The following is a 288,358-nucleotide window of genomic DNA, read 5'->3' on the forward strand; positions in this document are numbered from 1 at the left end:
CTTCACGAAACCCTACCAGGAATAGCTAGTGGATGGAGCACTTGGATTAGAACCAAGAAAACTCATTTTTCTGAGTCCAAATCCAGCCTCAGACATTTACTAGCTGTGTGACTCTGAGCAAGTCACTTAACCCTGTTTGCCTCAGTTTCCTCATCTGTAAAACAGGCTGGAGAAGGAAATGGCAACCCATAATATCTTTGCCAAGAAAAGCCCAAAATGGGGTCACAGAGAGTTGAACACCACTAAACAACAAAGACCCTTCTATCATCTCAAATTATCATAAAGCTTAATACAAGCTTATTGATTGATTAATTAGTGACCCTCCCTGGACATGTTTCAGTTTGTGAATGTTTCTTTTAAAATGCAGTGCTTCAAATTGAACAGATGCTGTGGAGGACTTATTAGACTATTGCCTCTCTTGGTTTTTCTGTTAAGGCAAAGTAAGACCTCATTAAAGTTTTGAGCTGCCACATCACATTATTGACTCATATTGGATTTTCAGTCAAAGACATTTGTCTTTTTTTTTTTATGGTAACTGCAATTAAATCACCTCTTGCTTATCATGGATTCTTGTAATTAAGTTTTGATTCTCTCAGATTTTTGAGGACTTTATTCTCACTTCATTTTAAGTCCTCTCAGATTTTCACCCTGCTGAAATTTTCATCTGAACTACTAGGTATACTTCCCAGCTTTGCATCAGGCAGATTTGATAAGCATGTCATCTCTGTCTTCTTCTGCCTTATAAAAGAGTGTTGAATAGATCAGGAGCAAAGACAGAGCCTAAGAGCTAGAGATTTTCCTCCAGGTTGACACTGATGTATTAATCAAGTTTTTGAATAGGGTCATTCAGTCATCTGTCTACACACCCACTTTACAATTGTCATGGACTCTACAGTTCTTCACTCTGTTCACAAGGATGTATACCATAGCAAAGATGAAGCATGAGTAGAAGACAGTCGCATTCCTTTGCTGTGGTGATGGTAGGAGGTTCAGGTATATTAATCATATGCATGTGTTTCATTGGTTGATTTGTTGTTTTCTCAGTACTACCTAACAGAGCTAGCTCCTCTTCTTCTGTCCTTTGCCTTAGGTGCTCCTTGAGTCACTGCCAAGTTGGGGCTCTACTGTAAAAGTATTACAACCAAATAAAAATGGTCAATCAGCTATTCTTCTACAAGAGCAAGAGGAAGAAAGAGAAGCATAGAAAAGCAGTGATAGCCTTGCACAAGAAACTTATGTTTTGATCTAAACACATTTTGGATATTTTGTGTGCTAAGTGGGGAGGGTAGGATTTATTTGACTTTAGTTCTGGGCTCAAATTGAGGGCCTTCGTTTAAATTCTGAAGTAGAATGCACACAGACTATTTGGTTGATAATTAATAATAATTGTTATTAATTAATAAGAGAAACCACAGCAAAAACAAGAAGGGGTTCTGTGTTTTGCACATAAATCAAATGAAACTTTATTTTTTAAAAAAACAGCCCATTTAGACTGTTGCATAAAAATGCATTATCTTTAACATTTGTCTTCAGGGATAATTTTTTTGTTTTTTTTAATTAAAAAAAGATCATTGATGTTCTCTTTTTAGAGTCAATACAACTAGTGGACTGGATAACTCTTGTCTCTGACAGGTATTTGAGACTTCATCTAAACAGTCATAGGGTTCATTGTAATGGGCAGCTAGGTGGTGCAGTGGAGTGAGGAAGACTTGTGTTCAAATATGGTCTCAGGCACTTACTAGCTGTGTTTCTCTGGGCAAGTGTAATGTTAATATAAGGTTAATTGTGGGTAGGGGGAAGAGTTAAAGATCTTCCCCACTCATTACTAGGCTTCAGATGCCTTTTGTTTATTTCTAATGAGGCACTGGGTCATGAGGGTCGTGCCCTCCAACTCTGAAAAGAGTATATATACTCTGAGGTGATGTTTTCCTTTGGGGCTTATTTTTTGGAAGAAGGTTGATGTGCCAGAAGAGACTCTGGGTAGCTGCTAAAAGACCCCCCCAGTTCGGCTTTGTAAACTTAGATATTGGTGCTTCTCTCTCTGGTAACAATGTATGCATTGTCTGTGGTCAGACAATTGAAAGCCCCGTCTGTTGGTCTTCCCGTTTGTAATTTCTGATTGTAATTTCTGTTTGTATTTTCTCTGAAGTTCAGGTTGCTGACTTTTTACCCTGAATTGAGTGAGTAATATATGTGCTTAATTAAAGTATATTGTTGACCCCTCAAAAGTTGCATTCCTGTACAGCAGGCCCTCCAGTGTATGCTGGGGTCCTTGCAAGTCAATTAACACTGTTTAGTTCAGTTTCTTCATCTGTTAAATGAGCTGGAGAAGGAAATGGTAAAGCATTCCAATATCTTTGCCAAATGGGGTCACAAAGAGTCAGACATGACCAAAACAACTGAACAACAACACTAGCATTGTGATGTGTAACTATTTCATCTAACCTATATTGTTTCACAGCTTTCAGCAAATACAGCACCTAAGTTCCCTCTTCTCATGTGCTTTCTTAAAAACATTTTAATATATTTTTTTATTTTGAACTTAACAAATATGAACATTTCAATATACAAAGAAAAACAGGAAAGAGGATTATGCTAAATTGTGTTATATAAGCTTTGTTCTTGAAAAGTGATCATTAATTTTAATATGGTAGTAACAAAACTGCCCTCTTATTGGATTTCTTCTGGGCTGCTAAAAGTTGCTGAAGAAAGTTAAGGTAACTGCATGTACTACAAATTCATATGGTACATGTAACCATTGTTAGACCCTTCTTGCTGCCTTAGACAATCATTCTACTCTACTTTTATCACTTCCCTATCTTGAATCCTCATAGTTCAAAAGTTCAAAGGATTTCCAGTTGAAGAGATGCCTCCAGTGTTTAAGTCAAAAGCCATCTGTGTCTATCTATTAGGCTTAACTCTTAACTACATTCTCAAGAAAACATACCATGAGTATCTACTATACCTGCCAGAGGCCTTCTTTGCTTTCTTCAGATATGATGAGGGCATCAGTGAAGCATTCTGGTTGTCCATCTGTCAGGCATCATTTTTGCCACATGACCACTTAATCTTCGTTTTCTATTGCACAGTTCCTTGATAACCATTACTCTTCATTCTATGGTTCTCAGTTCAGCTGCTGATCAACCTGCTACTGAAGACTTAACCTTGTCAACTAGCTGGTACAGTGGATAGAGTGCCAGGCCTGGGGTCAGGAAAAGTCATCTTCACGAATTTAAATCTGTCCTAGGACACTTACTAGCTATGTGAACCTGGGTAAGTCACTTAACCCCCTTTACCTTAGTTTTCCTATCTATAAAATAAATGAGCTGGAGAAGGAGATGAGAAACCATTCCAATATCTTTGCCAAGAAAACCACAAATGAGGTCACAAACAATTGGACGTGACTGAAAAATAACTAAACAAGTATAGATTTACTCTTCTGATTGGTGGTTGTTTCAGAAACTCAATTGGGGTATATGGGAGGTTCAAGAAGGAATAGCATCTCTGGTGTGAGGGCTTGCTGAGCCCTTTTCAGGGCTGCTTGGGCGTCTAGCTTTCACCCAACTGTCAGCTGTGGCTTCAAGGTGCTGTAGCATGTACAGAGGTCACACCTTAGTAAAATCATCTCAGCAGATGGGTTAAACCATGTTGAGGTTAACTGATAAGCTTTAAACTCATCTGTGAGCAAGCATGTGAAGACTTCCCCCCATGCAGAATGGGTGGAAGAGAATAATTTTTGTTCCAACATCCTTGAAAGTATCTGAAGCAGGTACTGTGGAGTGCTTCAAGCTTGGTCATACATCCAAGATGCCAAGGTCATCAACTGCATCCTGGAGTATCACCAGTCATTTTAACTTCCGTCTTGCCACTAGACTTTGTTGACTCTGGAAGAGACAGTGAGACTGATGACTTTGTGTAACTCTGCCTCGCTTAAATCCAGTTCATGAACAAGTTAAGATATTACCCCATGGTATCAGTGGTCTTCTTTGAAATGGAAGAAAAACAACAATATTTAGTCCCACATCCACCATGCTTCACTTCACACCCCAATCATTTTTTTTTTTGCCAATCCTACTGCTTATCATTCATCTTTCCTTAGCCGCTCTTTTGATCTCTGGAACCTTAATCAAATCAACTCTGTCTCTGCTTCTGGGAACAGTGTGCGACTCCTTTAACTATCCCTGTAATATTCTTGAACAAAATACACTGCGACCACAAATCATTAAATTTTGTCTCTCCTAGTTAGAACATGAACTCCTTGAGAACAGGGATTTCTTTTTTATTTTTCTTGCTTTTGTATTTGTAGCTCTAGTGTTTTAAATAGTTTGTGGTACATAGTAAGTGTTTAATAAATACTTTTCATTTATTAATCCATTGAGTCCTGTTTTGTTTCAGAGTTAAAAATTGTCCTTTCTTTTTTAACGCCCCAACTAAGGCTTTACATTAAAAAAAAAAAAGCTTTCTTAGCTTTTTTATTTCATTGAGAGAATTGAGATCATCTGATCTATAAACTCCTTCAATACCCCTCTTCCATTCCTTAGACTTTTTCTATATCATCCCTTTTCTTCCATCTGGTCTTAGAAAAGGCGTAGATACTACTCACTAAACCTATGCTTGTTTCCTTTCCCCTTGATTCTCATTTTCTAAGGTCTCCTGCAATATTTTACTTCAATATTCCTCTCTTCTTTAACATGTTTGCCCTTCCTCTGTCAGAGTTCTAAGGCAGAAATAAGGTAGCGGTACCCTGGATTTATCTCAATTATCAGCCCATCTAGTTATGACTAGCGGAAATGGGGAATAAAATTGTAGCTCAAAACATAGATAAAATGCAATATTTTATATTCACCATCACATCCTTCTTTCCTTCCATGGTAATTTCTTGTGCATCAACTCCTCAGTTCACTGTTGGGTTAATGTGATCTGGTCCCTACTAGGCTGGTATTCCTGCAGCCTTCTGGGAGATGTCTCATCTCCCATTGATATCTAACGAATATGTTTTCAGTCTTTGATGAGGATTCTTTTTGTCAGCACCTGGGTTCAAATTCTGTTTTAGGCTGCTTATTAGCTGTTAGACCTAAGGCAAGTCATAGAAACACTCTCTCAGCTTCAATTTCTTTATGTGTAAATTGTGGATAATAATATGTTTGCATTTTTTATAGGCTTATTGTGAGGATGAAATCTGATAATCTATGTAAAGTGCCTTGCAGATCTTTTGCTTTGCAAAAAAAATACTGTATAAATGTTAGTTGCTATTATTAACATACAATGATCACAAAAAATTAGTAATCCTGGGAGTTTTAAAAGATAAGATTAAAAATCAGTGAGGTTAATGTTAAAAGTATTACAGAGATTTGCCCTTGAGACTCAGCTAGCTGTTTTTCAATCCACTCTCTATCCCCCATCCATATTCCACTTTTTTCTGTTTTCTGGCTTCCACTGTTTCTCCTGAAAGTTTTTCTTTAACTCCTCATCCTTGATCTTTCCCTTGCCACTGGTTCCTTCCCATCTGAGTATGAATATTCTTCAGGTTTTTCCAATTTCCTTGTTCTTTCTATCCAGTTCAGTTATTGACCTATCTCTTTCCTCTCAATACAGCTAAAAAAAGGGCCTTTTTGTTGATCCAACCATTTATCAACAACCTCAGCTCATTCTGAGCTTTCACTAGAGATAAGGGCAAGAAAAAAAGGGTTTGTAAGCTATGTCAGGAGCCAGTAGAGTTCGACTTAAGGACTAGGACCGCTCTTCAAGGTGGATACATTAATGAAGATAGATGATGAAAAGACAGCTAGCAAATTTTCTCTACCAAGGAGAATTGTTTTTACAATGAGAAGGACACAACAAAAACAAAGATTTACAACCCAGGATAAGTGAGGAGTTGGTAAGATAGATTGTAAGCTAGCCTCAAACAGTTCAAGTCATTAGGTTACAGTGAGATCTGCCAGGTGTAATTACTAAATTATTATTAATGCCCTTTTTTGAAACCATGGAAAATGGGAAAGGACAAGGAATAGGAAGATGATGTCCTAATTTTTGAAAAAACGAGACAGTGGACTCTGCAAGTTGTTGGATGGTGAGCTTGACAGAGTCCTGACCAAGGTATAGAATATATTTAAGGCATGGGTTGTGAGCACTTAGAAAGGGAAGCAGTGATCACTAAGAATTCTCATGGCCTCATCAAGAACAAATTATGACAAACTAACCTCATTTATTTTTGTGTGTATGATAGCATTAATAGATTGGTAAATGAGAAGACCAATATAGCTACTGAGTACTTGGATTTCAGTAAGACATTTGACAAGAACTCATGATACCATTGTGAATAAGAAGGTAGGTATAGGATAGGTGATAGTACAAGTGGTAGATCTGCAATGACCAAACCTCAAGAGTCTGATCAATGTCAACCTAGAAAGTAACATTTAGTGCACAGGTGCTTACCTTTTTGTCTCATGAACCCTCTTTGAAAGTCTGGTGACTTTCTTAGAATAATGTGTTTAAGTGCTTAAAATGAAATATGCAGAATTACAAAGGAAAACAATCATATCAAAATAGCCATTATAAAAATATTTTTAAAACAAATCCATGGACCCTAGGTTAAGTACCCATAGTCCAGTGGTTTTGCTCTCAGTATCAGTCTCCACACCTTCACTGTTATTATATTTAAAACCTGGATGAAGGTATAAATAGCATGTTTATAATAATGTTGATGACATAAAATTGGATACTTTGCTTATAAGTTGGATGGTGGAGTCATAATCCAAAAAACATAAACAGTCTAGAACAAGGGTTGGCATGGGTCAGATTTAACCTGGTGCCTTTTTATTTCATGGACTGTGAGCTAAGAATGGTTTTTATATTTTTTAAATGGTTGGGAGAGGTGGGAAATAAAAAGAAGAAGAATATTTTATAATGTATGAAAATCAGATGAAATTCAAATTTCTGTGTTCATAAATAAAGGGTTATGGGGACACAGCCATACTCATTCATTTACGTAGTCTAAGGCTACTTTTGTGTTACAATAGTTATGACAGAGATATGTGGTACTTTCATCACTTTATACTATTGCTGGATGCATTAGAAATTACAGTGATGCAATTGTAACTCAACAACGTTTCAAGGGCTATGTGTATCACCATATAATGACTTTTAAAAAAAAAGTATTATCAGAGTATGTCCACAATGTTAAAACGAAATGAGAAAAGTGGATTTTGAATCTTGCTTTTTAAAGCATAGGAGAATACGGATTATTTTCTTATTGAGTTATATGGCAAAGACCTTATGTTTATTATGAAATGACACCAAGAGAATACAATATGCATCTACATTTCCAGAGTAAGCACTCATTACAGTATTCTCAACTCATAAAAAAAGCAATGGTCAGAAATATTAAAAATGAAATATCTTACTATGGCAGTATTTCTTGACAAAATTTTAAAAAGTGAAAATGGTTCTGTAACCAAAGTAGGTTTCTCAGTTTCCAAGTTCCTCGTTTGTTAGCCAAGCAAGGAAAACTGCTTATCAATGTAAGTTAATTAAATCATGTCTTATTGCAGCAGTTGAAGAAATGTATCCAAAGAAAATAAATTTGTTTAAGACTATTAGCCTTTTGGGTCAACTAAAATCATACATTCATGGGTTGATATCAGTATTTAGCAGTACGTATCTGTGTGAAAAGATGTTTTCAAAAATCTCTACAGATCAACTTTAAAAGATGAACATTTGTAGTTGATTTTGATAGAGAATTCTTAACTTTGAGCCTAAATTGAGTGAAATGTGATGTCCCCATTCTTCTCATTATAAGGCCTGCATTTTAAAAAAGACATTATTTTTATTATTATAGTTTTATTTTCATCAATAAAAATCTGTGGCAATTTGTTTTTTCTTGTTAGGTAAGTATGTACACAATGGCCTCAACAGTGCTTAGTGGTCCACAAATCCTAAAATATTTATAGAAAATATTTGCCAAATCCTGGTCTAGAACAATGGGTCAAATTCAAAATAAGATGAAATTTAGTAAAGGTAAATGTAATATCTTACACTTCAGTTCAGAAAACTAACTTTACAGAGTGGACGAAGGCACAACTAGACAACAAATAATGTGAAATTAGACCTCAGAGTCATAGTGGACTTCTGGTGAACATGAGTCAGTTTGCATATCATGGCAGCCAAAAGGCAAAGGCTCACCTAGGCTACATTCATAGATGCATAGACTCATGAACAATGAAGGTTAATAGCTCTATATAGTACTCAGGTCCCATATCATCTAAGATATTTTGTTTCGGGTGTGTGTGGATACCACATTTAAAGAAGTATACTTTTAAAATCTACTATATTCAGAGGAAGAGAAGCATGGTGGGAAGATAACTGCAACACAAAAGAGCCATAAGTTGTGGAGAATAGATTGCTGCTTAACCTGAAGAAGAAAAGATATAATTGAGGCATGGATTCTTCAACCATCTGATGGGCTGCCATGGGAAGAAGGTTTAAACTTTTTTTCTTGGCCCTAAATTACTAGAAATAATAAGTGGAAGTTACAAGAAAGCTGATTTTGACTTAGTACAAGAAAGAACTTCTTGATGCAGTTGTTAAAAATTGGAATTGGCCTCATTAGGAGGTAGTTAGGGGGCCTCAAAAGAGTGGAGAACTTGATGTCAGACAATAACTGGGTCAAAGTCTACTTCCTATACTGACTAAATGAGTTCTGAAATACTTCAGATTTTTATTTCTTCATCTATAAAATGGAGATGATAATACATCAGAGTTATGAAGATCACAAAGAGATAATGTATAGGTAAACTGTGTATGTGTGTTGCCATATAAGATGTGTCTGTCATATGGGTTGTCTAAATGGAGTTCAAATGGAGGTATTGACAGATATCTCAAGAATCTTGCCTACCTCTCTCTGAGAAAGATTTCTATTTCTGCCTGATCTCAAGTAAGTGAAGAGATCATGTTCTTCTTTGAGCAAGAGTGATTCCAGACTAGAACTATTTCCATCTGCCCTGTATATATTTCTAATCCAGAGGAATGATTTTTTTCTGGGGGAAAGGAGTCAAGCTACTTTTCTGGTTACTGTCCCTTAAAGGGGAAGAAGTGACCAAGCTTACATTTGCAGGCTTCATTCCTTTCTATCAAATGCTAATTACACAAAAGATCTTTACAAATGGTGAATAGTGAGGAAACCCATTTAGCAAATAGAAATAAAAGAAGTTTTACATACCAGAATATACAAGAAAATATACAAAGTTAATGAGTAATCCAACCAAGAGCAAGCTAGAGAGATATATGAATGAGTAATTTTAATGAGACCAGTCAAAATGGTGTTCAGGTGCTCACTAGGCTATATCACTTCTGAGGTAATTTCCACTCTAAAATTTTATGACCAGCTGACAAATATCTTAAAGAAATCTAGATCTGAGTCCTTTATTTCCTCAGTGTTGGGCTCTAATAAATGGGGAAAAATAAACTTTCTTATGACATAATGCCATAGCGCTCACCTCTTCCAGTTTTGCCTTTCCCAGTCAGCCCAGAATCTTTTTATGCCATATTGCCTTGCTGGAAATATGCCTGGCAGTAACCAGTAACCCCACCCAGAAATCTGGTTTCTATATCCTATAACTCTACTAAAACTCCTTACTCAAAAGTCATCTGCAAACTTGAAATCACTAGATTCTATATTTTTTTCTAGTCCTTAATTCCCCTTGAACTTTCTGCAACATTTGGCACCAATGATTACCTCATCCTTCTAGATGCTCTCTCTTTTCTAGGCTTCAGAGACACCACAATCCCCTGATTTTTCTACCTTCCTACCTATCTACCCACCTATCTATCTATATATCTCTGTCTGTCTTTCTATCTCTTTATCTAACTGTTCCTGCTCTGTCTTCTTTGTGGTGTCCTCATTCACTTTTATGGACCTTTGAGGTGCCCTTGGGTTCTGTCCTTGACCTTCTTTTCTCTATATTCTTTCCCTTGCCAATCTCATTTAATTCTTTGTCTTACTTCTCTGCAGATGAATAACAAATACATCTCCAGACATGACCTCTTTTCTAAGCTCTCGACCAGTATTTCCAGCTAGAAGACGCGTCATCTCCTCAAATCTGACATTTCCAAAACTGAGCTTATTATACCTTACTCCTTTCTATATGCACTATTTTAGTCAGTTGCCACTCTTAACCTAGTCAGCCTGGTTAGAAACCTTACCTATCTATATTTATTTATGTCTACATCTAAACATGCATAAAACTTGCATGATATACTATATATGTATGTGTACATACACACACACGCATACATAGCACTCTAGCACCGGCCTTCATTACCATATACTAGGACCATGAATATAATCTGATAAATCTTTCCTGCCTCTATGTCCCTTTTCTTCCCTTGTTGCTCCTCTGCTCCTCCCCATTAAATCTTCATGCATCTAGCAGAATTATAATTTTTTTGATGTAGAGTTTTGATTGAATTATTATTCTACTTTAAAATTTCACAAGTCCCATAATAAAGTTCAGATTCTTTTTTTCTGCAACTAAATTCCCTCCAAAATTTAATGCTACCCTATTTTCTGTCTCTGGATTACAAGAATTCAGAGCCATTTCTCAGTATCTTCCCCTACCCCTGTAGCACTATCACTAATCTATTTCACAATCCCCTCCTCCTCTTAGAATTTCTCTCCTGTCTGTCTCTAATGTGATGAAATCCAAACTTCTTAACCTAAATTAAAGACCCTTTATAGTCTGAACCCAATCTATTCTTCCAGCCTTGTTTTCTGCTGTTCCCCAAACTTAACATCATCCTTCCATCTCTGTATCTTTTCCTTGGTTGTCTGCCATGCCTAGAATTTATTCCCTCCTTACTGTCTGTCTCTCCAAATCTTTTTTAGCTTCCTTCACAGCTTAACTCAAGGCTCCCATCATTCCCTATGCTTAAAATGTTCTACCTTCTCTCCACTTGTCTAATGCAATATCCATATCCTCTGTTCATTCTTTATAGACTACTCCAAACCACAACAAATGTTTGCTCCTCTAAACATCTATAGCACTTAATCTAATTGCCCTCAGTTGACATTTAGCATACGTGTCCTTACATTGCTACTTATTTTTAATGTATGTGTCCATTCTCCCAACTATATTTTAAGATCCATGAGATTTCAGACTTTTAATTTATTTTATTCATTAAGCATCTTACACAGTGACTTGTGCAAAACAGACACTCAATAAATGTTGTTGTTATTCGTGATGGGAATGATAGGGATGGTGGTGATGCTGATGATACTACAACCACTGTGATTACTCTCCGAAAGACTGTTCTGCTGCCCCCGGACAACTGAGCAGTCAGAAGTAGAGTCAATATGATCTTCAGGGGTCCTCAGAGGATGGGAAAGGTACAGGAAATCTCAGCCCTAGTACATATGTAGTGGGAAGATTTGGGAGGGTTTGAAGGCAACCCAGCTGTTGGGCTGTTGAAACCAGGACTTTTACCCTCTCAGTGGATGAGTTGTGGGTGTGCAATGAGGATTAAACTGTTCATGCTATCAAGGAAAATTGTTGACATTGTTGCTAATTATAGATACTGGAAAAAATAAAAAGAAGAGAGAACTGTAAGAAATTGGTTTGGCTGTTTAAAAGTAATACTAATTACTGTCATTTACTTCAGCTACTTACTTTATGCCTAATTACTATATAGCACTGTAATGATTATGCATATCATTAAATAAGTACCGGATTGATTTGTTCAGTTGATTGGATTATAAAACCAAACTCTGTTTGTATATGCCCTTACTCTGCTTTTAAAAATGAATAAATAACTGAAGGAAGTCATTTCCTAATTTCAGGTTATTTGGTAACCTGACCAATAGGTCAGAAGCAAAAGACTGCTACCAAAGTCTTTATAAAGAAAGAGATAATAGAGCAAATAATTATAGAGCGCTTTAGGGTCTGCGAAGTGTCTGATGTATATTGTGTTATTTTTTCTCCAGAAAAGCTCTGTGAGGAAGGTGCTATTATTATTCCCATTTTAAAGATGAGAAAACCGAGGCTGAGAGAGGTTTGAGGTAGAATTTTAATTCAGCCCTTGCTGATTCCAAGTCCTAGACTCTGTTAGCACTACTCTGCCCTGCCTCATGATTATTATTGTCAGTGGGCTCTGGAGGGATCTGGAATAGTATGAAAGAATAGTCGGTGGATTTATAGCTGGGAGATTTGGGGGGATTTTTTGTTTGTTTTTTGTTTTTTAAGGAAAAGTCATTGCCCCAGCTAGAGGAGTATTGCTGAGGAGAAGATGGCTGTCAAAGACTACAAAACTGAATTAAGGAATTTAGGAATGAAAGAGCAGAAAGAGATGGAATTGTTGCTGGAAGGTGCGTTGGGATGAAAAAACAGTTCCTAAGGAATTAACCATACCTGCCAGCAAAAGGAAAGAGATCTGAAAACAAAGAGTATTTGCTGAGACAAAAGATGTCCAGAGTAGAGTGAAAGTAAGTTTTATCTTCAAAGTGAAAAGGGTCCATGGTATGAGTTAAAGGGTCACCTTTTGAAAGCAAGAGCATTATGATATTTAAGTAATGCAAAAGTGGAAGAATGTTGAGGAGAGACCACGTCATGTGGATTCCCTGGACATTTACAAAGGATGTAATTCTAACTCATGAACTCAGGTCCTCCTGACTCCTGCACTGGTGCTCTATCCACTGTACCACCTATCTCACCTCAGACACTTGACACTCACTAGCTGTGTGACCTTGGGTAAATCACTTAACCCCAATTGCCTCATCCTGGGTCATCCTCAGTCATCCTGATGATTATCTGGTCACTGGATTCAGATGACTCTGGAGGAGAAGTGAGGCTAGTGACCTGCACAACCCTCCCTCACTCAAAACAAAGTCAAGTGCAAGTCATGTCATTATTTCTCTGATGCCATGGTCTTCTTCAGCAACGATGGACGAACACACAATTCTAACTCAAGTCTTAAGTCTGGAGACTTAGCAACCATATGTACACAAAAAATACCACTTGGATAGAATCACAATAAATGAATACCAAGAAACAGATTATTTGCTTCTCAGGTATGATTTTCCTCCTATCACTTTATATGTAGTCTTTAAAATATACTGCCTCATTTGAGAGAAATTAGATATCTTATGGAAACCTCACCATTTAGAGTAAATTGTAATTGACATTTTGGCGTAGAGGCAGATATGATTTCATTGGTATAGAAAATTTCTGGTAAGCAAACTTCCTCTAACATCTGCCCTATAACTTAAAGGCTCGACTGCCTGGAGCATTGAGTGTTTTAAGTGATTTGTTCAGGGAAGCTGAGGAGTATGTGTCAAGAGTAGGATTTAAACCTAGGACCTCCTGTCTTGGAGTAAACTCTCCACTATAAAGCACCGTCTCTCCACAGTGTGTTAATGTTGTAACAAATAACATTGTTGTTGTTTAGTTGTTTCAATAATGTCCAACTCTTTGTGACCCCACTTTTGGAAGATTTCTTGGCAAAGACACTGGAGTGGTTTGCCATTTCCTTCTCCAGCTCCTTTGACAGATGAGGAAACTGAGGCAACAGGGTCACTTGCCCAAGATCACACAGCTAGTAAGTGTCTGAGGCAAGATTTGAACTCAGGCTTTCCTGACTCCAGACGTGGCACTCTATCCACTGTGCCACCTCACTACTATAGTTGACAGCATTACAAAAGGAATTAAAAAGAGAAGGAATCCACTTTATAAGTTTACATCAAAGCAATTTCCATTGCAAACTAATAAGGTCGATTTAAAAAAAAAATTGTTTTCTCTGCCCAAGTATTGGTTAATCATTTGCAAAACTGCTACCAAGTGTCTTTGCTCTTTTCCTACAGAATCTACTCAACATACAGACAGAAAAAAAACCTTATTTTCTAGGAATTTTATTTTTCAAATAAAATGCTTTCTCTTGTGGACATTGAAGCTGCTTTTTCACTTTTTTAAAGTTTGGAGAGTAAAGAAGTTTCAATATCAGTCAAAAGTGTAACTGTTCTTGTAGATCTATGCAGAAAAATGTGATGCATTTCATATTTCTAGGGCCTGGGCAGTTTACTTTATTATTCGTTGTTTTTCCTTCCTAGTTCTTAAATTTATGCTAAAAAGATACCAAAAATAGATTTGTTTTCTAGAGAGCTGGAAAGGTCCAAAAAAGGAACCCTTGCTGAAATTCAAATTATTTCATCAATAAGCACTTGCCACCATTCTCTCAGTCGGTACTCACAAGCCTGTTTTTCGCAATCTGTGTATTAGATTATTCCTTATATTACTATTCTTTCTTTTCTAAAGATTAATTGTAACAGGGCTTAGTATAAAATATCAATACAAAAATACAAATACAAATAAATACAAATTAAACACAAATAGTTCACCTCTTAGGAAGCTCCAGAGATATAGGCAGGACAGAAGTCACCTGATTTAAATGAATATGAGTATGTACAAGTATAATAATAGTTCTATGCATGGCATGGTACTCTCTATGAGGTACAGAAAGGACAAAAGATTTATGGCAGAGGGTTCCAGTTCTTATCCTCGCTCTTTTCCTTACTACCTGGATGTACTTGGGCAAAGCACTTAAGCTCTTTGCATCTCACTTGCCTCAACAGTAAAATAATGTAATCTGATGAGATGGTCTCTAAGGTACCTTCCAGACAGAGGTCCTATGAGCCTGGTAAAAATACATGAGTATTTGCTCTAGAATAAATGTCATTTTAGAGAAAGTACTAAGGAATATCATATATTTTCTATCCTGGGAAATCCCAAATAGATTTTGAAGATGTTAAAATGACTGATAGGTAGAGAATAATAGGAACAACAGAGTCCATCATTTGGGGGAAAGAAGAAAAATAGATTAAGAAAGAAATAGCAAAGAAAGGAAGTAGGTTTATAGATGAGAAGATCTGGAACAGGATCTGAGCATCTATCCTAAAGTAACCTGATCCATTTCCTGACCCCCCCCTCTCTCAGCGTGGCTAACCCTGTTTATGGTGAACTTAGTTCAGCAACCTCTTTGGGTTTGTCCGTCTATAGCTCAAAACTCCTGAGCTACAAGGATCCACCAGCCTCAGCCCAGTAACAGGACTCACAGGTGTTCACCACTCTGCCTTGTCTCGTTATTCCACCCTTTATTCTACCCAGTAGAGAAACATTCAATTTAACAAGTATTTATACTTTCTGATTGGCTTCATCTCTTATATTACCTCATATATACTTTCTGATTTGTACTCTCAGAATCTTCAGCTTAAGAAAGAGGCCAAGGCCAAAGAAGTCTTTTTTCCTTTCCAGGCTATACTGCTGATTCATCTCTGTAGGATTTTCTAAATGCCACCATCTTAGGTATCATCTCCCTTTTCTCTTTCCTTTTCTGCTCCTTTTTATGTGTTGGCTTCCCTATTAGAATATAAGCTCCTGGAGGGCAAGGATTATCATTCTGCTTGGGTTTGTATCCCTAGCAATAGCACAATGCCCATCATTTAGAAAAATGCTCTACTAAAAGCTTGTTGACTGACAACAAAAACAATAAAAGGGAGAGATCTATTTCTAAGATCTAAGATCTATTTGGACTTTCAGCTTATTCTGGCTTTTTTTTATGTTATACTACCAGATATACACAGTAATCACTTCTATACAGAATGCCAATTCAATGCCCAAAGTATACGAATCACAGCATGTGTCTTTAACAGGCCTACTAGTAATCAAGAATAATACCTGTGGGCAAGGTGAGAGGAGCTGGTATTACTAAAAAGAACTTTTATTTGAGTTGGTTTACATGAAACTTTAATTGATTTATTGCAAACTTTTGAAGGTCATAATAACATATATTTAGTCACCTACCCATTTATAATATAGTGAATCTTTAATATTATAAACTATTTCTAAAAAACTACTCTTTGAACAATTAACTAATACTGGACTCATGCACTTGATAGCAAAGGAAAAATGGTAAGACTTCCTATGGTATATGTTTCCTGTTATAGGAATCTATGCTATGTAAGTGATCATCTAACATGGAAATAAACAAGTTCTGAGTGGCAATCAGGAAAATGCAAACATTTCTTGTTTTTCAAATAAACAAGTGGTCTCTAAACATATGGTTATCACTATCAAAAGAAAACAAGAAGCCTTTGAATAGGAGTTAAATGCACCCACTCTTGGACTTTCACTTTTAATTTCAAGTATAACCAACATTCCATTCACTTGCCCACAGCAGTTTATAGTAACTCTAAACCATTTGACTTTCACCATCTCCAGTGAATCTATTTTGAGGATTTTGAAAGCACTTTCTCACTTATATTACTGTAGATTATTTCCTTTTAGTATAATTCCTATTTTTTTAAAAATATACTTTGTCTATCAGTGCCATAAAAACATGATTTTCCTTCCTATCTATTATGTAAATTTCTTCAGATACTTCTTTTGGGATAGATGGTGACTCTCCAGCTCCCTTTCAACTATATATTTTCACTAGTAGATACTAGTAATAGCTCTTTAAAGAGGCTTAGTGAACAAGTCTTACACAGAGTAATTGTGTGAACTGTATTCCACTCATCCATCCATCCATTCATCTATCTATCTATCTACTTATTTACTTATTGATTCATTCATTTTTCTTTTTGAGATGGGCTATCCTTATTTCATCCAGACTAGAATGCAGGGCCACTCACAGACTCAATTTCTCTACTGATCTGCTTGGGTACTTTGACTACCTGCTCTGTTTCTGACCTTCGATGGTTTACCCATTCTTCTGGGAGAATGGAGAGGAAAGAAGCACTTATATAATGCCTGCTATGTGCCAGGTTGTGTGCCAAGTAATTTTAAAAAAATATTATTCCATTTGGTTCTTGTAATTCCCTTATTAGAGAGGTGCTATTACTATCCTCATTTTACAGTTGAGAAAACTGAGGCAAATAAGTTAAATGACTTGCCTATGATAAGCCATCCAGTCTGAGGCTAAATTTGAACTCAAGCCTTCATGACCCCAGGCCTAGCACTCTATCCAGTGTACTACAATCCACCTCTAAGCCTCTATCTTTAAGCAACCTGGTCCTTCCCTTCTCTCAGGAGGGCCAACCATATTGATGCTGAGCTTAGTTCACCAACCCCACTACGTGAGTCCAACTACAACTCAGAGCTCCTGAACTGAAGAGATCCGCCAACCTTAGCCGTCCTAGAAACAGGAATCATAGGTGTTGACCACCATACCTTGTTTGGCTATTCCACTCATTTTGGAGGAATAGAAACCAAATCCAGCCAGTATGATAGGGCAGAAAGTATGCAAGACTGACCTGGAAGACCTGAGTATGAAATCTCATCTCTGCCACTTACCAAATCAAATTTTTGGAAGAGTCCCTTCATCTCTCTGACCCCTAATCTAAGTGACTTGGGTAAGTCGCTTACCCAAGATAACATAGCCATTGCTCATCAACGGAAGCACTTGAACCAACATTCCACTCCACTCCACTGACCCTCACGTTGAGTTTGTGGTATAAATTACATAGAAGTTCTTAGGATCTAGAACTGAAAGGGATCTCAGAAGTCATCAAATCCAAAACTTATTTTATGAATGGAAAATGACAAAACTGAGGCCCATGGAGGTGAACTACCTTACTTACTACCACACAGGGTAGTAAGTGTTAGAGGCAGATTTGAACCCAGACCCTGACTCCGGAGCTTTTTCCTTCTACCACATAGATCTAAGAGCCCAATATATTAGCATATTAACTACCTTTTCAGATTCCCATTGAAATAAATCCAAATCTGAGGCCATGCCACTTTACCTCGTTAAGAAAGGTATAATATACAAATTAAGAAAGGTAAATATTGAAGATGATATTAATTTAGCAGATTCTCAAAGTCAGAATTCCCTTTCCTACAGGGCTGACACAAAATTATATGAGTCAAAAACATTTAAATATATGTTTTCTCCCATAAGCATAATTTCAATTCATCAAGAATTTATGGAAAATCTAATTTAAATGTGTATGGACAAGTCTTAAATAATAATTAAATGGAGTAAAAGGGCAAGGGAGGTAAATGGAAGACAACCTTTCAGTTTGAGAAGTGTCAGTCCAATGTCATGTCTTATGCACTCTGCAACATGCCAGTCACTTTCTGAAGAATTATGAATAACATCTCTTCAGAAATGCTTAAACAAGAACTCTTAGTTCATCTAGGTAACAGTATAATCTACTCAGTCAACTCTAGAAGATATGTATGTTTGGTGAGGAGCAATGTTTGACCATCTTCTGTTATGGACAATGTCTTATACATAAGGACAAGTTAGTCAGTAGGGCATATTATGGGCAGACAAGGGAAGTTAGGCCTTGGAAAATAGCCATTGTCTAAATCTAAGAGGCTTTAATTATGGTCTTTTTGTGGGTTTTCTAAATAGAAGAGCATTTTGCAGTTTCTTCTTGGTGGAGAGTAAAAGAATTCACAGAATTGGTTCTGCGGTGCATTAATGGCAACTATAAACCTGATTTTATGGGATACTTGGTTGCCTTGCCTTGTGCTCGTGAGTAGGACATGCTTCACCCCCGCCCCCCCCCCCAAAATGGCTCTCATGGACACTATAATTACTGTTAAAGAATGGAGAATTTGACAAGATCCTCCAAACAAAATCTCAATATACTTAGATACTTGGTAACTTAATTGTGAAAGCAAGGACTTAAAATGATAACAAAAAACCATGTTAATAATTTTAGTCAGTAAACAAGCTTTTTCTTTTTTTCAGGTCTTACTATGTATTGTGCTAAGACTTGGGGATACAAAGAAAGGCAAAAAAGATGGTCCCTGACCTTAGGAATTTATAATCTAATGGAGTAGACCACATGCAAAAAGTATACATACATGTACATATCAGATATAGTAGCAATGGAAGATAATCTCAGTGAGCAGACAGAGGGAAGGGTATTGAAGGAGGGTGGATGTGAATATCAGAAAAAGGTTTTTTAGAGAAGATGGGATTTTATCTGAAACTTGAAGCAGCCCCAGAAAGCCAGGAGGCAGAGCATCCCAGGCACAGAGAAGAGTCAATGAAAAGCACAATCAATAGTTTGCAGCGCTGTCTACAAAGCATAGCAAGAAGGACTGCTGCTGGAGAGAAAGATCAGGAAATGAAAGAGGCCGAAGGCTTGTAAACTACTTAGAAACCTCCCGTGTGGACCTTATCAATACTTTTTTCAAGAGGAGAGTCAGAAGGCACAGAATCTGGCAAGCCCTGAATAACATTAAAAAATGAAAATCACAATATCTTACAAAAAAAATTAACTGATCACCAGCATTATGGTCTTTTCCAAATCTGTTGTATGCAGTCTAAATCAAAATTCAAAGTAAAGAGTAAATTCAAAGTGAGTCAGCGTTAGATTATAGGAAGAACTAAGAACTAATAGATTTTTGGAAGAACTAAGAATTGGCCTAAACTTTCTGGAAAAAACAATTTTGGATTCTACAATAAAAGTAACAAAACTGTTCATACCCTTTGCCCCAACAGTCTCACTACTGGCCATGGACCCAGAGGTCAAAAACAAAGGGAAAGGTCCATTATACCAAAATATCTATAGCAAGTTCCCCACTCCTGATTTCAAGCAATATAATAGCACAAAATGTCTAATGAACTTTATTTGTGTGTGCGTGCGTGTGTGTGCACGTGTGTGGTGATAAAGACAAATGGAAGCAAAGGGAGTGTTCATCAATTAGAGGATATCTGAATCCATTTTGGCATGTAAATGTAATGGAACATTATTGCGTCATTAGAAATAAAGACTAAGGAATTCAAGGAAACCCAGGAAGACTAATTTATATTGATGCAAAGCAGAGCAGGCAGAAGCAGAACAATACTTATCGATAGCTACATCCATATAAATGAAAATATTAAAAGGCACTGAACTCCAATTAACTTTGAAGATACATCTGTGTCTGGTAGACTTGATGAAATGTATCTTAAGGTCAGGGACTGGGGAGGTAGAATGTGGTATACACTGTTAGGTGAGATTGCTGTGTTGTGTGGTTTTGCCTTAAAAGAGCAGCTGGTGGCCCAAAGCATTAGGCTTGGAGTCAGGAAGACCTGAGTTCAAATCCACCCTCAGACAGTAACCCTGGGGCAAGTCACTTAAACTGCATTTGTCTCAGTTTACTCTGCTGTAAAGTGGAAATAATACTAGCATCTACCTTGCAGGGTTGTTGTGAAGATCAAATGAAATAATAGCTGTAAAAATTGCTGGCATACCAAAGTGGCTGGCACATAGTAGGTGCTGTATAAATAATTATTCCCTTTTCCTAATTAAAAGCTTTTCAGTAGTGAGAGAGTAGTTAAGGGGAAATGATTATGGTATAAAAACAACAAAATTTTTTTTTTAATTTTAAGGTGAGGGAGAGAAATCTAATGCAAAATTAACTTTAAAATAAAAAAATTAAAATTAAGTCTTTTTCATCAAGGAGATGGGTAATCAATTCTTCCACATATAATGGGAACTGAGAGCAGTCCTTTCATGGATCCATTCATTTTTTTTAAAAGTTTTTTTCCTGATGCTCAAGGGTAAGAATTGCTTTGCATTATCATGAATTGGACTATAGCAAGTTATTTATGCCAGATCTGTTTTATATAGATTTTGAATTATGAAGAAAAGTGCTTTTGTCTCTGTTTCTAAAATGTGGAGAAACTGGTATCATCTGCACATTCCATAGCATAATGAGCTGTGCATAATTTTCAGCATCTGTTCCAGGATCTCACAAAGATACCCAAAGCAGGGCAATCTTCCCCATGATGGTAAATTGAGTTTAGTTAAGAAAGACTAGCCCTGTCATTGTCAGGCCAGATCTTGAGAACATTTGGTGGTGGTGGTGGTGGTGGTGGTGGTGGTGTTCAGTCATTTTTTCAGTTGTGTTTGACTCTTTGTAAACCTATTTGGGATTTTCTTGGCAAAGATACTGGAGTGGTTTGCCACTTCCTTCTCCAGCTCATTTTACAGGTGAGGAAACTGAGGGATTAAGTGACTTGCCCAGGGTTACACAGCTAGTAAGTGTCTAAGACTAGAGTCTTCCTGACTTCAAGCCCAGCACGGTGCCGCTTAGCTGCCCCTGTAGAACATAAATACCTAGATCCTATCTAGATGATTTCTGAGTCAATTATAGGTTGATGTTTCTATGATCCAATTATTCTCTTTAAATATACTCATTTTCCTGGCTTCAGAGCATTCCAAAGCCTGACCATGGATTACAGAAGTACTTTAAGGATGCTGACTTGCTAGAGGTAGCAAAATTGGGACTACATGTGCAGTAAGACAGAGGAGACCCAACAGGGGGAGAAGCCAGACCACCACAGCTGAGCTGCTGCAATCTCCTCAAAGCCTTATCTGCTGCTGCTTCCCCACTCTCCCACCCTACCGTAATGAATGTCTACAAAGATGGGTTAGTCTGCTAAGGGTATGCTAATACCGAAGGAAGTGCAGAACTCATTTACATACCTGCTAATTAACTAAATAGTAATTGTATCTCTTTTACCCAGGAACCCTGAGGGTCTTCTCCTCCCAGTTTGACTTTTTTTTTAGTGAAGGGTCCCTCTCTTGAGTAACTTAAAGAAGCCTATTCATTGAATGGGTGTATCTCACTCAAAGTGGGAATGTGATACTGTGCTAGCCTGAAAGAGCCAGGGTCTCCCATTGCATCCTGGCCCAACTCCAGCCATCCTGATGAATATCAGGCCACTGGACCCAGATGGCTCAGGAGAAAAAAGTGAGGTTGGTGATCTTGCACAGCCTCCTTCACTCAAATCAAAGTCAATTACAAGTCATGTCATCAGCTTGATGTCATGGTCCTCTTCGAGAACAAAGAACAAACACAACAACGATGACGACACAACAAAGCAGGTATGGATGGAGTCCCTGAAACTCCTTTGAAGTGTGCAGTTCCAGCTGTGTTCCTTGCTCCCCACACTTATTGCTAAGACATGATATGGTGACCTCCTCCTTCTCCCTTACCTCCTTCTTCTCCTCCTTCTTCCTCTTCCTCTCCTCTTTCTTTTTTCCCTCTTCTTCCTCTTCTTCTCTTTCCTCCGCCTCCTTGTATTTATTAATTACCTACTAAGTGTCAGGCACTGTAACAGAGGGAGGATACAAAACCAAAAATGCCTGCCAGAAGCTCACATTCTTCCACACATCCAGGGATATATGTAAAGTAAATACAAAATCTACAAAAATTATATTTATACAAATATATAAAAATAATTTGGAAGGGGAGTGTTAGCTGATAAGTGTCTGCGATGGGATTTGAACTCAGGTTTTCATGACTTTAAGTCCCACAATTGTATTTGTATCTACTTTGTTATAGGATTTGAAAAGTCACGTCCTCAAATGAAAGAGGACATCACTTGAAGATGCTTTTTGTTTTGTGTTTTGTATGTATAGCCTAGGCTTCTGGGCATGATTAGTTCTAACATGAAGCTGGTCTTGAGGGCTGCATGTTTTCTACATTATAGGCTTAGGCCATGATTCTGTTTAATAACATAAAAAAGTACTGAGTGCATGATTAGAACATCAGAAATCATCAAGCTTGTCTCTATTCTGTCCAAAAAATAATATTGACTTGATAGAAGTTAAGTGATTTTCCTAAAATGCACCTCTGATCATGTCACCTCCACCCCCATCCCCATGCCCCAACTTAGTAAACTCCAGAAGCTTCCTCATGGCTCCGAGAGAAAAGACAAAATGTTCTGTTTGGCATTCAAAGCTTTTCATAACCTAACCAACCCCTCCCCACCCTTCCCTTTTCTGGCCTTCTTATACCCTAGTCCAGGGGTAGGGAACCTGCCCCCTTGAGGCCACATGTGATTTTCTAGGTCCTTCGCTACAGCCTTTTGACTGAGTCCAAGTTTTACAGAACAAATCCTTTTATTAAGGGGATTTGTTGCGTGAAGTTTAGATTTGATCAAAGGGCCATGTTTGAGGACCTAGAGAGCCACATGTGGTCTTGAGGCCGCAGGTTCCCCACCCCTGCTTAGTCCATGACACATACTCTTCCATCCAGTGACACTGACTTCCTGGCTGTTCCATGAACAAACATTCCATTTTTCACCTGGAGGCATTCTCTCTGTCTTGTCCTCCATGCCTAGAACCATCTCCCTCCTCATCCCTGACTACTGACCTCCTTGGCTTCCTTTAAGTCCCAACTAATGCTTCTACAAGAAGTCTTCTCCAAGCCCTCTTAAGTCTAGTGTTTACTCTCTTTTAATTATTTCCTATTTCTCCTGCACATGCCTTGCTTTGTATATGTTTGTTTGCACATTGTCTTCCCTATTAGATTATAAGCTCCTTGAGGGTAGGCACTGTCTTTTGCCTTTTTTCGTATCCCTAGCACAGTGCCTGGCACATAGTAGGCGCGAAACAAATGTTTATTGAATGGAATTGAACTCAGTGAAAAATATCAAAATGCTAGTATTAAAACCAGGGAAGAACACCGCCTGAGGGCTCTTAAACCTTAACTCAGACACCATTGTCCAGTATGACCTCATGGTTAAGGCCACACAGAAGCATAACTGTAAGAAGGTAGCTTTCAAAATGAGAAGAGCTGTCTCAGAGTCAGGTCTCTTAACACTCAGGAGGGTCCTCGTGAAATTCAAGCCAGTGGATGGAGCTTTTTTTTTTAATATTAATTTTATTTATTTTCGGTGTTCTACAATCACTACCATATAACTTAGATTTTTCCCCCTCCCTTCCCCCTACTTCCCTGAGATGGCATACAATTTTATATAGGTTCTACACATACATTTCTATTAAATACATTTTCACCATAGTCGTGCTATACAGAAGAATTAAAATGAATGGGAGAAATCATATAACAAACCAAAAGGTAATACAAAAGAAAATGATCTGCTACATTCTGCAATTGAATTCCATAGTTCTTTCTCTGGATGTGGAAGGCATTTTGCCTTTGGATGGGGCTTTTTAGGGAGCAACTTTTAGGGTGATGACTTGAAGGGTTAAATAAAAAGTCAGTTTTCCGGAGATATTTTTTTTTGGATCTCTGTTACACCATGCTTCTTCTCAATGGCTAGAGGTCATCTGATAACCCAATTTCCTCATTTGACAGAGAAGGAAACTGAGAAACCTAGGCAGGTTTTGTAACTTGCCCTAGTCACAGAATTAGTAGTATCAGAAGTATCTTCTGATTCCGGAGCCAGTTTTCTTTCCAAAGTACCATGATGCCTTGATGTAACATAATGATGTCAAATAATCAGTAAGCGTACTCCTAGACACAGTTAGTGGCAGAGTTGCTCTAATAATGATAACATTAATAAAATAAAAATAATTAGCATTTATATAACACTTTATGGTTTACAAGGCACTTTTCAAATATTAATCTTTTACCCTTACAGAAACTATTATTATCCCCATTTTACACAGGAAACAACAAGGCTGATGGAAGTCATGATTCCCAGGGCCACACAGTTTCTGAGATCAGATTGAAACCGAAATCTTCCTAGCTGAAGATCTGTCCCTCTGTCCACTATACTACCTTGACTTCTTCTGCCACCTTGCTTTTCAGAAAAGTGCGAAGCAGGCAGGCCTCACACCAAGACCTCTTGCCTAATCTCTGGATGGGCTATTCTGATACTAATTACAACCCAGGAAAACCACATGGCTTTGTTTTTATTTTGTTGTTGAGGTTTTTTTTGGGGGGGGAGTGAGGCTATTGGGGTTAAGTGACTTGCCCAGGGTCATACAGCTAGTAAGTATCAAGTGTCTGAAGTCACATTTGAACTCAGGTCCTCTTGAGTGGAGGGGCCTGTACTCTATCCACTGGTGCACCTTGCTGCCCCAGGCACATGGCTTTGAAGCTAAATGGGTGCATTCTCTCAGATAGTTTTTTGGATCTTACGCTTAAGTAAAAGTGCCAAATTCTACGTCTAAGTAGATAGTTATGGTCTGTCCTTTGGATGGAAAACATCAATTCTGTGGGTTCACCTGTAGGGCCAGTAAAACACTGAATTTAACAATGCCAGAGGTCCCTTAGCTTTGCCATTCCATTGTACCAGAGCTTCTTACTGTACGACAACAATATTTAGCATGTGTCGTTTATAAAATACTTATTAAGATCTTATTATACATCTAGCACAGAGCTAAGCATTGGGGATACCAGTACCAGTGAACAAGCAAGACTTTGACTACATGAGGCTTATATGTTCTAATGGTGGAACCCAAGATATAAAAGGGTACTGATGCATATGCAAAGCACTGAGTTAGATGTTGCAGAATTCAGAGACAAAATAGAAAAAAATTGTTTCTGACCCCAAGGACCTTACATTCTATTCCACATATGGCTCCTTTTCCCTTTCTATGAGAACCATCCCACACTTTTCGTGGTATCTTCCCTTAGAGCTTACCTCTCTGCTCTTTATTGGTGGAGTCTGCCCATGCTTTTCCATGGAAGTTGTTTGGAATTTTTTTTAACAGAGAGACAATTTATTTAAGAAAAGTTTTGCTGATGAATTTATATTTGGGCAAAGTTATTGCAATAGGTGTAAAAGGCAGACAGATATACTGTTACAAGTAATAGAAAAACAAAAAAAAGTTTTTATACAATTAAAATATTTTAAAAGGCCTCTGGGCTTTAGGTAAATGACTAACAAATCCATAAAAAAAAAATCTGGAAGATTAGATACAGTATTAATACCTACAATATCACTGAAAGTTGAACCATAAATTTCTCCATTCTTTTCTAAGAAATCTTATTAATTACTTATTAAGGCCTTATGGTTTGAGAATATTGTAATTTCAAGGTCTTGGGAAACACTGTCATGAAGAATGTAGGTAGAAGAAAAATAAATTTTTAGATTTTAGGGAGTTTTACTCACAAAACATTCATATCAGTTTACCTGAACTAATAATAAGATCTATGTGTATCTTGAATACTGAATTCAAGGAGAGTTTGTAATTCATAAGGTTTGAGAGTGGAAATAGTTAAAAATAAACAGTACAATATCATTGCTACCAAATTATTTTCCTTGTAAATTATATTTATAATAAAGCCATAAGAAAAATATTCATTATACTCACTTATTACTCATCAAGGGACAGAGCAAGGATGTCTATGGGTGTAATGGTTTTGGCATCCACTTTATTGCGCTTCCATAGTTTTAATAAAACAAGCAACACATGCTGCATTCTTCCAATATTCATGGTAATGCAGTAATGATATAAAATTTTTAAAAAATGAAATGCTTCATTATATTTTCTCAGAAATAACTACATAGATTACAGTGTCCTACACAGTTTGAAAACACCATGGATGCTGAGTGAATAGATGTCACTCCAAGACTAGAACTTGAGAAAGTTGATCCTTGGAGTAAAATGTCATTGTGGCTCCCCCAGAAGATACCAAGCAATGATGCTTGAAGAGAAGCTAGGGGACACTCTGCAATTGGTTGGTGGATAGAAGAGACTCCTATTCTGATAAGGACCCTTAGACTCCTTAGTTTATCTTCCAGTGCTCATGCCTCTGTCTTCATAAACAGTTATTTCGATTCCAGGAAGTGTTTTCTCTATGGGGTCTGTCAGAAGGAGGCCCTGGGGATTAAGGGTGGTGGCACATATCTTCTCATTCTGTTCCTAAATATATTTGGGGCTTTTTCTGAAGGACCTTCTCATAACATGTTTCTGTGTACAAAACAATAGTATATGCCGTCAAATAAGCTAAACAGTTTTCAAGGTAAGATTGGCCACCAAGCTTTTCTGCTTCTTCCTAAATGCAGAGTACAAACTGTTTCTTCAAACTGCTGCTGGTCAATCTGAGCCTCCAGCTTGGTGAAGAACCTACAGGGTGTCCACTGCTATAGTCCTGCTGGGTGAAGACCTTACTGGACATGGGTGCCCACTGCAGCCTCTTGGTGGCTGGGTGGCCCAGTGCAACCTCTGTGACTCTACAGTGGCTGTCACATGACCTCAGCTTTGGAAATTTCTATAAGGTTTTTACTAGTTTTGCCCAATTCCTGTCCACCTCCCCTCCACCCTCTTCTATCTCCCAAGCACACACACATCTGATAGCTTACAGAAGTTCTGGAACCTAACATTTAGACAAGTTTGTGATTCAGATGAACTCAGGGCTCTCCTAGGGAATCTGATTGGGGCTCTGGTGTCCAAGGGATACTTGGGGTCTAGAATTCCGACAACAAATGTGCATTGTGTGCTACCCTAGGAACATAACCATCATTTATATCATCATTTCTATTTTTTTTAAAAAATGTATTTCAAATCCTAAGCAATCAGCTTAGGAAGGAACTTTTGTAACAAATTAGTCTGACTATAATTCAATCTTCAGGACATATTCAATCATTTGCCTTAAAAAAAATTTCCCAATATAAAAAAAGATATCACAGTGGTAGCCTTTGGAGGAGAAATTCAGTTCAATCCAATTTTTTTTTCTGTTTGTTAACTGCTCTCCTAGTTGTTTTGATGGGGAGGAAGAGTGAAGTTAGTGGCTAGATAGAGGGTTTTTTTTTTTTTGGATTATCTGTGAATTTAAATTATCCATGGTTCACCTGCCCCAATTAACACTAATAATTGAGTTAACAGAATAGAAGTCATTCCTCATCATATCAGTTCTACTAAGGGCTTATTTCTTATTCCATTAATGGAGACCCAAAAATACAAAGCCCTTCTCCACTATGAGCAATCACAGTTGCATACCTCTATTTGTCATATTAATGCTGTTCAACAGCTAGGAGGGTCTTCATAATTAATTGCTGAGCGTAAATGCTTTTTCACAAAAGGACAAATTGAAATAGAAACTCAAGAAGTACTGAGTAGAATGCCATGGCATTTCTAAAGTTTACTTTAATCAGTTTCTTCCAATGTTAACAATTCCTTTTTAAATTCTCACTCTTTATATTATTCTATGGTCGTAGTGTTTCCCTGACAACAAACATGTGGATTAAGAAGTGATTTGGGGTGTGTGTGTGTGCGTGTGTGTATGTGTGTGTGTGTGTCTGTCTATATGGCAACAGTATTGCTTTCCCTAGTCCACAACAGTTTACCCATTTCCCAAAACATACTTGAATCTTTTTTTTTTTTATATTTACTAAGAACAATACACGGATCTTTTAAGGGTTCAATTTCTCTTCTTGGGTACATTTGTATTTATATTAAACACAATAAATATCTCCCATTCCAAGAGCCCCTTTGGACCTTCTTTGATCTCTAAGCCCCAACATCCCTTAACTTGACATATAAATTAGCTTAGCTCCTCCCTATGAGGCCCGGAGAAGAGGGCGGTGTTTTATGTTTTCTGCCTCCCTCTTTTTCATTCTGCAGCATCATGTTTTTCCATTGCCATGGAGATGCAGCTAAGTACACAGAGAAGTCAACAGACTCCCTGAATGTTAAAAGTCCGCAAAGATAGCATTACTAACTAAACAAATGATGTTGGCCATAGGGTGTAGGGTCAGAGGGGCTGGTGCTGGGGTTCTCTTTTCCTCTCCTTGCCATGTAATTACAGGTAAAAGTGCAAACAGCTAGCTGAAAGCCGACACTGCCTAAAAATAAATAAATAAACAAACAGAATGCTAGAAAAATAAATAAATAAAAGCACAAGGAAGTATATTTGTATGTTACTGGTCCATGGAAAAAAAAAGAATGTTTGGCGCAGATCTCGGGGACCTCATAGCAGCTTCTAATGAAAATATAGATGATTTAGTACTTCTTTGGGAAAAATGGCCCTGTTCTTAGATAGCTGTCTTGTTGTTAATGAAGAGATGGTAGAGCCAACAACTAAAGGCACAGTACAAGCAATGAATCAGTGAAGAGTTCTTTCCATTTAGCCTGATAACACTCTCCATATTGTTATGTGTGGAATGAATAATAATTGGTCCTTCACTCACACTGCAAGACAGCTACTCACAGGGGCAATTTCTGTCCCAAAATAATTAATTAATTAATACACAGTTCTCTTTATGGTTTCTGAAATCAGAACACTACCCATTCATCCAAACAGGCTACTAAGTTCTTACTTTTCTTAACATCTCTTATGTGCATGCCGGTGCCTTTAAACACGGTCTTATTTTCAGTGAATGAAACACTGATAGCCCTCCAAAGGACATTATCCAAAAAATCAAGGGAAAAATATAAATATTTGATAAAGAATTATAATGGAAAGTTCATACAAGGGCAGAGTCAGTAATTTTTTCTTTTTAAAAAAAGGACCACAATGAGCTATAATGATTTACTGACAGCAAAAAATCACATGATCCCATTTTCGATTTTAGTAAATAGTGTCCTTTATTCAGCATGATCTGAATTTTTTCAAACAGAAACATGATATTAGTTGGGTGATTATGCCTGGCAGACTCTATGACAAATCTTAGTCCCTTTTCCTGACATAATCTAATTGGAGTCTGTGTGAATTGTCACTCGTATATCATGGGTGTACATTTTGCTGTGATCTCATCAGCTTTTCCAATTCTATTTGATGTAAAGCCTGCAAACCCCAGCCAGCTGCCTAGGACAACCTCTTACTTAGCTCAATTCAGCATCAGTGATACAGCATCAAGCACCTAACGTCAAGGCATCTCAATCATCTTCTAATCACATTATTGTGAATCAGACTTGACAGTTGTTGGATTGTAAGGCTACTGATTTCACAGAATTATAGATATTTGAAATTTCAAAAAAAAGTCGCAATACGGTCTTCTAAACACTTAACTAAAGCTATATTGTTTCCTACTTTGCACTTCTTTGGTATTTTCTTTATTTGCATTTCAAAAAAGTGACTCCACATTTATTTCTCTTCAAAGGTCATAGTAGTGTAATTACCTTGCCTTTCTAAAAATGTTTGTTAAAATCAATTTAATCTTTATTTTCTTAATTTTATCCTTTATCCCTATAAATCAAGCCTCTTTACCCTAGGATTATTTTTTTAAATAAATGAGAATAAATTCTTTAATTTCATGAAACCACATATATTATTTTGTATTCAAGGCTTTTAAAATGAAATTTATAGAATTCTGCCAGCCAAAAATATTTCAGCACTTTTGTTCATATCAAACTACATCTCCTAGACGGTCCATTATAATCTTAAGGGCATACACATAATATACAAACACACATATTGGAGTTTCTGTCTTAATACTGGTTTGGATGGCTTGAATCAGAAGGGATGGGGGTCAAACAAAGAGAGAAAAAGACTGAAAAACACACGAATCCACATATGAATTTTTATGGTCAAAATATTCTTGAATTTAGTCATCTAAGTCTCACAACAAGTTACAAGTTAGGTACCTAACTTATACATTTGCTTCATTTCTATTTATCCTTCTAAAGATATATGCAGACAATACTTTTAATAAAATACTGCCTGCTTGTTTTGAAGATATTAATAAGACTCGTTGGACTGATTGAGAATCATCTCATTTGCAAATAGCTTCAATTCGAACAGTGAATTTGGCAATCATTTTATTTGTGATGTGGTCTGTTCATTTTGGTCTATTGAATCAATTTCCATCTACTCAGTTTTCTAGGACTGACTCTGCTTGCTTTCAAAACGTTGTGAAAAGGAAATACGGAAGTGACACAGACCCTCACGTCACAGGCAAGTAGCACTTACCTACCTACTTGCTGTGCCTGAATAACATTTCCACTTAAATCAAATGCAGCTTTGAACATATGGAAAGGCCTCTTGTTTACACATTCAAGGATCATAAGAACCCCAACGACAACAAAAACTCTCCCAGCATGGAGAAGCTGGCTGTACAGAGCCCACAAAAACCTTTTTGTGACATCTGCTTTGCTCTTTTCCATCACCCAAAGCCTCCTTCCTCTTTTAGAGATACTCTCTGCAACCTTAGCCTAATTTGAACTAGAGAGTTGGAATTTTAGACTACCTTAGTGTGTCTTGCTAGTTAAAATCAAGATAGCTGTTTGATGATTTTTTTTCTTTTGTTATAGTAATGATTATCAGTAGATGGCCCTCAGTAAATGCCATATTAGTTTTAAAAGGTGCTTCATTAGAAACTGCCTCCCATGGCTATATATATCTAAATGAATTGAAAAGGGTATCTGTGAGGTTAATTTATATGTGGCTTAGGTTTCTCAGAGGCTATTAAGGATATATTGCTTTGGATTCTTAGAAATCAGTGGTATTCATTTAAATTGGCATTGTTATTGAAATAACAAAAGAAATCCCCTGGGGGCCATTTAGAAGCAGTTTGTTATGAGACCAAGGTTCCCAAGCTGTTTAATTGTACTTTTCCTGTTAGCCTGGATATTGAGATATAAAGAATGACTAAAAAACTGTTCTGGCCACAAATGTGGGGTATATTTATCATATACTATGCGTTTCATGTTAGCGTACTAGAATGTGGCTGCTCCATGGACTGACGTGCCTACTATAACAATATTACTAACAGTCAAAGAAATCAGTCCCAACAAAGCACATTTTAAAAGTATCTCAAGGGTCCATGTATAGATCACAGTCAATGGAAGAGCGAAGAAATTTAAAGATAAGAGGGTTATAGCATTTGCTAATTTGATATTTTTGGAAAGAAGTCTCATTATTGTGAGATAATTGACAGCCACATGTAACATAACACAAATATCCTAGTCTCTTGTCTATAAGGGGAAATCATTGTCTAATTTCATCTCAGTAGCCCTAGCACCTAGCATAGAGGTTTGCACATAGTAGGCACTTAATAAATGTTGTACTGACTTGTTGAAACATCTCTTATTACAATTTTAAATATGCTTTCCAGTTACATGTTATATCATGCTTCCTAAATAGTCTAATTTTTGTATACATAAGCAGCTTCTTAATAGGATGTCATGCCTGAAAATTACCATATAATTCTTAAGGTCCACTGACAGAAAGAGGTTATTAAGCTCTTAATGAAAACATGAGACTGAACTGTGGTTAACCAGGGAAATCACCGTTTAAAAAAACACCAACACAATTTTCTGCTCACTACAAGAAGATTATCATCATCTACTAGAAAGAGTTAAATAAAGGATTTCTTTTTAAAAGTTTGATTCTTTCCAGTGTTGGCTATAGGAAGGCTGAGACTCTTTTAGTTTGACTTGGTTGATAACCAGGTATTTTTATTTCAGAGAGAAATTGGAGCCTTGTAGTTTTTTAAGTTAATCATTAACTGGACTGATATCTGGGTTTCATTTTAGTGGCACTACACATGTGCTACCCTTGTTGAATGGTCTTTCATACAATTTTCTATTTTGACTCACCAAACTAATCTGATTGATGCATCATGCTAATGATCCATGTTAGGTTGGAGAATCAACCAACACTTCCTGTTTTAGTAGAGAATTTGAGTTAAATAAGATAGGTTAAAGGCAAGCTGAATACCCTATTTGCACATTAAAAGCTGATCATTAATCCTATATTTTAACTCTACAACTGTCAAGGAGCTATTATTTCCCAGGGAGTCTGACAGTTCTAGGGATAAACTAGAGTGGGTTCCATTATAAAGGTCTATGAATAGATATCAGAATCGTTTATGCATCCACCTCCAAAAGGCTATTAAATGATACTTACAGAATCAATTCATTTCTAATTCAAGACTAAGGATATGAATCCTAGAACAAGGAACTTAGTAAACTAACCTATGAGTATGCAAAGCATTAAACAATAGTGTGTGTGTGTGTGTGTGTGTGTGCCTGTGTGTGCGTGTGCTGTGTGATAAAACTTCAAATGACCATCGATTATTTCTCTCTTAATGTTTGGAAAACAGCAGTAGCAGAGAGATCAGACTGTGAGATGCTTAAAATACTGGTTTCCAAATTATGTTTTCGAGTGATTCTAACATAAATCGATATGAGCAGCATCAGTTTACAAGGCTCTGAGCAGTCAACAAATCAAATCAAATAAATAAAGCCAAAAGCCTGTCTGTGCAAAATTGTAGTTTCTAATAAGGCTGCCTACTGAGTTTTAGCCACGTTCATTAGGCTTTTAAAGCTAGGTTCTACTAATTCCATGTGAAAGGGGCCAGAAACTTACAAAACCAAATAAAGGGTAATACTGTTCTTAAGCTTACTAAGTTTTAGTTTAATGCAAATAACTGTTCATAAATATGCATGGCACCTTCAGAAAACCAGGCATTTATATCGACTTAGAAATAAAAACCGAAGGTACACAAAACTAGGTCGGAACCCAGTCCGCGCCTTATTGTTATATTATCATTATTTTTAAAATAGCTAATAAGAAAAATTTTCTCTAATTTTAAAGATATCCTCACAGAACATATGAATTTGAGGAAATATGCAGATGCTCAGTAAATATGCATTAACAAACTGTATTGTATTTTTGCATTAATTATCACTGATAAACAAAAGGACTGTCTTGGTCTACCTTAAAACAGAAATCTATCAGTACTTGTCTGCAACCTTTTGATTTTATAATATTTTTCATGTCTCCAAAACTGAGATTCTAGCTAAAGAACACTTATTTTTTTAAGTGAAAATCATTTGTTTAAGGTAAGCCAGTCTCTCAGTGTTAAGGAGAACAATCATTTATTATACTGAGTAGGTTGCAGAAATAAAGCATAATATGTAATGAGGCCACAGATCATTTTAATAGCTGAAAATGGAGCCCAACTCTTTACTTAGCCCAACAGAAAGGGAGGAGGGCAAAGGAAAGGAGAGCAACATTTATTGCAGCAAGTACTCATTCTTCATTCTTATGTTTAGAGCGAGTTCAGAAACTAATGGAAACTCCATAAAAGCTCTACTTCATACAATACTCCAGTGATTATTATAGATTTTAATGCTTCATTTGGGACAATTAAAAAGTCTACTATTTCATATCATAAGAGTGAGTGAATGGTTTCTCCATATTTGAAAACTTATTTATTCCTGTTTTCTGCAGATTTCAATAAATTAGTAACATTTAAAAATTCAGATATTTATTTCTTGTGTGTGTGTATGTGTGCATATCAATGAATATGGTCATTTAACAGAAAATATTTTAACAACTCAAGGTCTACAGATACCACTAATTAGTGTAGCATTTTGGATTAATATTTCTTTTACCTTCTGGATTCACAACAATGTCCATTAACTTCATGAAAATCAGTGAACTGAGAAGAAAATCTGAAATGCATATGAAGTAAAAAGTTTCAGTAAGAGCCAAATGAAAATGATAGTAAATTCATGTTGAACAAAAAGCAACAAGACATCTCAAATAGCGTGTAACTATTCTGTATCTATAACCTTTTAAAGAGGAAGGATCTATTCTTAAAAGTTTGTCTCAGAAGCAAGTGTAGTCACCGCTAGAGGAAATGATACAACCCTGCTCAGCAACAGCTACAGCAGGAAAGCAAATTGTGATGTGTACAAAATGTCAGAGGATCTTTGCCAGCTCTCTGTGCAAAGAGATCTGGATCAGCCTTTCAAAAAAACCCAAAACAATCCAGCAGAACTGGAGGAGAAACAATGCACAAATGTATGTTTAGTTGGTCACCGACTTTACCACTCTGTCTCTCACTATGGAAAAAGAGTTTTTAGTTTCATGAAAGAAACACAAATAAAGCTGGAAGCTAAATAATTAAAGACGAGCATTACAGGCCGGCCCAACTGGTGATGGTTAGCTGGAGAATATGCATTCTTTACTGTCAAAGCTTATTCTGGAAGATTTAAAATGGTTTCCTCAGAACGAATGTAGCTGCTTCAAGCATTTTCAAAATGTAATATGTAATATTAACTCTAAAAAGACTGAGTACATCTGCTTATCTGAAACTCAATACTGTTGTTATTGAAAGGTTTTGTATAACTCATTTCCTGTCTTTATACTTACACAACAGGATATTTAAATTACAAAAACAATGACAAAGCCAGATAAAATGTTCTCTAAAAATCAAATAGACACTGGCTGATTGGCTTCTCCAATTCTGAAGTATTCCTTGCTGCAGAGTGTGCTGATTAGGCTTAAAATTATTAATGTTAGTCAGCCTATGTAGACTTACTGGTTATACTGTCAATGACCACAGTTTGAAAGGCATGTTTCCTAACAGATATTAATAGCTCCTCGCACCACCAGAGCTAAGGGTCTAGTGAGGCCTTACTAGATTAAGTCTAGTTTTCTAGCTGTTAAGTCACTGATACGTCAAACTAGAGGTTCATGGGTTAGTGTGACCTTTCCGTGTCCCCAAACTACTTCAGTTGTCATTTTTAATAAACTCCCAAAATTTAATGTTTCCATTTTTATTAAGTTACCCTAATTGCATTTAAATAGCAGAAACTGAAATGTTAATTTCACATGTGTACAAAAAAGAAACCTTTTGAGTTGAAGAAAATCTCATCCATATCATTGAATTCAGTGAATGCAGATAATAATTTCTTAATAAAGTTAACAAGAAACACTTAAAAAAACCCCACAAAAACCCAAACAACCTTTCACTTACTAGTTAGGAGGGCTTAGGACTATTGGTAGCATATTAGCTAGTGATCTCTACATAAAGTGTAAAGTTGTAGTTACTCTAAGACTGGGAAATTTAGGGGAAGTTTTCCACAGCAAACCACAGGATCAAGTCCTCCTCTGCCTTATTGGGTTTTTTGGTTGTTTTTTTTTTTTATTCTGAAAGAGACATGAAACTTCTCTTTTCCCTAAATGTATCCAAAATGCACACACATTATAAGAATCAAAGTCATGTGCTTTTGACAACTGAAAATACAGAGAATGTTTAAACCGGGGGAATTTAAGTCTTTACAAGAGAGTTCCCAATTTAAAACACACACACACACACACACACACACACACACACACACACACACACACTTGTAACTGTACATAGGGTCTTGTCGCCTATCTTCATGTATATTGAAAATAGTTTGCTATTATTAATGGTTTGATTCATAGTATAGAGTTTATCAGAATTTCAGACAAATTATTGTGTTTTAACTCATATTTTAAATGGAAGAAGTAGTAAAATAATAAAACTCTAATGTTCAAAGGAAATTTAAAGCTCATTTGAGATCCAGTTCTTCTTTTTATAGATGACTAGACTGAGCCTCAGCAGTTAAGTGGCTTGCTCCAGGCACAGCTGGTTAGACTGAGAGTCCAGATTTTTTGACCCCCAGCTTTGCCCTATACTATAATGCCTACTCAATATAACTAGATCAGTTCTTTTAATCAGAGGACAATAGATACTCTGCATGTACAAAAGAAATGACCCAACAGAGGGCTAGACTTATGACTAGTAATTATTATAATCTGATCTCCTGAGTCTAGGGTTCCTAGTTATTTCTTTACTATATAACGTTTCAATAATAGTTTTAAAAATATACTTTTACACAAGAGAGGAAATGTGGCACAGTGGAAAGAGCACTGGCTCTCGATCCACCTTCCTTCCTACCAACCTCTGTGACCTTAGGAAAGTTGGTCTCATTGTCTTTATAAAATAAAGGGGTTGAATTCTGAGCTCTCTTCAATTTTTTTAGCTTTCTTCAATTAAAATCATATTTAGAGGGGCCAAATGTGGTGTGTGTGTGTGTGTGTGTGTGTGTGTGTGTGTTTTGTGCAACCAAGACAAACTAAAATAAAATAGAGGAAAATGGGTAACCATGGGGTTTTCAATGTCAATCCATTAGAGCAGCAGTGTGGCATAAAGGAAAGAATGCCAAATTTGGAATCATAGGACCTGCATAAAAATTCTGCCTCTGTAACTTACTATTTGTGTGACCTTGGGCAAAGCAGCTAACCTCTCTGTGCCTGTTTCCTCATCTGTAAAACAAGAGGGTTTGAACTCTTCAAGGCCTTTTCCAACTGCAAATTGACGATCCCATAATCTAGATTTAATAGAGACTAAAAAAATATGTAATATGACTGGGGTGGGGGAGGATGGTATGGGCAAAGAGGAAATGACTCCCAAAGCACCAATACTTAAAAAAAGAGCAAAACAATTATCTCTACAGTAATGTTGCCATGCCAATCACAAATTATATGATACTTGGAACAAGTCACATAAAACTGTTCACAATTACTCATACATCATGATCTGGGTCTCCTTACACCACCTGTTGAATAGAGAGGGTGGTGAATACAATTTAGGAATTTTCCTCAAATATATCCCCGAAACTCCAGTTTTATGAATCATAGTTTCTAAGGACTGTCTGGATGGCAACATTTTGGTCAAATCAGTCAGCAAGATTTATTTATATACTAGTAGGATCAGAATAGCTGGTACTTCAATGTTAACCAATTAGACTGACTGTTGATTGGTCTGAACAAAAATCATTATTGAGCTATTTTGCAAAACCCTTTTACTGCCATGTATTTAGATGAAATGTAAGGATATAAGTTGATTACAAGTTATTTTATATTTCCACTAGTATAAAAGACTATATGAACCAAAACTGTAGCATAAGGTATTTAAAGAAAGCATTGGGAAGAATTTTCTGATAATCGCTAGTGTTAAATCTTATAAAGATGAGCCATATTCTGCTAGTGTCTTCGTCATTCCCTAGTATTTGCAGCTTCTCGCTCAGGTCACTTAAAGGCAGGATGTTTTAGTGCATTACATTACTGAAACAAAGTGCATAAGCGCTGAGTGATCATTGTTGCTAATTGTTTCATATAATGATCCAGGCTTTAAACAATGGTCAAGTCAAGGCATGACTGGAAGGTGATAATAAAATAGCTATTCAAGAAACAGAATATAAAATTAGAGTCTGAACAGATATCATACAATATATTTCTTTTTTTAAAAAACTTTTGTATTTTTAGCATTTTTTTCTTTTTTTTTAATTTTGAGTTCTAAATTTTCTCCCTCCCAGCACTCTATATCCACTGAGAAGGCAAGCTTCTCATATGATATGATATCAATTATACATGTGAAATCATGCAAAACGTATTTCCACATTAGCCATATTGCAAAAAAAGCGAGAAAATGATACTTCAATTTGCACTCAAAGTCCATCAGTTCTCTCTCTGGAGATAGATAGCATTTTTTCATCATGAATCCTTTGGAATTGTATTGAATGATTGTATTGATCTGAGTAGCCAAGTCTTTCAGTTGGTCATAATTATAACATTGCTGTTACTGTGCACCATGATCTCTTGGTTCTTCTTATATCACTTTGCATCAATTCATGTAAGTCTTGGCATATTTTTTCTGAACCCCCCCCCCATCATTTCTATGAGCACAATAGTACACAATACCACAATAGCACAACAATAGTTGTGATGGATCACAACCGTATGCTACAACTAGTTCAACCATTCCTTAATTGATGAGCAACCCCTTGATCTCCAATTTTTTCTCACCGTAAAAAGAACTGCTAGTCCTTTTCATTTTATCTCTTTGGGATATAGACCTAATAGTGAAATTGCTGGGTCAAAGGGTATTCACATTTTATAGCCCTTTGGGCATATTTCCAAATTTTTCTCTAGAATGATTGGATCAGTTCACTACTCCACTAACAATTCTATTGTTGTACCTATTTTGCTTCATCCCCTCTAGCATTTGTCATTTCTGATAGGTGTGAGGTGGTACCCCAGAGTTCTTTTAATTTATATTCTCTGATCAAGTGATTTAGAGCATTTTTTTTTCATGTAACTACAGGTAGCTTTGATCTCTTCTTCTGAAAACTGACTGCTCATATCATTTGACCATTTATCAATTGGGGAATGACTTTTATTTTTATAAAGTTGATTCAGTTCTCTATATATTTTTGAGAAAGGAGGTCTTTAGTAGAGAAATTTACTGTAAACAGTTTTTGCTATTACTTCATTTTCTCTGGTACCTTTTAGCAAAATATAGATTCCCTGATTATATCTTTTAATTAGGTCTATTTTTGCTTCTGCTCTAACATAATAGCTATGCTTGCCTTTTATAATTCAACTAAAGCATATTAAATTCTGCTCCAGCCATTTATTTTAACTGTGTATCTTTCTGTTTCAAGTGTGTCTCTTGTGAACAACATATTATTGGATTCTGTTTTCTAATCCATTCTGCTATGCACTTCTGTTTTAAGGGACAGATCATCACATTCACATTCACAGTTATGACTACTGTGTATTTCCTCCTCCATCCCATTGTTTTCTGTTTCTTCTCTCTCTCTTTTTATCCAAAGTCTATTTTTTTCTAATCACTGCCTCCTTGAATGCATCCTCCCCTTTTAATACACTCCCTACCTTTTCTCTTATTCCCTTCTCCTCCCGTTTCCCTATTGGGTAAGACAGACTTCTATACACAACTGAATATGTATAATATTCTTCCCTCTTTGAACCAATTCTGATGAGAGTGAGGTTCAGGCTTACCACCCCACCCATTTTCACCTCCATTGTAAAAGTTCTTCTCTGCATGCTTTTTTTATGTGAGAAAAATTTCCTCCTTCTACTTCTCCCTTTCCCCTTATCCTAGTGAATCCTTCTTTTTCACCCCTTCATTTTTTTAGAGATCATTGCAACATAATCAACTCACCCCCATGCCCTCTGTATATGTAAACTCCTTTTAACTGCCCTAAAAATCTTCCCATGTAGGAATAGAAACAATTTAAGCTTATTGAATCTCTTTTGATTTCTCTTTCATGTTTACCTTTTTATGCTTGTTTAGTCTTGAGTTTGAATGTCAAATTTTCTACTCAGTTATGATCTTTCCATCAGTAATGCTTGAAAGTTCTCTATTTCATTAAATGATCATTTTTCTCCCTGAAGGATTATACTCATTTTTGCTGGGTAGGTTATCCTCAGTTGTAATTCTAACTCCTTTGCCTTCCAGAATATCATATTCTAAGCCCTCCACTCCTTTAAAGTGGAAGCTATTAAATCTGGTGTGATCCTGTCTGTGTACTATGATATTTGAATTGTGTCTAGGTGCTTACAATATTTTCTCCATGACCTGGGAGCTATGGAATTTGACTGTAACATTCCTGGGAGTTTTCATTTTGGTATCTCTTTCAGAAAGTTGCATCCCAAAATCCACTGCATCCTTTCCATTTTGATTTTGCCCTCTGGATCAAAGATATCGAGGCAGTTTTCCTTGATAGTTTCTTAAAGTGGGATGTCTAGGTTCTTTCTTTGATCATAGCTTTCAGCTAATCCAATAATTTTTAAATTGTATCTTCTCAATTTGCTTTCTAGCACTAGTACTTTGATTGATCTACTATCTTATCGATGTGGCTCCTTTCTTCATAGGTACAGATCATACGCTCACAGTTTTTAATCCTACGTTAATTTTGTTTATGCCCTCCTATAAACTGGTCTTATATTTCTAGCACTTGCCATTGCTTATTGATTAACTGACTATAAATACTTTATAGGGAGTCTACCAAGTGTATTGGGGCTTTTTTGCTACATTAGGAGTTGCATTTTGGTAACACATGAACTCTTTTGTCTAATGCATTCGTGTTAAAAATTCCTTGATGACAACTTCAGCAGTAAGTGATTATCCAATTATGTCACAACTGTATTTTTCCTCTGTTACAATATGCATATTTGAAGCATTTTAATTTTGTTTATATAACAATTCAAAACTGCATTGATAATGTGCACATTAATTTTGGTGATCATGTAGTAGTTACATCAAAATCTGACTAATTTTATGAACAAAATGTTCTTACAGTTTCTCAACCTGTCATCAAATTGTTTTCAAACTTTAAACATAAGTGGAATCCCAATGGATGGTCAGACTCACATTCATTCTCTCATTTCTATTCTGTACAGTACACCATTGTAGTTCCTTCATTCTCCTCTGTTACCTTGCAATCATACTATATTAGTGGCATAATCATGTAATCAAGATGTTACAAACATCTTTGCGTTCTTGCAACAAAAATGTCATGATATTTGAAAGCCATGATTATTGAACATGTGCATAACAAGCCATCCTGAAGCCACAACAAAAATTTTGCAGAAATAAACCCTACATTTCCTCTCCTTGCTGTATTAAGGCTGTTTTATGATTTCAACTTATCCTCTGCTTATGTTACTATTCTTATATCTGGCAGATTTTAAAATGAACTGGATGACCACACTGGTATGTCATTCAGTAGAGCTTCTGTGAGAATGGAGCCAGGTGCCAGTGTCAGAAAAGAAGAAAAGCAGTTCTGAAGAATTCTTTCTGTACAAAGGTTAGTTTATACAGCAGCATTGTTAAATATGAAGCAATATATGCAACTGAATGTAAAGTACATTTATCATTTGATACAGCACTTGGCATTAGCCAAAAAAAATTTTATATTGTATTCATTTTCATCAATTGGTTAGGTGAGCTAAACATAAAAAATGAATTTCCATCTCTCAGCAGGAGAGCTCGTAAAATTCTTCTATTTTCTTGTATGAGCAATCATTTTCACATTATTCTTGTATTAAATCAAAATATAGAAATCAACTTGGTGCAGAACCAGATTTAAGACTATTTTCTATTATTGAGACAAATATTACAAACCTCTGTTGAAATAAAAAAGTCTAATATTGAAATGAAGTTATATATTTAGGCAGCAGAAAAGAGTGCAGACCCTAGAGTTTGGAATCTTTGTGTATCTGGCCTCAAGGATTTACTAGCTGTGTGAGGCTGGGCAAATTACTTAACCTCTGTTTGCCTCAGTTTTCTCAACTGTAAAGTGAAGATTACAGCATCTTCCTTGAAAAACCTCAAATGAGATGATATTTGCAAATCACTTAGGACAGTTCCTGGCATGTAGTACGTGCTATACAAATGCTTATTGCCTTTCCCTTCCCTTCCCGTATATGTTTCTCATATTATATTAAACATTTTTCATTTTAGAACTTATTTCACTGAAAATGTGATTTATATTTAACAAAATTAAATATGACGTTTTATAGATAATAAATTGTAAGTATATGAAATCTTACTGGATTACTTATTTTAATTCTCACAATATTTGACAAGATGTCCATAATTAGTTTATAATTAGTTTTATAATTTTATATTTAGAATTCTCAAAATCATAGGTAGAATTAAATTTTACATTTTATCATCATAATCATATAATGTAAATTTTACTTTTGGAGCTTTTGGGGGTCAAAGTTATCACTGTAGCTATTATAAACACTTAATGAATAAATCTAAAGGAATATTATGTATAGTATGTTAAATTATCCTAGGGATTCACAACACATTTTTTTGCTGTTGTTGAAAGGAATTCATGGAACAAAAAATGTTAGAAGTCACTACAATGGATCACTTGACATTGTGTTGTCATCAGTAGAGTATGCAGGCTATCTCTGGTTATCTTGAACTTTCTCTATATGGGTGGACCATCACTTTCTGCAGACACATATTTCTTTTTAGTGTCATTTTCACTAGTTGTTCTTCATGGGTAATATGCTTTTGCCCATTCCTTTTGGGTGAAGTGAAACATTAATTCTTTGGAGACTTACCATTGTTTGCTTCATAGCTATCTGTGTAGCATCACTGGAAGAATGGTGTTTAAAAAAAAAGTTGGTCTGTTTCAGGGAAAACTTTCCGGTCACTGGGACCTCCCACTGTTGTTTTAGGGCTCAAATGAGATAATATACATATTGCACACTGCAAACTTCAAAGCACGACCTAAATGTTAATTATTATTATTCTGTTCTAATTTTTAAAATGGAATTCAGGTAGAAATGGTCCAGGATGATATTATTCCCATGCTATTTTAAAATATTTAATTTATTCATAGAAAGAGAAGAGGACTCAGGAGAGAACTCTGAAGGACAACTATGGTTAGAGGGCATGATCCGATCATCCCCCATGTCAAAGGCTGCAGACAAATCAAGGAGAATAAGGACTAAGAAAGGGCTATAGAATATGGTGACTAACAGATCGTTAGTAAGTCTCTTTGAAGAGAGCTTTTTTGGTGGATTGATAAAGTCAGAAACTGGAATGCAAGTGGTTAAAGAGAAAGTGAGAACAAAGTTGAGGCACCTACTGTAGAAAGCCTCTTTGAGTTTAGCTACAAAGGATGCTAATGGGGATGGAACAATGAAATGAGGGTTTTTTCCCTTCAGGATTGGGAGACATGGGCAAAAGGGAATGAACCGGCAGATAGGGAGATATTAAAAATAAATGTTAACATAGAGATGTAGCAGTCAAGATGATGATGATAGTATATATGGACTTCACCCTTTTCCCATATGGTTTTCATTTCTTTTTCTACTCTCTATATTTTGAAAGCTTTCAACAACAGCAAAATAATGTGTTGTGAATCCCTAGGATAATTTAATGTTCTATACATAATATTCCTTTAAAGATTTTGAATATTAGTTATGGTTACACCTATTAAACATGTTATTATTAAGATTTTATGGATTAGCATTATGTTCAGGTGATTGTCGGCAATAGATTTGTCTGTGGCAATGCTCAAGCTCTAGTACAGATCATTTGTTGAATTTTAAAGGATATTTTGGGGTTGTATTTGTCATATGGGGATTTGTCACTTGCTTGTTTGTAAAGCATAGCAAGCTTCCAGTGTATAATTCAGTGAATAGATTTCAGGCAGCCCTTGAACTTGGATGGGAACTATATCTATATCTATATCTTTATTTCAATAGAATTTATTTCCTTTGTAATCCTGCATATTATATTTTATGCTGTTAAAAAACATTATTTTGAGCAAAGTTCCACAAGTTTCACCGGACTGCCAAAGGCTTCCATGACATAAATAAGAATAAGAATCTCTGATCTAGATGCATGGTATATGCTAATTTTTCACAATTGCAGTGTTGCACAGTTCCTGCCATTTTCTTACATAATGTACATCTGTTAGTAAATCCAGGATCCTTAAGGATAACATTTTGGAATTTCTGGTGGTCATGTTTTGGTCCTGTATACTATCATAAAAAACATTGTTTCCATAAATATCTTAGTCACTTGTTTAACACTTCTTTATAAACATATTTCTTGAGTTCATGTGGATATTACCCATGTTAGGCCTTTGAAGTTCATTCTTCAATGTTAGCTTTTTTTTGTAGGCTCCATCTGGAAGTTATACCAGTTCCAGTTATATCTGACAAATTCATAGATATATACAAATTTTCAGCCTTACTATTATTCTATGAAAAGTTGTCTGACTTTACAGAAATGTTTCTTCATATTTTAAGCCAGTTTATTACATGCAGTTCTATTTTTCCTTTTCACTGAGGAATGTTATTTCTTCTCTAGCTTCTTTGGGGTGATGGGCCTTTTGTTTTATTAATGTTTTATGGATTTTAGTTTGTCCATTTTACTACTTCAAAACTATATTACTGATAATGTAGAGTTAACTGCTCTAAAAAATATTCTCATTGAGTTTTGATTTCAGGCCATTAAGTTTCTTGACATATACAGACACAACTTTCTCCTGACTAGCTTCATGCTCAATGAATTTTCCCTAAAGAAGCTGTTTGCAAGTTGTTATCATCGCTCATCTTTTTCTATGGAGTTCAGATAGAAATGATCCTGGGACAAGTGGAGAGTCTTATTCCTTTACTCTTGATGTTCTAAAAACTATCATATAAATGGATAAAATAAATGGTTTTTATACTTGAATAAAAGTATTTACATATAAGCTCATCTTCTGTAGACTCACTGGAAGAATTTTTGATACAAATGATGTTTGATACAAATTGTCGATACAAATAAGTAAAGTAGTAGATAGGAAAACAAGTATATTTACCTCATCCTATTCCCATATGATTTTGGCCTTCTCAACCAGGTTTTTATACTTTGAAAGAATTTCAAAGAATTTCGTTCCATGAAGCTTGGATATTATGAGTATTTGGTATGGCAATATCTATTAAATATCTTATTATTGCAGATCAATGTTATATTAGGGTGGTTAAGGATGAGAGTTCACTCTGTGGTAATAGTTCAGTTACAATTAGTTTCATAGTTGAAATTTCCAGAACTTTTGAGGTCTATATTTGCAATATATTGATTTATCATCTGTTTGTCAATAAAAGATTACAGACTTCTGATTTATTAATTTAATCACCATGTCATGTCTTTTCATTCAGAAAGCACTAAATTTATGTCATTTATAGTTGCACTATCTCCATCATCACCTTAAATAATTTAAACTGATCACTAAATCCACATCTCATAAAAATAACACTTATGAAAATTGCCAATGACAATAGTCTAACGTTAAATGGTGACTATCAACTACGTATCTATATGGCAAAATGGTAGAGTTTTGGACCAAGGGTCAGAAAAACCTGAATTAAAATCTGGCCTCAGACTTTTATTAATTGGATCATCCTGGGCAAATAACTTAATGTCTGTTTGTTTCAGTTTTCGTCATCTGTAATATGAGAAAAATAACAACTCCTACCTCACATGGTTGTTGTGAGAATCAAATGAGATGATTTTCATATTTAAAAATAATGCTTCTTTTGCAAAAAATATTGTTGCCTGAGTTTATGCAGATGTCATAAGGGAATTCTGATTCCATACTAGGATCTTAGACATTTCATAAGCTCCCTATGAAGGTAAGTCCCTTTTTGTTACATTTTACCAAAGCGGTGTACCTGTCATCCACTTTTATTATTCCTCAATTAAGTGCTTTCTACCTATTTCAACAATATTTCTGTAAATTTTTTTTAAATCTGCTAATCATGTTCATTAAGAATGTCTATCAATTTTCTTTCTGCATTTTAGATTGAAGGTATTAATCTCTCTTTACTTTTTTAGGATAATGCCTTGATGTTCTGTTAATAGTATATGGATTTTTATTAGAGTATTTTCCAAGTCTGTTGTAATCCATTTTTATAATTTCAGAAATGAACATTAAGACTGGTATTGTATAAGTGTTAGTTGCTTTAAATATGTTTCCCCTCCATTTCCCCCTCCCCAATTGAGAAATCAAGAACACCAAAGCCAATTATAAACACTTACAGTGAAGATAAACAAATTTCCACAATTGCCTCAATTTGCACTCAGTCTGTTACATTTCTGTCTGGAGATGGGCAAACCATTTCATTAACCCTAAGTCCTCTGTAATTTTGATTGATCATTGTCTTGGTCAGAGTTCCTAAGTTTTCCAAAGTTGTTTTTCTTTATTATATTGCTGTTAATGTATACAGTGTTCTTTTGGCTGTTTACTTCACTTTGCATCAGATAATACAAGTCTCCCCAAGTTTTTCTGAAACCACTCCTTCATCATTTCTTACAGCAATATGATATTCCATCACAATCATACAGCATAACTTATTTAGCCACTTCCCAATTTATGGGTATTCCATCAGTTTCTAATTCTTTGGCACCAAAGGAAAAGCTGTTATAAATATTTTTGAATCTAAGGATCTTTTCCCCTCTTTCTTTCATCTCTTTGGAATATAGACCTGGTAGTGATGTAGGTCAAAGGGATATACAGAGTTAATGTATTTTTGGACCCAGCTCTAAACTGCTTTCCAGAATGGCTGGACCAGTTCATAGCTTTATTAATAGAGCATTAATATACTTGTTTTCCCATAGATTCTGTAGTATTTGTCATTTTCCTTTTTAGTCAGCTTTGCCAATCTGATGGGTGTGAGATGGTACCTCTGAATTATTTTAACTTGCACATCCTTAATTATTTATGATTTAGAACATGTTTTCCTATAGCTATTGATAACTTGGATTTTTTTCCTCTGAATCATCTCCCACCAGCCAAATCCTTTGGACTCAACTCTATCATCATCATATTCCAGGTAAAATTCATCACCAGGAAACTCATTATCTCAGAGATTGTATCAACTTTGATAATCATGTCTCATGAGTATCCTCATTAGCCTCTGCCCCTTTGATTGGAAGGCTGACTAGAGGAGGGAGAAAAAAAATCTCCTAAAGCTTCCATTCAAAGAGGGTTAAGAAAGCTTTCTGTCCAATCATTTCCACCAGCTGCTTTCTTTAGAGTTGACTCTACCAGCATCATCTCTCCCTTTCCTTCCCCCCCCCTCCCTCCCCAAACCTTTTAAGTTTCCTGTCTTGAGTTATTGTAAGCTCCTTGACGACAGGACTGCTTTTCATTTTCTTATTTGCATCGCCAGTGCCTAGCCCAATGTCTGGTACATAGTACTAATGAATGTTTATTGAAATTTAATGTTGCCTATTCGTATCCTTTAACTACTGATCAATTAAAAATGGTTCTTGTTCTTGTAATTTTGACTTAATTCTCTATATATCTTAGCAATGAGATTTTCATCAGAGAAATTTGCTGAAAGATTCATCCCCCACCTATTTCCTCAATTTTCTAAGTTTACTGAAGTGATTTTGCTTGCGTATAAACTTTTTAATTTTATGTAATCAAAATTGTCCTTTTTACCTCTTGTGAAACTCCATCTCTTGTTTGATTATATGAACTCTTCCCTGTCCTTAGATGTATCAGGCAAATTCTTTCAAGCATGTCTAATTTTTCTTAAATTATGTCTTTCTTTAAGTCTAAATCATGGACTTATTTGGTGTTGTCTTGGTTCCTTGAATATCTTTATCAAAATATCTACCTGTGATTTGACTCAAAAAACTAAGGCAGTTATGGATACTGCTTCAATGTCACTCAGAGATTTACACTTAACGTCTTTGGAATCTGTCTTTCTTCTAGGTATATTAAAAATATGATACTAATCAAGTCAAAATTAAAATTTGATATTATTGGAGAAATATTATATTTTGTGGATCCATATGACTTGCTTGATATCTTCCATATATAGCCACATACACCAGGTTATTAGTAAGATTTTTTGGATACCTTTAATTTGGAATTCATACTTCTCTTTAGGAGAGAGAATAGTGGATTAAAAGCCAGGCAGAACAATGATGGATTTAAATAGTCGCTCTGAAAAAATACCATAAAATACAGTTTCAATTGTTCTTAGCATTATCTTGTTGGCATATTTTAAGAGAACTGTTTCCTATGTGGATTTCAAATACTTTGGAATTCCCACAATACTTAGATTTTTATATATTTATAGTACATGAATAAACAATTAGTGTGGAACTGAGCCAAATGATCTGGCAGTATTTGTGTAACAAAGATTGCACTCTATGCACAGAGCTGCCTTGCCTACTTCTGGATCACCACATGTGCTGGCTCAGCACTGAAGGAGTCAGGTGCTATAAGATGACAAAGCAATCCTCTCATTCATCCTTTAGTTCTATGATAGTGGCAGAGGAGGAGTTGCCTCAGTTTAAAAAGGAAAGAACATGAATAAAATACCCATTTTATGGCTGAGTAAATTGAGGCAGAGACTGAAATTAAGTGATTTGCCTAAGATCACATAGCTAGTATGTGTCTGAGGTCAGATTTGAACTCATATTCATAACTCCAGGTCCAGGACTCTATTTACCTACTGTACTACCTACCTGCCTCTAAGGAATATAGACATTTGTAATTATTGCCCTACACTAGTACACAATATGTTGCCACAAGATTTTGAGCTGAGGGTACTATTGACAAAAAGCTTTATGAAACCCTTGCTTATAACTGATGAGGTCTGATTTCAGGCTGTTCCAATATGGCATGAGTAGTGACATTCCATGTTTCACTGTCAGTAAACTGTTAGTGTTCAAAAGTGAACGTTTGCTTTCAAAAGAATCTTGGCATCAGTAAAAGAGCTTAGTGATTTCCCAAAAGCAGCCCAGTCTACTCCTCCCTATATGTACAGTTGGACAAAGACTTTAAGGTGTCCATCTAAATGCATGTTGAAATCTGGAAAAAATTCTCCAACCATTTAGTCTTGGCTCAGTGGAGTGATAGGCTAAACTCCTTTGAGTGATTACAGATCTCTTCCAGAAGCCTCATCAGTGTCTTAGGGTTTGAGGCAGTTAACACAATGTTATCCACAAACAGGAGCATCTGGAGAGTCTATCATCAGAGAATGTCTCCTGGACCTGGACTCCCTGCTAAATCTTTGAAAAATTAAAAATGAATATCACGCAAAGCGAGTGGATAGGCACATAGTGGGTGAGAGCAGATTTCTACATATAACCAGTGAAGAACCCCAAAGAATAATAGGCATAAATGTCATAATCAAGAAATTATATAAAAGGAAAAGAAGATGTGCTTGTCACTTAGCAAGATTGAGAGATGAAAGTTAGACAGCTATTAGTGTTCCAATGGTACCTTCCCAATTTTGGGGAAAAGAGAAAGTCTTCCGGAACACTCTAGGTGGTTCCTTTGTAGCAATTTACTATATGTATACACACACACACACATATACATGAAATTTTTCCCCCAATTATATGTCCAAACAGTTTTTAACATTTTTTAAAATTTGAGTTCCAAATTTTATCCTCTTTCTAATGCCCTCTTTGAGACTGTAATCAATCTGATATGTTATGCATGTACAAAAATGTAAAATATTTCCATGTTAGCCATTTTGTGGAAGAAAACTAAAAAAGAAAGGAAGGAAGGAAGAAGAAAAATTGTGTGCTTTGGTTTGCATTCAGACAACATCAATTCTTTCTCTGGAGGCGGACAGCATTTTTCATCATGAGTGCTTTGGGATTGTCTTGGATCATTGTATTGCTAAGAACAGCTAAATCATTCACTGTTCTTCATTGTACAATATTGTTGTCACTGTGTACAATGATCTCCTGGTTCTGCTCACTTCATTTTTATCAGTTCATCTAAGTCCAGGGTTTTTTGAAATTATTTTGTTGATCATTTTTTATAGACAATAATATTCCATTACAATTATATAACACAACTTGTTCAGCCATTCCCTGACTGATGGACATCCCCTCAATTTCCTATTCTTAACCACCACAAAAAGACCTGCTATAAATATTTTTGTACAAATAGGTTCTTTTCCTTTAAAAAAATCTCTTTGCAAGACAGACCTCATAGTGGTATTGCTAGATCAAAGGGTACCCTTTGGGCATAGCTCCAAATTGCTGTCCAGAATGTTTAGATAAGTATACAACTCCACCAACAGTGCATTTGTGTCCCAACATTTCCACATCCCTCCAACACTTATTTTCCTTTTCTGTCATGTTAGCCAATATGTAAGTGTAAGATGGTACCTCAGGGTTGTTTTAATTTGTGGTTCTCTGATTAATAGTGATTTAGAGCATTTTTTATGCGACTATAGATAGCTTTCATTTCTTCATCTAAAAACTGTCTATTCATATTCTTTGACCATTTATCAGTTGGGAAATGATTTGTATCCTTATAAACTTGACTCAGTTCTCTATATATTTGATAAATGAGACTTTTAGTAGAGATATTTACTGTAAAAATGTTTCCCCAGTTTTCTGCTTTCTTTCTAATTTTGATTGTATTGGTTTTGTTTGTGTAAAAACTTTTTTAATTTTCTGTGATCAAAATAATCAGTTTTACATTTCATAATGCTCTGTATCTTGTTTGGTTCTAAATTCTTCCCTTATCCATAGATCCTTGCTCTCCCAATTTGCTTATGGTATCACCCTTTATTGTCTAAATTATGTACCCATTTTGACTTTATCATGGTAGTCCTTATGAGATGTTGGTCTATACCTGGTTTCTGTTTTTTTCTTCAGTTTTCCTAGCAGTTTCTGTCAGTTAGGAAGTTCTTGTCTCCAAAACTGGGATCTTTGGGATTATCAAACACTAAATTACTATGATGACTTACTACAATATATAATCTGTTCCACTGATCCACCATTCTATTTCTTAGCTAGGACCAATTGTTTTTTTTTTTTTTAAACAATTAGCCCTTGATTATACAGTTTAAGATCTGGTATGGCTAGATCACTTTCACATTTTTTTTTCATTGATTCCCTTGATATTCTTGACTTTTTATCATTCCAGATGAATTTTTTTGTTATTTCTTTCTAATTCAATAAAATAATTTAGTAGTCTGTTTGGTATGGCACTGAATAGATTAATTTAAGTAGAACTATCATTTTTATTACATTGGCTCAGCCTATCCATGAGCAATTAATATTTTTCCAATAGTTTAGATCTGAGTTTATATGAAAAGTGTTTTGTAATTATGTTCATGTAATTCCTGGCAGTTAGATTCCCAAGCATTTTATGTTGCCTATAGTTATTTTAAATGGAGTTTCTCTTTCTATTTCTTGCTGCTGAACTTTGTTGGCAATATATAGAAATGCTGATGATTTATGTAAATTTATTTTGTATTCTGCAGCTTCACTAAAGTTGTAAATTATTTAAACTAGTTTTTTAGTTGATTCTCTAGGATTCTCTAAGTATGCCATCATATATCATCTGCAAAGAATAGTCTTGTTTCTTCACTGACTATTCTAATTCCTTCAATTTCTTTTTCTTTTATCACTACAGCTAGCATTTTTAGCACAATATTGAATAATGGTGGTGATAATGGACATCCTTGCTTCACCCCTGATTTTATTGGGAAGGCTTCTGCAATACACTTTTAGGAGAACATGAAAAAGAGACATATAGCATAGACTGACACAGTTGTACTTCAAACTAAAGGAAAATGAGCCATAGATACATTTAAGTATTTCAGTATAGTACTAGCACATCCTCAAAACTTCAGTTCATTCTATGTAAACTTGTGCTTTACTACTTTAATGCATTTCCAGCAGGTACAGTATTGGTATTTGTGATTTGTTCTAGTGTATCTTGGCTTATAGTAATAGAACCCGAGGCAGCAAGAAAGACATTGCTACTTTCTGTGTCAACTTGATTACCATGACAGTTGTGACTATGACCAGACTGTAATCCTATACTTTCCTGTTTATTTCTTTGGCTCTTAGAAGTAGTTGCAGCACACTAAGTTGAGTGCTAACCCAATCACTAGTAGCACCAGAGCCCAATTCACTAGTGCTTCACAGATTCCCACCAGGCCTTTACAACTACCATAATGATCTCAGGGCTCATAAGGTTCCCACTATACATCACCCTGGCTGGCATTCCCCCATTTGTCATTGTTCCTCTCAGAACATAGGCAGTGGGTTAAATTTTGAGAGGATTATCATTACTGTTGTTGTATTATTATTTTTTAGCATTTTTAGTTACACTATACAATTTTCCCAAAGTAATTCAGCCAGCTGCCTTCCTTCTATTTTATTCTGGTCCAAATTCATTGTCTATTTTTAGTGGTTAGCCAATATACATATAGGATAGCCTATATATGTGTACATATATATACACACACACACACACACACACACACACACACACACACACACACACACACATAAACTATCCATTTAATTGTGTATCCTATCCTAGATAATAGATTTTTTTTTTTATCCAGTTGGTTTTCCCTATATAAATAGTTAGGTTCAAATCTTTTGAGTGATTCTTATTTGGTCGGCTTTGTAAAGTTCCTAGGCTTAATGTAATCAGCACAATGTCATTAGCAAACAGGAGTATCTGAGTAACTCATGGTCTTTATGGCATCTCTCTTCGATGTGGACTTTTTAACTAGATATTTTTCATGACAGTAGCAAACTTTTTTCTCATTTTCAAGCTTTATTTGATATTTCTAATTAGTGGGTCTTCAAAGTTTTCTATGTTCTTATGTCTTTTGAGAAATATTGTAATTATTTGGCCAGGGGTATGCTGGCAAACGTTTAGCAACTAGTTCTCTAGGGAAAGATATGTATGTATTTCACATTTTAAAGTTTAATCTGCATTATTAATACATTCTCCATCATTTTCTTAGATCTAGGCAATTAACAAAATAATAAATCAAACCCTGATTTGTAGCATTTGCTGATTTACAAGGTGGAAATGCTCACACTATTTAAGAATCAGCCCTCACCAACCAGTATAAGTTGGTTCTAGCACATTCTTGTATTTATCATATGGAAGACATGTAGAGAAAATTTCTCCATGTGACTGGCCTAATGATAGTCAAAGTGTCCTATACAAATCATTTACTAAACAATATAGTACTACTAACAAGTATAGCAGAGCCACTTTTAGTAATATATTTTATATAGCAGTACTCAAGATTGAAATAAAGGAACTTGAAAATGTTGTTAAAACCCACTTCCCAGGTCTAGGAGACACTTTCAACTTGCTATCACCAAAGGTCTCCTGGAGCTTCTGTAAACTGGTAATTGGACTTCTGAAGTCTACCTGTTAAAAAGACATACCTAAAAAAGGCATAGGTATAGAAGACTATGGTAGAGTGGACTTGAATCCAGGAGTCTGAATTCTGTATCATATATTTGCTGTGTAACTCTGAGCATTCACAACATCTCTCTGCCTCAAGTTTCTCCATCTATAAAACAGGGATAATGACAGCATCTATCTTAACTATGGTAAGCATCAAGTGAAATAATATGTAAGATTTCAAAGTGCTATACAGATATTAGCTGTTACTAGACTTGCTTTGCAAAGCAAGTATAACCTTTAACAGGTTATGCCACTGATAGAATTGTGACATAGTCATCAGTAATCTCTCTCCTGGCATACTTGCCCTTCTGTCCTTAAACGCCTTCTTCCAAAGGCCCATTCTATATGTTCTATTGCTGTAGGACCAGCTTACTGTCCATTTATGATCTAAGATTGATGTTTGACAATCCTCCCACAAAATGCTACTGAATGATGAAAGCTGGAGATAAAACACATGTACGTTTGCTTTTTAACAGGAGTTTGGAACAATGAAAAATCTTCAAGATACAAGGGGATAGCTTGATAGGCTACTGAAGGATATACTTTGGATCAAGGCATCTTACCTTATTGCTTGTAGCTCCTATCTATTGTGTTCAATATCAATTGATCAATTAATATCTCCTCAATATCATTTATAATCAATTGATATCAATTAGATTTTACAATGGACTACTTAGTATGTAAATAACCAGAATTTAGCAATTTCCTTAACTGGAAGACCCCTTTCCTCTATCATCTCAGTCCCTGCAGAGAGCAAGTTCAAGCTTAAAGTTGTTGCTACAGAAGATTCTGCTTTCACATCTATCCCCAACTCCCCTTCTCAGTCCCTCACCCCCCAGTTTATTGCTGGGTGTGGCATAGCTAATTGACAAGTAATTTCCTTGTTTGTAGGAGATGTCTCAGCTTCTGGGTTAATTTACCCCAGGCTAAATCTGGTAGATTTAGACTCCTCAAGTTTAGCCTCCTACCAGATTTATCTTCAGTTGCTCAGAATAAATTTGATGGCTCTTCCAACCTTTCAGAGCTCACATCATAATTTGGTCTGTTCTTTCTCCAATACACATTCATCCAAGATCAGGAAAGACAGAGACAAAAAAAAAAAAAGTGGTACCATGCATTCATGGTAACATGGTGACCAGAGGAATCTAAAACAGTCAGCAGCAGTGGATTATTACTACTCCTAACACTGCTACCACCCTCTTCCACCTGGAAACCTACAGTAGTTTTTGTCTCACTACCAGGAAAGAGAGTGGGATTTTATCTATTTTAGCTTTTTGTCTTCACATACAGTTCTGACTCAGTAACCAATTAAAAGACTTTTCTGGGCATGCTGTAAGCTAACAGGAAAGTGGAATACCCATGCTGGAGGGCAAGGAAAGAATTCCTCCTTCACACATTTCTGGAAGCAGGCTCAACACAACTATGAGTTGATAACAAGAAAACTGTGCATGGTCTAAGAACTTGGCCCTTTGTTCATTCCCTTCTTCCCTTCCTTCCAACATAGCATACGTACATATACACATACATACACACAGATGAACAAATACGTCTCAACACATATGCATATTCACCATTATAGATTGGTGACTTGTCTGTAACTTGTAGTATGGGAGAATTTTTTTGGACACCAAGAATCTAAGTGCTTATGTGCTAATGTTTACACACATAGTATGTGTTAAAGGCAGAACTTGAAAACAGAGGACTTACTTACTCTAAGGCTGATACTCGATCTGTCATTCCTTCATTTCTCTTCATCTTTCCAAATACTGTTCACTAGTTAAAATATAATTCATCATTTAATGTTTGAATTTAAGTTACAAAATAATCATTGCAAATTGATTCATTGCTGGACAGAATCAAAGTCTATCAAGGGAGTGTCACATATTTATAGTAAATCGCCACTGTATTTTGCTCTCAGTCTAGGGTCAAGTAGAAATTATCATCCTCATTAATGTTAATTGAGTACACATCATATTTGGGGCTCTTCTGCCTGCAGAATTTATAACCCAATAATATAAAACTAAGGCAACTAGACAGTAAACTATTAGTTCCTTTTTTAAAGAAGCCAAGTGAAAAAAATTATTCCAAAGAACTGTCAACCTACATCAACTCAATTTGTTTAGGGAGCATTACAGCAAAAAAATCTTTAAATACAATTATTTCACGTCAAATAATGTAAACTTGTGTAGTGCTGTTATTTTAAATATGGAGATTATATAGATTTTGTGACCCAGGCTTTGAGAAGAATGGTAGAAACACAGAGTTCATGTCAAACTCATACACCTGTCTGTAGGCATCCACATATTTCTCCATGCATAATTTATACTACTTCTGACTGTGTGGCATGAGAAAAATGATTTAGATGGCCTATATGCCTTTTACAATAAAATAGGATTAATAATTTTGAATTGCCTTATTGGGTTATTATAAAGAGAAATTAAATAAAGCACATTAAAATATTGTATATGTTACATGGGTAGTCATAATTGCATAGTAAACACATACTACGCAGATGGGATCAGAGGAATTAAGGTAGAGCTGTGGAAAGAGTGCTGAACCTGGAATCAGAAAATCTTAAGATTCTTACTAGTTGTATGGCCCTGGGCAAGTCACTTAACCTCTTTCAGCCTCTGTTTACTTGTCTGTAAATCACAGTTAATAATAGCACTTATCTTACAGTTGTTGTGAGGATCTAATGAAATAACTATAAAGCACGTTCCAAAATTTAAAGGGCTATATAACTGCTAGATGATAGCAACTGTGATGAAGATAATCCTCTGTGAAGATCACTACTAGAATTCACCCTGAAATCCTCATGGGTTACAGAGTTGTTTTAGATATCTCTAAATGGCTAAGTGAATACACAGACACATTAGTCAGTCTGATTTTATTTTTAACTTCATACTCCACTGTTTTTACACATTATTCAATTTTATCCATGGCAAATATGCCCCCAACTTTCCAGGAAGTGTCAAAATTTTGTATTTGAATTTAGAAATGATCACCTAGATATATAAATTAGATATGTAGCTGACTGGATCTTACAATGTCTTGATAATTAATGTAGATGTGCTACACACATTTCATTAAGAAACAGTATACTGTATTTTTAAATGACTATTTAAAATCTCTTATTTCATGTCTCTCTATTTTAGTATCCTAAGAACTTTTTCACTCCAGTCTTTCTGTAGTCACCCGATAACACTGCAAACTGTTTCCTTTTCAGGTTCTTTAGTTAATAAGTAGAGTGGTATTAAAATAAATGAGATGTTGCGCCACTGACTTCCTGGTAATTTTGCACAGCAAGAAGAAGATGAAGTAATCTTACACAATGACATATAATGGGGGTAAAGATATTCCTAGATGAAAGTGTTATCAGTATATGTTCTTGTAGAAATAAATTTGATTTTTCTGCAGTATTCTTTGTGCTTCTTTCACTATTGATCAGATTCACTGCATTTTAATTTTTACATATTCATCCTTATAATTAATATTAAGCTTCTTGGGACTGAATAGAGAAGAAAGAATGGGCTTGTTGTCAGTGAAATAGAGGAAGTTTGCTAATGGTATTATATGCGCTTTTATGTGATGTCGCATGGATATATTTTTTATGATAAAGTATAGAGCCAAATATATCTCCAATATTATAAATATTTTGTGATTGGAAGGGTTTCTTCTTCCTACACAATAATTCAGTCACTCTCTCTTCTTCCATGTTTATAAAGTTCTAATATCATTAACAGTATCAAATACATAATTTTTTTTTAAAGGGAAGGTAGAGAAGGTTATGTGTTATTGTTAGGTTACGTGCTACATATGGCATATGATGGGTTATCTTCTTATAAGCATGTGCTATGTCATTTTTGGTCAACAGATATATAGAAAATTAGATTAAGATATTAAAGTTAAAGCTTCCCTTCTAACCTTAAGCAACCTTATTTTGCTGAGGCATTTCATTTCCCAAGAGTGGAGAAAGAAAAGAGAAAAGGAAATCCACAAAACATCCTTCTGTTGGTCTGTGTCTAATGGCAGAACTGTACTTAGGAGGAGCAGAAAAACACGTGAATTGAGTGGTTGCTCCTCCTACTTGAATTTTCTTGCTTTTGTGAATATGTCAGTCCTTTGGTAAACCTTATTTGAACAGAGTTTTGTACTTAATGGGTGATTGTATTATAGCATGAGTCAGAGTGTAACACATATTTTCTGTTTTTATTTTAAAGAAAGGTTACTTAGAAGCCAAAGGACTTAAGTTGTAGGAAATAAAGAAGTAAAAGTGAATGTTCAGACTCTGAGTATGCTGCATATTTCTAAAATATCTTTAAATCCACACCACAGAAGCTTCTGAAAACCTAGGAGTCTCTAAGTAAGGCCTTTGTTGACATGAGTGCCTCACTTGTTACAGAATGCTCTGGGTTTATTAGCTTTGGAGTTTAACAGGGGAAAAAACCAAACTACTTACAAATTCTGTAACAGAAAGACTTTAATATCTCACATCTGCCTTTCAAAGCTAAATCAAAACTAGAACCTCAAAAAATCCTCTGAAACCTCTTTTTAGTTTTAGGATATTTTTTTTTGAGGGGGGTGAAAGGGAGATGGTGGTGGTTAGGGCTTTCAGAATTACAATCCATGCCTCTTTTCTAATAGCCAGGGGGAGCCTCAAACAGGTCTTGAATCGGAACAGTTTAAAAAATTCATGATTTTTGGTGTGATTTATTTGTAAATCAGGAGATTAGTCGTTTGACCTGACCATACCGAAAGAAAAGAAGTATATTCCGAAAGAGAGAGAGGAGAGAGGAGAGAGGGGGAGAAAGAGAAAGAAGGAAAAGGGAGGAAGGGAGAAAGGAAGGGGGAGGGGAGCAGAAGGGAGAGAGACTCTAACAGAGGAGGAGGGGTAGGGTAAGGTAGAGGAAGAGACAGGCCGAAATATAGGAAAAATACAAACAATGAATGATTCTTGAAATTTCCCAAGGTTGAGAACAATATTAATAAGAATTTGGCTGACATTTCTAATTGTTTTTATACTAAAAGGATAAATGCTGTCATATCTGAAAAATGTTATATCCATTATTATCTAGGAAGTTAGTGTTCTAGAAGGGGATCAGCCATGAGGTACAATGTTTCTTTCTACATGCTTTTATAGGAAAAGAAGAAGGAAAAGGCCAACAACTTGACTCTGAGAAAGTTTATCACTCTCCTTTTGTTTTCTGCATGATTCCCCATATGGTTGTAGTACAAGAATAATTCACAGTCACGAACAGATTATGAATCAAAACAAATATGTACCAGGCACCTACTATGTACCAAAGGGTGAATTTTAAGAAAAGGTGCACAGTTACTCTTACAAGGTTTTAAAAAGCAAAACCAAACAAATTCACAGACTTCCAGTTAAGAACCTCTGCTATGTATTAGGACAAACAGACACAGACACAGACACACAGACACATACACATACATATGGATAGAAAGATATTCAGGAGTATATGCTAAGTGACAAATTGAATGGTCTAGTATTATAGACTGAGGAAAGAAAACTGATGTGTCATAGCTTACAAAGACTGAATAACAAAGAATGAATAATATACATATAAATTTATGTGGACTAGATTAATCCAACAACAACAAAATTTGATTAATATTTTTTAATAATGCCAGATGTCAACACATCCTACTAATAAATATTGCTTTTGTTGCATTCTTTTGTTTCAGTTGTGTCCAACTCTTTATAACCCCATTTGGGGTTTCTTGGAAAAGATATTAGAGTGGTTTGCCATTTCCTTCTCCATCTCATTTTACAGATGAGGAAACTGACAAGGAGGGTGAAGTGACTTACCCAGGGTCACACAACTGGTAAGTGTCTGAGGCTGGATTTCAGGTAAGATCTTCCTGATTCCAGGTATCTAGGCAGCTAGTGGGTGCAAAGGATAATGTTGGGCCTAGAGTAAGGAAGATTTGAGCTTAAATCCAGCCTCAGAATCTTACTAGCTGGGTAACCCTGGGTAAGTCACTTAATCTCTGCTTGCCTCCATTTCCTCAATGGTAAAATGAGTATAACACCACCTGTCTTGCAGGATTGTTGTAAGGACCAAGTGAAATTGTATTGTATGCTTAACATACAGCAGGCAACTAACACATTGTTGTTCCCACCCTTACCTTTTTAAACTTTTTTGATCATGTGCCCTATCAGTTAAAAAAAAATGTGCGTATAACTGCAATATATAAACACTATACTAACGACCAGGTCTTATTAACTCTTCACTTTCTACTAGACAATGCCAATTCTGATCATATCCATGTGATCAGCAAATTATCACTAAAATAATAATGACATATGTATGTATATATACATGAATAAAATCAGGCCTTGTTTAATTTGGAATTCTTCTAATCTGATGGTGACATTACATTCCACAGTTTGTGACAGCTTCAAAGACAAATTTTTAAAATGTTTAGACCCGCAAAGATTTTTTTCCCATCTGAAAATGATTCAATATCCTTTTCCATATTTTCCACTTATGATGATTAGTGATGATACAATAAGAAATGGACATCAAGAGGTTTGATGCGCTATAGGTTGTAAGGGTAAGGCTAGTTGCAGTATTATTTGTCAACTAATGAGAAGTAAGGAAAAGGGCTCTTTCTGAAATTTTTCCCTGGGGATTCAGAATTTAACTTTCGTTACCAAACTAACTTGTTTATTTGGAAGGCACTTAGGATTTCAAATCGTCCTAAAATCAAATTCTTGCTTCTAATATCACAAAGTTAATTAAATATTCCCTTCCCTTTCCTTCCATCCCCCCAAAGCAATCTGCATTTACTAGTTGGGAAACACTGCCCAAGAAATTGAAACTTTACCATGAAGTTATAGTATTTGAGATCTAAAAGTGACCATCATCTAGTTATTTTACAGTTGAGGAAACTGAAGCTGAGACAGTTAAACTGACTTTCTCTACTTTACAGAGTAGGTTGAGTTCAAACCCAGCATCAGATTCTTACAGTGACCATGAGGATTGGAACTCGGTAATTCTGTTCTCTTTTCACTATTCCATAGGATATTTTACTACTTTTCTGTTGCCAATTATGGATTTCCTTGCTGTTGATTAGTTTCTTTCAGAATAGTGAGATGGATCTTAAGGCAAAGTAAACTGGAGAATTCACTCGAGAATAATTTAGACAGAACATTCTGAAGACTGAGAAAAGAAAACTGATTTGTCGTAACTTACAAGGACTGAATAGCCATGTACATAAGTTTATGTGGACTAAATTAATCCAGCTACAACAACAACAAAAATTGATTAATACTCTTTCATAATGCCAGATGTCAGTGCCTCCAACCAATAAATGCTGCTTTTGTCGTATTCTCTTGTTTCAGTTGTATCCAACTCTTCATGACCCGATTTGGGGTCTCTTGGCAAAGGTATTAGAGTGTATGCCATTTCCTTCTCTAGCTCATTTTACAGATGAGGAAACTGGAGCAAGGAGGGTGAAGGGACTTGCTAAGGTTCACACAACTAGTAAGTGTCTGAAGCTGGATTTGAACTAAGATCTGCCTGACTTCAGGCTTGGTTATCTGACAACTGCGCCACCTAACTGCCCCAAATATTGTCTTAGCTGGAGGCAAACACTGCCATAGCTCCCATTAACCTCTTTAGGGTCATACAATCTTTGATTTGGAAGGAAAACTAGAACTTATACAATTAAATAAATACAACATCTGGATAATGAATCTTCTCCAGTTTCCATCTGGAAATCTATTTCAATAGGGAATTGTCAAACTGATAAAACATATTCCATACATGTTCCAGTGTTAGAATTGGAAAGGCCCACAGATATCACCTTATCCACACTCCATTCCATGTAAAAATTCTCTTTATAACAAATGACTATGCTCAAAAAATTTCAGTAATGGAGGATGCTCTATCTCATGGGGCAACCTGTTTAAATTTTGGATAACTATTAGCAAATTCTTTCTTGAATTAAGTCAATATCTGTTTTCTTGTAGGACCTATTGGTCCTGCACAAGATGACTTCTGGATATAGACTTCTGACTCCTCAAATACTTGGAAATCACATCCAACTACAACCTTTCCCAGAATGAACATTCCTAGATCCTTCAAGTGATCCATAAAGGGTTTTGAGATCCTTCTGTACGTTACCTACCTCTAGAGGGAATCTAATTTAACATTGTTGGCCCTCGTAAAATGTGGTGCCTAGAGTTGAGCTTAATGATCTTGGTGTGATGTGCCCAGCTCGAGAGAACAGTGGCTGGGATTATTAATTACTTGTTGTAGTCATTATGTTTTTTCATTGTAGCCTTAGATCACATGAAGTTTGTTAGTAGCCATGTAACACTGTTGACTCACATTCAGCATATGGTCAATGAAAATCCCCAAGTCTTTTTCCACATGAACTGCTCTTAAACTAGATCTCTGACATCCTGTGCTTGTACAGATGATTACATGATCTGTCATCTAACAGAGATTCTCTCAGAAGGAACTTCAACAATTCTTCTCCTGCTGAGTTTCATTACAAGTGTATTTGACATATCCATATGTCAAATAAAGATTGTTACTTCCTTTTTCCCCCCTTATTTTCAGTTCAGTTAGAGAAGTTTACATAAAAATGAAATACAATTATCTAGGCAGGACCAAGATCATAAGATTTTAGCATAGGGAAACATTAAATTGTTTCACTTTTATAAGAATTTATACTGTTTAACAGGTCAAAATCTTTTGGACTGGAGATAAATTTACAGTAGTTCTATAATGAGAAGTTAGCATGAAAAACAGGCCACTAAATATATCTTACTTAACATGAGAACCCTTTCAAAAGAGGCATCCTTATTGAATTTGTCTATCTTAAAATTAATTCTACTCAGTGGCCTAGTTCCTTTTATTTCTAAAACTATTATGAACCACATCTGTGGAATTCTATATCAGCTATTCTGAAACCAGCTGCTGTGGAGGTTCTCTCACTTAACTTGAAATTAAGAACAGATTTGTGGGTCCCCTACTTACTGTGAAGTCCTGATGCAGTTACCAAAAACTGCACATGGGTGAGAAAAAGTGGCTACAGACATCAGAATGATTAGTGTTTTTCTATGGCACCTTTGCCTCCACTGGAAAGCTACAAATTCACATAGTGGCCTTAGATTATTTGTCAGCATGACCTTTTTTCTGTCACCCTAAAACTCACAAAAAAAGGTACCAAAGATAATCCATGTAGGAATAGAAAGATTTATATGAATCACTATGTGGTGTAAAAAAAAAAAATGTCAGGCATTTCTGTTAAAAATGCTGATTCAGTGAGAAAGTTTGCAAGATTATTTCTGCCATGAAGAAAAATGAGTTGAGGCATTCTATGGATCATACATATGGATATATTTTGTACAGAATCTTGAAGTAATAACTTGCCCGTTATTAGACACACCAAAAAATCTGGTATGGTTGCATCTTGAAGGTATCTTTGGATTCTGAAATGGTGGTATATGAATTTTTATTGTTTCCCTGTTATAAAAGTATTATTTCAAAAAGTGCATTTGATTTAGCCATGACTATGCAAAAAGAATATCAGAGCCTGACCCTAAATGTATCTCGACAGACATGTTTGATTAGGACTTTTCTCAATGTAAACATTGGAGTATTTTGATAAGGATTGGCAAGGACACCCTCCACATTTTTAAAAATCAGAACCCTCTTTTGTATATATAAGATTTTAAAAGTGCTCATTGACAAAATATTCTTTATCTTCAATGGAATAAAATTCTTAATGAAATAAAATCAATTGGTCAAGGAGGAAAATATTGTTGAATTCTTATGCAAGCAATCTAAAACCATTCCACTGAAAATTATATTTTAAAAATAATTAGCCAGCCACATCTTCATAGAACACCCTCTGCTGGAGTTTACCATATGTAATGGTCTATGCTGAGCCATAGATTAGATCTTTTTCTCCCTAAATTCTAAATACAACAGATTTCAATGTGTCTGTATTTTATGAAAAAAAGAAAATTTTTAAAAGTCAGACTATGGATATTGGTAATGTCCTTGGAAATGACTAGTTATTAAACAGAATCTTGAAATTCTAATTTCTGTTTTTAAAGTTATCCTTGGTTAAATTAGAATATAAGCCACATATGAAAAGTCTTCATCCATGAATACTTTAGACTTGGAGTCAAATTTATTCTCCAGATCCCTAGGGAAATCTGCCAATTTAAGGGAGTTCTGAGATATAAAGGTAAGATTTGTCCCAAGATTTCAGGGCCTTACTACTCTATCTGAGAAATTTCTGCTAAATTCAGACACTGAGATAATTTAAATGAAATAATCACAAATAAACAGTAGCAGGCCAAACTGTCTGACTGTTCTATTTACAGTTTTATGAAGATGAACATAGGTGTAATATTAATCAGAGCTTGTTTGGTTTGACTATCTAGGAGTTTACCATGTGTGTTTTTACCTCTCGCTCTCAGACAGACGTGGTCTTTTATTCTTAGCTATCCTATAATAATGTTTCTCAGGAACCTTTCTTATCTAAACTTCCACCAATCACTCCTAAAGCTAAGTTATGCAGACAAGCCATTGCACAGATTTTCATCAAAATGCCATTTTCCTTAGCTTGAGAAAGCAGAGTTCCCAATGCTGAACAAATAATTTATTAGATTATAGCAACGGAAAATAAATGTTTCCTGTTCCATATATTTCGTTAGCCAGAATTATTATATGAACAAAATTATAAATAGCCAAACATGTATTGAACCATTAATATCACTGACATACTCTCACCAAATACTGTAATTTAACTAAAAGATTTCAAAACAGGAGTGCCTCTCTTGGAAGGTTTCAGGGATTTATATAATGGAGTAATGGTGTTCCTTAATCTTTAATAGGCTACTTTAAATGTATGAAAATATTAAACAGCTGAATTTTTGGCAATGCTGGATTTGGTTATGTGAATAAAATATTTGAATTTTTTTATAGTGACTTTCTGGAGTCTATTAGGATGAGCTCCAGCAATCTACCTTTTAATGTTGCCTAGAACTATAAACAGCTACTGTTGACTTCCTGTCCGAACAATGTAAACATGCTGTGATGGTCACAGATGAGATTTTCACTGAAATCACAACAATGCTGAGCTCTTGCTGCCCTTCTCTAGATTTTTTTAGCAAGCTGGTGATTTGGAGTTAACTTCTGCTTGTCTGTTGTATTAATTTTCCTGATTTTTGGGTACTAATCAAGAAAATGTGGGGAAAAAATATTTTAGAAGCACAATATTATTCCACAACAGGCACAGTCCTGAGTGAATTTACAAGCAGCTGTCTTAAGGAAAGACCCTATGTTGACTATGAAAAAAGGCAGCCATGAAAATCACAGGTTGTTGTTGTGGTTGTGAATGTTGTTGGTGTGTGTGTGTGCATGTGCGTGTGCGTGTGTGTGTGTAAAGGGACTTGGAAACCACTCACCTTTCATTGCTCTTAACTTGTCAATTTTCAACATGTGGAGATTATTAGCAGATACTGCAATTTTAAGTAGAATCCAAGAATGCAGATGTATAATGGATTTTTAAAAATCTTTCTATTAAAGGCATACCAAACTACTACTAAAATTGCAAGTAATGCAACATGCCCATGCAGCTTTTACCTTCCTGGTGTATGTAATAAAGTATTTCTAAAGAATATAGAGACATGCATTTGGTATTGAATTTAAAATCTTCCAAAGTATATAACTTTGAGTCAAGGCGACTGTCCATTCATTGTCTTATCTGGGTAATGAGCTGAACTTCCAGTGGAATGTGAGTTGTACTTTGGTGTGTTTTACTGTGCATTGCAATGGACTGTGTGCACTTCAGTACTTTCCTGTGAATTAGACTGAAATTTGATTGTTCAAGAAAACATCCCACTCAGGCATTCACGCTGAAACTAGCAACAATTGTCAATGACCTTTAACATGCCAGCTTTCCAAATTAGTGCAGATCATTAATCACACATAGCTTACTTTTTATGATTCGTGTATCCTTCATGGCGTCTCTGTCTCTATCTCTTCCTTCCTCTTTCTTTCTCCCTTCCTCTCCCTCACTCCTCTTTTCCCTCTGCCTTTCTCCTCTCTCTTTTCAATGAATCTTTACTTCCCTCCCCACCTTCACCTCCCCTCCAGATCCACTTCTTTGAGAGTGTTGCTCCTCCAGGCAAGGGGACCTTGCCTTGGAGTTTGACTGTGTAGTACTTCCCGTTGCAAGTGCCAGAAGTTGGAGGGCATTCCAGCCGTGCTTGCCTGTTCTGCGTAGAAATACCACATCGCTAGGTAACCGATTCAACTGGAGGGCTGCTTGTCTAGCAAGAACCACTCAGGGTTCTACTGGACAGTGACTTTCTGGATTCCGGAATTATAATAGGGGAAAAGACCTGGAAGGAGAATAGAATATTGCCCTTTCCAAAATATATTCGTTTCGGTTGGGGGGGTGGGGTGGGGTGGGGAGGTGAGAAAGACACACAGACAGAAGGGGGGGTTGGGAGGGGAAGAGTGGGAAAGGCTCCTTCCACACCCTTGATAGCACCAAAATTCATGGGGTTAAATTATAATGCACAGGGCGATATAAGCCGCTCCGCCTTTGGCTAAATGTAGTCTGGGTAAATTGAGTTCTGAAAACAGAAAAATAAGATTTGAACTTTTGAAGGATTAAAGTTAAACACACACACAACACTACAAAAGCCATATGGCACAAATACTGTTGAGAGGTCTTTCAAATATTCCAGTGTAACCGGTGAACTCTTTGATCTTGATTGAGAACTTTAATGTGTTGTTACTGTGCATTTGAATAAATCTATAAATATTTTACCAGGGAGTTAAACACACACACAGACACACACAGGCACTCACACACCGAACCATATGTAATATACATGCATCTGGGACAGCTTGAAACTATGTATCCATATCTAAGCAAACCTTTCAGAGCTCTAGAGAATGGATCTGTCCCCAAGTGCCCAAATTCTCTACAAATGTATAACCGACCCGTGTAGGCGCATACGTGTGTCTGTGTGTCTACATATGTCTGTTTAGTGCATCCAGCAATTGAAGCCCCGAAGTCAGGCAGGGCTGGTCATCTGGAAGAAGGTAGGACAAATACAGGATCGGATAATGATTCAATGCTATTAGCAGAACAATTATTTGTTTATGAGTCATTTGGAGCATCTAGACTTTCCCCGCATTGTAGCAGAACTTTGTGCTGATGAGACAATAGTAGATAGTGTGCATTTAATATAGGACAGACCATTTCTCCTACCGGGGGAAGACACCAACCTATACATGTGGGAAAGGCTCCAGAAAACGCCTTGGTTAGGAGAAGTCCTCTCTGCCCACGTCGCTTGGGGGCCACTGCAGTGCCTCCGAGCCACGGGGCGAGGGGAGATCCGGCGGGGAGGGGCCCCTCGGCGGGCGCTGCGAGCGGTTGGCTCCCCCGGCGTCCCCCCTCGGCCCGAGTGGAGCTGGCGCAGTCAATCATGTGCAGTCCTTTCCTTCTTGCATTCAGCGCATGGTTTCACCTTCAGATTCTTCTGTTTGTCTGCGTCCTTCCAAAAATAACATTACCTTAACTCAGCAAGGTAAGGGGCCCAGAGAGATCTCAGCTCCACTCTTCTTGGGGGAGAAGAAAGAGGTGGAGGAGGAGAAGTAGGGGTCGTGGGGGGTACTCAAGGTAATGGGGATCCTGGGGTGATACGCCCGAGGGGGGGGTTGGAGATGGGGGGGGACGTGGGAGGTGGGGAGGGAAACTTCGCTTTTCCAATTAATAGTTAATCTGCTGAGTAATTTGAAGACTTAAAAATGGAACTTTGGGCTGTTTGGAGAAAAGGAGATTTTTTTTTTTACCGCAGTGGAGGGGGGCGGAGGGGGGGCCGGGACTCCGAGCTTGAAGAAGCCTTTCGCTTTGTATACTTCGTCAAAGGCGACAGGGGAAGATGGGGGGGGGGGGGAGAGGGGGGCTTGGATGCAACATTCATCCATTAAGAAACAAAGAGCAAATTGCCTGACTTTAAAGTAAAATGCTCGGGCTAATGAAGGTGGGTAATGGGGCTCCGAGTCTGGAGTAACCACTTAAATTATTAAGGGCTTTGCTGATAGTATTGATTGAGTGTGTGCATGAGTCGCCTGATGTCCTGTGAATGTGTTTGTGGGTGTGGGTGCGGGTCTTTTTTTTTTTTTTTTTACCCCTTTTTCCCTAGTTACAATCCCATCAGCTGAGAGCACAGAACTGAAGCAGGCATTAAAGTAGTGTACGGCTTATTAAAGGGAAGTTGGGGCACACTGGCGGAGGGGGGGGTCTGTGTGTGGTGTGAGTCAGGAGTGGGGAGAAACAATTATTCATGTAATGACTCTGAAATGCTGAAAAGGGCTTGAAGGACAATGTCTGGGTGGCAATTACTACTAGAAGATGAAATAGCCTGTTTGGGGGGTGGGGTGGGGATGGGAGCTGTTATTTTTCCTAATATAGATACTGTATATAGATAATATGGGAAATAAAAAATGCAACGTTAGATAATGTGGGGGGAGACTGGGCGCATGTTGGAAAAAAATGCCTCATCTTTCATTTCAAGTGAGAATTAGCATACTAAATAGTTACGATCCTCATTTGGATTAAACCACTTTTTTCAAGTTTTAAGAAACTTCGTATGGGTAACTTTGTGAAAAAGCTAGCCTAGTGGGGGTATTTAAAATGAGAGGTTTGTGATGGTGGAATGACAATCAGCCGTTGTTTTCTGAAAAAACCAGCTAACCTCTGCAATTAAGGACCATAGAGACCCAGTATTTTAACTGAAAAGTGTGGGTCTGTAGTCAGCACCATTTATTATGAGCGTTAATAAGCTCCCAGCAGTAGACTAGGATCTTCTGGGGAATGTGCTTTGTATGTGTATATATCTTACTCATTTCATTGCGCATATTGATAAAGAGTCACTTGGACTCTAAATGTGCAAAGATCAACTTGCTTGGACCTCTTTCTGAACGTATTCACTCTGCGCTTTATTTAATCCAGATGCACAAAAACCCATTTGCTGCCTTATTGTTGGCTTACATTTTCTGAAAAGGCGACTGGTGTAACCTGTGGAATTTGAAATGCAAATAAAAGCCTGTGGGAGTTGAGGCAGAACAAATCATCATTTATAAAGTGAAAAAGATTTAATGTCTTTGAAATCATTGCAGGGGGAAAAATTGGGGGAGTGCTTTTTTAAGGAGTCGAAATGTGACGTCAACTCTTTTGGAAAAGATTTTATTTTTAATGTCTGAAACGCGGGTATGTAAAGTGCTTACAGGAAAAACAGATTACAAGATTAACATCTGTTAACATGATCGTTTATCTCCAGCCAAAAATAGGTCAGTTCTTTCTTAAGGAAACACGATTGCTGGCGCATGATTAAATAATGAAATTAGACTAATGAGTTCATAAATTAGAGACAGGCGTGTGTTATAATCTGACCTGGGACAAAAATATTCAATTCGGAAATCAATGAAAGGTCAAAGTCTCCCTTTCGGGTAGAGACCTAGCTATTCACCCCTCCATCGACTCCCCCCTTCTCTCAGGTTCCCCCTAGTCCCAACGAGCCCCCCTCCCCCTGACCCGCCTTAGTTATTGCTAAATTGTCTCCATTTCCCTCCCCTGTGAAGTAAAAGATTATTGACTGACACCCTACTTGGTAAGGGAGGCACAGTCTTTACGTGCAGATGCCCAAGTTTCTGAGGTCTACAGTTGTTTTATCATTAAATGGAAAAAAAAAGTGGCAAAGAATAGGAAACGCCGATGCAAAGTATCCCTGATTTGCATCTCACTGCCCCCTCGTTGTGAGTGACAGCTGAGACGTCCAATCCGGAACCTCTTTCTCAAGCTCTGAGGTAATTGTGTGTGTGTGTGTGTGAGTGTGTGAGTGAATACTGTTAAATCCTCCTAGCCCCGTGCTAATCAGGCAGGCTTCTGTATTTACACAGATTTGTGCATGACTCTCTGTGTGTGGATACTGCTGTACTTTAATCTATATAACTGCACGTAGATGTCCAAAAGATAGCACTCCAGCTATTCACTCATGTAATAATGAAACACGTAGGCATATGCCCTGCTTTTAGATTCAAGCTGAAACCTGTTAAAGTGGGAGAAAATATAAGTGATTTTATTATGTTTCACAGTGGTTCTGTGGCCTTATTTTAGAAAAAATGAGAAATAGATGTCATAGTGTAGCAACCATTTTCATCCCCATGTTATATTTTGTCTTAAGGGGTTTAAGATTGTGATGTGCCACCAACCTTAGTAGCCTGTGGCCAAAAAAAAAAAAAAGTGCATAAAATTAATTGTTTAAGATGGTGACAAAAAAAAGTCATAGTTACAAACTTCCTTGCCCCACCCCCCAAATCAAAGTTGCAGATTCTTGAACTTAAAAAGCTCATTGGTGGGTAAAAGGAAAGTGCTGCTGACCACTAGACCTATGAATGCTATGAATAATGGTCATTTCTGCCCAACACAATAGGCACATTCACTGAAGGAATGCCTGCCATGAACCATGCCACATTTTGTGCTAGTTGAATGCAATGCCCAACTTCACTCCAAATATTGATATTTTGATTGATTTTTTTTGTGGAGTGTGTAAGACATGCTGTTTGGAAGCGTTGGTGGAAGAATGTAGTTGCAATTTAGTATTTTTTCTAAGACTGGCTGGTCACATATCTCTAGGGTTCCTTTGTAGCATATTCCTATTTCTGTATGTATGCCTCCATGTACGAATGACGATGTAGATAGATTAATTAAAGGACTATCACCAAGTGCAGGATCATTCCACATTAGCTGCAGATTAACAAGGATTGTGGCCTTCCTGACCCACAGGGAATCTGAGTCTGTCCAGAGAAGTATCCCTCTGCCTTTGGCTCTGTGCCACACACTTTATTGTGTGCCCTGCTGTTGGACTAAATGAGTTAACTATCGGAGGGGTTTTCATTAACTGGATTTGGCAGCCATATACTTAACTTCTCCCCCCCTTCCCCCTTTTAGCAGCACACATAACTTAATTAAAAGATGAAGTGAAAGAATACTCTTAGGTGTGTAGCCACCGCGACTCCCAGCCAGGCCGTGCTGAAAAGACTAGATAGACCTCAGTCGGCGCTGTCTCCTGGATTTCCCCCTCCCAGCCTTCCTTTGCTGACTGGGTTCCTGTGTCTCGGAGACGCTCACTCCCTGTGATGGGAAATGGGCAGGAGCGGGTAGGTATGATTAGATTGTCTCATTTCTGTCTCTACCTCTCTGCAGCTGATGCGGAGGGCTGATGTGCCTGTGATATATACATGTGGTGAGTGGGGGTGGGGGCTGATGGATGGGAGGGGGTTTACCTGACTGGCCTCAGGGCAGCGGCAGCAGCTTGTTGCTGTGCTTTTAGTCAGAGGGAGGGCGCAAGAAAGGAGGCGGGAAAAGGGAGGAGCAGAGAAGGAGGAGGGATCTGGCGGAGCACTTGCACTCAGTTGTCCGCCCTCCCCCGCCCCCGCCCCCCGTAATGTAGCCAGGACGTCACGCAGCCTTGTACTGTAATACACAAGAAGTGAAACAGACGAGGAAACCGACGCAGCTCAACTTCTAACCTTAACAAAGGCAGGGATCTGTCAGAGCGGCTGGAAAGAGAGGAGAGAAGGAGTGAGAGAGAGAAGGGAGAGGGAGGGAGGAGGGAAGGAGGAAGGTGGGGGCGGGAAGGAGGAGGAGAGCAGGGCTTGGAGGGGGAGAAACCCAGGGAGAAGAAGAAAGTCCTCCCGTAGCGTTGTAGAAAGTGCAGCGTGGTTCGTGGAGGAAGGTTTACGGGACCGGAGTGGGGGAGATGATCCAGCGCTGCCTTCCTGGAGGTGCTGGGGGCTTGGTACTGGAGCGTAGTGGTTTGGTCAGGTAATGGCTTTTCTATTTTAAACTTCACTTGGTTATTGCTGAGATGGGGTGGCATAAAAGGCGTGGCACCGGAGAATAATTACATAAGTATTAAAACCTGATTTGGGTACTGGGACCAAAGAAAGGGGGGGAGGGGGCCCCGCGGCCAAGAATTTGGTGGGGGGGGGGGCTGGAGTTAATTTCTTGACACTTTATGGCTTGGAGACGTTAAGGTGGGTTTTTGTTTGTTTTTGTGTTGAGCAAGGGAAGTGGTCCCTCGCTGATAAAGCTTCCTAAAGTGTCTAATATATGAAATTGTTTCTAGAAACACAGATGTATTTCTGGGCGTGGAATAAAGCATTAAAACAGTACTCAGTGCATAACAAAGGACAGAAGAATGGGAGTTGGAAGCCGCTTTTCATGTACTCACTGTACTGATTTAACCACTTAAATGCTGAGAATTACACCAAACTGAATTATACTTTTTGGTTCTGCTTAACCTGGAAACCACAAAATGAACTTTATTAAAGATTGTGGTTCTTAATTCAAACTAAAACAGCCTACATACATATGTGGATATATCCACATGATGCATGTGTATTTATAGATGTATGCTATACATAGATGCACATGAAGGATTCCCCTGGATATGTTAGGAAGTCTCTACTCCTGGGGAAAGATTTAAAAGAAATCTTGGTGCTTCCATATGGCTGAGGAGCATATATCCAAATGCTATTAGAACACTGTCCAGGATGAGAGCTGCTGGTTTGTTTTACTTCATCGAAGTTACTGAGATAAAACCAGCAGTTAACGTAGTAGAAATGTTTTGACCTAGAAATTTGAGTATTGGTTATTGACTGAGAGAATATAAAATCATTTACCTTGTGTGCTGCTCCATAGTTTTGTTAACATTCTTTAGTGGTGGTGTCAGAAATGGCCTTTTTGTTTATATTTGTACATTCAAAATATAATTTAAAATATATTACAAAGAATGAAGTTGCTCGGTAACTTTACCTGTGGTGTAACCACTATTGGAGTTTGATTACTCAAGGAGACATCTTTAGTTTCACAAGAGTAACCACCATGACCATCCTGAATGATCTCTGGAATAAAATGACCAGTATTATTTGTTTTACTTGCAGAATTAGTAGTCTTCTCTGTATTTAGTTAGACCATTATATTTTGGAGTACTTTTTTCCACAGATCTGAGGAAAAAAATCTATTTCTTGATAGAACTTTCCCCCCCTCAAACTTACTGATGTAAAACTTGTCTAGAAAATTGTATAAATTCTAAAAATGATGATTTTGGAAAGTAACATGAAAAATTCCAACCACATAAATATTCTGGAAACTAAACGGTATTAAGACAAATGTAAGGCTCACTGAGTGAAATGCCTTTCCCAAACATTAAAGATGACAAGGTAGGTATGTATTGTGTCTATTACTTAGGTACACAGAAACTAGCTTTACTTATGAATTAAGTTCTTTTTTCATTTTTCAATATTTTATACTAACTATGACCTTGTAAGTTGCTTAACATTACTGAAATCTGTGGATCAGGAACTTTTGATCTGGGAAATGTAATTGACTTAATTATTACTAATGAACAAGAAATAGTTTATCTGCAAAGTGTTAATCCTGGCTATTATATTCAAGTGGTCTCAATTCCTGACTAACTGGTTAATATATTTGATTCAGAGATTCAGAAAGTTTTTCAAGCACTCTGAATGAGGTCAATTTTTCACTTTAGGAGGAGGTTGTGTGTAGTAGAAAGAAGGTTGTATTTGACCAGCATAGAAATTGGGTTCAAATTCTAGCTTTGCCACTTAGAACTGGTGTGACATTGGTCAAGTCACTTCACCTTTTGGTATCCCAGTTTCCTTAATCTGTAAAACACAGAAGTTAGACAAGATAGTTATGGTCCCTTCCAACTCTAAATCTAAGATTCTTCTTTTGATGTTTGTTCATAATGAATTTTTAGAGTATTGTCATTGAAGCTAAGTTGTTTTGGTGAAGAGATTAAAAAACAGGATGTCACGCTAAATCTTTTCCTATCTTTTTTTTTTTGAAACTTCAGATTGACCTTTTTAAACTTAATTTGAGTTTAGATGAAGATATTTTTGGAGGGAAGTTAATTTAAATATGTGATACTTAGAAATGATTTTGGAAGCAGTTCTATGAAAAATGAGAAATCTTTGAAGTAGGTCTTTAAGTAGTTCATTTGCATAATATTACTACTTTATGTAATGTCAGGATGATGTTCTAATGGACATTTCTAACATGGACATTTAGTATAGTAAAGGCAGTGTAGAATAGTGGAAAATGGGCTAAATTTCAGGTCCTCAGAGAAATAGCTTAGAACACAGCTGGATGAGAGTGTACAAAGTCACTGAGTTTATTTCCTCATTTGTAAAACAGATAAAAATACTTGGACTCTGTACTTCACAGAGCTATTATGAGGATCCAAGTAGATACTATCTATATAAAGTGCTTTACAAACCTTAAAACACTATGAAATATCATCTAGGGGCAGGCTTTAAAAATCATCTAAATTTTGGTGGGTTTTACTTATTTTAGTATGTATTTTTTGGTTTGTATAGAGGAATCCTCTTTTAAAAATAGTTATGGGAGTGGCTGAAAACTGACTGGAAATTGTGTTTAAGGTTTCTAACTACATTATACTTTCACTCCATAGAAATAGGAAGCTAGCATATAAGCTGATTATGTTCAACAGGAAGGGGCTTGTCTGAACCTGTACACTTTCCTTGTATAATGAATGTGCCTGCTGAAATTTGTAAGACCATAGAGTAGGATGGTTTTCAGAAGTTTATTTCTTAATGCAGGATAAAGAGGGATGTTACTTATCCAATGGAAAGTAATGTTTTAATCTTCCTGTAACTGAATTTTCAGTGAATGAAGAATTATTTTAAAATCTATAGAAAATAAAACTGCTGTTTTAGTCACAGACTTTTAGATTAAAATAAAGGAACTTAGTGATATTTAGTGCAACCACTTTGTTTTACAGATAAGTAACTAAGGCTTTAGATGAGTGAAGACCCAGTGACTTGTTGAGTGCCACACTAAATAAATGATAATTCAGACTTTCTCAGTGATAGCATTCTGTGCCCCCCATCCAGCTACATTTATATAATTAATAACTGGATGGCAGAAAGAAGCAGAATGTCAAATTTATTTGATTAGATATCTGAAATATAAATATTTGAACTTAGAAGGAACATTCCTTTTTCAAAGCAGACATTTTACATGCTGTAAATGTTTATACATTTCAGTTCTTGGATAAAGCTGAAATGACTCAGTCAATTAGTTCTAAAAACACCCCACTTTATTTCCTATCCAGCATACCAAAGAAAAAGTTCTAATAATTGTCCCTCCCCTAAAATCAATTAATTAGCCTTCATCTTAAGTTTACTCCAAGAGTGGATCAGTGTTCTTACTGTACTCCAGGAGTTTAACGTATGCTGCAATGACTTTCATTAATCTGGTATTACTTTGTAAAGCTTATAGCCATTGCATAACTGTTTTGAGCAGAGAGCTTGTCTCCAGCCTTTTGCTTTTCTAGTTATATGTCATATTTATTTTAGCACCTGGAATAAAGTGTTACTTCCATTCTTTGACTTTTGTGATATTGAGAATGCTCTACACCCACAGTTAAAACTGATAGAGCACCTCTTTGTATATTGTACCGTTTTCAAATTGATCCCTTAGCAGAAGGACAGCTGTTACATGTTGCTTCATTCTAAAATCTGGAAATTATGCTTAAAAGTTTTGCTCTGAAGTTTGACTAGAATGAGGATGGATCATAGACACCCACCTCAAATGGTCGCCCCTGCATTTAATACCCATTCGCTTTAACCTTGTATTTTTTGTAGCAGCAGTCTTCAGCGGTTCAACTGCTGGTCTTTGCTTAATTGCATTGACCTAACAAGTGGCTTGGCTTTTGGAAGAGTGTGGCCATTTCACGTCTTCCTCCTGCTTCTCATCTTGCTTCTTAGTGCTCCTTTACCCTCAACCCTTTGACCTATATGGCAATGAGTATAGTATATTAAGTGCCTCAGATTTAGCCAGGGGCCACAGGACCGAAAGTATACCATAATCCCACTGCTGGTCTCAATTCTGGCCGGTCACAGGGGCAAGTGGACATTGGTGGTGGTGGTGGTGAGGAGGTGGAACAGCTCTTACAGGCACTTTGACTTTGATAGACGAGGGACCTCTGCCCTGAGCCAGTTAACATCATCCCCATCCCCCCATCCCCCTCCTAAAAGGAGGGAGGAAATGGAGAGACTTAGAGGATCCAGTATGCTCTTTATAAAGGACATAATTATGAATGCTCTTGGTTTTTCAGGAATATTGGCAAACTCACAAATTACCTTGTTTCCCCATTTGGTTTTGAATTAATTAACCAATTTTAAAACCTTTTGGGTTGATCGAACAGTTGCTTTTACTTATAGACAACTAAGTACTTCAAAAGGACTTTAATAACTTTTCATTTAAAATCATCACTTAGTGGGCAGAATTAAATTGCTATCAAGAGAATGTTGTGTATTTAACACTGGGTTCACAAAGTTCACATTTTATTTCCTATGATTGTAAGAACAACATGGTTTAACTTCTACTTGAAGTTTATAGTCTTGGCCAAGGTATATCAGCAATCAAATATATTTAAGAGAAATTGGCATAAATTGGTTATTGAGCCTATCTGTTTCTCACTTACTACATTTGGCTGTATGGAATTTCCACAGAACTAAAGTTTTTCTTTCCAAAGCCATGGCTGTCATATTTAGGTCTAGAATGAAATGATTTCCAGCAGCCCACACCAAATAGTAAAGAAGTATAATTTTGTGGCTCCCAATGTTTTTTTTAAGGCAGTTTTCTAAAAACGATTCAGCTTTTAATCTTCATTTCAAAGTGAAATGGAAGCTACAAAGCATGTGTAATTATAATTTGCAACTATTTTTAGAAATCAGACATGTTTGGTATATACTATGAAGATGAAAACATAGCACACAGGGGTAATGGCTCAAAAAGAGTCATTTTTAAATCATTTTTGATGCACTGGATTTCACACAGGTTCATTCTGGTAGATTTCTCATCTCTGTCTCTGTCTCTCCCCTCAGGAATATAATGAAATCTTATGTTCCCAGGAATTACTTCAAAGGATAGGAAGAAAACCTAATGCTTCTGTGTTTCAGACAGTTCCTGATCAGATTACATGTTGGAAATAGGATGAGCTCTTAATGTATTTTGTTATTTTCTGAGTAAATGTAACCTGGGGTTTTCCCCCTTCAAAAGCAGGTAAAAGAGAAATGCAGAGTTGATGTGCCGCAGTTTCTTGTACCACAGGGGATAGCTGATGTCAAATCATCCTCCTGGATACAGCTGTCCTGTTATTTTCTTACTCATTTAAAAAAAATGGTGAGCATAGACTAGCATGTGGTGTTAGTTTTCAAGAAATATTTCAAGAGAGACGAATGAAAATTGAGGTCCTTTGTTTAACATTGTGATTTTTTTTTTAAGTTTGGAGATTGACTTTTTAAAAAACTTATTAGCATAACTATATTTTTCTTTTAAAAATTAATCCTCAATTCTTATGTGAAAAGAATAGAAATTTGCTCAAGAATTTATGTTCTTTGTTTCAGAAAAGGGCAACATGTGTCTGTCTTTACCATATGGTAGTATTTAACCTATATTGCATGAGCTGACTAGGAGTTGCATTTAAGCATTGATTTATTTCAGCATTTCAGAGTGTTCTTTGAAATTTAGTACAGTAAATGATGCATTGAGAGTTGTGCACCAGATCTGCGGCTTTAGCAGTTTTTTGTTAGGTTGATATTAGGGTCATAAGCAGGCATTTGCAATTTTTTTTTTAATATGTAAAATGATTTCCTTTGGAAATAGTTTAAGTACAGATTTTGAAATGAGAGATAAGGAAGGGACCTTCTTCAGGGAAAGCCTGCCATGGAACCTAGGTTGAGTGGTTTCAGCCTTTTTTTCATACAATAAAGCAGATTTCAAGGCTGATAGAAGAGCAGTCTAGTCTTTAATGTTAGTGGATTCCAGTGGTATCTCTCCATTTCTTAATTCTAATGACAGTAAAAAGTAGCATGATTCAGTGGAAAAGATTCTGGACCTAAAATCAGGAGAGACCTGATTTTGAATCTTTATTATCTATGTCCTTCAGTTTCCTTAGTTTCCTCACCTGTAAAATGGAGATAATCAAACTCACAAGAGCAGTCTCACAGGGTGGTTCTAAGGAAAACATGTGTCAAGTGCTTTGCAATCTTTAAAGGACTGTACAAATGTCAGCTGTTCTTATGCAAGACTTTTTCCTCCCCAGGAGGGCTTGCATTTTCTATGTGAATCCTTCTATGTGTGAGAGGTCTCATCATATTGTTTTTATATATTTTTGTGGTGGCATACTCTTCTAGAATTGGATTTGGAGAGGAAAAGATGAGATTTCTTGATTTAATTTCTATTTAATTAAATTTTGACATTCTTTGTGTGTAGGGAGATATATATATATATGTAGGAAACATGGGTAGCATATCATAACAGGAATTTGTTAATATGGATAACTTTGAAAAAGCCCATTTTAATCCTTTCCCTGTTCTTTATGGTTATACAATTGATGTTTTTTAGTATCCACTATTGTAGGCTTGGCATTAGACAGTATCTTTACAGTATGGTATGCTAGAAAGAGCACTATTTTTAGAGTTAAAAACAATGAATTTGTGTTTTGGCTCTGGCTACTAGCTGTATGACCTTGAGTAAGATTATACCATTTTTGAACTTTTGCTTCTTCTTTTGTATCATGGAGAGATTAGCACTTGGACTCACCTTTGTAAACCATAAGGCATAGACTATACAAGGTATTATTGTTATTACTGGCGTTATTTTTCCAGTTTTAAGGAGAAAAAGAAACAAATTGGACTTATTTTCCATGAGACAAGTAATCTCTCTAAGGGCAAAATGGTGGTCCTAGATGAACTATTTCTCATTGAACTTGAGCAGTGTAAGTGAATGCTGCCCTTAGTAATGAATAATTTATACTGACATTAACACTGACACCAAGAGAACATTTTTATTCTTGTTTGAGAAAATATCATTTATGTTGGTAATCATATTCCCATCAGATACAGACTGATATAGCGCAGCTATCTATGTCTGTAGCATGGCCAAAATCATAATGATGAAATAATTTTCTCTTTTTGAGTAATAACAAGCATACTTGGAGCTAATGTCATTATAATCAGTGCACACCAGGTGTTAAATGGCTTCCCGTGTGTGCAACTTTATTTCAGAATGGCTACTTAAAAAAAAAAAAGTTTTGCAGAGAGGGGGTCAGTGGCTTTTAAGTATTAACTTAAAATTGCTATCGTGTAGTTAGTTTTTGATGAAGCATTTAACCCCCTCCCTTGGCACTAGGTATTATAAACTTAGGGAAAATGCTGTATCAAATTCATGTGATTAGTACTTTAAGGGAAGGATTAAAAATTGTCTGAGTCAATTACCCTGGTGAAATAGAGAGGCAGACTCCATTAATGGTTTTATAGGAACTTTGCTTATCAGTTATTTTTTGTTTGATTAGGGATTATAGGTTGCTATATGGTTATACTTTAGAAAGTCTGTTTAATCTTGTTTAAATCTAAAAAAAAAATTAAGCAGCATTAATTATTTGCCCAGAGAAACAGTGTTTCTGCAGATTTACCTTTGGAATTTACTATGCCTATACATGCATGTTACATCATGAATCTCCTGTTTTGTCTTTTAATTTGTCCATTTTTAGTTCTAAAAGTTTAGCTCTCCTACGTAGAAATGTGTGTTTTTATCATTCATAAATTAGATTCCCCAAGTGTTCAAATATTCCATGAAGATGAGTTAGGCGGTCTTGGAAACTACATTAATTTTCTTGAACAATTGCCTCTTGGAGAAAATATAAAAGCCTCAGCTTGGCATGGAAAGCCTTTCACAATCTGGCTCCCACTTACCTTTCCAGTCTTATTTCATATTATTACTTCTCAGGCACTTACCATTCCAGTCAAACTGGCCTGCTTGGTCTTCTCTGTACATGATATCACATCTTCTGCTTCCATGGTTTCTTATAAGTAGATCTTCCATATCTGGAAGGCCCTTTCTTCCTCCCCTGTGCCTCATAGAATTCCTAGCTTCCTTCAAAGGTGGCTCAAGGGCCACCCTTTTATGTAAGGTCTTTTCTGAACTCCTATCACTACTCCAATTAATAATACTTTTGCTTCCCTTGAAATGGCTTTACACATACCCTGTGTTTATATGCTTGGATTGTATCTCCCAAACAGACTGTAAATTCCTTGAGGGAACTTACTGGTTGGTTTTTGTATCTCTGTTGTCTATCCATTGTAGGCATTTAATAAATATTTGCTGTATTAAATTATGTGGAATCAGAAAAGTGCTATTTATTTCACTAAAGGTAATAGTAAATACTATTACTAATACTATTACTTTTATTTTTGGCATTAAGGAGTTAAAGTAGCTTCCACACAGAGCTTACGTATTCTTAAGAAACAGTGTTTATAACCACTGGGAAAGCGATGAAAATCTTCATCTTCACATTTCTTTATTTTTTCTTTTTGTAAATGTACTTTCCATTCATCTTTATTTTATACTGTGAAAATTTAAGACATTTAATTTATAGGATCTATAACCAAAGAACTAGAAGTAATTAGGCCACTCTAGTTCCTTTATTTTGTAGATGATGAAACTGAGGAGAAAAGGTAGGTGACTGTTCCAAGATCACTCAGCTGGGACCAGAATCCTAGTCTTATTCTCTTCTCAGTATTCTTCCTAGTAAACCATGCTGATATATACATGCAATAACGTAGGATACTTTCTTAAAGGTGCTTTGTAAGACCTAAGCCTGTTAGGTTGGAGTTGTAGCATGAGGTCAGTATTTGGCCAATAACCATTGAATTGAGGCTATGTCAACTTTTAGATACTTTGTTTTATTAGACCCTGGCTTCTTTGTGGATGAGAAAAAAATAAGGATGAGAAAGAGTAGATTAGAATCTTACTCAGTTACTGCGAGATAACTGACAAAGTGTTGTATCATATGAAGACCCTACTCATTGTATTTTCAAATCCTTTAGAGGTAGCAGTATGGAAGTCAAACAGGATGGAGTCAAAAAGGACCAGTCCCTAAATCCCAAGTAACTTCCAGATCCAGAAACCACAAACGGCTCCCAGAACAGATTGTCTTCTTGAACAAAATGGTAATCATCAATATGAATATCAATTTCTGTGATGTAGTACAACACACACACATGTGCACACAAGCACGCACATGCTCTCACATATTTCAATCATTCTATTCCTATATATGAACACTGTGTGTGTGTATGTATGTGTATATATATCTCCAACACAATAAATGTTGGAATCTGTTGTTAAATTTTTAAGGAATTATAGAACAGAAAATAGTAGAATGAAGAAACTCTACTCCTCAGATGTTGCCACTTACCCTCTCTAAATAATAATAACCCCAATTCTAATAACAACAAAAAACTTTAAGGTTGGAGGGAAAAGAGAAAAAAGAAAAACCAGAATGAACAGTGAGGGGCTGGGCAAGTTAGTCTGTTGTCCAAGTCTTGCAGTCATTGCTATAAAAGTGAAGTAAAAGATAATTTGAGGAAAAACTTGCTCTTTTGTGTCAAAGTAACTTCTGTCACATTTAAAGGGGCAGATGATAGGCAAATGCACAAAGGTAAATAAGTTTCCATTGGTTTTGAGAGGGAATTGCCAAAAAGAACAGAGCAGAAAGGCAATCTAATTTTGATAGCTGCTGTCTTGGAGTTATATAGCCGTTCTCCCTTCTCTGTGCCCTTTGCCTTCAAACATTTTATGAAAGTTTTCTTCGTCTTTTTTTGTTATAACTATTATGTTACTTTGAGAAGAACTGAAGAAAGTGGAAGCCAAGTGCCTTAGATGAGAACCATAAAACATGAGTTTCTTTGGTTTCTTTCTAAGCAGTTGTAAAAGTTGGCAGAACCAACAAGCAACATGGCGGAGTCATAAGTCACAGAGTTATACATTTAGAACTAGAAGGAATCTCTCAGGTCATACTCATTTTACAGATGAGTAAACCAGGTCTAGGAAAGTTAATTGTTTTGCCCAAGATCAGGCAACTGAACATCAGAAGCAGACTATGAACCCAGGTTCTTCAACTCCAAAGTCAGTCTTATTCCACTGTATCATAAAGGGCGTGTGATACTGCAGAGGGAACATGGAATGGGGGAGGGGTCAGGATACTTGGTGTCTGGTGCCAGCTATGATGTTAGTAGAGTAATTACTGTGTAGTGTTTTACGGTTTAGGAAGTATTTTTCCCAAAACAGTACTTGTCTTAAGCTAATGCAAGTTGTGTTATTATCCTAACTTTATATTAAAAGCAACTGAGGCTTAGATAAATGAGATAACTTATCCAAGGTCATAAAGCTGGTAAGTGGCAGAGATGGAGTCCGAATGTAGGTCTTGTCTGCAGGTCTCATGTTTTCGACACTATGCCATGCTACCTTCTGTGGCTGATGAACAGGACAAGTCAGTTAAAATCTTTGGGCCTGAGATTCCTCATAGCTAAAACAAAGAGGCTGGTAGAGTTGACTTTTGACATTATATATTTTTGTGATATGAGTCTTATCTCTTCCAAATTATTATATAAGTTTGTGCAGATTTTTAAAGAGCACCTGAATAATTCTGCATTCCTTCACTCAGTTCCAGTGAATTTAGAACTTGGGCAAATGGTGCAGTTAGTTTTTTCCATGTAGCATGAGTGGCTGGAGGACTTACCTTGACTTATTTCCTGTCGTGAGAGAACTTGAGCCCAAACTCTAGATTTTTTTCTTAAGAGCAGAATAGATGAGGAGAAATATTTTGGGAACAAAGTAGGTGTTTTCTTGTAATGTTATTGTTGAAATGTATTTTTCTTCATATTTCTGTTTTCATAAGCAGGGTATGTCTGCATACACATTCTTTCTTACCAAATTATAACTGACATCTGTAGATTATCTGTTGTTCCATTTGAACCTGAGGATGGTAGGTCAAGTATTATTATTTGAATTTTATAGATTAGGAAACTGAGGTTCAGAGCAACTGGGGATAAGTTCAAGTAGTAGAAATAGCAGAGCCATGCTTTGAAGCTTTATACCAGAGAAAGACAACTCATTCCATGAAGCTATAGTCATGTTCTGGGTATTTTGCGTGATTTTTGGGGACATTTATCCTTTTCTTGTCACTCTGTTTCTTTCTTTTCCTCCTTATCCTCATCAGCTTCTTGAGGTCAGAGATGGTATCATTACTATTTTTGTTTCCCAGTTGCCTAGTACAATTCCTGGCACAAAGTAAGCACTTAATAAATGTTTACTGATTGACTGATTGATCATCATCTCATGCATTCTTTTGACAAAATACATTTTGGCCAGAATTAACAACACATTACATAGCCTCTTTTACTCATTGAAATAATTTATGGACTTTATTTCTATGTTCCCATGTGCAAGAACATTTTTGCAAGTTTCTTAAAATACAATATATGTAATTCTTTAAAATGTAATTGCTACCATGTTGAACTAGCTTGATGACTAAGTTTTTGTTAATAGAATAGACAAGGGTGTGGAGTGCATTCATTTCATTGCCTGTTTATTTCTGGTGGCATTTTTAAAAGTGCTGGCTGATGGCTTTTTCTACCTACAGCAAGGTGTCTTCAGCTAGAATCCACAAACTTAGTTTTAAAGTATTTTGATAACTTTTAATATAATTTTTTCCATGCATATATTTTAATGGCCCCTAAGAAGGGGTCCATAGGCTTCACCTGACTGCTAAAGAGGTCTATCCCTTTCTCTCTCTCTCTCACACACACACACATGCACGCACACACGTTAATACTGGGTTTTTTTTTTTAATTCTTCTTATTGGAAGAATATTACTCCTGGTGTATCTTTGAGCCAAATTAGTTAAAAGCCTAATTATAGTAAATTTACTAAATAAAATACTTGGAAAAGTGGTCTTTGTTTTAAACTTTAGGATTAGTGCTAAAATTTGAAAGATTCAAGTAGCTTATGAGTATCTGGGATGTTCAGTCAAGAGCCTTTGAACATCATTGTGTAACCTTTTTACTTTGATGAAAATTTTGCTTTTTGCCTTTTGTTTGCTTACGGCTTCTAGACGTCAGTGAGCATCTAGGGATGATGATGCTCTTCTTGGAGTCTGCAGTGGAGTGCTTAAGGGGTCTGTACCTTTCTGTGCTCTTTGACATTTTTACTGTTCATTTGGGTAAAGAAACAAATGATATCACTGTCAGATTTGCAGATGACACAAGGCTGGAGGGTTAGCTAACATATTGAATGACACAATTAGGATTCAAAATGATTTCAACAGACTGTAATGTTGGGCTGAATCAAATAGGATGAGGAGTAATGTAAATTCTTATACTTGAGATTAAAAAAGTAGCTTCAAGAATAAGACAGAGAAGGCCTGGTTAAAGGCAGTAAAGATCTTAGGCTTTTAGTGATACGGCAACCAAGAAATGCTACTGCATTCTTAGATTGTATTAGAAGAGGTCATCATGTCTTGTCATAGCCCCACTGTATTCTGCCTCTGTTGGATCACATCTGAAGTATTTTGTTTAGTTATGGGCACTAAATTTGAGGAAGGAAAAGGCTAGGCTGGAGATGATATAGCCTAAGTAAAGTAGAATGATGGAGAGGTTTGAGATGACATTACATGAGTATTGGTTAAAGGTACTGAGAATTTGAGAGTCTAATAAAGAGAAGATGTAAGGAGGCATATGGTGACAAGAGCGATTAAACTTATTATGGCTGTTCCCAAAGGGCAAAACTATGGAAATTGCAAAAAGACTAATCATGATGAAAAATTTCCCAGCATTTGAACGATCCAAAAACAGAATGGGCAACCTTTGGAGTTGGTAGGTTTCCCTCCCTGGAGGTCTTCATGCAAAGACTGAATAACCACTTATTGGCCATATTATAAGAGGTAATTCTTGTTCAGGGATGAGTTAGACAACATGGCTTTTGATGTCCCTTACAGCTTGGAGATTTTTGTTACTTGGTAAATAATAAATTGTTAAAGAGAAACTAATGAAGTGGGCAAGGCTGGTAACTCATGCCCACAAAAGTTTGATCAATTATGTGACCTATCATCTCTGCATTTCAAATGCCTGAGAACTAGATGTGTCCTTTAGGTAATAATAAAAAGTTAATGGATAGAGCAGAAAGGGATGTGGGTTTAGTAATTGGAGGGGCCATGAAGGCTGCTTCTGACTATCGAAGATAGGGAATGTTAGGGAGACAGTCACCGGGGTCCACCATCAAAGGCACATGTCCACTAACCTTAGGTCCTGGAGAATTGGCCTTGTATAGAAGAGCAGGAAAAGGGTTGGTTGGTGAGATTGGGGGATTAGAAAGTAAAGAAATGATTTGAGGACCAGGATATGACTCCCAATAGTTCAGAAGCATTAGCAATTTCAAATTTGACCTTATTTCTGTTTTGTTTTTTTAAATTTCCTACACTGGTTTTATTTTAAACATAAATATGTCTTTCTCTGTAATGACTAATGGTTTTCAAATGATGCTGAACATGAATGATTCAGATGCAGATTAATAATATAAGTACTTCAAATAGAATACAAACAAAATCACAAAAAATGAAAAGAATAAAATGATTGTTTTCAAAAGATTTCTGGGTAGATCTCAAGAATAAAATGGGGAAGGGGAAGAGGGAGGAGGCAAATTGCTAATGGAGTCAGAACATTCCATGACTGGCCTTGGGGAGGGGTCCTCATCCAAGTTATTTTCAATTGTAGAGGGAGGGGGTTAGGATTGTGTTGATTTTTTTTTTTAATTTATAAACTTCTCAAGTTACTTTTGTTTCTGTATAACCATTCAGACTTCCATGGAATTTCATGAAATTCTTCTTTTGATGAACCACCTACAACAGCAGTTCCTTAGGAGGCAATGGTTTCCTTATAAGTAAAATGATGGGATTGGGCTAGGTGATCTCTAACTTCCCTTTCATCTATAAATCTTGTGGTCCTCTGTATGATCAGAAAAGAATATGTTCTGGGTCTGTAGCAAGAGAGAGATGACTTAACTGCATTGATAATTCTTGAGTATTAAAAGAACTAGAGGAAATTCCATTGTATTGGGTGTAGACTCTATTGAGGATTTATGGAGGGACATGGGGAAGAGTCACAGGGTGAGTTGTCATGGATAGTTTGCCATCAGTCTCCTTTGCTGGAAGGAGAAGCCAAAGTATTGTAACCATGGAGTCACTGAAATATTAAGGTAATAGATTCCAATTGATTATTTTAATGTAACTTTGATAAGATTCCAATGAATTCAGGTACTGGGTGTTAAGGCTCTTTTTGGAGTTTCTTTGAACCGTTTGATAAATGAATTAATTTTGACTAGACTCAGATTAATCCGGCAAGGAGAAGGAAATGTTTTGTAGATAGATTGTCTTTTTAACTCATTTTGGTTCAGTGAGAAGATATGGTATAGTTTAGAATTCAGGGATGAGGAACCTGCTGCCTTGAGGTCCTCAAGTGCTGCCCTTTGACTGAATCCAAACTTGACAGAACAAATCCCCTTAATAAAAGGATTTGTTGTATAAAGCTTGGACTCAGTCAAAAGGCCGCACCCAAGGACCTAGAAGGCCATATGTGGCCTTGAGGCAAGCTGCAGGTACCTCCCTCCCCCAGCTTGGATTTATTAGGGCAGAAAAAAACCAAAACTCTGCCTTGTGTTGTTTTAACAAGTGATGCAAGCTTTCAGCTGGTTATCCTCTGCCCTTGTGTGTATGTACGCTTTCTTAATTTCTGAATAATAATTTTGTTGCCTTACCAAAAGGGATATGAGGACATAACCAAAAATACCACAAGGGATATGAAGACATAACCATAAACACATAGATCTTACTTAAACTAATGATGGTAATTTGACTGATTATCTTTTTGTGACATCTCAAGTTTAGAGTAAACAAAATGTCTCTTAGTGACTTTGCAGTTTGAGATGGCTATGGATTCTATTTTCCGTCATTAGTTTTGAAAAGGCTTGGGTTTTTTCTGGTATCCCTGTAGAGGCAATCTATGCCTTCTAGATATGCAAGTGAGAATTTCACATCCAGAATATAAGCATTAATTCTCTATATTGTGTTCTTATTTTGGAAGTTTTTATAATTTCTTTGTTTTTCAGAAAATGCATTTTAAATTGGTTGTGTAACTTGAACATTGTATACACAGTACATTAACCTCGTTTCTGACTTACATGGTAGTATATTTGTATTTTTTAAATTTGTGAGTTAAGAAATTTTAACTGGAGGTAAACTGATTATATCTTCAACTCAATGATAAGTAGATTTTGAGATGATCATTTCTGAAAAGACTTTCCATTTTATAGATATCTTGCATATGAAGTGATTTTACCAGTAAGACTTAGACCACTTAATTGGGAACATTATAATTTTCTGTACTTCCCTATTATTCATTAGTGATTTTGCCAATAGCATACTTTTTTTACACGATGGAAAGAGAATTAAAAAGACACCTTGTAAATTTGAGAAGTGCTTTTAAAATCAGAAGGCAGCAACTTTCAGCTGTTGCATTTATGTAGATGCTCAAATTTAGCATTTTCTTTGGAGAAAAGTAATATTTGCAGATATAGCATGAGCCTTCTCATTAATAATTTTGTTTTAGAGATTCATTGTTTTAAAGATAGTCACAAAAAATGACTGTCATCAGTTCTTTCTCAGCAGACTGTTCTTCAGAGATGGATAAGCCATAGTCAGGAAAATTATTCTTTCTGCCAGAAAGGGACTCTGCTTTAAAAAATGAAGAGCAACACCTTTGTTTCGGGCTAGATTTCAACATGAATAGTTACTTCAGAAAAATCTGTTGAAATAAAAGACAAAAATGGTTTTGTAAGACAAATAGTTTATTTCAAAGAAACTTCGCTCAAGTTTTACTCTGATGCCTTCTTACGACTTGGGGGTGATCATGGACTCTGAAAGATTTTTCCAGGAGAATATAATGTGACAGGTCCCAAAGCTAGAAAAGCTTCAAATTCAGGTCTTGAGATAGTCTGTGTGTCTTTCATCTGAAGTTCTGCTTAGTTGAGTATGAAGATGGTCAGTAGGGGTTTGGGCACCAGATGGTGATTTTTTTTTTTTTTTGGCCCACAGTAATCAATCTCCTTGTGATGGACCTGAGGTCTGTCTCCATGGAAGGACTACAGTCCTAAAATCATAGATCCTTTGAAGTATGGATATTTTTTCATTGACAAAGCAGGAAAACCAATCAAAATTAAATTAAATTCCCTTTAAGGTTATGATCTTCTGAAGGCAAGAAGTACATTTTACCATCTAATAATTGTACAATTTGAAAATTTTCACTTAATTTATCTATTGTACTGTTTTTTTTTAAAGCTCGAAAGTATTACTGCAATCAGAAAGTAGTTTTAAGTAATATATTTGTTTGTTCACATTTCTTGTTGCAAATTGGTTAAGTTTCTTCTTTTGGGGGTTAGAGATACGTGGAGAGAATGACTAGAGTAATTCTATGAAATACTTTATACCCTTGTCCTAGGCAATATGGGTATGACCCATATGTTTTAGTTTTTCTGTGGTCTTACTTATTATTATTTCATTATGCACATTATCCAGGCAGGTTGGAAATAGTTTAGTTCTGCTTGTTGAAGAAGTAAGTTATCTGTGAAATAGTGTCATTCTCTTTATTTGTGTTTAAAACACGAATATTCAGCAAGTGTATTATTCTGTTAGTATACCAAATTTGCTTTCTTAAATCTTAAAGTATTAATCACTGATGAGTTGTTTTTTTTGATGGTGCTTGTGGTGCAGTGGCTACAGCACTGGATCTGGAGTCAGGAAGATCTGAATTCAGATTTGGTCTCTAACACTAAGTAGCTGTGTGTGACCCTGGGTAAATTGCTTAACATGTTTGCCTCAGTTTCCTCAACTGTACAATGGGGATAATAATAGCACTTGAGTCTCAAATGAGTTCATATTTGTAAAAAGCATGTACCAGTACCTGACACATCATAGATGCATAAAAATGTTTATTTCTTTCCCATTTCCCCTTAATATGGTGTGAAAGGAATACAAAATTTAATATACTGTTTTTTCCTATGGAGCCATCATACTGACATCAAGACAACTTGTCATATTGCTTTAGTAGCATGATTTCTAACAGTAATAGACTTTGAAATTCAAGCAAAATGAATATGAAAACATTCAAATCTTTTATTATTTGCTCAGAAAAAGTACAATTCTTTTTCACATTTTCGTGGCTTTAACAAAACACTTTCTTAAATGCATAGCATGATCTTTAATATGTAGCATATGTATATATTTACATGTATACATAATATACATGTACATACGTACTATACATCTATATTCATGAATATACCTGGTGTAAATAAAATGCAAAAGTTCAGTTATCAGCTTAATCTTTTCATTAGTTTATGGACCCAAAATTCTCTTGAGAGTTTCACAAATCCACATGATCTCTCAAAGTGTTAGCTTTCCTATGTGAATTGTTAGCTTAAAGATGATTTAAAACTATACCCAGTCAGCCCCCTATTGGATATACATCTGAAGAGTCTTAAGAGCTTACGTTATTTCTTCTAAAATCATTTGTAATTTATGTTTATTCAATTGCCTTAGGATCTGCTGGTCAGATGGTACTTCTGTATCATAATAAATTAAAGCTTTCTGATTAAAACACCTTTTTTCTTAGACAAACTATAACCCTGGTTCTGGAGGTAAGTGGAAAAGAGACACAAGATTATAGGTCTTAATTTAATCATTCAGAGAAGAAGCTTTTTTTTTTCTTTGATATTTCACTTATCTAATATTTTAAGATCTTGAAAGTAGGAGCCTGGATTTGGAACATGGCCTATTTTCAGATAAGAGGAATTGTAGTTGCTGAGAGCAAATATAGTCCTTTCAACCCCTTGATGTTGAATGATCATTTATTTATTATCAATTTGTGTACCTTATTCATTGAACCAAAATAATCAGTTATCAACAGTAGTAATGTGTCTTTTTTTAAACCCATTTCTTCTGAAGTTAGAGAAAAATGTTCTCTGAAGTAGTGATAGTGTAATAGATCTGGAGTCTGGAAGATTGTATTTCCCTTCATAGACACTGAATGGCCATAAGCAACTTGCTTTATCTCACATTCAACCCCCCATGAGTCCTGAAGACTAAATTTTAAAGGAGTTGCTGAGCTACATTGATGAATACAGTTTTCTCGTGAAAAGTTATCTATCTATATCAGTGAAATTACAGGTCTGGGCCTGAACTATAGTAATAGATAGAAAGATACACACACACATAAATGTTTGTTTTTTGAAATATTAAGAAAATATGAAGCAAGCAATATTAATTTTGAATTGAAGTGGCAACAAGTGTAAAATTTTATGCATTTACCACTTTTTTATTATCACTCCAAAAAAAAAAGACTATGGATGAATACTACTCAATTTTTGAACTGCATATTTATTTAGTCATATTTACAATGAATCACTGAGTGGCTGTCTTGTTCTGTTTAAATAAAACTTATCCTTTGAGTCATCGTCGTCATTTTAAGAAGTTTTACTGTATGAAGAAGTCAGTCTCTTTTTGAGTAATTTACAGTTTAAATGGAATAGTAGGCAAACATCAAACGAACCCTCAGATGGTGCGTTACACGCAGGTCGTCAGTCAGTAAGCACTCGCTCACCGCCTGCTTCATGCTTGCGTGTATCTACTTATTTGGCGTATGTACACTTGTCATTACATTAAGTGTACGGATTACATGCACCTGTATGTAGGAAGCATCACAGCTGAATGAAGGGCTATACATATGCCGTGATGAAATGAGTAGTGTAATTTTGTTGGTAACCTTGGACCATAAGAATTCTTGTGAAAGACAGTCATACGGGGCCAAATGATGGTGGTGCAGAAATAAAAGGCTTACGTACTTGAGATACGCCATTTAACACAGTGTTATGCATCTAATAAAAATTCAACACATATTTAATGAACAGATGAAAGTACTTATGAGTCATAACTCTGGTTCTTCCAGCTCAGTGTTATCTCTCTGTGACAGTGACAATAGATAATTTCATGGGAGAGTATAGTACTGGCTTTCCATGATGCTTACCTCTGAAAATTAGTGATGTATCCTGAACACACATGATTTCATTTTCACAACCAGTGATGAATCTGTATTTCAAATGTTTGCCTTTGCCTTCTTTGAACCTACTTGCACAGTAGTTCAACTGTTATTACCTCTGAGCTTTCTGAAGAGTTGGAGTGATGTATTTCCTGCTAGCCTACAAAGGAATGTGCTGGCTACAAAAGATTGCTGCTTAAGTAGCTTCATCTACAGTAAATTTTCAGTGTTGTGATCTTCACAGATACTCTTGGGCTGAATGGGGCTTATTAAATGTTGCTTATTAAATCTATAACTTCATTTTCCTTTAAACTGATTATTATGATTTGTTTAATTGGAAAAAGGTCCACAGATTTATTAGGACCCGAATAATTTTCGTACAGCTGGTAGAAGCGCTACCAGGATATAGATTTCTTTACTTACAATGCAGTGCTCTTCTCTTGATGTTGCCAGGGGATTCCTTAGGAATAGTAGTATTCCATTAGACTGTCTTTCTCCTGGTAAAATGGTAATATTGACAGTGTGTTAGAACACCTTTTGTTTCATTTGCATTCTCAGTGTTGTGAATTTGACCAGTCTAATGGACAATCCATATGATTTAGGTCTCATGCACCCCTAGGCCAAGTTTTTGAAAAAGCTTAATTTTGCAAAGGGGTGGGGGTGGGGGGGGGGTGGAGAAACAGCATGGAAACCAGCAGGTGGAGCCCTGCAAAAAGGCAAGTTTATTTCTTTGATAATGTTTTATATAATGTTATTAGGACTCCCTCACCCCTTTAAGGAATTAGGTTCTAAAAACTTTTTCACACATCCCTTTATGTGGAAAAAACCAAAAATTAGTCTATTGTGAATGAAGCTCAAAAGAAAAATTACTGTATATAGAATTTTGTTTTAAAAAGGGGTGGACTGAGAAATTCCTTATATGAATTAGGTCACACTGTTAGTTAAGAATGTTGGTTATCAGAATGTTGGTTAAAGGATGTTGCAAAACACCCAGGATGAAAATCAAATACAATGAATGAGACCATCAGGACTGATGGATAGGTTATACAGTGTTCCAGGAATCAAACTGCATTGGGTTTCTGAATAGGCAAGTATGGTACTTTCCAAAGTTGAGTTCATATAAGAAGTCACCAGATGAAAAGCATTACCATGTAAATCATAAATGCTGCCTCTTTGAAAATTTGGGCCTAGACTTTTGAAGCCTTCACTGCAAAGACATTGTCTAGGTTACAGTGATGGCCATGTCTGACTTCGGTGAAATTGTCATTAGCAGTTCGGCAAATGTATAGCTGAAAAATAAAGGTTTTGGTGAACATGTGCTGGAGTATATGCTCATAAAAGTTACATGTCTTGTTGAAGATTGTAGAACAATATAAGAGATAATGTTGAAGACTCTTACAGCTCCACAAATGCAGTTTTATTGAGGAGGAGTCCTGTGGTAGGTACCTACAATCATGGCCATTGGTAGCCTGGCAATGTATAGCGGAAAAGGCTTGCTCTGTAAGCTTGGGAAAGCTCAAATTGACCAGGTAAAGCAATATATTATCTCTTTCAATTGACTAAGCCACCTAGACTGTATCCCTATGAAGTATAAGTTCCTATGTACATACATTTCTGATTTTCAGTCAAGATACTCACTTTTATGTGGTGATGGTAGTTTTCTGATTACTGTCTTGAAAGAGTAAATTTCTAGAGTTAATGTTACTAGAACTAGCTTAGATAAAAGTAGTGCTTTTTTACTTGAAGATACTTGTCAAATGGAATGTTGTGCACTTTGCTTTATGATGCTTTAAACATACCTCATGGATTTTGACATCAGAATTATAGTGATATTTCTTTTAAAACCTCTACAAATATAATTAAAGGTATGTGGAGAACAACAGTTTTTGTGCAAGGCAAGCTGATGTATTAACCTATTCAAGCACTAAGAGCTTTCTGATGTAAGAAAGCAAATTCTCTTATATAATCTCAATATGAAATGAAAAAAAGAAAACTAAATTAAAATGTGGGTCAGGTGACTAAAGTTACTCTATTACCTACTAATCTAAATAGTGTCTAATGAAGCAATTTATTTACATTTCTCCTTCCCACTAATTGAAAGCACTGGTTGCATAGAATCAGTTAGTATGCAATGGAAAATATTAGTAGTGTTTTTGGTTGAGGATAGAGGAAAAATATGTAACTTAGGATCATGAGTACACTTTAAAAAAAAACCCCAAACTTCTACTTAATACAATACATTACCTTCATAAATATTTGCCAGAAGATATTTTCTAAGAGGTATCTAAATACAAAGAAAGGTAATGGGTGTAACTTAGTAATGTAAAAAATAGAACAACAAATCCTTAATAATAATAAGTTTGAGTTATAATTTTGTACTGCTGACTTCACCATGCTGCATGATTTACTAATTTTACATGGAGCTGGGAGAAGGATAAAAGTTTTTTCCAATGCTGAGAACTTCAGCACACCATAATTTGAGTATATCAGTTATTTATATTCAGGCAATACAGCTAAACATGTGGAAATGTTATGACTTCATCTTAAACTATTCATAAAAGAGCTTTAAATATGTCCTTTAAATATAAGGACAGAAATATGAGACAATGGATGGCACACAGATGAAGTAATACAGATTTGATATCACTACTTTTTCAGTTCTATCACTGTTTACTGATATGAGGAGTACATTTTTATGGTTTTAGATCACTTGAGAAGAAAGGTCCTTCTTAAGTACAGAGAACAGTTAAAACTCTTTAATTACATGAAAAGTCAGTTTAAAGCAAACCGGTTTCTTCCTTCAGTACTGTCATTATTTTCTTCTGTAAAAGTCAATCAACCTTATGCCCTTAATTGGAGTCTATTTTGTATTAAGTAACTAAAATGGTTTTTTTCCCCCTCACGTCAAGTGCCTAAACATTTAGGGGGAATTCAAAATCATTGGGATTGATGGCTCTAACTTCTGATAAGTGGGGGACACAAACCCTTGGGGGGGGAAGTACAAGCAAGTTCAGTATTTCTCTCTGATTCACTAAAGCCAGATTCTCCAAGTCTAAGTGTCTCAGGTACTTTCTAATGGGTTTCATTGTTTTGTTTAATGTGCTTATCACCAGGTCAGCTTGCTTCACATTTGCATCACTGGTAGACTTCTTTCAAAGTCTGTTGACATTTCAGTTAATTTTGAATGGCTTTTAATGTGTGCTGTCTTTGGATGGGACCCAGTGACCCAGTTACTCTGTTTTGTCAGAAACAAAAAGCTGTTGAAATGGTGGTCCAATATGGTACGGGAGGTTTCAAAAATTAACAGAGGGTAATTAGCTGAGTGATTTATTTACTTTATGTGGTCTTTAGAAAATCTGTAGTTTATTTTTCTTAAATGAGAGAATAAATATATATAGCTTTTTATTCTGAGGGAAAAAAGGAGCTTTAATTATACATGAAAATTTAAAAATGACTAGAGGAAGGAAATTCTACTGTAGAATAGAGGTTTAGAAGAAATTGCCTTAGTTCACTCATATCTGAACCCAGGCCAGTGTTCTTTCTTTTTCTCTCTTCCTCTTGGCAAAGAATTTGACCTAGAGCACAGAGGCCACTCACTGCCTGTTGAATATTCCCTATAAACTGACCTGGCCCTGTTGTCATCACTAACAAAGATTTATTGAGTGTAGGAATTACTTGGAGGGCAATAGTAAACCTGAGTTGAGTTAGTCACCCCGACATTTCTGCACACTATAAGAAAGTTCAGTTTTGTATTTTGAACTACGTGCTCATCTTAGCACTTAGAGACCTTTATCAGTAATGACAATACTGCTTTGTGTTTACATACTGTTTTAAGGTTCCACATATATTGCATTCACATACAGATGATAGAGCTGGAGTAGACTTTGGAGATTATGCAGCCTTGTCCCCTTCATTTTATAAATAAGGAAGCCAAGGTCTTTACTTGGCCCAAGGCTATTTAGCTAGCAGGGGCTAGAGTTGGGATTGAAATTCATGTATTCTTGCTCTTAAATCCAATGTTCATTGTTACAGCATGTTGTTTATCAATTCGTGAGACTCTCTAACGCAGTCTTTATGCATATTTTGAGTGTAATCATCCGTGTGTCATAAAGACCGTTTGATTCAGAGTTGGAGAATTTAGAGATCAGCTATTGTAGCCTCTTCATTTTATAGATGAGGAAACTGAAGCTTAGAGAAGTTTAAATGATTTGACTTGTCTGAGGTTACACAGCTTGTTAAGTGTCAGCTCTGGGATTTGAAGTTGGGTTGTCTGTCTTCATATCTTTCCTCTAGGCATAAGGGGTATGTGTGTGTGTGTGTGTGTGTGTGTGTGTGTGTGTGTGTGTGTGTGTGTACACGTACATACATATGTGTGTCATTAGCTTGAAGTCTCTTTTACTGTTGCTAGCGTGTGTCTTTCTAGATCTTTCCTTGATGAAAATCAATCAATAACTATTTATGAAATGCCTTCTATGTGCCTTAATGTCTATTACAGGCTCCATCTTGCTCAGAGTGCTCAGTCTCCCTTATATCTCCCTTCCAATCCATGTTTACAAGACTCTTCAAGGAGGTCAAGAAATATTCCTTGATTTACCCTACCCAAGTTGATGATCATCACTTAATTTGAATTACATTTCTATTCATTTAGTTTATTTTGCTCTCTTGGCATTGGTCTGTGGGCAGCTGGATTGGACGGTAGATAGATTGGTGCCAGGCCTGGAGTCAGGAAGACCCTGAGTTCAAATTTTTCTCAGATACTCCCCAGCTGTGTAACCCTTGGTGAGTCACTTAATCTCTGTTTGCCTCAGGTTCCCCAAATGTAAAATGGGGATAATAATAGCACCTACCTCATAGGGGTTGTTGTGAGGATCAAAGGAGCCAATATTTGGGAAAAATGCTTAGCACAGTACCTGGCAAATAGTAGGTACTTAATAAATACTACTTTCTTTTTAATAACTAGATTTCAGACACCTTAAATATTTTTCTTTGTCCTTTTTCTTTCTTTAGTTAAACTCAGTGAATAAAAGTTCAAATCAAACAGTATTTAATGCAGTTTACATTATACAATTTACACTGTATTCCAGTTTAATACTCTCATTGTTTGTGTTTAGTAAAACATCTATTTGACGTATTTTCACATGCATAGCAGAATTAAAAATAAAATAAAAAACCTCAAGTTAAGAGGTAGAAGGATGTGGCAGTGTAATTTGATATGTGTATGGTACCAACCTGGTGAAAGGTATAACTTTACTGACAAGTCATATATCCATTCACTTGTTGATTGGAAAAGTGAAGCATAACTACAAGTAAAGAGAGAGAATTAGGTATGGTATACCTGGCAAAGCCAAAAGACAATTAAGATTTCCAGAAAAAATATTTTAAGCCATCAACTGTTAAATAGATATCTAATTGAATCTTGAATAGGAAAAGACCTAGACATCAAGTCTAGTCTCTTCCTTATATCCACTAATGGTGAATTTTCCATATCTGGGAAGAGAAAGATTTGAAAGTGAAAATAAAGGTGCATTGTCAACTATCATATATTCTCTTTTTTTTAAAGAACGATCTTGATACGTTTTCCTGTTCTGTGAAGTTCATAGTGACCTTATTGAGTGTAGATCTCTTGATGGGGGAGAGGTTCAGAGGGGAGTGATAGGAAACTGACTCTTCCTTTCTCAGGCTTAGCTCAGTCCCTCCCTCTCCCAACCCCCACATTCGTCTGTTCTTTACTTTTGAGTTGTGGGTCAGCTTCCAGAGCTATATGTGACCAGTAGAGATGCCCTCCACCTCAATCAGGGAGAAATTCCCTTGTTTCTTTGTCTCTTGAACTTTTCCCGGTCCTTAAATAGATGAATGGACTATCAAAAAGCATTGATTAATGTAAAGAAAATGGAACTTCTAGATAATGTGTTTTCTGGTTACAATATTCAGATTTATTAAATAATACTAAACACCTCACTTTATGGTCCTGGTTTCCTCACTTATAAAATAAACAGGTTTGACAAGATCCACCCAATGAATATCAACATCAGTACAATTCACTTATAGACTCATCAAAGAAAATTAGTCTCTAAATGTTTCATTGTCCATGTTAGTTCATTAAATATATAGTTCCATTTTCTTGTTCCTTTATTATTCTTTTTAAAAATGAACTCAGCAGTTTAGTAAACACTAGAATGCATACCCTCTATGCTAAAAGGCTATTTTTCTTTTTATCTCTTTCCACTTAAATGAAACTTATAGTTTCCATAGTCTTTTCACTTGCCTTTGCCAACTCATGCCAATTCATCAATGGGCAGCGAAGTCATATTGTATCTAATAGTGTTATTAGTAAGACTCAGATTGTCTTTTAGGATTTTATTCAGTGGCCTACTCAGCAAAATGGGCAGTAGAGTTTTTCCATTCTTAAAGTCGCATTTTTGATAGTTACCCTAAACAGAATTAATATTATAAATAAAAACATACTACAGGGAATTGAATGAGAACTGAATTACCTCTTAAGTAAGTTCGTAACTTCCAATACAAGATTAAATAATTCACTTGGGGAATAGAAAAATGAATGCGTAATAGATCAGTCAATAATAACCAGGTGTGAGTTTAGGGTCAGTGATGTAAATATCAAATAGGGGGTCTCCTTGCTTGAAAGGATGGCGTTCAGGGGCTAGGTAGAATTATGAAACAGATGTAATTTATTTTTGATGTCCTGATTTCCTCTTATGAGGATTTTATATTTCCATAGAGTCTGTCTCACCAGATACCTTTCTGAGCCAACTGTAGTCTGTTCTTAACAGATATCTATAATATTAAAGTAGTTCCTAGTACAAAGAGACCCTAGTACAAATCCTGGGCATCTTTCTAATATTAGCCAGGCAACTTGAATTCATCAGTCAAACCAACAAATTATCATCTTGAAAATCCAAGGATATGGGAGAGAAAAGCAACTTTAGGCAGTCAAAAGACCCTAGCACAAAAATACCATTCTTCAGCATTTAAGGGCCAGAAAAATAAAGTGATGCAGCTTGGTGAGTGGACAGAGTGCTAGACTTGGAGTGGGAAAGGCCTGAGTTCAAATCTTGCATCTGAGACTAGCTATGTGGCCATGAGTAATTAATTTACTTAGTCTCTTTGAATTTCACTTTCCGTACTTGTAAAATGGAAGAATTTATCGTTATTGTCATTCAGTGGTTCAGTCATGTCCATTGCTTCATGTCCCCACTTGGAATTTTCTTGGCCAAGGTACTGGGATGGTTTACTATTTCTCTAGTTCATTTTATAGATGAGGAAACTAAGGCAAACAGGGTTAAGTGACTTGCCCAGGCTTACACAGCTAGGACATGTCTGAGGCCGGATTTGAACTCAAGAAGATGAGTTTTCTTGACTCCAGGTCCAACACTCTATCCCCTGGGCCACCTGAGAACCTCACAGAGTCAGTAATGGGGCTCACAGGAGACTGTATATAAAATGCCTTTTGGATTTGAAAACGTAAATGTCTGTTACGATTGGTAGACCTGTTCTTCAAGTGTGGTTTGGTCCATTACTATCTGGGCTACTTCTCCACCTCCGTCCCAGTAACTTTCCCACACTACTAACATCTCCACCCATATAACCTCCTGTGATTGGTGAGTTCCTCCCTAAAACCGCCATTTGAGGAAGTAATCCCACCAGCCATGCTTACTTTTCACCTGACTCACCAGACTATTTCCCACTTTTTGCCCACTTGGCAACAACTCCTTCTCTTTTTGGGTCTCTGATATGAGTTACCTTTCTTCATTAGAGTGTAAGTGCCTTGAGGGGGAGTGATTTTCTTTCTTTTTGCTTCTATTTGCATTGCTTCTGCAAAGTGCAGTGCCTGACACATAAGAACTCTGTCTCCTTCCCTCCCTCCCTCTTTCCTTTTGTCCCCTTCTCTCCTCCCTCCCCCTTATTCCCTTCCAAATCTCCTAGTTCTAGATGCTTTTTACTGCCTAAAGTTGCTTTTCTTTCCCAAATACCTAGAATTTGAAGATGATAATTTTATGGTTTGGTTGATGAATTCAAGTTGGGATAATATTAGAAAGATGCCCAGGATTGTTCTTTGACTTGTAGGTAAAATAAGTGTATTTTACCATTACCTCATGGGGATAGTGATCCTGTTTTTCAAAAACAAAGAATTCTTATGAGATTTTTATATTTAGATGGGGGAATCTATTTAGGCCGAGTAGGCTTTAAAGAACCTGCCAAATCTTGTTGGCATAGGTGGCTCTGATGTGTACCCTCTGGTTTTCTGCTGTGTACATATGGAACTTATAAGTGGGGTTCAGAAATATCAATGTTTGTACTTTGCTTGCCTGATCTACTTCCAGGTTTTATTTGACAAGAACACCAATATATTACTATCTATTTCTTGAGTCTTTGATCTCTTGTCAGGCCACCTTGTGTTGTGGAGTTGATTGGGTTTTAATTATGCCTAATTTCCCATAGCTACTAATTTTTATCAGAAAATGGTGATACTACTCATTTATATTCATTTGGCCTAAAATATACATTAAATATTTTCAGTGTGCAAGGTTCTAACTAAACAACAATTTTTTTTAATAGCAGTGAAAGATTTATTGATACATACTTACTCTCTCTTGTTCAGTCCGTTCATCAATAAATATTTATTAAATACCTTTTATGTGCCAGGCATATTAAGGCATGAATGACTAGTGCTTAATACATAGTCTGTGGTCCTAGGACAGAATAAAATATCTAAAATTAAACTTTTCCTTCTCTTAGAGCCATGCTCTGAGAACTCCAAATTATATACAGAAGTCCTATGTTCATATGGATCTGTGATCTCATTAGGTATTTCCTCCAGTGATAGAGCTCTCAGCCTGTTCTAGTTTGCTCGCGCTATGAGACTTGTGGTCCATCCCCACAGTGCGTCAGGGGACGTCTATGGGTTCTTCTGACATCCTGAGCATATCAGTGGAGAGCATAGTGTTGAGGATAAAATGATTAGTTTAATCAGTTGAGTGTGTTCTCTGAAAAGTGTAATCTTGCTAAGTCATAACCTCATGCTGTGTTGACTCCTTATTCTAATACTCGGATTTAAATTAAATAACCATTCAGACAGACTACCTCCAGAAACTGGTCTTTTTGCATGACCTTGTGTGTTCACTAATTAGAACCTAGTATTTTGAAAGGCTTATTACTATTCAACAAACATGTTGAGTGCTTACTAGGAGGTAGTCCTTGTGGATGTAGAGACAAAAAATGAAATAGCCCCTGCCCTCAAAAAGTTTATATTTTACTAAGGATTGAGGGGTGGGTAGGAAGACTAGACTTTTTCAAACCAGAGTTCTTAGTCATTCAGACATCAGTGGTATATGTTGACCAGCTTTAATGTCAGATGGTGTTTCTAATTCCTTTCTGCAGTAATACTAACTAATGTTATTCCTGCATGAATCCACCTGCTCTTTAATAAGCCTAAAAGGAAGAAAAAAGATACATATAAATTAAAAGTTATTATATTTGAAATTCTTACTCCATTTTATTTTGTGACAGTTATAAGTGGGAATTTTTCTCTACATAGCCCTATGAAATGTAGAGGGTCATGTCTTTTGTCTCCTACAGATTAGTTATTTTTGTCCCGGGGAATGATAAATGGATTTTAAAAAGGGCTTTTCTCCCATTTTCTGTTTCTTCAAGTAAAGAATTGCTACTTCTACTGCCACAGAGCAGAAATCTTACCTTTCTTCCCCTTTTCTATACTTAGCTATGTACGTATACATTGTCTCTGATAGTGAAATCCTCTTTTACTTAAGAATACCGTTTATCATTGAGGCAGCAATTGTATTAGAAAGTAACATTTGAAGTGTTAACCATATGTGGGTAGTATATACATCATCGGCCTTTTTAATTGTTAATACCTTGGTTGAAAGACTGAAAGTTTCAGAATGGATAACCTGGGCACATGCTAAGGTGGCTCTCTTTGGTCTAAAAGGTAGGGATGAGTCATGCATTTCTCCCTTTCTTATGGCCAAATTAGTACCCCCAATGTCTTGCTGAAATGTTTTAATACAGTGTAAGACCATCATCATGACTACTTCTCCCCACTTCCTTTTTCTTTAAGCATTGTGGGTTGCTTAAATGCTATATAAACTGTTAGATGAAGGGGATGACTGTAACCTGATAGGAAGGTTGCTTAAAACTTGTAACCTGGCTTAGTTTACTCCAAATTAAAGAATGATTTTTGATCAGACTAGATTTTAGATGTCATTGATGTAAAACAAAATTTGTATCTTCTTTTTCCTTCTTTTATCCCTCTATCCTCTTTCATCTACCTTCCCTCCTTTGTCTACACCCCTTCCTTCTCCAGTCAGTTGTAGTTTCCGTGTCTGTCAATTTCTTTGTGCCTTAATTTCCCCATCTATAAAATTGAGATAATAATAGCACTTACCTCACAGGTTGTAGGGAGGATAAAGTTGAAGTACGTGTATTTCTACCTCTAGTTACGTATCAATACAGAGATATATAAAAGCTCTTTGCAAACCTTAAAGCACCGTGTAAATGTTATGCTATTTATACTTCCTGTCAATCTTCCCATAATTCAGTTTCCATTCCATAAATAATAATTACCAAATATTTCCATCTTCCCTTCCTACCCCGTGTCTTTTCCTCACCTCAGATGTTTCCTCTGCCCCTAGTGCTTTAGAATATTTTCTTTTTTGGTGATGGGAGGGAACTGAGAGGGAAAAAAATAGCTACTTGAAATTCCATAATTCAAATTTTTCTTTTTTAACTTATACATAAAGAAAGGACTTTAGGGACAAGTTTTAAAAGTAAATATTTATTGATGAATTGACATGTCCATTCATATAGATCATATAGATCACTATCACTGAGCCATTTTTTTTTTCCTGTGTAGCTCTAAATTGTTTAGAACTTCCCTGGAAGCCTTCTAAGAGTTTTACTGCCAGTTATACATCTGAATTGACTATAATAAGGAAAAGTTACCCTTCACCACAGGTTCTTAACCTGGTTTCCACAGACCCCCAGTGTGTCTGTGGATAGATATCAAGGGGGTCTATGAATTTGTATGAGGAAAAATTTTTACCTTTATTTCGTTGTAATTGATTGCCTTTGTAACCCTTTGTATTTGATTTTATTTATTTAAATTGTGCATTATACTGAGAAGAGGTTCAACGGCTGCACCAGACTGCCGGAAGAGTTCATGATATAAACAAGATTCAGAATCCTTACTTTAAAACAGTTGTGTAAATCTATATTTACAAAAGATAGTGGAGGAAAAAAGTTGCATATTTTTAAAATTTGAAATGAGTATCTATGCAAGTAGATAACATTTTGTATGAACGTTTGTGATGTAGATTAAGATATGATTATTGTTTATGCAGTAAAGACTGCGTATTTCAACTTTTAAAGATCTTTTACAGGTGGGAATATGGAAATGCAGCACCAAAAATCCATTAACATGATTGGAAAATTAACCTAAGGTTGTAATATGTCCTCCTAACAGTGACTTAACATAATACTTTGTATTAGTAGGTGCTTGACAAATTGTTCCTTCTGGTAGTGGGAAAAAAACATCATTGGGTTAGAGGACTTGGGATTCATTTCTGGATTTGCTGTTTACTTGCCCGTGTAACTTTGAATGAGTCCCTTGCTCCCTGGGTCTCAGTTTCCTCATCTATAGAATAAGAGATTTGGATGTAGATCCACTTTGCAATTCTAAATCCTCTGGTCTCACTACATAATTGCAATTGCTCAATTCTTTATCTTGTTCTCACTACTGGAATAGCAGATGTAAGATGTAGAAACTGCCTATTCTTAATTATTAATCATGTCATGTTTCACTAACAGCTGTACTTATGGAACATTTATTTATTCTGAAAACATTACTGTAGCTATAGGATCAGGGAAGGAACAGTCTCATGCATTTGTATCATATGCGTTTCAAAATAATATTCCTGAAGCTCAGAGCCGAACGATTTCCTCCTTCAAGGTAAAACACATGAAAACTGGGGGAGGAGCTCTGATCTGCCTACCTTTTGCATTGACACATTAACAGGAAAGTTAAATTTGGTTCAATCAGAATAGTTTCCTGTTTAAATTATTGGACTCCTGTTCAACACACCTGGACTAAAGATGAATGCTAAAAACAACTATTTTCATCATGACCTTGACATATGTTTGTTTTTCTTGGCATTACTGAAAAAAAAAAATGTGAAAGCAAAATTAATGATGTAAAGCAAGAACAGTAATGAAAACTGCTCATACTTATTTGTGGAGTTAGTGGGTTTTGTTTTTTTTTTAACTTTTCATTAAGGCCACAACAATGTGGGAAGAAGTATAACCTTGATGTCCAAGGATTTTTAGCTAGAAAAGATTAGCTAGCCATAAACAGATGTAGAAGCTTCATTGCTGCTTCTGCTTTTTTCCTTCTGATCATCCAGAAAAATATTGCTTGAACAATATAAGTTTTCACTGGAGTTTTTACTGCTTTTTTTTTCTGTACAGTGCTGTAAAGGACGAATACTTTATGCATGACAGCTGCATTTTCTCCTCTGGGAGTTCCACTAGTGAATACAATAATAATATGGAGATCAATTAATTATAAAACTTATGGATGTTGTTTCACGTATTTCTACAACAGATGTAGGAGAAGCTATGGTTCTGTCGACAAAGCACCAAGCTTCTTTTATTGTACAGGCATCTAAAGAGATGAACTGTTACTTTAGCATGCTAAAGATATTCTGTGGTTTCATGCCTTTAAGTCGAATCTGTTTATATGACAAAGGGACATTCTAGTAGCTGGAATATTTTTGGTTTGCAAATACCTTATAAGGAAATGTAAGGTGATGTAAATCATTCCCTTGTTCTGTTGTTATGGTATTACACATGGACCTTGTTGATTGTACATTTGCGAGGTAATTTCAGATGGTTCTTTGTGGAGTCACAGAATTCCTTTCAGATTGAAATGGAAGTTGATCTGGGATGCTGTTGCTTAGTGTGGCAACAGTAACAAAACAACATAGTTCAGTGGCATAATTAGTTGTGAACATTTAGGTGTGGCAGTTAAATGGGTAATGTGAAAGTGACAAGAATTTTCATTCCTAAAGTAGTTTTAAGATTCATCAGCACATTGCAAAGATTAAATTATTCTATCACTTTGTGACCTGCAGGAAATACTGTTATGAAAAGAATACTAGAAACAGCAAATTTATATTGTTTACTCAACTTGGGGTTAATCATAGGAACAGAAGCCTTGTTATGAGGGAGAGGAGAGACTTTTTAAATGATTAACCCTAAGCTTTGCGTGTACAGGTAAAGGGATTATAAAAGCCTTATTCTCTGATTGGCTGACAAAAGGGAAATCAGAGGTAAGAAATTTCTCAAGAGATAATTTATTGAATGGATTTTGTTACACAGTTGGAAGTATACTTTTATGGTTGCTCTAGGCCTGGGAAGGATTGCAGTTCTGGTTACTATTGTTAACTACTGATAATTCCTACTCTTGAGGGATCTGTGCTTTTTATTCATTTGAAGGTTATTGTGATATGATCAGTATAGTACGAGGGGTTAATGTTTTACCAAATGTCAGAATTTTTAGGGATTTCAGCCTGATTTAGCTTTTAGTAAATATCAGTACTCACCCAATTTGTCATGGAACCAAAAACAAAGGAGAGTGAAACATATGCCAAGTGATTGATTTTTTTCTGTGCTAAAGAACAAATGGGACAGAAACATACCATTGGTTCCAGTTACAGATGAATGTTTAGCAAGTATAATATTCTCTGGCAATAGTAGGCATTTATTGGGCTTATTTTCCTTAACTTTCCAGTGAGTTTTTTTTTTTTTAAACATTATGGCCCTGCAATGTGCTTTAAAAAATCTTTTAAAAAACAAGTTCAATTTTTTTTTAATTAAAAAAAAAAAACAACCTCGTATACATTTTGACTCAGGAATACTTTCAACTACGCAACTAAACAAGAAAACAAAACAGTAAAAGAATTTGTTTTATTGATTGTTAATGCAAAGGAGGTTTGTATCCTATAATTTTGACAGTATCATTCTTATACTTTCAGTGTGCTGTTTCTGGCATAACAGATTCTATGGATCTTTCACTGAGGGTGCCTACCCTAAGCAGTAATAGCAAATTTCTTAAATATTTCATGAAATAATAGTGGTAGAGGAGTGAAAGAAAGGTGGTCATTTTTGTCTTCTAGACAAATATTTTTGCCTTTTATCCATCAGTTGGTAACTTCTTGGTTAATTAGAGCTACTACCTCTAAATTCTTTTGTGGGAAATTTTTTGGCTCTGAGAGGATGCAAACTTGAGAATGCAATGCTCTATTGAAAGAAACTTTCCACTGAGGATCAAGCTGTAACCCTGAACAGTACTTTGCATTTAAAGAGCATCCTTTTAATGAGAAGGTCAAAGCAGATCAGAGATGTCTGTCCATATAACACTCTAATCAAGACAGAAGCACTGGGAACCTAATTCTGGGTACATATTGGAAAAAATAATGGTTGAGTTAGTCCTCCAACACTATTAAAGGTTTCTCTGCAGTTCACATTGGTTTAACCCTTTAGGGTAATTTCTAGGAACATTCTGACCCCTTTGTTTCCTTTGTACAGAAATAGTACTGAATCTGAGCATGGTTGACAGTGACTAACGAATGTATTCACTTGGTTTACAGACCACAGAGCCAAGAAAAGATTGAAATCATCTAAAAGTAAGTTACTGGTTTAGTGGAGCCCTGGTCATTATAGTATTGATAGGTGCAAAGTTAAACAGTGTTTAACTTATTTAAGTAGAAAGCATTCAAGCTTGGCATTACTCAAATTCTTTTCTTAAGTATATTTTACTCCCCCTCTTCCTTATTATTATAGCAGAATCAAGAAGGTAGCCTAGGTTCTTAACAGCCAGTCCTTTTCTGTATCCTTTAAAAAGTGTTTCTCCCTTACTTCTGAGCCTGTTGGGTTCATTGTTAGCACATTTAATATGATGTTTGCAGCCAGCCTAATCATAGACTCCATGGGATTATAATTGCCCTCTGGATCACCCCCATGTTATAGTAGGAGAGCTACTGGTTTCCAAGAAAAATATCCTGTCTTCTGTATAAGTTTTCAATCTGCCTTGGTTTTCAGCCACTGAATAAGGCTTATAACCCAAGTCATACAAGTGTTTGGGGAAGTAGAAGCCCAATCTATAAACGATTCTGAAGGCTGGATTTTTTTTTTATTAAGCTCTGACATTTGGTAACAGTGCAGATTGCATCCATGCAAAATAAATAAAATATTCTGATAGGGTTCTAAATGCTCGAGGGAAGAGAGAAAAAAGAGTTTGCCCATTGCATACAAATAAGAAATAAAAGAAGGGAAGGTCTCAGACGTTCAGGTTCCAGGCTTGCTTTTCTTTTAAGTTCACAAACTAACTACTATACCCAAATCTAAGGGCCCAAAAAACCCTCAGATAACTTGAAAATTATGAACATGTATGTTTTTTTCATGGCAGCAGCAGCACACTTTCATGAAGAGCATCCCTAGATTAATATGGAGGGTAACAATGCCTGATTCTTTGCACTGTTTCGTGTTTCTTGTTGAGAATGGAAAGCAGCTGAATAACTATGTGGCTGACAATATAATCCATTTGGTCATTGATTCTGAAAAGTTCTCCTGAAATGACTTTTACCCAGTCTTATGTTTATCTTTAGTACTGCTTCTTTGACTGATCCTGAAATATTTCAAAGAAAGTTAATCCCGTGGGAGAAAGCTCTAAAAAGGTACCAGAAAGAAATGACCAAATTAAAGGAAAGTATACCAGTGAGTTTCTAGTGTCAGTAAGCAATCAGATGCTTAGTTTATACCTAAATCCCACTAAATGTAAGATTTAGTCCACATTTGTTTCTTTAGAGTCCCAAATGATCTGTTTCTTAGCCCAGTTCTAATATAGTACTGAGTTCTTCTGCTGTGAGCATTTTACCTTCATAAAAAAGAGTAGCATGAGCTACTTCCATTTAGGAAGTACCCCACTCCTTCACTCCTTCACTCCTTCCCTCCAATGAGCTGTATGGCAGGGAGATTGTGGCCAACATCACTTGGAAGAAAAATCCAATTTACCTTATTTTAGTAGACATTATTATAGCTCAGCATTATTTATACTCTTTACTTGAATACACACACATATTTGCCCTTTCATTAGTGTTTTGTAATACTGGTGGGTATCACCTTGGAGGATAGAACTGGCCTGCTGGTGTGCAATCCTTTATGCTTTCTTCTCCCTGAAAAGATGGGACCTAGCTGAATCTTTCCCAGGCCTTTTTTGTCTGCTCCCCTGCAGGGTGGTTTAGGGTGTGATCTTTTCACCCTGGCCTCTCCTCTTTAACCCCTTTATCTGTGGAGATTTAATCATCAATGTCCTTTTACAACAATTAGCTTCCTTTTAGTCTGGGGCCTTGTATAATGGCTTATAGGACTTTACCTCTTTTTTTTTTTTTTTTTGAGTTCATATCAAATGAAAAGTTATTGATACCATCACACTAATTTGTAGCACTCTGGAGGATTGTTAACTTTTAGATTTTTGGCTCTCACCCTCAGGGAAATTTTTGTGTATCTCTAACTCTTGGCCTCTTCAATAATTGAGGGAAAACTCAGAATTTAGAAAATTTTGAGGTAAAAGAAGCAGAAAGAGTATATTATAATGTCTAAGATAGGAATGAGGAGAGGGGTCAGCCACATCCCATGTTTTTCTTATAGTTTCTTTTGGTATCTTTAAGTTGTTTTTTTTTTCCCCACAAGCTATATCTTGAGCATCTATTATTTCTGGCTCAGCTTGTTAATTCTCAGCTGGCCTGGGGACTCTATCTTCCCTCTGCAGCTATTTCTACTCATCTATTGTAGGTTCTCGCTTTCTTTAGTTTGCCTCTCCCAGACTGTATGTGACACTGTGAGAACTTCTTTGTGACTCAAATCTATCTTCTGCCTCAAAGATTGTGCTAGTCCCAATTTACTCCAAGGGCTGAGAAGGGAATACTTGTCCCTTTGAACCACAAATCGCAGAATTTTTGAAACTTCAAACTTAGTACATTCCTCCTCAGGTTTTGGAATTTTGTAGTCCCCTGCAAAATCAGCTTTATTATACGTGACATCTGGCTATGCAGTATAGCATTAAATTACATCAGCAGTTAAACAGAACAAGGTTGGTTGGTTTACCTGGAGTCCTTGGTACGTCACTGTGCCATTCACAGTAAATGTGTATGAATATATGCAATAGACTAGTGCGATGCAGAGCATCACTTGACACACTATGTTGGTGACTTACAGGTTTAAATTTCATGCCAGTTATATTCAATCAGGGATCAACTTGAAGAGATACACAGCTAAAGAAAATGTTAATAGAAAACAGTGAGAAAAAGAAAAATGCTCTTAAGACTTTGCCATCACATTTCACTTAATATGTCAAGTTAAACTTATCTAATCATCTTGGGCATACTTTGAAATAAATAGAATTAAAATATACTGAGACTTGAAGGTTAGGATGAAGTATATCTCTGTAAAATGATATTTTCCATTTGTTTCCTAAGTGAAACTGTCTTTTCAGCGAGTAAAACTGAAAGGAATTATCCTATTAGATTACAAGACTGGATCAACATGTTCTTATGAAAAGAACCTCCTTGTGTAAAAAAAAAAAGTTTATCATTCTAGAGCTTTTCTGTGTTTGAGACCCCTTCACAATAGTGGTAATGCCTGCTTGTCACTCTTGAGAATGTTTTTAACCTCTGTTCTAATTTGGAAAGATTTTCTGTGAATTCTGTGTAGGCTTTTCTTTAGCAAGCATTGCTTCCCTTCAGAGATTTAAACACTTGCTTTGAGAAAACTGCCATTACTTAAGGAAGTAAATATGAGTGTGTTTATCTGAAATGTAGGTGGTTGTAGTCCTAGAAGGTTAAAAAAAATCTTTTAAATATTTACTAATACTAAAGCCACTTATTTATAATTTGCCCGGTAGTTCTTCAAGCAAACTACTTATGCAAACATTTTGTTTACCACCACCCATAGTATGCATTGCCTTATTCATCAATGTTCAGAATTGAAAGATTTTTGTTTTACTATGTATTGTGTCTTTCAGAATTACTTAGTGATCCTCACCTATACTGAACACTTTAGCTTAATTGAATAGACTAAGAGAATAGAGTAAGGCTAATATGTTGTAACCTTTTATTGGTGGTTTACAGTTTTGTACAATAATAGAGCCCCTACCTAAACGTATCTTAGAAAAATTCGGAGTACTCTCAAACGTGGGAAAAGAGTATATTTATTTTTGCACACTCATTAAAAGACAAATGTGGAAAGGTAGAGAGAAGGCAGAAAGGTTGCTGAAACACTGGAACGTCAGGCTATTGATGTGAGCATGTTTTTTGATCGGCTTTGAGTATTGCCTTTTGAATGGAGAAACCAACAGTATTTGTGTATTTAGGAGCGGAATCAGAAAACACCCCATGATGGATCAGTCATGCAATAATCCATGCTTATTTGTTGTATAACAGGTTTAAGGATTTAATGGTGTAGATCAAACCCAGCTCTTTAATACTGAGCAGAACAGTTAGAGTGTGGGTCTTCAATGGGAAATATGCTGATCAAGCATTGCTAGCCCGAGAAACATGGAACTATTTATACTAGCCTAAAATTATCATCCATGCTGTGTTGTTATTTGGGCAGCTTTAGTTTGGATAGGTTTTAAGTAGAAGCTACAGTTGCTAGGAAGATTTGATGCTGGGCTAATCCCTGTAAAAAGAATACATTTGTTATGTGAGCTTTAGTAGCAGAAATCTTATACTTTAATTCTGAAGTTGTGCATGACCACCGGTTCTTTATCAGTTTTTTTTTTTTTAAGAATTAAAAAAGAGGAACAGATATTGACATGTAGTTGTGCTAGATTCCGGACTTGTTTCATCCTTCTTGTCTAGTATTCTTAATCAGAAGTCCAGATTCTGCTGTCTAACAAGGTCAAAGAGTAGGTAAGACTGCCTGCAACCTCAGGGTTCAGAAAGGCAGAGGAAGGTTTTGCTTGAGCAGCTTAAGCCGCCAAAGAAATCTGGTTGGTAGTGGGGGCTAAAGTGAGCTTCTTTTGTTTCACTTTAGCAAGGTTCCTGAGATGAATAAGAGGGCAGCAATACTGTCTTTATCTGAAGTGACAAAGCTTACTTTGCAAGGAAATTGGGAGTTTAATGACATTTGACCACTGCTGCCTAGCGTCATGGTACCTGTCTGCCTTTTTGTTATTGTTGAATGAGGGAGCAACTGGCACTGAAATGAAGTGCTTTATTTTATTTTGGGATGGGGGTTTATGAAAGAGATTTCTTGGAATGGCCTCCATTTCCATGAATTTAAAGGATTTATTCAGTAGCAATTTGGTAAAAGACAGTTACAAGAATTGTGCTTTCTTCAGTACTTGTTTATTAATTCACCGAATGGAACAAGTTTTCTTTAATTTGGACTAAGTTGGCATGGAAACTTTTTCATTATGTGTACAGTTATGCACATTTGAATATTTGTGATATGTTCTTGCTTGCATACCTATCTCATTATGTAAATTTTACAGTGGTGTATGTATGCTTCATTTGACCTTTTGACCTTTCATCAATATGAATTATATATTGTTTGCTTTGATAAATGGTACCATTTAGACAGTTTTCCTCAATTAGTTTAGTTTTGAAGCTTGGAGCTTAATAGTACCTAAAGCTCAAAATCTAAATGGGACTTAGTTTCCTTTTTTTTTTTGTTGTGCAGCAGGGATGGCATGGAATTATTAGAAGTGTTCCAAGTAGACATTTAATTCCATGGTCTTTATTGTAAACAGTCCTTTTCTACACCACCTGTGCTGGTTACAGTCTTTCAGGATCTTTATCTGTCTCCTAGCAATGCATTGCACATCTGGTCACAACATTTGCACTGAACAAATCAAAGAGGAAAAAGAATGAAGGAGGTGGTGTAAAATAGAATTTAAAAAGGGAAGGAGGGTGAACACTGCTAGAGTTTAATCTCTGCACTTTAAATATATATATGTGTGTGTGTATATGTATACATATACATAGAATATATAGATAGATAGATACACACATATGTCCAAATTGTTCCTAGTTTAATTCTAAATATGTACTAACTGTAGCCAAAGAAGAGTCACTAAATATGGCTGCCAAATAAGTGTCAGAGTTATAAGGTTCTTGAAAACGTTTGTAAACAACTGGTTTGACTCCTGTTTGTCTCCGTTTGACATAGTGCAGTGATGTTCTGCATTAATAGTGCAACACTTTATTCCCAAATAAGCCAGACTGGGCTGACAGCTGAAAGGTTCGATTTCAAGTTCGATATCACTTCCCTAGGGATTACTGAGTCTAAGAGCTTTGAAATTCAAAATTTGCCTGTTTAAATTTCAGATTTATTTTTACATGAAACACTTGCTTTGTAAGATATCCTTTTTTTATTCAGAAAAATTTTCCCTCCATTTCCCTTATGGAAGATCATATGGTGATCTAATGTTTCTGCTTTTCTTAAATGGATGATAGGTGACATATATACTGATCAGTGGAATAATAAAATAATTACGATGTAGGAAATTGGAATTTGTGTATGTGTGTGTTGGGTGGGGGGTTCATTTTAGGAAAAGAGAAGACAATCTAATCCCTTGAAAGCCTAGAACTCTGAATGATGCAGCAAATCACAGTCATTAGGCTTTTCTCTCTGCCCATACCCTCCCCCAAACACAATGCAGGATAAAGTCCATAGAAATATTACATAACGTACTTGTAAAGAATTGTTCTTTGTCAGTATTCTCTGGTCTATCATTCTCTCTCCTTTAGCTGCTGAGGCGTCTAGCATCTTTCAGAGGTACTGTATATATAATATGTATATATGTACACACACATGGTAGCGATAAACTAGGTCACATTACAGTGTATATTGACAGAAATAGACTTGTAGAAGCTCACATTGTATGCAGTATATACTGTGCAACAATTTTTGAAGGATGTATTCATTTAGAATTTTGGTCTTCATTAAATATTGATTAAAATTGTAGATATGGCAAGCAAAAAAATCTTAAATGACAGCTCACATGATATGCCTTAGAGCAACCCTACCAAAATACACTAAACCCCAGGATATTTTTACAGAAGCGGGTGTGTGTGTGTGTGTGTGTGTGTGTGTGTGTGTGTGTGTGTGTAATAGTCAAGAAAATTGATTATTGACTTGTTTGTGTACTCTTCTCCTTTCTCCCCCCCAGTATGCTCTTCCTTAAATAAGGGCTTTTTGGTTGACTTTCTGTGCTAAACAGCATTACCTACGAAGGTAATGTTTAACAGAATGCTTTCTGGCTTGCTGCACATAATTGTCTCTCTTTGTATTCTAGGGCACAGTTCTTTTATTTGAAGGTGGGAATTTTTAGGCTCTTTCACAAAATGGAACTTGCAAAGGAGGTAATAATGTTAGAATGGGAATCAACTGCAATCCATTTTTTCTATGGTGATAGATATGTTGATTTGGGGTAAACGAATGGAGAAAGAGGGATGTGACCCAGAGCTTATTCCTTTATGATTTTGTGCATGTAGAAAAAAATAGAGTATATTATTATGAACAGGTTTAAAGGAATAAGATCATAGATTTAGAGCTCTAATAACCAACCAGTCTTGCCTGCCAGCACTTTGAAATTTAAAAAATGGTGTGCTCAGGAAAAGGGGATTACATAATAAGAGGATGTCATAAGTTTTTACCTTTCACCATTTTAGATACACTGATTCTTTTTCTGCTAACTAATCTCTGAAATAAAGGAGAATATATTTTGGGGTTTGCTTTATTTTTGTGAATGGATTCTTGAATTTGTCAATACTCCAACTTAATGAGGCTTTACAAACACTTAGAAGCCAGATTAGAATTTCATTTTATTGCGATTTCATGATAGCATTTCTAAATTTCCCTTAAAATGGACATTTGAGTTGATTTTTTTTCCTCTTTTACCTTGAAGGTTATTTCAGTGATTTTTTTTTTACTTTGATTCACTACTTCTGAAAAAGTTGTAGGACTCTGTACTAATTATATTTTGTACATGGTGTGAAAATAACCAAGGTAGTTTTTTATTTTTTTATTTTTGGAATTGCCGACATGCATATTAAGAGATGTGTAAACTATCTTTGTAAAAAGGGAATCAACCCCTGGATGCCTGTATGACTTTATCTAAGCTGCCAAGTTTGTACCAGATGCAATTTAAAATGGCTAAGTTCTAAGCCTCTGGAAATGGGGTTCCTAATGGAAATAGTGACAAGATCATTAACTGTAGCAGCCCTGCTGGGTGCCTGCTGCAGGAATACTAGGCATGTACATCCAAACGTGTTGTGTGAACTGGTCATAGCAGCGAGGTCGATTTGAATAAGAAGTTTAGCTGGCATGAAGTGCTGGAAAAACAAAAGGTTTTGTTCATCTATCTTCTCTTAGCTTCATGAAGGCTAATTATTTAGAGAAGAATGATTTGGTGAAAGAACTATGTGATCTGTATTTTAGGAAGTGCAATAAATTGATATGCATGAATTTGGGAATGCAAAGGAGAAATAAGTTTCTTCTGTTACCCCTTGATTTTGAAAGGGTTTTTCCTACTTCTCAATGGGAATCTCTTTGTCATATTAGTATTTAGTCATGTTATCATGCACTCACATACTCTGTACTAGGACAACAGTTTTTGGCTTCCTGACACACATCATAGAAATAAAAAAAAAATCCAAAGCAAAACAAAACACCCCATCTCTACATCTGCACCAGTTGATTTCTTGGCCTTTCTAGGTTTAATCAATAATCACATTGTGTATTCATCTGAGTTGGGTTTTTTTTTTCATTCTCCTTTGAGGTCAGATTTTACTGTTGGGCTTTATGTATCAGAAAAAAAAAGAACATAGACAGCCTCATGCACTAATAATTTTGGGTTCACTATTTCCTTTTGGTAATAAATTGCTTAGCATCCATACTAGTAACTTTTAACAAGTGGTGTTCTATTTGTGTATTTTATCCCCCTCTGATGATCCACTTTTTTTCCTCATCAGTACTCCTCCACTATTCATATACCAGCCCTGTGGACAGTTCTTAATGATTAAACTTGATTAAAATGATGAACAATTTGTGTTTGGCAAAATAACTGAGGTGGCAGAAATAACTAGATGCATGACTGTTGCAAGATACTGAAACTGAACATTTCCGAATAGACTTTTAAAATAAGAGATAAGCAGTTTTGATGATTTTTGCCTACAGGATCATCACACAATTGTAGTACTCTAATCTTCTTATGGTCAACCAGTTAGTCACATTCAGACAGTGTCATCTTAGTAAAAGCCTTTATTTTATTTTGTGTTGCCAAATATTATAAAGAGAGCATTTTAAAAAAAGAACATGATTATTGTGTCATGTTTTGTCCTGATTCATTGCATTTCATTTTCCGGATGAGACCAGGTTCACCTTTAAAACAAAAATTTCATTAATAGTGTAATAAATTTTGTTTTTGGGAACTGCTTTGAAATAGAGATTATTGGTAATTGTGTAAGCTTAACAGATTTGCTATTAATCAAATCAATATTTGGCAATTATTTTGATGGTAGTGGTGTTCAGTGACGCTTTTTGTGAGTGCTGCTCACTCTGGTCTGGTCCCCCTTTTTTTCATTTCTTCATATTAGAGTGGAAATTTAGTTTGTTCATAATGTATTATTGATTGGTCTGGGAACAGCAGCAGCCCCAAGGCCTTGTCATCAATGGTACTTACTCTCCCAATAGTGAATGCATCACTTCATGTAGCTCTTTGGGATCCAAGTCTGTGGGATATAAGACTGCAATTGTTAATCTTATACAGAACGGTTTTTAGGGAGAGGAACTCTTCATTGTTGTTATGGAATTTTTTTTCCCATTTGTTAAAGAATAGTCCCTTTGTCATAGCAGTAAGATAAGCTTGTTCAGGATGTTAATGATGCATTTTCATTCATTGCTTATAACACTACAGTGTAACAACTAAAGTACATTTCATTGTCTCCAAGAGGACAGACATGCCCAGTAGACTGAAACACAAAATCGGGCTCTCACCCACTGCATACCCCATAGTAGCAGGGCACAAGAAGAACCTTTTCATAGGACTGTCTCTTTAGAAACCCCTGAGAAACAGTGGGAGGGACTTTGGTGTTGTGGACTGCTTTTGAAGCGTGTTACCTCTTTACAACATATCCCTGTCACACATGTAAAGGATTTTGTTTTTATTTTTCTTAATAGAGTGCATTTTCATTCGTTCTCTATACTCCTACCACTGCCACATACGCAAGTAATCAATCAGTCAACCCATCTATCCAGAATTTGAGGCAGGTGTACAGCTTATCTTTGCTTTCTGAACTCTTGCGACTTTAATATCTGTCTTAGTGCCTGTTGCAGAGAGAGAAGTGGAGTCACTTTATGACATGCTGGTAATCTAGAAATCCGAAGTAAGTTTTTAGCAGAAGTCTATTTATATCATTAATGAAAACAAGAGTTGAAAGAAAACAGTTATTGTAATAGAAATGAAAACACAAATCGAAAACTTCTTTGGAAAAGGGTTGTTACTGCTACCTTCAGACTTTGAAATGCCTGAAAACACTGCAGTAAGTTTAGTGTTAGAAATGCTTTATTTTTCTAGCAGCCCCCTCGATCATCTGTCCAGCCCACTATGCCAATTTGAGCAAGTTTAAACAAACCTCAAGAGTTTTGTATAGTGCTGTATATGTGGTGATGACTAATCATTGAGCATGTTAGAAAGTTAGCCTTCCATGAAAACTGTTTCAGTGTCTGAATGGGGTTTTGATTGCATTAATAACTTAGCTGGTTTTGTGAGTATGAATAAAATCATTTAGCTTTCATATAATCCTAATTTGCTCTGCAGGGTTCGGATTTGCTACAAATTTAGGAATATTCTTCCTATTAAAAGATCTCACTTTCTCCTTATGAAAGTACATGATATTTTGCTGATTAGCAAGCTGTTATCTACTGAAAACAATTTTTTTAAAAGTAGTTTTTAAGGATACAGTAGTGAGACTTTCAGATAGAATGTCAGAGACAAAACAAATTCAGTAGTGTTTGGTTAATAATACTTCACATTTGTAAAGGGATAGGGATTTCATTGGAAAAGGTAAGTCCTGGACTGGATAAGGAAAAAGTTGTCTTGTCCTGCTCCCCCTCTTTCTTTCATTCATCTCCTTCCCTCACCTCACTTAATGAACTAATTCTAGTTCAGGCTCTGATTGATTCTCCCCTGGTGTATTGCAGTACCTTCATCATCGGTCTCCCCACCTTGAATTTTTCTCTTTTCAAATCCACATTTTACAGAGATGCCTGCCATATTTGTAGTCCTTGTGCATAATTCTGACCATGTCACCCACTCCCTTGCTCTATAAACTTCTACTACTCCCTGTTATCTCTGTAAGAAAATGGAAATTCCTCTGTTTGGTATTTAAACTCCTTAACAATCTGGCTTCAACCTATTATTTTAGACTGATTTCATATAGTTTCTATTGCATATGGGGACATACATGCTAAATTTCAGACAAATTGTCCCTGTACTCAACATTTCCCCTTATTTCATCTTGCTTTTATAAAACCAGGCTGTCCCAATTCTACTTCTTGGATCCCTAGATCCCTTAAGGTTTATCTCAAATGCAATTTCTTATATCTGTTCTTTCCTGATATTTCCTGCAATTAGCATGCTCCCCGTGCCCACACTCCCTCAAATTTCTTTCTAGTTTACTTGCATTTATATAACTGTGTCCATGTTTCCTGCCCCCTCAATTATCCCCCAGGGGAATATAAGCTCTCTGAAGACAAGGATAGGTTTGATTTTTGGCTTTGTATCCCCTGTGCCAAGCACAATATTAATTCTATAATAAATGCTTATTAAAATGAATTGACTTGAATCATTCGCTAAAAAGCACAGTGTAGGTAGCCCAGCTATTATTAAAGCTCTCTAGATCTCTTCTAGTGTTATTCTCATTCAAATTTTCCCCTAATATGCCTATAGATTAATTTCCTTATATTTTAAAGACTTTCTTCAAATTCTTTTAATATCATAAGGGTACTTACCAATGTGCTGCAAATAGGTTGTGTGTGTGTGTGTATATGTATATGTATATGTATATATATATATATTCAGTTCTTGTTAAAAGACTAGGCTTCATTTTCCTGTCATAAATGATCTGATAATATTGTTTATTGATAGCCACTAAACTCTTATTAAACACTATTTTTTTTAAACCCAGTGTAGCATTAGAATGAGATAGAAAAGACCATATTGGGCTATACATTAACTTACATCTCTATGGTGCTTGAAATGTGCCTGAGTTGCTATGTATTCCACATCTCTTGCAGCTAGTTCACATTCCTATTTTGAATAGTAAACACTCCTATAACCACACATTCCATTTTCCGTGTAACACCTTACATTGTTGTCCAACTCTTTGTGACCCCCATTTGGGGTTTTCTTGGCAAAGATACTGGAGTGGTTTGCCATTTCCTTTTCCAGCTCATTTTACAAATGAGAAAGCTGAGGCAAACAGGATCCAATGACTTGCCCAGGGTCACACAGCTATGTTAAGTTTCTGAGGTCAAATTTAAGCTCATGTCTTCCTGACTGCAAGTCCTGTGCCACCTAGCTGCTCTGGGTCCTTTAAGAAACTCCATTCTCTTAGATGGACCACTAGAGTACCCTTTGGCGATTGTCCTAGGTTCTGAAGTTAATACTTATCCCAAGGTCCTTACTTAAATCCACAGAGTTATCTATTAGCTCAGTGGTTCTAACTATGAATTAAACCACTTCACAAATAAGGTAAGTGTAAGTACAGATGTTTTAAAAATCACGTAATTCCTCCTTGAAGGGCGTGTGTGTAGTGTGTTTGCTAATAAGGAAAAAATACTCACAAAACCTGCTAAAACTTTATGTTCTCATATCTCTGGGTCTGGGAATTTATTGTATTACATTTTTTTATTTCAATTCATGTTTCATTTTCATTTTGCTGAATGTGGCCTTTCTTTTTCTTTTCCCACAATTAGAAAAAATATATTTTTCCAAAAATAACTCTGAATTGTTCATTAGATCTCAAGGGAAATTCAAAAAAATAAAAAAAGCATTTGAAATCTATTTTCATACAGTAATCAGCAAGCCATTTTCATGTCTAAACAATTAAACTACAGTTTAGTCTGGCAAGTTCTCAATTTCAGCTTTGCACAAAAGTTATAATAATAACAAAACTGTGATTTATTATGACAGAATGTGTTCTAATTGGCTTATGCTTTGTTTTGTGCATATAGGTTGACATACTGTCATTGTGTGTTCTAACACATATAAATACTACCTTTTTAACCTCCCTTTCCCCTTGAGTTGCTGTAACTATTTTCTTTAATTCTAGTTTGTAAAGAAAACTTGTTTTTATGAGTTTTGTAAGATTAATGGACCTGTAAGTTCACTACCTTCAAGGAAAGTTGTAACTCCTTGCATTCCTTATACCTCTTTCATGTCTGATAAGGGAAAATGGGAGGTTGTCCCAAGTCTTGGAGTTCATGTAAATAGAATTGAGTTTTGTGGTATTTCTTTATTGTTTTTAGACGTAAACCATTGCCCCCTAGGGATGAAGCCAAATTCTGCCCACCTTTACCCCTGTATCAAGGTGTAATGTGGATCACTAGGAAGGCTTATTACCTTTCAGATAAAGGCTTTCCATTGGACTAAGTACAAGGAGAGTATTCTCAAATTTGAGGTTTTGGTAACAACACGCTTCTTTTTGTCTTTATAAAGAAAAAGCTTCACCCTCTGTCTTAAACACTGTACCTGCTTTCAATTAAACAAGAATGATTGCAAAGATATGATGATCCATCCACTTAGGTCGGCTGGAGAAGATTAATTTTTTGCATGTATTTTTGAAAGGCCTGTAAGAAACTTTTGGCCTTTTAAATGGCCATTGGGAAGGTAGTTACTTTGTCTATTTTTTCAACAGGAAGTTTCTTTTATGTTCAGACTGATTTCCCCAGAATGTGCCCATTCTCTTTGTCACTGTTATTACTCCCTCCCATGTAGATATTTATATATTTTTCTATGCTGAATATTAATCTTTAGAAACCATTTTTCCTAAATGGAATAATTTTATAAATCATGGTGAGGGATGAGGGGTAATCAGCAAACTCTGTCAGAGAAAGTGAAGGTGGGCAGTAATCTAAAAGGAAAATATTAAAAAATAGAATGAATAAGTATGTTTAAGTTTCCCTGTGAGGAACTAGATTGGCCTTTGAAATGCAGTCAGGCTAGTTTGGGGGTATCATTTTTAAACTAGCAGAGTACAGTATGAAATGAAAATCCTATTTCCTAATTTGGGGGCTTCTAAAAAAATGTCTAATTAATTTTTAGAGGTTCTTGGAGAGTCTGAAACTCATACTACATGGAGGGAATGAGTCTCTTTAGAGTAGTGTCTCAGAGCTGTGGTCCAAAAGCTGATTTTTTAAAAACTTGGTAAAGAATCTGAACGACTTTGTGAGTCGTGTTAGCGAATGGAAGCATTTTATAAATGTTCTTGGCAGAGAAAGAAGGAACACTAGAATTACTGTAGACTTTTATTCGGTAGTTATTATGTTTTAGATAATTTTGATCTTACACCAATCCAAATTAACTTCTGTGTGTATCAGTTTCCTCATGTTAAATGAGGGAGTCAAACTAGATAATCTCTAAGGTTATTTCCCAACCCCCTTATCAATGATTCCACAAAATCTGTGTAATAACCAATTGTATTTTAATGTGATTCTATTTATTATAATTAATAATGACTGTACCTTGTATTTTAAAGTTTTCAAAGTGCTTTCACATCCATCCTAATATCATATTTTATGCACCTCTTCATTATAAAATAGGAATCTTTCTCTCCATTAGATTACTTGAGCATTAGGACCACAGTACGAGGTGGATAGTGCAAGTACTCACAGATTGAGAGCTGAAAGGAATCTATTACCTTAGGAGGCTGTATATAGTTCAAGCCCCCTCACCCCATTTTACAGATGAGAAACCTGTAGCCCACAGAGGTTTAAGTGTCTTGTCTAAAAGTCTTGGAGTGACCAGATGACTTTCCCAGGGTCAGTTGTGGATAGAGCTAGTGTTTGAACTAATGTGCTTTGACTCCAAGCCTAGCTCTTTCCATTATGTAATTGACATATTTAAACTCCAAAACATTTCTCTGAGACAGGTAATACATTAGCTTCATTTTGATAGATGAGGAAAATCAGGCATGTGAAACAACTAGAACACAAGTAAAAGATATGTGCCTTGATATTTTTTACTCCTACTTAATTTCGAACAGTTTTCAGTATATGATATCATTGGATGCTAGGAACAGGTAGGTCGGGTAGTGAGTATTGGACTTGGAATCAGAAAGTACCGAGTTAAAATCTGGCAGCAGATACTAGCTGTGTGTATAAGAAACTTAACTTTTCCATGTGCCTCAGTTTCCTTATCTGTTAATTGGGGATAGTAATAGCACCTATCTCCCAGGGTTGTTGTGAGAATCAAATAAGATAAAATGTTTTGCAAACCTTAGAGTTCTTTGTAAGTGCTAACTATTTTTAGCTATTATCATGATATTTAGGAAAAATAGGGAGAAACCTTCTCTGGATGTAATGAATGGGGAAGGGTAAGCAAAGGGATTTAAAAAGTTAATACTGACACAGATCTTCACAATATTTGCATCAGCTTGGGTCATAAAAAAGTTTTTAATGAATAGATTTTTTGAAGTCTCCTTTTTATTCTTGAATTGTCTTAATTTATGTGCTTTATTTTTTTTAGCACTGGAGTTAAGAGAAAAGAATAGCCAAAGAATTCTTATTTCAGATAATTTATTTTCAACCTTTTCATCTGAAAAATCCATTTTGAGTTTAAGGAAGATTTGTATTGGTTCTTATTTTTCACCAACTGGTTGAGTGAATTTTCTCCCTCAGCCTTGCCTTGCCTTCTTGTCTTATTAATAGGTTACTTTATTGTCTTGGTTACATGGACAAAAACTACATGCTGAATGGAATAAGGCCATGTGTCTAGTAGTTCTGTCCTTTCAAATTAGTTCTGAGACACTAATTTTGGGGGTCAGGGATCTGGTTGCTTGTTCCCTTTGTATATTTGATGCACATGTGGTTCCTCAACCATTTGAGATTATGTGATTCTTCTTTGACAAAGTGAGATGATCAGATTAGATCCCTAATTTAGATATTAAAATTGTTTCATTTAAAAACTTAAGTGTATTTAATAGATATGTCTCAAGGATATGAAAATTTATTTGGCAACTCAGACCTGGAGACAAGAGTTGTAACTAAAAATGATACTTTTATTGGTAAAAATGATTGTAAAATAATAAATTGCAATTAAAACATTATTAGAAAAATTACTTTTTCTAAAAATAAATATAATTTAAAATACTAACTTTAGGAAGGGTTCAGCTTTATGTTTGTGCTGATGATAATACTGACATATCACATTTAACAAACAAGGTGATAGAACAAATCTCTTGTCATTTTCTTGATTTTTGTATCAGAAACTTCTGGTGTTAGCTATAAGTCTTGTTATATTTTTTTTTTTTTGGTCTTGTGTTTATAGCAACGATTGACTTAATTTTGCATCATCTACTAAACAGTATCCTGAATGAAGCTACTTTGTCTTTACTGTGGATTGAGTTTGGCGCTTAGGCTAAATGATGTTTCTGTGGTGGAAACCTAGGGAATATTAGCTTGGGGCTTAGAAAGATTGAAAAATAAAATTCTAAACAAAACTGTTTCCTCTTTACGTTGAGGGCATGTAGCATGTGGAGAGGGAAAGATTTAGAAGAATTGCATTGTTTTCCCTTTTCGTTGAGGCTTATATAGCATGTGTAGTGGGAAAGATTTAGAAGAATTGCATTTTTTATTACCAGAGAGAGCTCACTAATCAGGTAGAAGTGGTGACTGTCCTCTTGTCATCCGAAGAAGCAGACAATAAAAGGATCAGCTACTATGAAGATTCTCACTTCTGAGTAGACACTTCTGGGGAACTTCCTGCCCATCCTCCCAAAGGCTGCGGGGTTACAAGTTGTCTCCATTGCTATCCACCATTATTGTTTCTTATCTCATTAGTTTACAGGGGTGACATATGGTCTCCCCTCCTGATTTTGGTGGCTAAAGAGTGGTGGCAGTGGGGGGAGGGAAGGCAGATGGTAAAAGCTAGTGACAGATCTTGTCACTGTATGTATTGAGTACATATGTGTATGTATGTTACATGCTTAATTTTTAGAGAAAAGGTTGCTAAATGTAATAATGTTACAGTATTTTTAATAGTTGAAATAATTTCAATACTTTAAAATTCAGGTTTGCATCTGCATTTCAATATTGCTTAGTAACTGACCATTAGGACATCTTGTTAAGACATGTTGTACATTTTCTCAGGCTGTTTCTGTTTTAATCAGAATATTAAACTTATTACAGGTTGTTCTCATGTTCTGAACAGGAAGTGCTAGATAAAGCAAAGTGGTAAAACTGATGGCTCAAAGTGAGTTTCAGGCCATCTGCTTTGTAGAAAACTTTTACTCTTAAATAAAATTAACCCTCCAAGGAATAGTAATGATAGTTGAGGTTTATAGGTAGCACTTTAAGGTTTGCAAAGCACCTTACATATATTACATAATTTGAGTTCCTTAAGGATTTGCATAGATACAAAGACATTTCTCTAATTGTAAGTGAACTGTTTTTATGCTTGTTAATAAAAATGTGTATTTTAACAATATGTTGTTAAAGATGTAGGCTTGATACATGTATGTTTAGAAGTTTTTTCCAAATGTAGAGAACCATTAGGGACTGTTCATAACTATTCAGGCTATTAGTTTTGACTTGAGAAATGTAGAATAAACACCCTGGCCAAGTGAGAACAATTTAGACTGCTTGCTTATTTTTTTTTTAAACTCATCCAAATAAAGTTATTATAATTTGAATATTTTGCAAGTGCTTTGTTATTTTCTGTTTATTCTGTTTATCACTCCTTCAATTGTAAATTGATGGTCCCATTGTTTATATCCATATGTCAAATGCTTCAGTAGATTTTTGAGTGAACCGAACATTTGTACAGAAGTGATCTGGTCATTTACAGAAAAAGACACGTACTTCCAAATGGCCATCTTGTATATATGATTCTTGGTATGTGTATTTAAAGTGGAAGACATTTTAGAGATCATCTAGTCTAGCCAGTTCTGTTTACAGGTAAGAATTCTGAGGCCCAGAGAGATGAAGTGACTTAGAAAGCAGATCCAGGGTTTTGACCTAGATCTTATTAGGACCAAATGAGTTTTCTTCATATTAAACTATTTTGCCTCCAAGGTTGTACTTTCAGTTAGTTACAGAGGTAGGACCAGAGTAAAGACTTTGTCCCGTTCACTTTTACTAGATGCTTCCCCAACCCTGCTTAATTTCAGTGCCTTCCCTCTGTTATTTTCCTACTTACGCTGCATATAGCTTGCTTTGTATGTATTTGTAGGTTAGATTGTAAGCTCTGGAAGGCAGTGTCCTATGCTTCTGTTTGTGTCCCCAGTGCTTAGCACTCTGACACAGACTGGGTGCCATCAATAAGCGTTCATTGATGAATTAAGTGATGCATGATGATTCTTCTTAGTTAAATAAGTAAATAATAAATAAATTCTTCTTATTTAAATGATAACTGACATTTACACATCAGATAAAGGTTTGCAAAGAGTTTTATATACATTATCTATTTTGATCTTTCATAACCTTGTGAAGTCATTGCTACAGGTATTATTGTTTCCTTTTCAACAAGCCAGAAATCTGGGGCTTAAAGTGATTAATTAAGTTGCCAGTGTTCACTCTTCCAGTAAGAGCCAGAAGCTGGATTTGAACTCAGGTCTCTCTTGATGTGTTCTTCTTTGCTAGGCTACCTCATTACCTTACTCTATAGAATAATTATACCTTATATTTATAATGCCCTAGCAAATTTATTGTGCAGTTTTTATCATGTAGATTGTTCCTGTACCCCATCTGTCTCCTTTCTCTCAATAATAGTAATTAAAACTGACATAATGCTTTGAAGTTTACATGCATTGTCTCATTTAAGTCTCAGAAATCTTTGAGGTAGGCAGTGTAAGTATTATATCCATTTTAAAGATGAGGGTTTTGAGGCACATGAGGAGTTTGAGTAACTTACCCAAAGTTAAAAAGACTAGTAAATGTTATTTGTTGTTGTTCAGTTGTGTCTAACTCCTCATGACTGCATTTGGGGTGGTTTCCCATTTCCTTCTCCAGCTTATTTTACAGATGAGGAAACTGCGGCAAATTGGGTTAAGTGACTTGCCCAAGGTCACACAGTTAAGTAAGTGTCTGAGGCCAAATTTGAACTCAGGTTTTCTTAATTCAAGGCCCAGCACTTTACTGCCCTACTTAGCTTCCCTTAATAAATGGTATAGATGGATCCCAAAACAAAGTCCTCTCACTCCATGTTCAGTGTCTGTCTTTTTTCCCCTCCTCTCCTTTTTTGTTTTCCTTCCTTCCAGCTTTTCTGCCCATCTTTTTTTTTCTTCTCTTCAATCAATATGTATATGATCACTATCATATACATATTCTGACTGGTAGCCTAGATTTTTCTCCCATAGGTAATTTTCCTTATTGCCCTAACATTTGTTTAGACATGATATGTTTTTGATGAGAATTATTGTGTGTAATCTCTGTGAATAATTCATTCATTTTCTTTAAGGGAAATGAATGTTTGAATGGACATATATTTGATTTTGTTTGCATGAGTTTGCCTTTTTTTTAGGAAGTAGAATAATACTTTTGAATTAGGGGAAATCAGAGGGCTATCCATTGAATATGAAGGTACTTATTTACAGTTGAAACTTAGTTTACAATAGTTTTCCTCTGCTTTTTCTATTTCAGGTGCTTACTGCCATTCTCTGTATGGTTCGCTTAGAACATGCCTGAATATAGTCATACTGGGAGCATCTTTTGCCTTTGGAGAGGGAAAATATCACTTGAAAAAGAAGAGATAAAACAGTTGCTCTTCAAGACTGCATGATCCAAAGCACAACTCTACCTGCCACTGTTGGACAAAAGCTTGCCCTTTTCCCCTTCACAGCTAATGGTGCAGTCGTACAGATGGATCGCAACAGAGAGGCAGAAATGGAGTTGAGAAGAGCCTCTAGTCCCAGCAGAGCAAATAAGAGCCATGAAGTGGATGGAGATAGGTCCCTGTGCCACAGCTGTTGCATCTGTGGCAAAAGCTTCCCCTTTCAGAGCTCCCTTTCACAACACATGAGAAAGCACACCGGGGAGAAGCCATACAAATGTCCTTACTGCGACCACAGAGCTTCCCAGAAAGGTAACTTGAAGATTCACATTCGGAGCCATCGTACAGGAACTCTGAGTCAAGGTCATGAATCTGAGATGGGAGAGGGACAGCTTGGAGAGATGGGAGTGTCTGAAGGCCTTGATGGCTGTACTAGTCCCACCAAGAGCACCTCAGCCTGCAACAAGATACTGAATGGGGCTACCCAGATGGAAAACAGCAAAATCTTGCTGAGAAGCAGCAAGAAAGATGCAGGGCCCGACGCCCCTGCTGCTGCTGAAGACGACAAGGTCTCCACGTTCCAGTGCACCTTCTGCAAAACCAAGTTTGAGAGGAAGAAAGACCTTGAACAGCACATACACCAGGTCCACAAGCCATACAAATGCAGGCTGTGCAACTATATGACCTTGAGAGCCGAGACTCTGTTGAACCACATTGAAAAGGACCATATCACAGCTCAGATTCCAAATGGGGAGGCCTATGTGGAGAACGGCAAGAATGAGCTCAGCCCTGGGGAATTTCCTTGTGAAGTCTGTGGTCAGGCATTTAGTCAGACCTGGTTCCTTAAAGCTCACATGAAGAAGCACAGGGGCTCATTTGACCATGGATGCCACATTTGTGGCAGGAGATTTAAAGAGCCTTGGTTTCTCAAAAATCACATGAAATCTCATGGCCCCAAAACTGGGAACAAAAACAAACCAAAAAGTGATTTGGATCCTATAGCTACTATCAATAATGTGGTTCAGGAAGAAACTATTGTGACTGGCTTATCTCTCTATGAAGTCTGCATCAAGTGTGGAAACTTGTTTACAAACCTTGAGAGCTTAAAGGTCCATAATGCTGTACACCGCAAGATGGAAGGGAGCCGGACCCCAGACAAAACCCAAGGGTTTGTGCCTGGAACCCTAGACCCATCTGAAACGCAGCAGTTTTTCTTACAGTGCCTGAATTTGAGACCCTCTGGAGGAGGAGATAAAGTTACGAGTGGGCAGTCTGGAAAAAGAGTAGCAGAACTGGATCCTGTCAACAGTTACCAGGCTTGGCAGTTGGCCACCAAAGGAAAAGTAGCAGAACCCTCAGAATACCTGAAGTATGGAGGGTGGGATGAAACCTTGGCAGATGCAGATGTCACGTATGATAAGGACAAGAGGGAGTACATCCTTGTGAGCCAGGAGAAGCGCAAGCGGGAGCAAGATTCCCACACTTCTAGCAATTCCAAGAGGAAGACGTTTTCAGGAGGGCGCTCGGATAAGAATGGAGGCGTCCAGCTAGGAGACAACTGCTTTGTAGTTCAGGGCGATACTGATTATAGACCATCTTCCCGCCAGAGCCGCCGGGCAGCCCAGAATAATAAGTCAACTGAATGCTTTGAATGTGGGAAGATTTTCCGCACATACCACCAAATGGTGCTCCATTCCAGGGTACATCGGAAAGATCGCCGGACCTGCAGTGAGAGTGGGGCCACGGCACAGAGAGAAAGATACGGCTCCACCAGCGAAGGGGACTCAGGTTCTACTAGCCAGCCCAGCAGTCCTGGGTCTGCCTCAGCTCCTGAGGATTCATTGACCTCTGGGATGGGTGAGGAGGGTGCTGATGACAGCTTTGAGGAAGGAGCCCCAGAATCATTACCAGGTAAGGCCCATATTTATTTGATTTTCTGCTAACTCTGCTCAATATATGCATGCCCTCACAAATGTATTTTGTTCTTCTTGCTTATTTGTCTGTTCCTTTTGATTAATTAGCTCTTGTCTTTTTGCATAAATTACCCTTAGTGACACTTTTCTGCTGGTGTTCTCTCCTGGGCTCGGGAAGCAGCTTCTTTCACACTTGAAAGATTCATGCCTTTCTTCTTGATATTCTACCCTTCCTCACTTCTTTCCTTCCCCAACCTCTCAGCACATAATCACTATCTCCCTCCGTCCTTTCAAACTTATACAGATGCATTAAATAAAAACTCTAAACTCTTATGCAGCTATAATGAATCTCCTTGGATTAAACTAGTCCTCTGGGTCCAATGCTTGTTAACTGGAACAGATTACTTTCCAAGTAGTAGCTAAATATTTAAAGAAGCATTGTAAACTTCTCTGGTTTAATTTGTCTCCTTTCTTCTCCATCATTTTCCAATTTTAGTTAATTATTCTTCAGGAGTAGAAAGTAGCATTTTAGTCATTGAACTGGACTTAGCCACTTTGTTAGTTGTATAGTGTTCTCAAACAACAAGACAAGTAATAAAATTTGTCATTTCTAAAATCTGAAAATACAGTTATATAGTCTGAAGTGCACTCATATAGTCATGCAAATGTTACATAGTGAGTGTTACATGTATGTTATTCCTTCTGGAAATGATGTTTGTGTTATTAGTGCAGAGTACAATCTTTTAAAGAATAAGGCTTTGCAACAGATATTATTCATATGCCTTTATTATGAAGGCATATTCTGTAGCTAAGTAGGTAGAGAAATTATTTGGGAGCACTGTACCAGTTATGAGTTTCCATTTTCCTTATCAATAAAGAATAAGAAATAGTAGTTTCCCCCAAACTAAAAAAAAAGTGGTGATGGCATTTTATATTTTTATGGTACTTTATAGTTTACAAATTGCATTCTGAAATACATACGTCTAATTTGATGTAATACGTAGATAATCTGCATGCATTATCTATATACATAATCTAATTTGATACTCAAAACTTTTAAACTAGGCAGGGTCAGGACTATGATTATGACCCCCGTTTTTAAGTCAGGAAAACTGAGGTAAGGCAATATGTGTGCATATACACACATATACATGTGTATACACATGTAAAATAAGGTGCAGCATCATAATCATATAAATAATACATGATAATATATGATATATAGTTTCTACATTTTCTACGCCCATTTCCTACTCATGAATTCTGTGGCAAAGGAGAGTAAGCGTAATGCCTTTTGACATTACAATGTTCATTCAAGGAGGTAAGTCATGGCTTCTCACCCAGTTAATTGGCACTTTGAAGCTTGACCTGTTTAATCAAGAGCTGTCAGCTGCCACTGTGTTCCCCTTCCCATGGTTTTTGTTCAGCCTCCACCAGCATCCCATACTTAAAAGACTCTGCAAAAAATTTTAAAAACTAAATTTTTTAAATTAAAATTTTTTTCTTACTGACTTTCAATGAAAATTCTTTTCTTACTACTCTATCTTCTCCTCTCACCCCAACAACCAATCTGATTTTAAGACTTTATCTTCAGCAGAAGAGCTGTGCTTTGAAAAATGTCATTTCATACCTTCTAGAACATTGACTTTTCATGCAGAAGATTGTTATTTTAAGAATATTAAATGACACCCTATGTTCTTTAAAGAGTTAACATACCACACCTGAATGAACTCTTAATCAATCCTCAGACAATATTTTGAGCAGTCTGTTCATGAGAGACTACCTATACTTCCTTAGCATTAAAAGCATTGGCTTATTGCTTCTCTTGGCTCCTTATCATTACCAGCTGCAAATTGTTTGTAAAAAAAAAAGAAAAGAAAAACCTAGTGCTTTAGGTTGAACAGCAGTTTTACTCATCATGATTATAACAGGCATGACCCTTAAGGAGGAACACCAGGAAACTGGGTTTCTGGAGGTACAGTGGCAGTACCTCATTCATGCTTTGAAACTGGAGAAAGCAGCAGATTAAGCCAAGCTGAATACATAGGAGGATCTTGGAAAACAAAAGGAGTTGCATTGATTGGCATGGCTATCTTAAAATTCCACAACTTCCCTATTCAAGGACTGGAATAATTAATGGAAAGAGCATAGCTTGCAAGGAATTCTTGCACAGGGCTTAAGCTGTCAAATTAGAAATGACTTGTCAGCCCTGGGAATCCTAAATCAAGGAAGCTTGAAGAAGAAAGGTCATTGTAGCCATTGTGGAAATGATCCTGGTCGTGAGTGATCTTGTCTGTCTTTAGGCAGAAATCACAAGTTCCACAGATTACTTGTTCTCATACCACTTGAAATGTGTAAAAATAGTAAAGGATATGAAGCGCCAGATAGTGAGAAAACCAGGGTGATGAAATGTAACAAATGATCTGGGTCTTGTTAATGTATTCAGGTTATTGGGAACTCTTTTCTGATTTGAGTTCCTGTGAAGACTGATTAAGTAGGTACTTCACTGGGAATTTGGTTTGCCAAACAATATCAAATTATTATTAGTGTCAATAAAAATAATATCTAAAATTTGAATAGTAATAGGTTTTGTGAAGTGTTTTGCATGTATGATCTTATTTGATGAGGTCTGTGTTCATTGGAGTTGTCTAGTACAACAAAGTAGTGCATTCTGAGCTTCTAATGTTTTTTTAGGAGTTTAATTCTTAGCTTTCATTTTTCTCTGACCACTACAGACTTTCTTGGATTCCTTCCAGTAAAGTTGAACCTAATTTTTCAGAGCAGAATTGGATAAAAATGTCAGGTTAATGCTAATCTCTTTTAGCATTGTTTTGTTTTTCACTTTGAGAGTTCAATTTATCATTGGAGAAAAATTACCATTTAGCTGTTTTATACCATTAAAAAAGTCAGAAGATTAGTAGTAATCTAGCCAACGGAATTTTAAATACTAGAAATGAGTAAAAGCAAATAGTTTTCACTGTAATTTAAGATTTATGTTGTTTGTATTTTCTTCACATAAGAATGGTGGTTAGAACTCTTATTTACCATTTGAAGAAGTTACACATTTTAGTTTGGTCTTGATGTAGACTAACGGGCACTTTATACATATACTATAAACTATACAAATGAGAGGAAATAGAATATGGTGGGTTAGATTATAACTCATGAAATAAACTCATTGTGCTGTTCATAAAATTGAAAAGCATTATTGCCTGCTAAAGTTTCCTTTTCCCATTTAAAGGGTTGGCTATTTTTGCTTACAAATGGACACTTTTTGGGGGTGGGGGGAAGCAGAACTAGACTTATTACTCTCTATTAGAGTACTTGGGGAATATTAAATCACAGATTCATAAAGCTGCTTTGAAGCAAAGAATACTTAATATGCTGATTTAACTACTATGAAAAGAGTCAAAGAGGTTGTGTGATTTGGACAAGTCCTTAGAAGAAACCACTTTGTAGATGAAACTCCCAGTATTTCCAGGTTTGTTTTTCAGACTCTTTTTGTGCCTTGCTTTTCTTCAAAGAACATATGCTGACTTCTAAGAATGCTCCTAATGTCGCTTAACACTTTAAACATTAAAGTTATCTTTGGTTAATCCTCACAGCCCTCCTCTGAGTTGACTGATGAGAGCTTTTCTTGCTAGAGAAATTCAAGTCAACAGACATTTATTAAACACACATAAAGAAATGGAATCCCAAAGAATCAGTCTTAAAAAGTTATAGCAGTGATCTTGAGGGAATTACTGTTTACATCTTGTGACAGCTGCCCAGAAAGCCTTGATTGTATTATGATTTTTATTTTTTATCTTTGGATGTTTCTTTGACCTTTAGGTACTTAATTTTGCATTTTCTCTTGCATAAAGTTGTAGCTTGTAATATCTTAGATTAACTGAAAAAATAATATATTTGTTACAGAAACATGATTCTAGAAATCACTGCCCAGTTCTTGAGAAAGTTAAAAAAATTAGAATGCATAATTTTTTTTTTGCTCTAACCTTCCTGGCAAGTATAGAGACCAACAGAAGGAAAAACTCAAAAATAGTATCTTAAGGCAATCCTCTGTGAATTTCCCTACTCCACATCCCCAACTCCTTTACACCATTACTCATCCTGTCCTCATTTGTGTCTGGGGAAGAGGTAGGTAGACCTTTTCTTTGGCAAGGCCAGCCCTCCTCTGCGTGTGTCTTTGAGCCTGACTCCTCTGTAAGCTTCCCCTATTTTATCACTTCTTTCTTTCATCTTTAATCTCTCTGTATTTTCTGAGTTCTTCCTGGCCACCTACAAATATACCTAAGGTCCTTTAAAAAAGCAAAACAAAACTGAAAGCTGAAATCTTTTACTTTCCTACCATTTTCTCAAACTTCCTTCTTTTCACAAACTCCAAGAAAAAGTGTAATTTGCATTCATTTCTTTAATTTCCTTTAATGTCATCTAAATTCTTAACTCTTTGCAGTCTAGCTTCTCACCACACCACTCAAATCAAAACTCTCTATTTTTAAATTTTAATTTATGAAAATAAGACAAGCATTTCCATAACATAGGATAATAAAGATGATTGCACATGAAACTGCAGATCTATTGCTATTTCTTTTAAATATATAATAACGTTATCCTATAAATTTATTTTTCTCTCCCCCCACCCTAGAGATAGCTACTATTAGACAAATAAGTATGTGTTTAAAATTATTCTATACATACGCTTATTAGTTCTTTCATTAACTTTTAAGAAGACTAGTTCCAACATACCTTTTATTAATAACCATTTAAATTCCTTAAAATGGAATTATTATAAGCCATTTCTTATTAAGATTCTTGTGTCTTATGACAACTGGTACAATTTTATTTCTAACAAATGTCTTCTATCTTTATTTGGAGACTTGAGGAGAATAATTTTAAGGAGAATGAAATTCCAGATATCTCCCTATTTTTCATTTGGAGTAATCATAGTATGATGTAATGTTGATATGTATAGTAAAAAAGACTTAGAAATTAGAAGAGCTGAATGATGCACTTGGAAAGGGTATATATTTGTTTAAAAGAGACAAACTGGTTATTGCAGAAATTCTGCACGTTCTTACTTTTACTACACTAATTACTTCAAGCAGTTTCATATTTTCCTCATTAATTTAATCCTTATCTTTTGAATATAAACCTGCTTCAGTTTGAGAGTATATTTTGTGTTGCAGTGCACATAGGTTGTACTGATTTTCTTATGCATTTCCCAGGACACAGTAATGTTCTCCAAAGCAGTTTTATTAAGGAAAGAACCGTAGTTCTCAATCTGATGTTGATTGGGGGGGGTTATGTCTATTTATCTTTTGTGCTTGAACTCTCAGAGTTGAGGAAGCTGAGGTGTTTTCCTTTTACATATTCCTTAGAGTTTACTTCACTTTAGAGAAGAGGTATCTGTGCCTAAGTATCTTCTCCCCATTGTGCTGTTAGGCATGTCCTTTAATGACACCAGGCACCTGCGCAGAGCAAGCTTAGAGACTTGGGGCTTAGACTTCGGTGTTATTATATCTCAGACACTGAGTGGGTTGCTATTTAGTAAATTTGTTCTGATGTTGGATTGTAAGACTTTTTTATTCTCATTAAATTTCTTCACCAGTGACTCCACAGAAGAGGCTAGAGAAATAATTCTATAAAGGGAAATGTTGTAAACACTAAGAGGATAGAAAAAAATTAATAAAATGAGATAAAGTTCAAAGTATAGGCAGGAAGTAACAAAATGGCAGTTTAACATCGTAAGGAAAAACAACCACATCTGGGAAAAATTTAGTCCTAAACATTGATACTTTGTGGCGGAGAGCTATCAAAAGTTATAGTGTTAAAAATGTGCATAAGAGAGTATCCGTATATAACTTAATACCTTTTTAAAGGATTGTGTGTTTTTTTGTCCATCATTCTTGAACACGACCGTGACATCAAGATGACATGACTTGCAGTTGACTTTGATTTGAGTGAGGGAGGGCTGTGCAAGGTCACCAGCCTCACTTTCTTCTCCTGAGCCATCTAGGTCCAGTTACCAGATATTCATCAGGACAACTGGAGATGGCCCAGGATGCAACGTGAGACCCTGGCCCTTTCAGGCTAAGGTCTTATCACATTCTCACTTTGAGTGAGATACACTCATTCAATGAATAGGGCTCTTTAAGTAGTTGCTCAAGGGATGGCCCCTGAGGGAAACAGAAGATAAGTGACTTGTGCAGGGTCACACACCTAGTGTCTGAGGCAGGATTTGAACTCGTCTTCCTATCTCTAGTCCCAACACTTTATCCATTGTGCCACCTTGCTGCCTATACTCTGCTTTTCCTTATCTGCTGTTGAGAAAGTTTGAACAAACATTAAAGTTTATTTGATAAATTCCGGTAGGATTATCCAAAGCAAAATAAATAATTTATATGATCCTATTTTCTCTCATCTCATACAGTCTTTGAAGTTTACTTATGCAAGGGTCCAAAGAAATTAAAGTCAGATAATATTCTAGCCAGAACTGGAAATCTGGTTTCTTGACAGCCAGGCTAGTGCTCTTATATCTTGCTGTCTCCCTTCTTAAAGAAGTCAGAAACACCATAGTTGTTTAGAGTACAAGTAACATGACGTAAGGTTATAGGTGCCAAAATGATGTTGGCTCCTTCAGCTCATTTTCTGATAGGATAAGCTTTTCCTTGTTTCTTTCTGGTAGTTAATTTTGTTATCTTTCTGTTTAAGTGGACATGTTCCCTCCTTTTCACCAAGAAAAGATGTAAGCTTGGAGCAGACTGGGATAGCAGACTGAAAATATCACTTGTCCTAGAAGTGAGAAAAGCCGGGCTCAAGTCCTGATTTTCCTGCATTCTGGCTATATTACCTAGGACAAGTTGCTTAGCCACTCTGAGCTGCAGCTCCCTCCTTTGTAAAATGAGGATACTAGAACATGGGTTATCTATCTTGATAAGCTGTAAGGATTCAATAGGATAACAGGAGTATGAGCTGTTTTTAAAATGTGTTATTATATACAATGCTCTCAGCTCCAAAATTCTGTTGTTTGTGACATACAAGCCAAGGATCACTTTTTTGAAAGTAGCATTTATTAGTAGTGACTGAGAATAACAAGGTTTTGAGAGACGTAGGGCTTTGCAAAGGGGTGATGAGGTAGGTAAGGTGCATGATTCTGAATCCTATTCTAAAATCATCCATGTCTGATCAGCTGGAAGAAAGACAGAAAGCAGCTGGGGAATAACCAGTGGTTTTGTTGAGTGCAGGTGTTGCTAAGGGACAGGGCTCTAAGTATTGAAGCTTGATGTCAGCTGGGAGTTGGCTGACAGTAGAGGGTGTGGTTAGAAAATGGCTCTGCCATGGCATAATTTAGGCTACTGACGGAAATAGTTCATTCACAGGCTGGGAGATAGGACCATTATATAGTTAACTGCCTTTCAGAGATCACAGAGAATATTTTTTGTGTCATTGCTTTGCTCAAGAAAATAGTCATCTGTTTGGGTGTTTTTTAAAAAATATTTCTTTAATATCTGGGGTGCTGTGGGATCACTTCCCTATTTGGGTATGTGTGTGCATTTCCACACATGTGTGAGAGTAGACATAGTAGTCAGTAACAATGTAAAATTAGGGTTTCTGTTATAATTACGATGAAGAACTATTGTGAGAAATAATACATTTGCTAGGATATAAATTTGTATAGTAGTGTCTTGGAAAAAACAAACAAACCGGTAGTCATGTTATACTGGTAGCTTAACACTTGAACAACATAATGTTTAATATTTATGTTCATAAGGTGTTTTTTTAATGATGGAAGTGCTGTAGCAATGCAAAATGATATTGCAGGTGCCCTTTATATTTCATTTAGATTGAATATTTCACTATATTTTTATGACATACCTCGGTGGCTCCTTTCTCCTGAGTTTCTTGGGCAGGTTTCCGCATTTAGAGATCTGATCCCGTAAAGAATGTGATTTTCACCATTTCTGACTCTGCACATCTCTGTATTATTACCATTGTGGTGCTTGGTGACATTCACTTTTTCTCTGGGGTATTAGGAGAGGACCAGTGATACTATGGAAAAGGAAAAAACAAACCATGTTAAATCCATTTCTACACTTCACTTGTACCTCCGATACCAAAGACAATTTGGACCTTCTAAAGTCACATGGTCTAAGAAGGTCACTCAAATATTTTCTTGTTTCTTCTGCATGTCAATGAGTTTTCATAATCTTTCTGTGCGTTATCATAATCTTTACCTCCTACGAAGTTAAGCAACCTTGGGAAGTATCATAGGTTTTTATATTAGAGCATGATGCAATAAATGAATCAGTAAACTTTTGTTGTGTCTGCTTTTAGCGCGGGGATACAAAAAGAAGTAAAAAAAAAATACCCTGCCCTCAAGGAACTTAGAGTCTAATGGAGGAGACAGCATACAGACAAATATATACAAGGTAAACTATATACAGGATAAACAGGAAATTAACAGCAGGAAGGCCTAGAATTATGAGGGTAAAAGCTTCCTGTAAAAGATGGGATTTAAATGGGACTTCAAGGAAGCCAGGGGAGTTAGTAGGTGGAACTGAAGAGAGAGCATTTTAGATATGGTACAGAAAACAAAGGGGAATAAAGCTGTTTTAAGTGAGATCTTTTATTTCTCTTCATATATGAGGAGAGCATCTGTAAATCAGTGGAAAAAAAAATGTTGAAAGCCACTGGGCAACAAAATATATCATTTGTGGGGTGTGATAAACACTATATAGTGAATGTTGGCATTCCTTATAGGAATTAAGTTGGCATGAGCAAAGTTCTGAATGTCTGTAAAAGGTAAGGCCCAGCATTTATTGATCCAATTGACAGACCTCTACAACTTTCACTATCCGTAGTGTGCTGTTTCAGCTGGTAACACAATATATATCCAGAGAGGGTTCTCAAAAACATCCCTTTTATTTAAATCCTAGAGCCAGGGTTCTTAACCTTTTTAGTCTTGGATCCTGTTGGCAGGTGAAATCTGTCAACCCTTTCTCATAATAATGCTTTTAGATAGATAAAAAATATGGGATCACAAATATTGCATATGTGGAATATCAAATTTACAGTATACTCTGTTATCACAATATTAAGTTCAAGGTTCCCAATCTAAGAACCTGTGATCTAGACTCTAAGGGTTTTGAGAACCACATATTCTTCTATTGTGGTCCTAACTCTGGTCTGATTGTCCGAGCCCATTTGCTGTATGAAATTTATAGTGATCAGTAGGGAGCCCTACACATAAATGAAGAACTTCTTGATTCTCATGAATCTTATTCCTTCATCCTGTGTCAGATTGTTTTGGTCAGTTGGTTGGATATTTTAAAGAAATCTCTTAAATGTTATTTGATTTGCATCATTCTAGAACGAGTTTTCATGTTGGGAGTAAGTTTGTTGTGGTGAATTATTTAATAGACTTAGACTTTCAGCTTTCAAGCACTTAAATTTCATTCAGTGAGTGTGCCCTTTTATTGTTCAGTCTTCCCTGGAATATGCTCTTAATTTTTCATTTGTTAATTTAAATATTTTCTACTTGGATGATTCCTAGATAATTTGTACTGGAATTAATCTAGGTTTGTAGATTTATGAGCACTTTCTATGCTTATGAGCTAATTCAGTGCCTCCATATTTGTTTGCATAAAACTTAGTATATTATTCCCAATTATTTCTTTAGATTCATCTTTTACTGTACTTAATGCTGGTAATGTTTGTTTCTGGATGAATGTATGAAGAGTAACAATTTTATTATTGAGACTTGTACTCTTATGCATATTCTTACTATACCAATTCAAATTTGAGAAATATTTATTAAGGCCTTCTGTGTTCAAGGCACTATTATCCATTTAGAGGATTTCCACTCTACTGCTCTACTCTGTTTGCAAAGAAAACCAGTGATTTGAAAGAGGTTTGTCCTAGATTAGGAAGACATTTGGGCTAACTGTTCTGTGCCAGATGCATTCCAGTAAAAACATGTGTGATCTGAATATTATTCTAGTTCTTTCTGCCAAATAGAGAATAATTATTTGAGCGCTGAAAATACGCTGATATCTTCCAAATGTTCTATGGTTACTGTTTCCTATTGAATATCAAATTTAGTTATTGAAGTATGTTTTAAATAATCATGTCAGTGGTAATAGATAGAGATATTTGTGTTTGATAACGGAGAAAAACCAATTTAGTATCCTTACAAAGTTTGCCTATTTGGGCCTCTTAACTTGCTAGTCTCTTATTAGGATGGTTTATGTTTTGTGAATTAACTAAATTCTTACTATGTATTGAACATTGCATTAGAGTATAGTTGGAGGGATATGGAATACAAAAGAAATGCCTAATTTACCTGAATATTTAATGACATTGAAGATAAAATAACTTTAATTTTCAAAGAGAAAAAGCCAGAATTAAAAAAAAAATTTATGGAACATCAACTATCATTCATTAATATTATTTATATTATAAAGTTAAAAAAAACCTGTCCCCTAATCTCTCTGGTACAGTTGTCTGCAGAACTATGATTCAAGTTGTCACATTTCCTGAAATTCTGCGAATTGAATATATTCATTTGGATAGATAAGCACACTATTTCAAAATGCAAATACCTCTGGGACCAGAAATAGTCATTTGTACCTTAGCAGAAATTATTTTAATCATATTGCTTTTCTCAACTCTTAACTTGTGTCAGTCTAATAAAGGAAAGATGGGAGACGATAAAGGGTAATTTTTGCATCTTGACGCAGTTCTGGTGAAGACAGGTCAGTGTAAGGCACAGGTCCTCATTCTTCATACAGGTGTCTATGAACGGCCTAGGACAGCTAGGAGGCATCAAGAAATGGCATTTCTCCCAGGGGAGATGAGTAGAAAGGATACCATGAATGGGAACAGGAGGGAGAAAGGAGTTAGAAGGTGATTGAAGACATACTGCACTCACTTCTATTTAACCTAGCAAACATTTATTAAGGACCTATTCTGGGGACAGCACTGTTGTAGGTGGTGGGTAAGATGCAAAGATTATAGATAAGATATTTTGTTTAGAGATGCCTCTGCATTGCGTCCAGCTGATTGTTTCTGAAATAACTTAAAGAAAACAGTGGGCAGAGATTCATGGGCTCTTCCTCTGCCTACTATCCTGTGTCCCTTCACCTAGAGTAGATTTTTTCTTTCTTTTTAAAATTATTTTATTTTGTTTGCAGTGTTCCACAATCACTTCCATACGTCTTAGATTTTTTTCCCCCTCCCTCCCCCTCCTTCCTACCTCCCTCCCCACTCCCTTAGATGGTGTGCAATCTTGTATAGGTTCTACCCATACATTCCTGTTAAATACATTTTCACCTTAGTCATGTTACATAAAAGAATTAAAATGAATGGGAGAAACCATAAACCAAAACAGAGCAAAACATAATACAAGAGAAAATGCTCTGCTTCATTCTGAGATCCAGTTCCATAGTTCTTTCTCTGGATGTGGATGGCATTTTGCCTCAAAAGACATTTGGGAGTTTTAAAGATCCTTCCATTGCTGTGAAGGACTAAGTCTACCAGAAAAATTCCTCACAGACTGTGGTCGTTACTGTGTCCAAAGTTCTCCTGGTTCTGCTCCTTTCTCTCAGCATCAGTTCATATAAGTCTTTCCAGGCCTCTCTGAAGTCTTCCTGTTCATCATTTCTTATAGCGCATAGTATTCCATTACATTCATATACCACAATTTATTCAGCCATTCCCCAGTTGATGGGTATCCCCTCAATTTCCAGTTCTTGGCCACCACAAAGAGATCTGCTATAAAAATTTTTGTACATGTGGGACCCTTCCCCATTTCTATGATTCTTTGGGATAGAGTCCCAGAAGCGATATTGCCGGGTCAAAGGGTATGCACATTTTTGTAGCCCTTTGGGCATAGTTCCAAATTGCTCTCCAGAATGGTTGGATCAGCTCACAGCTCCCCCAACCATGAGTTAGTGTTCCGACTCTCCCACATCTTCTCCAGCATTTATCATCATCCTGTTTTGTCATGTTAGCCAGTCTGAGAGGTGTGATGTGTTATCTCAGAGTTGTTTTGATTTGCATCTCTCTAATCAACAGTGACTTAGAGCATTTTTTAATATAACTATAGATATCTTTAATTTCTTCCTCTGAAAACTGCCTGTTCATATCCTTTGACTTTTTGCCTTGCAGTGGAATTGTTTAGGCAAAGGATAGGGACATTTTAGTGACTTCCCTCATGTAATTCCAAAATATTTTCTAGAATGTTTAGACCAATTCACAGATCTTTGAACAGTGCATTGTAGAGCCAGCTTTCTACACCTCCTTCAATATTGACTGTCATCTGTGAGAGGCAAAAGCCTGGAGTTGTTTTAATTTGTGAAGAGTAATAAAAATGGTAGGAGTAGCAATCATAGCTAGAATTTACATAGGACTCCAGGCTTGAAAAAACCTACACCAAACTCTGTGAGGTCGGTGCTGAATATTATTCCTCTTTTACAGGTGAGGAAACTGAGGCTAGGAGGGAGTTAATGACTTGCTTAGGCTAACACAGCTATTAAGTGTTTGAGGCAGGATTTGATCTCAGGTCTTCCTGACTCCATGTCCAGTGCTCTCTATTCACTGTGCCACCCTGCTGCCTCTACTTGTCTTATTACTGACTTGAAACATTCTTTCATATTATTGTTAAATATTTTGCAATTCTAATTGTTCATTAATATAATTTGAAGCCCTGTGAGGGACTCTTATTTTAAAAGTAGTATTTTCTTTACCAAAAGAATGCTTGCCTTACATTGGGACAAATGGGAAGGAAATACAGTTCCTGTTCCCGTGCCTTTATAATGTAATTAGGGGAAAGACCAGCCCTGAAATGTTAAAAACCAATTTATAATGTTGCCAGAATAATAAATAAGTGAACAAAAGTTAATAAAATCAAACATCAGAAAAGATGGCATAATGTCTCTACGTGGTAAAGACTATAGACCACATGCTTTAAGCTCTGCTAAAGGCTTTATAGACATTGTCATACTTGATTGTCATAATCACAGCAACTCTGTTACTTAAATGTTGCTGTTTTCCTACTCATTTTATATATGATAAAGCCTCTTCTACCCCCCTTTAATGGTAGTGCTTTCCCTCTGAGATTGTCTCCAAGCTGTTCTGTATAGAATCTTGTTTGGAGTTCTATGTTGCTTCCTACCATAGATTGTGAGCTCCTTGGGAGAAGAGACTTTTTTCAGTTTTTACGGTATCTCTAATACCTAGCACAGAGCCTGGCACATATCAAATACTTAATAAATGCTGGTTGACTTGACTTAGGATGGGACAACTGTGGTTCAGAGATAGTGAGTGAGGTGGCTATAGTCACACAGCTAGTAAAGATTAAATCAGTACAAGGTAATATACTAAATAGATCATAATATTTTCTTTGTCCATGTCATAAATTTATAGAATTCTGCCCTAATATGTAGTAAGTCAGTGAAGGTTTAAAATTTAAACTGTCTTGGTGTAGGTTAAATAATTGGATTGTCAACTAAAAAGCCTAAGTTTGACACTGAAATTAGGGTCATGTTTTATGTCTAAGTCTCAGTTATGTGTCATTTGCTTTGAGAATGACCTTTACTTTTAGTGTCTTTTAGAGGATTCCCAAATAATTGGTGTTAAATGATTTGTAGTTAATATTTTGATATTAGAATAGAAATAGTTACTGGCTTTATAAATTTTCATTTTTTGGACATGTAGTAGGCAGTGATAGAAAGATATGGGAAGAAGGAAGAATTATTATGGGGGAACTTATAATTATCCTTTCGAACTAAGAAATATGGTGCTTTAGGAATATAAGGTTGGAAGCCAAGTATAAAATGCTGAAGACCATTTTCTCTTCTAGTAATTCATTACGTATGCTTGGTCTGTAGTGAAACTTGGAAAAGATAAATAAAAACCTCAAAAAGCAATTAAATAAGTTTTGTTAAAAATGCTTTTTAAAGATTCTGACTATCAAGGATAAAGGTTGTGTATTTTTTAAAAATGCATGGGATTTGAATGAACTGTTCAAGTCAGATATGTATGACATGATTTTTGCAAAGTCTGTTATGTGGGAAAAAATACCTAAAATTTTAGTAACCAAGATAGTTGAGGGCACAGGGGGAGAGTACTGAAGAGGACACCTTAAAAGCACTTAGATGCGAATTACAGAGACTGATTTAAAAGTCAGGCATGACATTTACAAGTGTGCAAGGCCTACCTCCAACTTTGTGTAGATATTAAGTTCCTTGGTATTTGAGGGATAAACACTATGCTTTTATAGCATTTATTCACGATCCTGGGTCAGAAGTTTTTACTTTATGTTTATGAGTTAGACCCCCCTCTTTATGGATGTTCATGAATACTAATGAATGCTGTAAATATCTTCAGGATGTTAAATTGAATGATTCTGAAGTACCTAGAGGTGTGACCTTAGCTACATTCTTGTCTTTATTTACTCATGTTTCTTTTTGGATGATTAGTTCAGTTGGCTAAATCATTTTTTCCCAAATTTCTTTGGTCTGATAACACATTTTACAAGACATGCTGAGGGATGAGAGGAATAAGTATACTTTTCCACTGTCCCCTGGGACCATCACTTTTCTACAGAAATCCACTTTTCTACATAGATGTCTATACCTTTCATTCTTAATTACATTAGATGATACACATCTTATGCATGTATGTGTGTATAGGTGTGATGGTATACATATATGCCTACACATATCTATTTCTCAGTTGATTTTCTAAGCAGATAAATTTAAATTTATACAGCTCACTGAAAGAACCTGTTGCATGTGTTTGTTGAAAAAGGCATTTTATTTGGGAGAATAGTTGTTGTTCAGTTGTTTTCAGCTGTGTCCAACTCTTTGTGACCCCATTTGGATTTTTCTTGGCAAAGATACTGGAGTGGTTTGCCATTTCCTTCTCCAGCTCATTTTACGGATGAGGAGACTGAGGCAAACAGGGTCACACAGCTATTAAGTTTCTGAGGCCAGATTTGAACTCAGGATGATGAGGCTTCCTGACTCCAGGCCCAGTAGTACACTATCTACTGAGCCACCTGGCTGCCCTTTGGGAGAATGGAATGGACTTTTAATCACTTCTTATGCAAAGTGTCTTGTACCTATGTTAAAGTATAGAATTCTGTAATAGATGGAGCCAGTATGACAGACTGAGAAGATAAGTGGGCTGGAGTCCAGAAAGGTGCAAGTTTACATCCTTCATCAGAAACTTAATATCTCTGTGACCATGAACTTAAAAACTTGGCCTTTTTGAAAATGTAGTTATTACAGTGTAAAATTTTCTCTTGGTTCTGTTTACTTCACTCTGCATCACTTCATATAAACCTTCCCAGTTTTCTCAGCAAACATTTCTGTCTTTCTTTCTTACAACACAGCACTATTCTATTGCATTCAGATAGCATATTTTCATCAGCCATTCCCCAGTTGTGAGCACCCCCTTCATTTCATCCTCTGCTACTATGTTTTAGTGCATATGAGCCCTTTTCTGTTTCCTCTGTAGAATGGGGACATACTAACATCCCTCCTCCTAGGACTGTTGAAAGCAGCAAAGAGTATAACGCATGTAAAGTGTGGACCTTAAAATCGTGTTAAGGTTTGCCAAGCACTTTACATATCTTTTCGTTTTCTATTACTCTTCCTCCTCCTCCTCCTCTCTTTTTCTTTTGTCTCTTCTTTCAGTCATCTTCTGAGTATTAATTCACCCAGCATATACTTACCCACAGGGTTCACAATTGCCATGGTTTCTTACAGAGTCCAGAATGAAGGATACTCCAAACTTTTCTATTAGCAAATGAGATTGTAAAATGAGATTGTAAGTATTGGATTAAACCCTGGAGTACTGCAGATTCCTGAGTGAAATCCATAATAATTAGAGATTCATTTACTGTTATTCATACTAAAAAAATTGATAGAAATGCTTATCCCCAGATTTTGATATGCAACTGGACAGACAACTCATTGATTTTCATCCCTTATTTTATTGTTATCTTGGTCATATTCTCCTGATGGGCATTGAAGTGATCCTAGAGTTGAGTAGAGTTCTACATAACTAATTCAGGTTAGAGAAATGAGACATGATCATTTGACATTTGTCCCAACGTTTTCTCCTAGTTGTGAACTGAATTTAGTGCATGGAGCTTTGCCCATTACTCTCAAGGAAAATGAAACATAATAAACAAGTACATCTGAAAATGAAAATCTGTTGCAAACCACTATTCTGGGAATCCTTTATTGTGTTTTCAGACTACTGAAGAATTACTGACATATACTCCATTCGCTATCGTTGCCACAGAGCGGTTCTAAAATCCCTTCCAGGCTGAAGTCTTGCCCATTCTCCCTTCGACCCCCACCCCATACCAGGGGAATATGCACGCAGATTTCAAATTTATTTTAAGAGATGGGTTTATAATTGAAATAGAAGACTTTCGTAAACCTGGTGTTACTTTGAGATAAGGCATTCGTGAGTCAGCTGAAGGCTCCAACTCCACCCGAGTGCATTTCAGAGGTGTGTGTTATCTCATAACAACATATGTCTTACCATGCGTTATTGCTTAAATGGCATTTGTGGCAAGGTGCTGTCAGTGAAAATTAAGTAAGTAGTAGTGAGAAAAATGCAAGAAAGTCTTTGTGCTGTTTTCCCATCTCCAGAGGGACTTCTTGAACTTAAAGTTTAAAAAGTAACTTTTTCTTTCCCAGTTTGTGAAAAAGCTTTGAATTTGCATTTAGAAAAAAAGCCTCTGGGAGACAAGCATATTTGTTGTCATTTGAAAAGACTGAATGTAGATTATGTCCTGGGAATCGTTTCCTGATGAAGCATTTGAAGGGATTTACTAAATATGGGCATGATGCTCAGTGGTAAATTGTTCAGTCCCCCGAACAGTACTCAGAAAATGAAATGTTTTGGGGTGTACGTCTTTGTGAAGAGAGTGCAAGCAAAAAGAAATATACATACATACATACATACATACATATATGTATATATGGAATATATATAGGTATAGAAATATATATGGAATCTCTCTCTATATATAAATGCTAAGTGGCAAGAAGATTAAATATTTAGAATTGTGGGACTGCACAGTACTTGGAGAGAATCTTCTGTCTTGTTTTAGACTAAATTAAACTTAGTCACAGAGTCATTTACTTTTGTCCTTTAAGGTTCATCTCAGGCAATGTCTCTGAGGGATGAGAAACTTGACTTGATCCCCCTCCTTCCTTTCTCTGTCCTGTTTTGCTTTCTTGTCTATGTAAATGTTGTACCCTCCCCTAGGGGAATGGAAAGTCCGCATTGAGAGCAAGGACTCCATTTCATTTTTCCCTTGTATCTCCTTTGCTTGCAGACAGGCAGGATGTTGTAGTTGATTTTGAGAATGAGGAAGGGAGTTTCAAGTTCTGCCACTTTTACTTCACTTCTATATGACTGTGGTCAAGTCATTTTAGCTCCAGGCAGCTGTAGAAAAGGTGTTGACCTTCATTGTTAGAGGAAGTTCCTCACTGGGAGCTCCTTATATGGGTGAAATCAAGGGTCTAGTTTCTGTTGCCTGGCTCTAGTGCCTAGCACTTCCTTAGAAGGCACTAAATAAATGCTCACTAAATCAAATCAAATCATTGTCAAAATGAATAGAAAAGAACGTTGGTTTAAATAGCCTTTATTATTTATACATTTTAATATCTATTAGCTTATCTTCTGGAAGTTCTTTCTGATGTCTAATCTCCAAGCTATAATGCAAGTCTGGTTTTACTTGTCCTGCTTTGGGAGAAATGGAAAACTGCTGCTCGTATTTTTTCATATCTATATACATGAAGACTATTATTAAATCATTCGTGATTGCACCCAGCATTCTCTTCTTCTGGCTAAATATCTTCATTTTGGGGGGTCTTTCTCCAAAGGGGCTGTTTTCTCAATCCTTATATTGGTTGATTGTTCTCCTCACCCAACTTCGTGACTAGATGTGAGACTCCAAAAACACCTTATCTATGTAAAACAGCATATTAACTTATGATTTAATCATTTTCACAGTAGTACCTGTTATTTTAATAAAAAACACTATTTTCTGAAACCTATTTAGCTTATATAAAGTCAGTTTTTCTTTGACTTGGGTGTTTTCTTTGCAATTTGATTTTATTAATTTCATCTACTTGATACGTACCCACTATCCAAGTTGTCATGGTAACTTTGAATTATAAGCTACCACCCAACTTGTTATCATTGGCAAGTTTAATGATTTTATATACATCTGCACACATAGGCATATTATATATTATATGCATACATAAAAATGCACACATATACATATTTGCAGCATAGGGTGTCATGAAATATTAGTGCAATTTTGAGCTTTAATGGCTTTACTTGTGTCCATGCTAGTGGGATGCTGCACAAGCATAATTGAGTAAGTTCCACAAAGGTGGACCCTGGAATAAGTAGAGTTAGTGACACTATATACACAGTATATATACTGCCATGAGCATAAGATCATTTAAAATAAAAGAAATGAATTAAAATATTTGAAAGTCCTGTATATACTAATTGATCTTTTAATTAAAATTTTACAAGAAAACTAAGCCTTTTCCAAATCAGTATAACTCTGTACCATAGATGGACTTAATGTGCCAAAACTGATTTTCAAGTTAAAATGAGCCACACCTTTTGGGAACTAATTTACTAGTATTTGGAGGAAGTTCTGCTGGCTACTGTAACATGACAAACAAAAATTGCCCAGTAAAAGTAAACTCAGAAAAATTTCAAGTTAGCCTATATATCAACCTTCTGCTCCCCCCTTCTCCCCCCAGGATGCATGCAGGGTTGTGCTGGTAAATGAAATAGACCTGTTACACACTTTTAGGTTTAATATGCATTATTAACATTTTCTCCGTCATTTTCTCGTGTCTAGACAATCAACAAAACGATAGATCAAGCTCTGATTAATGCATTCCCAAGTATAAATGTTCACATTGAAAATTTACTCATCAGTTCTAGTAGATGATCTAGTTTAGCCTTTCCAGGATTTGGAGAGAGAGAGAGAGAGAGAGAGAGAGAGAGAGAGAGAGAGAGAGAGAGAGAGAGAGAGAGAGAGAGAGAGAGAGAGAGAGAGAGAGAGGAGGATTGTGGTTCCAACCTTGTTTCAGCCACTAATTACCTTTGTATTTAATTTGAAATACCTTAGACTAACTTCTCTTGTCTTCATTATTCTCAGCTGTCGAATGAAGTAGCTAGACTAGATCATGAAGTAGAAAGTTCATGAACCTAAGTTGTAGGACTTAATTAAGTTTAGATCCTGGCTCTACCACTTAATACCTGGATGGGCAAATCCATTTAACCTCTCTGAGCCTCAGTTTCCTTATTTACAGATAAATTGGTCTTTTCATCCTAAGATCTCTCCAGTCACTTACAGTGATAATGCCTGTGAAGGTAAATGAGGTTAAATGGTTAAAATGATTTGTGCAGTATCTCAGAAATGGTAACTGGTCATAGTTGGAATTCGAATCCAGTTCCTTGGACTAAAATCCAGTACTTTATCCCTACATGGTGACCTTGTACTTGGGAAACTGTAGTGTTTTCTGAGGGATAATCAATCAGTGTGCCTATTTTTTCCTCCTAGTTAAAATCCTCCTTTCTAATACTTGGCCAATTCCGGAAGTTTCCTTCCTCTTTTCTTTTCCTCATTCTTTGTTCATTTGTGATCCAGTAAACAACACTAATCATAACATAAAAAGTAAGAAACTGTTATGTACTTTTGTCAAAAAAGGAAAGGAAAACCCAAAACTTTGAAGTAAAAACTAATCATTTTAATACAAGTTTTCTAGAATTGCCAAAAAAAAAAAATTCCCGTGAATTTCTTACCATTTTTACAAATTCTCAATCACCAGAATTCAAGATAAAGGAAAATATTTAAAAACTAATTTTAATGCTTTTCTATTTTGTTTAATTGTAAGTATGGCAACAGTCTGTCCTTTGTAATTTTTGTCAAATATATAGCATTGTTGCATTTTGGGTAGGATAGATTTTCTGAGCTATCACAGAAAACTCAATTCTATTTGTAAAATCATTTTTATGGGAATGCGTAGTTTGAATGCCAAGTAATTAATGTAGAACTGATTTTTTGGAAAACAACCGATTTCTAAGTTGGAGACTACCTGTACTTTAAACTAGATTATTTTAAAAAAAAAATCAGTGCAAACTGTAGTAGAAAAAGAAACTCACCTGTCCCCTTCCGAAGATTTTATTTTGGAAATTTAGAATTTTGTGTCATGAATACCTACTATATATATTGTATGTATTGAGTAAAGTGAAAAGTATATAAAGTGAAAAAAATATTTTCCAAAGGAGTCAGTGGGTGCCTCAAATAAATGTTAAGATAAAATAATATGAGGGCTTAAGAAAATTTGTATTTCATTCATTTCAATAGGATAGATTAAGAATTGGTCAAGTTCATCATGTCTAAATTTCTAAGGCATCGCATATGTTAGCTATGTAAAGCTATTTCTCACTTCATTGAAACATAATTGAGAATCAGAAAGCAAGTAAAAACTAAATGTTACCAAACTGGAAAAGCTCATGCACTTTGCCAGCGTTAACTCCTCAGTGCTCAGTCTGAGCTTGGTCACTCTTAATTTCACACACAAGTAGAACCAGCCTGATTATGTGGTTCTCCAGCACATTACAGACAAGGAATCAGACGTTGAGAGGGACGGCTAAGGAAGTACAGTGACTGCATTGAAATGTAATAGGTGAAAATAAAGAGATGAGTAAAAGAAACAGGAAGGGAAGAAACAGGAAAACTATAAAAAGCGATTGAGTCTGAGGTCAGCCCACCTATGAGGCATTGCTGTACTCTGATTTTCATAAGGATGGTTCTTAGTCAAGAAGAGAAGACCAAATTCTTTCCAGTAGCATTTGTTTCTCAAACAAGATGTTTTGTTAGAGAATGTTAGAAATATTTTAATTAAAATGATAAATACAAATTTATTTAAATTAGGGGGTAAAACTAGCTATTTTGAAAGTTGGGCTTTCTTGCTAAATGACTTTTTTGGGAAAAATACATTTTTTTGGGAAATATATGTGTATACACACATATGCTTATGTGTACCATTTTTCCCGTAATGAGTACTTTTATTTTAAATGACATTTTTGTTCTAGGATTTTCTGTTATCTTTTAAGTGGGAAACATCTTTTCCAGTTGTGCCAACATGCTACAATATTTTCTTGTTTCAGTTTCAAAACTAATATTTGCAACTCCTTTTTTGTCTTTTCCAAAGATATTTTAGTTTTTAATATAAAATGTGCATAAACAGATACCATTAAGTTATTAAACATGTATTTGGTTTATATATTTCTTGCTTTTATTTTTTTATGCAGGTTTGTTTGTATGTGAACAGAAATGCCATTCTTGTATTACTGTCTTAAGGTAGAGTTTATTGCAGTAAGTGGTTCTAATTATTCCAGCCAAAGTTTGTGAGCTAAGCTTTTCTTCTTATCAGTTAGTAGGTATGTATTTCTTAACACTGGAAAAATCTACATGTATATCAACCTAGCAATACCCACATGTGCACATGCGTGCACACACATGCGCACATGCACACCACACGACTTCAGGAAGTATTGGGAAAGAGAATTTTAAAAATGCATTTAAGTTACACACATTTCAGATAATAAATAAGTTGGACTGATTTTTAATTTAAGAGTTCAAAGATGTTTGTCTACTAGTTCAAGACAACCTCGTAACCCAATAACCAGCAAAACTAGGCTTTTTTCTAACATAAGAAGAGACTGTAGTCGTACCACTTGGATATGTAAATATCACTGTTTTATGCTGGGTATTTTGAAACGGATACAGAAATTCATTGACAGCAAAGACTCTATAGAAAGCACAGTTTTTATGAACAATGAAACTCTCCCGTGCAGTTATTTTTTTCTAAAGGACAAACTTACCAGGTTAATAGATTTAATTTCAACGAGAAAGGAAGAAAAATCCTTTCAGGCTTCACTGATTCTAGACTTCAGTAGCAAAGAAACCTGAGATACAAAATGCTGATTTAGCAGGTTTCTGTGGAAGATTATTATGGGTGATGTGTTTAAAGAAAGCCTGTTTTTTAAACATTGATTATGCATACATTTAAAATATCTCTTAGAAATATTGATATACTTTATGCAATGATCCTTGAAAAGGCAAAGGTTATTCACATCTTTGAATTTGCTTAAAAGCAGAATTATTTCTAGATTTTTAAGATGTTTGTAGGTGCCTTGGAGGTGTCAGATATCCCTGGCTTCCAAATTTTCATTGGTTAATTCACTGTTGAAAGATGTGTGAGCAGTTGGTCTAGAATTAAACTTTCAAGACCAAGACTGTTCTCAGACCTCTTCTTGCCTTTGCCTGGGATAGGCAGATACTGTGCTTTGAAGTTGAGAATAAGGGGGTAGATGAACCATTCAGTAGCTGTTTCAGAGCTGGAGCATTCAAAGTTCAAAGGCATCTCACTGAAGCCATTTGCCAAGTTCCATTTCAAAACTTTACAGCACCCCTCACATGGTTGCACGCTGAGAATCACTGTGGAAATCTGTTTATTTCTCAGTATCTTAGATCTTCCCAGCAATGTATTCTTTAAGTTGTTTGGGATTGTAGATTGGCTATGTTTGCCAAGTATAAGAACAGCTAAATGTTTCTCTGTTTTTTCTTTTTTTCCTTATTAACATGTGACTGCTATTTGTGAGTAAGCCACATTTTTAAAGAGAAAGGACCAAAGACAATGTACAGCTAGTACCAACCTTGGAAAAGGGCACGATTTTCAAAATTCGTATTTCATGTGCTAGTGCCAAAAACTAAGTTCCTTCAAAATCATAATTTAAAAAAGACTTTCTGATGTATCCTAAATTAATCAAAAGTGAATTGAGATATTGGGTTTATCATGTGGGGAGACTTTAATATGGGTACATAATATACACATGCATACATATTAATAAAAGTCTCCTTTTTATTAATTGGGCGGTATCTGTTGATACTATGATGCTACTTTAACGTGTTGAATTCCTTTTCTTGGTGTCAGTGAAAATGCTCTATTTGTTACCTTTTTTCTTCTAACACTTGGCCATGTGCTGTCCCCGCAAGTAAAAATGGGGTAAATGATTGACTGAAAGCATTTTATTTGGCATTACCAGAAAAAAAAAAAACCAACCCAGACATTCTTTGTAACAGTAAGTTAAAAACTTGACCTGACAGGTCATGATTCTGAATACGTTGTAATTTTAAAATAAGGTTTGTGAGGCTTGCAGCACTTTTCTCCTGATGAAAAAATGCAGGAGAGAACTTTTTTCCTTTGTGGTACAAACTAGATCATTTACACCCTCAAACCGGTAGTCTCTCTTTTCACTGGTCAGACCTTTAACAGCAAAAATATGTAGTAGTCCCCAGGTATTGAGCTTTTGTTACTTTTTTGCTGGATGATGTTTATCATTACCAAGTTAACTTTTTTCTTGTATGAGAACTTCCAATTCTCATTGGAATTCCATGCAATTTCCATGGTTAAGTATGCTGTGCTAAGAGTCCATCCTTCACTCACCATGACCAATGTGCCTTTATGAGTGTTGAAAAATGTACAATTAGTTAACTTACTGAATATATTTGTTTAATGTAATATTTTTAATGTTTTTTAGCACTTGTTAAATCATTTTCAAAATGACAATTTGCAAATAGCAATCACATGATATTTCACTGGAGGGAGGAGATATTAAAGGCCTTGGCCATGATGCTTTAGGTTTTGCGACATGATATTGTAGCTGAAAACTTGAGTCCCCGCCTCTAGCACCTCAGTAGCTGAACAGTTGGAACTGTCTGAATTTGAAGTACAAACTTTGAAATGAACTTTGTATTCAGGGTAAGAAACTTGTTTTACATAAGAAAGACCACAGTGTTCCTAGAGTCAAATAAATTATGTAGCTTATTCTTAGTACAAAAAGAGATAAAACAAGTTTCCCAAGAAGGGACTACTGAAGCACTCTCCTGTGGTCAGGTGAAGATTAGATAGATCAAAAGGACAAGAAGTGAATCTTTTACTTTTGGACTATTGAGAACAGCCCTCAGACTTTTTATTTCATCGAGGCATTATTCTGACATCATAACCCACAAAAACAAAGCCCAGGAGCATCAGTGTTGGTGAATGCTAGATGAAATTACACCCCTTTGTGATAGTGCTCTAGTGCTTTCCTTTAAAGCTGGATACTGTCTCTTTTTAGCATAGCAACCATGAACTGTATATATATTTACTTATATTAGAAGGTGATGGCTCAGAGAAGTGCTTTTAGTGGTTAGAAAATTGATGTTTAGTGAAGTGAGTTTGGTGCCAGTGTCAAAGCCAAGTTTGCTATTACTGTCATCCAAGTTAAATAACCATCAACTGGATAAGTTGACCAGGTAATAAATGCACTCGAAGTACTCGTGGTAGAATTGCTGTAACATTTCTCTTCTTTAACAATTCCATATAGCTTTAGAATTTTCTTTTCCATAATGGTCACTCACAACATCTTGAGCCAGTCTGATGGGGCATTTGATTTTACATTTGAAGGCTTGCAACACTTTTTATTGGGAAGGAAAATGATGTATTGGATGTTGAATTGAGATTATGTAGCTAGGACATGAGAAGCAAATTCATTTTTATGCCTTGCAACTCATAAGAGATTTAAGACTAAAGCATCAGATTTAGATTTAGCTTCTGCATTTTAGATCCATGAGTGGATTGTGCAAAATAAGTGGATGTGAATAAATAGATCTTTAGACAACTTCAGTGGTGGATGGGATGAGTGTGGGATGGGTGATTTTTTTGGGGTGTGTGTGTTTGTGAAAATTGGTTATAACAGTAATTACCCTTTGTAGAATCAAGAAAATCCAATAAAGAAGTATTTCCATCTTTTATTGAGAAACTCTTTATTGGTGATCAAAGGTAGATATATGGCATTGAATTAAATTTGTGATTCAAATGGATAACCTGTGTCATTTATTCCTGATGGGTTTTTGAGTTGGCAATAAGTATCAACATTGAAGTTAGTTTACTTTCAGCATTGTCTTAAATGTACTCATTGAAAGAGCACGTTCCAAATGTATTACCCTATGAGCTAGCAAAATTTTTTAAAGTCCATCAAATTGTGGGGTTCAAAAGTACTTTAAAAGACATCATGGGCTTAGTAAGTACTGAGTACAGAGTTCTTCTGAACCATGCAGATCGGCATCTTCTTTACAACATACAGTATTAAAGAGTTACTTGGGAGCACTGAGAGATTGTGATTTGCCTGTGGTCACATAACCAGTATGAGTCAGAGCTGAGATTTGAACCCAGGCCTTCCTAACTCTGAAGTTAGACATCTGTTGATTACCCCACAGTGGATTGTTTTCATTCTGGCATGTTAAAAGACTGGCATTACTTATTTGGAATAGTTTAATTTGAATTGTCTGAAAGAAACAGTCTCCAAAACTAGGGGATTATTTAGAGGAAAAGGACTGTGAATTCTAATTGTTGTACAGTATTTCCTGTGTTTGCAGATACTTTCATTTGCTATTTTTATGAAATAGAAGGGATAACTCCCAATACCTGATAGCCTCATCCACTGTCAGAATCCCCTGACTTTTCTTTACAGATACTGGCAGGTTAAAATGAACAGATTGTCAATAATATGGCTGTGGACTTTGTGCTTTAATTTTTAAAAATAATTTTGACCAAAAATCTTTATAATCCATCCTGAGAGATTCCTGTTGATCTAATTTTCCCTTATTGGGACACATGAAGAATAAATGGTATAGTTGATAATATATGTTTTTTAAAAAATCTGTTTCTAAAAGCTTTACTGGCTTTATATTACCTGGCATACTTTGTAGAACCTTTATAACCCACGTAGGAGTAGGCATGAGTCTTCATTCCTGTATTCAGAGGAAAGTAGTTTTAATAATTCTGACAAAATAATTTTTCGGGTCTAAATTGCCATAACCCTCAAAATGGAAGAAGACAGATAAGCCCCTAAAGATCCAGATAGTCCTAGGACTTCACAATCAGTGGCAAACATATCTCTTGCCAATTTAGTTCTGGTCATTGTTTTTAAACTCATAGTATGTTTTTGTTATTACTGTTGATATGACAACAGTCTTCCTTCTAGGGGAAAATACTCTGATCCATAGTCACGCTTTCGTTTTTTTTCAAGTGAAGTAAAAGCAGTACCTTTTATCTTTAGCCAGGCAGAAGTAGAATTCCTCAGTTCCCTTCAGAATTAGTATACTTCTCTCTTAATTTTTGCTCTTCCTTTCACTGGATTACTTTGTTACCAATTGCAGTTTTTCCTCCAGTATTTTGAAGGCTGGGCTGCGGAAATCAAAATATTACTTCTACAGTGGTTTTTTTTTTTTTTTTTAATTTAATAAGGAAGTAATGGGATTCAGAGTATCAGATTGGGATATAATCTATTTTAGGACTACAGAATGACAGAGATAAGGCTCCGATAATTTCAAATAAAAGAAACAAAATGGAGAAAATGGATGGAGTGACAAGATTATGGAAGCCTTTGATTTGTTTTTGTGCAATTTCCTGATGACCTGTAACTCCAGGCCTGTGTTGGTGCCCTTTTCCTTTTTCTCAAAAGGCTAGCCTCTTTCCTACCCCCGACTATAGCGACTGTAGCTGCCTCTGAATTTAGCATTTCATAGCCTTTTCCTATTGAATTTTTGAGGGTTAGAAGGGCAAAGATGTATAGTTTCTATGTTTGGCTTTCTCCTTATGAATGAATGGCATGGTCTCAGATGGGCAGTGTTTGTACCAGTGGTGTGAGGCATAGCTTTTTATCTTTTCATGTGTTACTAATTAAGTCTGTTGAAGCTACGAATGACTAAATGTTGATACTGAATCTCCGCTGGGAGAGGAAAGTGTTTGAAAAAGTAGTCCATTATTGACAATTCAGGGACAGCTGAAGACAGATTGTGTATCCATGAATTAATGAAAGATGAGAACATTTTTTTAAAGTGTACTTATATATTTTTAAAGACTATTATTCTCATTTTTTCTCACCCTGTCTATAGGTCTCTCACCTCTTGGTTTTTTTTTTTTTTTTTTTTGTAGATGCCAGAGACCTTCCTTGAGAACATTAACCTAACACCGCCTTAATTGTTGATAACAATAGTTAATACTTACAACTTCATATTTTTCCCTTCAAAATTCTTCTCAAATTTAACTAATTAAATATTATATTTTTCTTATGAGTTAGGTTATAGGTTCCTTTCTTTCTTTACAATTTTTAGCATTTTGTCGAATGGGATGATCTGATGCAGGGTGGTAGAAGATTTTTTGAGGAAGTATAGTTTAAGTGGGAGAGAAATACTTTATTTAAAGTTGGGAGAGACCTGTATTTGAATCCCAAATTGGACATGTACTTGTTGGGTGACTGGCCACATCATCTAACTTGTGTGAGTTTTGCTTTTCCTTGGCCATAAGATAAAGATGGTGATCGTATTTAGACTATCTGTGTCACAGGTTTCTGAAGAAAGCACTTTAGACAGCTAAAAGTGCTATTGAAATATGATTTACTCACCATCATTATTATTTTCTGACAAAGAAGTTGATTAAGTCCAGAAATAGCTTTTAACATCAAAACTTAGAATCAGGTCATTAGATCACTTAGTACCTAAGAAAATTGGGTAGCATATTTACTTGATTAGGGCACTGACTTTTGTAGTGGTACTTTAGGGTATATATTGTTCATCATAGTTACATATTTTGTCCCTTTGCCCTGTCCTGAATCTGAATATAGTTTTCAATAATCTTTTTTTGTTTTGAGGTTAAAAAAAAAAGAGGAGTAAAGCTGTCTGCCTGAAAGTAAATTAATTTAGCAGGATCAGGAAAATGAATTTTTTGGGGTCACCAGAGTACTAGTTTGTGAATTAATCCACCATTCTTAAAACCCTAAATGGCACCCACAAAGTAGTTCATTGATTTCTTGGTGACTTTGAGGGACATAATACTTCTCTTCCTTCTCTGGGCTATGAGTGGAACTCATTGTTACTCTCTAAATAGCATTAGTGAAGCAGGAAATGACTTTATGAGAAGCTGGGAATTTTTTGCCACTCCTGGAACTTTAGAGAAAGTGAGCACTGGCTCAGTGGGAGTGGAGGGTATAGCCTCACACTAATCCTTTTATGGATATTTCAGTATTATGGATATTAAATTAAATAAGTTAGGATGAGAGAACCAAAGCATTAAAGAACTTTGGAGATCATCTTGGCCAGAGGGTCTTAACTTTTTTGTGTGTCGTGGACCCTTTGGGCAGTCTGGTAAATCTAATGGATACTTGTTCAGAATTATGTTGTCAAAGGCATAAAGTAAAAGACAAAGGATCACAAAGGAAACGAATTATAGTGAAATTAAGGTATTCCTATCCAAGTTCACAGACTCCCTGAAATCTGTCCATGGATCCCTTGGAAGTCTGTGGACTCCAGGTTAAGAACTTTTGATCTATTCTGTCCAGCTCATAAAAATAAGAATATTAAGATCTATATCCATTTCCTCTACCATTTTGTCTCTCTACCTGAGAGACATCTTATAATCTAGAAGAGGAACTGGGTTTTAGGATTTAGCCTTTTTATGGGAGTCCAGGAGTCAAGCCCCTTGCAGCCCTCTAACCCCTATCTTTTCAATCCGTGCATGAAATTATTAGATATGTTGCCATACCATGTATAAATGAATGAATTTTTGAATTTTATGAATATGAATAAGGCATAGAAAAATGTAATGATATTATTTATCTAAATACATAAGGAAAAGGAGAGTTGGGAAGCATATTTAAGTTAATACATGTATTAATCATGCATGCTGTAACTGAGGAATAAAAATGACATTTGAGCATTTCAGTAAAAAAGGAATGACTTATTTATTGTTATACTTCTCTGTGTGACTGACAGTTCATAATTAATATAAAATTCAACTAAAAAAGCAAAGAAACTAGTAGTTGATAACATGATAGGAGCAGCTGGCACTTTGTGGAGTCAGAAAGCCTAGGTTCCAGTCTTACTTCTGGATTACACTTGAGTGACCTTGAATTAATCATTCACTCCCCCTGAGTCTTAGTTTTGTACTTGTAAAATGAAGGACTTGGGTTAGATGGACTTTCTGGTCTTCTCCAGCTTTAGATTTCTGATCCTTTGAACTTCACAAGAAATTAGGAAAAAAAAAAGGCTCAAATGAAGGAATGGATTGGATTATGAAAACAGATGTGGAAAAGAATGCATCTAACAGCAGTGAGTTTTCTGTGCAAAGTTCATCCTCCTACCCAGACAACTCCTCATAGTTTTGAGCTTATCTGCCTCTTCTGACAAGATAGAAAAGACATTAGGAATTATGGTAGAAATAAAACGAACTTGTAATTAAGACTGTTCATTGTTCATTATGTACCCTTCTCCTTCCTTAATATCAGTTCATGTTTATTATTACCTTTATAAGGTAGATCAAATTTTGTATTTTCTAAGAAGTATCCTCCCTGATAAATTCTATGTGTATGGCGTTGATATTAAGTCACTTAATGTATTTTCATCTACAGATATATCACATTTTACATATTGCACTTATTGGTATGCACATACATATAAAACAGCATGTATACCAAGTGCTTATTAGAACGATTACAGTCACATTATATGACACTTGATTGTGTGCAATATGCTTTCCGTCACAGTAACACAGAGCTATGGGTAGGAAAAACATCATCTTTGTCTCCACTTTAACTTTATAGTTAAGGAAATGGAGGCTCAGAAGGGACTTCACAAGGTCACAAAGTAAGTACTCATCAGGTAGCACTTAAACCTTGGTCTTTTAAATTCTACGTTCAGTGCTTTTTCCATCACCTACTCAGCATTTGCTGTGATCTCTACACTAAGTTAGTTACTGAGACCTAGACCTTTCCCTTCAGGAGTTTATAGTCATTAGGAGAGATGGGGTGGCCTTTTGTAATTGGTAACTATTTGTGTTTCTGTGTATTTATTAGTAGATGTTCATTAGTGTAGCATGTTTCAAGCATTTCTTGTGTGGCAGGGGAAATAAACAGATGAACAACCCAATATCTACTTTGTATATTCCATGTCTTTGCTAGGAAGGATCCCCCTAGTCCTTTTTAGAGGAGATCTGGTGTACTCTGAAGATTGTTTTAGAAACTTTCCCTGAAGTTCTACTCCAGGGGAGTAGCCATTGAGAACAAGTAAAAAAAAATCTGGAGGGAGGCTGTCCCGAGGCTGAATTTATTCTGTGTGAGTATATAGTCAAAGCCCTTTTTTCTGAGAAAGGTACCTCCCTGGGCCACTGGTGGCATTTTGACTTTTAAATGTGATATAGTAGAATTATTACCACATCAGGAAGAGGGTAGATGTCATATGTGCTTTAGACTAGTAATGAGCTGTTTTGTTAGATTTGTCACCCAACTTCTCTTAACCTCATTGTGCTCATTGGTAAAAGTAAGGGGGTTGAAAAAGACAATCTCATTCTGTGACTATAAATTACTCAGGTGCTCCCATAGGTCTGTGATATCATCAACATGGAGATTCTCTCCAGAAATGAAGACCCCCCAAACAATCCCCACCTGTCCCTGCTGTGTGACTCCTCTTTATGTCCTTTCATCAGTTCACCAGAAGGGATCTATCCAGTGTACTGGGGGCCTTCCTCACTTTCTGTTGACATTATAAGAATTCCAGTGAATCCAGTGCTATCGCTTGTGATCATACTTTTTTTCATACCACCCCCAGAATTTTCCTTGATGACATCATCTACTGTAGTTCTTCAGGGTTCTTAGTTTGTTATATGCTGTAGCCTGCTCATAGCTATGGTTCATCTCTCTGTTGGCCTCTGTGTGAAATTCATTTTTAATTCTTTAGAGACTGTAGTGTTCCATGATTCACAGCCATAAACAATACTGGTAATATTGACATTAAAAAAAATGGGCCTTAGTTTCAGAGAGAAGCTTAACATCTTTAAGGGATCTCTGCAATTTTCCAAAGATTTTTTGGAATCTTTCCTTCCTCTATTTAAATCTGGGTCTAATTCATTATCTATTTATACTTACAATGCAAGATGTATAAAAATGTTTGTGTATATATTACATACATATACATACATATATGTGTATGTGTACACATGCTATAATATACTATGTACTGTCAATTCAAGATATATAGACATGCATATATGTATATTGTATACACATATATGTGCATATATAATTGATATATATCTATCCTATCAATCTACCTACCTGTTAAAAGGTTTGCCTGTTTCCTACCAATACCTTTATCAGGGATGCCGTTAATGTGTGTTTAAATGATTCTTGTAACAATTTTATATAGGTAGGAAATTATACATATAAGTTAGTCGTTAATGATGTTCTTTTGCTTGCCTTTTTTGAGGAGAAGGGTATTGATGCAGGTATGTATGTGTACACATATATGTATAATCTTTCCATATCTTGGATAGTTAGTACACTGATAGATTGATGTACATATATTTTGGATTATTAATACCTTGATAGACTTTTTATATCTTTTATTTCAAATAATTATCATAATCTGGGTAGTAAATGTTCTTTATCCATCTGACTTTCCTTGAGTGGATAGTTAGGCCAAAATCTTTGGAGTAGTTAATAGGTTTCTTCTAAGAAAAAAATAGTATTCTAAAACTTGATCCATGCAGTACCATGTCATTTGCAAACTTGAATATCTGGAGGATTTCATCATCTCTTAGAGAATTTCTCTCCAACTTAAACTTTATCTGCAAGTCTATATTAATAAAGTGTAGGCTCAAGGAATCTTGGATAATTTTGATGTGTGGGCAGAAGGAAAGCCTTTCAGATGGCATTTTCTTCTGTCAAATCAAATGCTTTTAAAATAACAAATGAGTTATAACAAATAACAAAAGAAGGATCTTGCGTTCTCTACATCTTTCAAGCAATCACATGATGGAGATGTGTGATCTACTGTGGACTATTGCTTGTTTAAGTCTTCCTTTTCTTTACTAGTACCTTCATCAAGAATGCCTTTGATGTGTATAGATGGTTCTTGTTGTAATTTTATATAGAAAGAAAATTTTACATGTATGTATGGATATACACACACATACACACAGAAATGATGCTCTCTTGTTTTGCTTTTTTTGGGGGGTTTAATGAATACCTAGATATCCCCCCCCCCCCATATCTTTGGTATCTTCCTTCTTGAGATACCTGTATTTCAGTACCTTGATATTCTTAAAATTGTGACACTTCTGGCATGGATCTCTTCTGAGACAATTGGATCTAATCTAGGTGTTTGTCTTTAATGACATTTATGCATGTTCCTATGTGTACAATTAGGTATGGTGTTATATTAGAGTCCCAATGATGTCTTTCCTTTCCTTGATGTTGAAAAAAGTTTTTGTTGTAAAACAAACAAATTTCAGATCATTTTCACTTTTTTTCTTTTCTCTGTTGTCTTATTTTCATCCTTAAATGCTTTCAGGAAAACTTTGTTTAGTAGTAATTTTCAAGAAATTTTCTTTAAACTGGTTTTATCCTTTGCAGATTTTTTCTGTTTTATGAATTGATATTGATAATGGTTTCTATCATTCATCTCTGTAAGGATTTATAAGTGAGTTTATATTCTAAATTAGTGGTGGCTTTGACTGCTTGGTGAGTAAGTCATGTGTTTGATGTCTAAGACAGTTTTTAGGCTCCTTTTTCTCCTTGTGGCAGTTGATTTATACTATTTTTAAATTTCTGCTTAAAATTATTTTAGGCCATGTCTGTGTCTTTTCTTCTCTATCTTGTTTTCATCATCAGTAACTTACTTGAATAATTAGAAAACCTTTATGAAGTGCCTGCTGTGTATTAGGCACTGTGCTGTGTGCAAAGGTCAGGACCGATTTGTTTCAGTCTCATGCCAAAGCCTTTTCTCAGTTTTATTACAGTTTTGATCTTTGCTCTAACCATTCAGTAGTCCATCTATACATAGATGGGTGATTCAGAAATGACTCCCACATTAGTAACAAGTTTTTTTTTTCCTATCTTTTAAAAACAAAATCAGTTCATTTCTTGATGTTATTCTGTGCTCAGTTTGTCCAGCACTTACCAGTGCCTTTGTCAAAGAAGGTATTCACTCATATACACATGTCCAGAGCAAGGGCACGTAGCAGGTGGTGAAGAATTGGTTGTTGGTTTATTTATTGATTATGTACTCTGTAAATCTTTGGCCTCTCATTCTTTATTCTTGATCCACATTTTCAGTTTCTTACCAGCTTACTTCTGCATTGATGTCATTTTGCAGTGAATAATTTGAAATAGATTATTGAGTTCCACGGTAGACAGGTAACAATTATTTACTAAGTGCTTACTATGTGCCAGGGCCTGGGCTGAGCTCTGAGTATAAAAATACCCCAAAAGAAAGACAGTCTAAGGAACTTAGACTAATATATGGAGCATACAGCAAGGAAAAGGGAACTGAGGAGTGGGTGGGTCAGGAGATGGTGACAAAGTTCAGACAGCTAAAAGCAGAACCAGGAAGGGAATGAAAGGGCTGGCCTCAACGGCTTCCCAAATGGAGGTCCTGAGTAAGATCTATTAATGGGTGAAAAGAGCCGGAGGGGCAGAGGGATATTCAAGGGTGGGAAATTAATAGAATTCCTCTAACCTTGCTTCTTCACCCCGTGCAACAGTTGTTGGTATATAAACTACAATTATTTTCATGGAGCTGTTTTTGTAAATATGTATAATAAACATGTTGTTCTTCCAAGGAGTTGCAGCTTCTTTCACATAGTTTTATTTACAGTGTTGATGTCTTAAATAATATGATTAGTATGATAACTTTTCTATTAGTAGGTAGACTTATTGGTCATGCGATAAAGCTTCCCATTTAGAACAGTCTGGTTAAAGTTTAGAGAAGGGTATTAAAAATTATGTGATGCTTAGCAATCTATACTGCCTCTTCAGCCACTCTCCCACCATTTTCATGAGCAGAGCCATGTAGGTCTGAAGACCCTTTTATATTTTTGTCAGCAGCCATAACAGAAATATTTCATCTGCATATCTCCAGCTGCTAGTGATGAACCTCTCACTGGTAGGTAGCTCATCTGTTCTTTGGAAAAATCTTATTTGTTACTGTGGCCATACTTGAAGACGGTTAGCTGGTGGAGCCTGCCAGAGTTTGTGCTTTGGTGGCTTAACTTTCGCTAACCAGTGGTGCTATGATGAGGCACATGAGTAGGAAGGACCTACTGGAAGGATTATATGAATTGATGAATGAAGATTATTTTTCTTCATAGTTAAGAATGCTGTTCTTGCCTTTGGCTGGGTGTGGGTTGAAGGTGGGCAGAGAAGTTTTGGAAAAAGGTGGATTAATTAGGTCTAATGGTTCATAATGTACTTCAGATTGTGAAAGTTGGCTTTTGATTCATGTGGCTCTTTGCACCTTGCATTATTTTATGAATTTCTCCCTATAGTTTCTGCCATAACCTTTGCTAAACTATTTAAAAATCTATCTTCTTTTTATAAGGCAAGTTGATATGTTCCTTGCTTTCCCACAGAGGGATGTTCCCGTGCCACTGTGGCTGAAACTGTCCATCATAATATTTGACTTTGCAGAATTTATTTGCAGAATTTTTCTCCAGCTATATCTGTAGTTGCCCCACTGTATAGCAGCAACTTAGTTATACGCTCAGGTTACCCATCCTTTGCTCACAATAGCCTTACTCGAACAGCCATAACTTCAGGGATGTGGATTGATGATGTCACAGGACCATATGGATGGTAGATCCTTTTTTGTCAATGTGGTGTGCAGTATAACTTGTAGGAACCTCGTTTATTAGTAATCAGTCAATGAGGAGTGTGCCTAGGTGTTTGCAGTCTGACTCATCACTTTGGTAGGTAGAAATACGTTTCTGAAGATGCATGATTTTTACTCTGTCTCAGCCATAACATTGTTATTTCCAATATCTCCCTATTTGATTCTTTGCAGTTAAGTCTTTTTATGTTAACATTTATTATAGAATCAATAAAAGCATGTTTTTAAAAGAAAGAAGATAGATCCAGTGGAATTCCTGTTTCTTAGTTCCCAGTAAGATATCTAATTTTTCACTACAATCAGTTGAGTACATAGTTTTGATGGTTTATTTTAAAAAATCCCTGAATTTCCAAGTGCTTTTGAATATTTTTCTTATTTAGCACAGTGTATTTGTTGAACCTTTAGTTCTTCCTTCCTCTAACCATTTGCATGACTTTGGATAAATCACGTAACTTTTGAGGAACTAGTTTTTTCATGTATAAAGTGGACTAGATTCAGATCTAACAATTTGAATCAACAGTTGTCAGATATTTCTGTGTGATGTGCTGTGTTAGACCTGAGGGAGAAAAGTTGCATTTCTGACCTTATGGAATTCACACAGTGGACACATGTACTGATAGCTGTTATAACAAGTAATTGTATAAATGCATTAGAAGTGCAAAGTCAAAGGCTCTGTGAGGTCCAGGGCAATGGTGTGAATAACAGGATAGCCAGGAGAGCTTTCTGAAGGAGCTGGCATTTGAGTTGGGTATTAGAGGGTACGAAAAATTCAATAGGCAGAAAGAAAGGATGGTTGGTACATGTAAAGAGAAGAAGGCAAAGCAAGACGTAGAGAGGTAAGAAAATACTGGGAGTGTGTGTGTGGGGGGGCATTGTGTAGTATGGTTTTCCTAGAATGTATGGTAGTACATGGAGAGGAGTAGTATGAAATGAGGCTAGGAATGTAAGATGGTATTAGATTATGGGGTTCCTTGATTGGGATATCAATATCAGGATGACTTGCTCAAACAGAAGGTCCCTTTCAGGTCTAAAAAGTCTGTAATTTTAGAAAGAGTGTGTGTGTGTGAGTGTGTGTGCACGTGTGTGCAAAGGGCCGAGGGAATAACAAGTGAACATTGCTATGGAAAGTATAGCTTTGTAGCTTTGCTCTGGTAATTTTCAGCCTAGTAACAAGGTGACTCAGATAGTAACCTGGATAATTAACTTATATAAAAACAATCTGTCTGTTTTAAAATTTGGTTTATGGTTCTTAACAACTTTATGGGTAGAAGTCTGCTACCATTAACAATAGATTATGTTCTCTTCTGTACAATATAAATTATAAGCTGTCTACATTTTGAGAGAAATAGAGACTATAAATTAAGAAACCCACTAGCCTGATAAAGTTATTTTTAGGCTAGCGAGAAATAGAAATAGTTGAGCTAAAAAGTCAAACCTGTATTAGGTCATTTTTTTATATTATAAAACTTTAGAAATATAGATAATTTGAACCTTTTCAAATTATTTCACATGGCTCAATTAACTATTTGCTAAACTGGTAGTATCAGAATGAATTTATACTCGTGGAAGGTAGAGATCTTGTCATATACTTCTTTTATATCCCCTGAAGTACAGTGACAAGGTGGCATCAGTAATACCTGGGTCACTTGTTCAGATGGTCTGTCATTGAGGATTACCCAGTGTCTACAGTATACAGAATATTTTAGTGGACAGCCCAAGGAGAGAACAAGAGAAATAGCCTCCCTTCTACCTCTGTATTGTTTACAATTCAGTTTGAACAACATATCAACTGTCTGTGAAAAATGCTAACTATACATTTTAGAATTTTACAGCTTCAAAGGACGTTAGACATCATTTAACCCAAACCCCTCATTTTACAGATGCGGAAACTGAAGCCCCGAGAAATTAAGTTATTTGACTCAGGTCACACAACTACTAAGTAATCTCGGTCTACAAAACAATTTTTTGAAATCAGTTCAGGTTAATACAGTGCAAGCTGGCCTAGAACAAGTCACTTGGCTGAGAACCGCATGCTCCCAGAAATAGCCAAGAAGGGTAAAATTTGGTTCTGTATCATTGAGGGCAAAGGGGGAAAGCTAGAGACTTCAAGCCCCTAAAGGGAGAAAAAAGCCTAAGGACCCCTTAGGATTCTTGGGTCCAAAGGTAGGCAGGTATGTTAAAGAATAACTATCCAAGGAGGAGTGTCTGTGTGTTCTTAGTAAAAGGAATGATAAATGGTGCTTGTGTATGATGTCTGATGGAATACGAAATACCAACACTCCCTTGGAGGTTGGGTGTGTTCTCAGTGACAATTAAAGTTATTCCAAGTACTTGCATCACAGACCATACATGTTATTTTGGGGTTCTACGGGTAGACTCAAGAGGAGTGGGAAGATTGATACTAGAAAACCAGGACCAGCATTTTTCTGAGGGATCCTCTGAAGGTTAAATGAGAGCCAGTGACCAGATAGGAATAGTGCTTCATCTTCTATTTCAACTTACAGCAAAGCAACAATTATTATAGCATGTCTGAAAGTTTACAAGCTTTTTCCTCACAGTAATTGTGTGAGTTCGGTAGCACATTTAATATTATACCCATTGTATGGATAAGGAAAATGAGGTTCATGTTTGCCAACAAGCACGTAGTCTGGTTAGTCTGTGCCAGGCACTGCTAAAGGATGGTGATGCAGATAGAGGTAGAAGCACGGTTGTGATCTCAAGGTCCTCATGTTCTAATGGGGGTGAGAGAATATGCACAAGACTATTCATACAAGATATATGCAGAATCAATGGGAGGTAACCCAGGAGGGAAGGCAGTAGTGGGGATAAGCAGTGTGGGACTGAGAAAACCCTTCTGCAGAAGTCTTGAAGGAAGCCAAATGAGAAGAGAGCTTTCCAACCCTGGTGAGCATGGGTGAAAAGGCATAGAGTCAGGAGAGAGGAGTAATTAAGGACTAGGGAGAGCCATAAAGGACAGGTCAAGGAAGGGTACTAAAGAGTAAGAAGATTGTAAATGTAGGAAAGGGCCAGGTGTGTGTGTGTGTGTGTGTGTGTGTGTGTGTGTGTGTGTGTGTGTGTGTGTGTGTGTGTGTGTGTGTGTGTATGAATGAGGGACAGGATAGGATGGAGTTTTATATATATATTATATATACATATATGTATATATAGTCAGTCTTTCACAACATGACTGTTATGGAAGTCTTTTGCATAACTACACATGTATAGACTACATTGAATTGTTTGCCTTCCCATGGGGATGGGTGGAGAGGGAGGAAGGGAGAGAAATTGGAACTCAAAGTTTTAGGAACGAATATTGAGAATTGTTTTGGCATGCAACTGGGAAATAAGAAATACAGGTAATGGGGTATAGAAATCTATCTTGCCCTACAAGAAAAGAGAGAAGATGGGGATAAGGGAAGGGGGAGGGGTGTGATAGAAGGGAGGGCAGATTGGGGGAAGGGGTCATCAGAATGCATGGTATCTTGGGGTGGGGGAGGGGAGAGATGGGGAGAAAATTTGGAACTCAAAATCTTGTGGAAATGAAGGTCGAAAACTAAAAATAAATAAATTTTTTTAAAAAAGAAATAAAATCACTTTGGTAGCTGGATTGGTGGGGAGAAACTTGAGGTAAGTATTGCAATTTTCCAAACTTTGAAATGAAGAGAGCTTGTACTGTGGTGGACAATGTGCAGGTGGAGAGAAGTTGCCAGTGAAAAGATATTGTGAAGGTTGCACAAGACTTGCCAACAGATTGGATATGTGTAATTGTAGAGGTTAAGTAACCTACCCACTGTCCATTGCCATTCCCATTACAATTCATAGTATCTGAAACCTCTTTAAAATATCCCTTTATTTTTCAGAGGTTTAAAAGTATTGCTACCAACCAAATATGAAGAAATAGTATTGTATGTCTCCCACAAAATGGAGGAAGTTTGGGAAATACCGAAAGATGATGCAGGAAGAGACATTTGAGCAAATATTATAATGAGATTTCAAGATTTCCCGAAAGGAGTTGGTGGCACTTCTAATGGGGCATTTAAGTGTGGTTTTTTCCTCTCTTGTCTTTTCTTTTTTATTTTTACTAGACAAAGTGAGAGAGGATTCTACAGATTAGGAGCAAATGAAAAGAAGTACACACAAGAAGAGGGAAGAGGATTATTTCCTCCAAAGGAGTGTAAATGTAATCCCTTTGGCCTGTCAAGAAAGTCACAATTTCAGAATTGAATTGATAGGACAAGCTTTTTTGTTTGTTTTAAACAATTTTTAAGGGACATCAAAAGTTAATAAAATACCTTAGAAGCTGGACTGAAATTTAAGAGATAGACTTCATGACACGAAATTAAGGAATCATTTAAATCATGCCTTCTTTTCATTTGTAAGTGGGAATAATATTTTCACATGTATATGCAATGGTATTTTTCAAATTATTCATAAAATACTTGCCAAACTCCACAGGTTGAAAGGAGAAAATAGCAACTTTTTAAAAAACCTTTGTATAGTATGTACTAATTTCATCGATTTCCATTGCCATGAAAATGCTTTTTAAAGATAGAATTATCTATGATTCCTGTAGGGAATATAAACTACCTAAGCTGTTGCCTACATAGTTAATATTTTACTTTGAACACTTCTATACATTTATAGTCTTGTAACTATCACTAGCTTATTACTAATTTACGCCTTATCAGTTGTCTAAAGCAATGAGAATGTTTGATTAATGTTTTTAGCTAATTTTTAAAATTAGACCTGTGATTTTATTAGTGTAGGAATCTCACCCTGAGAAAACTCTATGCATTCATATTTCCAGTTGTTTTGGAATTTATACTTTTAGAGAGTTGCCTGGGTCAGTCAGAGGATGTCACTTGCTTAAAGTCATGGAGACCTTTGTGTGGGGAGGTAGGATTTAAATCCAAGTCTTCCTGACTCAAGTTTGTGTTCTATCCACCTTGCCATTTATTAATTTATTTATTTGGTTTGAAAATAACATGCTCTCAATTAATAGAAATTTTAAAAAAAGCATTTTTTTGTTAATGCTCAAAAATTTCCAAAGCAATTTGAGGGAATCCTATGTTATTCTAGACCTTAACTGAAATGCTTTGACTCTACCAGTACATAAAATAAATAACAACTTCATGAAGGAAATCTGAAGAATGAGGAGAGTGTGTTTTCCCTGGAGCTAAAGAAAGAATATCCAATCAGAGTGGGTGGTCAGCAGCTTGGAACTTGGAACACTAAGTGTTCCAAATCTTATATTTCTCTTTTTGGGCCACCAATCACATCCTCTCCCATTACACACACACACACACACACACACACGACACACACACACACACGACACACACACGACACACATGTTCCGACAGGAAACAACCTAGTTTATTTCACTGAGATTAAGACCATCTGACACGCATCCACAGCCTGCTCGATTCCTCCAAAGTTTTCAGCATCATCACCTACTCTTTCCTCCATTCCACTGTTTTTAGGAGGAGAGATGTGCCTAACTTATTCAATAGAGTCCTTCAGCCTGAATCATCCATGTGAAGTAACTCCTCCTCTAGAACCTTGGTCCCTGATCCTAGTATCCTTTTCTCTTCATGGCTTCTTACTATCAGCTAACAAATACATACAGACCTTCAGAATCATTAAAAACATGCATGTGTACACATACACATTCATAACCATAACGAAAAAACAAAAGCACCCAAGCCTTCCTTTAGTATGTCTACTTAATCTCCTCAGAGCTGCCTTCCTTCCTTAGCTCATTGCCTCTACTTCCTCTTTACTTAATCTCTCGCGATCTGGCTTCTATCTCCATCGGGCTGAAGTTTCTTTCTTCCAAGGTCACCAGTGCTGTTCTCATTTCCAAATCAGATAGCCCCTTTCCAGTCCTTACTGTCTCTGAGCTCTCCCCTTCTTTTGGCGTTTCTGGCTGTGTCTTTCTTGTCATTATTTCTTCTCTTGGCCCAGGAGATGTCTTCCTCCTTTTTAGCAGCCGTTTGCTGTCTCTCTGTTCTCTTCCTGTCCCCAGAAGGTGGTGGTTTTCCCAAGGCTCTGACCATATTTTTTTCCCCACATTTGTTCTCCTTCACTCTCATCAGGAGAGCTATCTGATGACATGTCCACAACTCTGACTTTTGTTATGAGATCCAGAACGACATCTATTTTTGGAACAGTTGTACCTGGATGTCTTATGGAGCTTCACTGTGTTAAAAATGAGTTATAATAAACAGGATCCTCATCCTTTTAACGTCAGTATTTATGTTAATGGTACCACCATTCACCTAGTCTCCCATGTATGAAACTTTGGTGTTTGACTTCTTTTTCCTGTCCTTTATTATCAATCATTTACTATGTCCTATTGATTCCATCTGTTTAATCTCTCTTATATCTGCCCTCTCCTCTCCATTCCTACTCATAGTACCCTACTACAATTCTTGGCTTCCTCCTTTCGTGATCTTTCCCCTTTGGACCTTACCTTCTGTTGTTTTCAGAATAATTTTCCTCATGAATAATTTATCGTGCTATTCCTCTACGCAAGCCTTCAGGATTTCCTTATTAGCTTTTGGGTAAAGCTCATGGATCCTCGTTTGCCCGGCATTCAAGGTCCTCCACAATAGGGTGCTACATGAACTTTCTCAGCTTGACCTGTGTTACTGCCTATCACACACTTAAGTCAAACCAGATTGCTCTCTGTTTCAGGAAAAAACAAAAAACAACACATTGCATTTTCTTAACTTTGTAACTTTGGTCACACTATTCTTTATGTCAATAATATTTGTTTAAGTATAATCTCTTCTTTTAAGCAATTTTTGAGCCTTTGGTCCATGATGACTTTCCTCTTTGTCACCTCACATAGTATCTTTTGGTTCCTCTCTCATTCATTTATGCAATATTTTGTTTTGTAACTATCTATGTTTGTATCTTACCTATCTACGAGATGGTAAGGTATGTGAAGGGTAGCAGCATTTGTGTCTCATCTATGTAGCTTACAAGTGTCTAGCATGTAGTATGTGTTTAAATAAATGTTTTTTGATTGCATGAAGATACTAATTTATATCCATAATGATTAGTTTAAAATATAATTTCCCTACATTTCTTCAAGGGTAAAAATAATTGCAACAACAAAGCATGTATAAAGTTACCCTTTTCAAGTATCACACTTTATGGTGAGACTAGTGGTATAATGTCTTCTAGATCTCAGTTCCCTTTTCTGTAAAATTAAAGGTTTGGAGCAGAAGATTTCTCAGTATCTTTCACACAAAAATTCCAACATCTTTCAGGCACTGATTAGACATTTAACACAAATGAAATTGTAGAAGTGAACAAAAACCACTAAAAGAAACCCTAGTACTTTCTAATAGATATGTTTTGACAAAATATTTGTGGTTGTAGAAAATTCCAATAGTATTGTTTTTCAGAAAAGTGAACTGTGTTCATACACACACACACACACAAACACACACATCTATATCTGGTTGATAAGTTGAATTTTTTCATGCTGCTAATTTTGAGTAACTTTAGAAAAACTCATGATGTTCCTGTTTTAACCCATAGACTGAAACAGAGATAATAAGTAACTTGACGAAGAGAGCTTATCACAAGGTCTTTTGAAACTTTCTTCCTGTATTCAGACTATACATGCACGCACACACACACACACACACACACACACACACACAGAATTTGCATTGTTGTCTTGAAACTAAAATGAAATACTTGGAAATGTATACTTTTAAACCTTTTTGTAGGTTCATCTCTTAGACACCTATTTATGTATTCTTAAATGAGTTTTCATCAAGGATGTCATTTAAAAATGTGGTACTGGGACCTAATGAATATAAATGAATAATTTACTATTATTGTATTTTGGGAAAATGACTTGTTATTCACCTAAACCACTCTAGAAACTGTAATTTTTAGTTCTACACCATCCCAATATCAACGTTGTATTTCTTCTGTGGATGTTAAATAATCCTTAAGACGGAGTTCTAGGGATGTGTTTTGAGACCTGTTGATTAAGTTTAATAAGTGACAATGTTATTACTAGGAACAAGGCAGGGGAACTACTTTAAAATATTTTTGAAACAAATAAGAATTTTTTTGTTTGGCAGACCTTTAAACAAAATTCCTAAAGACTTGCGGCACATATTTTGCTCATAAATACCTGTTGTTCAGAGCTGGATATCTCTTTAGTTACTTTTTAAAAATCCCTGAGACCACACACATAGCTCAGTAGGGGGAGGGGAGGGGGAAAGGCTGGTGATGCTCTGTGAGCAGCTGCCATCTAGTGGTCGATGGTGTGTAGTGCAGCTTAAAACAGCTGATGCCAGAGGCAGCTGTTCACTGTATGGATGCCAGTATCTTACTGTATTACATTCTAAACAAAGACCATTTTATAGTATGAAATAGCCTTTGTTCAACAAATCAAACATTTGACTGATTTTCAAGCTTAAGAGTAGACTCATAAATAACACAAATAACACTAAGTTTTAGAAAGAACCACTGTAGCTAAGCACAGACAGAGTTTTGTGTTTTGTTTATAAAGAAAAAAACATATCGCAACAGAAGAAAAAACCTTTAAACTTGTGGAATGCTCTTGTACCTTTAAAATGTCTTACAAGGTTGGAAAAGTTGAAAAGGTTGTTTTTCACTACAAATTTCTAAAGGCGTTATTGCTTACTAGCTCTTAAACGAAATCTTTGATCCCTAGGGCCTTTAATCGAACAAATAAATAAATATGGGCAAATTGTTTGCTCCACTGAGGGCCATAGAGAGTGAGTCCTCTCAGGATGTTATTTCTTACTCTTTGTCCAGTTTACTGGACAATAAGAGGCTGTTTTCTTGACAGGACAAATTACAGTTTATAATAGAGTTGAAAGCATTGAATTTAAACTACCTCATTACCTTTAACAGGTAAACATTTTTTAAAAACCAAATAGGTGAGAACTGGTTTTAATACTAAAAAAAGATCCTCACCCACTTTTGAAACTATAATTAGCCTAGTTCAGCTAGAGAGTTAAAGGTAAATTATTTAACCTCACTGTTTTCTTCATTAATCTGGGTGGTTTTCAAACTAGTAGGATTACCAGAACCATTTCATAAATTATTTCTCCTATAAAGAATTAGTTAACACGTAAAGCTCTTTGTAAATTTGTAGCAAAGAAATGCAATAGTTACTTAAGAGATAGTGATGGACACGTCCATTCGCGTTCACATCAGTAAATCTGATTAATCCATACATACTCTATTTTAAAATATTATTTTCTTATCTTGTTTACCGTGTTTGCGCTTATGTCTCCATCCCTGTCTCTTCAGACAATTTTGCTATTCCCTGTTGTCACCAAGTGAAAAATATGAAGTTAGAAAACTTTATTTAGGACAACATAAAATTCATCTTCAGTAAATATAGTTTTGCATAATCTGATAAACAGTTTATTTTATTTTTTCTTAATGGGAAACGAGTCTGGCTTAAAAAATTGAAATGAGAGTCTTTAACACTCCTTTCAGACTTCCCCTTGTCTCATATAATTTTAGAAGCCTTCAGCATTGGTAACTGAATGTACAGGATTGTACTGTACCTCCTCTGTAACTCTGGAGCCTCTTAAATCAGTTCTTCTATCTCCGTGGCACAATTTCTTTCTTCCACTTTTTCCTGATCTTGATCATCCTGTTTTCAGCAGAACTTCCAAATTAAGCCAGCCTGTGGCAGTGTTTTTCAGCATTTCCTTTGCCTTCCCTCTTAAGTCAAGCTTGGATCTTTTTTTTTAATTAAAAAAAAAAAAACAAACAACAAAACACCATGCACATTACATGTAGAAAATTGTCCAATTTTATATTCTAGCAACAAATTGTTTTCCATTGATGACACCTCTCTTGTACTTTGTTTACTAAGGTAAAAGATATCTCATAAAGTTTCATTTTGATTTGGAACATTTATGCTTAAGATTGCCTGAGTGTTTATCTGCTGCCATGCAGTCTTTTTCTTTATTGATGTACATAGATGTATTCTTTACGTTGAAGTGTTTGACTAGTAAGTTTTATCTAAAATGGAATAAATGAACTAAAAACAGAGAAATAATTCAAATGAGTGAGTTTTGTCTAAAATACTATTTATCCTTTTTTGCTGCTAGTTTATTTTCATCCTACTTTATGCCCTTTTTTGATACGAGTATCACAAGTTTTAGTATTTTCTTAATTAGTTGTTAAGCATTTATTAAGTACTTAATAAATATGGCAGGCACTGGACTCAGTGGTGGTGATACACAGATAAAAACCCAACAGTCCTTATTTTGAAACTAGATGTTTTAAAGTCATGATATTTTTGCTTCTACCCACTAACCTCTCATATTTTTGTTAGCTTGTAATATTTATTGGGAAGTCAATGGAAATAAGCTTCTCAATTTTATTCATGTTAAAATTAACCCCCCAACCAGGGAAAATTAGGAATGACAAATACTTTGATAACATTTCTACTTAGAAACTCCTGTCCGTGTAAGAATCTTTCTGGACTAGGCAAAATTCTGTGTAAATCAGACTGGGAAGAAGATAACAGAAGGTGCCTGTTGGCACATGGTTGGCATCTTCTTGGTATCTGTTTCCAGAGGTCATCTTTCTGTTAGGTTTGAAGGTTCCATACACTCCCCCCTCCTTCTCCTTCCAAAAGCATTAACAACATTGAACCAATAATGTCAGCCATTTTTAAATTATTTTAGATTTTCCCCCAGTAAAATAAAATTAAAAAGAACATTGTCTTACAGTCAGCATTGTAAGAGGGGAAGAAACCAATTACTATAGTGTAGAGTGCAGTGTCAACCCTTAGAGCTCCCTACTATTTGAGGTGCTCACAATAAATATTGTCTGGATTTTTATTAAGAATTGATGTTATTCATCGAATCTCATACTTGAGGGCTGTACATGATCCCCTTCGGGGTTGGGAGTGGTGGCGAGACGGCAAGAAGGATTACCTGGACCCCTCATAGTTATTCTTCTTGCCGTCTCTCTGTATAGCCTTATATGACTTTATGGTTATTAATAAATTTACAATTTTGATAGGACTGGGAGAGACAGAAAAAATGAACAGTAAAAACTATTAAAAGTGAAAACTGTTCAGGTTGTAACAATCATGGAAATAACCAGAATCACTATTCAGTTGTGTCATATTTGTACCATGACATTAAAACATCTGGATAAAACTTCTGAAACATCTGGTTCTTCTCAAGTCTACCTGGGTGGAATTTGGAACTTGATAATGCATGGCAACTCCTTTGTCATATGCTCAAAATATCTTTCCATATGGTGATTCAGTAAACAGTCTTTGAAGTACCTTCTCTTTCTATTATTTTGAATATCCTTTCACTGCGACATTTTTGTATCTTGTTTTTGCTGAAACTGGACCTTTTTTTTGATAACATGACCTTAAATTCTCTTGGAACTCTACCTGATAGATTCTGAAAAATCTGAAGTATATAAGAACTCATTGTTTTGCCCACTTCCCCAAATGTAGTCTTGTCTCCCAACTTCTCCAAATATAGTGACTTGGACTAATTAAAAAAAAAAAAAGCATCATTTCCTTCCATAGGATCCTTCTCCTTCAATCACTCATCAAGACCATATAAGAATAAAATAATTTGGCCAACACCTGTTCTTTTCCCCAAGTGATGTATAACTAACAGTATATTAAATAAGGTCAGTGTCTTTTTCATCACTGGAATCACTTTATTGTAGTGTGGTTTAGCATGTAGAGAGTAAAAATACTAAGTTAACAAACAACAGCTGTGGGTTGAAATTATTAAATTCATATAGATCCTCATTTCATATGTATCCAGCAGTCTGATGAATTTTCATATCCACAACAGTGGTTGTCTTTGTGTTTTTATGGCATGATATATTTAAAGTCATGGTACAAAAGTGGCACAAAAAAGTGATTTTGGTTATTTCCATTATTGTCATAAACTGAATGAATAGTTTTCACTTGTAAAAACACTTTTTCAAACTTGAATCTTTGAACAATCCTGTGAGTAGGACAGATGTTTTTTATTCCCATTTAATAGATGAGGAAATTGAGGTTTTAAGAGGTCCTGTGGCTTACTCCAGGTCCAGTTAGTGGTAAAACTGGGAGTATCAGAGAATTCCAAGGTTGACTAAGATTTCAGAAGTCATATAGTTCAAATTTTTACAACATGCAGGAATCCTCAAGAAAAATTGTCCTCACCAGATGCACACCTCCCATTTGCCTCTCAACCCTTGTGATTTGGTTTCAGTACTTCTATTTCACTTCTACTGCTCTCATCAGGGTCACCAAAGATCTTTTTATTCAGTCCAGTGGCATTTTCTCAGCCCTCATCCTTCTTGACCTCTCTGCAGGATTTGACACTGTTGATTCCCTTCCTTCCTTCCTTCCTTTCCTTCCTTTCCTTTCCTTCCTTCCTTCCTTCCTTCCTTCCTTCCTTCCTTCCTTCCTTCCTTCCTTCCTTCCTTCCTTCCTTCCTTCCTTCCTTCCTTCCTCTCATCTCTCTCATCCCTCTGTATGCCAGGGCTATTTCCTGGTTCCTTTTCTTTTCTCACTCTCCCAGTTGACGATCTCTTCCGCTGCCATAGATACATTTATCATTTCTTTGTAAATCACTCCCAAATCTGCATATCTAGCCCTTATCTCTTACCTGAGCTGTATGTAGTCCTACATCTCCCAGCAGCTATTTTAACATCTGATCCTGGTTGAAACATAGAAATGTGAAACTCAACATGATTAAAACAGAATTGCTTATCTTTCCCCCTATACCCACTTCTCCTGATTTTCCTATTTCTGTCAAGGGAACCATCACTCAGGTTGAAAACTTAGACGTTATCCTTAACCCTTCTCTCTCAAAGGTCACTCATACCAAGTCACTTGTACATCTTCCATAGTCATCCCTTCATCTCTGTTCACATGTACACCCCTCTACTTTGGCCTTTACTGCACTTCACATATACTGTTTGAAGAGTCTCCTCCTAGTCTCCCTGCATGCAGCTTCTCTCCTCTCCAAACTTCCTTACAGGGGCCACATTGATACTAAGATACAGGTTATTCCACATCCGTCATGATCACATGATCAAGGACCTTGAATAAATTCCTTTTGCCTTTAGTGTGAAATGCATGCTCATCTCTTTGATATTTAAAGCCCTTGACATTCCAGCTCCTGACTTTTTTCAGAGCTGGTGGCGCATTACTGTCCCTCATACTCTACACTTCAAACAAACTTACCTCCCTGCTTGACCCCAACCATAACATTTCCTCTCTGTTTTCATGCCCGAAATGCTCTGTTTCCCCACTGCTGCCTCTCAGAATCCATACCTCTTGTTAGGCTAGGGTTACCACGTTACCTACTCGCTGGAGTCTTTATCTCTTGACCACGTTTCCCCAAGATGTTAGTGCACCTCCCTCAAATTACTTTGTGTATTGACTTATCTGTATCTAAGTTGTCTTCCTTTCTCCTCCCCTCACTCTTAAGAATTCAAGTTCCTTGAGGGCAGGGATTCTTTCATTATACACACCCTCCCTGAGTGCCTTAGGTTTGTAAACATAATAAAAGCTTGTTGAAGTGATTTGAATAGGTAACCACTAATTCTTAAACACTTTGAGGGCTAAGGGGATTCAGTAGCTAATTAGGTAACCTTCCTTTTTATTTTATTTTATTTTTTTTAGCTGGACCTTTGATTTACTTTCTTTGGGCACTCCTTAGAAAAACTTGTGTGAGTTCAGGGGCTGACACCTGCTCTGTGTTGAGAGTTACCTGGAGGCACTGAAATGTTAAGTGATTTGCCCAGGGTTATGGAGTTACTGTTTATCCTACAGGGGACTTATCCCCAGGCCTTCCTGTTTCTGCTACCATCTTTCTCTAGGCCATACCAGACTGTCTGGGAGCCTATTCCTTTTGTAAATAGTGCTGATGTTACAAAGTTCTCCCTTGTACGGAGCCAAGTTCCACCTTCCTGGTTCTTGATTTTCTGGTACACATGTACTTTACAATGTACATGCACAAATGTAATCTCACTTCCATTTGAGAAGCCTTTAAATATTGGAAGACATTTATCACATCTGTCCGGTGATGAACTGTTCCTTCCATGAAATAATTTCAAGATTCCCGCCTGCCTTAGAATTTTCTTTAACTTGTTATTTTACCACTTAAAATATGCAAACAAGTAAAATAATCCAGATGTGATCAGGCAAGTACGTGTTGCTGTTTGACCATTATCTTTGTACTTTTGCATTCTCCAGTTTAACTCATGGCAGCCCAAGATACATTAGCTTTTTTTCGCACTTCTGAATCTTGTTGAACTAAATAAATTCACTGGTTTCTATTCACACACACTGCTGTTGACATACATTTTCCTTGCGTTTGTGCACTTTAAAAAAAAAAATTCAAGTTCAGTACTTTTCATTTATTTTTTATTACATTTCATCTTGTTAGATTTTGGCTCAGTGTTCTAACCTGCTGAGAATTGTTTGAAACCTTATCATCTCGTTTATGGTTATATTGTCTTCCATGAAATTGATAAGCGTACCATCAGTGTATCCTTTCCAGTCATAGATTAAACAGAACAAAGTCAGGAGTAAAACAAGACCAAAGCGTGCCACTAGAGGGCTCCTGATTTTCAGTACAGGGTTTTGGTTTTTTTCCCCCAAGACAACACAGTGTCTTCTAATGGCCTAATTGATAAGGTGATATGTTACCTGTGATATTCATCAAAATAACTAATTTAGCTATGCTATAGGGGCTGTCTCTCTCTCTGTCTAGGTGTAGATTCAACCTGAATGAAGCAGAGTGATATTAGGAAAGATCCCTTGCCTTAGTCAGGGAACTTAGATTTGAATTTGTTACTATCTCTGTGACTGGACAAATCCGTTTACCTCTCAGGGTCTCATTGTCTTCATTTGTAAAATGAGGCAGTTAGACTAAATGACCTTTAAAGTCTCCTACAGCATTAAATCTAGTTTTGGACCAATGTCCAAAATTCCAAATTGTGTTCCCAGGCCCATGAGAACTATGTGACTCAGGAAGTGATTTAATAATTCAATAATTTCTTTTTTTCCTGTAATGAGCGCCTGACACGAGAATATTTATTTATCAGTAGTGTCCTCCAACCCGCTGAAACAGAGTCTGTGATCATATCTAAATCATTAGGTAAGGGATAACAGAGAGACACTGTAGATTCGTGAGTGGATAGAGAAGCTGACCTTGTGGTTAGCTAGACCTGGGATCAGGTCGTTCCTGAGATGGGTCCTGACTTGTGTGGTCTTGGGTAAGTCATCAAGCCTCTCCGTGCCTCAAATAATTCTTTTTTTTTTTTTTTTGCCTCAAATAATTCTTGTAAGTCACGGAATCAGATCTTCCTTGGTAAGAGGGGGAGGGGTCTCCTGTGCCATTGAGATTGCACCTTTAGACCAGAGGATGAAAAAAAGAGGAAAGGTAGGCAGTTTCCTATTAACTACAGGATCATAGGATTTGGAGCTGAAGGAGACAGTCGAGATTAGCTAGTCCAATACCCTCATGTCCAGCATGGTTTCCTCTAAATTACGCTGACAGTTTAATACCAACCAAATATTTTAGCGTGAAGTGATTTGATGTTCTGTGATGGTTTGAAATAATATGGTACGTTATCATCACCACCATCATCATTGTTGTAGTTATTAATTAATCTGGACCTGATATTTCATTCTTAAAGGAAAAACTCCCTCTACTGACTGAGATCGGCAGCTATTGTGTAGTTGAGAATGTTGCCCTGAATACTTGAGAGGTTAAGTGATTTGTGCTGCAGGGTCGTCACAGAGCCTGTGTGGGTGTCAGAGGCAGGATTTAAGTCTTGCTGCCTCTTAGGTGGCAGTGTAGAAATGCTGAAGGAGGATGATGAATTTCTTTTTGCTTCTCTCAAAGCTCATTGGGTGAATCTTTGAAATACGAGGATGCTGCTCATTGTCCTTATGTTCATATGACATTTTATACTTTTAAGAACATTTTCAGATCTATTTAAATGACAATGACCCTTTAAAATAAGTAGAATTTCCCCATTTAACAGGTGAGGAAACCAACGCTGGAAGCTTAAGTGATTTGTGAAAGGTGCTATAGAGTCTTAACTACTATGACTACAGTACTGATGCCCTTTTCATATACAATGGTAACAAAACAGTTTTATAGAAACACAAGACCTCAGAATTTGATGAGACTTCATGGGCCATCAAGTTCAACTGACCGCCCAACAAAATCCCCTTCTACCATGTCCTCAACAGATGTCATTAAACCTTTACTTGAAGACCTGCAGTGAGCTCTATCTACTGCCCCTTGACTAATTCTGTTCTACTTCTGCATAACTTTGAGTTATCTTTAAAAAGACTTTGTCTAGGTCATCCACTGTTAATTTGACAAATGTTTGTTCAGTTTCCCTGCACTTTACAGATGGGGAAGCCAGGAGAAGGGACTTTTTTTGAACTCACAGGTAGGAAAGGAAGAGGCAGACAAAGTCTAATTTCTCTTTAATATGATAGCCCTTCAAATTCTTGAAAACAGTTATTAGTTCCCCTTCATCCCTTTTTTTCCAGGTTAAACATCCCCAGTTATTTTGTATGACATAAATTGCTGAATTTTCATCTTCCTAGTCGCTTATCTCTGGGAGCTCTTTGGCTTGTCAGCATCTTTCCTTTATAAAATACTAAGCATAGCATTCCAGTATGGTGCTCAAAAGAGAAAAGTGAGATTTTCACCTTCCTCATTCTCAGCACTACAATATACCACTTAGTGGAGCCCAAGATTACTTTAGCATTTTCAGCTTCCATGTTGACTCATTGAGTTTGCAAACCTTTAGAGTATTTTCACACAAATGGTTGTCTTAAGGATTGAATTTCTTGGTCTGTAAAATGGGGATTATACCATGTGTTCTTAATTTATCTACAATCCCCATAGGCTTATTTATATATTTAACAGCTCCATGAAGAACTAGGATATGAATCCAAAATGTAAGATATGGTATAGTGGAGACTTCTTTGTTTATTTCTCTGTAAGTGTCAGATATATATGTAAGTATCCTTACAGGGGACAGCAGAAAGTTAGAATTGAACTTTTCTATTTTGTCTGTGTTGGGGGGTTTTGTTTCCTAATACTACAAATTTCAATAATCTGAAAATAGAACAAGAAAGCATATTAATTTTAATGTTAGGAAATTCATTTCCACTGGGGTTTACATAATAAGTGAATACCTTATTCTGTGAAAGTATTTCTCAGGTTATATCCTTCTTAGATTTTTCTTGGCCTCAGTTTCTGGGCTTCCCTTCTTTCTCTTTTCTCTGACTTTTAGGTTTCCTTACCTGCTTCTTTGCCTCTGTATAAGGCTTTATCTCTCTAGTTCTGTTTCCTAGGTTATAGCTTTACATGGGTGTTATAATTTTAAGCCTGTGTATGTAGTAGGTTATGAGTCATATTCATCAGATGATCCATAATGTGGCTATCTTGGTCACCTTGAACAGACACTTACCTCTCTGGGACTTAAGTTTCCTCAGCTTTAATATGAGAATATTGCATAAAAGTGTGTTTGGGTTTTAATGATTATGAATCTCAAAACTGGCTTTTATTTACCCTACTGTCTCAGAATTTCTCTTTTAAAAACTAAACTCTGACCACCCTGGCTTCATTAAAAATGCCAAAATATATTCTTTTTGTCTCTTTGGTTTATGTTTTATTTATAGACAGAAAAACAGGAAAAGCAACCCTTCAATCTTGCTGGAAAATTATTAGCAATTTCCTTTAAAAAATGACAAGCATTTCCTTTTTAGAATGACCATAATCTTTGCTAGTCCTTTGAACTAGAAATGCCCCCGAAGTAAAATGCAAATAGAAAGAGGAGTAAAAATTAGAGAACCAGTTTATCTGTTCCCCTGCATAGATAATCTGTACTCCAACCAAATTGGACTACATACCTGCCATTCCACTCGTAGGCCTTGCCTTATGCTGTTTCTCCCATAAAGATTGCTTTCTCCTCTCCTTCCACTGGCATTTTTCCAGGAAAAATGTGTGTGTGTCTCCATTCTAAAAGACCCAACTTAAAGTCCCATTTTTAGGAAGCCTGCACTGACTTGGCTGAAGTTAAAACTCTTTCCTTTTCTGTACTCTTATACCTCTCCTGTCACTTAGAACACAGGGCTTTTAGGTTAGTTGTTTGTGCACAACTGTTATCTCCTCTGCTAATCTGTAAGCTCCTTAAGCAAGAAGTAAATGCTTATTCCTCTGTACAGCTTCCAGTATCTTCCATATAGTGTTCCGTACTTACAATAACTATTTTTTTGAATGATAACGAATGGATTCCCAAATAATAGTATTTGGCAGTTTGTAAGTTAAGATAAGCAAGAATCTAAACTACTTGTAAGCCAGCTTGGGAGCCTTTCAGTGAACAACACATTTTTGAACAGTTTCTGTTGGAATCACTTCTCAGAGTTCTTAGGAAACAACTACTTAACAAACAGTAGTCTGGGCTTAATTGTATTTGTTGAATTGAATCTTGAAAATTTTACTCAATTTTAATCATATTGATTTTTTTTACTGAGTAATAGGACAAGATATTAACTAAAATTTATTTAATTTTTTTATCATGTGCTGTTTTTAATTTTTTTGTCCTGTATACTTCTTCCTTTCTTCCTATCCTTTCTGTCCGTACCCTTCATTCCTTCCATATTAAGGTGTCAGTAAAGACCACCTTTTGCCATGTACCCAGAAAGGCTGCCAGCGTTTTGGTTTACGATCACCCTTGGGATGTAAATAAGTTACCTCCAGAAATAATAGAGATTCTTTAGTCTATGGAATTTGTGAATTATTCTCTTGGTTCCATATTTATGTTTTCACTGCCCAGAGTGAAAGAACTCAGTGAGTATGTGCCGGTTGTAACTGACAAAACTATGAGGAATTATTTCCTGAAAACATTCCTTGAAGAGGCTGTATTCAGGAAATATTTAAATTACCTTTTTACATGGTATCAGTGGTAATGGAGAGATAGTGATGTGGATCATGCCAAATAGTAAAGATTCCAAAAATAATTATATTTTACTTTGCAGTGCATTATATATTTTGGCAGCATATTTATACTCCTAATTATGTTTTGCTTAGTCTAATATTAAATTGTTTAAATTCTGAAGCATAAAACAACTGACGTTGGAACAGAGGGAGGTAGCCCAGAAATCTGTTGATGGCAGCCAGAAGTTTTGTCTGTGATTTAAAATTGACCCCATATAATAACTCACAAAGGAGTTAATTCTCACATAAGTAAGTAGGTGTTAACTATAGTGATTATTACTTTTTTCCTTTTAGTGGGTCTATTGAAAATGTAAGATTCTCAATAAGCCATGGGTCATAAAGGTCATGACCTTTATGTTACATTAGTGAGAATTTTCCACTTGCCTTTTCCTTGTCCTTTTTTAGGTGATTGGTGAGATGCTGAGGATTAGCTGGAAAAGTTAAAAGGCCACTTCCAGCCACATATGTGTAACAATAAAAAAGAAATGTATTATGTATTTGTGGGAATTAATGGGATAATTGAATTATGTTATACATGTAACATGCACATTTTAAAAACCCTCACATTCTGTTTTCTACACTTCTCTTCTGCTTAACTCTGCTTCATGCATCTCCAGTGACTCAAGGAACTTTTGTGGAGGAAGTCCTGCGTAAAGGGAGGGTAAAAACTTTTATCATTTACATGTGTAGTATGAGGCAACATAGAGTATATATCATCCTTATAGCAAGGAAGATGGGTTCAAGTTATTTCTCTGACATGGACTACTGCTCTGTAATGTTAGGCAAATCACTTAAATTTTCAGTGTCTCAGTTAATTCTCTAAGACAGTTGCCCAGAGAAGGTAACAATCCTCATTGGAAGAGGTTTTCATATCTTAATAAGTTTAAATTTAGATACAAATTAAGTAAAATGATAGCCATCAATCTTAAATTATTTTTTAAAAAGAAGTGTTTCTTTACATGAGCAAAAAACCCCAAACAAAACACCTAACTGTATAATGAAACAGAAGAGGTATCCTAGTAGAGCAAAAAAAAAAAAAAATTGAAAATTTATGATACAAGTATAATTTTTTTAGTATCCCAAGAACATGAGACTTTAAAAAAGAGAATCCATTTAACATCCTAAATGCAGTTGATTTGATATTATATTTTGTCATTGCAATTTTAGAAAATTCCTTTTGAAACTAAATAATGTTTTTACCATCAGAAACATGAGGCATAGAGATAAATTTTCTTAATAGATCCTGTGAAAAAGTTATTGCTTTCATTTATAATTGACATATCTGCATCTACAGCAATATCTAGCTGCCCTTACCAAAAGCTATTATTTAAGAGCCACTGGTACAATAATTTATATAAAACATGAAGTATTTTAGAATTATTTAAGGATGATTAAATATACATTAATGCACTACCTTCTTAGTATATCACATGGCTGTATGATTAATTATTTTGCATATTTTGCTATCATATTTAAGTTGTTTGAGGAAAGGGACTGTTGTGTTCAAACGTATTTGATCTTCACTTATGAAGTTGGCTGAAAAAAATATCTTTGGACTGGTCTTTATGCTTTACAACCCTCATGCCCAAACACATCTAGTATCTTAAGAGCAAGACCTACAAATTGAACAAACTTTATTGAATTAGTCTGCTGGTTGCCTATTCATGTTTTCACTGCCTTCATTGTGAGGGCTCAGTGGGTTTTGTTTTCACAAGGCAGCAGGTGTCCAACGAGACAATACGAGAGAGATTAGTCAAATTCAGCATCAAGAATGTTATGAGTTGTGAATTCCAGTGGCATTTTTTCTTATTCATCCTCAGGAACAATTCTCAGCTCTTTTGAGAGGATGAAGTGGACAGTACAATGAGGAGTTTTGTGCAGCAGAGGTCAGGTTACAGAAATGATGTGATGCAATATTTAAAATGTTTAACAGTACAAATGAAAAAGAACTCGTGGATGGATTTGAGCGTTGTAGGACATGAAACTGTAGAACACAACCAAAGTCTTGAAATATCCTTCTTTAGTATATTTTAAAATATTCTTTAGAGAGGGTGTATTAAAAGAGGTGAAAAGTTGGAAGAAAAACAACTGAAATAGAGTCATGATAAAGGCAAAAATTCAGGATTATTGTCAATTATATTAGGCTTTAACCTTCATGGTATTTAGGACAATGGAACAACAACAAAAAAAAAAGAGCTAAGTTGTGTAAGAGAAAGTTTCTGTAACTGATATAGAATGGAATTAGCTGACACATTTTTTCCTTGGAAATCATGAAGCTCAAAGTCTTTTTCTTGCTCTAAATTGAACAGATTGTAAATTTTATTTTATTTTTTTTAACCTAAGCAAATAGTGGTATTTTCCTGACATTCTCTTCCACTCCCATCTTCCTTGACAGTAATCAGTTTTAATAAAAGGTGTCAGTGATGATCAGCACTGTTTGTACTCATCTGTTCATCCCCTCAAAACATTACTTGTTTTTTAGTACAAGAAAAACAGTTGTTTCCAGGAACTTAAAGCATGATCCCCTCTTTGTTGAAAACCTGACCCTCATGATTATGCAGGATTTTTTGAAGATTTCCAGAGATGACACAGTAAGCTTCCCAGAAGAAACACAGAGGGAAGATTTGGATAACATGAAAAAAACACAAATGCCGAAAATTTAACATTGGTTTAGAAATCTAGTAAATCATTTACCAAGGCAGCTAGGTGGTGTTACTAAGCACCATGTGCCAGAAACTGTGCTAAGTGCTGGGTTACAAAGAAAGGCAAAAGACATTCCCTGCTCACAAGGAAGCACCCACTCTAATGGGGAACGCAGCATTCAAACATCTCTGTACTGTGCAAACAAGCTATATACTGGATAAATAGGAAACAGGTAACAGAGGGAATGTACTGGAATTGAAAGGTATTAGGAAATACTTCCTCTGGAAAGTAGGATTTTGACTGGAACTTGAAGGAAGCCAGAGAAACCAGGAGACAGATTGATAATGATGATAGTAATTAACATTTATATAATAATAAACATTTATAATCATTTGCTCTGTGCCAAACACTGTGCTAAGCCTTTTACAGATATTATCTTATTTGATCCTTTCAACAACCCTGGGAAGGAGGTTGTTATTTTCCTCATTTTACAAATGAAGAAACTGAGTTCTTAGGGTTATAGAGCTAGTAAGCATCAGAGGCTGGATGGCTCTTTATCCACTGCAACACCAAGTTGCTCCTGTGAGGGCAGATGAGGAAGAATACCATTTCATGCATGATGGACAGCCAGGGTAATGGGTGGAGTTGGGAGATGAAGTGTCTTGTGTGAGGAACAGTAAAGGGACCAGTGTCACTGGATAGAAGAGTACATGGGGTGGGGTGGTAATAAGATCTTAGGAGACTGGAAAGATGGGAGTAGGGACTAAGTGAAGAAGCCAAACACAGGCTTTTCTATTTAATCTTGTTGGTGATAGGAACCTCTGGAGTTTATTGAGTGGGAGGCAATATGGGTGGTTTGACTGGAGTCAGGAAGACCTGGTTTCAGATTTGGCCTCAGATACCTACTAGCTGTGGGACCCTGCAAAAGTCACTTAACCTCTATTTGCTTTAGTTTTTTTATCTGTGAAATGGAGATAATTCTAGTGCCTTCCTACTAGGGTTGTTGTGAGGAGTAAATTAAATGATAATTGTAAAATGATTAGCAAAGTACCTGGCTCATAGAACTGTGTAATTGTGAACTGTTGTCAACATCATCCCCTCCCAGGGTTGTTGGAAGGATGAAATATGTGTAAAGTGCTTTACGGACCTTAAAGTAATATAGGGATAGCAGTTATTAGCTGGTTATTATTATCACATGGCTGGATGATAAATGAAAACCTTTCATTTAGTAAAACTAAAGGGTGAGTGTAAACTTCAGAAAACAAAAGACAGTGCCAAATGGGGGCAAGTTCCTATCTTGAGAAGATGTGAAACGAAATCATCTAAGTAGAATGCTTAGAAAACATGGGTTGAGCTGATCATTTCAGGATGAAATTAATTATTTCATGGCACCATCCGAAACATTTAGATGCATAGTCATATAATTCAGGGAACAAGGAGCTAGGGAGGGGAGATTTTTGGTGTGTACACCGATATTTAAAAGAATCAAATTTAGGGATTGGAGAGTCCAGTGTAATTCTTTAATGAATTCAAAAGTGTCTTGAGGTAGATAGATGATAAGAAAGCTTATACCCATTTGGAGAAGCCCACAGTCACAAGATATACCCATTTTTAGAACCAAGAATAGGATCTAGGACTCCTGGCACCCAGTGCATTGCTCCATTTCCCATATCTCATTTCATCTCTCTGAGGAGTAAAGGAAAATAAAGTTGTTTTTGGTTGTCTGTTTTTTAATTGAGAGGGGAAAAGAACTGAGGCACTAATATGTGCTAAGAATTAAGTGCCTTAAAATGAATATAAAAACCAAACTAAGAGTGAACAGTGGAACCCAAATCAGTCATTAAAGTGGAAGGGGAATAATGTATCCTACCAAGTGCATTTACTGTATCTATGCATTTTAAAGGATAGTAGTTTTTTGTTGTTGTGGAAGATGTTTCCTGTGGGGTTAAAAACAATTAAAGGTAATAATTCTGTACAGTGAACTTCTGGTGCCATTAGAAGTTAGTATGTTTTCTGTTATGTGTATGTATAAAATGAGCCATTCTCATTTACCCGTTTGGATACATATTGCTCCAGCTAACGTCTAGTTTGTCAAAGCTTAAGCACAGAATTAGAATTTTTATTTTAATATAGATTTGGGAGAATATTTAAAAGAAATTAAAAACCAAGCAGACCCTCTACATCTTTGTATCTTGGTTTGGGTTATGCGGGGATGAGGAGTATATTAATTTAGGGGCTGCTCTCGATCTGTTGTTTCAGATATTGTTAGTGTCATCATTATTTCTATTGGAATCTCATTAGAAATGATATTAATAATAATAGATATCACTATATCAAATAATAATAATCTCTAAGCTACATAGAACGAAATGTTTTCAAAATATAGAACTCTAACAAGAGGAGATCAAAATCATGAGGGAACAAGGGGAGATATATAGCCTCTCCATTTGCCTGATTGCTACTGGAGTTTTACCAAGGATGTTTTCATTGAGCCTGTGAGGTTACACCCTAAAACTTTTATTTGACCACAAAACCAGTTATTTTATCCAATTATGTAATAGTTCATAGACCATCCAATATAAGGGAGTGACAGCAGCCTAGGGGGCCTTATCCTAGGATCATTTCTATGTGAATCTCATACAAAGAGATGAGAAGATGGAGATAATGAATTTACAAAGCGCTTCAAGATTTATAAAGAAACTTGCATATATTATCTCTTTTGACACAACCACCTTGCGCTACAAAAATTTATAGCCCTCATTACTTACATATGAGGAAACTAAGGCTCAGTATAATTAAGATACTTGCCTGTGGATCCACTTGCAACTTCTAAGTGTTAGGATTCTAAACCAGGTATATCATGCCTTCAGTTACTGCACAATTTCTGCTACGTCACCCTACTTTATTCTACAGTAGTGGGAATTAGAAGATAAATCAAGAACAGAAGTATAGACATTTCCTCCCGTGCCTCAAGGTTCTCCTTTATACCACTGGGGGAGAGAGGACTCAGACTTAACTTCATACTTACTACATCGTAGTTTCTACATAGCATTTGCCTTGCCAGGTTTACTTTCAGAATGTTGCATACCTATATAACGCCTGATCGTTCGACTGGCTGGCCATAAAACTTTGCACATCAGAGATGACTCCTGGGCCCCTTGTAGTTAATCATTATGGGCTTTTGAAGTTCACTGGGTCACAGCAATCTTCAGTACTCTTTCACCTAAAAGCAGGATAGAATAAATGCAGAGGCAAAAAAGAGGCCCATATTCATGAGCCACATGCCAGCCTTAGATGGAGAGGGCCAAAGGCTTCTTCATTTACGTTGTCTCTCTCCTTAAGCTCTGCCTAGGCGGAAGAGAATAGCCAGCCCCAATTGAGTTGTGATGTTATCTGAATTCAGACTGTGTTAGGAGAAAGCATGACATCGTAGCAGAAAAGCTCATAGAAGAAAATTTAAAGTTAAGTCATTAGAGGAGCTTTCAGTAACAGGGATACACTGCATTATCAGTACAAAAAGGGGATAGAAAAAATGAAAAATAACATTAGAAATGGCTTCAAAGTTTTAACTGGGAATTTGAATTATACTATCCCTAGGATCATCAAAAGTGCCCCATTTATAGAATTTTGCTTCAACTTGGCTTTAATGAAACTTTTGCCAAAGAATCGTAATGTCTGCAGTGCGTGGGGCTTAGAAATATTTTGTTCTAGTGACTTAAAGGCATGGCCCATGCCTTTCAAAAAAAATTGTCTAAGTGGGCAGAGAAACAATGGCTTAAAGATAAGTTAAAATCATTACCATTACTATTAGCATTTAATACTATTTTAAGCTATATGTGTCTGTTTATACATGTGTGTATATGCATATATACAAACCCATTACACATATATGTATATATTTATTCGTACACATGTGTGTATATATCTCCACTCAACTGTTTTGTCTCAACTGATTTTCAGTTGAACTTGAACTTGCCACTTATGGTGTTTAAAATAATCATTTCCTAGTTTAATGATGAGAAAAATTTCCAAAATGGTCAGACGTACAAAACTTTGCGCGTCACTGCCTCAGAGTCATAACTGATATTCCAGCCAAAACATATATGATTAATTTTGATAAGACTTCTTTTTCACTCTGTAAAATCCTTATTTTTACTTATATGAGTCAAGCCACACTATCTCAAAGTACCCCTCCATATTTTTTCTTTCAAAGCTAATTATTACTAATAAAATAAGTATATAGTTCTTTTATATTTACAAAGAGCTGCCATAGAAGGAGTAATTCATTTTTTTCTGACAGCAGTTTATTTTCCTGAGCTAACTCCTTTCTTTTTACATTTTCACCTAGTCCAATGGTATCCATGCATGCCATCAACCTTCTATACCTATTAATTGCAAGAAATGATAATCTGTTTCCATTGTAACATTTCCACATTCTTTGGAGACATTTTGTCAGTGTTCCTTTTTGATTCAGAGTATTACTATTTTTGTTTAGTTTGTCATTTAATATTGGTCAAAAGTACAATCACTTGAATTTAGATTGTGAAGTTTTAGAGTCCTGTTTGGGAGCACAAATGTTTTGGGCTTTGACAGATGTTCTTTGAAAATGCCACAGATGTGTGGTGTCATGTTACATTGTACCTCTCAGACTCTTTGTTTTAAATTATAAATTCTACTAATAGTATGGGGCATGTGTTTTCATAAATTCTTATCCCCTATGATACAGGAAAAAATAGGTTTTTTTTTCTCCTTCTCAGACTTTAACCCCATTGAGAATTTGAAAATGACCTTAACAGAATGAGCGTTCAATCCCTTGAGACTGCAAATGTATGGGTTATTTTTAAACTAATTACTTTGAATTAAACAAAGACTTAAGACATTTTTCCCCCTGAATTGAAGTCGAGGTTAAATACACTTTTATAGCAATGAGAATCTAACCCCAAACATATGGCTACCCTTCAGTGCTTTAGGATAATCCCAGGGGGAGGATGCACTTTACAACTCTGTTTGGCTTTAGTTAAATGTTAGTTTTTTGAGCTCATGTTTGTGGAACGATTTACCCATCATCCATCTCATCCCATCAATTTGTGTATTGCTTTGGATTGGTAACACTTTATATATGGACATAGCCCTTTAAATTTGCTTAACAGTGGCTCATTAACTACATACTAATTGAAACCAAACATTTGTCAATCTGCTTCCTTCAGCTCCGTAGTAAATGAATTCTGTGAAGTAAGCATTACTGCTGTGATGAAGATCATCTTAGAATTGATTTTTAACCAATTTGAAGAGATTCATTGGTTTTGTCTCTTGCTCCAAAAGAGGAAGTATCAAAGAACATTGTAAGTTAATTGACAGTCATATATATGTATCTGTGTATATATACATATATGTACACACATGCGGTTATAATCCACTGTCAACTATACGTATGTTAGTTTCTCAAAGCCCAATTAAAACAAACAAAAAAGAAGTAAGACTCCTGAGAGAAATCATAAATTTTTAATCTGGCCAAGTACTCTCCCAGCTCCACTTTTCAAATCCCCTTTATGTTTTGTCTTCCGTTAGAATGTAAGTGCCTTGAGTGTAGGGACTATCTTGTTTTATTTGTTTTGTATCCCTAGTGCTTAGTTTAGTACTAGATCATAGTAAACACTTAATAAATGTGCTATCTGTCTATCTGTCTAGTTACGTAGTCCAATCTTGATCTCAGTTATGATTCATTCCATTTGTACCATTTTAGTCAAATGTATTTGTATGGGAAGATGGTTTTTTTCCCCCAGAAAATGTTAAAACTTCTATATTGGCACATTTTTACAATACTCTTTCTTACAGAGGAGAATTTTGGATGATATTGTTCTGTTTTGTTCCCTATCCACCAAAAGATCCCTGTCAAAGACGATATTTCACTTGTAGGCCCTCCTCCAGTGTAGGCATCAGTTAGTGCTAGTTTGTAGATTTAGCCATGGAGAGCCCTTAAGACCTTTCTAGGACTTTCCAAACTGACAAGTGACTGACCTCATGTAATGATAAGGAAAACACAGACTTAGTTATAGAGTCCTGGTATGGAACCAGAAGTGGAATCTTGGAAGAGCTAAGTCTAAGATAAAGTTAAAAACCCCTTAATATAATGGATAGAAATAAGCTTATGATATTCAAAACTACCTAATGGTGGCATAGCTAAAACTTTGAGTACTAGATCTGCAATGGGCTATTAAGGGGTTGCAAAATCATTAAGGCTGCTATCAGAGAGAGAAAACAAAAGGCTTCTGAACCCTCCCAAATAATGAGGGAAATACTGGCCCAGACTCTTCATATGTATGACTCAACAGGACATTTCTTATGGTCATATAATATAGCCATGCATCCAATCATTCCTTTCCCTGGCTGACTTTCTCTTTTTCCTGCTAATACCTATATAAAATCTACCTTTTTCCTTTCCCTTCCTAATGTTCTTCCCACTTTTTCTGTCTACTCTTTGTCTGGCAGACTATTCCTTCCCATTTTCTATGAGCATCCAAGCTCTTCTATCTGAGATCACATTTTTACATGATTCATAACTGGATTTATAGTCCTGGGTACAATTCTTTCTTTGCTTCTTACTTAATGAACTTGGGTAAGTAACTTAAAACTCTCTGGACTTAAGTTTTCTTCATGTGTAAGATAGGGGAGGGGTTCGAGTAGATCATCACTAAAGTCCTTTCCAACTTGAAATATTTTTTCCTGTGGCCTGTAGTACCTTTTCCTGATAAATAAATTGGAATATTACATATGGCCCAGACATCTATTACTTCTTGAGGTATGTGAGATGTTCATTAATGGTCATAAAAAACTAGGTACTTTTCTGAATCTACTGTAGAAAGGCTTCAGACAATGATTTCTGAGGTCTTTTTAACACTGTTAAGTAACAATGAATAAGGCAAGCCCTTTACTCTTTACATCTCAAGTTACCCTCTTCCTAATTCAATTAAGTAAACTGTATTAGGCATCTATTTATAGGCAAGGTGATAGGCAGTGTAGTGGATAAAGAGTTGACCTTAGAGTCAGGAAGTACTGGGTTTAAATTCTGCCTTTTTTCTATATGTACTGACTTTTCTGGTCTCGAACAAGCCATTTAACTCTTAAGTGCCCAAGTTAACTTAAAGATTCTAAGTTATAGACAAGTTGCAGAGCTGCATAAATGAAAGTGTTTTCCTTATGAGAGTTCTGCATACTAATGCATTTGTAAGTCCATTTCCTACGCCCCCTCCGAAAAAAAACCCCAAACAAATTAATACACAGCGTACCTGGCACTTTGCTAGGCCTTGAGAGTATAAAGGTAAAGCACAATATAGCCTCTACCCATAGAAAACTTAAAATATAATTGGACAGGATCATTGAGACATGAACACAGATAAATATGATACAGTGTTGAATGTAACAGGGACAAAGAAGGGGGTCTAGACACAATGATGCTTACATCATTGTAAGAGGGAAAGATAATTTTTTGATGAGGTTTTCAAATAAGTTTTCATGGAGAGATAGCACCTGGGTTGGGTCTTAAAGAATTGGAGGAATTCAACAGGTGGAGTGATGAGGCATCAGGAGTGGATGACCTTTGGAAAGGCAGTTTTAAGGGGATAGAATAAGATTGTGGAACAGCTGGCTGAACATATGAAGAGAAGTTGAGTAAAACAGGGGTGGAAAGATAGGTTGCAGTTAGCTAGGTTTGGGTAGCCCCACTATAATATAACTTTTATTTTTCTGAGACAGATTCTGTAGCAGGTCTCCTTTACTCATGGATTAACTTTGGTTCTTTAATTAAAAAAAAATTACAATTAATCCAACTTTAGTAAATTTTTACATTAAATTAATTCCAACACATAAAATATCCTGACTTTTCACTCACTCTGTCCAAGTTTTCAAGGTTGTTTCTTTTTTCTTTTTGGTCCTTTCATTTCTATTCACTTTTCCTCTTCTATAGTTTTATTAGTATGATCTCTGCTTTACTGGTTCTTTTTTTCCCCTTTCAGTTATTTCAAAAAGTTCTTTCCATGTTTTTATCTTATTCATACTTGACAGTTTTAATTATATTATAGTATTTCATGTCATTAATTTACTAGAGTTTAAGCATTCCTATTATAGGACATTTCATTTCCTTCCAGTTTTTAAAAATTAAATGTAAAACTATGAAAGTTTTCAAATAGCCACTTTTTGCTTTGCTTGTGATAACAGTTTTAGGGTCTGTTTCCAAAAGTAAAATTATTAGGGCAAAAGATAGGATCATTTTTGGAACTTTTACTGTATGCTGCCACATTTTTCTTCAAAAAAGATTCACTTATCAACAAAGGAGTATATCTGTGTCTCCACAATCCCATGAGCGTTCTTTTATGACTTTTTTTTTGTCAATTTGAGGATTGCAGATCATCTTAATTTACTTCTCTTTTGACGGTTGATAATATTTTTTTTATTTTAAAAATTGCTTATATCCTTTGAATAATTACAAATTGTGGATGGAAAATTATCTTATTCTCTTTTTAAACTGCTTACCACAGGTTTTAATTAGACATATTTTGTGAAGTCATCATTAGCAAGGAAACATTTTTATCACTCCTCTTCCCTCCATATTATGACTAAGTTATCCAGAAAACAGTGGGCCATGTCTTGGGAGTTCCATCCTTGTGTCATTAGGTTACAACCTTGCACCGGACTCTGAGAAAAGAATGCAAATAAGAGAATTACAAATTGTGTAAAATATAGTACCTGCCAAGACACTATGCTCCTGCTTGGAGTCAAGTTTTATGGCTTGGACATAGGCGCTTGTAATAGATGCACTAATACTTTGGCTTTTTGTTAAATTATCAACTAGCTGTATAAACAATGAATTTTCTCACTGTGTTTTGTGTCTTATTAAGCAAAAGAATGATCATCATCATATTGTTTTTCACTGTGGATTATCCATAAACCAGGGAGACTCGTTCAAAGTCAACTAAGGTCCAGGATACTGTTACAATTTTCTTCAAAATAAAGTATGCTCAAATCAATTAACTTCATTGTCTTTGTGGTACTAGTATATTACCATTTCTGTAAAGTTATTAAATTTCCTTTTAATATTGCCTCCATGTTTTAATGAGAGGTGGTAACTTTTTATTTTACTTTGGGTTCTCTAGGAGGAAAGCCGTACAGTTGCAAGTTTTCTGAAGAGATACCTGCAGTGCTGCCTCATGGAGATCCCAGTCGTCAATTTGGAAATGGTAACATGTCAGAAAATAAGGCCAGTGAATCAAAATTAGGAATAACCGTTTCTGTTCCAATACTTGAAAATAACATCCAAGATGCTTCTAAAAATGCTGAACAATACAGATGTTCACTTGACTTAAAAATGCCAGCATTTTACCGTAAGCAAGAGATTCCAGGCTCTGGCAACAATGTGGATTTTGTTTCAGGTATGGACCAAGCATGTTCAGAAATGGCAGTAGATCTTCAGGTCTCATTAGAAAACCAAGCTAGTCATCCTAAAGAAAAGCTGTTCGATTTGCACAACAAAGACTATCCTGGGGGAGGAAAAAAGGTGATCATGGCACCAGACCTGATTCCACTGGATTTAAGTGAGAAATCCACAAGAGATGATTCCAGGAATAGGGATATTGCTTCATCCTTGCAGGCTGCTTTGATTGTCCACCCGTGTCCTTATTGCAACCACAAGACTTATTACCCAGAAGTTTTGTGGATGCACAAAAGAATCTGGCACAAAGTGAGCTGCAACTCTATGGCTCCTCAGTGGATTCAGCAAAATGGTTATAAGGGTATAAAGAATACTGTGGTTTTTCTCCCCAGAAGTGGACGCACTGGACCTCCACCTGTTCTTGGGGGAAAAGACTGCCAGCCCTTGCCCATTGCCCGATTCACACGCACCCAGGGCCCCAGTGGGTTGTCAGCCTCTAAAAGCAGTTCCCCTCTGGGAGTCACAGTGAAACCAGCTAGTATGCCTAAGAATAAGGACAGCCCTTTGGGTGGCAATTCTGAGCCATGGGCATCAGGTCCTGATGGGTATCGGCAAACCAAAATGTCCCATACCCAGGAGCAGTACAGTTCAGCTTCGCAGCACTCACCACAGCTGAAACCTAAGTATGAATCCAACTCCAAACTGGTGCATGCAGGCAGCTACAGCCGGAGCGTAACGCCTACCCAGACCGTCATATCGAGGGCAGTGCCCCAGCTCACCAATACTAAGCCAGCAGACAAGTACTTGATTTCCCCAATGGGGGCCAGCTTTACCACTCCGAATAAACACTGTTCATCTGACTCTGTGAAGGCCAAATTCAACCTTCAGCCTCAGTATCAACCTCTGTGTAAAACCGAGCATTATTTGAAATCAGAAGGTCCCTCCCTGTCTCCTCGGGAGCCCCACAACAAGGCAGCACATGAGCTGAGGACACTGGCCAACTGCAGCGTGGGATCCAGGGGAAGCCCAGTGATGCAAGCTCAGGCCACTGTGACAGGAGCTTCCTCAGTTTTACACTCCCTCAAACAAGAGCCAGCATCTGAGGGACATGACAAACGCCTGGACATTCTAAACATTTTCAAGACATACATTCCAAAGGACCTTGCTACGCTCTACCAGAGCTGGGGTGCTAATGGCCCTGCCTTAGAACACAGAGGTAAGACTTCTAGTACTTTTCTTTCCTCCCTGTGACTTCTTAGTCATTTATATAACCAGACTTCATATAAGTAATGTCTTTTCTGAGACAGTTTGAATAATTTTTCCCTCTTGGAGGGTCATGGATGCTGCTCCCACCTGCTGCATGACTTTCCAAATGCAGGTCAGATGTATCTGTTTCATTGCAGAGCATTTATATTATATTCCCTCACCCACTACTTTGAGTGAAGGTGGAGTTACACAGATGTTTCAATTCCCTTGTAACACTATTACCCTAGTGATATGCTGGTGTTAGTACACATCGTAAACTTCCCTGTTTTAGGAAAAAATAAGGTCTCTCTAGGCTCCTGCATGGTGTGAATTTGGGAACCCATTTAAATTTCCCCTGCACAGATATGTGCCAAGAACAGGCAGACTTCATTGTAATTTCCTTTCTTGGCCTTTCTAGACAAAGAATCCTTGGCTGCTCATTGTCCTTATTTCTCAAAAGATAAAGAGTAATCATTTTGAGTTACTATCTTAAGTTTTATTTTCATGTGTATTATTTTAAAATATATACACTCTGTGTTCAGAGATAAGTAAACAGGATTTTATATCATATAAGTAGTCCATTTAAAATTCTTGGAAATAATAAACTTGAAAAAAGTGTTTTACAAGTGGATTGTTAGGATCCTTTTCCTATTTTTTTACATTAGTATTTAATAAGAAAACTGCTTACCGTTTACCACATGCTATACTTGCTATAGAGAGCTTGCTATACAGAGCTTATAAAATATGCTTTTTTTTTTTTAAGGATATTTGAAACACAAAATGCAGTTAGGTTCCTGAACACTGGGGATTTATTATTAAATACCAAAATGAAACAAAAACTCCATCTTTGACATTTTTCTCTAAGATAGCAGTTATATAATTTCCCATGACTCCTTTCCATTCTTAAAAATTGCTTCAGATCCACTCCTCCAAGAACTTTTGTTTATGGTGGCCATCTCTGTTGATATTTGGTATGTTTTTATCCTACTAGAAATGAAAACATCTTGGTATTACTATGAAAATAGTTTTGACCTCATGTACGCCCTGAGAGGGTCTCGAGAGCCCCAGAGGCTTTTGGACCACACTTGGAAACTACTGCTCTAAAGATTTATTATTTTTTCCTTGGATGGTATTAACCTTGATTTGAGTAAAAACGAGGCAACATAAAATATAAAGTGATTGCAAAATAAATATGTCTTCAAAAGAGTGAATGGATGACTGAATGAACTCCTTCAGTAATACTGATGGGGTCAGTAGGAGGGACTGATCATTGAATATTTGTTTTCAGAAAATAGAGGCAGACTTCTCAAAGGAAGGACATAATTCTTGGTTTTGTGAAATAGTAGTAAGCAAGGCCCTGGTTGTTAAAGAGTAGAATATGGAACAAAGTGATGGCATTGGTTTAGAATCATGTATGAAGAACCTTTGAGAAAGGCAGTGAATATAGTGGGTAGAGAACTGGCCTGGAACTTAGGAACACCTGGGTTCAAGTTCTACCTGTGATGGATAATGACTATGCGACTGTGGGCAAGACATTTAAGTCCTCAGTTCTTTAGGAAACTCTCTTAATGATAAAAGTTTGCAGAAAAGTTTGCTGACTTGCATTGGTGGAGAGAATTTCCTTACTCTTGGGAGTTCCCTGTACTAAAGAAACTATACATTTAGTCCCTATTCTTAAAAAATCCAGCTCATTAAGATTGCATAACAGAGGGCATAGGTTGAATGTTAGTAAGAATTTCCTCAATCTTCATTGTTATTTTTCAGCCATTTTTACCGAAAGTTCATAATCTAAAAGCCAGCATTCATAGAGTAAAGAAGAAAAGGTGTTTGTTTATGTCAAAGTATATAAACTACCTTTAGATTACGGGATTTCTTTGTCTGTAAATGAATAGATATTTGGCAGTAAAGTTCATTCTGTTGCCCTGTTATTTCTATGTTGCTGATTAATGCAGTACTTCTGTTACTGTTTCTCATAGCTAGATCTTTTTAAATTTTCTAGAGTGAAGGTGAGGTCTTAGACCCCAGAGTGATGTGTGAAATTGTGGTAAGGGATGAATATGAAATAATAGTTACTGGATCAGCCACATTTTTTATTTTATCAGCAATGGAGCACCATGAAAGATTTATTTTTAAGTTTTGTTTGATGCCTTTTGTTTTCGACATGGTAGCGATTTTGTAATATACCGTCCTGCCCATAGGACCATCTCTTGTAACAAAGAAAATAATTAAACAGAACCCAATAGTATGTAGCATACCTAGTATCCGCAATACTCCCAGTTCTAATAAGAGGAGGGAATTATGTTGCATTATCTGTTTATGAAATCATACAGTCATAGATTTTGAGTTGGAAGAAGCCTTGTAGGTCATTTCTCCCAACCCCTCATTTTCCAATGAGGAAACTGAGGCCTAGTGATGTGTCTTGCCAAAGGTCATAAAGATATTCACATTAATAGATCTCATGTAGGTCAGTCTGTCAGTAAACACGTATTAAGTGTCTGCTTTGTTGCAGGTACTGTGCCAAGTGCTGGGGATACAAAGAAAGGTAAAAGATAGCTCCTGCTGTCAAGGAGAACAGAGTTTTGAAGGAAACCAGGGATTCTAAGAGGCATAAATGAGGAGAGTATGCATAAGGGTGAACTATGCAATGACTTGAATGAAGGACATAGTGTCATATATGAGGAACCACAAGAAGGATAGTTTGGCTAGACTATGGAGCTTGTGAAGGGAAATAGAATAATGTGTGTTATGGCTCTGAAGGTAGGTTAGAACCAGGCTGGGAAGGGACAGGCCTAGGATTTGAACCTGAGCCCTTTTCCCTCTAAATATTAAACTCTTTCCATTATACCACCCAATTTATTTAGTTTTTTAAAATTCTCCTCCCTGACATCGAATGATTTTTCTACCCTTCCCCTCCCTCACACCACATATATTCTCATTTCATTCTAAAACCTATGTGTCATGTGTTAAGACTGGACAATAGCAACCACACAGCTTTGTTGTTTTCTTTCTTTAAAAAGCCTTAAATTTTCTATATACAGTTTTAGTTACTTTTAAAAATTATTGCATTTTTAAAAAAAGTCAACCAATAATGAAAAAACTTTTTTTCTTCATGTTTCTGTTACCTATGTGACCTTGGGCAAATTAAGGGTCTCAGTTTCCTTCTTTGTAAAATAAAGAGATTAGATTATATGAGCTCTAAGTTTTCTTATAGCTCAGAATCCTATGAATGCAGTTTAGGTTAAAAAAACTAAAACAACATGATTGTAACCACAGTGTTTTATAATAAATAGGAACTTCATTGTGGAGTGAAGTTGATCTAGGGTTCTTAAAGAGTATGATAATTGAATGCAGGCTTTGTCAAGTTCTATCACACTATAAGGGTTTCCTATCTGGATATTGTGATTGACAATTATCTATTTCACGTGAGCAGTAGCTTAGAGGAGTTTGGGGAGCTTCACTACCAGGTTGGCCTGGTTGATGGATTTGTTGACCTCACTGTGCTTCAAAGTCCATGTATTATGTCATGGAGGAATTGGGATCAACATCAGTTGAAGCAGTACTTACACTATCTGAATCATAGATTATTGAAATATAGTGACATTAATTTACACATTAATCCCTATTTGATGAGATTTTGCCTCATAGGAAGTCACAGCAGTAGAACAAGTTATTTGGTGCTTTTATATTTTAAACTGATTTAATTCTTTTAAAAGATGAATTGGAAGAGATATAATTTTACACTAGTGGCATGAAAGAATTGTGTCATTTGTTATTATTGGGCCCGTGATGCTACTACATAGAATTTATTTATTTATCTTGGAAAGATATTCTTTTTAATCTTAAAAAGGTACAGGGTTGTATTGAGGAAAGCACTTGAAACCTTAAAATGCCATATAAAGATGAGTTATTGTGAGTTATTATTTTTGGTAAGTATTAAAGGAAGATGGATGATTTCTGATCATTGTACTTGAAATACAGTCTAGTTTGGCACATTTTCCCTACCTTTTAAAAAAAGTTTAGAGATTTTTTTGTTTAAAGAGTATACGTTAGTATGTAAATATTCAAGCAACATGTCTTTCTAATGTAAAAATATCAAGCACAAGAAGTTTAAAATGCGATCTCGTGTTAACTGTGATAACTTGCCTACAAAGTCTGTCTTGGATTACGTGTTAACAATTCTTAATTTTACACTTCATAATGTGTACATACTATTTTACCTTTTACTTTAAAATAATACTTTTCCTACATAATTAAAATTTCCAGGTCACAGTGTGAGCTTTTTGCTCACCAGGTAGTCTTTAATGCAAAACAAGTTTATAACCTTTTTTTTTTTTTGATAAACTCAGAATTTTGGAGCAGCCTTGACTAAAAAGGGCAAGATGACAGCTGAAAAGCTTCCTAGTGTCTCCCTCTCCCTTTTTAAAGGAAAGAAAAAAAGAATACGATTGTTTAAAAAATATAACCAGAGGCAAGTCGGTATTCTGATGTGATTATGAATAAAAGAAAGGGACATGGGAAGTGCATGGGAAGACCATTTTGGTGTGTTTGTAGGAGAGACTTGGTAAACAGAAACAATAACAGGTAGCACTTTAGAGTTTGCAAACTCTACGAATGATCTTATTTGATCAACTCAAACATTTTTATACCAGTTTTTTGAAATGTCGGTGTTACTGGTGTGGTTGTTTTCTGTGTGCTTGGTACCTGGTTTTCTCCAAAATACTGCCAGCAATTGAAGATGTTTTAGCTTAGTTGGATTTGCCAAAGCTTACAATTTAAAAATTCAGGATCATCTGCAAGCTGTGAAGCATCTGAATAGATCTTCAGAGGAAGGAAATGAATGGTTAGAGCGCATATATACTAGTGTGCATTTAAAAAACTGTGCATGCTAGACTTAGTGTCGTAACAGTGATCATAAACATTCCTTTGACATGTATTCATCCACAGAGACTAGGTGAAGTGTTCCATAGTCTTTGTCATCTAAACATCTAGAGAAAGATTATTTTTAGAAATTGTTTCTATTTGAGGTTAATTAGATGTTGTATAGCAATGACCAGGGGAAAAGATACACAGGTTAATCACTGGGATGATTCATACCAAATGGAATGTGGATAAAATGTTTTTCTTAAAAACCAAACAGATTAACTTGAGATAAAGTCTAGCTACTTGGCAATCAAGAGTTTCTCAGCAGAAGATATCTGTACTTATAATAATAATAAATATTATATTAATAATAAAATTATCATATCAGTAATAATACTTACCACATTATAATATAACATTTTATACAATGAATACAACAAATAATTATGGTAATATATTATGAATAACATATCATAATAAATATTATCCTTGCATTCAGGGATCTAATTGCTAGAGACTGTGATAAATTCCCATTCATCTTTAATTAGATTTTTAAGTTTAATGCTCTTTCCATTACATCACATTGCCAAATAACATTATTTAAATTTTATTTCTTAACAGGATGATGAAAATTAGAATTCTCTTTTTAAACATTAAATAGAAGATATAACTTTTAAAAATAAAATCTTAGAAATACTTGGAGGTAGTGTGTCTAAATTAGAGATGAGGGTTAAAATAAGAGCTTTAGACTTTTAAATTAACTGTTGACCAGTAAGATAGAAGCTCATTTCCCCTTGTTTCCTGTTTTTCACAGAAATAAAAAGACTTAGGCTAGAAAGTGTAGAAACTTATTTGATTCCTAAAGTTAAGTGTAAATATTGTTTAAGAGTAGACCTGCCACTTTTCCAATTAGCGCCTTGTCTTTTTCTGTCAGCTGTTGTAGCATTGCAGAAAAAGGCAAATGCTAAGAAATTTCCCTGAAGGTAATATCCTATAAAAACATTAGACTTTTTGTTTTACTTCGAGGGGAACTTCTTACCCAAGTAGAAAAGATATGCCAGTAAACAACAGAAACCACTAAAAGCCTGGACCCAATCTCCCATAAAAGTCAGATGTGTCCTTTTTGATCAGTAGAAAAAAGACAGACTAGTCCTTTAAGTCAGATACTGTAAACTGACCTTTGGAGAAAAAGAAGAGGTTCAAGTAGCTTTCCACAAATGCTAATGGCCTAGAAAACATGTTTACCAAAGTGGGTAGGAGACCGCTCGGGCTGCTCCTAGCTCCAAATGTCTGCAGTGACACTTTCATTCACAGATGTCTTTCGTCTGTGCCTCAGAGGGCTTGAGGTCAGAGCAGCCCAGGCAGACAGGTAAGCAAGGGCTAAAGGTTTGATCAGTTTGTGATGGCTGCACTCACTCTGCATTTGTCTCCCAGGTATTGCAGCCCAGGGGGGACAGTCGGGCTCTGGTTCTACTCACTTCCTATTATCCATGTGACTTGTCTCTGCCACGCTGGAGTCACTTTGATTTGCCTGATGTACTGCTTGACAAAGCTGGGTGATGGCTGAGAAGTGGATCCAGCTGCTCAGAAAAGCACACACCTGACATGCCAGTCCTAGTGCGGGCACATCATGGGGAACGTTTTTTAATTCAATGTAATTTATGCATTCTTGCAGTCCTGTGTGTGCCTGGTCTGTCAGCCAGTGCCTAGATGAAGGCTGACAGTTGTCATCCAGGGCCTGAAGGTAGCCTCACATAATGACACATTAGACATACTAATGATGTTTTCTTCTGGCATAATGTTTTCCTCTGCCCATTCTGTCCCCTCCCTTTCCCTTTTCCTTACTGCCACCTCGGCCACCACCACCACCACCACCACCACCACCACCCCACAGGAATGCAGTGGACACAAGGCCACCAAGGAGAGCTCATCTGTATAGAATGTGGCAAAGGCTTTACACAGTCTAATCACCTAATGACCCATATGTGGTCTCACCCAGGTATCATTTCCCCCCCTTACCAGTCATTTTATCCATCCAACTGAAACAAAAGTGATCTCACTCATGGCACAAATTATGTTCTAACCAGTTTACTTACTTATTAAATAGATATGTGTGTGTTTACATAGATATATACACATATATACATGCATGTATGTGATATATGTATACATACATGCTTATACATACATATATTTTTATATGTATGAATTTTCTACCCTACATCAAGGTTGTTTCTCTCTTTCACTTATATTAAGTATTAAACTTGTTCTTTCTGTCCCTCACCTGATTCCTTCCCCCTCCATCCCCACATCAAAGTGCCTTGTGGCTTAATTTGAGATAAGCCTGTTTGCAAATGTTCCATTTTAATTAGAGAGTAGGCTACTCGGAAATGAATATGCTAATGAATTCCATTGCCACCAGCACAAATTGAAATCAAAGTGCCTCCTTTAAGCCTAACATACGGCTTTGTTTTATCTCCTCATTGATTTTGACTAGAACAATGTTACATGAAACCTGATCCCCTTCAGACTGGTCAATGATGTGCTATAAAATCCCACATTTAAAAAAAAAAAATCATAATGTGCATACTTGAGAACACAGTGGTTGAAACTACTCTGTGTGTCAGGATACCCACCATGTGAACATGAGAGAGACAGTGTAGGGAGACTGGGAGATTTGCAGGTTCTTATCAGAAGTGTGAATGATGCATACATAAACCAGGCTGATGCAAAATGACAGAGGCCAAATGGTAAGTAATGCAAGAAGAAGGACCCTTTACACATACACTGATAATTAATGCTGTCAGTGATTGCTTTCTTCAGCAGAGAAGTCTGAATTAAAAAGGGCAGTGGCCTTAGGCTGCCATTATCAGCCTCTCTTACTGGAAGTGTTACGGTAAATTGGTATTTTCCGGCCACAGGCTAGGAGCTGGTGCCTTATTTATCTGTTCATTCATTTATTTATTTCTCCATCTATATGACTCTCCATTTTATCTATCTATGAATGAGTGAGTGAGTGAGTGTGGCTAATCTGTCATTGTTTCAAATAATATGTAGAAACTAACAAAGCTTGAATGTTTATCTATTAATGAACCCCTTGTTCCCACAGTGGTATTTGAATCTAATGGACTCCGAGAGACTGAAGTTCACACCACCTCTACAGATGCCCCAAAACAACAAGTATGTTTTACAATTAATTGGGTGTGTTTTTTTTTAATGTGGTGACTGGGAAAAGATGCACCATGTATTCATCACTAAAGCACCATTTAAGTCCAAGTGTATAAACAAATTTGCATTGTCCTCATTTGAAAACCTAAACTTTCTTTTACAGATGCACGTTGAAAGAAAGTAATTTTATTGTACACTAAAAGTAGCTTCAGCAATGACATGTACTGTTAAATATTATTGATTATGTAGTAGAGATAAAAGGCAGTGTGTTATAATTTTAAAAAAAAATAGGCATTTGAAAGGTAAGCTTTTATAAAGAGAATTTTTGGGGGATAAAGCTTCCTTAAAATTTGAAATACTATAAGTAAACAATTTATTTCCTTTCATAACACTGTATAAGTATACTATTGGCCTTTAGTTTGACTCTGGTGCTTTGCATTCTCTGATCTAGTGCTGTGTCTGATATTTAACATGATTCATGATTTTGTATTTTCCATTATACATTTTAATATTGTTATTGGTGTAAAGTAGTTATGTGTGTCACGTATGTGTGTCACATACATATGTATACGTATATCATAATGTAGATATTCATGATAGGATAAGCCATAGATTTTATAAGAGGTCATATTTTGAACATTTTCTTTCTGATGTAAAGAGGCAGAGAGGTATTTTGGTGCTTGTGTTAGGTGTTGTCACTGTCTTCAACATTAATTTCTCTTTATAATGAGCAACTTCATAGGTCATCTCTCATGTAGGACTTGAGGGCATGAGCTATTTTCTCCCATTCTCTCTCTCCCATTGTTGATTATTTTTTTAATCAACTGTCTTCCTCATGCCCATAAAGCATTCTGTATTTGCTGAACCATCTTTCTAAACAGCTGCCTCAGAAGACATATCAGCATACTGCTTTCTTTGTCACTAAAGAAAGGGTTTCTTCTAAGGAATTTCTAGAAACTTTGTGCTGAAAGATAAGTCTGTGTTCACATATCAAGTTGGGTTATATTGATGTGCTGGGCCACCAGCCAGTCTGTTCTACTCATAGAATCAGAGATTTTTAGAGTTGGAAAAGATGTCACTCAGTTTCACTTCACTGTTCATTTATAGGTGAACAGACAGGCCTGTGGAAGTCTGATGACTTAGCCAACAGTCACATGGAGTTAAGACCTAGTTAGGACCTCTTTTCAAAGGGCAGTTCTTGGGTTTAAGTATTTTTAGGAAGTTCAAATTGCACAGAAGGATCTGCTGCTAAAATGCCATTGAGGCAATGGAATAGGACCTACTGTGATATTTCAGATGGACCTTTTACCATTCGTAAAGTTTATAGTTTAGTGGGACAAAGGCAGTAGTTTGGTAATGATGAACTAAATGAACTAGGTATGGAAACATTTCAGCGAGCGCCCAAATTTGTGTGTAGACTTTACTTGCATTAGGTTGTATTGACCTTTATGACTGAATAAAACTCCTGTACCATGGAGAAGTCATTGAAATGTTTCTATGGAATGTTAGCAACTGCAAGGTCATGCCCTAATCGGAGAATTACATATTGAGATTACAATTGGAATCACTCCAAAGTATTCCTGCTTATATCAGTGATCCATTAAAACTCTCCAAAGACATGGCCTCTTGATAAAAGCAGTTACTGGAGTGAAATACTGGGCAGTTCTGTGAATAATGCAGTGCAGGACTTGGATGAATATACAAAGTTTTCCTCAAAAAAAAAAAAAAAAGATTCTACCTAAGCACCTTTAAATTCTTCTTTGTGTCACTAACTATGGGTAGAAATATGAGATTTATTAAAAAAAAAAAAAGAAGAAACCTTGAAATCAAGATTGCATATTAAATTGGTTTTAAAATACTGAATATTTATATGAGAGATTCCTAGCAGTGATTTTTCTTGATAATCATAGAGACAAACTGTACTTCTATTTTTGCCTTTGTCTCTGTAAACTAATATCTTGTTATTAGGTAGTTGTTACAAATGTTTTGCCTAACAAATTTACTGTGGTGCAGTGCTGTGGTCTTACTTTGTGCTAGTCACAGGCATAACAGACTTAACATTATCTTTCAATTCAACAGACCCCAGGGGGACAGAGGGAGCTGTGTAATTTTTCATTTTAGTGACAGTGGTTATCCAGATTTCAGATGTTGTAGTTCAGATCCTTTCTTAGTTATAGCCATCCCTTCTGATGGTAGTCTATATCTTTAATCACATATAAGATGATTACAGCTATTGTTGATTTAACATGAAAAGTCATGATTCCTTAGCACAATTCCATTTTATCCAGTATTTGGATCCCATTTTAGTATATGATTTCCCTAGCTTTCCACTTAAAGGTTCCCATAACTGGGGTTTGTAACTTATTCCCCCCAGTAGTAGTCAAAATAGGCATCCTGAAAGGATAAACTAACTTTTAGAGTTATTCTCTGCTTTTCCTTGGTTCTCTTACATTAAGTATAAGGTCATCAAAATCTGACGTTCCTTTTCCATGCACAGAAGGATGTTTTGCAGTTGTGCTGTGATCTTATAGTTATTTATGACACCCCTTTGTGTTGGAAGGGGTCTAGAATCACAGAGTTAGAATTTGAAGGACTCTTAAAAGTCATCTGGTCCAAGTTTTATCATGGTATGGATCAGGAAACTCATGGTCAGAGAAGTTAAGGAACTTTAGCATTGTGGCAAAGTTGGGATTTGAATCCAGTCAGTCTCTTTCTCTGTCTCTCTCTGTCTCTCTCTGTCTCTGTCTCTGTCTGTCTGTCTGTCTTTGTCTCTCTGTCTGTCTGTCTCCCTCTCTCTCTGTCTCCCTCTCTCTCTGTCACTGTATTAGAGTGATTTAGATACCTGTTTTTTTAAGGTGTGGACACACTACAATCCTAGGAAGAAAGTGACCTCTTCAAGGTCACTTTGCAAGCCAGTATCATCAAAAAAAGTGTAATACATCCTCTCACTTAGTTTTAAAGTTCTTTTCACACTACACAATGCCTAATTACCTCTTCCCTTCACACCTCATTTTTAGGCATTTCTTGTAAGCAACAAAATATTTTTTAAAAGAACATTGGCACTCACTGTCTTTCTTAGTGATTTCCATGAAGAAAATAGTGGTTGGAATTTATCCTTCCAGCAGTGTAAACTCACGGGAAACACATTGCATATTCATACTTAATATTAATTATAATTATTCTAGTGATCTGGGTGCCTGCTGGAAGTAAAAAGTTTGAAAGATATTAGGAGTAATATGTATTACATAAGATCATTTTATAAAGATATTGTTATACTGTTTAATATAGCTGAACTACAAAAGAAAATAAAGTCATTGGTGTTTGTTATGAATGGTTAAGGACTATGTAGTGAAAATAAAATGGAATATTTAGTCTTTTTAAGTTGTTTGAGTCTCATTTGCATTTATGTTTAGTTAGTTGAAGAGTTACTAGTTAAATCATCTGACAGAAATTTTTAGCTTTTTTTTTTTACTCTAGCATTTTAAAAGAACCAAGGAATGAAATTTTGCTGACGTGCAGTGAGATGTCCTGATTTGTTCTGATTCTTTGGCATTAAAATAAAAATCCATGATTAATAGTTCATTTCTCATTATTGTAAATGTCTTCTTGTTGTTAAATACTTTTGCTGAGAATAAGAATTTCATTAATCAGAATAAATTGGTAATGAACGAATAAGTGAAAACTTAAATATTTTTTACCTATAAAGTAGATATCACGTAGATGGCAGATTATAGAAATGAGAGTACCATGTGTATTTGGTCACATTTTTAGACCATCTGCATAATGAGCCTTATTGTTAAATACAGCTCATCCTATATTTTCCCCATTCATGTAACAGTAAACTTTTGCATACACATTGATCATTTTAATTGGATTACATTTAAAAAATGAAAGCATTGTCCAAAATGTGTATGACTATTGCATTTATACCTAATAAAAGCCAGCTATTTTAGTTGAAGTGGAAGTCTTCTCACTGCTTAGGCTTTTCTGTTATAATACTGTGAGGTGATTATTTTGTAGGAAGGGAGATTCATGTCTGTGTACCTAGAGTGATCTAGGATTTTTTATGTACATATCTGTACACCCTTACGCACATACACATTCCCAATCCTTATCAAAGAAATGAAATAAAAAATATACCTCATAAAATACTAGGTCACTTCGGTACACATCCCTGGAAGCACTGACATATTTGAGAGAAGGCAGTATTCCTTTCACTATTACCTAGTCCACACAGCTACAGTTGGAAAGGCAAAAAAAACTCTTAGAAATATACCTCCAGTGTTTTGGCCTTGACTGTATTGCTCATGAGGAGAAAAAGTGAACTTGCAGGTGCTCGCATTTTATCTACGTCATCTTATCAATGATTTTTTAATTTTTTAATTTTTATTATTTTTTTTGTGGCTTGCCCTCTGGTGGCTACATTTTCTTTCTGCCATATTTGTTAACTATAATCTTTTTATTGATTTAGGAGTTCATCAGAATGACTGTATTGAATAATGAAAGAGTAGTCCTAATTAATCAACTGTTTAAAATGTTTTTTTTTTTAAATAAAGCAGGGACTGAAAATTATATTTCATAATGAATAGCAATTTTAAGTCTAGATATTGTTATTAAGAACTAGTTGGATTCTGTAGCTAGGTTAGGTGCAGGGGGTAGAGGGATGGACCTGGAGTTAGGAACACTCAGCTTCCTGAGTTCAAATCCTGCCACAGACACTTAGTAGCTGTGTGATCTCTAGGCAAGTCACTTAATTAACCCTGTTTGCCTCAGTTTTCTCATCTATAAAATGAGCTGGAGAAGGAAATGGCAAATCACTCTAGTGTCTATGCTAAGAAAACCCCATATGGGGTTGCTAAGAGTTGCGCATTACTGAAAAGTGATAGAATAGCACAACAGCAAAGTTGGGTCTTAGGGATTTTGTAATTCTTATGAAAAACTTCCTCTTGTCTATAGATGAATCACCCCTTTATCTCTGTCTTATTACGGTTTGTTTTCCTAGGTTTCATGCCGCTTTCCTTCTCTTCTTTTGGTAGTGGATAACATACCCCCTCTTACTATTAAGACATTCAGGGACAATATTTGCTCTGGATAAATACCTCCAAATCAGAAATCAAGTTTGACGTTGGCAGTTACTGCACAGGTGAACTTCGAGCAAGAGTGCTTTCCCATCTCCTTTTCATTTAGAAACTCAATGGACATTTTCCTAGTCCCCTGGTGTATCCAGAGCTTATTCAGAATAAGCCTTGTTAATGATGAATACCTCCTCTTGGAACTGTTGGGTTCTCTCTGAGGCATGATGTAGTTGTGCAAAAATGTAAAACAGTCGTCTCAGTTTATTGCAAGAAATTCAACATCCAACTAAGGAAGTTTTATCACATCCCTCATTCAGTTACTGTTTCCTACATTTCAAATCTACCCCAGTATATGCCAGTACATTCCCCTTGGCTCCCTCTCTCTAATTTTGTTGCAAATTTCTCTGACTTGTACCAGACTTTGACTGGTAGATGTCATGAATCTGGGGCCAGCATTAATTAGGAATTTTCTAAATCTATTAGCAGAAAAGAGACACTTAATTCATTATGTCAAGCAGAGCTGGATTTCTTTGCCTGATTTCTGGGACTGCTGTAGGCGCAGCTTGAACCTATTTAGAATTTTACATGGGTACTGTATTTTTTTGTCATTGTTGTGTGTTCATTTTAAATGGTCTGTTTCAGTTCATCAGAATTTTAGCTTAAGGTTAACACTTTTATGTAAGATTAACCATGCCATGTTGTTTTAGTCATCAGAATTCTAAACCTCATTGTTCAAACAGTGATGTTCCAAATGTCATTTTAACATTTTATAGCATCCTCTAGGAGCTTCAGGCTCACATTTATTCACATTTTTATCTTGCAGTTCACTTGACTTTAGAATATCCCTTCTATTTTTTCCAACATGGTAATTATTTATGGAAATTGGTTAAAAAAAACCTCAGGTTTTGACAGACCTATGTGAGAGCTGTACTTTTCTTTTTGTTTGTATGGCTTTAAATTCAGCCTTTTTTGGAACTATCATTCAGTTATACAGCCTCTTTGTACTCAAAATTTTACTTTTTAGAGTCCTACTGTAATCTCCCCCCAATATTTTTTTTCCACTTTTCTTTCCCAGAGCTTCCAAATACTGTTATTTTCTGTTTGTATATGAGGAAGAGTTTATAGGAGTCTGATTTTCTTTACCTTCCCATGGAAATGATTAAAATAATTGTAATATAGTTGGTCAGATGTATTGTGGGTCACACTGATTTGAAATAGAAGGTGGCTTAACTTGGGGGGAGTATTGCTTGCTTACCCATTTTATTGCATGTAGATTGTTTTAATTAAAGAAAAAAATACAACAGTATGAATTGAAAAATACAAAATAGTGAGATTTTCTTACATTTTCTTCTCTTTTTCATCCAGGGGAGAGATCATTCTAATTCAGACATTGCCCAGACAGTGCCTCTCAGAAAGGGAACCTAAACACACATATCCAATGTGTGCACCAAGAACCATTTAACCAGGAGTTAACAGTACCCTGACTGATGGTTACAGCAGCCTCCAAGCAGTGACCCAGAGAGCCCTGCCTGGAAGACTTCACTGCAGACCCTCAAATCCTTAGAAGCCACTATGCTAGAATGGAAACTCAAGGGAGATGCTTCAATATTCATAACCATTTAAAAATAAATGAAGATCTTACATGCCTAATATAATATATATAATATGTATGTATATGTTATACATATATCTTGTGTACACATGCTAATCAGTTCCATGGTTCCATATTTTCCTTTATAATTAACAGTGGGACTGGCAAGCACGGTGACAACACAAGGTTCCTGCATCATTCAAGATGAGTTTGAGACACTGGAAAACCAAGCGGAAAAAAACTGCGTGTTTTGGAGAACGTGACGAAGTAAAGCACTGTAACAAGACCCTCCCTGATGCTCCTGAGGACTCCTGTTTAACTGCATTGAACAAACAAGTGGTGGTAGAGTTGAGGGCTGATGAAGTGTTAATACTTACCACTCCTTGTCATAGTGGAAAAGCGAACTGAAAATAGTACATAAAAGATTGGAAGGAAGTGGTGTTTGGTGCTGTGAAAAACCATGCTTGATCTAACGGGGACTGACGGACCATATTTCTCCAATGGTTCTATTTCATTAAAATCTGGGGGCCACTTACATTTCCTGTGTGATTGTTCTAGACTGTTTGTTCACCAAGAGTTCTACACGAATATGGAAATGGAAACACTTCTATGGATATGCTTATACTCTGCTTTGGACGAGAAAGCTAGTTGAACACTAAGAAAGGCAGGCTTCTGTATTTTACTCTCAGGACCTTTTTGTAACAGGGCTACGTTTGGCAAACTGCTCACAAAAGAAGACTGCACGTTTTAACAGCCACTGAATGCTCCTAATGTGTACATGTTTTTAATAATAGCAGAAGAATCTCTGAGCAAATGTAGGAAACCTAGATTGGCTAGGGTACTGTATGCTCTGTATGCTTCTGTCTCTTTTTTTTCTTCCCCTCTCCCCCCAGCAAGTCAGTTTCCCCCTTTCCTTCCTGGGCCTAGTGACAACCCCCCTTTCAAAAACAAAAAGATGACTTACTTTTCTCATGGTGGCAGGTTAATAATCTTATAATATGTCATGTATTGTACTTGGTGGTCACTGATAGTGTTAGGGGGAAAATGCTTTATATACCTCTTCCTCAGTAACTCTTTCAAATGCAAGTTTTCGCGGTGGGGATTAAGGCACATAACAAAGGATCTTAAACCATGCAGTGTAAGCAATTAAAAATGTATTCCACAGATATAAATATTTTCTTTCCTTATTGCTGTGACACTATGTGTGATGGTAATATTTCTGAGAGTTTCAGATTTTTGCACATATGATTTTATGCATTATCAAAAGTTACTGCTGCCTTGAAAGAAAATGTTCTGTGAAATTTTTGCAAAAGCTTTACTAGGTTTTTTTTAAATTGTGACTTTTTGTAAAGGCAGGAAATGGATTAAAACTAGCATGCTAAATATATTTTTCAAAAAAAAGCAATAATTTTACATGTACAGAAATTATCCTAACCTTTAATACTGGTGAGAGCAAGTTTACTTAATACAGTAATGGACTAGTGCAGTTTTTTTGTAGTAAATGGGCTTCTGATACAAAGATTTGTTTAAAAAAAAACCAACAGCAGCAGAAACCCTAAAGTGTGGTTTTTCTGTTCTAATGATTTGTTGAGTTTTTATAATTATTATAATTATAATTATTATTATTAGACAAGGTTTGGTTCTGGATTCTACTTGTTATTGGTTTTGGATTACGTGACAGTTCATCTTACTTTGCAATGCTTGCAACAATGCAATGTAACTTGCTAGTGTATTTTTTTTTTTTTACTTATTTCCCTTCATATCCCTACACCAGATGTGTACCAGAATTCTCTGTAGTACTGGTATAATTAGGAATGTCTGTGCAGATACTTAGAAGTGACTGTAATCGACTATTTTGTAAAATTATTTTGAGTGAAGATGCATAGACACATTCCACTGTTCACCTGTTCTGTTGATTTATGTTTGACCATTCTTTGGGGTTCACACTAGCGATAATTTTTGCCTTTCTGGGTCCTGTTTCCTTGGCTTAAAGTAAATGGTGACATTTCAGGAATGCATCAAAGCTAGTTGCTTAGCCCTGTTTGCTTCTCTATGTTTTTAGCTATTAAAAAAATTATTCTGTACCCAAAGTGACACAAAAGTGTAGTGTACATTTGTGATTTTTCAGAAGCGATATGGAAAATCCTAATTGATATTTGTAAATGAAAGCTTCTTGGTGAATCTTCCTTCCTAGAGTGTCTGACAGAGAAAGAAGAGGAAAATGCTGTCACTTCCATTACAGGGTACTAATCAACAAAGTTTACAATCAGAATTTAGTTACATAGAGAACAACAGTAGGGGGAAATCAGTTTAAATAATTATATGCTATGTATGGTGCAGAAATCAGATTTTCACTTAATTAAACAAATGTGTGGGGGTTGAGGAACCCTCCAAGAATGCCAGCCTCAAAGACAAGATATTTTCAGGAATGAAACTCTGGTTTGTACTTTTCCATTTAAAAAAATTATCGATGTTATTGTATCGCTTCATTAATTCATTTCTATGAGTTGGACCGTAGTATTTAAAATGATTTGTGTTCCATATTTATTTAGCAAATGATCAGCATTTTTTAAAATTTTGCAATTTTAGCATGATATATTTCTGTAAACCATCTTCTGACTGTTACAGATTTCCTACTACCTCTACCAGAATCTACCTTTCCTTGCTATTTAACAGGATTTTTTACAGTGTTGCAGCCTAATGTAACTTAGACAATAAAGGGTTTGATTATCTTTGCTGCAGATTCTCTGTGTATCTGCCCTCCTCTCCTCACTCATTTTCCATTCTCTTTTTCTTTCTCTTTTTTTCTCTTTCTTGAACTAATGGAAAGAACACTTGAAAAAAAAATTACCTTACAGAGGCCTTTCAGGATGTTCATACTTGGTGCTACTTCTTAGTCTTTATAATGAATACATAAGGTGAGTGAAAGGCAGATGCAAAGTATATTTTCTTACAGATAATCTCCTCCATTTTCATGTTTTTGTTTGCATTTCCTGGAAGTCTTTATGTCAAGAACAGATGAATCAGTTCCAGGATGGTCAAAACAAAAGACAAATTACTGAGCCAAATGCTTTGAAAATTTATTTATTGGTGAAAGTACTCTACAAGAGGATGTCTTGCTGTTTTAAAGCCCAGAAAACACTGATTTTCCAGGTTGTAGTGGCAGGGAGCAAACAATTTAGATTTGGGACCTGAGATTAAAAATAACTTTTGAGAAAAAAAGCTTTTAAATTTTATTATCATAGAGTTCATTTTCTGATTTGGCCAGTAGGCCAGTCTTTGGCAGTAATAAATTATATAATGTTTTCCTAATTTGTGTAGATATAGAAAGATTGAAGGACTGAATGAAAAAGCATTTATTAAGTGTTTCCTGTGTACCAACTACTGTACAGTTTGCTAGGGATACAAATAGAAAAGCAAGGTAGTCCCTGCTTTCAAGAAGCTCACACTAGAATGCAGAGAAGACCTCATAAACAGGAGGTTTTAGCTGTAAGTCAGGTGAAGAAGCCCAGTCTATTTTCGATTCTGAACAATTTGACAATGCCACAGACTTTAGTGCCCAGCACTTTTTTGGGGTGGAGGTGGGTTCAGTGTAGTTATGGCTACTCAGGAGGTAGAGGCTACGTAGTAATAACAATAAAACCTAAATATAGCATTTATGCTTTAGGAGCATTATAGCCTTTGGAATTGAAGTGGATAGCAAGTTCTTTTTTCTCTGGTGACTTTTCAGTATCGTGAGTAATATGTACTATATCATTGAGGTTTAAATAATGAATGAGAGTGTCCTCCTGGATCAGAGAAAGTGAACAAGGTCCTCATTCCTCTTGGAAGGTCAATTTACCTCTTGAATATCTGTGGTCAGATTCGTTTTTTTTTTAAAAAAAAATTGAAGTAGAGCAGTTGGGATGTTGTAGGTGGAGACAGACTGTGGCAGAAGTACTTTCTCCCAGTTTCTCCCGTCACTGAGAGAGTGAGTTCTTTATGATGTTTTCATATTAGAGTTCTAAGTGCAGAAGAGCACATTCACTGGTAAAAATCACAAGCTGACTTTAAGTGGATGACCTTCCATTGAACAGTGAACTTCAGTTAAGTCACAGCTCTCATTTTAGTTTAGCTGATGCCAGAGAACTCCATAGGGGGAAAAAGATTAAAAGATCACTTTTCCAATGAAAAATGACCGCTTTTCCCCTACTCCCCTTGCTGAACATTCCTAAATCAGTAAAATACAGAACGTTATAAAATTTCAATGCAATCATTTTTACACTGCTTATAATTAGTTTATATATATATATATATATAATATAATTACAGTATTCTTCAGTTTTTAAGGTGTTATGGAAGGGATTTATGATTCAGGTAAGTATGAGGCTAAGTCCTGTCCAGTTGTAAGTTTCTGGTTCTATGATTCATATTAGGAAATGTGACTAATAAGATGGGTGAATTGCATTTGCTTTTTTTTCTATTTCCAAGAAACTAATGTTGTATTTTATTGGTTAAGTTGTGAATATGAAAAGAATGTTTAGATAATATCTCCCAGAATTTGAGGAAATGCAAATATCTTCTCTGTTATTAGAATTGAAAAAAAAAATCTACAACCCTCAGAATTTGGCCCAAAGTCCATTCCAGAGTCTCATGAGCTGTTAAAAAAAAGTGTACTTTGCTGCCTTTGTGTATTGACATCATTGGCTTTTCTTATGCAAGTCTTACTTCTAATACCTTTAAATATTGCTAGGTGACTCTTAGACCAAACTCTTTCAAAGTACTGGAATAGGGTGTGATGTCCTTTAAACCATTGAGATTCTCTAGTATACACACCTGTATTTACCTCTGTTGTGATAGCATAGCCTAGCTCTATTTTTGAAGCATACATAGGTTCCCCAAATATGTTATCTGCACTTGTCGATCAATGGCTATACCTTGGAATGAGTCTTAGCCATTATTCAATTGGATTTCTCTAATTAGCCAGAATTTTGGGGTAGAGCTGAATGTGAATAAAGCATAGAGGAATGCCACCATTAAACACTCTCTCAAATGAAAAGATTGTATCTTCATTCCCTCCCCACCCCCCAAATACTGGCAAGAAGCGCTTTCTCAAGGCAGCTTGACATCTGACCAAAGAAATCTTCTAAAATGTTAATCTTTTGGAGTAACTGACAGACAATGACTGTGATTCCTAGACCAAGGTTTAGTTCTTTCCAGTTTGCATAGTGCTCACAGCAATTTCCAAATAATTTTAGTGGTTTAATGGAAGAAAGTGGTTGGTTATTTTTTTCTCTTTTTCTACCAACCACCCTGGAGTGAACCATGCAGTGTACTTTTTCCAGAACATGTTATAATAAGGAGTTGTTGGAATCTACTGGAAGAAGGTTGTGAGATGGCAGTTCTTAACACATGGAAGTTTGTAGCATAATATATTGGGAGCAAGACATGAGCATTCTCTGTCTCAGCAAAAGTATAGCCAATATCAAATGAGATCATGTATTTATGGTGCCTGGATCTCTTTTTCCCTCAACTTATTATACAGCATGAAAGGAAGGGTGGTGGTTTGTTCTTATTAAGGCACTGCCACCTCCTGACTCTTAATTTTCAAGGTAAAGTTATTCTTCAAGGGCTTTGTAAAACTTTCCAAAGAAAACATCAAGTGCTGATGTTATTTTCCTATGCAGCAATCCCTTGGTCTGTCTGATTGCATTAGCCAGTTGATGTGGTGAAATAAAAAAGGCCTTGAGGGAAAGAAAATTCTATAAGCACTTCATGTAATCATCCTAGACTCCCATTTCCTCTCCTTACGTCAACTGAGAAGAGGAAAGATTGTACTTTGCACCACTCTTTACCAAGATGGTTATGAAGGTTTCTATTTCTGATTTGCCTTTTGAAAGGGATTAGTTTCTGGATTCATTTCAATTCAACCAAGATAAAGCATTGATTAATAATTTACCATGTGTTAGCCATTGTGCTAAGTTCAGATATACAAATATAAACAAGCAAGATAATCCTTGTCTTCAAGGAGTTTGTATTCTAATAGGAAAAGACAAAGCATAAATGCATAAATTAGTGCTAGAAAGGGGGAGTAAAAGGAAAAAGAGGATATTTTGTGACATAACAAGACAGACAAATTGCATGGAGGCCTGAAGTATGGATAGGAAGCCAGGGGTAGAGTCTAATTTGATTCTGGGATGTGGGTCATGGTAGGAAGTCTCAAATATATACATACACATATATAGAATGTCTACTGGTTATAAAGGACTGTGCTAGGAACTTTGGGGAATAAGGATGAGTGAGACATGCCCACAGAGAGATAAGAGAAGCACAAAGCTATAATAGGCAATTGTGATAGGTGTTGCAAAGATTTGCTGTGGGTGTTTGGTGATGGAAGATATCACATTCAGTTGTTGGGAATCAAGAACGACTCCTCAAAGGAGGTAGCAATTGATGTATATCCTAAAGGATGGATTTGCGTCATGGATTAGCTAGGAGTGCCAGGCAATTCATTTCAGCTCAAGAAACTTTCACTAAGAATGCTATATAGAAGGTACTTTGCTAGATGTTGGGGAATGCAAACCAGCAAAAACACTGAAGCAATAAAGTGTGGGATGTTTTTAGGGTGAAAAACGTGTAGTCCAGCATGTCTTCAGTGTAAATATATTTAAGGCACTGTTGAGAGATAAAGCTAGAAAGGCAAAATTGGGGCCCTGTTGTAAAGTGATTTGACTGTCAAGCTTAGGTGTTTGAATTTAATCCAGTAGGCAAACTGAAGGTGTGGGGTGTGATTTAGAGGCGTTGAAGGTTTCTCAACAGTGTATTGATAATGATCTGAGGTATCTTTTAAGATGATAATTCTGGCAGTGCTGGGCAGAATGGAGGGAGGAAAGAATTGGGGGCGGTGAGAATAGTTAGACTACAGGAATCATACCTTTAAGAAGGTTTGAGCTAGAAGTGGGAATAGAAAGGAAAGGACAGATTCAAGAGGTATTTTGAGGTATGATGTGTTGCATTTAGTGAATTTCATTTGGATGGTGGGGAGAGAAATCAAAGGTGATTCAAGGTTTGCAAACTAGGTTAACCAAAATACTGGTAATGACAAGAACAGAAATAGAGAAGCAGCCTTGGGGAAGAAAAGATGAATTGAGTTTTGGTTTTATTAAATTTGAGGTTCTGGAAAGACATATATAATGGACAATTGTAAATATGAGTCTTGATCTGAGAATAGAGGTAGAGTTGAAGTGCCTAAATAAAAGCAGTAGCTAAAGCCATGGAGATGGATAACATTAACAAGGAAGAGGGTATGTAGAGAGGAAATGACTTTCTCAGAACCTAGAAAAGTACTTACATTTGTGTGGGAAGGGATCTAGAAGCAAGAAAATACAATGGTGAAAGAAATAGAGGAATGATAACCAGGAACGTACAATGTCATAAAAGCCAAGCAGGGAAATATTCAAGAAGGGGTGATTAATAATAACAAGTGATAGAATATCTGTGGATAATGGAAACTGAGCAAAAGTATTGGTTGTAATTGTCATTGTGGTCATGAGAATTCAGTGAAAAAAAACATGCAGCTAATATATGTGCAAGGCAACATTCCAGGTTCTAGTGACAAAGATTTTCTTTTTGAATGATAGCATTTCTTCAAGGAATTTATATTTTAGAGAAGCTTCAGAAAAAATGGTAGAAATTGAAGCCATTCTGTTAAGAATGTCATGGGATCCATAGGCTTAGAACTGAAGGGTTGTCAAGGCTAATTCCCTCATTTTATAGATGAAGAAACAGACGAAATGATTAGCTCAGGTTCACACACAAAGAGTCTGAGACAGAAGTCAAGTCTGGGTCTTCCTGACTCCAAATACATTATTTTGAGGAAATTTGGTGGTTAATGGAAAATGGCAAATTGAAACATGGTGGAGTCAAGGGAATAGTTTTTGTTTTAATTGGGGTAATGTGTGTATGTTTGAAGACAGAGGGAAAGGTGGCATTAGCCCATGGAGGAAGAAAATTCAAGATGGAGGGAATAATTGCTTGAACAAAGAATAAATGGGAGCGCTGACATAAAGAAAAGAAGATTGAAGAAGAAAAGGTGGGAAGATTTATCTTGGCAAGGAGCAGAGATTACTTTTTTAAAAGGAGGGTAAAAAAGTAAGGGTAAAGGTACAGATGCATTGGTATCATTTAAATCCTAGTTACTGGCTCTAAGGAACACCCTTTTGAGGTCTACGTAATAAATATGAGGTAAAACAAGGAAATGTTCACTTACATATGAAACACAATAAACAGCAAGAGAGTTGTTGGAAATTTAAATAGCTTTAAATAAAAGGTAGTGACTTATAATGAGTTATTTTTTAAAATGAGAGTCTTGAAATAAATTCCCAAGGTTTGATTCTGATATGAAACCACCCAGTTGAGAGGAATCTTACAGGTTAACTAGAACAATCCACCCCGCCCCAGTCACCTCTGTAACATCCCAGAAAAGTGATCTCACAGTCTCTGCTTGATGACCTCTGCCAATGGGTACTTACTGCCTTCCAGAAACAACACATTTTCTTTTTGGTACAGCACTAGGTTTAAGGAACTTTTTCCTTACACTGCTGGCAATCTCCCTCTCTACAACTTTTAGTCATTAGCACTGGCTTGGGCCACCAGAGTCAAAACAAGTTTGGGTCTCCCGTTTACATTATAGCTTACAAACATTTAAAGTCAGCTGTCATGTTGCTGTCTTCTCATCTCCAGGCCAAATATTCCCCACTTCTTTCCATTGATTCCAATATGGATTAATCTTCAGTCTTCTCTATCCTGATTGCCTTTCTCTCGACCATAAGTTCTGGGAGTTGGATTTCAGGAGGTCTACCAACTTAATTGAAAAAGGCATCTTTATTTTTTAATAGCTGAAATTTAATACAAAACCCCCTCATTTTTTCGAAGGAGTCTGCACCACACTGTCAAAGGGGCCCATGACACCAAAAGAGGTTAAGTCTTTGATCTAGTTAGTATTTCTAACTGGTCACTACTCTTCTTAAACTGTGGTGTTCAGAACTGATCACATTCTAAATATGTTTATGACCACGATAGCTCTCACCTTCCTCAAACTGGACAACTTGGCTGCCTTGCTTCATCATTTTCTGGGTATGCTATTGACTCATATTGAATGGGTAGTCCATTAAAACTCCCAGATATTTTCAGATGACCTCTCTTTTGTATGCTTCTCCCTGTTTGTCAAAATGATTTTTAATCATTTATGACTTTACCAATCAAAATGGCTTTACACTTAGCAGTATTAAATTTCATTTTATGCAATTAAGGTAATTGTTCTACCCTACTGAGATCTTTTGTATCTTGATTCTGTCATCTAGTGTGTAAGGTACCTCTTTCAGATTTATGTCTTCTGCAGATTTGATAAGCAGATAAGCATGCCATTCATGTCATTAAGTCATTGACAAAATATTGAACATCATAGGGCCAAAGACATTTCTGGGTGCTCCAATAGAAGTTTGTTTATGGGTCCACATTTAAAAGTAATGACTTCTTGGTTACAGTCATTCAACCAGTGGTACATCCATATAACTATTCTATAAATGTGCTTCACATCTTTCCATTTTGCCCACAAGGATAGTATAAGGTACTTGGCCAAATGCTTTGCTGGAACCAAAGTGCTCTATGCCTCTAGCTTTCCCTTGATCACCAGTCATCAAATACATATATTAAGGGCCAGTGATTTCATTGATTTGGGAAATCCTTTACTTCTCCATTAGATTGTGAGTTCCTGGAGGGCAGGAGCTATCTTTTTCTTCTTTATATCCCCAGTGTTTAGCACACTGGCACATAGGAGGTGTTTGATAATTATTTCTTCATTTGAATTGAGTTGATGAGCATCACAACCTACCTATAATTTGGAGTTTCAAAAAGTTTCCTATAACTGAAAATGATTTACTCATGGTCACTTAGCTAGCAAATTGCCAAGGCTTGAATGCAGGCCTTTGTTAATCCCCAGTGCATCAGTTATCCACTATGCCATATTACCTCAATACTCTATTGACCCAAACAACCAAAAAAAAAAAAAAAGTGACGTTAGAATTGCCTGATCCCTTCTTAAGGAATCCATTCTGCATCTCAGTGATCATTGCTTCCCTCTAAATATTCATACACGTTTTAGGGATGCTATAATAATAATATATTCGAGCATTTTCCCCAAAAATCAAAGTGAAGTTTATCTACCTATAGCTTGAAAATTCCTCTCTTTTGTTCCTCTTTGAAAATTAGGGTCAGTTTGCTTTCTATGGTTTTGGGGGAACTGTTCCATTAATAATAGCTCAACAATCACATTTGGCTGCTCATTTAGTACCTCGCATATTCAGGTCAACCTGGTTATTTGAATTTACTGAGGGCAACCTGGGGCTTTCTGACTATGGCCTGGATTCTCCTGATCTTCCAATGCCTGTTAAATATCTTTGTTCTATCTTTTGTTTGCTTGGTCTATCATTTTGTTCTAGTCTACCATTGTACTTGGCAAGAAAAAAAAGCAAAAATCTCTGAGCAGTTCTGCATTCTCTCCATTTTCCTTTCTCTCATCTATTGAAGAAGTGCTTATATCCACTTTTATCTTTGTCTTGCCCCCAACGAACTTTGTTGTCCTATGCATTCATTCATGTGAACGTTAGTAGTCCTTCTAGCATTGTAGACTTTCTCATTCTCCATAATCTATCTGTGAGTTCATCTTCTATACTCATATTTTATAATCCAGATTGGTTGGTGAGATTCTTGTGTATTCAAATTGATCTGTCTAGACAGTTACCTTTTATCATTTTCATCACAACTGTTTCTTTTTTTGTATTTTCAGAATTTCACTCGTTAATTTCCATACCTTTTAGACTGACTTCTCCAGCATTATAGTATAGATGAGCCTAATTTTCTTTTCTCTGAATCTACACTATCTGGCTTATTACATATATAGAGGTGATTTTCCCCCTTGCGATCCCTTTTCACTTTTAAAGCCCTCCTAGATATAATACATATAGACATGTATATATATAAAACTGGTCTCTGAATATACTTCATCACTAACCAAGAGCTTACCACGCCTATATTTTAAACTATAAATCTCTTTATCAGATATGAGCTCCTTAACTGACTGTTCACTTTAACTCTCACTTTTTTTTCTGAAACCCCTAACTTCAATCAGCAGCAGTTTTGAAAATATCGCTTACAAGCATTTTTTGAGTACTTGCTGTGTACCAGATGTGCTAAGTGCTGATGAAAGAAAGGCAAATAAAGTGCCCCTCCTCAAGAGGTTCACATCCTGATGACGGAAACAACATGCTAACAGTTGTGTTTGAACAAGGTATATAAAGAATGAATTGGAAATAGTGATAAAGGGAAGGCACTATTGGTATTAAGAGGGCCTGGGAAGATCTTGAAGAATGGGGGATATTTGCTGAGACTTGAAAGTCCTTGGTTTCCTTCTCAAGACTTCATAATGGGGCCTCTTCGATGCTGATCTGTATCTTGCCATGTAGCCCAGATGGCTCTGGAGGAGAAAGTGAGGCTGGTAACTTTGTACAGCCCTCCCTCACTTAAATCCAGTTCAACTGCAAGTCATGGCATCACCTTCCTGATGTCACAGTCTTTTTTTGAGAATGAAGAACAAACAATAAAAGAAGACTTCATAAATGCTATTAAAGTTTGCTGAATTTCTTCTAGACGGGATATTTACTTAAATAATTGTCATCAAGTTTGGTAGGTTTAAGAGACTTTATGTCATGTCTCAGATATGTGAGCTGAGAAGACGTCTCTATAATCAAGGGACCAGCTTTCAAACTTTGCCTGTGTGGCTTTTTATCTGTGTGATTTTAGGCAATTCACTTAAATTCTCCAGGCCTCAGTTTCTTTACTTATAAAATGATGGGACTAAATGGTCTCTGAGGACCATTCTGGGCCTGATTCAATGATTTTTATCATCGTATGATTTGTTGTTTAGTCATTCAGTCTTGTCTGACTCTTCATGACCCCATGGACAATTTTTCCATGGTGTTTTCTTTGCAAAAATACTGGAATGGTTTGCCATTTTCTTCGGTGGATCCCCATTTTTTGTCAGAGCTCTCTACTGTGACTACATTTGGGGTAACTGCACGGTTCTGTGATGACAAGGCAGTGATCCAAGAGGAGCTTTTTTTTTTTTTTTTAAGAAAGGCAAATAAGGGTTTGGTGACTTGCCCAGGGTCACATAGCTAGTAAATGTCTGAGACTGGATTTGAACTCATGTCTCTAGAACCAGAACCCTATTCACTTCACCATCTAGCTGCCCTTCATTCTATGATAGCTGACCTCAATATCTGACATCAGTAGTGGCCTCAGTACCCCTCACCAACCTCTGCTTTTCATTTTCTTCTGACTTTCACTTAATTTCTACGATGCCATCATATCGGCATCATTGTTTTTGGTTCACAAGAAGCTCATAGCTGTTATGTAGCTTCTATATTACATGCTCCTCTGCATCACAGTCTTTCAACCCCTGTTTCCTGACACAGGTCAGAATTTCCCTCTGCTTTAGATTCTTTGTCTTACTTGTTTTCATCTGGAAGTACCTCTGCCAGTCTTTTAAGGAGCTCTTCATTCTCCTTGATAGTTTGAAGAGAGGTGTTCCTCTACGCCTTTCACTTTCTCTTGTAGGAAGCAGACCAGCCAGAACTTTGTGGATACAGAGCTGTTATTTATCACTTCTTAGAAATAAAAGAAGGTTCATTCTCGGCAATGAAAAATCCCACTTGCCTTCCATACTTGCTGGAAGCAAGATACTATGAGTTTCCCCCCTACTTACTTTGAAGTTATTTTGTAACTAGTCAGATAACTTTTCCTCATTTACAAGAGCACGTTAATTGGTGAGCAAATTTCTTGGTATGATAGATCACTGAACTATCTACAGCTTTGTAGATGGATACTCTTACCTCGCCTCAGACCCTTGAAGGTGAAATTATTTCAATCATACAATTTATGTTAGAGTCAGATTCAAACCATGATTCCAAGTCCAGCCCTCCATTCACCACGGCATACGATCCCCACACCCAAACTGTATGAGACAAACCACAGCAGAATCAATAAAACATGTTTATGATTATTTTATTGAAAGTATAACTTTTAAAGTAATGAGGTGCATGTAGGGAAAACTAATACAGTTGCAGCGATGACTCCATGTTTTTAAATGAGAAGTCTTCCAAATCAGAGGCAGCCTGGTGTAGTGGATGAACACTGGCATTAGAAATTAAGAAAGCGCAGATTTAGCACCTGCCAGATTGACTAAAATGGTCAAAGAGGAAAGCATAACATGTTGGAGGGGATGAGGAAAAATCGGAACACGAATTCGTTGTTGGTAGAATTGTGAACTGATTGAATCATTTTGGTTGGCAATCTGGAATTGCACCTTAGACACTAGCTGTGTGACCATGGGAAGCAATGACCATTCTGTGGTTAATTTTCCTATAAAAAACAAATGGGTTGGATGTGATGGCATCTGAAATCTCCTCGTTTTAAATCTATGATCCCAGAGTGGGGCGACAAGGAGAGAGATAATAATTTTTAAAAGATAGCAGTCTTGTAATTAATTAAATGGATGCATTTGTTTGGGTAGTATTAAGTCTTATGGTTAGATTCGTTATTTTGTTGTGGATATGTGGTGGGAATTCTTATAAGAACTTAATGGGGCTATTTCCAGGGATATGGTAGCCTAGTTCTGTTTGATGCTTCGCAGATGTTAGCCAAAATTCCCCAAAGTTCTTATAGATATTTGTTTGGAAAGGAGGTACAGTCAGAAAAAAGACTTTTTGCTCTTTGTGGGGGGTGGGAAGGAGAGGGATTTCACCATTGATGATAAATTGATTGATGATTTTACAGATCTTTGCTCCTTGTTGTAGGGAATGTTAGACAAAAGCAATTTAACCAGTTACTGTTCTGTGGACAGGGGAGGGACGGATGGTGAGTAACGGTCTGCAAATGACAAAAGCTTTTCAGTGGTTGCCCGAAATGTCAATGATTTACTCCCACAGTGTTGTGTTTATGGGATGCTCCATTTCTTACATGGTCTTTTAAAAGTTTTAGTACCTTCCCAGAATAGGCCATTCAGGAATCCCCTAGATGTCCATGTCCGTTTTGTAGTCTCCTATGCTACAGACACATGGGGGCAATTACCCGATGTATCTGGAATATGAAGCTTGGGAGCACAAGCACAGATAATATCAGAGAACCCACTGTCTCATATGAACCTTTGAGGATGCAATTGGTTTTTTTCTCACTTGCATCTTTGTTACTTTGAGAAAAGTATAGTCTTGGACTGTTAAAAAGGGAAAGACTCATAATCTCTATTATACTACTAATTGGCAGGTGAAATTGGTGGTAGTTTCTTAATGTGTGACTGGAAATGCATTGGCATCCCCATTCCAAATTCCTGTCAAGTGCCTCAAATTTCACTCAGTCCTTTAGATTGAAAATCATTGAGAACCTTCTTGAATCAATCCACAAGAACTAAATAAGTGCCAACAATGTGCCAGATATGGTACCAGGTGCTAGGGATACGAAGACAACTGATAACTGTGCCCTCAAGGATCTTACATTTTATAGGCTGAAACAACAGTACACATATAAGTGTAGACAAAATATATAGAAAGTAAATTTTAGGGTAATTTGACCAGGAGGCACTAGTAATTTGGGGCATCAGGGAAGGCCTAAGCTAGGCAGAAGCCTTTGAGGATCTATCTAAGCAGATGAATACCTCCAGGAAGGTTCACATCTTAATCTATTAATAGATGACATTTTATCCCAAGGATTATTATATTAATGAAAAAGATGACCTTAAATTAAAATGGCTCCTTCCTTCCATAAGAATATGATATATGAAAAAAATGTTTTTTTAAATATATAGTGGTATATACTTTTGATTTTGCCTAAAATTAATCTTTCAAATTATTTCTTAATATACTTACTGCTCGTACTAGTACCTTTCAGTTTTGACACATTGCATCTCTTCCCCAATTCCATTACAACTACTCTTGCACCATTGACTTTTTCCTCACCTTTATTGTCTTTTTCTATTTTCAAATTCTTCAAACTCAAAAATACCATCTCCAACTCTATTCATGCAATTTGAAATACAGTATTTCCTATAAACCCTTTAGCTATGGCTTCTGGGTTTATCTGATCTCATGCTGTCTTAATCTGGTGATAAAGCAGTGTTATCCTAGGCGTCTTTATTTTCCCTGCAGGAGTTCCAGCATGATCCTTGCAGCTTCCACCCCTGCCAGTGTAAAATGTGCACAGCACCTTCCCTTTAGACCTTGGACTTCATTTCCACTCACACCTCTCATCTCTGCAGGTTCTGCTGTCTTACAGTCCACTTAGATAGTTTGGGAAATCTAAGAAATCTGCCAAAAATAGTAGCGTAATTCTCTGAAGAACAATATGCCACAATATTTTGCAAATGAATGAGAAAATCGGTAGTGATTGGGGGTCATTTTCTGCCCCCTACTCTATCCCTTGGCTGTTGAAAAGGTTTTTATTTGCAGTTTCATATTTTTGTCACTAGATGGCACTCAGACCTTCATTTAAGATAATTTGATTTTTTTTCCTCATAATTTAAACTATTTAGGGTTAGGGGAAACAAAAATTTCTTTCTGGTGAAAATACAGGAAGGAAGGAACAAAGGAAGCAAGGGAGGGGGGAGAGAGGGAAGAAAGCAAGGGGGAAGGAAAGGAGGAAGGAAAGGGAAGGGAGGAAAGAAAGGAAGGAGGGAAAGAAAGAAAAAGGAGGGAAGAAAGCAAAAGAGGGAAGGAAAAAAGTAGGGAAAGCAGGAAGGAAGAGGGGAAAGGGAAAGAGAAGGAGCTTGACACTTTAGGAGGGAGAGGAGGGAGTCTGTGGTCACTGTCAGGTCTGTAAAAGGGATGGGGGCCAAGTACGGAAGCCAAATCTGAGTCACTTTACAATTTTGCTTAGACTGATTTGATATGGTATAGTCTTAAATGCCACACTAAGGAATCCAAGTAGACATGATCTGGGCCCTCTCTGAGCATATATGCCATAACCCTGTGGTATACAGACTTCGGTAGATCGATGAACAGAAGTGCAAAATTTAACAACAAAAACCTTTGGCTTTGCCGCGAGCCTCAGGCCCTCTATTCTAACAATACCTGGGCAAGAATCCATCCCCCTTATGGCATTCCCATAAAGAGGTTATTAAGCCCTTCTTTGAAAACCTGCAGTGAGCCAGTGAACACAGGGGAGGCAGCTGATTTTACTTTCCATTTTTAGAAAGTGTCTAATCACATCAAGCCTAAATTTAACTCTGCAGGTTTCGTCCATTGCTCCCAGTTCTGCCCTCTGGGGCCAAATAGAATAGATCATATTCATCTTCCATGCAAAATACTTTCAGATACTCGAAAACCCCTATCAGCCCGCCCGGATCTTCTCTCTTTTCCAAGCTAAACAGTCTGAATTCTTCACCAAAGTCCTCCATATCACCGTCTCTAGGCCTTTGATCCTCCTGGTTATCCTTGGGCTGGATAGAACACAGCAGGCAATCCCGATGCACTATGCTTCTCTAAATGGAGTTGAGGATCATAGTAGAGCCTGGTGACTTGGGCAGTTGGGTGGCATAGTGAATGGAGTGCAGGGTCTGGAGTCCAGAAGATAGCTTCCTGAGTTAAATCGGGCCTCAGATACTCATGGTGTGACCCTAGGCAAATCACTTAACATTGTTTGTCCCCATTTCTTCATCTGTAAAATGAGCTGGAGAAGGAAATGGCAAACTGCTCCAGTATCTTTGCCTAGAAAACTTCAAATGGGGTCATAGAACTTGATCTAACTGAATAACAACCGAAGAGCCTGGTGTAGGGTCCTTCCTTCTTATAGCCTGAGGCTAGTAGTTCTTTTGATTTCAGAACTTCTAAGCTAAAGCTGATCAGACATTCAAACTAAATCCTTCATTGATAAAATGAAGGTGAGGGTGGAGGGTTGGCAATAGGTTGCCTAAGGAGGGACTAACTGGCCTAGGTTAGAAACAGCTTTAGTTACAATCAGCAGTGGGATTAATGTGAGTGGCTGGTGCCTTTCTAGCTTAGGCAAAAAAGAAAAAAAGAAAAATCACAGATTTTTGGCTACCTTGTCACACTATTGACTCATACCCTATAATCTTGTGATCTTTTTCAGACTAACTCACACTTTCTTTTATTTGACTTGTAATGATGATTTAAAGAAAAAACCCCAAATCCCCCCAAATTTGTATTAATCCCTATTAAATTTCGCTTATTATATTCAGCCCAACATTCAAGCCTATTGAGACCTTTATGGATCCCAACTCTAACTTTCAACATATTAGCTATCTCTCCAGGTTTCGTCACATCCACACATACCATCTATGCCTTTATTCACATCTTTGATAAAAATGTTGAACAGAATAGAGCCAAACACAATTCCTTGAGTCCCTCACTAGATACTTTTTTTTCGGTCTTTTAAAAAATTAATTTATTTGCTTTCAGTTTTCAACAATCACTTCCATACGTTTTAAATTTCCTCCTCCTTCCTCCCTAAGACAGCATGCAATCTTATATGGGTTCTACACATACATTCTTATTAAACACATTTTCACATTAGTCATATTGTATAGAAGAATTAAAAAGAATGGGAGAAACCATAACAAAAACTAAAACATAATAAAAGAGAAAATAGTCTGCTTCATTCTGACTTCCGATTCTCTAGTTCTTTCTCTGGATGTGGATGGCATTTTGCATCAAGAGTCCTTTCAAAATGTTTTAGGTCCTTGCGTTGCAGTGAAGGGCTAAGTCTATGAGAAACAGTCCTCACATGCTGTGGCTTTTACTGTGTATAATGTTCTCCTGGCTCTTTTCACTCAGCATCAGTTCATGTAAGTCCTTCCAGGTTTTTCTATTAATACATTCTTCTAAGCTGATATTGACCTATTCGGATATACTCTGAGGTTCAGTCATTCAGCCAGTCCTGAATTCATCCAACTATACTTCTGTCTAGCCACATCTTTCCACGTTTCCCACCTGAATTACATGAGAGAATTTGTTCAATGCTTTCTTAAGATCTAGGTAGAGTATATCTCAGCTTTTGCTTTGTGTTGGCCTGAATTTGTCCTCTTGTTTTGATTGCAGTAAATGACTGCAAACCAAATTTACTGCAGTAAATGCGATAAAAATGATCTTGGTTCTTCAGGCTTCCCCATGTCTGCAAAGGTGAGCAGCTCAGCAATCCTGGGTAGAAGTGGCCACCACAGGGGTAAAAGGTTCCTTCAGGTTGGTCTGAGTAGCTCTGAAAGGCAGGTGGGCCAACCACTCTGTGCTCTTTGGAGAAGCTCTTCCCTTCCAGATGCTGATCATATACCAGAGAGCTGGCTGATGATCAGCTGTTGCCAGCTGACTACACTTAAGTTAATTCTTGGACTATCACGTACTTGATCTAACCACCTTGTTTGTAAAGAAAAGGGTTAGTCTGGCACAACCTGTGCTTGATAAAAACCAACCTGGCTGAAGCAAGAAGGACTTGGGTATGAACTGATGGACCTGTCCTCCCAGTACCATATGTGAGCCCTTTCCTTCAATAGCAATTACTTTCTAGACCACTACCCCTAGTAGCGAGACCCTGATCCTGGTAGCGTGCACATACCCCTGTCCATCTGTAATATGCTCCCCATACATATTGGAATAGAGTGAAAGGAATGCCATTTCTTCTTTCTCACTGTCTATAGGAGGAAGGATTGGGGGTGAAATGTTAAGGGTCTTTGGCCGGGATTCTCTATTAGTGAGGGAGAGCAAGTTATATTCCCTGGGGGACTTCATGCCCTGTTCAGGTGCACCCGATTATGTATAATTCACAGGAAAGCCACCTCAGATGCAACAAATGTGAAATGTAATGAACATGGAGACCCATCTACCCCAGAGATGCTATGCACACCCCAGCTGAGTTCCTCCCAGACCTGTCTCTGCCCTACTCTCTTCCTCTGGCAGACTCTTCCCATCACTTTTGCCCTCTAGACACCAGGATTTTTATTTTTATTTACATTTTTCTTATTTTTCCATAATTTCAGAAGCATTGAATTTCATTGCTTTTAGTTATTTTTGTCAATTCGGTAAGTAAGAGATGGTATCTTAGAGTTTAATTTCCATGTCATGTTATTAGTGAGAGTGAGCATTTTTAAGCTGATAATTTTTTCTTTTGTTTTTCTTTTGTAAATTGTTCATGTCTCTTGAGCATCCATTTTGAGGAGGTGTGTTCATACATTTTTCACAAGTTCTTTTGTTTTTTGGAATCAAGTTTTTATGTCACATTTGCCATCATTATTACCCCAAGCTGTTATTTTCTGCTTATTTTGATATTTATTATATAGGTGTTTAATAATTTTCATATAATCAATCATCCTTATCTTTCCCTTGAAGATTTTATTTATTTGTTTAATAGAAACAAAGTTATTTTCCCTTCATAATGGGGATTAAGTGTGTTATTCTATTTTCTTCCACCTTTTTTTTATAGCTTACTTAAAAAGAAATGCTTATCTAGCACACGAATGTAATTCACTGAGGTATTTGGTGTGAAATGAAGGTCTAAATCTATTTCTGGTCACATTGGAAACTAGTTTTCCCAAGTGTATTTGTTAAATAATAGATATTTTCTCCAGTTTTGATTTTTTTATCAGTTTCTCAACATGAACATTTTGTATGTATTTGATTGGATATCTGGTATCTTTCTTGATTTTGTTAGTTCATTTCTCTATCTTTATATAGTAACAAATAGTTTTGATGATAGCAGTTTTGTTAAATGTCTTTAAATATATTATAAGTAGACCTTTGCCAGTTTTTTTTTTCAGTATGCCTAATGCTAGTCTTGCCCATTTGTTTGTCCATATACATTTCCGCTAGATCGTGAGATATGTTTTCTCTAGGACCATTTAATTGAGGTCCTCGGTTCAGCTCCCTTTTAAATCATTTAATTTCTATTGTAGTCATTGTGCATTAAGTTCCTTAGGCTCTATTTATTTCACTAGAAGTAAGCACTTATGAAATGCCTTATCCATTTTTGTATCTAAAACAGAATAAAATATTCACAGTAACCTTTTTTGTGGTATCAAAGAACAGAGAACAATGTGGGTGCCCATTCCTTGTACAGAATATTTTAAATGGGATAAAGGGATGGTGAGCACCTTCATCTCATCACATACTCATAACTCTGAAATTGTTCTATGTGACCAAAACTTCCCATCCTTCCAGCTTTCCCTGTGCCTTACTCCTTCTAAACTTATCCTGTGTCCTCATTACGCCACCTGTCCCTGCCTTGACCTGTTTCTTCCCTTCAAAAATCTTAACCCTTTAGTTAACAATTTCAACTTTACACTGTCTGTAGCCATCATATCCTTTGCTCCTTTGTCTGTCCCTGCTTATCCTTTTCCAAACCAAAGCACTAGGTTACTCTTAAGTTCTTTTTTAAAATTTTTTCCAAGTTCTTTCCTTCTGCTGGAGTGCTGTTGCTGAGGATGGCTGGAAGAAGTCATATAACCATGCTAGCTAGATCCATTGCTATTTATCTTATTACACTTTAACTGGGCTCTCATTTCTGTCTCCATGACTAGACTTGCTCTCCTACTCACCTCTGCCCTTTGGAATCCTTACCTTTAATCAATGCTTAGCTCAAGTTCCATCTTCTTCAAGAAGCCTTTGCTGATTTCCCCATTTTACCCAATTTTCTTGATTTTTAGATCCTCCTTCCCCAAATCACTGTATGTTTATTTTATATATACTAAATTTATTTGTCTATGAACACATAGTATCATCCAATAAAATATAAGATCATTCAAAGCAGAGACTGTTTCACTTTTCCATTTCTATCTTTAGTATCTACCAGAGTACTGGCACATAGTAGATGCTGACTAAATTTTTGTGGATTGATTTTTTTTACTTGTGAATTACTGGGCATCTCTATTGCTATTCTCCTTGCACTATGGCTAGTCTGTCTTATATTTTGATATATTGGTAGATATTATAATCATTTCCTATCTTTCTTTTTCAATAGAAACCTTTTTTTGATTTAATTTATACGACACCCATAAATTTGTAAGACTCTAAAAAATAAAACTGATTTTTCTTAGGTATACTCCATCCCTGGCAAAAATCTCATCATTTCTGTATTTTAAGTTGCAAAGGAGAAATTTCTAGATGCAAGGGAATCATTGTATCTAAGCCAGTCAATTTGAAAAAGTTTCATGGAGGAGAGATTTAATGAAGTTTTGGAGAACATTCTACTTTGTTAAAAAGAGACAGTCCTTCTCATGCAAAACTTAGAACCCACGAGGCCACAAAATCACTATCATCTCCTCAAAAGCTCTGAGTATGTTGAGAGCTAGATAGGGCCATGTGTTCTGACCTACTTCAGATGTCACAGAAGTCACAGAAATGTCTGTATGCTTTAGGAATCTGGCAGACTGGTCATGGTTGGTGGGGAAAAAATGAGGGGAGAATATCTTCCTTTATCCACGTTCTGGTGGCCATGGCTAGAGAAGAGGCTTAGACTTCTTTAGTTTAATTAAACAAAAATCTATTAAGCACCTGCTATTTCAGAGCAATGGGTTGGATGAAGACTGGGAAAACAAAAAAAAAATCTGTAAGATGCCTCTTTCTAAATGGTGTTTATGATACACACCCAAATAATAAAATAAGAATAAAATATGAAAAAATTTTTAAATAAGTTTATAGGAGAGGCACAAATTTGCTAATCTCACAATTAATGTTTAAGAGCATACTGTGTGCATGGCACAGTGATAGTTAATAAGGATATAAAAAGGCAAGAGATATATTCTTTACAAATCCATCTTGTGCTTATTTTGTATTCTTTGCATGGGTTTAGCGCACTGTTTGGCCTCAGATTAGAGTTTGATAAAAACTTTTAAAATTGACTTTTAGAGGCATACAATTCATCTCTGTGTTCACAGAGACTATATTTTTTAACAAATTAAAAACAATATTCTTTCTTATAAAAATTTTATCCAATTTCAGTGGAATAGGTTTTCTGAATCCTAAATACTGAATTCAAGGTTGTAAGTATAAACAAACAATATTTGACACAGCACCTACCTTCAGCCTTGTTAGGGAGTGAAGACTTCCATACACGAGACACATATACACATATATACATACATATACATGTATGTATATGTATGTATATATATATACACACAAATTTATAATTATTCATAATTATAAATTTATAGTTACACTATACTCAACCATTCTCTGTTTTTTTTGAAGCAAGCGCAGCAAGGTGGCACAGTGGATAGGGTGTTGGGTCTGAAGTCAGGAAGACTCTTCTTCCTGAGTTCCAGTCTGGCTTCAGTCACTTACTAGCTGTGTGACCCGAGTCACTTAACCCTGTTTGCCTCAGTTTCCTCATTGGTAAAATGAACTGGAGAAGAAAATAGCAAACAGCTCCAGTATCTTTGCCAAGAAAACCCCCAATGGGATCATAAAAAATCTGAAATGACTAAACAACAAGAATAATTAATTTTTTGTAGTTTTATGAGCGTTGGAGTTTGCTGATGGTATGAGAGACAATGAGAAAATGTGTCTGAATAGAGGTTGCCTTGAGTTAGGAAGATTCATCTTCCTCTGATCTAATATGACTCTACTTATTAGCTGTGTGACCCTGGGCAAGTCATTTAATCCCGTTTGCCTCAGTTTACTCATTTGTAAAATTAGGCAGAGAAGGAAATGGGAAATCACTTGTGTCTTTGCCAAGAAAACTCTAACTGAGGTCACAAAGAGTTGGACTTGACTGAAAATGATTAAATGACAACAATACATGTCAAAATAAAAAAATATACTTCATATGTGGAGGACACTGTACTAGGTTGAAGACACAGACACAGATTACTATAATTTTGTTAATTTAACAAATACTTTTAAGCATCTCTTACATGCCACACCTTGGGCTAGGTGCTGGGGATGCAAAGAGCAATGAAAACTATCCCTGCTCTGAAAGAATTTTTTATTTCAGCTAGAATATAACATGTGTAAGAAGAATTTGTTCCATACTCTAATGACAATGTATATAACAAGATACTCTAAACCCTGATACCTTTATCAAGGAAGAATGCCTCTTTGAATTAGAGAACCAGTCAATCAAATGTAAAAATTAGGTGTGAAAAATTCCTAGACTTCTCTGGTGAATCAAACAATCAAGATCATTAACCAGGTATTATGAACAATCTAGTTAATCAAAGTGGGAAGGAGTGAAGTATCTCAAGCCACTGAATGAAATCAGATGACCACCTCATTTATTGATATTCTTTGAAAAAATTAGACATACCTCTGAGCCTAGGTATATAAGAGAAGGAGATTCTAACAGAAATGTGCCAACAGCTGTGTAAGAGTGAAGCTTTGGGAACTGAAGAAAACAGACCTCTTGAACAAGTGGGAGGTATCTATGAACCTAGAGAGAATATCAAACTCTCTTTGACACCCATTGGTCATGTCATTGGTGGAGCCAAGAGATGACATACACAATACCTTTGGAGAGAATAATCTCTGTACTCTACTAAATTCCCAATCCAAGGGGCCCAGGAGGGAACTACAAATGCCTCTGGGAACTTCATGAAGATTCCACAAAAGAAACATCTTCTATCCAACCCAGAGCTTGGAGAAACTACCGTATCATGTGAGTTTTCTATGCTTAAGCGCGCTTTCTCCTGTACCCAGTGTGTACTTGTGGGAGAGTATATTTAAGACTTTTGTGAGGATGTTGTTATTTGACATTTGATATTCCTTCTCAGCAAATTCCCTTTATAAAAGTTATTTTATAGCTATTTAATGTTAATAAATATAAAAGTTATTTGATGTTATAGGTTAATTGAAATTGGGAAGAGGTTAACTGGTTAATCAATATTGGGGAAAATCAAATGGAAACTCTTGTGCAGTAGGACTAGATTCCCCTCCAGCCCCTTAGACTTATACCTAGAACCATGAGAAGAGAAATAATTAGCTACCTTCTGGGGCCTGGTCTGCCAGTTTGAGTGAAAATTGGGCTAATGAACTCAGAGTCTATGCTACAACTATAAAATAAGTTAACGAGAGATTTGCATAATAAAATTCTATGTGAGATTTGAAGGGAGAGGTCACTGCCAATCACAGGAAAAGAGAAGACTCTCAAAGAGATGAATTGGGGTGAAAAGGATAGATGGATAATTCACAAGTAAGAAGTAAGGTATGGCATTTCAAGTGTCAAGAACAACTTTGAGCAAAGGCAGATTCAGGAAAACACATGGTGCATTTAAGAGAAAAGGAGTAGACAAGTTTGACTGGAAGGCAAAATGCATGGAGGATGGTTACAAGTCTGGAAGCATAAGGTGGCACCTCATGGAAGCCACTGAAAGGAATTTGAACTTTGCTTAGCTGTTAATAGAGAACCACCACTATTTTTTATTTTTTGCAATGAGGAGTAATAGGATCTCATTAATATGTAAGAAAGATTATTTTGCAACAGTACGACAGACAAATTGAGGAGGAGAAATAGTCTAGGTGGAAAGATCTTAGGAGACTAGAAATAATGGGTAGATGGTAAAGGATTGTTCTAGGGTTGTGGCAATGTGAACTTAAAGAGGGAGATATTAGAGATGAGGATGTGGAGATGAAGTCAATAAAACTTAAAAGGTGATTAGATGTCAGAGGCAAGAATTAAAGATAACCCCAAGGTTTCAAATAAAAGAAATTGAGTTTCTGGTGGTATCATTGAAAAGACTGTGAAGTCAGAGGAAGAAATAAGTCAAGGGGAAAGAAATGAAATTCAGTTTTGGACAAGCTGAAGTTGAAGTACTGGTGAGACATTCAGGAGATGTCTGGAAGGAAGCTGGAAATGCAGCTTTAGAGCTGAGAAGTCAGGACTGAAGACAGAGATCAGGGCATCATCTGCCTAGCTGTTGCTTTAAAGTCATGTAAATGAGTAAAATTACCAAGAGGTCTAATTCTTGAATCAAGCCATACCCAGATCTGTATCACATCTCCAAAGTACTTCTTTTATGCATCGTAATTCTTCTGGAAGCAGACTTTCTAGCCTCTTCTATAGGAAGAATTGTATTGGCAGCACTCAGCATTCTCAGAAGAGCTCATTTTGTAGGGCCTAAGAAAAGGAGGAACTGGGGGATAGAAAAAAAATTGAATCCAACCATTCTGGAGAGCAATTTGAAGCTATGCCCAAAGGGCTATAGAAGTATGCATGCCCTTTGATCCAGCAATATCACCACTTCTAGGTCTGTACCCTAAAGAGACCATAAAAATGGGAAAAGGACACACATGTACAAAAATATTTGTAGCGGCTCTTTTAGTGGTGGCCAAGAATTGGTAATTGAGGGGGTGCCCATCAGTTGGGGAATGGCTGAATAAGTTGTGGTATATGAATATAATGGAATACTGTTGTGCTGTAAGAAATGATGAGCAGAAAAACTTGGAAAGACTTGCATGAATTGATGCTGAGTGAAGTGAGCAGAACCAGGAAAACATTGTACACATTAACAGCAACATCGTGTGATGACTAACTTCAATAAACTTAGTTGTTCTTAGCAAGGCAATGATCTAATACAATTCCAAAAGACTCATGATGGAAAATGCTATCAACGTCCAGAGAAAGAACTATGGAGTCTGAATGCAGATCAAAGTATACTATTTTTCCTTTTTTTAGTTTTTTTCTTTCTCATGGTTTTTTCCTTTGGTTCTAATTTTTCTTTACAACATGACTGATGTGGAAATATGCTTAACATGATTGTAGATGTATGGCCTATATCAAATTTGTGTTTGTATCAATTTGTATCAAAATTGTATGGCCTATCTCATTGTATTGGGGAGAGGAGAGGGAGAGGAGGGGGAGAAAATTTAAAACTCAAAATCTTATTAAAATGAAGGTTGAAAACTAAAAAGAAATAAATATTAAAAAATAATCTCCCTCCAAAAAAAGAAAAAAGGATGACTCATGAATAATGGGAGATAACTCCTAGAATAATTAATAAGGAAAGCTAAAGTGCTTTTTAATATATACAAAGCTCTTTCCTCATAGTAGTCCCATGGAGAAGGGTGTGAGGGTATCATCATCCCCATTTAATGGATGAATAAACTGAAGCCCAGAAGGATAAATGACTTACTCATAGTTACACAGCTACCAATTATCTTAAAAGTTGAATTCAGATCACTATCTAATGAATCAAAAATTAAACTGTCATTTTACTGAGACATTTCGTTCTTGAGACAAATGATAAACTCATTATGGAATATGCTGAGTTTGACTTAGTGAAGTGGCAGATTTTGTTCTGTAAGCGGATGAAAATATGGAGCAGGAAATTGGTTGAGAGGTCAGGGTCAGAGAAGTAAATTTGAGTCATTAATGCTTATGTGATAATTGAAACTCTGAGGGCACATAAGCTTGCAGAAGAAGAACACATAAGGAAAAATTAAATCCTAATCCTTGGAGAATATCGTATCTAGAAACTGAGGGAAAAAATGGAAGCTTAAATAACAAAATGTTCTAGATTGGAGAAAGGGTTGGTAGTGTCAAGTGCTGCAGAGTGGGCAAGAAGAATGGGAACTGAGAAAAACTCAATGAATTTGACATGAAGGAAATCATTGGCTACCTTTGAGGGAAAAGTTTCAGTAGATTAGAGGAGATGGAAACCAGATTGCAGATTCTATGTGTTCCCAATATTCAAAAGATAGGCATAAATATGACACAAGCAGCCTTTGCACTGCAGGAGAGCTCACGAACGTAGGGGACTCTTGCTGGATATCTGTTTATTTTGCAATTAACAAAGAGCAGGGGAGCCTTTTCTGAAATTTCTGTTTAGAGACCTAGAATTTAAACTTACACCATTACTAGAAAGCATTTAGTAACTACCATCGATCACTTCTACGGTTTTTAAGTGTACCATTGGAATAAAAATGTCATTAGTAGTTTCCCAGCCTGTTTTGTGTTTATAATGACAATGTTTCCAGGGAAAGATTAGGAAGCTTTTGTGATGACGTAAGATGGCAAAGGCAAAATATTTCAGCAAAACTCAATGAAGAAATGATTATGATGCACTTACAATTATGGTAGTAAATATATACAGTTTATATTGTACTAAAATTGCTTTGTGGCATTTCTATAACGGAGTAATCTCAAGGGAAGAAAATACAGTTCTGTCTGATTTAAAGGGCCTGGCATCAATACAAGCCATCTTATTCTTGCCAAGCAAACTCTTAATGGTTTGTTAGGTGAAAAACATGCATCCTGTGCTTTACTAAGGTGAACTTCATAAAGTGATTTAATTTATAATGTCTTTCTACCCCTTAAAGCAAATGGGTAATGTGAAAATATTAAGATAAAATTTTAAAAATTCTTTGAAGGAAAATTCTTTAAATTTGATTTTAAAGAGTAATTTAAATGTAAAAGGGAGAGGAAAGGAGAAAATTGCCTACATGCATCTACTAAGGTAGGTACCAGAGATAGAAGAAAAAGCTGCAATATGTGAAGAATGGCAGTTCATATTCCCAGTAGTGAATCAATCAGTCAATAACAGTCAATAAATATTTATCCAGTAGTACCCAGGAGATAAAGGCCAAGGAAGAAGTCAACATTAAACTCTCCAGTGTCAGATGTCTGTACACAAATATTCCAGGTAAGGATAATGAGTAAGATGAACTAGAGAGTCTAATGCAAAGGGTTAAATTTTACCTGGACTTGGTAGATTTTGAAAAGCCTACTTTAGTCAAAAGAAACAAAATATATGAAAAGACAGGAGAGGAATAGCTTTATATATTAAGAAGATAATTGCCAGGAGCCAAAGAGAGAAAGAACTGTGGAAAGCATTTGGGTGAAGATCACCAGAATTACAAAAAAAAATGATATTGTCATGGGACAAATGACAAGGACAGAAGAAAGAAATAGGCAAGGGGGCTGGGAAATAGATTATAAGCCTGGAAAAGAACCTTGATGTAGTAGTGATGGAGTACTTCATTTACCTGAAGATCTACTTGAATCCTCTTTCTCTGGCAAAGTAGAGTAATTAATTCTTGAGTTTCTATAATAATAGTTTCATTATTCAAAAATGGATGAAATGATAAGGGAAACTATTGTTCTGGATATGATTCTGTCAAACAAGTACCATTTCTAAAGTAGAAACAATGGAAAATTTGGGATGAGATACCTATCTTAGTACTAATGATAGAGAAGGCAAAAACAGTCATAGCATGACTGGTACACAAAACATTGAGAAAACGGATTTTAAAAGGTTCAGATAAGTGATAAGTAACATTTCATTGTCTAAAATTCCATAAGGGGAGCCAGACTAAAAGGTATGGGAAACCTCTCCGGAAGTTCTATAGGAAATTTTCTATGGGAAAATTCTGAGGTTGAAAGCAAATAATTTCTATCAGGAAGGATAGAGGGATATTTCTAAAGGAGAATTATATGGATACATGAGGAACTCATCAACTTAGACTTTAAGAAGACTTGTATATTTTCTGTTGTAAGGGATGGTTCTCTGGGAGGGGAGAAGAGAAGTCATATGGGGAATAATAGGCTTTAAAAACAAAAGATAATAATACAATCTGTTTTTTTTTTAAAAGATGTAGACAGGACAAAATCAAGTTTAGAAGATCATAAAAGTGCATTATTGTTTAACAATAGATTTTGAAGCGCTAAATGGTCTTGTGAGTGGAGTCAGGTGAATTTCAATTCAATTTCAATTAAAAAAGTGCTTTTAATGAAAAGATCAAAAACAGTATAAATATACTTCTTGTGGAGGATGGGTGAACAACAGCAGGTGAAGAATTTATATGTCTCTTAATTTGCTTTTGTTCTTTCTTCCAGTAAAAGGCACACATGGCCACTAGATAAGGATCTGATAGAATATCCCAAAATAAGTTCATCAATGATTGCAAAACTAGATGTTTTAGGAATTATGGGAAGATGGTGGTGTGTTAGGATTTATGGGAGCTCAAATCTCTTGAAAACATCCCAGTAAAGCTTAACAAATTCACCAGTTAAGAAAGGGATTAAGAAAATAATTTATAGATGGCTCCATCAAGCACAGAACTGCACAAGAAGGTCCTGCAGACACTCTGAAGTAGAAAAGCCAGAGTATCTGGAAGCCTCTGTGCAAAGCAGTTCTACAGTAAGTGGTGAGGGTGCCCAGATATAACTTAGTGAGAGAGTGGCCCTAGAGTCCTAACAGCTGAGGAGAAAAGCCTTAGGAACAGGATTGACCTGAGCTTTAGCCACAAAAGAAGAGAGACCCTTGAGAGACATCTAGGCAACCCCTAGCCCAGCTTAGTATACATGAAACTTGGACCTGAACCACAGCAGGAGACAAAGCCAAACAATCCCTATAGAATGAGTGGCTCAGTCTTGGCAGTCACATTGAGGACCAGGCATGGCCTGCCTATGCCATTCCAGAGTATGGGCTAGAGCTTAACCTAAGCACAGCCTCCTTTCCCCACCTCCACCTATCACCCCCCAACCTAGATATTGAACATACTAAGATTAAAAACAAAGAAAATAATCCCAAACTAAGGAAAACTAAAGATACTATGAAGAAATTTTTTGGACTGAGAGACATCTAAAGGATAAACCTTGAGGAAGAGTGACATCACAAATCCAGGTAGAACCTTGGAGGAAAAAAATTGGCCCAGCTACAAAGATTACCAGATTACCTAGAATAATGAAACAAGAAATGCAAAATGCAATAGCTAAGGAGAAAAGAATGGAAATGAAAATTGATACTTTAGCACTGATGGTGGGAATTCTTATCCAAGAACGAAATGCTCTGAGAATTAGAATGGACCAAGTAGAAAAATATGACTTAATGAAACAGTAAGTAATAAATATTTTTTTAAAGTGAAGAAAATATAAGAAATATAATATCAATAATAACATCAAAAATATAAACTGATCTGGAAAAGAGGTTAAGGAGAGATAATTTGAGAATTATTGGACTATCTGAAAATCTTAGAAACCATATTTCAAGAAATCATAAACGAAAACAAAGTAAAAATAGAATCTGTAAGTCACCTCCCAAAAGAAACCCCCCAGATGAAAATTCCCAGCAATGTTATAGTCGTAATCCAGAGCTTCCAGGTCAAAGGAAAAAAAAAAACTATACACAACCAAAATGAAAGAGTTCAAGTACCAAGGAGCCATAGTTAAGCACCATGCAAGATTTAATAGCTACTTCTAAAATAGAGGGGGATGCTCAAAATACAATATTTCAAAAGGCAAAAGATAAAGGCTTGCAATCAAGAATAATTTATCTGGAAAATCTAAGTATAATTGTCCAGTTGGAAAATGAATCTTGAATGGAACAGAGAAGAAATATCAAACATATGTGCTACAGGCTGCATGTGGGTCACAATCCTCTTGAGTGTGACCCAAATCAGATTAAAATATAATTGGGAAATATTTAATAAATAAGATACAAACAAGTTTAAAACAAACACAAAATATAACCCTTTCTCTCCCATAGATAATATTACATTTGAAAATTAAGTCAATAGATAGCCTTGAGCAATCCTTATGTATAGTGTAGTAGCTCTGATTGCTATTTGAGTTTGACTTCAATGGAATAGAGGATTTCAAGTATTCCTAATGAAAAAGCCAGAGGTGAGTAGACATTTGAAATGGAAATGCAAACACCAAAAGGAACATAGAAAGGCATGCAATTCAGTCAATTAGAAGGGACTGTGTGGAGATGAATTGCATATATACTAATGGGGGTTAAGAAACAAAATGTTTTCTCAGAACCCTTTCATCTTTAAGGAATATAGTTGTTTTTCAGCTATTTCAGTCATGTTCAATTCTTTGTGACCCCCATCTGGGGTTTTCTTGGCAAAGATACTAGAGGAGTTTGCATTTTCTTTTCCAGCTCATTTTACAGATGAGGAAATGGAGGCAAATGGGATTAAATAACTTGGCCAGTGTCACATAGGTAGTAAGCGTCTTGGGTTAGGATGATGTTAGGATGAAGTTAGGATGATGAGTCTTCCTGACTGCAGGTCTGGCACTCTAACCATTGTGCCACCTAGAGTTCACCCATAAAAAAGATGATAGCAGATCAAAACAGGAAACAATCTAACAATATGCTGTTTACAAGAAATGATTCATGTAGACTGTAAATGAGGGACTTGAGCAAAATATATTATGGTTCTGCTCAATTAAAAAAAGTAGTGGTAGCAATCATGATTTCAAATGTAACTGTACTAAATACAGAAAAAACAAAAAAGATAAGCAGGGAAATTATAATATGTTTAAAGGTACCATTCATAATCCATTCTGGAATGCATGTTACATAGGCAACGAACTTCCCTTCATCTCCAATCTTTTCTCTTCCCACTCCTTCAAGTCTACTAGATCTTACTGAAACCTTGCTTAGCCCTGATGACTCACCTTCATGGCCACCCTTGGCAGTATTGGTTGCACCTTCACTCAATCTCCTGGGCTTGCTGGTTGAGGCAGGGGAGTTTGAGTACTCCTTACTTCCCATGGCCACTTCCAGATTCTCCTTCTTCTTCCATCACTCACCACCCCCTCTCTTTTTGAGGTTCCACCTGATCAAAATCCTGGTAGTTGTTTGTTCCATGCCATCTCCTCCTACAGAGCGACCCTTCTCTTATCCCCACTCTTTCACCTATTTTCAATTTCTTCCTCTCTGCTGACTCATTGCCTACTGCCTACAAACATCCTGAAAAAAATCTTTACTTGATCTTTCCATCCCTATTTATTGTTCTGTTTCTCTTCTGCCCTCTGTAGCAGGGGGTTTAAGAAGGCTGTCTGTGATAGGTGTCTCCACTTTCTATCCTCTCATTATCCTCTTAACCCCTGACAATCTAGCTTCTGACCTTATTACTCTATGAAAACTGTGGAGGTGGAGTGCCTTGTGTGAGGTCCAGAAAGGAGGCCAGGGCCACTGTCTCTCCAAAGTTTCTAATTATCTCTTTGTGGTCAAATTCAATGACCTTTTTTCAATCCTCCTTCTCTTGACCTCTCTGCAGCCTTTAATGCTTTCAATCACTTTCTTTCCTCTTTGATACTGTCTTCTTCATAGGTTTTTGGGACACCATTCTCTCCTGGTTCTCCTCCTACTTCTCTGCCCAACACTTTCTTTGTTTCCTTTGCTGGATCCTCTTCCAGATCATGCCCTCTAATCGCATATGTCCCTTAGCAGTCTATCCTGAGCCCTCATCTTTTTTCCCTACACAACTTCACTTGGTGATTTGATCATCTTCCATGGATTTAATTACCACCTCTATACTGATTCTCAAATCTGCTTATCCTTGCCCCAGTCTCTCTGTTGACCTACCATTTCACATCTCCAATTGTTTTTCAGATCTCTGGATGTACAGTAGGCATCATAAACTCAATTTGTCCAAAATGGAACTCATTATCTTTCCCTCTAAACTCTCTACTCCTCCCCCCCAAAAAACCTTCTCTATTACACTAGAGGAAAGCACAATTCTCCCAATCTCTCAGGTTCACAACCTAGAAGTCATCCTGCATTCCTCACTATCTCTCACCTCCTTCCCCCAACCCCCAATCCAATCTGTTAATAAGGCATGTATTTTTTACTTTTGCAACATCTATTGAATGCCCCCGTTACTCCTTGGACACTGCCACCATCCTAGATCAGGCTCTCATCACCTCACACCTTGATTATTCAAACAGCCTGCTTCCTCAAGTCTCTTACTACTCTAATCTATCCTCCATAATTTATCTACTAAAGTGATTTTCCTAAAGTAGAGGTCCAATCATGTCTTTCCCCTATTTAGTAAACTGCAGTGGCTTACATTTCAATAATGTAATGTCCATTTCAGTGTTATTTCTCTTGTGCTGTTATCAATAAGGGACAAAAAATGTTTTTATTTTATTATAGGACCTATCACTTCAGTTAATTCACTAGTATTTATTTATTAAGTTCCTACTATGTGCCAGGCAGCATGCTAAGCACTGGGGACACAAATAATGGCAAAAATAGGCAAAAAGTCTTTGCTTTCAAGGAGCTCACAACCTAATGGGAGCAAACAGCATCTAAAAACCTTCTTATGAATTATTTGTATGAATTTGTACGAATAAGGCATATACAAAATTAATTGAGTGTAGTCTGAGAGAGTTGGCACTAAGATTAAGGAGGCCTAGAAAAGTATTCTTGCAGAAGATATGGTTTTGGCTGAGACTGGAAGGAAGGCAAGAGACAGGGAAGAGGATGGGGAGCATTCCAGACTTGGGGTACAACCAGGAAAAATGCTCAAAGTTTGAGAGATGGAATGCCTTATGTGAGGTAAAGAAAGGAGGTCCATGTCATTGGGTCACAGAGTGTGTGGAAAGGATTAAGATATAAGATTAGAAAGGTAGGAAGGGGCTATGTTATGAAAGGCCTTAAAACCATAGGGTTTTATATTTGTATATATCTGATATATGTATATTATAGGTAATAGGGAGCAGCGGGAATTTATTGAATATGAGGTTAATATGGTCAGATCTGCATTTTAGGAGGATCATTCTCACAGCTGGGCAATATTATTTATTGATCTATAGATTATTAATTGTTTTCTGAAGTCTAAAAGACAGTTTGAGATGCCAGTGGAGGTTGGGGAGGTGAGAAGAGTAGTCATCTACACAGAGATGATAATTGAAAATATGAGTGCTGATCTCCAAGTGAAATAGAAGGAAGAGAGAGACAGAGACAGAGAGAGAGACAGAGACAGAGACAGAGAGAGAGACAGAGACAGAGAGAGAGAGAGACAGAGACAGAGAGAGACAGAGAGATAGAGACAGAGAGACAGAGAGAAACAAAGAGAGACAGAGACAGAGAGAGACAGAGAGAGAGACAGAGAGAGAGAGACAAAGAGATGCAGAGAGAGAGAGACAAAGAGATGCAGAGACAGAGAGAGACAGAGAGAGACAGAGAGAGAGACAGAGAGATAGAGACAGAGAGACAGAGAGAGACAGACAGAGAGAGACAGAGAGATAAGATAGAGACAGGGGTTAGCAGGCATCAAAGATGAAGATACAGCAAAAGAGACAGGGTAGGAGCAGTTAGGAGGAAAACCAGGAGACAGTAGTGTCATGAAAACTTAAAGAAAGGATAATTAATATCAAAGAGAAGAGGGTGATTGATAGTGTCAGGGCTGCAGAGGTAGACATCATCAAGAGTGATGAGTGTTGAGAAGAAACTCTTTGATCTCATAATTAAGAGATCACTAGTGATTTTGGAGAGAGCAGTTTTGGTTGAATGATAAGGTTAGAATCCATACTGAAAAAATTAGGAAGAGAGTGAGAGGGAAGAAAGTGGAGCTACCTGTAGTAGACAGCCTTCTCAAGTTTAGCCACATCAATCAATCAATCAATCAACAAAGTGCCTATTATGTGTTGGAAACTATGCTAGACACTAGAGATACAACTATAAAAATCAAATACTCTTTGCCCACAAGTAGTTTATATTCTACCAGGGAAAATAGAACATACATATATAAATACTAAGTATAGTCAAAGAAAGTAGGAAGTAATTTTCAGGGGAGGGACAGGAAATTTCTGAGTTGGGGGAGGGTCAGGAAGAGATTCATCTGGCACGTAGCCCTTGAGCTGAATTTTGAGACTGAGGAGGGAAGAACTGAGGATGACTCTGAGGTTTTTGAACTTGGGTTACAGGAAAGACAGGCTTGCATTAAGAGCATAATAAAAGCAACTGAATGATGAGAATTCTTATTCTTGGTAACACGTATGAAAAAGGTCACCTGAACAAGAATTCACCTAATTAAAAACATCTGAAGAAAGAAAATTCCTATGGGGTCTTTGGATTGATAAAAAAGGAATATCATTCGTGGATTTTCACAGCTTTCATGGGCTTTTCCAAAATAAAGAATTTCTGTGAATATGAAAATCTCCCCTAGAGCCTCCCTCTTCTTCTTCTTCTTCTTCTTCTTCTTCTTCTTCTTCTTCTTCTTCTTCTTCTTCTTTTTTGTTAAACACCCAGTATACCTGATCTTCCCTGGAAGTTTCTTTGGGATTAGATGCTATAAGAAGCTACATTAACTTTTCAAAGCCAGTTCTTAACTTCTTTACTTCACAGGGTTGCTCTTAGAGTCAAGTTAGGTAATGCATCAGTCAACAACAATGGGCAGTTATTAAATGCCTAAAGATGCCAGGCATTGAGATAGACATTAGGGATACAAAGACCAAATTGTCCTGTCTTTAAATAATGTCTGTTCTACTGGGGAAGATCACATGTAAGTATATAAATACATACAGACAAATACAATACAACAAAATAAATACAAGCAAGTTTAAATACAAGGGATTTAGAGAGGGAGGGCACTAGCAGTTGGAGGGGATCAGGAAGTATTGTGTAAAAGGTTGTGCTTGAGTGGACTCTTAAAGGAAGTAAGGGACTCTCAACCAGATGTGAAAAGGGAGTGCATTCCAGTCATGAATGATAGGCAGAGCAAATCAAATGAATCAGCAAGCATTTATTAAATACTTCTTACATGCCAGGAACTTAGTATATAGCAGGCACTGTACTATAAATATAATGAATGAAAAAATTTCTACTGTAAGGAACTTTTTAATAGGGATGATAATACAAAGTACCTAAATAGAAGATAATTTGAGGGGATTAGAAAGAATTTCCTGTAGAAGGTGGTGCTTGAGTGGTGTTGGGAAAAAAATAGAGGATTCTATGAGGTGGAGGTGTGGTATGGCACAGGTGTTAGAGTGATGTGTGAGGAACAGAGAGAAGTCCAATTTGACTGGACTGTAGAGTGTGGTAAGAGAATAATATATAACTAGAGAGGAAAAGTAGGTTAGACAAGGTTGGAAAGCACTTGAAAAGCTAAATAGAGGAGTTTATATTTGGTCTTAGAGGTAATACGAAACCACTGGAATTTAATGAGTAGGGGAATAATATGGTCTGACCTGCCCTTTCGGAAAATCAAGAGAGAAAAGCATTGGATTATTACTTTTGAGACCTGGGTTTTAGTTCATACTAACAACTAAGTAGTTGTATGAATAAAAAAATTAAACAGCACTTAACCTCTAGGTCTCAGTTTCCTTTTCTGTAAAACAGATGGGATTGGACTAGATGATCTCCAAAGTCCCTTCCAACTATAAAATTTTGTGCTTCTTGGTAAAAAGAACAGATATGACATATGGTTGTGATAATATAAATGACTGTTTCTTTGCCTTCCATGATTTTTCAGGATTCTGAAAGCTTTAACACAGTTACAGAAGGTATTTCACTTGTTCTCAGAAACCATTTCTTTTATTGTATGAACAGGAATATTATGGCTGCATATATTGATTTAAATCTAATTCAGCAGACACTTATTAAATTCCTACTGTGTACCAGGCGCTGCATTTTTCCTAGACTTTTTCTTTTTTCTTTTGGACACTTTTGCAGGTCTGTCTGGGAAACTAAGTCAAACAAGGCTTAAATAAGAAGCAGGGACAAAAAGGTAAGAGAGTGTCTAGAAATCTGGTTTGCAGAAAGTAACATTACACCTAGCCTGCTTTTAATTAACATGGTTTCATTCTAGAAATGAAATTATTGAAAGAAATGCCTTTCACACAGAGGAATGTCGTTGGAATAACCTTAATATTGATAAAGTACAAAAGTGATGAGAGGATCCTTAAACTATTCTTGAGGTCTCCCAAATGGAGTTGCTTTCATTGGGCCAATTCTGATTGCTTCATTATTTAATTTTTCCTACCCAACTCAGGCACACCATTTTCACTTTGGAAAGGAGCAACAATTTCTGAGCTCTTTCCAATTACCAAGAATTTTGTAACAAAGCATTGGGCATTCCTTAGCAAAACAATGAGCTAATCCTGCCAAAGGCAGGTCTAATTATATATCTGTGTGTGGTCATTTTTCTTTCTTACACCCATGTTTATTTTTAAGACAGACACATCATAGGAGTGAATGCTCTCCTGACTAAAGAATCCATGTGGCTTAACCTCATTTTAGATTTAGGAACACTATCCTTTTAAATTAATGTGTGTGTGTGTGTGTGTGTGTGTGTGTGTGTGTGTGTGTGTGTGTGTGTGTATTAGGGCAGGAGAAAATCAATGAATATAGTATTATTTGTGCTGTATAACCAACTAACAATAAACTGTTAAATTCTAAGTATTTGGGTTACACAATAAAGGGCCAACTGCCACTAATTAGTCAGCTTTCTTATATGGTTATGTGTGCTCATATGTTTTGAAACAGAGAATGCACATGATGAACTTGTAGAAAAAGTTTTGTCTATGAAAATTTAAGGCTCACATATTTCAAGGTAGAAGGGACTCTTGAGGTCATCATGTCTAACTTCTTTATTTTTTACTGATGAGAAAACTCAGATTCAGAAAAGTAATGTGACTTGCCCTAGATCCCACAGATAGTAACTAGGAAAACTGGGAGTTGAACCTGATCCCTCCAACTCCAGAAGTGGTGTTTTTTGCACAATATCACAAACCTCTTCTATAGTAATAGAAGAAATAATTTGTTTTTCCATAGAGACTTCCCCCCCCTTTTTTTTAAAGAAAGTAGATTATACAAAATTGCTCTCTTAAGGTAATATGAGCTCTATTTCCATAACTCATTTTCTTTCCTACACATTATTTGTAGTATCTTTGGGTTTGGATTAGGGGCAGCCATCTTTTCTAATGCCAGTCTTTTTTTTCCTTCTTATTTTGAAAGCATTTCTTTTTTTTTAGGTTATGTCACTACTGAACAAGGCAGTTACCATTCATTGGTTTTAGAACACAAACCATCCTATCTCATTTTTTTTAAGAAGAGAAGAAAAAAAGCATCCATTTGGTTTGTTAACAGAATCATTGTGTTTCAGTGACCATGAAGAATCTGCCCTAGTAGCATGTGAATTATCTCCCTTTTTCTCTCCTTAGTCACCGCAGACCCTCATAGGTTACTCATTTCTTCCAAGTTCCTGCACAGGGCCATTTTGCAATCAAGGCTGTAAATTTCATTTAAGACTGTACTGCACAAACCATGGCTATCTGAAATCATAAATGAGCATATTGTCCTGCTCACGCTCTGACTTACCCTTCCATCCGGAATAGATGCTTCATTTGTGCTCAATTAGTTCTCTCAGCCAGGCCTGCTTTCTGTCCCTGAAAGTTCCTACTGTTCTCTTCAGGTACTGAATGTTGATAGGATGGTAGATATTTGCTGCTACCTAGTCATTTGTTTAGTTCCTTTGTGCAGTAGATTTCATTTTTTTGAAGGGGTAGAGAGTGAAAGAGATTTATTTGTTTTGACAAGCCCAAGTGCTACCACTGTATTGTGCCATGTACATGTCATAATATAAAATAGTCCCTGCAATTAACTAGGGTGATGGTGGCCATGCTATGATTTTTAAAATAGCTGCTTCATAATTTTTGACAATTTGAAGCTCCATGAAAGTACTTGGATAAAATATTCTCATGTACATGTGTGTATATACATGTGTGTATTAGGGTTTGATAGGGACAAGATTCAATGTGTATCAATGAATTTCTGTTTTTGAAACAGAAAACATCAGAGCTGAGGTGTGATAAGTGCTTGGCTGCCATTTTATCAAAAAGCCAGTGAGATTGTGGAGCCCAGGCAGAATCTCTGGCCTTGCTAGGCAGAGTGATGTCCAAGCACCCTCAGCCGTATTTCATTAGTCAGGACGAGCACCCCAGTATGACTGCCTGCATGACAACCATGTAGCAAACCTTTGAAATGTTGCTCCTAGAGTTTTTTTCTCCCATATTGCTCTCTCCTTAGTCAAACACTTTGACTGAAAGTATTTATTTGCTAATGTTTTGAATGATTTGTTATTTAGAAAACTACTTTGTCTATTAATTGATATTTCTGATCAGAGGAAATGGACAAGATAAATAAAAAGTATTGTATTTTAGATTAATATTTCATTGCCTGTTGCCTCCTCTCCTACCCCTTCCCCCCGACTCCTTTTTCACATGGGAGGCATTCCATTCTGACCCTCAGTCACACTTTTCTTAATAGTTGTTGGTTGGGATATGGATGCTCAGACTACTCAAACTGTGGTGGCCCACTGGGCTGTTCAATCTGTCTGTCCTGTTCTTACTTCTTTTATGAGTCAGTAAATATTTGCTAAGTGCTAACTGAAGAAAGGAATACAAAGAAAGACAAAAGATAGTCCCTACTGTCTAGGAGCACTGTCATTTGACATACCATTGCCTCCAAGGACTCCAGGGTCTTTTGATCCACCCTGCTAGAGCCAAAAGGTCACTGGAATTTCCATCTGCCCTAGAGCTCAACATTCCTACATATATCGTTGATACTAATTAGAATACGGCTTCTCAATAGTAGGGACTAACTTGCTTTTCTGTTTGTATGCCCAGCACTTAACACAGTGCTTGGCACATAGTAGGCACTTAATAAATGTTCCCTGTCATAATTCCATTCCACAATTACCTTTCTCCATTAAACTAACCAATTTCACAAAGTAGATGTGATGAAGAAAGAACCAATACACAACTGATATTATAAAGCTTCGTAACCATAATCTGTTATGAGCACAGAACAATAATTACAGTAATAATATGATTTATTTCCTTTACTTGAAAAACAACCCAGGAATATCTGACTTTGTCAGGGTAGTTAGGTGACTTGTTCCTTCTCCTTAGCATTGTTAACTATAAACAGAGAACGTGACATCGTCTGTGTTTTGCAAAAATATTTTATTATCTTATGTTGCTTTATAAATAATAACTAATAACAGTGCTGCCAAATCACAGAATGCTTTCTGAATTTTTTTTCTCACCATGTTAAAAGCTGGCTTCTTCTTCTCTGCTCTCCTTGCTCATCTTTATCTCTGACTTTCAGTGTGGTAATCCTGCCTACAGCATAAGCTTGAGTTCTCTAAATATACAAAATATCACAAATGTATTTAAATGTTTTCATTATTTGATTCTCCTATTTTGCATTCATGATGGAACAAATCCATTTTGATTTTGAGCACAGTGTGTGCAGGTTTCTTGGTTGACTCTTCCATTTATGGCTGGAGCACAGAATATTTCTGTTGTTTGATAGATAATTCATTAAAATTTTGAGGGGGGATAAGGATATAATAAGGCTTAATTATAAAAAAAAACTTTAAAAATCTCTGATGGGACTGGTATCCAAAATAAATGAGGAATTAACACATAGACCTGATTGAGAGCCATTTCCCAAAGGATCAGTGGACAAAATACAATTCTCAAAAAAGACTTGCACACTCTTAAGATCCATGTGGAAAATTGCTCCAAATCACAAATCATAAGAAAAATGCAAATCAAAATAACTTTGAGAATTTATCTTATACTCAGCAAATTGGCAAAGATGATAGAAAATGGGAATAATTCATATTGCAGGGGTTAGGGAGAAGACAGGTACACTAATGCACTATTGCTAGAATTGTGAATTGATCCAACTATTCTGGGAAGCAATTTGGAATTATTCTAACAAAGTGACTAAAATATTCATATCCTTTGACCCAGAGTTTCCACTTCTAGGCATTTGTGTAATATAATATTATCATGCCACAAGAAATTGTGAACATTAGAAACAATTAGAAACAGCACAGGATGATGTATATTGACTGATGCACAGCATTGTAACCAGAACCATGGGAAAAAAATATACACAATGACTCAATACTCATTGATTGTACGTTGTACATTGATTTGAGAGTTCCATCCAACAATGTATCCATTTCTTCTGCTACCACATACTCCATGACTATATCCTTTGCTAAGCTCATCATGGAAGTGTCCATCCAAAGTGCCAGATGCCTTTCTTCCTTTTGTTCTTCCCATAATGAGAAAATGCCAGTAGAGCATTCTGGCTGTCCCCCCTGACATGACCAGCCCACCTTCTCTTTGTGTTCTACATTTCCTTGATAATCCATTTTGCTTGTGTTCTTCAAAGGTCCTCACAGGTTTTACATTACAGTTTGCTGACATACATTATGGGCCTTTCCACTGCCTTCTGCATATTTATTCAACCCATAAAATAAAGTAAATGAAATAATATAATAATTATGATAATGAAAATGAAAATAACAAGAAAATAGAAACAGTTCTGCATGACTGTAACAACCAACTTAACTCCAAAGGAAAAGATGGAAAATGTAACTTTCTTCTTTATAAAAATGGGCTACTATGGGTATGGAATTGGATATACTATCAGACTTAGTTAATATGTTATTTAGTTTTGTTGAACTGTTCTACTTTCTTTTTTATTCTTTATTGAGGAAGAAGTGGGAGGAATATATTGGGAAATCAAAGTGATGATAAAGAAGACATCAATAAAATTAAAAATTAAAAAGTACAACAAAATGTCAGATGCATGAAACTTATAAACTGAAATCATCATTTACTGAATTTTTGAATAAATTCTTTTCTTCCCTCCCATTTATTTTTTAAAAGGCTAAAGGAAAGATTCTTAACCTAGGGTCAATAAATTTGTCTTTCTAAAAAAAATTGATCACTATATTTCAATAGAATTGGTTCCATTTGCTATCCAATTTTTATTTTTTGCATCTGAAAACATGATTAGGAGGGGTTCATAGTCTTCATTAGATTGCTAAAGAGACTGATAGCACATAAAAAGATTAATAGCTCCTTAGTTAAAGAGTGTAGAGCTCACCAGGCTTCCGTAGTTTTCCAGAAGTCAGAGAGCCTGAAAAATGAGATTAAGGGGCTGCTGGGGATATAATTTACTCAGATTTTAGCAGAGCATTTGACAAAGCTTTTCAGGTTATGCATATGGATGAGACGGAAAGATATATCTTAGGTGACAGTATGATAATATACTATTGTATATAGTATTACATATAGTGTTGTATATATAACACACATATGTAGTGTATATAATAGCCTAATAATACAGATAAATAAATTTGGAATTAATTGGCCAAACAAAGAGTGTTGTTCATTCATCTCTGACTCTTTGTCAGGTTTTCTTGGCAGAGATACTTGATTGGTTTTCCATTTCCTTCTCCAGCTTATTTTATAGTTGAAGAAACTCAGGCAAAAGGGTTAAGTGACTTATTGAGGATCATACAGGAAATATTTGAGGGTAGATTCAAACTCAGATCTTCCTGACTCCAAGCCCAGTGTTCTAACCACTATCCTACCTATCTGCCCCTTTTTCTTTGACCCAAATACCTGAAGTCATTAAATTAATATTAATTAATCATTAATTAAAGTCATTTCTTGATAGTGGAGAGCATAAAGATTTCTTTTTGGTTGTGAACATCTAAAGATCTTTCTTGGTAGAGAAAACAAAATCGAAACAGGAATCACATAATTTTACCTTCTTAGGTAGCACAGTGACTAGAACGCTGGATATTGAGTGAGGAAGACCTGAGTTCAAAATCTGCCTTAGAGATCCTGAGTCTTAACTTCTTAAGAAGTCTTAACTTCTGTCTCAGTTTCCTCATCTGTAAAATGGAGAGCTACCTCCCAGGATTTTTATGAGGATAAAATGAAATTATATTTCTAAAGTGATTTACAATCCCCAAAGCATTATTTAAAAACTAGCTATCATTTCTTTCATGTATCATTTACATGGGGCAGCTAGTTGGGACAGTGGCTAGAGCTCTAGGCCTGGAGTCAGAAAGACTTGAGCTCAGATCTGACCTCAGATACTTACTAGCTGGGTGACTGGACAACTTGATAAAGGAAATCAGAAACCACACCAATATCTTTACCAAGAAAACCCCAAAGTGGATCATGAAAAGTCAGATATGACTGGATAACAACAACATCAATGCCATTTTTTGTGGGGTAGAGAATGGGGTAACATTTTACTCTACAACACCTTTTTAGTCAGGGCATTAAAGTTTTTGGAATTGTAAATCCCATTCAAAATCCTATCGTTTGTTCTGGAAAGAACAATCAGTGTGTACTTCTGCTAATATAGATTTTCCCACATAAACTGACCTTGTGCTGCATTTCTGTGTTATGAATTATAATCAGAATAAAGACCCAAACATGAGCACATCTCTCTCCATTACATACGTTTAGGCGGCATGATGATGGTGGTACATAGCTAGGGAAAGGTCAAATATTTATACAGGCAGAAAAAAAAAATCTTTAAGGCTGAGTAGACAGTAAAATCTGGGTGATTATATTCTAAATAACATTACATTATATTGGATACCTAAGGATCATTTGTAGCTTCCACAGCAGCCTATAACTATACCTGTTAGAAAGGACTATGGGTATTATAGTGTGTTAAAAAATGAACAAACAAATAAACAGACAATAACCTGTTATTGAGGGAGCCAGCATGATACACAGGAAAGAGAGCACACTGCCTCTGGAGTTAGAGGATCTGGATTCAAATCCCAACTCCATCATTTGTCTCTTTCAACTCTGGCAAGTCACTTAATCTCTCTTGGCTTTGGTTTCCTCATCTGTAAAATGAAGGAGTTGCCAGCTGCATTCTGAGCCATTGCCAGTCATCATGGCCTTTGTTTTACCACTGGACTCTAATGACCCTGGAAGAGAAAGTGAGGATGATGACTTTGCCCAGCTCTGCCTCACTTAAATCTGATTCACTTGCAAGCCAAGACATCACCCTCCTGATGTCATTGATCCTTGTCTAGAACAAAGGACAAACAGCAACAACAAAATAAATTGGTTGAATCAGATGACCTCTGAGGTTCCCTCTAGATTGATGAGCTCATGATTACTATTTGATATACAAATCTTGTCCTTCTGAGGGGTGGAAGAAGTGAAGAGAGAAACAAAGTAAGAGAAAGGAGAATTAAGTAATGTAGTCTAGAAACTGGGACCATCCTAGTTGAGTTCTTAGAGGCCCATAACCAGGCTTATTGTTGTTTCAGTTATTTCTGACTCTTAGTTGACCTCATTTTGGGGTTTTCTCAGCAAAGATACTAGAGTAGTTTGCCATTTTCTTCAGTTCATTTTATAGATGAGGAAATTGAGGCAACCAAGATTAAGTGACTTGCCCAGGGTCATACTGCTAGTAGGTATCTGAGGTTGAATTGAACTCAGAAAGATGAGTCTTCTTGATTCCAAGCCCAGTGCTCTATCCATAGCTGCCTTGACACCACACTGGTCAGAGGTTGATGCATTTTTTGACTTCTTGAGGTCACCTACGGAGTTACAAATGGATCAGATCTACATTGATAGAGACATTAAATTATAGTGCATTAAAATATTGATGGCCAAAATAAAACTATTTTTCAATATGTTTGGAATTGAAACTAAATTTTCATAGTTAGGGAGATAGTACAGTATGGTAGAAAGACTACTGGATTTGGAGTTGTACAACTTGGGTTTGAATTCTAGCTCTGATCCTTACCACCTGCCCCTCTTTCAACAAATTATTTTACCTCTCTGGGTCTCAATTTCCTCATCTATGGAATGGATTTATTGGATTCGATGACCACCAAGACCCTTTCCAACTTACTGCTTGGAGTTTATGATCTCTTTGTTTGCTTCTAGTAGGTCTTTCTAAAAGGAAAAACAAAGGAAAAAAACCCTACTCAACTAATTTCTTTTTCTCCTCGAGTAATCTGTCTGTCCTTTCCAAAATCTTGGCTAGTTTTCCATAATCAGAGTAGCTGAATGTTTTGGAATTAGATAGAAAAGCATTTATTAAGTACTGTGCCAGGTATTGTGCTAAGCACTGGAATTATAAATACAAGTATAAAGAAGACAAGCTCTTCCTTCTGGGAACTTACATTTTGACAGGAGAAGACAGCATATAAAAGAGAACAGAAAAAGAAGGTGGAAGAAGTCACTCCTGGCAGGTCAAGCAGTAGTGGGGAGTCGTAGGTTGAACAGTATTGGAAATGATTAGACAAGTAGACTTCCTCAAATGGCAAGAAAAGTCCTGAGATTAACACAGCAGAGGAGGCTTTAGAGGTGGAAGTATTGCCAGCATGAGAAGACCCTTGAGGTAAAAGTAGATTTTGATTTTATTTTCTCTACCACGTGTATCAGTAAGCACCCCGACATATACAGGAGGGCCTGCTATCACAGGTTATTTGATCTGCTTTTCTAAAAGGCAAGGCAATTTTTGAGGTTTAACAATCTCCCTTAATCAAGCACATTATTATTCACCTAATTCAGGGGAAAAAGTCAGCACCCTGAAGTTCAGAGAAATCAAAGATCAACAGACATAACTTCCAGCTGTTTGACCATAATTAATACTTATATCACAATTCAACAGACAGATGCAACTGTCACACATACATAGTTATCAGAGAGGGAAACACCAACATCTGGATTTTCAAAGGTGAGGGGGACTCCTTAGTGGCTTCCCAGACTCCTCTGGCCAAATAAACACTTCTAGTCAGTAAGTCCCAAAGTAAAACCTCACCCTCAGAGTATTTATACATTTCTTTTTAGAGTCAGAAGGCATCACAACCCTGGAAAACCTGTGCCTCATTAACAAAAGGTGTAGACCTGCCTACAAATCTTCCCAGGCCCATTAATGGGTGGAGAAGATCTTTAATCATGTTAACAATACAAATACCTATACTATTTCTAGTTAAAGAAACTCTTGTTTCATATTTTACTCCTGGTAAGTTTCTATAAACTCTTGATTTATAAAGGCAAGATTCAGTCAGAGGCACTTGATTATACTAAAACAAAAACAGCAAAAGATCCTACTTTGCTTACTATTACAATCTACCCTTCCAGGATCCTTGGGCTTATAATCTAAATGGCCATGGATTCTGGAGCAAATAGAGGCATTATACTTCTTGATTGTACTAAAACAAAAACAGCAAAAGATCTTACTTTGCTTGCCCTTACACCTTTAGATTACAAGAGGAAGACAACAGGGAACAGGGAGCCAAGATTCCAAAATAAGGAATATATTTGGAGAGCATATCACAAATCTCAACAAATTCAAGTTGGGAAAATCACATGACAAGAGAACCACTTCCTTTTCTCTCTCTGTCACGTTTCCCAAACTTTACCAACAGTGTACTCAGGAATGAAAAAATGATGGCAACCAGTCCAAGATGTAATTCATCTTTGACTCCTTACTTGCAACCTTCACATATGACCAATGGCCAAATCCTGTTGTTGCTACCTTGTGTAATATATCTTGTATGTACCCACATCTCTCTTCTGATAATGAAACCAACTTGATTCAGCTCATCACTTCATGGTTCTACTATTGCAGTAACCTGCTTCTTGGTCTCCCTTCAGTCAATTCTCTGCTTAGCTGTCAAGTTAATTTTCCTTTATCATCACCTCTCCCTAACCCCCTCCCCAACTCCCCAATTCAGTTAACTCCAGAGACTCCCTTTTACCTTCAGACTCAAATATAAGATCCTCTGCTTGTCTTTCAAAGACTTCCTTATCTGGATACTTCCTATATTTTTAGTCTTCTTACATCTTACACCACCATCACGTACTCTAACTTCCTTTCTATTCATTGAACATTTTCCCTGTTCTCTCTCTCTCTCTCTCTCTCTCTCTCTCTCTCTCTCTCTCTTTCTCTGTCTCTTCATCTATCTCTGTCTCTCTTTGTCTTTCTCTGTCTCTCTGTGTCTGTCTGTCTGTGCTGTCTGTCTCTGTCTCCCTCTTTCTCTCCTGGCTTCTCAGGCTTCCTTCAGGTGTCAATTAAAATCCCATCTTCTGCAAGAAGCCTTTCTCAGTCTTTCCTAATATTAGTGGTTTCCCTACGAGACCATCCCCAATTTATAATAAATGTTTCTTGCTTGTACATAGCTGGTTTTATGTTGCCTCCATCATTAGATTGTGAATTTCTTGAGCATAAAGTCTGTTTGTGTTTCTACCTTTCTTTGCATCAAGGGAACTTAGCACAGTGCCTGGCATATAGTAGGTGCTTCATAAATGCTAGTTGCCTGACTGACTAATCATCAATAGTCCTCTACAGCGTGCTGAATCTAGTCAGTGTGTCAAGGACCTAGTTTTAGAGAGTTGCTTCAGGCTTACAGTAATAAATGACTTGCCATGGTCATGTATCTAGTGACTGTCATAGTCAGCATTTGAGCTTATGTCTTCTTCTTTTTTTTTTTATTAAACTTTTAACATTTATTTTCACACAATTTTGGGTTACAAATTTTCTCCCCCTTTTTCCCCCTCCCCCCCCCCAGACCCAAGTTTTCTGATTGCCCCTGTGACCTATCTGCTCTCTCCTCTATCCTCCCTCCCTGCTCTTGTCTCCGTCTTTTCTTTTGTCCTGTAGGGCCGGATAGCTTTCTTGACCCCTTAACCTGTGTTTCTTGTTACCCAGTGGTAAGAACATTACGTTTGGTCCTAACACTTTGAGTTCCAACTTCTTTAGCTCCCTCCATCTCTACCCCTTCCCCTTGGAAGACAGGCAGTTCAATATAGGCCATATCTGTTTAGTTTTGCAAATGATTTCCATACTAGTTGAGTTGTATAAGACTAACTATATTTCCCTCCATCCTGTCCTGTCCCCCATTACTTCTATTTTCTTATGGTCCTTTCCCTCCCCATGAGTGTCGACCGCGTATTGCATTCTCCTCCCCATGCCCTCCCCTCTATCCTCCCCCCCATCCTGCTTGTGCCCCTGTCCCCCACTCTCCTGTATTATGAGATAGGTTTTCCTATCAGAATGAGTGTGCATTATATTCTTTCCTTTAGTGGAATGTGATGAGAGTAGATCTCATGTTTTTCTCTTGCCTCCCCTCTTTATCCCACCACTAATAAGTCTTTTGCTTGCCTCTTTTATGAGAGATAATTTGCCCCATATAACTTCTCCCTTTCTCCTCCCAATATTTCTCTCTCACTGCTTGATTTCATTTTTTTTTTTTTAGTATATGATCCCATCCTCTTCAATTCACTCTGTGCACTCTGTCTCTACGTATGTGTGCGTGTGTGCATGTGTGTGTATGTGTACTCCCACCCAGTGCTCAGATACTGAAATGTTTCAAGAGTTATAAATATTGTCTTTCCATGTAGGAATGTAAACAGTTCAACTTTAGTAAGTCCCTTATGATTTCTCTTTGCTGTTCGCCTTTTTATGGTTCTCTTCATTCTTGTGTTAGAAAGTCAAATTTTCTTTCCAGCTCTGGTCTTTTCATCAGGAAAATTTGAAAGTCTTCTATTTCATTGAAAGACCATTTTTTCTCCTGAAGTATTATACTCAGTTTTGCTGGGTAGGTGTTTCTTGGCTTCAGTCCTAGTTCCTTTGACTTCTGGAATATCCTATTCCATTCCCTTCTATCCCTCAATGTAGAAGGTGCCAGATCTTGTACTATCCTGATTGTATTTCCACAATACTTGAATTGTTTCTTTCTAGCTGCTTGCAATATTTTCTCTTTCACCTGGGAATTCTGGAATTTGGCCACAATGCTCCTAGGAGTTTCTCTTTTTGGATCTCTTTCATGCGGTGTTCTGCGGGTTCCTTGAATATTTATTTTGCCTTCTGGTTCTAGAATCTCAGGGCAGTTTTCCTTGATAACTTCGTGGAGGATGATGTCTAGGCTCTTCTTTTGATCATGGTTTTCAGGTAGTCCCAGAATTTTTACATTGTCTCTCCTGATTCTATTTTCCAGGTCAGTTGTTTTTCCAATAAGATATTTCACATTATCTTCCATTTTTCGAATGTGCGCGGTATGTTCTGAGATATCTGTCTTTCTCGAAAAGTCCAAAGCTTCCATCTGTACCATTCCAGATTTGAGAGATCTATTTTCTTCAGTAAGCTTTTGAATCTCCTTTTCCATTTGGTTAATTCTGCTTTTGAAAGCATTCTTCTCCTCATTGGCCCCTTGCACCTCCCTTGCCAGCTGAGTTAGGCTAGTTCTCAAGGTGCCAATTTCTTCAAGATTTTTTTGGTTCTCCTTTAGCAGGGAGCTGATCTGTTTTTCATGCTTCTCCCTTATCCCTCTCATTTCCCTTCCCAGTCTTTCCTCCATCTCTCTAACTTGATTTTCAAAATTCCTCTTGAGCTCTTCCATGGCCCGAGCCCATTGGATGGGCTGGGACACAGAATCCTCGATTTCTGTGTCTTCGCCTGATGGCAAGCATTGTTCCTCCCCATCAGAAAGGAAGGGAGGAAGTTTTTTTTCTCCGATAAAGTACCCTTCAATAGTTTTATTTCTTTTCCCTTTTCTTGGCATTGTCTCCATCTAGTGGCCTGACCTCTGAATGTTCTCCTCACACCCACCTCGCCTCCTGGTCTTCCCAACCAGCGTTTGGCGACTGAGATTCAAATGCTGCTTCCCACCTTAGGATTTTTGGTGGGGGCAGGGCTGCTATTCAGTGTGAGAATTAAGTTCAGGTGCTGAGGTCAGGGGCAGGGCCGCCTCTCTGGCTCAATTCCCTCAGGAGGTTTATGCACAGACCTTCCACAATGGATCCAGGCTCCCGTCCATTTGGGGAGCCCCCGTCCACAGCCGCCTCTCAGCCCCACCTCCCGGGGGGGCCCAAGCCATGGGGGCACCTCACTCCCCTCTCAACCCGCCAAAGAGACTCTCTCACCTACCCCCGTCAGTCACCTGTTGGTGGGGGGCCTGTGCAGCTGCTGAAGATCCGAGCTTATGTCTTCTTGATTCCAAATCCAGACCTCTATAATATTCAACAGTACCTCTGTCAACTAATCGTAGGTGCTCACAGAATGTGGGTTGGTGTATACTTGGGAGCGTTCTCACCTGCTATTCCTCTTTTCCTTCTACAATGACCCTGGGATGTGTCCATGCTCTATTCACACCTATGCTAGTAACCTTAAGGAGATGAGGTTAGTACAACATGAGCTGTCCAACAGTCCTATGTTAAATATGTTTTGAGCATCTTCTACTCCTGGTGGCAGAATTACTTACTGTTGTATACCGGGCAGTTAGATTTAGTGTAATTGGACTTTCTGAAGTGAATCCAAGTCCCTTAGCCTAAGGATATTTTGCAAGTCTATCAAGTGTGAATTCCTCAAATATCAGTCTAATTAAGTTCAATTTAAGGAATATTTAAAAAATATCTTGTGTTGTGTTTCTCCTTCATTTTAGAAGAGGACCATGACATCAGGAAAATGATGATGACATGACTTGCAGTTGACTTTGATTTGAGTGAGAGAGGGCTGTGCAAGGTCACCAGCCTCGCTTTCTCCTTCAGAGCCATCTGACCTGATATTCATCAGATTCACTCCAGATGGCCCAGGATGAAATGGGAGATCTCAGCCCTTTTAGGCCTTTTAAGGTTCTCACTTTGAATGAGGTAAAGCCCATTCAGTGAAAAGACCTCTTTAAAAAGTCTTTCTTTTCTCTTTTGTCTTTCTTCTTACCCATTAAAAATATCTACTATTTGCCAGACACCATGCTGGGCATTGGGGATATAAAGATAAAAAATGAAAGTAGTCTCTTACCTCAAGGAGCATCCCTCTTGTCTGGGGAACTTGACATCTGCACAGGTAAGTAAATGCAGTACATATAGAACATTTATTCACACTAATTCTTTAAAGGGTACAACATATTTACAACTTGTAGGGGTGGGCAGATCAGGAAAGGTTTTACTTAGGAGTTGGCATTTAATTTGAGTTTTGAATGAATATAAGGAGTCCAAGAGGTGGAAGTAACAGGGAGAGATTACAGGCATGGGGGTACTATCCATGCAGTGGTAGAGATATGAGTTGAAACTGGTCTACTTTCTTGGTTTTTAGTTATTTTTCAGCTGTTTCTAACTCTTTGTGATCCCTTTTGGTGGTTTTCTTGACTGAAGTTGTTTGCCTTTTTCTTCTTCAGCTCATTTTACAGATGAAGAATGGGGCAAATCAGGTTAAGAGACTTGCCTAGACTCTCACAGCTGGTAAGTTTCTGAGGATGGATTTGAGCTCGTCTTGTTGACACCAGGCTGGGCACTCTACCCACTGTGCCACTTAGCAGCCCCCGAGTTGTACGGAGGACAGCAAATAGTCTGGCCTGGCTAAAATCTAGAGAGTATGAAGTAGAACAATCTGTAAGTAACCTGGAAAAAACCTGATTGTAAAGGGCTTTAAGACACAGACAAATGATATAGTTTATTCTATTGATAATAGGATATCATAGGCAATTTCAAGCAGAGAATGATGTGGTCAGAATATCCCCCCATCAAGGGATCATAGCTGTTGGAGTGAAAAGGATCTCAGAGGCCGGCTCGTCAAACTCCCTGATTTTATAGATGAGGAAATTGAGATCCGGGATAGTTAGGTGACTTTTCCAAGGTCACACAGAAATGGCACGCGTATCTGACACTGAGATCTTAACCCTGATATTGATGAGTTGGTTATGTGTGGTTATTCTTTGTACTGGAATGGTGTTGCTGCTGAGGATACTCTCTATGAGAAGTGTGTCTTAAAAGACTGATAGTTGATTCATTTTTATTCCAATCTGTTTACCTTTTGGAGACTCACTATTCATTGCACCTCTTTCACTTTGCCTCTAAGTGGTGTGGGATTATTGAATACAAATAAAATCTTGCTCCACCTCTGACTGTGACCCTAGCAGTTTGTTTTGTTGTTGCTACAATTTCCATGTCTATGTCACACTTAAAATTTGTCACTGAATTTTCATGTATGATCTCTTCTTTATATGCTCTGCTGAATGCCAGCAGCTTACCAGGAGATGCTGACAGAAAAAACTCCTTTAATCTGAATCACATTTTCCTGAGAAAGTAATGCAAATAAGGGGCCCCTGAGATCTTTTCGGTAGTGTCTGAAAAGATTTGGCACACTTTAGAAATAACAGATATTTACTTATTTGAAGAATAAATAAAATTCTGACATTATATTTGTTTGCTCCTCTGACTCCTGATACGTATACGTCACTGAAAAATGTACTACGAATTTCCTGACTTTCTGTATTTCATGGAGACTTCTACATTCCCTAAACATAATGTGGGAATCAAGGACTGATTCACTTGGCTGAAGTCAGAATCTTTGTATTATTTTATTGTAGTTCTTTGTATTTAATATACAAGGATTTGACAAAGTACTACAGCCTAATCTTCTAATAATACCCATTTTGCCCCATAAAATTATTCCATGCAGTCTTAACATGTTAAATATGTCACTATTAAAGGAGAGGAACATAAAACTCAGTTTATAATATTAAAACTCCCCAATCTGACATGATGCTATCAATCACATTCTCTGGCAATATTAAACTTTCCTCATTTTTCTTTAATTTTGCATTTTTAGTGTAACAAATTGAGATGAAAGCAGCAGGCTTACATTTAAGATCTCTTGGCAGTGAATGCCAGTCAAGTTACAAGTCAAGTGATAAGAAAACAAATCACATGAAAATCTAATATTTAATAACATTTCGAAAAGATTACTGAGATTTAAGACCTTGCACTGTAATCAGCACTGGATCAGTGCAGGCACAGCAGTAATTACTAGGAGTATGGTTTAGTTTCATTCAGGATAAATGAAGATCATTACAAAAAAGTCTGGAAGTCAATTTCATTCCATTTGGTAAACTAAAAATATTCCTTTTTGAAGGACTCTTAGTTTTCCTGCAGTGGCTTTTTGTGAGCAGTATGGTAGAAGAGAAGAAAAATGGCATAGTAGAAAGAGGAATCATAGTATCATAGATTTTGAATTGGCCTTGGAAGCCACCTTACTCAAAAGTGATTTGCCCATGGTCACCTAGCTAATAAGTGATAGGGGCAGATTCTGAACTCAGATCTTCTGACTCAAGAATCAGTTTTTTTTCCCTTGTACTGTGCTTTGCCTAGAATCAGAGGATAATACATTGGATAGAGCACCAGATGTGGATTTGGAAAACCTGAGTTCATGCTTCAGACATAAGCAGTGTCACCTTAGGCAAGTCATTTAAACCTTTCCTCCCAGACTTACTTTCCTCATCTTTAAAAAAGGGATAATAATAGTACCTACCTGTATCAGTAAGTACCCCAACATACACAGGGGAGCCTTTATCACAGGTTGTTAGATCTGCATTTCTAAAAGGAAAGGCAACTTTTGAGGGGTTAACAATCTCCTTTAATGAAGCACATGTATCATTCACTTAGTTCAGGGGAAAAAGTCAGCACTCTGTCAGAGAATCAACAACAGCATTTCCAAACTGTCCCACATACATCACAGATTGAGAGAGATAACAGTCTGACCATACATACACAGTTACTAGAGAGGGAAGCACTACCACTTGGGTTTTCAAGGTGAGGGTGGGGAGGTTGGGGGTGGGGGTGGGAGGTAGGGGCTCTTTAGCTGTTGCCCAAAGCCTCATCTGGTCAGACACTTCTAGTCAGTAAGCACCAAAATAAAACCTTATTCTCAGAGATACATTTCTTTTTAGAGCCAGAGGGCCTCACAACCCTTGAGAACCAGTGCCTCATTAACAAAAGGCATGGGCCTTCCTACAGATCTTCCCAGGCCCATTAATGGGTGGGGAAGATCTTTAATCATGTTAACAATACAAATACCTATACTGTTTCTAGTTAAAGAAACTCTTATTTCTGTACTTTACTCCTGGTAAACACTCTTGGTAGATAAAGGCAAGATTCAATCAGAGGCTCTTGATTATAGCAAAACAAAAACAGCAAAAGATCCCACTTTGCTTGCCATCACTCTACCTCACAAGGTTATTGTAAAGATTGAATGAAATAATCTGTGTAAAGTGCTTTGTAAAATCTTAAAATATGATATATATGATGGCTATTATTTTTGTTGCTATCCTTTCTTTAAAGTGGAGAAGAAAAGGGGATAAGCATTTATATAGCTCTTACTATGGGCAAAATACTGTACTAAGTTTGGTTCTCACAACAACTTTAGAATATAAATGCTATTATTACCCCCATTTCACAGATGAAGAAAGTGAGACCAACAGAGGTCAAGTGACTTGCCCAGGGTCACTTACTTAATAAGTGTTTGAGGTTAGATTTGAACTCTGATCTTTCTGACTCCAGAACCAGCCTTCTATATCCACTGTGACACCAACTACCTCTAAAGTGAGAGAAACCAGTCAACAATAGAATTATTGTTAAAGTTAGTACATTAATACTGTAACACAAGCGAATGGATTTCTGAACCACCTAATAGAAACCTACAAAAAATTAAAATGGCAAAGATGTATTTGTCTAAATGCTTTAAAATAACTCAAAATGTTTGATCCATCGCTCAAAAATATCAGACTATAAAAAGTCGCTTTTTTATTTAGCTAATAAACCAGGAAATTTTTCACAATTGGTGCATTTAGGAATGAATTGATGGCTAAGTTGTGTAACAGAGTAAAATGGAGTAAAAAAAAAAAGTTACAGTTGAGTTATTTGGGCTTTCTCTTTCATATACTGTACATATCAGTTACTTAGGAATGCTTTATATAGCATAATCTAATTCACCTTGTCAAACTTCTCAACCCAATTTTAAAATTCAGCAGCATCAGCCTTTGCATCATTTACATCACATAATTTTTGCTTCTCAAGAAATCAGTTCTCCTAAAGAATTGGATAGATTTATTGTACTTGCTGCATTTAGGGGGCTTGTGTGGCTCCTGATTTATTCAATGGGTGAAATGAATACTTGGAGTCCCACCTGCCACAGAATGAGGTTGTGTTTATTGTGTTTTATGCATTTTTTCCTCTTCTTTTGAGCTCTTCCCACCCTTCCTCCCCAAGAAGTCTATGAATATGTCAGTATACCTTGAATGCACAACCACATTCTCAACTTCATCTTTGAAATCTTCACTGGTATTTTGCATTTCTTTGAGAACTTTTATGGTGAGGAAACTGAAATGTGGACTAAAATGCGATGAGGTTGTCTCATTATTTCTCTTCCATTATTCAAAAAAGGAGAAAAAGAAAAGAGTAATTTCTTGTTAGACTGGGAAATCTCAGTCCTGTAGTATCTTCAGGATCTACTGAGCATAACTCCATGCTGATGTTTAGTGACAGCTTGTGGTGGGTTGCTGATTTAAATGACCAAGAAAGTAACTCCTTTAACTGTCTCCTATAAAGAAATGATCAGTAATGGTTAACTGGACCAGAAAGATAGCTTGGGTTCTCTGTGCTTCCTCACCTTCTCCCACCCCTACCCTCCAAGTTTGTTTTGTTTTCTCAGAAACAGATCAATGGAATGCTAGTGTTGGATGGGATTTGAGGTTGTCAAACCTCAGAGACTCCATTATTTTATAGATGAGGAAACTAAAACCTAGAAGAGTGAAATGATCTACCCATTGTGTGGTGTACTCAAATTTAACTCAGAGGCTTCTCAAGGTAGAAGGCAAAAAGGAGTTTATTACAATCTCATTCCCACGTGTCCATGGGTGGTGTCAGTAAGGAAGTGCACCTGAGCGGAGTACAACATTATATATATTCCTTAATGTGGAAGCCCACTAGACTCTCTTTCCATTGGCTGGAAATCTAGGCATACAGTCTAAGTGTGGGAACCTACCCCAGAGACAAAGAGCACAAAGAACACAGAAACGATCGTTGCTCACCAATGAGGGTTTTTGTTACCAAATGTGGAACTTAAGGGAAAAGTGCTGATGTGGCATAAGGGGGTGGTGAAGGGGAAGTGAAGGGTGGGGTACACCAGGTCGTGTGACCAGAACTTTGGTGGTTCTCTTCCATCCAGGAACATTTTATTTGCATAAGGCTGATACTCAGTTATTTTAGCTTTGGCAAGAAAGGTGGGGGTTTTGTGGAATTCATGCCTGAGGGGGTCCTCACTTAACCTGATTTCACTCACCATGTTCCCAGAGTAGTAAATGGTAGAGCTAGAGGTTAGATATTGGTCTTTTGTCTCCTAGCACAGTGTTTTCCCCTGTACAGTACATGCTGAAGATCTCTGCTGAGATAGGCCTAGCCAACATTATGACAGAAAATATTTCTTTGCTATATTTAGTTTTTTGGCAGCATAATGATATATAATAGTTCAATTCAACAAAAATTTCTTAAGTACTCCTAGGCACTGTGCTAGATGTCGAGGATACAAATATAGGGAGATTTTGGACTCATTCTCCTGAAAGCAAACCTGGTTTCATCTTTCCCATATTGTTCTAGGGTATGCTGGAGGAGACAGGGATGTCTTTCTTGAGCCCTCATTCTGAGGTCTTCCTCCCACAATTAGCCACCAGTGATTAGCTTCCCAGTTTCATTTAAATAACTAAAATCAATTAATTTGTATAGAAGATAATACTAGTACAGCTTTCCCTCCTTCCCCTCCCACCCCCCCACCAACCAAGAGGTAAATCTCTCCTATACCACTTTGATCTGTGGAGATACTGGATTTAAATTCAAAGTAGTTCCTATATAGTATTTATCCCCACCAAGTCTATATCTCTGCTTCTATTGGGCTAGGCTGAATTGGTCTCTTGGAACTTTGGTCCTCGCTCTTTGCCTTCCGTCAAATCTCCTCATGGACTTTAGATCTCAGATCTCTGATGGCTCACTAATCTGACCTTTGGAGGGTCCTAATGTGGTTGTCTCCAAAACTTCACCTAAAATAATGAAGAGTAGACAATACCAAGATGAAAGCAAAAACAGGATCATGCATTCAGTGTGACAACTCCAGTGAGGAAATAAAGAACTGAGACCTTTCTCCTCACTAAGGACTTAATACACCCAAGCAAGAATGAAAACCAGGTTCACTTTGACTTTTGTCCTTTTTAAATATACTCCAATTCTGACTATGTAGCACATGAAAAGTCTATCTCTTTATCATGTGGTTACTATACTGGGAAAGTGCATTCTTAAAATCAGGGACTGGGTATTTCCATGATGTGTTGTCATGCCTTTCCAGAAGCAGGCTTCCATGGCAGAGACTGCAGGCATGTGCTGATCACAGCATGCATGCACAGCAGCTGCCTCCCTCCCCCACCCCACGAAGACAAAAACGAAATTATCCCTGCTCTCAAGAAACTTACTGGTAGGATCAAGCACATATAGGACAAGTATGTAAGCATAAATATGTGTAATATATGATACATTATTTTCAAGAGGGAGGGAATATTAAGGACTGAGGGGATCAGAAGATAATTCATGTATGGGATAACTATATTTTGTAGGAAATTGAGGATTCTCTAAGGCAGATGTGATGAATACATTCTAGATATGGAAGATCATTTGTGTAAAGACAAGGAAAAAGGAAATGGAACAACATGTAAAGGAGATAACAGCAAACCAGTTTAACTAAAATGGAGTGTATAGAAAGGAGAGTTAATAAAAGGAGATTAGTTCATATCCAGAATGCAGAGGACTTTAAATTTCAGGTTGAGAAATTTCCATTTTATTGTAGTGGCAATAAGGGAGTGACTAAAGAATTTTTGAGTGATGGCATGATCAGATCTGTGTTTTAGGACAATCCATTTGGCAATTATGTGGAGGATGGATTAGAGAGGTAAAAGACTGAAGATAGGGAGACCAATCAGGAGGCTATCATAGTAGTCCAGGTAATAGAGGAAGAAAGCTTGAAACAAAGGTTCTGGAAATGTAGAAATGGGAGTGGATACAAGAGAGCTTATGAAGGTAGCATTGATAAAACTTGGTAACTAATAAGATATAATTGTTTAGGAGTAGGGGGAGTCATGAAATAGTCCAAGGTTGCAAACCTAGATGGTGTCATCAGAAGAAATAGGGGTGTTTAGGAAAGGTTCTTCAGGGGGCAGGGATAGTTGGATTGATATGCCTATGGGATGTCTGGGGCAGGTAGGCAGCACAACGAATAAAGTACCAGATCTGCAATCAGGAAGATCTAAGTTCAAATCCAACCTCAGACACTTACTGGCTGTGTGACCTTGGGCAACTCACTTAACCCTGTTTACTTCAGTTTTATCATCTATAAAATAAGCTAGAGAAGGAAAAAGCAAGCCACTCCAGTACCTTTGCGAAGAAAATACCAACTGGGGCCATGAAGAGTTGGGCACAACTGAAATGACTGAACAACAATGGGACATCCAGATAGACATGCTGAGCAAGCAATTTATAGTGTAGGACTGAAGATCCAAATAGAGATTTGGAGTGAATGTATATAGATCTGGGGATCATTAGTGTAGGTATGATCATTGATTCCATGAGAGCTGATAATATCACTAAGAGTGAGGGTATATAGAGAGAAGACAAGAAGATTCGTATTGGAACCGTGGGTGATTCCTGTACTCAGTTGTGGGAGGAGGAGGAGGAGGATTTAGCTAAGGAGACTAAGGAGTGGTTAGACATGTAAGAGGAGTAACAAATGAAAGATATCATGAAAACTGAGGAAAGAGAGTATTCAGGAGGAGGGGTTTGTTTGCACTATCAAAAGCTGTAGAGAACTCAAGTAAAATGAGATTTAAGAAAAGGACAATGGTTTTAGAATAGGGGTTTAAATACAACCTTGAGATATTTTACAGTTAGTAGACTGACTAAAATGAAAAAAGGGAAAGGGACAAAGGTTGGAAAGGATGTGGAAAAATTGATAGACTAATTCTTTGTTGGTGGAATTGTAACATGATCCAATCTTTTTGGGGAACCATCTGAAATTATGCCCAATGAATTATTAAATTATACCCTTTGATTCACCACTGCCACCATTTGGTCTATTTCTTAAGATTATTAGGGAAAAAGGAAAAGAACCTATGTTTTAAAATGTTTATGACAGCTCTCTGTGGTGACAAAGAACAGGAAATTGCATAGATGCCCATCAATTGGGGAATGGCTGAAAAGGTTGTGGTATATGAGTGTGAGGTAATACTATTGTGCTATAAGACATGAGGAGCTCAATGTTTTTAGAAAAAAATGGAAAGACTTGTAATGAGGAATGAAATGAACAGAATCAAGAAAACATATACTGTAAGAGCAGTATTAAGAATGACTTTGAGTGAATTAGTTGTCTATTATAAATACCCAAATTAATTATAAAGAACAAGTGAAGAAAGACACTATCTGCATCCAGAAAAAGAACTGATATATAGAAGTATGTGTGGAATAATTTTACACGTTGGTTGGTTGTTGTCCTTCGCTCTCGAAGAGGACCAAAATGACATCACCATGATAAAGTGAAGTTTCAATGTGTATGACTGTGGCTGATCAGACCAATTCTCTTCCACAGATTGGGCACAGATAGTCTGTGTAAATATTTGGGGTGGTTACTCCAAATTTGCTCATCCTACATTTCCTTTGTGCTGTTTCAATTCTGCTTTGCTCATAAAGCACAGCACCTTTTGTGATGTGGGCATGCCATACTGAGTGATCCTGTGACAATGTCTCCCACAATCAAATACAAAGTTCTTGAGAGAGACCTTGAGAGTGTCCTTGTATCACTTCTTCTGACCACCATGTGATTGCTTGCCCCATACCTATTTGTGTCTAATGGTAGCCATCTCTAAGGTGGGAGAGGGAAGAAAAAAAGAAATTTACGTGACAATTTTATTGTATATTTGAAAGGACTAGCAAGTTGCACATAGTAGATTTGCAGTTTCATGTGCAATCATGTTTTTTATTGTATTATGTTATGGAAATGCTTTTTTATTCCATAAATTAAAAATAAAATTTAAAAAAGAATAGAAGTTTATAACCTTTTCAAACTCCTTTGACATTCTGGTAAAGCCTAGAGACCCCATCTCAGAATAATACTTTTAAATGCATAAAATGTAGGATAACAAAGGAAAAAAATTATATTGAAATATAGTTATCAAAGTGTATTTTAAAAAAACATGGAGCCCATATTAAGAACCTCCAATTTAGAAAATCAATGACAACTTAGACAGTATTTTCAGTTAAGAAGTGGTGAGTTCTAAAGCCAAATTTCAAGGGATTGAGAAGTGAGGAGGTGCAGAAATGGAGAAAATAACCATTGACCACCTTTCCAGGATTTTAGCTTTGAAAGGGAAAAAATATAAGGTATTGAAGAAATGTCACTGCTCTTATTATGCTACTTAGTAAAGGTCTTTACTGAGATCTAATTGTGTCCACTGGCATGACTGTTAATGAAAAACACAGTAGTGGGGGCTTGTGATTTATAGTGTTTGGAATGGATAATCAAAGATACCTGTTAGAACTCAAGGTAGTAGTCACCTGCTCCTTAGTCAAGGAGAGTGTTATGTAGGGGAGTAGCCCAGAGAAGCTGCTACATATGCAAACAAATATAACACAAGGTAAATTCAGAGAGAGAATAGTGACAAGAAATATTATGTAAGACTTTATGAAGAAGGTGGTATTTGAATTTAATTTTGGAAAAAGTCAAGATATCTGAGAAGTAGAACTAAGGAGGAAGTTCGTTCAAAGTTTGGAGGATCCCTTGTGTAAATGCATGGCTGTGTGATATGAAGACTTTAATTTAGGGAACAGATAATACGTTGGTTTTGATGGAATGTAAAGTATATAAAAGGGAAATAAAGTATATAAAGGGAAAGTATATAAAATGTGAAATCAGACTGGAAAAGTAGAAAGAAATCATGGAGGACCTTTGATATCAAATGGAGCAATTTATTTTTTATCTTATATTTAATGGGGAGCCACTGGTGATTTTCTTTTTAGAAGGACAAGGACATTGTCATACATGTCTTTTAGGAAAATAATCTTCAGCAGCAGTGTGAATGATAAATTTGAGAGGGGGAGAAAGTGAAGATGGGGAGACAAATTAGGAGACTTATAATAGCTGAGGGCCTGAATTAAGTTTGGAATCTGGGAGGGAATAAGAGGATGATTGGCTCCTACCACCACAATGTGTATGAGAGTGAAGAATCAAGGATGATTTCGAGGTTTCAAACCCAGATAATTGGAAAAGTGGTAGTGCCTTCCATAGATCCAGGGAAGTTTGGAGGATAAGTGCATTTACGAGAAAAATGAGTTTCCACTTTAGACTTGCTGATTTTGAGAGATCAATGGAATGTCATGTCCATCAGGCAGTTGATGTGGTGCTACTATTATTTAGGAGATCATTTAAGGTAGAGCATTTAGATATGAGAGTCCCCTATAGAGAGATGCTAAATGAACCCATGGAAACTGATGGAGAATGTAGAAAGAGGTAAAAAGAAGGTCAAAGACAGAATTTTGGTGGACTCCCATGGTTATAGCATAGGAAATGGATAATAATTCATCAAAGGAAATTGAGAATGATTAACATACCTTTTGGAAGAGAACCAGGAGAGGGCAGTGTCATGGAAAGCAAGATGAAAGAGAGCATCTTGGAGGAGGTCATTAGCAATTTTAAAAAATGAAAACGTTCAAGAGGATGAGGACTGAGCTCATTGTATTTTCAGTTGAGTTTGATGATATTCTTGAAGAGAACAATTGCAGTGAGTTAGAAGCCAGGGTACTGAATTGCCAAAGCAATATTCACAGTACCACTGGTGACTACGAATATGCCAATGTAGTTCTGAATAACAAAGTATAACAGAGGCTACATACAGAAGGCAGAACCAGTTTAAATAAGAGTGAGGTTCAGGTGTTGCTTATGTCCCCACCATTTCCCCTTTTTCTATAAAGACTCTTCCTTGTGCACCTCTTTTATGTGACATGATTTTTCTCCATTCTTCTTCTCCTTTCCTCCTTCTCACAGTTCATCCCTCGTTCTCATCCATTCATTTTTTTTAGATCATCCCAACAAAATATTTCACCAAGGTGAAACCCACAACAGTAGTTATGAATATGCTGGCATATTTCCAGGTTTGAATCACAAGATATGACAGACTCTTCATTGAAAACAGTACCAAGACATTTATTCAGATACCAAAAAGCCAAATCCATCATAGTAACTAAGAAGTCTATACACATTATCAGGCCTTCCCACAAACCAACTCCCTTAAGCAAAATCACTTCCTTCTCTCACTCACAGCTAGCTGCTTGCTTCCTCTCTCTTTCCCAGCTCTGCCTGCTCTGTCTCACTTCCTCTCAACTCTTTTCCACCCCTTCCTGCTTCATGTGACTTAGACTCATGTGACTCAGGCTTCCATGTGACTCAAGCAGGTTACATAGGTCTATTAATGTATGGGAAAGATCTTCCTATTCCATTAACAATACATTAACTATACATTTGGCCTGAGATCTTTTGTATCTATCACATAGGTCAATGGGACAATTGGTATCAACAGAACTTTACAATAATACAACAGGGATGACACAAAATAAGCACATAAAACAATATCTTAGGGTGGGACTTGAGCACAAGCATTCCATCATTCCTCCCTCAAATGAATGGAGCTCAAAATCCCTTGGGGTAATGGGCAAAGGTCTCTTCTTCTCTAGCTACTTAATGCTGAGGTTGGACATAGAACTATCCCTGTCCCAAGAGGACCCTTTAGAGGGGTCAGTTCTTCAGCTGGCATCTGGAGTTTAGTTGATACCAGGTTCAGGGGTGACACATCACAGTCATGGACAGGAAGTGACATCCAGCTTAAGTAGTCAGGTATCTATAGATGGAAGGTACTAAGCATGTAGGAAACAGAGCTAACAAAGTCAAGGTGAATAGACAAGAAACCAAAAAAGAAAGAGACAATGACCAGAAGCAGGGTAGATACAGGGTCAGCTGTGCTTCTGGAGTTCATGAACCTACTATCATAACCCTGTTCATTGTGTTTACTGTTTTCTAATTTGCAGATTTGGGGTCATAATTCTGGCTAGAGGTGTGCTACTATCTTTAATCTGAGCTGGAGCCTGGCCAATTTCCTATTCTCCCTGCAGGTGTGATGAACTTGGATACAATGTTTCAGAAGGATCTGTAGGGGGCAGTTCTTACTTCTCTATTCAATCTAACATGAAGTCTCTTTTCTTGGTACATTTTGTATAGTTCGTTAGATGGAATACCATCTATTCTTCCAAAATCTGTCCCTGCTCTTAATAGAGCAATGAACAATTCTTTCCTTGTTATCTATTCTGACTTCACATCGGCTTGCTATTTACTCTTCTCTTTAGAGGAAATTTATCTTTTTCTCATTCCCCTAAGTCACTTAACTGTGAAATCTCATCTAGCACCTCTGAAAGAGGGTGCCCTATTTCCCCAATCAGTAGAGTCAGAATTAGGTGCTTATAAACAGGAAGAACTGTCTTCACTATTACATTTCTTTCTTTTTTTCTGTCTTTTTTTCTTTATTTATTTTTAGTTTTCAACATTCATTTCCACAAGATTTTGAGTTCCAAATTCTCTCCCCATCTCTCTCCTCCCCCACCCCAAAATACCATGCATTCTGATTACCCTTCCTTCATTCTGCTCTCCCTTCTTTCACACCCCTCTGTGAGAGATGATCTCTGAGGATCTCTAAAGAGTAAAGCCTCTTCAAAGAGTTAATTGTTTCTTGTCCTGTTGGAACATTTGCAGTAGGTTGACCTTGTGGAGAAATATTTTCAACATATTCTATACTTTCCCAGACTTCCCCTCCTTGTTTTTAGGCATGTAGCAGGGGAGGAATAATACTTCCCCACTTCTTTCTTTTTTTCTAAAACTGTTTACTCTTGCAAAAACCTGTGAAAACTGTCTTTGTTCTCTGTTGCTGTAGATTGCCGCAAATAGATTGTACCCTCAGGGCTTGCACCAATTAGCCCTGAGGAGCGGGGCTAGGGAGGAGGATGTTGCGGTTAGGTCCTATATAGTCTGCTGAGCTCCCCTCTCTTCCTTGGGGGTCATCTTTTGGGTACTCTGAGGGAGCCCTTTCTTGAGAAAGTCAATAAACAAACTATTCTTTCTGCTAATATCTCTGAGTCTCTGATTTATTGGTAAGGGTCTCTGTACTCCAAGCACCTCCCTTCCCTTATCCCCATCTTCTCTCTTATCTTGTATAGACTTCTATACCACATTACCTCTAATTCTTATTTCCCAGTTGCATGCAAAAACAATTCTCAACATTCATTCCTTAAACTTTAAGTTCCAACTTCTCTCCCTTTCTACCTCCCCACCCATCCCCACTGAGAAGGCAAGCAATTCATTGTAGGCTATATATGCAGAGTTTTGCTAAAGACTTCCATAGCAGTCATATTGTGAAAGACTAATTATATTTCCTCCATCCTATCCTGCCCCCTATTTATTCTATTCTCTCTTTAGACCTTGTCCTTCCCCTAAAGTGATTACTTCTTATTGCTCCCTGCTCCCATTTGCCCTCCCTTCTATCATCCCCCCACCCCACTTATCCCCTTCTCCCCAGCTTTCCTATAGTGTAAGATAGATTTTTCATACCAAATTGAATGTGTATGTAATTCCCTTCTTAAGCCAAATGTGATGAGAGTAAGCTCCACTTTTTCCCTCTTACCTCCCTCCTTTTCCCCTCCACTGAAAAAACTTTTTCTTGCCTCTTTTATGAGAGATAATTTACCCCATTCTATTTCTCCCTTTCTCCTCCCAATATATTCCTCTTTCACACCTTAATTTTATTTTTTCAGATATCATCCATTCCTATTCAACTCACCCTGTGCCCTGTCTATATACATATACATATATGTTTATGTATATGTATAATCCCTCCAACTATCCAAATACTAAGAAAAGTTTCAAGAGTTACAAACACTATTTTTCCATGTAGGAATGTAAACAGTTCAACTAAAGTTGAACTTATAAGTCCCTTATGATTTCTCTTTCCTGTTTACCTTCTCATGCTTCTCTTGATTGTTGTGTTTGAATGTCAGATTTTCTATTCAACTCTGGTGTTTTCGTCAAGAATGCTTGAAAGTTCTCTATTTCACTGAATGACCATTTTTCCCCCTGAAGTTTTATGCTCAGTTTTGCTGGGTAGGTGATTCGTGGTTTTAATCCTAGTTTCTTTGACTTCTGGAATATCATATTTTAAGCTCTTTGATCCCTTAATGTAGAAGTTGCTAGATCTTGTGTTATCCTGATTGTATTTCCACAATACTCGAATTGTTTCTTTATGGCTGCTTGCAATATTTTCTCCTTGACCTGGGAACTCTGGAACTTGGCTATAATAGTCTTAAGAGTTTTTTTTGGATCTCTTTCAGGAGGTGATTGGTGGATTCTTTTGATATTTATTTTGCCTTCTGGATCTAGAATATCAGAACAGTTTTCCTTGATAATTTCATGAAAGATGATATCTAGGCTCTTTTTTTGATCATGGCTTTCAAGTAGTCCCATAATTTTAAAATTCTCTCTCCTGGATCTATTTTCCAGGTCAGTTGTTTTTCCAATGAGATTTTTCACATTGTCTTCTATTTTTTCATTCTTTTGGTTTTGTTTTGTAATTTCTTGGTTTCTCATAAAGTCATTAGCTTCCATCTGCTCCATTCTAATTTTTAAAGAGCTATTTTGTTCAGTGAGCTTTTGAACCTCCTTTTCCATTTGGCTAATTCTGCTTTCTAAAGCATTCTTCTCCTCATTGGCTTTTTGGACCTCTTTTGCCATTTGATTTAGTCTATTTTTAGTCAGCATTTTTTTGGGTCTCTTTTAGCAAGCTGTTGACTTGCTTTTCATGATTTTCTTGTATCACTCTCATTTCTCTTCTCAATTTTTCCTCCACCTCTCCTACTTGATTTTCAAAATTCTTTTTGAGCTCTTCCATGACCTGAGACCACTGCATACTTATTTTGAAGGTTTTGGATGCAGAAGTCTTGATTTTTATGTCTTCTTCTGATAGTATACATTGTTTTTCCTCTTTGGAAATGATGGAAAAAATACCTGTTCACCAAGAAAGTAACCTTCTATAGTCTTATTTTTTTCTTTTTTTGGGCATTTTCCCAGCCAGTTACTTGACTTTTGAGTCCTTTGTCAAGAGGAAGGTATACTCTGGGGACCTGTAAGTTCTTAGCTCCCCCAAGGTGGCACAACCAAAGGAGAGGAGTTTACTTCTGTCCTGGCCTGTGCTCTAGTTTGGGAGCTACCAAAGCTTTTCTGCCCAAGATCTGTGAGTAGAATTCCCTTTCCAGAGCTTCCACCAGCTCTACCACATCAATATTCTTTCTCACCCCAGGACTGCCCCTCAGGGCTGAGACTCAGATCAGCAGCTCAATTCCCGTAGGGTCTTTAGGCCAAGGTCTCCAAAAATGGAAACTGCTGCTGCTGCCACTACCTGGGGCCAGGGCAAGGGGAGGACCCTGCTTCCTTCTCACCCATTGAAAAAGCTTTCCCACTGACCTTTGAAGCTGTCCTTGACATTTGTGGGCTTAGTGATCTGGGAACCACAGCTGCTGCTGGGTATTCCACCCCTGAGGCCTGTTCTGGTCCATTTCCTACTGGTCCTGTGCAGCCAAGGCTGTGTTAGGCTCCATGGACTGCACTCCACTCCATGCCCTGTGTGATAGACCTTCCTGTCAGCCTTCCAGGCTGCCTTGGGCTGAAAATCTCTTTCACTCTGTTGTTTTGTGGGTTCTGCTTCTGTAGAATTTGTTTAAAGTCATTTTTTACAGGTATTTTATGGACTGTGGGGGAAGAGCTAGAGTAGGTGCATCTTTCTACTCTGTCATCTTGGCTCTGTCCCCCCCCCCCCATTATATTTCTATAAGGAACTGTTAAGGGAATACTATAATAAGCATTGACATCTGTAATCATAATTGCAGTTTTTATTACCTCTTCTTTTAACTTTCTTATACAGTCTCTAAGTGAATACCAGCGTCTATCTCCAGTAAGCCACATGGAATCAGTAGGATGCTTACTTCATTCTTCTGCAACTATCTATCACTGCTCCTCCAGTCCCTTCATCACTGATTCTCACCATCCAAGATACTAATCATTCCCCTATCTTTTGGGTGAACTGAGTCAAAATATCTGTGACCTTCTGCTGAGTAAAATCCTTAATTATCTCCCTAAACACTGTGTGAACCCTCTCCCTCCAGTTCTCCTGCTGCCTTCTTAGCATTGGGTGAATGTCTGCATTTATAGAACCCTCTTCATCTGACTTTGTTCCATTTTCCTGCCATGCATCTTCCTTCCAGGGTATCAGCGCCCCAAGTAGTCCCAGCCTGTGCAAGGGCTGCATGCACATTCCTTTTGTTAGTTTTTCACCTCCTTCTGTGAGCCAAACCAACAACAACTTTTTTTCCACCACCTGAAACCGTCTAGCTTGCTCCTCCAAAGGAAAGTTTGAACATTGCAGCACAGGAAGTTTCCCATGCAAACCAGCCAATTCCATTCCACATGAATCCTTTCCTCCAGCAATTTCTCTCTGCTTCTACACATAATACAATAGCTTGTCAATAAGACCTATCCCCTCCTACACACTTCAGCCATTTTTTCCCCTGATTCTATTGGTTTTCCTTGCAAACATCTTTCTAAATCTCTGGGTTGTCCCTTCTGTAGTCTCGGTTCCCAGTTGTCACAGAGTTACATGCTTTTGGCCCATTCTCTCTCTCTAGGGAAGAATAAAGTAATCCTCCCAAGGTGATATGCCCATTTTTTCCCTAGAGGCTCCTTGCCCCCAAGTAGAGGTTTTATATCTTGCAATCCTGTTTGTGATGCCAAATATATCACCAGGGTGATACTCACAATGGCAGCTATGAATATGCTGGCATATTTCCAGGTTTGAATCACAAGTTATGAGAGACAGACTCTCTTCACTGAAGACAGAACCAAGACATTTATTCAAACACCAAAAAGTCAAATGCATCATAGTAACAAAGTTACTATGTTATATAGTTCTATAACATATGTTATATGTTCTATAACATAATAACTGTCTGTACATATTGTTAGACCTTCCCACAAACCAACTCCCTTAAACAAAATCATTACCTCTCTCACTCACAGCTAGCTACTTGCTTCCTCTCTCCTTCACAGCTCTGCCTGCTGTATCTCACTTCCTCTCACCTCTGTTCCACCCTTTCCTACCCTACCCCTTCCTGCTCCACATGACTTAGACTCATGTGACTCAGGCTTACATGTGACTCCAACAAGTCACACAGTCCTATCAATGACTGGGACAGATCTTCCTATTCCATTAACAATACATTGACTAAAGACATAATTGACTCATTACCGTGCCCTCTATGTAGAGTTCTTCTCACTGCTCTAATAATGATAAAGTTCTTAGGAGTTATGTATATCATCTTTCCATATAAGGGTATAAGCAGTTTAACCTTTTTGAATCCCTACTGATTTCTCTTTCACTTTTACCTTCTTATGTTTCTCTTGAGTCTTGTGTTTAAGTATCAACTTTTTATTCAGCTCTGGCATTTTCATCATAAATGCTTGGAAGTCTCCTATTTCTTTAAATGTCCATTTCCCTCCCTGAAGGATTATACTCAATTTTGCTGGATAAAGTATTCTTGGTTTTAATCCTAGCTCCTTTACTTTCCAGAATATCATATTTCAAGTCTTTTATTCTTTTAACATAGTAGCTTGTAAATCTTGTGTGATCCTGACTGTGGTTTCACAGTACTTGGATGTTTTCTTTCTTGCTCCTTGACGTATTTTCTCTTTGTTCTGGTTGCTTTTGAATTTTGCTATAATATTCCTGAGAGTTTTCACTTTGGGATCTCTTTTTGTAAATGTTTAGTGAATTCTTTAAATTTCTATTAGGACAGTTTTCCTTAATAATTTCTTGAAATATGATGTTTAGTTTCTTTCTTTGGTCCTGACTTTCTGATAGTCCAATAATTCTTAAATTATTTCTCCTTGATCTATTTTTCAAGTTAGTTGTTTTTATAATGTAATATTTTACATTTAATTCTATTTTTTCCATTCTTTCGACTTTATTTTATTGTTTTTTGATTTCTCACAACTCATTAGCTTTCACTTGCCCAATTTATAGTTCTCAATTTTCATTCTATTTTCTTCAGTGAACTTTTCTACCTCTTTTTCCATTTGGCCAATTCCCCTTTTGAAGGAATTATTTTCATCAATATTGTTTTGTACCTGTTTTTACCAAGCTGTCTTTCCATAATTTTCTTGCGTTGCTCTCATTTCTTTCTCCAGATTTTCTTCTACCATTCCTATTTGATGTCCAAAAAATTTTTTTTTAGCTCTTCCAGGAATTTTTGTTGGACTTTTGTCAAAATCACGTTTTTTGTTTGCTTGTAGGTGTTTTGACATCATTGTTTTCTTCTGAATTTGTGTCTTATCACCCTGTCACCATAGTAGCTTTTAACGCTTGGGTGCTTTTATTTTTATTGTTTTCTCATTTTCTCAGCCTATTTCTTACTTCAAATTTTCTGTTAAGGTTGGGCTCTGTTCTCCAGGAGGAAAACGTGAGACTCTGTCCCCAGCTTCAGGCTTCTTTATACTACTGTTTTTAGATCTAGTTCTGGGAGTTATTAAGTTTTCGGTTCTTCCAAGGTTGTGTGATCCAGAGAGAGGTGTGGTCATGACTGCCTTGTGAGCAGAAGTGTTACTACTCCTAAGGACCCCTGATTCTGTGAAACTGAAAGTAATACTGCACTTCAGGACCCCTGCTCTCTTGTGTTAGAAACACACTCGACACTAATAAGGCAGCAAGAAAAATTTATTACAGCAGAGTTCAGAAGAATTGAACACTTTGGCCAAAATAGGCCCCCACTCTCTTTTCAGAAGGAGAGAGCACTGAGTGCAGAGGTGAAATGAGCTATATACTATTGGTTCAAAACAGATCCTCTCACCAGGAGATGGATTGTTCCATCCTCCATTAAGTCACCATCTTCTCTACATGCCCATTACATGACCTCCCTTAGTATTATCCCCCTCCCAAACTTACTTTAACATAGGACCCATGATCAGAAAATAGAGGGATAATTTTACACGGGATGTGTCTGCTTGTATACATGAGGTTCACTAAGCAAGCGCAGTGAAGAAGAGTTTTTTCCAGGTTATTCTAGGTCACTTTTCTTGGCTGGTTCCAGTTAGCTGTAGATTTAGTTCTTTTATCAAAAAGTTTGTAATTTTCTGAAGGACATTGTCTGCCTTTTGATTGGTTGATTCTACCTGCAGTCTACTGGCCTTCTCATTATCTAACTTATTCTCAATGACTTTATCAATTAACAATAACTTACTATGGAAACTTAACTTTTACTGTCTCTCACACTTGGGATGGCAAGTACTGCTCCCGCCTGGAACTTTGACCCAGAAGACTATACAAGTAATAGCATTGTCTCACAGCATGCTGTCCTGAGCCCAGTGACAGCACAGGGGTCCCTTTTAGTGTATTTACCTGATCTACCTACTGCCTCTGATTTGATAGCTCCCAAAGTAGCTGCGACTTTTGCCCCCTCCAAGGCCCACTGCTGGCATTGCCACAATGTGGGCTGTGGTCCAGCCTCAATCTCAGTGTCATAGAACTTTCCCTCTAACCTTTTACCTTACCTTGGGCTGAAAAAATGTCTCATCCTGACCTTTTGTTGGCTCTGTTGCTCCAGAGTTCAAGAGACATCATTTGAAATTTGTCTGGAGGGAAATGTTGGGAAAGTTTGACTTCTTCCTCTACTCTGTGATCTTGGCTCCACTCCCAGAAGCCCCATTCCCCACTTTTTTTGAAAACCTGGAATTTGCTTTAATAGAATGCAATAGAAAAGGTGTGTGTGTGTGTGTGTGTGTGTGTGTGTGTGTGTGTGTGTGTGTGTGTGTGTGTGATGGAGTAGGTCCTAGGGGAAAAGATAATGAGTTCTATTTTGGACGTATTGAATCTAAGATGCCTATTGGAATACAGCTCAAAATGTCTGAAAGGCAGTTGGGGATACAAGATTGGAGGTCAGCAGAGAGACTGGAATAGGGAAGGTAGTTTTGGGAATCATCAACGTAAAGAGAGTACTTAAATCCATGGTAGTTGATGAGATCATGAAGTGAAGTAGTATAGAGGATTTTTTTTTACTTGCTTCAATCTGTTAAAAATATGTTCTCTGTTTATGAAACCTAGGGACCAGTCATTGCTTCCTATTTTTCTAAAAAGAAGCCATGATCACTGTGGAAGGATGAGATATAGATCATAGAGAACCAAGAAATCCTGCCCATTGATTAGGAGTGAAGAGTTTGACAAAACTAGGTGACCTCTTCAAGGAAGCATCACAAGTCTCAGTTCTCCTCCTCCTATTGCCTGAAAACAATCATGACATGGTCTCCAGCACTGCCTCTGATGATTCAGATATGGTTGTGTCCAACCTCTTTCACAGATGAGGCCAAATGTTATACTTTGCCCTAAACCCCTTTTTCCTCTTTGGCACTCTTTCCCCATGCTGGTTTCATTTTGGGCTTTAAACCTCCCTTCATGCAAGTTAAATTAGCTGTAGAATTGGCCCATTACTTTATACTCTACTGGCCTGTCAGTTTCTTTGTGAAAATCTGCCAGTCTCCAAGGAAATTAGGGCAGAAGCTCATTCCTGTGTGGCCCTTTTCTGCTTCTGCAGTGATGATAATAGAATGGTAGAGGGAATTAAGTGTCACATAGTTTTAAAGCTATCTATTAACTTAGCTGTTGGTACTTAATGTGAAATATATGTCTTAGGACCAATGAGTAAATATACCGCTGGAAGATCAAGATCGTATCAATCTTGTTGTAACTGCTACATATGAGACAAAAGAAAGTTACAGCTGAATAGGAAAATGTCTTATAGGTCTTCCTTGTTCTCAGAAAGGAAAATAATTTGTTTTATTATTTATCCAAAAAGAACGAGAAACATCATATCATGGGGTATTTGGCCACTCTGTATTGAGGTGCTCCTAAAGAACATACGGTAAAAGACCACTGAGAAGGTAGTTGCAATTTATGTAGCATCATTGGTTGCAGAACCAGAGAAAGTCAATGAACAAGTTGATAAGACCCTACAAATTAAATTAACATTAAGTCTAATAACAAGGAAACTTCAATACAAAAGTGGGCATAGGGAAAAAGATGGAAAAAAATACTGAAAAATATGGTTCAGAAATAAGAAATGACACAGTTTATGGAAATATTTGTGGATAGCTAGGTGGTGTAGTGGATAGAGTGCTGAGCCTAGATTCAGGAAGACTCATTTTAGTGAGTTCAAATCTGACCTCAGACACTTAATAGTTGTGCTATAGTTATGAGACCCTGGGCAAGTCACTTAATCCCGTTTTTCCAAGTTTCCTCATCCATAAAATGAGCAGGAGAAGGAAATGGCAAACCACATCAGTATCTGCCAAGGAAACCCCAAATGGAGTCACAAAGAGTGAGATACAACTGAATAACAACAAACAAACAAGAAAACAAACAAATGGATATATTGATTGTATAGGAGCTTCTCACCTCTATATCAAGAATACCTTGAAAAAGAGTGATTGGGAGCCAATATAATAAAAATGACAATTTTACTTAAACTAATGCATATGTTCAAAGTTATCCCAATTAAATTACCAAAAACCTATTTTATTGAGTTAGAAAAAAACAATAGCAAAATTCATTTGGAAGAAGAAAAGGTCAAGAATATCAAAGAAACTAGTACAAAAAAAGTAAAGGAAGGAGGTTTAGCTGTAAACAGATCTTAAACTATAAGACGTAATTAAGAAAAAAAAATCTCTCTGGTACTAGCCAAGAAATAGACAGGTATATCATTGGAATGGAATAGTCATACAATTTTCAGCAGCAAATGACTATAGTAACCTTATGTTTGACAAGTGTAAAAATTTAAGGTTTGGGGATAAGAATTCATTATTTGGTAAAATTTTGGGGAAAGCTGGAAAGCAATCTGGAAGAAATTGGGCATTGACCAATATATTAGACCATTTACCAAGGTAAGGTCAAATATATGACCTAGATATAAAGTGAGATATTACAAGACAACTTGAAAAACATGTAACATAGTGCCTGTCAGACTTATGGATAGGCAAACAATTTATGAATAAACAAGATATAGCAGTGTGAGCTGTAAAATGGATAATTTGAATGACATTAAATTAACACAAATAAAAAAATGTAGTCAAAATCAGTGAGAAAGCAGAAAATTTTGGGGAAATTTTATAGACAGTTTCTCAGATAAAAGTCTCACATCTCAAATATATAAAAATTTTGTGTAATCTACAAGAATAGGAATCATTTAGCAATTGATAAATGGTTAAATGATATGAACAGGCAGTTTTCTGATGAAGAAATCAAAGCAATTTATAGTCATATGAAAAAATGCTCTAAATCATTATTGATTAGAGAAATGCAAATTAAAACAACCTTAAGATATTATTTTACACCTATCTGATTAGCTAAAATGATTGAAGGGGAAAGCAGCAAATGTTGGAGGGAATGAGACATTAATTCATTGTTGTTGGAACTGTGAACTGATCCAACATTTTTGGAAGGCAATCTTGAATTATGCCCAAAGAATTATTAAAATAATTATACCTCTTGACTCAGCAATAGCTCTACTATGTCTATTTCCCAAGAGGATTAGGGGAAAAGGAAAAGAACCTACATGTTCTAAAATATCTGTAGCAGCTCCCTTTATGATGGCAAAGAACTGGAAATTATGCAGATGCCTGTTAATTTGGAAATGGATGAATAAGTTGTGTTACATAGTCATGATACAATACTAATGTACTACAAGAAATAATGGGCTCAATAATCTTAGAAAAACATGGATAGGCTTGCATGAAATAAAGAAAGGCAAAGTGAGTAGAACCAAGAGAACACTGTATACAGTAACAACAATATTGTTTTAAGAACTACTTTGAGCAACTAAGTTATTTTAACTATTTTAAATACCCAAATTATCTACAAAGGATCTATGAAGGAAGATGCTAACTGTATCCACAGAAAGAACTGATAAATAGAAGTATGGATAGAATGATTTTACATACACATACACACATATTTGTGCCTAATGATAGCATCTTGAGGGAAGAAAAAAAGTTAATTGATAACTTTAATATATTTAAAAGGAACAGCAAATTGTACATAATAGATGTTCAATTTCATGTGCAATCATCTGTTTTTCTATTCTACCATGTTATGGAAATGCTTGTTTTGTAAATTCAGAAAAAAATAAATTTTAAAAAGGAATTGCATCTGGATGGTGAAAAAACCATCGTATCACAAAAAATACTAAAAAACTACCAAAAAAAATGTTTAGGGATGATAGTCATTTCTGAATCAATTAACTCTGTTCATATTTCATTTATTTATTAATTTATTAATAGTTTTATTTATTTATTTTTAGATTTTGACATTCATTTCCAAAAAAATTTGAGTTCCAATTTTTCTCCCCATCTCTCCTCTCCCCCACCTTGCATTCTGATTACCTCTTCCCTCAATGTGCCCTCCCTTCTATCATGCCCCACCTTTCCCTTATCCCCATCTTCTCTTTTCTTGTAGGGCAAGATAAATTTCTATGCCCCATTAGCTGTATTTCTTATTTCCCAGTTACTATGCGGTTATATTTCCCAGTTATATTCATTTCTAATACTTTGAATTCCAACTTCTCTCACTCCTTCCCTCTCCACCCATCCCCACTGAGAAGGCAAGCAATTCAATACAGGCTATATATGTGTCATTTTGCAAAAGACTTCCATAATAGTCATGTTGTGTAAGGCTAACTATATTGCCCTCCATCCTACCCTGTCCCCCTCTTTTTTTCTATTCTTTCATTTGACCTTGTCCCTTCCCAAAAGTGTTTACTTCTAGTTACTCCCTTCTCCTATTTGCCCTCCCTTCTATAATTCCCCTCTCCCCACTTATCTCCTCTCCCCTGCTTTCCTGTAGTGTAAGACAGATTTTCATACCAAATTTAGTGAACATGTTATTCCCTCCTTAGGACATATGTGAAGGGCAAGCTTCACTTTTCCGCTCTTACCTCCTCCCTTTTCTCCTCCATTGAAAAAGATCTTTCTTATCTTTTTTATGAATGATAGTCTGCCCCATTCCATTTCTCCCTTTCTCCTCCCAATATTTTCCTCTCTCATCCCTTAGTTTTATTTTTTTTATGGATATCATCTCTTCTGATTCAACTCAGTCTGTACTCTCTGTCTATATGTGTGTGTGTGTGTGTGTGTGTGTATAATCCCTCCACCTACCCAAATACTGAGAAAAGTCTCAAGAGTTACAAATATTATCTTTCCATGTAGGAATGTAAACAGTTCAACTTTAGAAAGTCCTTTATGATTTCTCTTTTCATGCTTCTCTTGATTCTTGTGCTTGAAAGTCAAATTTTCTCTTCAGTTCTGATATTTTCATCAAGAATGCTTGAAAGTACTCCATATCATTGAATTATCATTTTTTCCCTTGAAGTATTATACTCAGTTTTGCTGGGTAGGTGATTCTTGGTTTTAATTCCAGTTCCTTTGACTTCTGGAATATCCTATTCCAAGCCCTGCAATCCCTTAATGTAGAAGCTGCCAGATTCTGTGTTATCCTGATTGTATTTCCACAATACTGAATTATTTCTTTCTGTCTGCTTGCAATATTTTCTCCTTGACCTGGGAACTCTGAAATTTGGCCACAATATTCCTAGGAGTTTCTCTTTTTTGGGTCTCTTTCAGGAGGTGATTGGTGGATTCTTTCAATATTTATTTTACCCTCTGGTTCTAGAATATCAGGACAGTTTTCCTGGATAATTTCATGAAAGATAATGTCTAGGCTCTTCTTTTGATCATGACTTTCAGGTAGTCCCATAATTTTTAAATTGTCTCTCCTGGATCTATTTTCCAGGTCAGTTGTTTTTTCCATGAGATGTTTTACATTATCTTCTAGTTTTTCAATCATTTGCTTTTGTTTTGTAACTTCTTGGTTTATCATATAGTCATTAGTTTCCCTGAACTCCACTCTCATTTTTAAAGAACTATTTTGTTCAGTGAGCTTTTGAACCTCCTTTTCCATTTGGCTAAATCTGCTTTATAAAGTCTTCTTCTCCTCATTGGCTTATTGGACCTCTTTTTCTAATTGAGTTAGCCTATTTTTAAAGGTGTTATTTTCCTCAGCATTTTTTGGTTGTCCTTTAGAGCAAGCTGCTGACTTGCTTTTCAAGCTCTTCTATAGCCTGAGCCCATTTCATATACATTTTGGAGGTTCTGGAGGCAGAAGTCTTGACTTCCTCTGACAGTATGCATTGTTCTTCCTCATCTGAAAGGATGGAAATAGATACCTGTTCACCAAGAAAGTAACCTTCTATAGTCTTATTTTTTTCCCCTTTTTTGGGCAATTTCCCAGCTAGTTACTTGACTTCTGAATCCTTTGTCAAGAGGAGGATCCTAGTGCTCCTCCTCCCCCCAGGACTGTGCTCAGAGCTGAGATTCAGATCAGCTGCTCAATTCCCTGAGGGGCTTTAAGGTGAGTCACTAGGACATTGGACCCAGCTTGCTTCCAAGGCCACTGTAGCTGCCTGGGGACAGTGCTGGGGGGACCCCACTCCCCTCTTGCCCAGCTCAGAAAGCTCTCCCACATTGACCTTTGAAGCTTTCTTTGTTGCTTGTGGGTTGAATGATCTGGTACCCTCCCTGCTGGGGATTCTGCCCCAGAGGCTTGTCCAGTTCTGTTCCTCCCCATGCTGTGTAGCCAGGGTTGGGCTCTGCTCTGCTCAGCATCCTGTGGGATAGAATTTTCCTGTTGGTCTTCCACCTTAGCTTTGGATGGAAATCTCTTTCACTCTGTTGTTCTGTGGCTTCTGCTGCTCTAGAGTTTGTTGAGAGTCATTTTTAACAGGTATTTTGTGGGCTGTGGGGGAAATACTAGAATATATACATCTTTCTACTCTGCCATCTTGGCTCCATCCCCAATTAACTCTGTTTAGTCAGTCTATCAACTTGTTAGAGAAAAGATAAAAATCAATACCAAATTAAAAAAGGAAGAATGAAATTGAGAAAATATGGCATGTGATTGTGCCATCTGCAGTCTGATTGATTTGAATAAGCTATTGATGTTTGAAATTCAGAAATGGACAAAATAATAGATGTTGATATGGACTATCAGTACTTCCTAAAAAGCATAGGTTGTATGTTATTTATTACAAAGTCCCTAAAGAATCTAGAAACTACCTCAGCCAGAAAACACTTAATCTACTTGCCAAGCAGAAGTATATGACAGTCAACTACAATGCTCATTTAGAATATTAACTGCTTTGTAAAATATTATGGTGAAAGAAGTGGAAAATTATGAGAAATATTATTTAATAAAACAGTGAGAAGAAACGGATGGGAAAAAAATCTTACAGAAAAAATAGAAACTCAAATAAATAAAATTATGTCTGAGCAAGGAAAATAAGTAGAAAAAATAGAAAAGATCTAGCACAATTTCTATATTGTTTTTTTCATCAATATTGCTGGAGCCACCACATTTATTTGCTATTACCACAGAGCTGAAGTATACTACATGAAGAAGTAGAAATGACACTAAAAAAAAAAAAAATGACAGGCTGGACTAGACCAGAACTTACATGAAGGAGACCCACAAAACAAGCAATGTTATTTTGAGGTCTTGAAGAAGTCCCTTTGAAGATATTTCAAAGAAAGGTAAATATCAAATGTTTGAGAAAAAAATGATAGACCTTACTATTACCCTCCCCAAAAAGTCAACTAAGAAAATATCAACAACTAATGTTGACCTCTATATATACTTTTCCAACTCAATATAATCTGCACAACTTGAAGGTATATTAAATCAAAGTTTGAGAGAGATTTTTCACAGAAACTTTTATAGAAGGGCATGTCTTTATAATTACACAATTCATTACATGCTATAAAGAATATCACATTCCATTTTGCTTATTGTTTATTGAGTATAAAAAGCCAAACATTTGCAGCCTTTCTGATTGTAAATCATTATCTTCTCCTGAATATCTGTGCCCCCCATCTCTAGATTTTGGTGATATTACTCTCTTAGTTCTTCTCCTACCTGTCTGACTTCTCATTTTTCATCCCCTTTTCTGAATCTTCATTCAGGGTTTACCCATTCATGGTGGGTTTCCACCAAGTTCTGTCTCATCAACAAAGTTGATTTTATCCCAAATCAGCCAGAATTTATTAAACTTCTCCTATGTGCTAGGCATTGTGGTAAGTGCTAGGAATATAAAGAAAGCAAAACAAAGAAACAAAAACTTCCTGCTTTTAAAAAACCTCAGTCTAATAGGGGAGACAGAATGTAAACAACAATGTATAAATAGGATCTAGATCTATGTAGAAAGTATGTAGATAAATATCTAGATCTATGTAGATAGAATGATCAAATGGCACTAAAGAAAAAAAAAAGACAGGATGGACTAGACCTGTCTATATAGATCTAGATATAAATATCTTTCTACCTATTTATATAGGTTAGACATAATCTCAGGGGGAAGGCACTAGCATTGAGGTGGGTTTGAAAAGCCTTCTTACATAAGGTGGGATTTTAGCTGCTACTTGAAGGAAATTATGGAGGCTAAGAGGTGTAGATGAGGAGGGAAAGAGCTGTAGGCAAAACCAACAGGGTCTTCTTTGCAGAATAGCAAGGAGATCAATGTCACTGCATCACAGTGTGTGTGTGTGTGTGTGTGTGTGTAGTAAGAGGCATATGAAGATTAAAAAAGCTCATAAGGGGCCAGGTTATGAAGGATTTTAAAAGCCAAGAAGCTGATTGAATATTTGACCTCTTGGGCAAAAGGGAGTTTGTAGTTTATTGAACAGAGAGTGGCAAGGTCAGACTTGTACTTTAGGAATATCAATTTGACAGTTGAATGGAACATTGTGTGTAATGGGGAGAAAGTTGAAGCAGGGAGACCAACCACAAGGCTATTATGATAGTTCAGGTGATGAGGTGATGAAAACCTTACTGGAGACTTAATGAATGCTTGTTGATTTTGTTCTAAATTCCTTAATTAAAATGTGATCTGTTCACCTAAGATTTTTCATAATCTCCAGGGGAGGAGAGAGAGAGAGAGAGAGAGAGAGAGAGAGAGAGAGAGAGAGAGAGAGAGAGAGAGAGAGAGAGAGAGAGAGAGAGAGAGATAGAAAGGGAGGGAGGGAGGGAGGGAGGGAGAAAGTAGCAGGAAGAGGGATAGATAGATAGATAGATAGATAGATAGATAGATAGATAGATAGATAGATAGATAGATCTTTGAGGGATATGAGACTTAGGGAATCCGAAAGAGGATGAAGGGTCAGTAAAGGAGAACTATAAAAGTGTGTTGTCTTTAAAATTAAAGAGAAGAAAGCAGCTAGTTAGAGCAGGTACCAACTTCTGAGAGATATCAAGGAAGATGAGTCCTGAAAAAAGTCAATGGATTTGCAATTAAGAAGTGACCTTTGAGACAGCAGTTTTAGTAGGGTGGTTGGACTGAAAGCCTCTTACTACTAAGGTTGAAGAATGAATGAGTGGTTAGAAGATAGAAACAACTTTTCTCAATAAATTTTAGAGTGAAATGGAGAAGAGAACTCACCCAGTAGCCAGATCAAATAGAAGGGTCAAAGGATGGCTTTTTAGGCAGACAGATGGCTGCTGCAGCAGACCAAATTTGGGGTAATGTGCCCCTATAAATTGCTGGTGACCATGGAAACAGAAAGGAGAAGATAGAGTATAGAAATATTATATAGTTTTTAAGAATGGGTGACGTTCATGGTAGTACTATTGAGAGATGAAGAGAAGTCAAATGTCTCAGATCAATGGGTTATTGGAGCTCCAAACTAGACCTGAACAGGGTTCTTCAACAATATCCCCAATAAACTGTCATACATTCTCTGCTCAAGGACCTCCAGTATTGGAGAAATAACTACCTGATGAGGCAGGTCATTCCAATTTTGGCTAATTCTGTTAGGGAATTTTTCCTTAAAATGAGCCAGAGTCTGCCTCTCTGCACCTTTTACCCATTGTTCCTAGTTCTTTTCTCTGGGACTAAACAGAGCAAGTCTAATTTATCTTCCACATGACAACCCTTTAAATACTTGAAGATGACTATCATATGCCCTCTTCCCCCCACCTCCAACTCTTCTCCTCTGTAGACTAGACATGCCTAATTCCTCCAATTGATATGGCATTGTCCTGGTTGCCCTCCTCTGGACACACTCCAGGTCATCAATCTCTAATCAGTTTTGAACTGAACAGAATGTCCAATAGGACACATTGTGCAAGACACTCTCCTGAAAAATGATATCCATTTGTGGGAGTAATAATAGCTGACATTTATAAAGTGCTTTAAGACTTGCAAAGCATTTTGCATACATTCTATCAAATCTCACTTGATACTCAAAATAACAGTGTGCACCAGGTAGTACAGATAAGGCAACTAAAGCTCAGAGAAATGAAATGATTTGCCTATGGTCATAGAGCTAGTAAGTATTGGGTGGGGAGAGGGAACTTAATCAGAGAGTTCTTACAAGGTCTTTCTACTGTACCATTATTCAACTCAAAAAGGTTAGTTTACATTAGGAGAGAAGTCTATGTTCACTGAACAAAGCAAAGTTAAAGGGCTCACACAAGAATGGAGCCATTGTTCTTTTTTTAAAAAAAACAAAACCCAAACCTGAGTGTCCAGTGCTTTAGTGGATGAGACTTAGACATGGTTCCATTTGGAGGGCAGGAATCATAATGAGTATGCTTCTCAGTGTGTATGCTTTGAGTCATATTGATGTAGAGTTTTTTAGGTGGGCTCACAAAGAGCCATTTAGGATCTTCTATACACAAGGAGCCAATGAAAGTCAGGAACAGA

The 288,358-nt window shown here is 36.5% G+C and overlaps 1 protein-coding gene and 1 pseudogene across 4 annotated transcripts; one reads left to right on the forward strand and one right to left on the reverse strand.

The window, feature by feature from the left end:
• Positions 1-26,042: 26,042 nt before the first annotated feature.
• On the reverse strand, positions 26,043-66,493 carry LOC140502407 (golgin subfamily A member 7 pseudogene; annotated as a pseudogene).
• On the forward strand, positions 66,355-210,723 carry ZNF516 (zinc finger protein 516). Of its 4 annotated transcripts, none has more exons than XM_072604077.1 (6): positions 66,515-66,593; positions 104,796-104,831; positions 124,072-126,112; positions 191,775-193,265; positions 201,264-201,334; positions 207,763-210,723. In XM_072604077.1, exons 3-6 carry the CDS (start codon positions 124,207-124,209, stop codon positions 207,820-207,822), a joined length of 3,528 nt encoding a protein of 1,175 aa, XP_072460178.1. In that variant the 5' UTR covers positions 66,515-66,593; positions 104,796-104,831; positions 124,072-124,206; the 3' UTR covers positions 207,823-210,723. The 4 variants fall into 4 exon arrangements, with proteins under 4 accessions (XP_072460176.1, XP_072460178.1, XP_072460175.1 ...); XM_072604076.1 differs by lacking the exons at positions 66,515-66,593; positions 104,796-104,831 and adding exons at positions 70,829-70,894; positions 80,014-80,136; XM_072604075.1 differs by lacking the exon at positions 104,796-104,831 and having other exon boundaries at positions 66,355-66,593.
• The last annotated feature ends 77,635 nt before the right edge of the window (positions 210,724-288,358 follow it).

The sequence above is a fragment of the Notamacropus eugenii genome, chromosome 4 (assembly GCF_028372415.1).
Source record: "Notamacropus eugenii isolate mMacEug1 chromosome 4, mMacEug1.pri_v2, whole genome shotgun sequence".
In the NCBI taxonomy this organism is placed as follows: Eukaryota; Metazoa; Chordata; class Mammalia; order Diprotodontia; family Macropodidae; genus Notamacropus; species Notamacropus eugenii.

What these genes read in the sequence shown, in the direction of transcription:
- ZNF516 (XM_072604075.1), top strand. Translation starts at nt 124,207, where the DNA reads ATGATCCAAAGCACAACTCTACCTGCCACTGTTGGACAAAAGCTTGCC. An exon ending in CCCTGCCTTAGAACACAGAG is followed by an intron (nt 193,266 to 201,263) that starts GTAAGACTTCTA and finishes TTGTTCCCACAG; the next exon opens with TGGTATTTGAATCTAATGGA. An exon ending in CAGATGCCCCAAAACAACAA is followed by an intron (nt 201,335 to 207,762) that starts GTATGTTTTACA and finishes TTTTTCATCCAG; the next exon opens with GGGAGAGATCATTCTAATTC.